Source organism: Microtus oregoni, unplaced genomic scaffold (genome assembly GCF_018167655.1).
Source record: "Microtus oregoni isolate MIOR12 unplaced genomic scaffold, Mior012 000007F_ref0000211, whole genome shotgun sequence".
NCBI lineage: Eukaryota > Metazoa > Chordata > Mammalia > Rodentia > Cricetidae > Microtus > Microtus oregoni.
In genome coordinates, this window is record NW_024543066.1 from 3,406,958 (window position 1) to 3,694,748 (window position 287,791).

A 287,791-nucleotide genomic window follows, 5' to 3' on the forward strand; every position below is an offset into this window, starting at 1 on the left:
GGATGCTGACCACAATCACTTGGAAAATGAAAACCTCTTTTTGAAATTTAGGAAAATGGGGGCTGAAGAGATGGTTCAGCAATTAAGAGCATTGGCTACTCTTCAAGAGGTCCTGAGTTCGATTCCCAGCAACCACATGGTGGCTCACAACCATCTATAGTGGGATCTGATGCCCACTTCTGGCCTAAAGTTGATAGAGCACTCATACATAAAATAAATAAAAGAAATTTAGAAAAATGGCGCTTCATTTGTTTTAATTAAAATAAAAATTACATCACTTCCCCCTTCCTTATCCTCCCTCCAACCCTTTCAATGTCCTCTCCTTCCTCCTCCTCCCATGCCTTTCCTTTTACTCCCTCTCAAATTTATGTACTCTTTTTCTTTGATTATTATTGTTACACACACACACACACACACACACCACATGTATCTCACATAAATATACGAATACCACCTTCTGGCTCCATTCAGTGTTGCTTATATGTACATACCTTCAGTGCTGACCACTTAGTACTGGATAACCAAGGTGCCACGTTTTATGCTAAAGCGATAAGAACATTATTTTTTGGGAAGAGAGGATTGTGGTGATGTGGGAAGAGTGAGTCTAGGATAGATATGGCATGTGTATGGAGAAGACAAAAGGAGATGCAGTAAAGATCCTGGAAGAAGGCCCCTTCTAAGACTAAGAAGACACTTTCCACATGCCCCTCCCCAAGCTATTTGCTGAATCTCTCTAATCTGCTGTAAGAAATCGGGTGTAGAATTGATTTCCCAATAATGGATTTTGACAGCTGGTTAAAAAGCTGTATTTGCAGTTGAAATGTAATTTTTCTGTGCTATTTGAAAATTCAATGGTCTCTTCTCTACAGGAAACAATGTGTTACAAGCAGATAAGTGGAGGAAAGGTGAATTATGGGGCATCAGTCTCATAATAGGCTTCCATAAAATTGAGACAGATACTTCAGTGGTTTGTGTAAGTGCCAGAAATGAGAGGTGTAATTATGCCCACAGAATTATCACCCTGTCAAATGCAAGTACCCCCAACAGCTGTTCATCCTGGGAGTTCATGAAGTCTCTGCTCCCTTCTCCAGTTCCCCTCAACTGTTGAGAACTGTGGGGTTCTCTCTCACACCCTTTATTTTGGAAGAACTCGCAAGTTCCAGACTCTGTCTCTGGTCTCTGATTCATCAAGCCTCCAACTTTCCCCAAACCTTCTTCTTCACGTATCAGCTTGAGAACAAGTTTCTCTGCTTTGACGTTGGGCAGCACTCTTGGCTGAACTCGATGGCACACATTTGAGTTTTGTTTGAGCTACTTTTCCCACTTCATTGTGGTAGGTTTTCCTTGTTTTTCCCTGTTACTGCCTCCATTCTCAGCTTATTCCAACCACCTCTGCACTGATACTCACGGTGGATTATTTATTTAAAGCCATTTCAACTGAGTGTCCCACTGTTCGGTGAATGATTAGCACCTAAGGATGCTGTTCCGCACAAACTGCATTACAGCGTTGTTTCCACGGTTCAGTGCACCAGGGGAGTACTTTGGGAGTCAATTATTTTGATCTATTCATTCTAGAAATAAGAGATAATATTCTGTGGGAGGAAGAAGAACCTGGAAAAGGTCTGACAAAGGCTTGGTGTGTAGTACGTGGTGACTTGAGCTCCTCTTCTGTTGTTAACCCATGGCAGGACCTCAGAAAGGCCATTCCCAAGAGTGCCTTTTTGGGGGTTTCAGAAGAGGGAGAAATTATGGAGTCTGTTTCCTTGCACGCTGAGCTACGTAGCTCATCCACTATGCACAACTTGAGCAAGATGTGGGGAAATGGCTGCCTGGATTTCATTATGCAGCCTTCATAGTTAATTCTTGTAAGCAATAAAACTTGTGGAAGCTGAGTAAAATACTGATTAGGTGATAGGATATTTTAAAGTGGCAGGACTATATGTGAAAACTTGCAGAGAAGACACTTTAACCTCAGTTTAACAATTCTGCAACATTGCAAGCTTAGGTTAATCTAGCCCGGAGCCGGCAAGGTCACAAGAGTTTAAGGATCTGTCTCCTCTGACCACTCTGTGGCAGTGTAATTGATGAACCAATGATGTAACCCCAGCTTTGCTTAGATTCAGAGCAGAGGTGGTGCCGTGCTGTGCTTACTGCATTGTTAAGGGAACGGGAGCATGAGTGACTTTCCAAATAAATGTGCAAAATATGATTCGGGCATGAAACTGATGCCAATCCATTTCAGCTGGTATTCCAAGCTGCCTGGAAGCTACTGATCAGTTCCACTTGCCTTGTGTTGTCAGCACAGAGAACAATTACTATTTGGTGTGTGCGAGCAATTACCTGTCTTTTCTGTGTTTGTATTTGTGTGGCAATCAAAAGATAGCTAGCAGGACTCAGTTCTCTCTGTTCACCGTGTGTTCTCTGGGACTGAACTCAAATCATCAGGGTTGGCAACACAAGTTTTTATCTACCCTGCCACTCTGCCAGACTTCTTTTGTAATTAACTTTTAAACATTTATTTAGAGTTCTAATGTGTACTTCAGAGCACACCACAGCAATATGTGTTGGTGGATGCATGTCTACCCGAGGGCTTGTGGAGGCCAGAGGCTGATGTCAGGTTGGAAACCACCATCTTTACAATCACTTGCCATCCTGTTTTTGGAGTCACTGATTCAGTTGGACTGGCAGATACTTCTAGGAATCTGCTTTGTCTCTGCCTCCCCAGTACTTGGATTGTAGGAGCACACTATTGCATCTGGCCTCTGCGTGACCATTGGGGTCCTTTTGTATGTGTGGCAAACACCACCAACTAAGCCATCTCTTCTGTCCCCGATTATAGACCTTCAAAGAAGTTTATTCTCATTGCTAATGATACTGAAAATTCAGATTTTTTTTTGGCTGACAGACATTCATGAAGCATAACAGCATAAAAGATTTTTATTTACACAGACAAATTTAGCTAGTGTAATTTGGGACAAATTCACTGAATTTAATCATCAATAGAATAATCCTCATCCAGTTGGTCTCTACTAAATGTTAAACCAATCACCATTTACTTCATCTTTACTAAACATTGCTCCTCTACTCTGTCCTGTTGGTAGAAGGATCCAGTTTCTCTTAAAGTTTAATTAAACATTTAATTAGTTAATGTGTGCATGTGTGTAAGAGGGCATGCACATGGCATGGTGTGCATGTGGCAATCAGAAGACAGCTAGCAGGACTCAGTTCTCTCTGTCCACTGTGTGTTCTCTGGGACTGAACTCAAATCATCAGGGTTGGCAACACAAGCTTTTATCTACCAAGCCACTCTGCCAGACTCCTTTTCTAATTAACTTTTAAACATTTATTTAGAGTCCTAACGTGTATTTCAGAGCACATCACAGCAACAGTCTGTGCACCTCCAAAGCTTAATTTCCTGTCACTGAACTACACAACTGTTTTGAGGTGGAGCATGAGGCACACGGATCAGGGCTGGACTTGTATTAATGCCCTTGTTTAAACAGTCACCTTGCTGTCAGCTCAGGGACTTTCCTCCCATGGAAATCTGTAATGTAAATTCCTCACTCCCTCATCTCGTGCAGACGCCTTTAGGAGGCGGCCGCTCCCCCTCTACAGGGATCATCCCATCATCCCTTTCTTCTTCTGTAAGCCTAATGACTCTTGCACACCTCCAGTCTGAATCCTCTAAATCACAACCCTACAAACGAGAAATCAACAGTGCTTAGCATGGCTTCAGACCCTGAACCCCTAAATGTTAGTACACGAGAAAGTGCACGTCTATAAAGATGGAAAGAATGATTTTTTTTTAAAAAAAAAAAAAGGTAAAATGGGCACTCCCCCACAAAATAATCTTCTTATCTTTGATCAATGAGAGGAAATAGCACATCTAAGGACCAGCAATGTTCAGAAGACCAGAGATGCTCCACATGGCAGGATAAAAGGTAAATGGGAGAATTAAGATTCAAGAGGATAGGCAGTGCAGTCACAAGGAGTCTTGAATAGTACACTAAGGGGTTCTGACTTTATCTTACAATTTCTGAAGAATTTATGGCCGAGATCTAACATGACAAACTTGTCCCACCCTGTGGTGACCAGCATGGGAACATTTTCCTGAAGAGGAATGGGTGAGGAATAATTTTCCTTCTTATGCCTCTAGCCTCCGTGCTCCGCCTTTCAGTGACTCTGTGCAGTGTGCCTTCACAAATGAAAAGGCAGGCTGTTTTCTTTATGTTCCAATTAAGCTCCATGCTATCAATCGCTAACTCCATCCAGAGACACAGACTGCTTTCTTTAAAGAAGAGCTGCAAAAGGCTCGGGCTAATGTGTTTTCCAGACTCACGGTTTTCGTATGCAGGTGGCATTGATGGTCCCTATGGTTACACCCTCTGTGAGCCTGAGCACTTCCTTCAAGCAAGCAGAGGTGCTGGAAACTGAATAGATGGGGCAGCAGGAAAATGCCTAGCAAGCAGTTTCCTTGGGAAAAGTCATGGGGTTAGGAATGATGGGTGAAAGAATGACTTGAGAAGCAGAGGCAAAGGCAGGAGAAGGATGCTAAGGGGAAATGGAGGAAAAGAAGGTTTTATCCCCAAAGGAACAGAACAATTCATACCTATCCAGATCCCAATGAGCCTAGAATTCCTAAACCATTATGTGAATAGAAGGCATTTGTGATTTATTTTAATGCTCGAGGGGGTTTTCCACTGAAGTCTAGATGTTAAATCAGTTTGATGATATAGACTTCCTCATCTTTCTAGCCTTAGGGATATGATTTTTCAGCTTTTAAAAATCATGTTATTTCTTATATCTTAAATTACTAGGTAAAGAGTCATGGAGAACAACCTCTGTGGAATATTCAACGGGTCTAAGCCATTATTTGTGGATTCCAGCGTTCCAATAAGAAGACTGGAACAGAACTGTACTGATGGGTCAACTACAAGCCATCCTTTTCCCGAGTGATATGTTTGGTCAGTGGACGGTGAAGATCCCAGGGGGTAAGCATTGAAAGAAGCAGAAACTTTCTTCCTATCCCCAAACGCTGATAAATTATTAACATTTCCACTGCTTATGTTCCAGTACAAACTAAACACAACATTAACGGGGCTGTCAGGCTGACTTGACAACCTCTGCTTAGGTTTCTCTAAGGGCCTGGATTGTGTGAGGGAAAGCAAAAATGGGACCTTTAAATTGATCTTGTTTATCTAAATTGTTCATTTGGTTGGAGGTAAGGTGTCCTCGGAGAGCATGGCACAGAGGACAGAAGCAGGAAGAAACAGAGCCCCAAGAAAAGCTGTCAGAGACAAGTCTGCAACCTGAAGACTTAAACCTTGCCAGTTTAAACTGGCTCTGTGTATGGTGATAACGAGACTGGAGGACGGACAGGTTGAATCAGGAGACAGCTGGATGGACATGCTGATCTGCAGTAAGGCCTCTGCGCTGTGCAATTCCTAAGTCTAGACTGGAAGTGAAATGTAAAGACCTACACATTACTAGACCATATTTTGGAATAGAAACCATTTTAGTGTTAAAAAAAAAAACCCTGAAATTTGAAATAATTGGAAGACTCAGTGAATAATAATGGATCACCACAAGTTTCTATTTTTACACATGTACCATACCTCTATAAGATATTGTTGAGTCTCTTTGGGGAAGAAAGTAAAGGAAATTTGGTATTAGATTGGCATCACTTCTATAAATATAAGATTATTGAAAAACAGATTTTTTTTAAAGGAATCATGAATAGACTAAAGTCGAGCTTGAAAAAACAACCAAGTAATTAAGCACGAATCCAGAATGCTAAGTGCCACATCCATCCTTCTTGGGAAGATTCCCCCGGGTCCCTGGTACCTGGCCTTCATCCATGGTCACAAGTTGTCTTCCATCTAACCCAGCCTCTTTTAACAAGCCTTGGTCCATTCACTAAGAAAGGTAAACACCTGTCTGCACATGCTTTGGCCTTCATAGTCTTGACTTAGCATTTCTGTTTCCTCAAGTGAGAAGATGTATTTTTAATCTTTTCATCAGTGAAATCAATGCAGAAATTAGTCATGTCTATTCTTAGCACATTGTTTCAAGTGTCAGTTTCTTCAAGCATCTCACCTATGCACACCCAGCTTAACTGAAAGAAATATATATATACGTATGTACGTGTGCATATATATGTGTGTGTGTGCATATATATATATATAAAAAAATATTATTAAGTGGAACATATTTGTATTTAAGCAGTGGGAGGAGGGTAAAATACTATTTTTTCACTGCTTAAGGAAATGCATTGGTTAGATTAATAAAAGATCAATTAAAATATTTGCTAAACATTTTTAATGTAATTCAGTATAGCAAGTGTGCATTGAAAGTAATGAACACACAATGGGTGAACAAAGCTAAAACAAGCCCCTTATTTCAAAGAGCATGCCCCAGGCAAAGAGAAAATTTGAGTGTGCCCAGTGACATCTGAGAAGTCCATATGGGACATTGCAGGATTGTGTAAGAAGACAATAAGGCTCTGGCCAAGTGCACATCGAATCACTTTTCTCTCTTCACTGTTAACATCTCTAAATCAGGCAGAAACGGTGCTCTGCCATGGCTCTCCCCTGCATCAGATGTTTTTACATAGCACAAAGGATCCTTAAGCTGTTCTCCTCTAAACACAATGGCTCCACGACATCAGCTTCTGTGAACGCATTGCTTGCTTTTTTTCCAACATGTTATTTTCCCAGTGGCTATTTATCATCTGCTCTGTGTTTGCCTAATGAACTAAAAGTGCAAGGCAAGGGAATAAACCTGAGCAAAACAACAGAAAGGCAACCGTGAACCATTGATGTAGCAGGAGAGAAGAGGGAGCAATAGAAAGGGTGTGGAGGCTCAGTTATCTCCGAATACCAGGAAATAGCATCTGTGTTTCTCAACAAGGTAAGAGCACCAAGCAGCAACAAGGTAAGAGCACCAAGCAGCTGGCACAGAAAGGGGAATAAGTCAGTCACATTTAAAAGAAAGAAAATAAGAAAACTGTGTGTGTGTGTATGTGTGTGTGTGTGTATGTGTGTGTGTGTGAGAGAGAGAGAGAGAGAGAGAGAGAGAGAGAGAAAGGCTATTCATATTTCATGTCCACATACTGTAGCTTCTCTTATTAAGACCACAAAATAATCAGAACACTCCAACACCTAGAACTCCTCGTGCTAATTCACTCAGACTTCCATAACAAATACCACAGGGTGGAGGCTTTCACAACAGGAATGTGTCTGTCACAGTCTGGGGGTGATGCAAAACATCAGCAGAAAACAATATAAAACCTGGGGCTAAAATGTTAATTCCTGGGTCTGCATCTTGTAGAATCAGAGTCAACTGCAGTGACATCTGGAGCTGTGAGTGCCTTAGGACACCTTCGTGGCTGTCAAAATGAATAGACTATCCTGGGAAACCATCACATTGCACACAAAAGGGAGAGATGTAGTGGGTGGAAGGGGCTAGGAAGTAAGTGGATACAGAGGTGATGTGGGGTAAGGGGGTGAGTGAAACTGTCCAGGAGATGTGTTAGCAGTTGGAGACTGATGTGGGATTTCATTGGTCAATAAAGAAACTGCCTTGGCCCATTTGATTGGGCAGAATTTAGATAGGTGGAGTAAACAGAACAGAATGCTGGGAGGAAGAGGAAGTGAGCTCAGATGCCATTCCACTTCTCTCCAGGGCAGACGCAATCAGCCAGCGCCAGGTCAGACATGCTGAATCTTTCCCGGTAAGACTGGTGATACACAGATTACTAAATATGGGTTAGGCAAGATTGTGAGAATTAGCCATTAAGAGGTTAGAACTAATGGGCCAAGCAGTGTTTAAAAGAATATAATTTGTGTGTTGTCATTTTGGGGCATAAGCTAGCCAGGCGGCCAGGAGCTGGGTGGCAGGAATGCAGCCCACAGCTCCTTCAACAGGAGAAAAAGAAACTTTCTGTACTCATTTTTAAGTTATAATACACTGATAACTTTCTGAACAATGCTTTAGATCATGGGTTCTCAGTCTATAGGTGGTGACCCCTTTGGGGGATGGTCAAGTGGCCCTTTCACAGGAATCACACATCAGATGTCCTGCATATCAGATATTTACATTATGATTATAACAGTAACAAAACTACAGTTATGAGGTAGCAATGAATATAGTTTCATGGTTGGGGTGAGCACAGCATGAGGAACTGGATTAAAGGGTCGCAGCATTAGGAAGGTTGAGAACCACTGCTCTAGAGAGTTTGGAATCATATTAAGAAGAAATATGATAATATGGTTGTGTCTGTTTCCTTGTTTCTGTTTGAAAGTGTGGGATGATTTAATGTAGAATATTTTACCTTTTCATGCCTCCATGTTCCTTATGTAGAATGTCACTGACAAGTATTACTTCACAAAGTACAGAACCTCAGTATAATTTTTTTCTATTTGGAAAGCCACTGTAGCAGAAACACATACATAGTTCATATATGTAGACAGTTGACTTCATATATGTTGACAGTTCCCTGGCCATCAGATTCCTTGGCTGTAAAATGAGTATGTTGATGTGAACTCTGACCTTAAGGTCTTTGAACATCAAGAGTCCATGAATGTTAGGTGATCAAATTTTTGTGTCAACAATGCAGACATGTTAATCTTAGATAAAACTTTAAACGTTGTTTTCTTATTCTAATTTCACCATTTTACTTTTGTGTAGGTTTTAGATTTTATAAAATAGTTTCCTCCATTTTAAAGCATTTTTCCTTATCATACCTTCTACAAATAATTTTAGTGTCCGTACTTCAAATAGAAAACTGAAGAGAGGTCAGAATGATTAACTTCAAATTACACCACTGGTGGTGGCAGGGACTCAGAGCTACCTTTCTCACGTAAGGTCCAGTGTTGCTCTATGCTCCCTATCTGATGGTATGTCTTATTCACATGTGCATATCATTTTCAATGGAAAACAGGAGGGTATTTCTCAGACAATCATTTCCATTCATAATCATATATTGAATACTTGTCATATAGCCATGTTGAACTTCAAAGTGATTAATTCAGAATTCCTGCATGATCCCTGCTTACAAAGGAAATATGAGCTGAAGATTTTTATATTTACTCATCTTACTCTTTCTGATGTCTACTGCTCCCATGTACTGTGACACAAAAGATAGTATTTTCTTTGACATTATTTAGAGTTCACCTCCCAAATATACTTTGACATGAAGATTACAAAAAGGCAAAAATAAAGGAGGAAGTAAAGTATGTAATATTTTATTTCCTCTGCATGGCTTGCTGGTACTAATACATGGGAAATAGTTACTTTACAGAGCCAATTATGGGATAATATGGTTGATTCAAGAATAATTTTTCCTTCATTTAAGTCAATGGAGCATCAAGTCTTGCTGGCGTTAGCAGTTATCAAAATAAGAGCTCTAATGATAGCAGACATAATAGAAGTTCTGATGAAGCAAAGCAATTTTACAAACCGGAATAATACCTATCACTAAAATAAATATCTGAGATAGCCAACTTATAGAAAGAAAAGGTTAACTCTGGCTTTGGGTTATGGAAGTTTCAGGCCACTATAGATTGCCTAAAAGGAGGGAAATTGGTAATGGCCTGAAACCTCCATAATCCTAAACCAGAATAAACTTGGTTCTCACTATAGTCTTCTCTCTAAGTTTATTAGATCAAGGATTTATTGTAGTGATGGGAAGGCATAACAACAAGGAATGACCATAACTTGAGACAGGGTTTGCAATGAGTCCATAACATTGTAAACTGACATACTTTCTCATTAATCGTTTGTGAAATGTATTGAGAATAGCAACTTTCTGTTCAGTATCCCTACATACCGAACTTCCTAACTGCCTTTATTTCCAAACCATTCGGGAAAGACCATTACATTCCTGCTTATATTAATTTGGCAGCTGAAGTCAGAGAAGTAGTTTTTTAGGGTCTTAGGATCAGAGACATTGATAAAATTTGACCTCAGGTTTTGACCCAAAGGATACCTTGTATGAAAATTGAATTACTTACTGCATTTGCAGGAAACAGATTACATGTTTTTTCATTGCAGAAACAAAACCAAGAGGCATTTGTGCTAAGTTCTTAGACTTGAGAAAAAAATCCATGACAGTGTTCTGATTAAATGGTAGGGGTTACTCTATCAATATTCGCTCTTGTGATCACTAGCTCATGGAAATGACGATAACAAAGCGAGTTGAGAAAAAAGAAAATTCAGGTGACTATTTTGCTTGTTTTGCGTTTTTACAACACTGTGCACCTGGCTCTACATCCTTAATTGTTTTTATGTAATATCAGATTACATAAGACAGATCTTACATAATTATTGACCAGATCATTATATAGCCCTGTGTTTCCCTTGGACAGAACTGTGTGCTGCTCCTATGACTATAAAATACTCTGCTACAGCTTGAAAGAAAAACTTAATGAGCAGACTAGACAGAAAGTTCAATACTTTTGAAACCATAACTAACACTGATGATTTGTGGAGTGTCCACAATTCCTTTGAAAACAAAAACAATCTGTCCAAAGGAGACATACATTTAATCTCAATAGCACAAACATCTAACTCTTATTCTACTGATTTTAACACAGACCTGAATGTGTATTACTTTCAGGGAATCGATGTTTTAAATTACTACTCTGTTTACTGTAACTATCAGGACACTGACTTCTTGTATAATTGTACCATTTACATTGCACTTTAATATATTATGTAAATATATATTCTGATTTTTGCCTTTCATTTTGTATACTTAGTTTCATAGTATATACTCGGAAAGCTTTGTAAGAGTGACGGCAGTGTTTAACTAAACTATTCACTAAATTCTGGAATAGTATCCTCTGGTGATAAAGAACGAGACCATCGATGTCAAAACCTAAGAAGCCTAGCCATACCTAATAATCCTAAATGCTGACAATGAACTGTGATCACAGTTTGGTCAGAAACCATCTCTGCAGAAAGATGACCAGGTTGATTTTTCATTTTGGAATACTATGGATCATTAATCAGACATGAAGAACAAACCAAGGGGAAAAGCTGAAAACCCTGCCCACCTCCTCTGCTTTTTTTCTTCAGCTATTGGAATTTAGGACTCTCTAGGTTAAAAATGAGCAATTCTCAGGCCAACCAGGATACTTTAGGCATTCTCCAATTTCCTTTGTTCCTTCTCCCCACCAGGAGAATGGAGGGAATATACCAAGCCAGGGGAACCATTCAGAGACATAAGGACAAAAGCTTTAGAGTCTGACTAAAACTTGAAGAGGAAGGTTTCTCACATGAAAAATTTGGTGGTCAAAGTAGGGGGAAACTCAGCAACATGTAAGAACATGTGTGAGGGGTGGAGCATTATTTCAGAAAGGAGGAATCCAGAAAATATTTCCAGTACTCAGAGGAAATGGACCTATAAACACAGGAAACCAAGATTCAAACGACAGCTCTTCAGAAACAGTAAGAAATCCCAGAGGGAACCCGAGAACTTGAAGATAAAGAGAGCCTAGGCAAAATCGATAAAGATATATGTAAGTAAATTATACCCTGAACTACAAAGTGTGCACTACCTTCAAGTACACACTGCAGAGTCACTAAAGTCATACAACGGAATTAAACAAGAAATCAGCAACAGTACTACATCTCACAGTTTATTGGAGATCAGAATTTACAGACAACCTTACTGTAGGATGGACTGAAAAGACAGTGTGCTACAATTTATGTCTAAATATTATTGTACAGAAAATATCCATCAAATAACATAAAATGAAAGAATTACTCTGAAATGCCCAAACATCAAGTTCTGGGCAACAAGAAAAGCTTACAAAGGAAAACTTAAGTGTGAGGATTCCCAAATAAAAAAGAGGCGGTGGAGAAACAAACTATTAAATACGTTAATTAACACGTAAGGTGAAAATGGTCCACACTTCCAGGAAAAGCGAGCAATTCTCATCTCATTCACAAGCTCCCGTAGATCTATACCAAGGAAGGGATCTTCACTGCTCTTTCTCCTGTTCCACCCAGCAAACCCGAACTCGTCCATTCAATCCTTCGCATCGTAACCTTCTGTTTGTTTGTATCCACCTTGGTGGTTGGCTCTTGGAGGCATTAATGAATTAGCAATCTGAAGCAGTAACTTGAGAAGATGATTGTGTAGGTTTTAGTCCCAGAGGAGGAGCACTGCTGAGTGGTTCAGTGTTGTTTTCTCAAGGGTGGAAAGAAATATGTAAGCACAAGATATACAAGTGTGTGTGTGTGTGTGTGTGTGTGTGTGTGTGTGTGTGTGTATGCACAAGAGACCCTTCCAGGATCAGGGTTTCTTCTATCTGGTGGTGCATAAAACTAGCATTTACTCTGCAAAGTCTTGGGGAAGTGAGGCCTAGGGACTAGAAGGACAGATTTTAATCAGCCCTTGCTGACAAGCTAAGTGACACTTTCCAAGATGGTGAAAACTCTTGTAGAAATCATTAAACTTGCGTAGAACATTCCTCCCTGCTCCCACCCCAAGAGACCTTGTTAGCCAATTCTTGACAAAAAGCTACAGAGCATTTGTCAAGTGTCTGATGTAATAATGGGGACACTGAAAGGAAAGAATTTATGCCCCCAAATGGAAGAAAAGCTGTTATCTTTATCTTGGAAAACTTACTTGATGCATTAAAATTCAAGAGTAGTTTAAAATGCTCCTTAACTTCTTATTGTAAAGTTATGTTTGGATAAAACCTGTTCATAAAACAGATTCAAGCAAAGTAACTTATCAATGTGTTTGTCAGAAGGCCTGTGGTTTGAATAATCTGACATCATCTGATTTTATGGTACTATATTGAATTTGAGCTTCTGTGTTCTAGAATAACTAATGCTCCTACTCAAATGTAAGTTATAAAGGGAGATACCATGTTTGCTTTGTTATAGTATTTTCAGCTCTGGGATGTACAGAGTAGCGCCTACACAAAATGAGCCTTCAGTAAATAATAGAAAAAAATAACAATCAAGTTGTATTCTTTCAGCCCCATCCAAATGCTTTAAAAAACTAGAATATATAATACCAATAAAGTTCATACACCATCATATTACTGTTATGGTCTTCCCCCTCCCTTACCTCTCACGGTCTTTACAAGGCGCTCTTATCCACCCCTTTCTCCTCTCCCTTCTTCCTTTGCTGTGTTCCTTTCTCTATTTTCCCCTTCAGATCATCACTTCCCATTGGCCCTCCCTTCTGAAAGGGTGGTGGAGGTACTGATAGCTCTGATGAAGCCACCACGGTGGAGTGTAGCGTGTCACTGGGTGAAACCAAAGCAGGCTTAGTCATCATGCTCCAAGTCTGTGAACTATAATTTTTATTCTTGGTAGTGCCTCTGCATTTTGCAATATTATTTAACATACTTATCTTTATCTCTAAAAGAGAAGGAAAATGTTTCAATAGAAGGAGGAGACTAATAATGCTAATGTCCCACTATTTCAGCATTTCAGCACAAGAAGGAAGTTTACAGTCTTGTCTCTTCTCAATTCTTTGCTGTTGTATGGACCTTAAATTTACCCATCTATGCCTCATTCTCACTCAGCAAGACCCAACCCTAAGCCCTTGAAAACGAACTCTAGCTAGGGTTTACAGTTTTTCTTCAATTTGCTTATAATATTTGGAATTATAAATCAACTCATATTGTCCAAGCATATAAACTGTGTTTATTGAGTTTTGTTTGGTTAGTTTTTCTATTTAAAACAACAACAACAACAACAAAATAAACAAGCTTAAGTATAAAGACGTCAGAGGCCAAAATGACATTTAGGTTGAGTCTTTGTGTACATTGTTATCTGTTGCTGAATTATGAAGTGCCCCCAAATTAGTGAATTAATGTGACAACCAGTGTATTTGCTGAGGAATTCATAGACTACAGCTGTGTGGCCTATTTTCTCCATGTGACATTAGTTGTGGTCTCTTCTGCGGCTATATTCAGATGACATGTCTGTTTATTTCTGAGTCACATTTGGCCGTGCTAGAGTTGGGTTCAAATGTCTAACTGGCTTTACTGTCAAGCCTGGCAGCTCAGCTGTGATGGCTGATCCGTTCTGGCTAGAAAGGCATCCTTCTGGTGTGGTATTGTAGGAGGTAGCTGGATCTCTTTACCAGATTCCAGTGTCTATCAGGAAATGGATATTCTCACTACACCTGATATCCTAATTCAGGTGGCATCATCTGTGCTCCATTATTTTCATCAAAGCTACTCAGAGGGACAAACAAGATTCAAGAAGTTCATGTAGAAAAATTCACTTCTTGGGCAGTTTTTTCTATGTCTGATTTACTTCAATCAGTGTGATCTTTTCCAGTAACATCCATTTACCTGCAAATTTCATGGTGTGAATTTTCTTTACAGTTGAATGGAATTCATTGTGTATCTGTATCATATTATCACTATCCAGCCATCAGTTCGAGCTGTTGTGCATAGAACGCATATGAGCAGATATCTGTAGTAGGATATGGAATCTTTAATGAATATGATCCATCTGGATGTTCTATTTGTAGTTTCTCAAAAAACTTTTGCACTGATTTCCATAATAGCTGCAAGAGTCTACCCTCCCAGCAACAGAGATAAGGGTTTCCCTTTCCCTGCTCTTAACAGCATTTGTTATTCGATGACTACCTCATAGTCATTCTGAAGGAATCTCAAAGTACTTTTAATTTGAATTTCCTTAGCAACTAAGGATGTTGAAGACTTGTAAGTGGTTACTAGCCACGTGCATCTTATTTTGAGAATTCTCTCTTCGTATCTACAGCCCATTTTTTCGGGTTGTTTGTTTCGCTTTTTGAGATCTTGGTGTATTCTGGCCATTAATCCCCTGTCAGTTGTATAGATGGCAAAGGTTTTCTCTCATTTCATAGACTGCCTCTTCAGTGGGTTGTTTCCTTTACTTTGTGGAAACTTTTCAATTTCAAGAGGTCCCATTTGTTAACTGTTGGGCTTCTTTCCTGAGTGACCAGAATCCTATTATGAAGTCATTACCTATGCTTGTAAGTTGTAACAACTTCCTACCTTCTCTTCTAGAAGTTTCATATTTTTGTTGAGGTTTTTGATACATTTATAGTTGATTTTAGTGAAGAGTGACTTTAAATGATTAAACTATTCTCCCAACTAGGTGTCATTCCATCAGCTATCTCTGATTGTCCTGGCTGGTTTTGTTAGTTTATCAACTCAAGATAAACTAGAGTCATTTGGGAAGAAAGACTCTCAATTGAGAAAATGCTTCTGTAAGGTAAGTCTGCAGGGCATTTTCTTGATTAATGGTTAATGTGGGAAGACCCAGCTTACTGTGCATAGTGTGCCAACCTTATGCAAGTGACCCGGAGTTGTATGAGAAAGCAGGGCGAGCAAACTATGAAGAGCAAGCCCGTGAAAAACATTTCTTCATTGCTTTGTTCCTGCCTTCAAGCTCCTGCCTCGAGACCTTATCCTGACTTTCCTCAGTGACACAATATGATCTGAGAGTGATAGGAAGAAATAAACTCTTTTGATTGTAGTGTTTTACTGCACCACAGAAATCCTCACTAAGCCACTGATATTGTTTTTTACTTGAACCTTTACTAGGCAATGAAAAGGTCCTGGTGTGTGATACCTAACACACCGTCAGAATGCACACACAAATATGCACATAGAGGACTGAATTTCAAGAAACATTTAGTTTTGCCTTACAAGAAACCTATCTGAGTACCTAAGAGAAACAAATTCTAGCAACACTAAACTGACAGATAACTCTGGCTTTTCAGTTTTTGTCTCACATTCTTAAAACATCTATAAAAGATGTTTTCCTCTTTTTACTCAGATTACTACTTGATGTGGGGTAAGGAAAAATAAGAGACTCAAGAAGGTGAAACAAATTAAGTAATTAAAATTTCTCTGCACTAAATGCCTGGAATAAGAAAAGGGACTCACTATCAACGGCACAATTCACTCCCCTCCACATTAACAACATATCATTTTGGTTGTATTTAGAGAGCAGACTCCAAACTGGATTTTTCTTATCTATGGCTTTCATTATCTAAGATAAGCTTGCACTTTAACACAAAAGTTGAGTTTGTGTCACAATGAAAACCTCTAAACATTGTGCTGTGGAAATGTCTCAGAAGGTAGATAGCCTGCTTTGTTAAGCCTGAAGATCTGGGTTTGAATTCCCAGCATCCACATAAAAGCCAGGTGTAGTGAAACCCAAGAACTGGAAGACAGATCTCAGGGACTTGCTGGCCTGTCAGTCTAGACAGTGTAGTATGCTCCAGGTTCAACAAGAGACCTTGTCTCAAAATTGAGATGGAGAAGCAACTGAGGAAGACACCCTGATGTCAATCTCTGCCCTACACACACATACACGCACACGTGCGTGCACACACACACATAGACACACACATTCATGTGTACTTTCACACATGTGGATTTATGTAGGCACTACACACACACACACACACACACACAGAGAGAGAGAGAGAGAGAGAGAGAGAGAGAGAGAGAGAGAGAGAGAGAGAATATCTTGTATTGTCATCATAAACCAGTAATGGTAATGAATTGGCATGGTATTTTCATATCTGAATTGTGTTAGGTATTAGTAACATAACTAGAGTAACAACCTGTAAGATTCACAAGTATCAGAGTTCAATGAGTAATCATAATTTTGACTGTAGGGGAACATATCAGCTAGAAAACTACATACATCTGATATGGGATTCCCCTCTATCTTCTGTGAATATGTTTTATTACCATTGGTTAAGAAAGAAGCTACTTTGGATTATGGCAGGGCAGAATATATCTAGGCAGGTAAACTAAACTGAATGCAGAGAGAAAGAAGGCAGAGTCAGGCAGATGCCATGAAGCTACTGAATGGGAAGGATGTCAGAACCTTAATGGTAAGTCACAGCCTCGTTGTGATACATAGATTAACAGAAATGGGTTAATTTAAAATGTTAAGAGCTAGCTAGGAATACACCTGAGCCATCGGCCAAACAACATTGTAATTAATAAAGTTTTTGTGTGATTATTTGAGTCTGGGTGGCCAGGAAATAAAAACACAGTCTCCATTTACATACACCCACTAGGCACTATTTAAAATCTCTGAAGAAGAAGGGAATATAAATAGATTAAAGTAGTAGCTAATGAGTTTCTTAACAGCCTATAACAAAAATAAATATAGTGATATTTTGGTTAGATATTGTAAAATGCCACTAAATTTTTCTTTGCTTTACATGGTTCTTATTTCAAAGCTCACATCAAAGCAATCTCACCCATAATTACTTCTGAATCATTAAATAATTGGGAAATGTTTAAAAATTAGGGCCATCTCCACTGGGATCCTAACTATTAAGTAAGTATTCACAATTCTTTATTCACATTTAAAGGTATCATTACTATATGTTTTAATAAGCCAAATATGCCCCAATGGCTTTTTATCCTAAAAAGGACATCCTAAAGACTTTGTCTACATATGGCCAGTGGGTACCTGCTCTCACAGGACATCATTAGCTGTCTTTCCTACTGATCCAAGTAGGTCACTGAACAATTCATTTGTATGTAGCACAATTAGATGAATTTTTCTTTTACATCATGTTGGTTTAGATTTCAACTATAATAGTTCATGTAATATTTACAATAGTTAGAATTTGAGGAATAGTATTTTGGAATGTTCTTGCCCCAATGTTTGAGATTTTTCAACATATTAAGTATAAGAATTGCTTTAGATATTCTTTTTCTCCATTTGTGTGTGAAGTGTGTATGTGTGTGCACATGCACATAAATATGTAGTTGCATGTGACATGTATTCAAGTGTGCAGAGGACAGAGAATACTGGGTGTCCTGTTATACCACGATCCATGTTATTCCCTTGATACATGGTCTCTCATGGAGTCTGGAACCTGCTGGGGTTTTTTGGGTGGACTCAAACTCCAACAATCTTCTGGTCTCAGCTAGCCCTTCTCCAGCGCCACTTACTGCTATACATTTGGCTGTGCCCAGCTTTTTTGTGGGTACTGGGGATCCAAACTTTTATCCCCAAATCCAAAAATCATATTATCACAGCAAGCATTTGACTAACCAAGCCATCTCCTCTGAGCCCTAAAAATGACTTTAATGAAGAAAAAACGAAATTTCTAAGAGGAGGATGGTAAAAGTTTAAGAAAGTCAAGAATAGCGGTCCAGTGATTAATTTGTCTCAGCTAAAGGAAACAGTATCTCTGGATATGTCATAAATAAAATGGTCCTATTTAATCATCTGTCTGAGACTCTGGGACCTTTTAGAGAGCAATATGGCTCTCCACAATAACACTAATTATAGGGAAGTCATGTTTTAAATGCATTTCTACTGTACTATAAATAGCATAGTGCTAAGGCCCAGGATTTGCGGGAGGTGAAAGCGATGGTCTGTCAGCTTTTCATTGGTGTGCTAGTAGGGGCCTAACAACTGGCCCCAGGACAGGGAATCTCTTATAGTATTAGCCAGCCAATTTTCCACTATGGCTATTTTAAGTTGCCAACCAAACATCACTGTACAGAGCTTGAAGAGATGAGCAGCTTCTCTCTATTATACAGTACCATCTCAGGACAGATAAAAATAGATGTACATCACATCAAGAATACAAAAACTAATCAATCGGAAGATGATGCAGTATAAGTATAATCTTAATGTACCTATCATTTAGTTATTGCTATGTAATTTTTAGTAGTGGTTGTATTTAGCAACCAGCTTGCAAAAATTCCTGAAAATTTGACATTTGGATTGTCAAAAGTCAACTTGCGCTAGCTGGAGTGCTCCTCTAAGATCACTGATGTTCAGATGGCTGCAGGCAATAAGGTCAAGGAACAAAAGTAATATATAAAGTAATCAATCATAGGCTGTACCAGGCTTTTTCTCTTAGGCCACCAATCAGCTCCCAAATCATGACTTATCTAGTTTTGAATGCTTGGTCTAGCTTAGCCATGTTTCTGGCTCCGTCTTTTAACTTATTAATCTGTTTCTCTTTATCTACCTTTGACCTCAGGGCTTTTTAGCTTTTCTTACTTCTGGATATCTTACTTTCACTGTTTCTCTATGTCTGGCTGACTGGCATCTGCCTGACTTTTTGCTCCTAGTGTGTCTCTCATTCTCTTCTCCATCTTCTCTTGTTTTTCTCTTCTGTTGGTCCTAGATGTCTCCTCCTATTTATTCTCTCTGACTGGCAGCCCCGCCTATCCTTTCTCCTGCTCAGCTATTGCCTTTTTATTAGACAAATCAGGTGCCTCGGGCAGGCAAAGTAAAACAGATTTTCGTAATTAAGCAAGCACAACATAAACAAAAGTAACACATCTTTGCCTAGTTAAAATAATATTCTACAACAATAGGCACTATACATCTTCCCTAAGATGTGAGAATTTTATTGCAGACCTCTGTGTTTGAGATGATGGCCTCCTAAACTCTCTTGGTCTGTGAAGGAATGCTGAGTCTCATACAGAATACACATATTCACAATTATCTATACTTAATTTCAACTCTTTCAACTTTATAGTGGGTTATGCTCCATGTTTTGGTTGCCTTTTATTTTTTTATTGATCCTAACTTTTTCCTGAGTTACTTTAAGATTTTTTTTTCATTATCACCTAAGCAGTCTTTTATCCTGACACATAAGCCAGGATTTTGAAAGATATTCCCCCAATTTCTTCACTTTATCCTTCAGTGTAACATCATCTTTCAAGAGAAGAGTAAAAATAGGAGTTGTTTCAACCCTCCATTTGTAGCATAAATACTACCATCTCATTGGGCAAAGTTTCTTGGATGGACCCAAGAAATCAGTGGGAAGTCATTACAATATGGACAGGCTATGCATGTATGACACATGAAGAACTGAACTGTTAGTGTAATTAATCTACTTCATTTATAATTATCATCAGGAAAAAGTAAGCAAGACATAGAATCATGGATTCAATGTGCTAAAAGCTCTGATTACCAAGGTCCAAGATTTTTTTTAGAGGGGGGCTAGTTGTTAAATCAGTCTGTATGAGTGTCTATCATACAAGAGCTTGTAAATACTGCAAAGTAGATTGTGAGGTGCCAGCTTACCAGCATGCCACTAAAATCATTACAAAATCCACATCCGATGCTTCTCCCATATAGAAGTCATTATATGATCAAGTTACTTTCCCGTAGCACGTTAGAGAAAATAACACCGGCATAATTATCAGTTTGCAGGTTTTCTTTTTCTTAGTTACCCATTACACATGCAAATAGCCTACATTAATTGTTCTAAAGATAGATGGCTCATCACTTCTTCAACAGGTACTATAAAACTGTAATTAAGTAAATATCATCAAGGAAATTACTTGAGTTTAAAGTTTCCAATTTACTATTTTAAGAGTATTTTAATTCTCACTAATTCTCTATTTTTCTATAAATTTACTTTTGATAACTCTAGGGTCAGCAACAGTTTATAGTAGCTTATGAATTTTTATCCATAGAGAGTTGAGGCTCTTAAGTTAGGTTGACCTTAGCAATATGGGATTTCTTTTTGCTACCAAAAAAACTTGAACATAGGTATATCCATGTATTAAAATAAAAATGGAAACTCATTCTATTTCAAATAAAAGTAAGCATGTTTTATAAACCCCAATACTTCTGCTAGTGGAGATGCAGGACACATGGGTCTTTTCAATCTTGGAACCATTCAATTCCATTTCACATCACAAGTGACCAAGTCACAATTCAAGAAAGCACATAGTATTGGAAAAGCTGAAAATGGATAGGTGTTGGTGTTTCTTTTTCTTTGGAAACAAGGCAACTGTGACATGATTCTCCTTTGTGGGTTTAAACATTTTTAATTCTTAAAATTAACTCATGGAATATTGTTTTCATATGGGGTTTGCAAGCATATTCCACCTTCTCCATGTCTTTGTCCCCCTTTCCACACTTGCACATCCATATTTATTGACACTCCTTTGATTACAGAAAGAAATTGAACTAGCCTACATGTTAATCAATAGGTGAATGGATAAAGAAAATGTGTTTTTTAAAAATAATTCTAACAGTTAGTTGTGAAACTATACCTCTATTTCTTTCATACTGAAGGAAAACTGAATATATGCACACATACACACTTTTACCTTCTTTCTCATATACATATATGCATATATATAAAGTATGTATCTCTCTGTGCATACGTGTGTGCATGTGTGTGACTGGCTGTGTGTTCGTGTGTATGTGCGTGTGCATGTGCATATATGTAGGCTGAAGCAAGAAATCACAAGTTCAAGGACTGCCTGAGCTACCTAGGGAATTTAAGGCCAGCGTGGGTATCTTAGTTCAATCCTGTCTCACAAAAAAACCCACAAAAGAGTTTAAAACAAAGCTGGGGATACAACTCAGTGGTAGAGTATATGCCTAGCACATAGAAAGCCCTAGATCCAATATCTACCCCTAGGAAAAAAAGAATTCACGTTCAGGTATTTTTAACATTAAAAAGGTCACCATATTGGAATTATTTAGCTACATTCTTATATTTAAAAGAACTGTACCATCACTCTAGTGAGCAAGATAAGGTGTGGGTGATGATTTGGTAGCATGTGCCTAGCAAAGTCTGGGAGAATAAATGACTCAGGCAAGGAAACATGAGTTACTTGGAAAATAATGTTATAATATCATAATGTATGAAAGAAGATAAATAAACTGTTCCATATTTTGTAAGCATAAAGCTTACACAGAAGTAATTGAAAACCTCATAGACAAATTCAGGCATGTCTCAATGAAAAACCCATTAAAGTTAAAAATAGAAAAGTTAATATAAGATGTTTCATTACAGGTGTATGTAGGTAAAAAAAATGCAGTAATTATATGACAGATATGCGTTCAAAATCAACCAGAATTGGAGCAATATTCAGAAACCCAGATTTTCAAATAACAGCATGTTTAGACCAACTTGAGTGATTTTATAGTTAGATAAAATAGCAGAGAATTAATCTGAGAAATAATATGAAGGTATTTTATTGTGCTCACAAGGTCTTTTCTTAAATAAAATGGTACATTGTCTAATACCTCATCTCATACTCTGTTTAAGAAGCCACTGCATATACAGCACGCATACTTTTTATGAAAGAATGCAGCTTTCCCGATTCTTCTCCTGGAGAAAAGGCAGTCTGGGTCACTCGGGGAATGACTTCCATATCCCTTTCCAGCAGTGGTTCTCAACCTTCCTAATGCTGTGATTCTCTAATACAGTCCCTCATGTTGTGGTGACCTCCTCAACCAAAAAAAAAAAATATTTCATTGCTACTTCATAACTGTAATTTTACTCCTGTTATGAAGCCTGACGTAAATATCTGATATGCAGGACATCTGATATGTGACCCCTGTGGGGGTCACAACCCACAGGTTGAGAACTGCCACTGCTTTCCAGAGTTCAGTGGTTGATTCAGCAGCAGTCATGCACAGTGTGCAGCCAAGAGAGCAGCATCACGGCACTTTAGCTTACTGTCCTTCCAGTGTTCGGGATGAGTATTTATTCAGATAGCTTTCCCACCTGAAATGGATCTGTCATTTTTGTTCCTGCGCAGAAATGGTTACTCCCTCTGCTGCAGCTCCTGCTACTTTTGTCTTACTCTAAGTTGTACTGTTCTTGTAAAAATATGGAACATCAATATTTACACATAACTTGGGAAAAACGTTAATGTTCTTCTATTTCTCTCATTCTCCTTATTTGCAATTCCCTAAATCAATACCCTCAAAGTATATGTTTACTAAGAATGACAAGTCAACTGTACCGTCTTAAAACAAATTAGTACTATGGAAATATTTTTTAAAAGAGTGTACCAAAGGCATGATGCCATATTCTATACATTTTCATTTGAATTATGGTATCCTTCTTTCTAAAAACCAGTATTTTCAGTATATAACAAACTAGGAGAAGTAGGTTGTTTGCATGAAGGTAATATCCCCTCTCACAGGTGTTCATGCTCACAATAAAGTCTTCTACTTGCCAGTCTCTTAGCACTTAGTGCTTTGCCGTAAGAACTAAAGACATTTGTTAAACTTTGTTTGCAAACAAGTAGAAAGTGCATTTGTTGATTTTAGTGTTTAAGCCAAGGCCATGAAGTGGCAGACTTTCTCCCCATTACCCGCCAACTATGAGAGAGGAGAAAAGAAAAGGAGGTAGAGCGGAGGAGAAGGTTTCTGTGGTTTGTGGGTTGAGGGATAGCAAATAGATATGTTCCAAGTTTCTAGAGTAGAACTGTAAGCTGTAAATTATCTTAAAACTTTGACATATAAAACTTTCTATAAATTTATCTTCTAGCTCCACTTAGAAGCCATCGTATTTATAAAAACACACAGGCCTGAAGAATGAGAAACAAAGCACCAAATAGAAACTTTGAAGCAAATTTAACACATCCATATTACCTATATTACCTACTTGTGAGGTGTCAGGGGGAAAAAAATCAATCCTTGGTTCTGGCTTGTACAGATATGGCTGCTCACCCACAGGTGTGACTATACCGTCAACTGCTGCACATGAAGGTTTGAAACAAAGCCATCATACACTGTGCTTTACAAAGCCCTAGATAGTTTCAAGACACGGGAAAACTATCACACAAGCATACAGAAGTGAAACGCTTGGTTTGTTCTGTTCACATGACACCAGACAAACCTGACTGACACACACTGGTGTAGATCTTTAATAACACTTGTTTGCTTTCACACGAGTGAAGGTGCCCTTAAGAGAGAGACAGGATAAACTGACTCCTGGGAGCTTACAGGAGACCAACGAGTATCTCTCTGTTTGACTTTGTTCTCTTTTCCTGCCTTATTATCAAACAAGAAATGAAAGATAAGAAAATTATCCATAGACAATTAAAAACCCATAGAAGGGGGAAATAATATGGAGCAGAAACCAGGACAACAGAATTAGTAATGGAGTGCTTGGCAAGCATGAACTATGTTCAGTCTGCTCTGGAGCTAACTTTGCAAGCAGTTGACTCGGCTGAACTCATATCAGTCAGCCTCCTCTTCCACAGTCTTAGGAAGAAGTACTAGTATTGAGAACTCAGTTTTGTGAGGCAGATAAATCACTATTTTACTGCACAACATTTTTGTAAAGGAAAATTAGCTCAATCATCATCTGAGAGACCAATGGGATAATCTTCTTTATCACAACTGTAGCATTAGCTAAATCACAAATGTCTGTGGGACCTGCTCTATGAATATGTGAAATGAGACTTCTTCTCTGCATTTCATGGGCTGTCAACACCTCCCATAGCATGGAGGATTAGCTCAGAATCTGTCCCACAAAATGTGCATAGCCCGTAATACTTTGTGGGTATATGACATTTGTCCTAAAAAGAATCTTGACATAGCCGTATTTAAAAATCTTAGCTATAGAATAATCAAGATACTGTATGAAATATAACTAGACTGTAGCATTTATGTAATCTTCATATGTTAGGCATAATTAGCTTTAATATCACCTGTGAGACCTGCTGGAATTACTTTTTCAGCTTAGAACACAAAATTTCCAGAAGACTGTTATGTGGAATGAGAAAGCTATTTTTATCAACTATGAATATGAACAGTCACACACTGACAAATACTGAAGATAATTTTTGAATATGGAAAAACTGGTAAGTTGATGTGGGAGTGTCATATATCAATCTGTTGATTTCATTGGTTAAGCAATAAAGAAACTGCTTGGCCCTGTGGGTGGAGTAAACAGAACAAAATGCTGGGAGGAAGAGGAAGTGAGGTCAGACTCCACAGCTCTCCTCTCGGGAGCAGACGCCTGAGAGAGACGCCATGCCCCGCTCCCGGGCAGACACATGCCATGAAGCAAGCTGCCAGGTTAGACATGCTGAACCTTTCCCGGTAAGACCGGTGCTCACCGATTATTAGAGATGGGTTGATCGGGATAACAGAATTAGCCAGTAAGGGCTAGGGCTAAAGGGCCAAGCAGTGTTTAAATGAATACAGTTTGTGTGTTGTTATTTCAGGCATAAGCTAGCCTTGCAGGCGGCCGGGGTGCTGAGAACGCAGCCCCGCTGCCCTTATTACTACAAATGGCGCCCACGTGGACAACTGCTTCCACATAAAGCCTGAGACAGCTTGGGAAGTAATTCTAGAACAAAATGAAAGCATTGTGCCTGGTTTCTTGGTAGCAGCAATTTCTCGGTTCTGCTCTGCTTGCTAGAGGCAAGCAAGCGCCTCATCTAATAGAGGCTTCCTGACTCAGCTTTAGCTGCAAAACCCTGCAGCTCATTAAGAGGTCCTGCCACGAAACACTTAAATGGTGTTGACGAAAAGCTGAACACATGCTTTTCGGTTTTCAGCCGTAGCAGGAAAAAAGCTGCGCTGTTTAAAAATGCCAGCTTTCTGGGCTGTCCTGCCAGGGCAAACTCTGACTCTTTTACGCAGGCGGTTCGTGCGGTTTGCAAGCACAGGCTGCTGAAGCTCGCTTTCTGGCAGGGACCTTGAAATGCCATAGAGTTGGTGCGGTAAACATGGCTACAGCCAGTACCTCAGCCATGAGGCTGGAAAGCTAAGGAATGGGCTACATCTAGCCGGCAAAGCCACGCCTTTAATCCTACTGATATTGCTTGGTAAATTAAAGACTCATGTGGTCAGAAAAACAGAGAGAGATACAGTAAAGAGAGCGTCAAAGACAAAGAAAATTTTTAAATGGTTTACAGTGTGTTAAAAATATATGCAGACTAAAAGTTGAAGTTCTTAAAGTAAAAAACATAAAAAAAGGAAGAGAGTTGTTGTGTGTGGTAGTACACACCTTTAATCCCAACACTTGGAAGGCAGAGGGAGATTGACCTCTGTGACTTCAAGGTGTGGTAGCACACACCTTTAATCCCAGTGCCTAGAAGGCAGAGATGAACAGATCTCTGTGAGTTCAAGGTGTAGTAGTGTACACCTTTAATCCCGAATGCCTGGGAGGCAGAGACAGGCAGATCTCTGAGAGTTCAAAGACAGCCTGGTCTACAGAGTTACTTCAGGTCAAAGATACAGAGAACCTGTCTCAAAAAGCCAAGAGTTAAAAGTAAAAATAAACAAAATAGATGTTAAAACAAAGCTGCACAGAGATGGAAAATACACAGAGAATTTTGATACTGAATGCTATTGTGCTCTCTTTAAATTATTTAAATGCTGAGGAAGAAGCAACAGATGCTAAAAGATATTTATTTATAAATGCTGCTGAACTAATCCAACATAGATATTTTGATGCCTTGACTTTGAAATTTGGATCTAAGGACATGATGCTTTGGAAAGGAGTTTCTTATTTTGTTTTCACAGAGGATCAGACCTTGTGGATTGCATTTATCCTGATATGGTATGATGGACCACGCCCTCCTGAAGGCATTGGTGTAAACACCTTCAGAAAATTGATTCGCTCAACTGCCAACTGAGATGAAGCTAACACACAGGTTATACCGTGAAAGACCTAATTAACGACGCCCCCATTCAGCAGGAAGCAGTTTGGAGAGAAAAAACTGCGCCCATGTTCCCAAATATGGTTTATAAACGTTCTTTTACATTTAAAGGGGGATATGATATAGGTATGAATAATTTGCATTAGTATAGATTTTGCTTTATTGATAGAGATTTAAGGTCAATTTTGTTATATGTATAAGTGTTTCTGATTTTGATTAAGGTATTGGGATTGTGTAGTTCATTTAAATATGTATTGTATAATTAAGAAATATAGGTTGTTAATGGATAATCATCGATAATAGTAAAGCTTGTAGTCATGTTAGTTAGATTTTCTAGATATATAGAGATATATTTTAGATAGACATTCTTCATGTCTTTCAAATATTACAGAATAGGACATTTAATGTTTTAATAACTGAGGACTTTTCATGACAATGAAACACTCTGCTCCTGGCAGCACCAATCTACTTCAAGAGGAAGATGGGCATCGAAGAGGCTCATTATGGAGTTTTGATAGCCATTTGGGCAAGAAACTGCTCTTGCCTGGACTATTGCATAAACTGGACACAGAGAACCTGCAGAGAAAGGACTACTGAACTTGCCTAAGGTGAGATGATCTTTCGGGGTTCCTGATTCATTTTGAAAGAGTCTGCGAGACATTCTGCAGGACACAACAGATAGTGACTGAACTGACTTTGAATTTTCCTGCTTTATGGAAATGTCTGCTGGATACCATGGGCCTGAAGGCTGAAGATGGATGCCCCAACGGTACAAAAGAACTTTGGGTGACTGTCCAGGCAGCGAGATGTCTTTGTCATTTCTAGAGTTTGAAGTTTCTTAGTTCTTGTTTACTTAGGTAATATATCTTTCTGGAGTCTTTGATGGAGTTAAGAATAGTTAGTTATAGTTATAGTTTTCCTTAGCTATGATAAAGATTATTGTAATTTTTACTTGATAACTGTTTTGTTATATGTAATTTTGATATGTTAAAGTTAAAGCCTTCTCTTTTTTTGTTTAAACAGAAAAAGGGGAAGTGATGTGGGAGTGTCATATATCAATCTGTTGATTTCATTGGTTAAGCAATAAAGAAACTGCTTGGCCCTGTGGGTGGAGTAAACAGAACAAAATGCTGGGAGGAAGAGGAAGTGAGGTCAGACTCCACAGCTCTCCTCTCGGGAGCAGACGCCTGAGAGAGACGCCATGCCCCGCTCCCGGGCAGACACACGCCATGAAGCAAGCTGCCAGGTTAGACATGCTGAACCTTTCCCGGTAAGACCGGTGCTCACCGATTATTAGAGATGGGTTGATCGGGATAACAGAATTAGCCAGTAAGGGCTAGGGCTAAAGGGCCAAGCAGTGTTTAAATGAATACAGTTTGTGTGTTGTTATTTCGGGCATAAGCTAGCCTTGCAGGCGGCCGGGGTGCTGAGAACGCAGCCCCGCTGCCCTTATTACTACAGTAAGTAGCTGAAAAGCATTTGTAATCAAACAATTCAGACGGCTGCAAGCTGCTCCACAGGCAGCAGACCACCTCCACTTTCCGTGTCCGGATCCAGACATTGTGTCTTTAGCACATGAAACTCTAGAGCACATTCAGAGAGCAACAAAAACACAATCGTGAGACAGCCTGCAGGATCTGCAAAGAATTCATCTAGAGAAAAGTAAGTCAGAAATGAGGTTTTGAGACATAGAGAGAAGGGGAGGAAGAGAGAAAGAGAGAAGAAGAGATGGATGGAGAGAAGGATGGGAGAGGGAAGAGAGGAAAGGGAGACCGACAGAGAGACAGAAAGAGATAGATATAAGAATATTTAAGTGTTGTTGTGCCTCCAAGATAAGCCATCAAATGTTGACTCAATATAACAAGATGATTAGCTTGTGTTTTCTTTAAAGTAGAACACACTACTTCAAGAGGCAACAGTTTTCCCATGTTAGACATACCCACATGCAACTTGTCTTAGTGTGAATATGGTTTATATTGAGGAAAGGTGGTAGCAAAATAAAAAGTTCACCAATCTTGAGAAAAATTTAACACTTTTATGAATGTTACACAATATACACAAACACAGATCGGAACAATAATGACTCGTTTATGTATTCCCCAAACACAGTGTCTTGTTAGCAAAAGGTAATAATCATCTATTTATATACCCTTCACTCTTTCCACTTTCTTAAAGTTCCTCCTATGAATAGCTACTGACATCTCACCTTGATAAATATATATTCACTTATCTGTATTATAAAAGTGATAATTTGCAGTAGGAAAAAAATCCTGATAGGAAAGTATCTTTGTTTCATCACATCAGTCAATAATCTCTCCCTTTCTCCCTCCCTCCCTCCCTCTTTCTTTTCCTCCTCCCCGTGTGTGTGTGTGTGTGTGTGTGTGTGTGTGTGTGTGTGCTGAGTTTACTTACCTAAAAAATTCTCACTTGTTAATTCTAGGCTTTTGAAGAAGGCCTAGTTCAGAAAGGTATGATAGTTTTGTATACAAGATATTACAGACAAAGTCTTCAGAGCAGACGTGACTGTTAAATTAGCCATTTTTATACGAATGGGTCTTTAAGAGAGAAGACATATATTACACTGTTCCAACAGTACAATAAAAGCAGGACCTGCTGCCAGGCCACCTCTGTGCTATATTTAAAGAGACACAAAACCAGTGGTTCTGGGGAGCAGTTTTGAACTATGTTAGAATATACCAAAGGACCTATTTGTCAGTAAAGAACAAAAGGATGTTGGGTGTAATTGCTTACACCTATAATCCCAGCATTTGGTGGGCAGCCTGTGCTACATAGGAAGTACAAGTCAAGACCCTATTCTGCCATTCCTTTATCTCCTAAAACAAAATGACTTCACTTTAAGCTTAAGGCAAAGTACATCCTATATAAATATATTGTGAAGGCAAGAAAAGTAATTTGAGGCAAATTTTGACTTATTACACTATATACTTACCCACCCCTCTGCTCATCATGGAGAGTTTATTTCCAACATTTCTCAAAATGTACTTAGTCAAGTCGATGCCCTTGAATAAGATGCTGTTCTGCAGCAGATGATGAGTAAGAAAAAGCAGGACCACTGAGGAGAAGAAGAAAACACGGAATAGTTTCATCCATAAAGAAGACTCTTCATTTCCCCACTCAATTTATCCCAAAATTCCTCCATCAACAAAAACTCCTTTAAATTTTGACTGGTGATGGCTCAAGAAAACCTGATCTATGGGCCAGTTTTGTTTAGCTTTACTTGTTTGTAAACTTAGAATAACAATACCTAAAGATTTTGCTTATACTTTTAATCTACTGTTATATCATTGGAAAATAGCTACTTGATTTTAAATACTGGGGAAACATACAACTATTGTTCCTTATGGCATTATATATATATATACATATATATATGTATATATATATAGTACTACATATGAGTATTACAAAATAAGCAAACTATTATAGAAAATACTGACAATTTTCATATTTTTGACAATTTTGGAAAGATAATACTGCAACATCACTATCATTATCTGTTGTTTTTTCCCAACCCTAATTATAATAATTCCTAACCTATAATACCTCAAATTTTTGCCTAAACTGTAATAATCTTTCTATCTCTCTAGTTTCCTTCCATTCTGCTCATCGAATAAAACAGACTAACCTTCAGCACTACTTTGCAATTTTATGACTGCCTGATGCTATCTCAGCATCATGATAGCATCATGACAGAAAATGGCAGCATTGTAATATACTGAAGAAGTACTGGTTAACTGTGCTCATGCACTGACCTTAGTGGTTGTTGAGATTAAACAGGGGACATAGAAAAGATGATGCTGATGACTATCAGGGAGAAATTCAGACAGTGAACCAATCAGAGGAGAAATAATTAATTAGTAACGATGACAAAAATGTTCATAAACATGTTATTAGACACCTGGAAACAGGGCAATACCTTGTTTAGATTTGAGGGCCAGAAAGAGGAATCTGAAAATAAAGGTGAGAGATTAAGCATAAAGAAGAGATTAAAATTCATGAGCATGCATGAATTCCTCAAGGAAACAGCTTTAAACAGGAAAGAACATAATGTCAAAGTTTGGACTTTAAAGAATAGCTACCCCCAAGAGGACAGAACAGGAGTTAGAGTTGAGAAGCGGTAAGCTCACAGGCAGGCAGAGATCTAGAAGAGGTCAGCACTACAGAGGTTCAGCAGAAATAAAATGCTGAACTATCAAAGAGGGTGCAGATGAAAGAAGGCCTTGATATTTTAGTGTTTTGAAACCCTTACCAAATTGAAATGTCTTTTGAAGAACAAGAATCAGAAAGCTATAGATTGGTGATAAGTTTTATGAGGACCAATGGTAAATGGGGTTGATAAAAAAAAAAAAAAACTTCTCCAGCGCTTCCCAGTTTATGATGAGTTTCTTATATACAGTGGAATAAATAATAACAATCTGGATAGTAACTTGTTCGAGCAAAGCTATTTTTTAATTAAGGATATTTGATGGTGGGCAGAGACATAAGTATGATGAGGGAATGAAAAGAGACTAAAGAAGCTGGAGATGGAGAATGTAAGGTGATGACAAACACTGGGCGGGTCACAAACGAGGGAAGAAGTAGCAAGTTTTACTAATCCTATTGAATCCACGAGAGCAATGAGCTAGAACTTCAACCTTTATTCCCTGCCCCAGGATATTACTTTCATTTTTGAAAATAAAAACTTTATAGATCTATTGAGCTATGACTGACAAATAAAAAGTAATATGTTTATCATGTTTAGATATGTAAGTATATAATATTTATAAAAATGATTAGCACAAACTTATTATCATGCCATTTGCTTCAGCTGTGTGTGTGTTTGTTTCATGGGAGCATATGTGATCTACTGTTGGGGCAAATTCCAACTATGGCACACATTTGTGTTATCTACAAACACTGTTTTATACATAGGTCCCAATACTCACTTAAATCACAAACAAGATTCTCTTTTCCTCTACCATCACAAATAACCAAAACTCTACTACTAACTTTAGCTTTTTGTTGTTCTTGTTGTTTAATTTCACATATAAGTGAGGACTTACAGTGTTCATTGTACTGGATCTGGATTACTTTATTTAGCATAGTGCCCTCAGCACCTATACATGTTCATACAAATGGTAGGATCTCCTTTCTAAAGGTTAATAATAATTTATTACATATTCACCAACCAACAGATGCTCAAGCTCTCCCCATATCTCAGCCTTGAATGATATTGTAAACTAACATGGGGATACAAATATATTTACAAGATACTCTTACTTTCAGATAATGACCAGTGGTGGAATTGTTGAGCCATAGGGTAACTCTTCTACTATTATCTTGAGACGCCTCTGTGTTGCTTTTCCCATAGTGCTTGTACCAATTTACATAATTTACATTCCCACAATGGGGTACAAGTTTTCCTTTATTCTATATGCTTGCTAATACATGTTTTCTTTCAACTTTTTAATAATTGTGTTAGCTGATATTGTGGGTTTTTACTTCTATGATTAGTGATGTTGAGCATCTTACATAATTTCTTATATCTGTAGGTATTTTTGTGTCAAATTTAAAAATCCACTTTTAATATCTTTGTCAAGTGTTTATTTCATGTTTTCTTCTTTTTATAGCTTTGGATATTATATTTAAGTCTTAATCTATTTTGAATTAATTTCTGTATGGTATAAGGGAAGGTCCAATTTTTCTTTTTATATAAGAGAAATTCAGGTTTTTTAAAATCCCATTTATTGAAACCTTTCTATAGTATGTATTCTTTGTAAATAATATAAATAATATAAAAAATGGAGTTCATGCACATTAGTATAAATTCTTAGTTTTCTATTTGGCTCCATTAGTCAACAGGTCTCTTTTTATCCTAGTAACTTAATGTTTTGATCAGAACAGCTTTTTAATATAGCTTAAAATCATAAAGTGTGGTATTTTCAATTTTGTAGCTTTTGTTCAAGATAGTTTTAGTTCTTTGAAACGTTTTATAGCTTCCTGACATTAAAGAGGATTTGTTGGGTTTCTGTGGAAAATGTCACACAGTTTTGTTTGAAATTTCATTGAATCTGTACACTATATTGGTTACTGTAGACATTTTGATGCTATTGTTCAGATATATATGTAAACTGATAACTTCCCTTTATCTGCCATTTAAAAGTTATTTATTCAATGTTTGACAGTTTTTACTTTACAGACCTTCCAAAACGTTGGCTAAGTTTATCTTCTAAGCATTTTATTTTCTTAATGACCTTATCTTCTATTATGTGTATATGTGCATGTGAGGGTATGTGCACAAATTCAGTGCATTTGTGACATCTGGCCTTTATTTTGTCAAGGTATATTCCTTGTATAATTAAAAATTTGAAGGCCTTTTAAACATGAAAGGATGCTGAATATTACTGAATGTTTTCTTATATCTATTGATGATCATACAACTTTTATTTTTCATTATGGTAATATAGTACATTAACTAATTTGCATATGTTGAACCATCATCTTGTCTTAAAAGCCTTGGCATGATAATCATAAATTTAATCCAAATGCAGATGTTCTTGGTGTTTTAAAATGATTACTGAGCTAGTTTAAGAATTTTGTACTACAAAAATTATTACATTTTAAAAAATGAGAATCTAAGTCTCCCAAAATAACAATATTCTAACTTTTTAGTCATGGTTCATACTATATTATTATTTGCATTATCTCATTTGATCTTCATAAGTCAAGACACTATTTGATTCAAGGCAAATTAATTTAGTATATTTTATTGCTTTTAACTTCCTATCAATCATGAATTTTGTTTTGTCCTGATGTTCATAATATAGACTATAGCAATGTCAAAAGAAGAAACTTGAAAAACACTGCCTTCGTTTATTATGTATTTTGTGATTATTTCTAGGGTTTTTGTCCTCTCTTGATTTTTACCTAGGCATAGAGAATTAGGATGTGCCTGGTGTAGATCCTAAAAGACAGATTTAGCCTACTCAAAGGTTCTGTTGTCTTCTTTCCTTCGACTTTGATTAAAAAAAAAAAATCTTAGGCAATTTGAAGTAATAAAAATAAGCACATTCAAAGTATTGCAATTGAATTTAATGATTTAGCATATTGTATGGAGTGTGGTACTTGGAGCACTCTAACAATATGTGCCTAAAACTATGCCACCAGGGAAATAAAAATGTTTGGGAAGAAGTGTAAGTTCTTCTGTACTTACAAGGTCAGCTTGTATGAACAGCTAACTATAACTGACAGAAAAGTTTATCTTATGTCTCATACAAGGTGTCTGACATAGAGCAAAGATGGATCACTGTAGACTATGATGTGTTCCTTTATATTTTTATTAAAATTTTAAACTTAGTATGATTATATATGGATTGATAAGAATTTTAACTTCCAAAGGTGACTTTCTATATTGATAAAAAAAAAATCTAAGATGATGTGACACCAGCAATGTTTGAAAGAAGAATTGGTTCTCTGTCTTTCGGCTAAGCTCAAATAAAGAAAGGTTCAGAGGAAGTGGAACTGTTAGGCTGTGGGTTTGAATACACATGACAAGAGGGAGAATTATTACTTGTAATATGGCTGCATAACACTCTCCTCCAAGATTACATTCCATGCTACAGAAAGGACCTTAAGCTGGAAGGTAAACAGCTAAAAGTAGCTTGAATAGTTTCAGTGCCTGAAACTTACCAGATTCACTAGGCCCTCTGTCCCTCCCTCCCTCCTCCCTCCCTCTCTCCCTCCCAGAGTAAGCAGTAAAAGCTGAGAGTCCCCTTCGGATCAAAGGCCCCTGAGCCACAAATCAGGCTCTCAGAGGAGGAAAGCTGCAAAGACGAATCTAAGAGCAGACCAGCTGCCTGGAAGAATCAGAGATTTGGACCAGTCACTTGGAAAGTATACCTTCTCACTTACTGAGCTGCCTACAGGCTGTGCAGTGTGCTCCAGGTTACCCAGCTTTGGTGAGCTGTCACTTATGCTGCGAGATGGCGGGGTCTTGGTGATATGGCTGCCTGAATCATTTCTGTTCCTCTAAGTAACCCCTCCCTCAGACTTTTGTAAGTAAACCTAATAAAACTCATTCATTCACCAAGTTGACTTCGGTGGTATCCGAACTTTGGTTTGTTGAGGATTCCCTGCCTAGGGTAAGCAGATGTGTGTGTTGTATCTCCTTAGAAAAAGTTCTGTCACATGACAAATACTAAAAGAGGAAAAATTAAGGCCCTTTTTGGAGGCATGTTTGTGTTCAAAATAAAGAAGAGTTTGGATTAGCGCATGAGGACTTCATCAGTATAAGTAGATAGCTTCCTGTCAAAAAGCTCCAATGTTGGGGAAGTACTGATTAGGATATGACTGAGGGACTTCTCAAATTTGATTCAATTCTTGATGTACACTAACTTATGAATTATAACATAGGTAACTTAGTTGTCTTTATAAGAGAACTGGAAGTAACAACTGTGAAAATAAACCAACAAGGATACTGATGGGGAGGATATTTACAGAAACTGTACACTTTGGACTTGGGCCCGAAAGGTAGGAGCTTTGACTGGGGCAGCAAACACCTCAAGTAGATAAGTGATATGTCCTACTTTAAATGATATCTGGGAATATCAGAAAGAAAGGTTATTGGAAGAGGATGCTGACTTCCACTTTTATATCTATAATGGCATTCCCTTCTATTCCTAGTTGCTCCTAGTAGTTTGTTTTAAGTTGGTGACTACAATTTAAGCCTGCAGTTTCTTAGTTCTGTCTGGTTGCTCTTTCTGACTGAAGAGTAGCCATATCTTTGGTACTTTGGTACATGTCTGGCCCGAAAAGTAAATGTCATGATTTAAAGGTGTCTTGTTCTTAATATGATGGTTCATGGCCATTCTATTGGATCTCAGTGACTTTTTAAATACCAAGACACTTTTTTGCAGTCACAGAAAGCAAAACTGCTGCCTTCCCTGTTATAATCTGAATCTGCTTCAATTTTTCGGTCTAGTTGGTGATGCTATTTTGGAGACTGTGGAGAACTTGCAAAGTGAGACCAGGGTGGAGAAGCAGGTCACTGGAGACAGGACCTTGGAGGTGTTTTATCCTTGACTGCTTCTCGCCACTCTCTATGCTTTCTCATCTGCCATTGCTGGAACATATCTTCTCCACCATGACAGACTGGCAATGCTGAAACCAAACCGAACTAAACCATCTCTCTTTTAAGCTATGTCAACAGCTTGGGGATAGGAACGAAAAGTAACTAGTACACTCTCTTTGCCCATGATGCCCTGTTCACAGTCAACTGAATGTGGTCCCTAATTGGGAGATATATATATTCCTGCCACCTACTATACTGTCCTGAATATACAAGGTGATAATTGTATGAATTAAAGTTTATGAATGCATGTTACATTTTTGATTGCAAGTAAATTATTTCTGTAGTTTACAGTTCCCTTTGTGATTTGTAAATATGAGAATTCTCTGAAAGACAAAGCCACTGTGCTTTGGCTGTCAATATCCAGTTCTACTGAGCCAGGCTTCTGAACATAAGAAATTCATCCGATAACTACTGTCTTGCCATTTCTCTTGGCAGGTAGTAATTTGCTCTCTCCTTAGGGACTCCCCTACTTTAATACTGGAATGTTTTTGTAAACTTCAAAACATTGATCCATCTTCATTAAGCCTTTAAGGTCATAATGAGGACATTTCATTTACGGATACCAAATTACCCCACACAGATTTTTATTATCAACTTGCAATTGTGCCAGGCTTCCTCGTGGGCTTATTTTATCTAAGGCGGCCCTTCCATTTTATGAGACTTCAGTTAATTAGCTACAGTTGTTTATGGCTAAATGGATGTAACCAGAAAAGGTAGCATATAGAGATCTCCGTGTAAATTGGTTTTATTGGTGAATATCAATGTTTGAAATTGGAAAAAATCAGGAAACGGGGAACTTATATAATTACCAATAATAAACAATATAAAGGGGAGAAGGACTTCTTCTGATCCTGTGATATCCAGAAAAACAAAAGTATTCCGAATCAGCAAATGGGAACAGAGGCCAAGAAGCTGTCGCCTATATCGACTTTATTTTTAAAACCTTTGCCCCGTCATGAGTGTGCTGCAATATTTCAGGTGCCACTGAAAGCAATGGGGCATGCAAGTATAGCATCCCTGGAGGACCACAGGTCCCTCTTCGTCGTTTTCTATTGTGACAAAGAGCAGGTGATGTGCTTCTGCCTGCATTTGCAGCCAGAACAATGCCCGGCCCAGGGAGAGCACTGAAGACTTGTTCCTTAGATGAGTGACAGAGAAGGTAGGCCGACAAGTGGCTGTCACCCGGAAGCTGCCTCCTCAGCAGCTAGCCAGAGGCTTCCCGCTGCCTCACCTGTCCTGCAGCACCGACCTGAGTGCACGCTCCCTGCCCCGTGCAGTCTTCAGGTGGCGGCTCATTTCTCACAGCAGGGCCTCGTGAGGAGCGCAGACCCGGGCTAGACAGGGAACAGGGACCCTGAGTGACCCAGGCCTCAGTTTCCCAATCTGTGGTCCACAACCAACCTGCAGGCGCGCTAGCCTCGTCGCAGCATGGGTGGGCAGTCCGGCTCTGCCTGGCATTGTGAAAGCTAGCCAAGCCGCCATCGCCAGGCGAGTGAGCGCCAGACCCGCCGAGCAGCTTCCCACGGCCCGCGCTCGCCGTGGCGCGCTCGCTCCGCTGCCCTTCGCTTCCAGAGCGTGGCGGCGCGGGCTGCGACGCCTGGGAAGCCGAGGGCGCGCGTGCGCGCGACAGGCGGGAACGGGGGCTCGGAAGGAGGCCGCCCGGCGCACGTGCATGTGCGCGCGTGCAAAGGACCCGGGGTATGGTCGGCGCGCCCGCAGGTGGGCGCGGACGCGCGCGCCACAGTAAGAGGCAGGTTTGAGCGCGCGCGCGTGTGCTCGGCTGGCTAGGTGCGGGATCTGTTCAGGGCGCGTGCGCGCGGCAGGCAGGGGGCGGGGTCTGCGCGCGGTAGGCGAAGGGGGCGGGGCCCGTGTGTGGGCAGGTAGGCGCGTGTCCACCCCCAGTTCCCCCCGCCCCGTGCGCGTGCGTGCGTGCGCGGCCCTCCCTCCAACCGAGAGCGCGCTCCTCCCGCGCTCGCGCCGACCGGCGTTCAATCTCCGAGCCGCGCACTCGGAGGAGCTCCTACTGCCGCCGTCGCTGTCGCCGCCCGCCGTCTCCGTCGCCTCGGGCCGCGACTCCCGACCGGAGGCTCTGCTCGCCTCTCAGCCTTCTCAGGCCTTTCCCGCCCTTCGCCCCGCCGGCCGCCGGCGCCTGGCTTCGACGCGGGGTCGCGAAGATGGAGGTGCCGCGCCTGGACCATGCCCTCAGCAGCCCCAGCAGCCCCTGTGAGGAGATCAAGAACCTCAGCCTGGAGGCCATCCAGCTGTGCGACCGCGATGGTGAGGCACGGTGACATCGGCGGGAGACAAAAGGACGCGGGCGGAGGGGGTCCGGTCCGGTCCGTGGGAAAGGGCGCCTCTCGGGTCCGCGGGAGAAGGCTGCCGGGGGAGAGGGCGCCTCTCGGGTTCGCGGGAGAAGGCTCCGAGGCTCGGGTCCGTGGGAGAGGGCTTCACTGGGAAGAGGGAACCTTTCGGATCCGCGGGAGAGGGCTCCGCTGTGGAGAGGGCGCCTCTCGGGTCCGCGGCCCGGTGCTGCCCATTTCTGCAGCAGGCAGGTCCTGGATCTCCCGGCACAACCGCCACCGCAAAGGCTAGATAGGTCTCCCTGACCAGAAACTTCTCCATTCCGGTGCAAACCTCCTACCCCTGCAAGTGTCTACCTGGGGTGAGCCTCGTAGTGTTTTAGTCGGCGGGCGGAAAAGCTGCGTTTCAGCACCAAGGACAGACACTAGGTTCCTGGCTCTGGGCAGAGAGCGATTCTGAGAATGTCAAAAAAAAAAAAAAAAAAAAAAAAAAAAAAAAAAAAAAAATCTGTGCAGGACTGGGTCCTCTACATCTGCTGGGATTCAGTGTGTGTGGAGCACGTACCATTGTGTGTTGATGTATCGGTACTCTATTGTTAAAGTTGGCAGCCTCCGGAAAAAATATGATTGATCACAGGTCCAGGTGTTAAAGTGCAGTGTGGGCCCAGAGCGGTGTGCTGGACTAGTTGGAAGATCAGTGTTGTTGCAGTGATTTGGAATAAAACTTCATTTGTAAAGAAGTCGTCTGATTGCTGATTGGCCAGATAATTGTAAAATTCTGCATATAACACAGTTGAAAATCAGTTGACATGGAAACACTTGACTATCATTGAAATTTTGTTTAACTGTATGTGAATAATGGCTATTAAGCGTTTTAAAGAAAAGTTATGAGAGATATTATTTGGTATACAGTAAGATCATAATATTTAACATCGTAACCCGTATAGGAAACAAAGATCTTGTTTTTTAAGGCATTTAAATGCTAATAACCGGTTTAGGCATTGATATTTTAAACATTTAGGTAGCGTGAGAGCTAAAGTCCTGTTTACTAATACATTTGTTATTGTTAATATGAATTTATTTTTAATAATTTTGAAACCAAAATTCAAACGCTTTGAACCCAACAAACCTTAGCTTCTAAGAGAGATGAATTGAGAGTAAATAAATATTATGGTAAAGGCTGCTTATATTTCCTTTATCGGTAGGTAACATTAGTAATGTTACCTTCCTAAACTGCAGCTATTTTTATTTTCTCAGATTGATTTTAGAGGTGAAAGTAGCTTTGATATTTATTTAGTTCGGTGATTTATACGTACTCATTCAAATAGTAAGTGGGACTACTATAACTCAGTATTTTTCCTCCAACTTCAGTAATATCGGTGTTTTAAATGGCATTCACTGTGTTCATTATAGCTTTTAGGGAAATATTTGTTTAATGAAGTTCAGAGTCACTAATGTACGCTGCTTTTACTATAGTCTGTTCTAGAATAGTAGCTCTTCGGGTCCATTTTTAGCATCTCGGTTGATATTATTAATCCTGCGAAGTCACCAAATTATGTAACATTTAATTGAGGGAGATGCTGGGATCAAGCAATAGCTATGACAATTATTATTTGTAGTCCTCTGATGGATTTATGCTGGACTAATCAGGTTTCATTTTGTAAAATAATGGAAACCAAGGAATACAAAGAACCATGCCATGGAAAATGTATAAAAAATGGAGAAATTCCATAGAGAGGTTGTCAAATGCTTGTCTCCCTCTCCCCTTTGTGACCCTGTTCCAGTATATGGCAATTTCTAATCAGTTAGTTGGCTTCATGAGAATAACTTATAGGGAATGACACTTTTTGTAGAAGAGTTGTGTAATGTGCTGTACTAAATCTGTTAACTAGACCCTCGTTAGCACAGTTTCCTATTGAAATACTATAGCTCCCTGCCCTTCGCTCACATCCCCCCCTTCAGATCTCACTGCTTCACTTCCATCAACATATGAAGTAGAAAGGCAAGGTTATGGCAGCATTTGTAGCTGACGGTATATTTTTACTTTAGGTCCATAGAGCTGTAGTTTTATTTTATGATCATGGGGTATATTGCTTTGTTTGTGGTTTACTTTTTAATCATTTCACTTTGCTCTTGTTAATTTGGTAAGAAATGGAATTAAACCCCTTGGAAATGCAATAGATATTTCTAGTAGGGTTGCTAATGTGCTTTCCTTTCTACCTGCAGATGTTTAGAATTGTATCATGTGTGAAGCACAAGCTATGGCTCCTGGTGTATAACTACCTGTCTCTCATTTCTTTGGCTCTCCTCTTTTATCCTTCGTCTGTTGCTGGTCTTCCTATAAACTGTAGTTTATGCTGAGTGATAGCATCTTCTCACATTATTTCCTTTTATTTCTTTATTTTGCAAAAAAGTTAGTAAACTTGGAAGAATATCAGAGTTCAAATAGTCATGCATTGGGTTTTTAATAAAGCCAAAGGGTTCCTGTAAATACACATGTGTATTACCTTGTGAGTAGTCTTTCCCAGGCATGTCTGCTTTGTTGCTAGTATGTGGTTCCTGCCCGAGTGCTAATCACTGATGTTCAGAATGAGGATTTTAGGCAGGATTCTATTAGGAAACTATTGGAATGAGCAGAGTAGCCCTGCAGGCTTCTGTTAATCCCCCAAGCAGGCAAGCACTTCTTCTCCTAGCTCTAGAGTGCTCTGGTGCGCTCATTATTGAATACAGCATGTTGCTTCACAATGATTTTTTTAATGGAAAGGAAGACATCCGGTTTTATCTGAAAATATTAGAAAGATGGGAATCCATTTTTACTTTGTTTCTTCCTATAACTGCATGAGGTGCTTACCCTCCTGTGACAAGAAAAAAAAATAGCTCACCGACCCTTATACAAAATTCTGTATCAGTTCTGAATCTCATTGTCTTTTTATTACACACATATGTACTACTCTATTGTTGTTATAGAGAAGTAGGAAAGACTGATTTTTTTTATAATAGTAACACATGCCCCCCAAGCTTTCTGTCTTTAACAGTCATTATCTCTCTGAATAGGTCGTTTTGTGGCTGTCTAGATTTGGTGTATGGGGTTTATTATGCTTCTTAACAAGTGAACACAACTTAAGGAAACTACAGTTTCTTTGTATTTGTAGTTCTGTGGAGAAAGGGAAGGGGGTTCTTCTTTATATATTCAAAATATAGATTCCTTTAAGAAATGTTATTTACTTAAGTTTTAGAAGGAGCTGAAACATTCTTCTATGCTTTGGATATGTGACTTAAACACATCATAGCATTAGGAGCTTAAAGTAATCCAAATGAATAATGGCACAGTCCACGTTAGATACCCTGGGTAACACCTCTGGAGCAAGAAAATGCCTGAAAAGAACACCTGTGACGTGCGCCTTTAATGTCTCAATCACATGAATGTGAGGTAATCATGGCTTAGTCCCACTGACGTGCAGTATGGAATAGCAGTAATACCTTTGCAGATCAGATGGCCAGATTAGCGTGTTGGCTCTTGACAGACCTGTAACCTTGGGCAAGTTACTTAACCTGTTTTAGCCCAAGGCACCCTCATGAAAAATAGGCATGGTAAAAATCATATATGATTTTTGAAATGTAGATTGAAGTATTATATAGCATTGGTCACAATTCTTATTGCAAAATGGAGAAAAATTCTTGGGAGTGGAATGTTAATCTTCTTCATAACTCTTAAATTGAATGTACTATTTTTTAACCTCTTTTTTGTAGCCAATATTTGTATCCCTGTTAGTAATTCAGTTGTGTGCTGTTTAGGAAAGCATTTCATGAGGAATTATTCTGAATAAGTTCTGAATCTTAAGAGGAAATTGAAGAGAATGACAGCGGCAGTATTCTGACCCACTGCTCAGCAACCATCCCAACTTGTCACTCATAGTCCTAGAAGCTGTTCTGAGCTTCTAGTTCACATCTGTGGCTACTTCCCTGTGCCTTGTGACCTGGACACACACTTTGAACAAGTGTCTGCCTCAGCTCCCTCTGCCCTTGCTTGACAATATTTTTCTTCATACCCTTTTCTAACAGCTGCTCTGCTCTGTGTCCTATGTCTCTGTATTCATTTCTTTGCTTCAGATACCACGGTGAGGGTGCTGTAAATTTTCATTAGTGAGCAAAGAACTACATGACTAAATAAAAGCTAAAGGAAGCAGACAAGAGCAAGAAAACCATCATCTATGTTAAACCAACTCTTACTCTTGCTGGGAGCTCTATTCAGTTTCTGTAGAAGACCAAGAAGTTTTAGAGGGAAAGTCTCATCAAAGACTATGTGAACAGACTCCCTCCAGTGGCGGAATGACTGTGTGGCCTCAGCAGTAACTGCACTTGACTGGTTGCCAAGGCAGACCTCTCAGAGAGTCACTCCGGGCAGAACACTGTAGATGACCATCAGGTCACTTGGTTTATCTTCACTAATATTTCTCACTCATTTGTCCCATTTGCTTTTTCTCTAACTTGAGTGAGTCTGCTCCCACTTACTCTTATCTTTATATTACCTTCAGTAATAACAGCAGTTGGTTGCCTTGCTAAAATAAGCATAATACTTTATTTTCTATATTCACTTCTCTGCCTTTAGTCAGAGTTTCAAATTTTACCTTTTGCCTTGTTGAATACATCTTTTTCTTGGGTTTATTTTCTATTTCTGTTCAATTTCTAAGACTCTCTTAATTCATTATTATTTGAATTATCTTCTTACTGTGATAATATATATGTACCTCATTTTGTAACTATTTGAAATATTTTATTACTTCAAGACTATAACTATTCTACTGTCTCACTGAGTAGAATATGTTCGTACTTACACAGCTGAGGAGAAAAGTCAGCATTTGTAAAGATTGTAGCAGAAGTATGTAGCAAAGCAGAAACATCGGGGTCAAATGCACAGAGAGTTGAGCATGCTCTACTTCCAGGTGTTGGAACACAGGGCGTTGGCAGGGTGGAGGGTGCACAACAGACCTCAGGACTGAATTCCAGACAGAGTGGAATGTGATCGGGAACAACTAGAATTCTTTGTCTGGAAAGTTGAACATCAGAATTATTGACAAGGAGGAAAGCATGAGGAAAAGCAAATATTTGGAGGCATCTTGATAACTTCAGTTTTTCACACTGAGGAATTTAGGTCTCATGTACATCCAGGAATGCCCTACATCCTTTTCAAGAAGAACTTCTCTACTTCATAGACATTGTATCACTAGAGTAGTACTATCTACTATCGAATACATACATATTCTCTTAGGGCCATCATTTTGTCCATCCATACTACTCAGAATAGTTCAGACTTTCTAATTGAATTGTCTTACTGAGAAGACTGTGGATTTTTTTGTTTTTGTTTTGTTTGTTTGTTTGTTTGTTTTGGTTTTTTTGAGACAGAGTTTCTCTCTAATTTTGGAGCCTGACCTGGAACTACCTCTTGTAGATCAGGCTGGCCTTGAACTCACAGAGATCTACCTGCCTCTGCGCCCCCAAGTGCTGGGATTAAAAGTGTATGCATCACTGCTTGGCTAAGAAGGATGTATTTTATACATATATATTTAAGAAGAAAAAACTGGTGTTGGGAAGTTTCTAGCAGAAAACTTATAGTCTAATGATAGAAGTTTTAAGGTGATACTTTATAAGAACAAGCTCTTTGCTGCTTAAGAGGGGATAGTGAAATAGAGGTACTTTTGCCCATCTACATAAAGATAGTGTTAGAATCTTTGGCGGCTTGTTACTATAAAGAAGAAAAGAGCATTTGTGCTAAATGGAACTTGAGGAAACCACTTGGAAACGCACAGGCTCTTCTCTGAAAAGGAGTTCTAGAATGGGGAGAACAATTACTCATGGAAACCACCTGTGTCATTAGGGAGACCAGAACTCATGTGGAAGAAAGAAGTCTGGATTTGACATCAGTTTCAGAGTGGTCCCTCAGGAGTTTAGTTGTATTTCACTCCTTGAAGGAAAAAGTGAACACAGTCCAGAGGAGGCCAAAATTGGATCCCAAAGATGAACTAAATCTTCAGTCTAAGTATGTTAAAAATGCTGATGGGACTCCAGTAGTTCAAACTTACTTCATAGCTATGGTGGAGCAAAGGGCATCTCAATTGGATTTGTAGCTAGTTTGCCATTTTAATGAACATTTGAACTATGGTTGTGGTTCATTTGTTGCTCTGGAGATTTGATGTATGTACTCTTGGCAATAGTGGTTGTGGCAACTTCTATGAATACATCTGTTCTTTGTTTTCTATAGCACACAGGATTTGCTACCTACAAGTAGAACAGAAGGTGCCTTACTAGTCATATGCCTTTAAAGATGAGACATACATGGTGGTGCACACCTTTAATCCAGGCACTCGGGAGGCAGAAGCTGGCGGATCTCTGTGAGTTCAAGGCCAGCCTGGTCTACAAGAGCTAGTTCCAGGACTGGCTCCTAAACTACAGAGAAACCTTGTCTCAAAAACCAAAACCAAAAACATGAGGCATGCACAATTTTACCTTTACTTTGATTTTAATGGAGTCTTATTTCATCCTCCAAGAGAAGAATGCCAATGAATTTCTCAGTCTTTAAAATCTTAAAAGCTAGTGACTAAGGCCAATAAGAACCAAGATAATCTTGTACATTTATTATGGAACCAGTTCATATGATTATGTCTATGATGTTAAACTAGGAGTTAGTTATCATGGTCCTTGAGCCAGATCCCCAAATCTGCCACCTATTGATATATGTAAAAACATACTGAAACACACATGTCCATTTTATCTAACTGTAGTAATTTATGTTTATAAATTTATTTTCATATTAATTTCATATTATCAGTGGCTACTGTGTTCCTAGAGCAGAGGTAACTGGCTGTGACAGACCACTTAGCACACAAACCCTTTAAAATAGTTACCTTTTGAGCCTTCACTAAAGTATACACTAATGCCTACTATAAAAGACATTGTGGCTAAAGCCTATACTATAAAGACTCAGAGCTAACCCTTCTGCCAGGATAAAGATGCAGAAAGCTTGTGAAAGAAAATTGTAGATTGACATGGCTTTTGCATATTATCAAAGTTTTGAGACTATGTACATCATACAGAGATCCATAGGAAGTCAGTGTAGAAAGTTAGTCCTTTGTGGGGTTGCTCCAAGATCGATGACCCTGTAGGTCCTTGTGTCTGAGTTTAGGAGGCGTTGTTTCTATGTGCAGGCATTTTCAGGTAAACTTACAATTCTATGAATATGTTTTTAAGGGTCAGAGGTGGTATAAACTCTGAAGTCATGTAGATTTATACTAATAAGTATTAACTAAGATTTATACATATCATATTCTGTTAAAAGAGTAGTTGAGGCAAGCATGGTGAGACATGTCTATCACTGTAAAGCTTGGGAGGTAGAGGCTAGAGGGTCAGGAATTCAAGGCCAGCCTGAAGTACAAGAGATCTGGTCGCTTTGAACATGCTTTAATTCTGAGTCATAATGACTTCAGCCGCTATTTTGCTGCCAAGTTCTGGAACTTGTCAGAGACCATGTAATTGTTTTGAAAAATATTTTCTTATAAAATGAAGGAAAGCTTGTCAATTTTCATTGCTACAGTCTAAATCCTGCCCCTCCAAAGACTGACTTTCTTTAGCTTTAGTAGCAATTTCTGAAATCTTATAGCAGATAGCTGCCAGTGTGGTCAGTAACAGCGGAAAAATTAGCTCTACTAATTAACAGATAGCTGACATTTTAAACTAAATTGGTCTCAGTATATCCATGTTAAACTTGGTTAATGGTTCTTGTTCTTTTTAATCTAGAAATGCATTTTAAATTTATGATCGCCCATACTTCATCTAGGTAATTAAAAGGATAGCTATACTTCAGACTTAACTTCATTCCTAGTAATTGTACACGACACAAATCTTATCCTAATCCCTTAGTGTGTCGAATTTGTTCTCTGAGAGTAAGGAACAAATAGAGACACATGAACCTAGATTAAAAAGAACTGAATGCTGCCCAAAATCTATTTGAAATTTCACTTGAGCTTATATTTTCCCATACCTGAATATAAGCTATAACAGATCGAGCCCAATCTTCGTAATTGCTGTGCAGTAAACCAAGTTTTCTCTTTGATGTCTACTCAAAATCAGGTCCTGCAGCCCAATTTGATATGTGCTATTTGTGACCCAGTAGCTCAAAATAACTCTAATGACAAAGAAAGCTAAATGATAATGTTTGCTGATCCCTTAATCATCTCTGTCCTAAAAAAAAGTTTAAATCTCTTGTCTGTGGGTCTGGTTCTCAAAATGTATGCCGTGGGCAACCTCTCAGAACACACCTCACTCCCTGAGTTTGTGATTGATTAGATCTGTGGTGGAGGCCACTAATTTGTTTTTTAAAACACATTTCCAGATGTGTTACTCTTAGTAATCTAGTATCTACACCCGAGAAGCAGTGCTCTGAGGAGCATGACCAAATGGTTTCTAAGGTAGGGGAGTGATATTCGTCAATGTTGCATTGCTCTGGGGGAGTACCATAACCACAGGGATTTGTAAAGAAAACTGGTTTATTTAACACCATAGTTTTGGTGATGGAAACCTTGCACAGCATAGTGCTGAATCTGGTAAGTGTTCCCCTGTTTTTATCACCTCATGGCACATGGCACCCAATATTGGGGCGAGGGGAGGAGAAAGAAAGAACATAGCAAGACACAAGACAGGAAACTAGGGAGAGACCAGGGAGGTCTTTATAACAACCCTCCTACATGGACTAACTAGGGCCCAAAATTACCTTAATATTCCCTGGGGCAGTGACCTCAGTGACCTAGTGACCTCTCACTAAGTCCCACCTCTTAAAAGGTCCCACCATCTCTTTTACATTTAATCTGTTTATTTATTGATGCATTTATTTATTTTTGTGACTGTGGGTATATGTAATGGTGCTTATGTGAAGGTCTGAGGACAACTTTGAGAATTAGTTCCCTCCTCTGTCATGTGGATCCAAAGGACTGAACTCTGGTCATCAGCCTTGGTGGCAAGTGAATTTACCTGCCTAGCAATTTAATTGGTTCCACCGTCACTTACTAATGCTGCAATGGGGACCACACTCCCAACACATGAACTTTTCTTAGGGGACAAACTATACCCAAACCTTTAGAGAAGAGTCAGTAATCACCCCCTGCTCCTGCCAATTAATCAACATTCAAGGCAAACATTTGCGAGCTTTGTGATTATACTGAAAGGGTGATATATGAAATGGGTTGATGATGGCTAAATGTGCTAGATTGGGGGTTAGATACCTTGACACAAGTGAATAAGATAGGAATGGTTTAGTGAAGGGGATCTAAAAGGATAAGCTTGGTAATAAGTCATCAACGTCATTTCTGGACAAGTTGGGCTTGAAATGCCTGTGATACATATATAAAAAGAAACATCTGGAGGAAAGGCTACTAGAAATATTTATCTGATTCTCATAGGAAGAGAGTTGGAGGACAATTAGGGAAATTTGGTAGTCTTTTCCAAACTGCTTAGTTGCTCTCTGCCTCCTTTCATAGCGTTGCTTTCTGTCTGTTAGTCAGTGTTGATAACTCATTGTGGGAGTGATAGGATCAGGAGCTGGTGCCTGCTTGGTTGGCTGGTTTGTCATCTACAAGCTTATGATATAGTTGTTTTCTAAAGGTACTGCTGCGGAGCTGTTAGCATGGAAACAATTTCCTTACTTTTAAATGGTAAGGTTTTCATGTTTGCTATGGAAGGTACTAGATACTTTTTTCTCTCTTAACAATATAGTTTGCTTTGAGGAAAATATTCATTCATAAAACAAATGAAATGTTGAACCTCAGGTTCTCAGAAAAATAATGGCAGTGGAGGCTAAAGAGAAACTAAAATGATTGCCTGATTTGAAGTTTGTATTTGAGCATATATTTCTAAGATATCCTTTTGACCTTGAACTCTCAATTTTAATGTTCAATGGGACATTTGTTTAGTGCCAGTGTCAACAAAATATTTTTCTACACTTCGATTTTGTACTTACAATTATTTTAAAATAAATTTTTCCATCTATTTAACAGACATCTTTTTATATAACATTTTGTGCATCATTAGTGGGGCCTTTGGACCTAGTATTATGTGTTGTCTTCTGGGTGCAACTTACCTTTTTCTAAGACTTCATACTTTAAAAGACCTCTCAAAGTTTTTTTTAAAATGAGTAACAAAAAAAAAGAAGGAAGTTCAATTGACCAGAAACCATTGATTTTGGAAATTAATATTTAAACTGCTTGCTTTGCTGAAAGCTTTACTCATAAAACTCTAATGATACAAATTACAGCAATAAAATTTGAAATAATGATAACTCATCAGGTACAGGGCAGCCACTTGTAGTCAAACATGTTTTGTGCTGTGTTGTAGTTGTGTGTTTCCCTCCACACACTCTTTGCAGTCTCCCAGACACTTCTCAGGGTTCCTCTGGGTCCACCGGCAAACGTTTCCTGTGAAATCTCCTTCATAGTCTAAGGGCTTTTTTCCAGACTGCTTTGTCTATGGTTTAACACTTTCCCATCTTAATTTTTTGACATGTGAAGACCACTTAAGATCCATTTTCATCTAACATTTTAATGGTGATCTTAAACATGTTTCTTGGTACACATTCACTAGGCTATTTACACAGATAATTTATGTCTTTACTTACCTTCATTATACTTTGAAATGCAGATTACTTTAAGGTCAGAAATCTGAAACATAAATTTATGAAAAACATCAATCATGGAACAGTTATTTTCCCTAAAAGTGTGTTCTCTCTCAGTGCTTCAGAGGAATTCCTCAGAAATGCAAAATAGCAATGACATGCAATGCCAGCAGGTTACTAATGCCTATTACTCGTTACTCATTCTCTAGTATTAAAAAAAGAAACTCCATGTGACTTGTCCCCTGACTCCTACTCCAGCCTTATTTCTTACTATTCTTCTTAACTGCTTCTATTTTTTTATTTCCTTTAATAGTCCAACATAATCTTTGAGAATATTAAGAAAAACAAACCTCTTACTTAAAAGATAGTTTTGAATCTAGCCAAGTTATACACACTTGTAATCTCAAGGCTCATGAAGTTTAGGTAAGAGGATTCTGAAGTCAAGATCATCCTGAGCTAACTAGCAAGTTTCAGCCAGCCCAAGCTACATAGTGAGATCCTGTAGATGAATAGATAGATGAGTTTTTTATGTTATAAAACCAATGGGACATGAGAGGAAATAGATTTTTTTTTCAAAAAAGAGAGAGAGAGCACTGAAAGTAAAGCATTAAAGACAGATCCAGCCTTCATGTAGGAAGGAATTGAGGTTCTAGAAATTAACCTGAATTTGTGATTGAAGTATAAATTTTATGGATGGTGCATCTCAGAACAGAATACTAGGTTTGGGAGTAATTTGAAGGAGAACAATTAAAAGCAATATTTCAAATTATTTCAGAATTGAAGTGTCTTCGAAGCCCAACAGGATATGTAGCAAGTGGCAGTCACACTGCCTTCCTTCCTTCCTTCCTTCCTTCCTTCCTTTCTTCCTTCTTGCTTTCTTTCTTTTTTTTTTTCAAGACAGGGTTTCTCTGTGGCTTTGGAGCCTGTCCTGGCACTAGCTCTTGTAGACCAGGATGGCCTTGAACTCCCTCTGTGTTGGGATTAAAGGAGTGCACCAGCACCCCATGCTGCATTTCTTTAATTGCTGAAGATCTATTGTTGTTTCTAAAGGGTAGCATTTATCAGGATACAGTCTTCAGCAGACTTCTGAGAAACATGAACTTTTGGTGTGGCAAAGTTGTCAAGCACGGAAGGAGTAGGTGCCAGAGGAAAAGATCTCATACCTAATTCTAAAACAATCTCACCTAATTATCACCTACCTGATTCTAAAACCATCTATGACCAAAACCCATGTAACCAAAGAGGTTACCAAAAGAAAAGCGTACGAGTTTATTGAGTCGCTCCTTTGTACAATATAGGGCTTTTAGAAATGAAGACGTAAGAAAATAGGGAAAACTGGGTGTATTTCATGCTTAGTGTGATGAAGAAATATAGCATTGTAGAGGGGATTGGGCAAGGGGGTAGAAGTTGAGCACTGAAGTTTGCTTGTTCTGAGTCTTCTCTGGGCCCTCAGAGATAATGATGTTCTTTCCTTATAGATATAGGGAGGATAGTTCAGGAATGAGTCTTATAACCTTAGGAAGAATGTCAGAATTTTCCACGAAGGTAAATTCTTCATGGGTTACATCAGATGTTCGCTCCAGTACAAGTATCCACAAAGTAGCACGTCCTGAGCCCCCGTCAGAAGAAAGTCCGAGAACTGAGAAGGAGCTGTGACTGCCATTTGACAAGGGGATATTTGTTGCAGTCTTAGAGGCTAAGTTTGACTGAGCTTAAGAGTTAGTAAGAATAAAAGAAAAAAATAAAAATGTCCTGAGAAATTTGGATATAAAGGGAAGCAACTAAATTATCTGGAAAAATATGTAGCAGTAAGGGCTTCAAATTTGCATGTATATTCATGTGCATGTTACATACACAATTGTAGAAGAATGAACCACAGTAGACACTGTGGTTCTACACTCGTCTCCAATCTACTGACGAGCAGCCAACAAATACGCATGTCTACTGAATGTGTAAGTCACAGTCTTCTATCAGGTAAAAGGGTTATATATATATATATATATATATATATATATATATATATAAAAAATTAGTCTAGGGGTGAGACTAACTTAAATTTTATATATTTACCATTACAGTTTAAAAGCGATGTGTGTTTATATTATGTTGGCAAGGTGTGGACTTGTGATAGTTAATCTTAACTGTCAACTTGTCTGCATTTAGAATCACTCAGGAGACAGACGTCTAGACCTGTGTATGAGGGTTAACTGAGGAGGGAAGCCTAGTGGTAAATGCGGGTGTCTCGTCCCTGTGTGGACGGGACTGAGTAGGAGGGAGGGAAGAGAATGTGGCGAGCACCAGCACTCAGCATTCTCTGCTTCCTGACTGTGGGTGGGCACAGTGTGACTGACACCTCATGCTCCTGCTGCTCTGTGATGGACTACATCTCCTTAGAGAGTGAGCCAAAAATAAACACATATCCCCCTCCTCTTGTCTCTTGTGAGGTATCTGGTCACAGTGACTAGAAAAGTAATGTACAGATTTCCTCTGGAAGAGCTACTTTTGCCTTTCCATAACCTTTAGTTGGCAGGTGATATCATACTGATGTGGGATTCCCTTATGTATGAATATGTTTTATTAGCATTGATTAATAAAGAATTGGCTTTAGGCCTATGTCAGGGCAGAATAAAACCAGGTGGGAAATCTGAACAGAGATGAGAGAAAGTAGGCTGAGTCAAAGAGATGCCATGTAGCTGCCGAAGGATACAGACTCTAGGACTTTACCTGGTAAGCCATAGCCTGTGGCAATGCACAGAATAATAGAAATGGGTTAAGATGTCAGAGTTAATTAATAAGAATTTTAAGTTAATAGGTCAAACAGTGTTTTAATTAATATAGTTTCTGTGTGATTATTTCAGGTCTGGGAAACAAATGAGCAGTCTCTGCCTACAGTATACTGTATTACCGTTTACAAAAACATATTATCTCCTGTATTTGTTTTGTAACTGAGACACCTTTTCACTATCACCTACGAAGGGAATTTGAAATTATGGGAGAATAAAATATCTATTCTTATTTAGGAAGATAGATGTCATTGACCTTATCAATTTCATGATAGTTCTCTGAGCAAACCTCATTTTTAAAAGAAAACACATCAGAATGCAGTATTGCCTCATTTACATGCCTGCATGGTGAACACTGGAAAAATATAAAATAACATTAATTTGTCAACAACAGTACTTAAATGTTTTAAGATGCAGGTTTAATTTTTTTCTAGGGCAGAAAGATGTACATCCTCATTTTCCCTGTAGTAGACAGTTGTGGTTTTTACATCAAAAAGCACCTTCCCTTGGACAGTTGTGGTTTTTGTATCAAGAAGCCCCTTCCCTTGGAGTGTCTCAGTTATTTCTGTACATTCTGATCTCTGTGATTAGTATGCTGCTGGTGTACATTGCATTTTAAAACATTTTATATACAGTTATCTCACAATGAACAAGTAAATATGGAGAACAGCTATCCAAAGTGTGGTACACAGTGATTTATAAATCATTCAATCAAAAAAATAATAAATGCACCCATAAGGATTCATAAACAGTACATAAGAAAGAATAAATGTAAGTTGAGTTTTCCTGGATAGATATAATAGCATTTCATTACACCTGTCTCATTCAAGACTTGGTTCTTTTTAAAGATGGTTATGATACAAACACTTAGTCTTTTATACCCAGGAACCCAAGTATGCTGCCAGTGTCAACTTTCACTAAGAAAAAACTTACATTGTGTTCAGTCATTGTTACTTTGCTGTTGACAAACCACAGAAGACAAAATCCTGACTTTAACCTACGTCTCGTTTGTGCAGGTACCAGTACTCTGAGTTATCTAAGCTCTCAGCTCAGGATTGTTGATTAACTAGCTGGTTGCTCTTAGAATTACATATTTGGCTTTTATGCCAGTTGTTTGGCATCAAAAAAGTTATGAAACATCTTTGTATGTACCCCATTTCTTCATTTATTTGAATGTAGATGATATTAATACTTGTCATAAACTTCCCTAAGAACTAAAAACAGGGTTGGAGAGATGGCTCAATGATTAAAAGCACTTGCTGCTCTTGTAGAGGACCCGAGTTCAGTTCCCAACACCCACAATGGGTAGCTCACAACTACATGTAACTCAATTCTAGGGGACCCAACACCCTCTTCTGGCCTTGGTGGATACCTGATCATGTGTGATACTCACACAGACACACATTTTTAAAAGTGTATGTTAAGGATTTAGACTATTCCCTTGCTAGTGTAAATGCTCTTAAGTTTTTCTAATACTGAAAGTCTCTGGTCTGATGTTATATTTAAATATTTATTGTGGTTAACTGAGAACCTACTTACACTTTAATTTACCTAGATAGTGGGAGAGCCTTAATTAAAATTATCAGCTGTTTTTTCATATCAGATTATCTCTTTTATTACAAATATCTGTTGAACTTTAGAAGAACTGTTCCTGTTTCATGTTACCATCTGTCAGAGGCTTTCCAGCTTTACACACTGAGTTGTTTTTAATACTTTCCAGTTATGACACAGACTGAAAAAAATTACTCGCCTTGAAACACATTTAGTACTATGATCTTTTATCATTTGTGGGTTTGATTTTACAAAGAAAGGGAAGAAGAAGCCAGTACATTTTATTTTTTCTTGCCCGTGAACCTATGTACATATATTTTCAGTTAATCTAACTTCAAGGTTAAAAGAGGTCTCCTATTCTTTCCCCTTTTTTTCCAACTTGGTATGTATGTGGGGAGGGGTGTGTGCATACATGCTTTCATTTGTTGGATGTTTATTATTCTTCAGTTCAACTTTAGGGACACTGATCCATATCTGCTTTAAAACTTCTTAGATAATTTAACTGAGATCTAACACCAGGTAGGGCTATTGGAAATGAGCTCATGAGTAGGAATGTGAAGGGTTAATCATACACCACTTTCTATGCCAGTGAAACTAGAAATTTGTGTTTCTGCTGTGGACTGGAAAACCCATGTGGCATGTGAGGATCAGCCCTGTGGGATAAACAGGTTTTCTTGGCTTTTCATACAATCTTAACGTTTTAAACTACGGAGCATACTATAGTAACTGCATTGAACCTCTTCTCACTTCTGATTCTTGGGCTTCTGTGTTTGATGATAGCCACACTCCCCTGCTTTGACCTCATAGGCTGCCGTCCAGAAAGCAGAGGTTTGGTTTTTTTTGTTTGTTTGTTTTGTTTTGTTTTGTTTTTATAAATAGCAGGTGTCAGAGTATTCCCTGCTTAACTGTCTAAGACTGTGACAGCTGGCTTCCCATGTCCTCCGCTGTAAACCCTAACCCTACAGGAATAGTGGCTATGACCCAGGGCTGTGTTTTTATAATTTATGATTTTAAGATTGAAAACTAGAGTGAAATATTATTTGGATCATAACTACTGTATACTTGCTTCTCAAAAAAATTACTTATTTGGATGTGAAACTATTATTAGAAATGCATATTACAGGCACTAAAAGCCTAGATAGAAAGGGAACTGTGTGATGAAGAACAGCGTAAATGTGAGGTGTGTAGAAAAGAAGAACAGTGTGACATGCTATATATAAGTGAAGCTTGAAACATCCTACTTGTGTATGTAGCGAGCAGCACAGCACACTCTGAGCTCAAAGGAAACCTTGAGGACAGCACTCGGAGATGTTCTGCAACAGGATTCTGTTGGCAAAAAATAAGGGGAAATGTCTATTTAAGAGAGAAGCGTGAAATTAAATTTAGAGATTATTCACACATAAATATAACATCAAAACTAAGAAATATAAGTCTCTTTTAGCACATGGATTTGCTAAAAAATTTCTTGGATATATTCAGACACAAACAAATTTCAAGAAAATGTGATTTCAAAAGAAATAAATCATTAAAGATTACTAGGGGTATTGACAGCCTCCGTATGTTAGCAAAGTTATATATTAATTAGACCAAGTTGGGGGAGTAGAGTTTTAATCCTTTCCTTTTACATGAATGTAAGTTGAACCAGCTAACATGGTGTAATACAATCCAGAAGTTATGTTTCTCATATGTGGGTTATTACCTCATTCTATCCTGGCTGGCCTATGAAGAAACAGAACTTAGAGAATCCGAAGATACTTACCCAAGGTCACACATCTCCATCTGTCTTCCTAGTAAGCATGCACTTAACCATTCTGTAATTAACAGTTGGGCACTTCTGCAAGTGTGATACAACTGTCAGCATAGAAAAGCAGCTTAGGCACTAGCATAATGGAAATTTGTAATCTGCGATGGCTGATTAGAAGTAGCAAAACAAGTACCCAATTGAAAATGAAATTGCAAAGTTTATATTGTCCTTTGCCTTGAATGTGAGGGCTGCCTGGATGCGCTTATCTCCTGCCCTGAACTCTTTTAGCCAGATTTGGCCATCTAATTTTAATTATGGTGTCAGTAATCCCAGGGCTAGGTTTAAACAGGAACATAAAGGCGAGACTCCCCCAGAATATTGCTTTTTGTTAGTCACATGGAACTATATTAAATTATGTATTTAACATAAAGCAATAAAAAAATACATTTTAATTGTTTTTGAAGGAAATGTAAATTTTGCTATTATACGTTATTTTGATATTTTCAAATATACAGAGAAGTTGTAACTGCTCTGTTCTAAATCATGTCTGGCAACTCCTCAGGTGGTGCAGATGGAACTATCTCCTGCTGGTCAGGATTTGAGTCCAACCTTTCCTATATTAGCATCCAGAAGTAAGGTGTATCTTCGGGGATGCTTTCTGATCCATAATTACAATAATGTTGTTGGATTCTCATTCCTACTTCTTTCCATACAGCTATGTCTAAGGTCCTACATTGGGAAAACCGAGGGTATATCTCCTCTATGAATTCTAAAAGTTCTTGTATCTGATGCTGCTGCACTCTCTCCTTTGTCTTTTAATATATCTTCAATCAACTGCATAGCCATTTGATTGTTTTTTCCTTGTTTTAGATTTTTATATTTACAAATTTTACTCCCGATATTACTGTCCTGTTTTGTTATCTAAGCACACATTACTCACGTATCCACTGATTTCTTTTCTTGCAGGTTTCTCACATCTGGTCACTCCCTCCTTGTTTTTTGGGGTTTACAGATCAGCCTCATGTTCTCCTCTGTCCTTTCTCTGGTTTTTCTCAGGGTTCAATGGTCAGCATTTACCGTCTCTCTCATGCTTCTTGTCCTTTCTCTGGCTTTTTGGGGGGTTTAGGTCAGCACCACATTCTCTTTTGTACTTCCTGTTCTTTTTTTGGCTTTTTTCAAGGTTCAGTGGTCAGTATCACATTCTCTTTTGTACTTGTTCTTTCTCTGGCTTTTCTCGGTGGTCAGTGGTCATCCCCAAGTTGGGCGCCATTATGTCAAAGCCCATAGGCCCCAATATAGAAACTATTTTTCCCCAACTCAACCGGTACAGAGGCATGAGAAATAACGAGACACAGTTCACACAGCCATCTCGGAAGGGCATCTCAGGCTTTATCCATCCTGAAGACTACCTGTTTTTATTATACCAAACACCTTTTATCCCCCAGGTAAACCAAGGTGAATACTCATTAATATTCTCTTTCTGGGGGAGGCAGGGCTAGCGAAACACCTACAACTTAAGTCACCAGCTTTGGAAACAACACCTCTCCCCAGGCAATCTACATTTTAACAATGGAGAAGGAGCCATACATCCTGGCCTTTGTTAGATGGCTATCTTGTTTGATAGAATTGTAGCTGTCTTGAAAATTAAGTATGGCCAGAGTGCCCGCCTATAAATATTTTGTATAAAATATGGGCCCGTATCCATTGTGTAAATGTACCACATTTTCCTTATCCATTCTTTGGTCGAAGGGCATTTAGATTGTTTCCAGGTTCTGGCTATGACAATGCTGCTATGAACATAGTTGAGCACATGTCCTTGTGGCATGGTTGAGCATCTGTTAGACATATACCCAAAAGTGGTATTACTAGGTCTTGAGGAAGGCTGTAGGAATGTAGATACTTATTAGTGAACAAACATGCATGGGTTTCTGGCTCTTCCAGCCATTCAGAGACCCTAGAAATAGTAATATTTTAACAGAGATAGCCACACCTACAACTTGGGTTTTACACTCTGCCTGCCATTCTCTACTAAACTAAACCATAGCTCTTAGAGAAGTGATTGATTTCTGTACTTCCACAGAAAAATAGAACATAGGCTAGAATACCTTGCTGATAGAAAAAAAGTGAGAATTCATGTCTGCTGCTCTAAAAAAGTTCCTGAACCTGGGTATCTGTATAATGGAAATGTATCACTCCCAATATTAGAGGGTAAAGTGTACAGTCAAGGTACTAGTAGGTTCCATACCTGTTAGGGCTTCTTTATGACTTAAGATGGTTCTTTGTTGCTGCACCCTTCCAAAGGTATTAGTGCTATAACCCCAGTTGGCAAAAAGTGCAAAGAATAACTATACTAAAAATGACAGGTCCTAAAACGTTTTAGTAAGAGTCACACCCACTCCTGGAAAGTGGTGTGGCTTCTTTGGAAAAATAGTCTTCTAGTTCCTCAGTAAATTAGAGCTAGCATCTGATCTTCTAACTCTTCCCATTCCTAGGAATATACACAAGAGAATTCAATGTGTGCACATACCAAACCTTGTATGCAAATATTCATAGCATCAGCATTTGTGATAGGTACAAAGTAGAAACAGCTGAAATGTCCATCAGCTGCTCAGCACAAAGAAAAGGTGGTCTAGTCATACAACAGAGCCCTGTTCAGCAATAAACATAAATAAATGAATAACATAGCAAAGATGAATCCGGAAAGCAATATATTGCTTGAAAAGAGGAGATCATGAAGAACCATGTGCATTGTTTAGAGGAAATGTGTATAATAGATCATCTGTAAAGATACATGGCAGAGTACTGGCTGCCTGGTGCTGAGGGCATAGGGCAGGGTATAAGTAAAGATGGGGTGGTAAGATGTGAGGGTTTTTTGTTTTTAACAGGGACAAAAAAAGGATCTATGCTTCATTGTAGGAATTGATGTACAAATATATAAGGCACTTTAAACTTACTGAGAAAGCCATATGTAAATATTCTTAGCATAATCTGCCAATGTTTTTACCCTGCATGTCAAAAAATGCTGTCATTAGGAACTGCTTGTGAAATATTTTTTAAAATAGCATTCATGTTTGGATATAAAAAAATGTATTAAATCATGTATTTGGTCTGCACTCGGTATTACTGATCAACACAGTAGCAAAAATATGTTAGAATCATCTAATATTTAAAATATTATGGCCAGAATTATTTTCTTTTGTGTATATAAATATTTCACTTCCATGCATGCCTGGTGCCCATGGAAGCTACAAGCAAGTCCCCTGGAATTGTAGTTCAGATGGTTGTGGAGTACAGATTTGCATGTTGGGCTCTCTGCAAGAGCAGTGTGCACTCTGAACCACCATGCATGCCATCACTCCAGCCCCCAGAATTACTCTTACAGTCATGTCTTCACTAAGGTAGGAGAGCTAATTACAGATGCACACATGGCAGAGCTGAGATGGACTGAGTGCTTAGTGCATGATGGTGGGTTTTGCTTGCTGTTCTGTCAGTTTTTATAGGCAAAATCTCTCTTTTTCTGTCATTTATTTCAAAATCTTATTTAAAAAGTGATTTATGAAGTACGGGAAGGGAGATTTTAGCTTAATTCTTAACTTCTAAGCAAGTAAGAAAGCTTCATAAAAGTAGTTAATGTTAGCTGGGCTGTGGTGGCGCACACCTTTAATCTCAGCACTCAGGAGGCAGAAGCAGGCTGATCTCTGAGAGTTCAAGGCCAGTCTGGTCTACAAAAGCTAGTTCCAGGATAGGCTCCAAAGCTACAGAGAAACCCTGTCTCAAAAACAAACAAACAAACAAACAAACAAAAAAAGAAGGAGTTAATGTATTGATTTTGTCTAAAATTGGGCCTGTGATAGTTTTAAATTTTATATTCTTGACATAATAAGAGCTTTATAATGTCCATAGGAAAAATATGATTTGATCAAAGATCTCCACATTTTAATTCAGGTGGTATGTCCCTTCAATTTTAATGAAAACAAAGCTTTTCATGAGATTTGTTACAGTTATTAATGTTTAGTTATTAAGTTATTCACAGATAGCAGAAACTTGAATGGCAAATATGTCTATATTTTCTCTTTTTGTCCTTCAGCCATTGTGTTGTACTGCTAGAAAGGAGCTAAGAGTTTCTCCAGGTGACAGTATAAAGATGATTCATGGTTTTAATGACATCAGTTAGCATGGCATTCAGCTTTTGTCTTTACCCTTGCTTATTATTTCAGCACTCAAAATTCAATTCATCAAGTATCATAGAGAAATGATTACAATAAATACCTTGGCAGAGTAAATGAGTAGGCTTCAGTATTATTCAGTATTTGTACACTGTTTTTCTATATGGTATTTCCAAAGTGAAGGAGGAGGAACAAGTTCTGCCGCTTTCCATTGCTACCTCTTAGACTTCTCTTAGACTTCTACACAAGCATTGCCATCATTTGACTGGGCCACTTCATTTTCAGCACTTCTGGGTCACCATCTGGGTTAGAATACCTGTGTTACTTAGGGTAAGCATTGACTTGTCATGCAGAAAGAATGGTCCTTTGAGGCTTTTCAGCAAGATCGTAACCAGGCAAAGTTGATGTTTTACAGGCAAGATGGATCATCAATGTGTTTCTATAAGTCAGAGATTAGGAAATGGAAATACAGCAATCATAGGAGTGAACTTGCCTGCTTTTTAACTGGTGATATGGCCTTATAAATACCTTTCATTATGATGTGAATTACTTCATGAGCAAAATGGAATCTTAGATTTAGTACTTTTGAATTCAGAAATACATATACCACTAAAGACATTGAATACTGGAAAAACTCATCAAAAGCTAATTTTCTATGCATTATTTTCTGGCAGGTAACAAATCACAAGACAGCGGCATAGCAGAAATGGAAGAACTCCCTGTCCCACATAACATCAAAATAAGTAACATCACATGTGACTCCTTCAAGATCTCATGGGAGATGGACTCGAAGTCAAAGGACCGCATTACACACTATTTCATTGACCTCAACAAGAAAGAGAACAAGAATTCTAATAAATTTAAACACAAGGTAAACCTAGTGAACATTTACAGTCATTGCATCTTGAAAACATTTTAAATATCAAGACATTTTGAAAGAAAGAATAATTTTAATGACTTAGATATTTGACATTAAGAAACAAAATTATGTGTGATTTAAAACTTTATCCCCATAATAAAATTTTGAAGAAAAATGAAATACCATGTGAAAGGGTAAATCGTGACTATATGCAAAGATAAAAATAGCAAACTTTAAGTCATTAAAAGAAATTGATCCTAGCCGGGCGGCGGTGGCGCACGCCTTTAATCCCAGCACTCGGGAGGCAGAGACAGGCGGATCTCTGTGAGTTCGAGACCAGCCTGGTCTACAAAGGGAGTTCCAGGACAGGCTCCAAAGCTACAGAGAAACCCTGTCTCGAAAAACCAAAAAAAAAAAAAAAAAAAAAAAAAAAAAAAAAAAAAAAATTGATCCTGTGCTATCAGGATAGTTCAATATACAATCCACTTATAAATCAGTTATATTAAATTCTACACAAATGAAGTCAAAACCGGCTTGGGGAGGGCAGTGGAGTTTGAAGGACAGCTACCCCACTCAGAATTCAGTTACTCCATGTAGACAAAAATGGCTAAATTGTTTACCAAACCGTAAAATTCTTTCACTGAAGCAGAAGGGAAAAAAGATGCCATCAGCTCTGAATAGTTTTCCAATGAAGCACCCATTCTTCCCTGAATCAAACTGATTGACTTATAAAATTGTGGGACTTTGTTTAAACACATTAGGCTTTAAAAAAATGCCCTAAAAAGTAGAATTTAGGGGGTGCTTTATTTTGTTTGAAAATTACTAACCTTCACATGTTGTAATATGTAACATTTACCTGCTGTTTCTGCCGTCACCCTTCAGCTCTTCCTCCAGATGTGGCTGTTAGGAGTAACCATTTCCTGGCTCGAGTGTTTCTCTTACGCTTCGTTGCTTTTACTGATGATGAAAACAGACATAAACATGGTCTTTGAAGAAGACAGTGCTACTCCGTCTTAACCTCAGAAAATTCAATGCATTTTATGTTTCTGGAAATGTCTTTCATGGTTACAGAAACTAAACATAATGAGGATTTACATAGTGCAGAATACTATTCATTGGTCATTATTATCAAATTCCAGTTTGGTTTTGGGTGTTCTTTTTGCTGTCATTTGCTTTTTGAAGAACGTTTGATATGCTTCACATTAAAAGATGACTACTTCAAGGCTTGACCTCTGCTTCACCCATGAATACCACAACTTTGAAAATGTAGTGAGTGTTCAAACAGCAGGTAATCAATTGGGGGTCAAAAAGACCTAAGCTTTCTCAGACACCATACTTTTATGAAAGTTACCTAGTACGAATGTGAAACAAATTCATCTGTTTTAATATTTACTTTAAAAGCATTCTCTCCTTTCCATACTAAACAGTTAGTAATGAACCCTCTAGTAAAATTATCAAGTCATAAGAATCAAGCGAATATATTTTTAACTTAGTAGACTTTAAATCAATTAATCTTAGTTCTTTTATGCTCTTTTTTAAAATCTGTATTGAAGAAGATAGCATGTACAGGAGAAAACAGTATGTTATAAATGATGATTAGAGTGCAGGTCCTTTTCTGTTTCTGGATTGTAGGATGTGGAGCCTGTTTCTTGTTCTTCCAGGGCCTTAATTTCTGCATATAAAGAATAAACATGTAAATATAATAATTGTTGCATGTTCTCAAACAGGAACCCTGCTCTTAGGAGTTTATTTATAGTTGATGAAGGTTATTTTATAGCCTTCCTGTCTCTTCCTTGCCTACTTTTTCCTCCCCTTTATTCTTTACTGCCTCATCTTCCTTTTTATCTTCCTAGGATGTTCCAACAAAATTGGTGGCAAAAGCGGTTCCCTTGCCAATGACTGTTCGTGGACACTGGTTTTTGAGCCCAAGGACTGAGTATACAGTAGCGGTGCAGACTGCCTCAAAACAAGTTGATGGTGATTATGTTGTGTCTGAATGGAGTGAAATTATAGAATTCTGTACAGCAGGTAAGGAGCTGTGGTTTATACTGATTAACGTTCTAGAAAAGCTAATCATCAACATACACTTTTTGTACCTACAAGGCGAGTAAGCATTGCATCGGAGGTGTGGTGCTGTTGGTAGCATTGCTTAATGGGTATCGTATTGGTTGGAGGGAGCTGAGTTCTCAGACAAGCAACTTAAGTGGTGGAATCAGACTGCCTTTTGCTGCATGTGTAGTTTTTTTCAAAGTGAAATAAAAACTGATGCAATTTCTGAATAAAGTTAATATTCATGGACCCTCATCCTGTAAAGAGGGTGTTCATATCTATTTATCCTTTACTGTGTCATTTTCAGAGATATTGAAGGAAAGAAACCAGAAACGGCACTTAGGTTAGAGATAGACCTAGGTAGATGCCCAGCAGAAATATTTGTTATTTTTACCTAAGTTCTGGAGGAGCTTGAAAAGGCTATTTATAAACTACTGCCCTGTTTGTGCATCTTTGATTCATTACAAACTTCCTAAGCAGTCATCTGTCTGAAAAACCTGATGTGGAGGGCCTGTTCTCTGCTGGAACCCCACACTCCATTTGAGTGGTCCGGTATTTTCATGGAAGCGCTGGCGTTCTTTCCTCCTGCTCCTCTGTCCACTCAGTCACACAGAGTGTGTTTGCTGAGTGCCCTAGAGCACTTTTGCCATCCTCTCCTTTTGTCGGTTAGGATGGGGCTTTACTGATTCCTCTTTACCTGGATGACATTTTTCCTATTAAACAAATTCAGAGAGGGCTAGGGAGATAGTTCTGATAGTAAACTGCTTGCCTTGCATGCGTGCGGACCTGACGAATCCCAGAACCCACTTTAAAAAGCCAGGCGTGGTGGCACATGCTTGTAATCCAGGCTCTGGAATGGCAAAGGCAGGCAGATCTCTGGGACTCTGAAGACAAGGAGCCTAGCTTCTTGGAAAGCATTAGACCAGTGAAAGACCCTGTCTCAAAAAATAAGGTGGATAGCACTTGACACTTGAGGTGACCTCTGGCCTCCACACTGTGCACATACATGTGCTCAGCTACAGAAAAAAAAGTTAGAAAGAGGCTGTTTAACATGAAAGAGCTTGTTGAAAAAAATCTAGAGAACAATTCACTCATCAGTTTCCAGGTCGCTTAGCAACTCCCGCATCTGTGGCAAACCTCAGATAAGACCCAACCCCTTCTTACATGGCCACACACTTGCATTCTTTCAGATGCAGCTCATGATTAGCTACTACTTATCCTGGTATCTGTCAACTCTAAGGGTGTGCTAAGTGGCCGAAAGTCTGCCTCATTTTGGTTCTATCTTCATGCCTCTTTGTTTGTTCTGTGACGAAGCTGCTAAGAATGTTAACACTCTTGACTGCCAAAGATTTCAGTATTTGAAAACAAGGTAAAGTTTCTCACAAGTACCATATTTGCTTATATTTCCCTATATCTCATTATAAGAGCCCCTGTTTTAATGTATCATAAAGAAAGTTGCCAATTAAATATGGCAATGTTTTCTTATTGCATTTATTGTTAGGCAGCATCAGAGATGTTGAAATGTAAAGAAATAGTGTAGGATAAGTTAAGTATAATTATGATAGTTTGATAATCAGAAGTGAAACAGCTAAAGATGCCAATATTGTATTAACAGCAAGCAGACCTCTCTGGAGATAACGTCCCTGTGTCTGCTCTATCACGTTGGAATTCCTATCCCACCCTGGAATCCACCTCACATTTAGTCCTTTTCCTGAATCCCTTTTTATTTGTTTTTATAGCACCAGGAAGGTTTGTGGGAGATCTTAATTTTTATCAATAGAGCAAGATCCATACCAATGCAAAGTATCCATCTCTATAGTATACCTGCATTAAAGGTTTAAGTCAGACATACAGACATGCTGTCTTTTGATGCTGTGCTGTTGTAGAATAGCCACAATCAAGAAGTCTAAATTGGAATGCTCTGAATCTGAACCTTTTTAAAAATGTATGTATGAGTGCCTGCACAAATGCCTGTGCGTTAGTGTGGGGTGGGGCAGAAAGGGGCATCAGGTCCCTGTAACCACACGGTGCTCACATGTAGGTGCTGGGAATTGAACCAGGTTCTCTGAAAGAGCAACAAGTGCTCTTAACTGCTGTACCATCTCTTCGGCCCCTGAAATCTGAAACATTTGAGCACTGATAAAAGTGTCCAGAATATTTTAAACTTTGAAGCAGTTTTGATTTTTGAAATAATAAAACCATTAAAGTATATGCAAATATTATAAACTCCCCAAACTCAAAATCTGAAGCACTTCTGGTAAGTATTGCTAGTAAGTAGAACCCCACCTGGAGCACAAGCATTTTTCTGTGTAAATATACACAAAAAATATCTTGGTATTTTTCCATTCGAGGGAGCTACATAATTTATCTACCAGAGGCTACTTTATACCAAAATAAAAAAGGGCTGAAATACTATAACTTCGTTAGCTTAAAGAAGGTCTTTGGTGGTTCCAATACACACACACACACACACACACACACACACACACACACACACACGCTCTGATGCATAAGCTGTCAGGTGAATGCATTTTCTTTTTTACTTCAAGCAATAAAAGGAAGTAAAAGCATGTTTTCATAGAGGAATCTCTATGGCTTTCTCATTTTTCCTACATCTCATAGCATTTGTGCAGAATTACGAGGAAAATGACAAGTCAGCTTTTAACTGTTCTACAGTATTTCTCTATAAATTACCCTTCCTTATTTTCATAGTTAAAAGATGAAGAATACTTTCTGTTCAGGTTTAGCAAGTGGTCCAGAACCATTTCCTCTAAGTTTTATCTATGCCCTTGAGTAGGGGTGCTGGTGTATAGGAGTGCTGGTGGGTAGGGGTGCTGGTGGTTAGAGGAGTGCTGGTGGGTAGAGGTGCTGATGGGTAGGGGTGCTGGTGGGTAGGGGTGCTGGTGGCTAGAGGTGCTGGTGGTTAAAGGTGCTGGTGGGTAGGGGTGCTGGTGGGTAGGGGTGCTGGTGGGTAGGGGTGCTGGTGGTTAGAGGTGCTGGTGGGTAGGGGTGCTGGTGGGTAGGGGTGCTGGTGGGTAGGGGTGCTGGTGGGTAGGGGTGCTGGTGGGTGTAGGTACTGGTGGGTAGGGGTGCTGGTGGGTAGGGGTGCTGGTGGTTAGAGGTGCTGGTGGGTAGGGGTGCTGGTGGGTAAGGGTGCTGGTGGTTAGAGGTGCTGGTGGGTAGGGGTACTGGTGGGTAGGGTGCTGTGGGTAGAAGTGCTGGTGGGTAGGGGTGCTGGTGGGTAGGGGTGCTGGTGGTTAGAAGTGCTGGTGGGTAGGAGTGCTGGTGGGTAGGAGTGCTGGTGGGTAGGGGTGCTGGTGGAAGATGTGCTGTTGAGTGCCACTTGCTTGGCTGTTGAACATGGTTGCTTCAGAATCTTTAATTTGAAAGATTAAAAATTACAAGAATATTCTAAGAAATAACCTTGAACCACAAAAAATATTTATATAGAAATAAAAATAAGCCACAGAAAGACAACAAATTTTTTCTTGATACCGTCCTATTTACCAAGTTTAACTCCCTAAAGATGTGTATTAATAATCCCTAATTTATAAAGCATGTAGCTGGCACTTTTGGTACTGTGGTCCTCAATAATCGACTTTTAAATGTTTCAGATTACTCAAAAGTTCATCTAACACAGCTGCTGGAGAAGGCTGATGTGATTGCGGGACGCATGCTTAAGTTCTCTGTGTTCTATCGGAACCAGCACAAAGAGTATTTTGACTATGTTAGGTAAGAATCACTATTTACTTGTTTGGGTATCTTGACTGCATGTATGTCTATATACCACATTCTCACAGAGGCCAGAGAGGGTGTAGGGTCGCCTGGAACTGTAGTTACAAGTGGTTGTCTGTCATCACATGAACTGGGAATTGAATCTGAATTCTCTAGAATTGCAGCAACCGTTCTAATCTGCTGAGCCATCTCTCCAGCCCCAAGAGAAAAAGGCTTTTAAAATGACATAGTACAGTGGTTCTGAACTTGTACACACAACCCAAAGTATCTGTTTTGTTTTGTTTAGGCTGGTTGTGGCGGCTCACCCTGATAGTACTAGCATTTGAGAGGATGAGGCAGGAAGGTCACTTTGAGTTCTAGCTCAGCTTAGGCAACAGCCAAGAGACCTGTATCAAAACAACAACATAATAAAAAAGAACTCTAATCACTTTAGAGTTATAAAGGATTTTTTACTTGAAAGCACTATTTATGAAAACAAGAACGTCTTGTTTCTTTTAATTTTTACATACTTTTCTAATTTCTTTGAAATCAAAATCATATTTTAAAATGAGCTCCAAGCTGTGGCGAATGCAGTAGCACTGAGAAAGAAATGTCTAGCATATGTGTTCTAGAAGAATTATTCCTTAGTCACTTTCTTCACTACTGAGGTCATGAAGCTGAGAGAATCAACCTGTGAGGAATGCTTCTGCCCTCCTGCTGTCCAGGAAGACCTGGGGTCAGGCAGTACAGCACTCTTAGAGCACCAGACAACTTGGTAGACCATGGCCTGAAGTGCTAGGCTAGCCCCGCCTTAGGGCCCACCCCAGGGACTCCTTCCACTAGCAAGGTTGGTTCTACCACATGCTCTAACTGCTCCACCAGCTGGAGACCAAATGTTCAACCACAAGAGCCTGAGGGCATGTTTTCTATTCCCCCCCCCACCTTTGAACGAAAGCCAAGTGCTTTGTTGTGCCAGGTATTTGTATGTATTTTGATGAAAGGCCAACATATCTGCCTTTTGTTTGAATATCTTATAAATTCAAATTTCATTCTGTTGTTCTCTTAACCAGCCTAAAGTCTATATAATTTCTGGTGGATGCCATTCACTTAATTTAAACTGAATGGCAAATTATTGTGCTTATCAGCTGCTAATGCAGAATGGCTTAATATATTCAGCAAGAGAAGTTTCTATATTTTTAGCATAAAATTTAAAAACCAAAAAATTTCCACTCTTGCTGCTGCCTCCAAAAGAAACATATCAACAGAAAACAGATCTTGGGTGTAGGTTCGGGTTCCTGGGATCCTGCCAGTGACTGCTGAGTGTGGCCACTGGAGGTCAGTATTTCTCTAGGATTTTTTGATTCTTCCATGGGAAGAGCCTTTCTATAACTGTTAACATTTGCTTAATTCGTTCTCAGAAATGTTTCCAAAAATACAAAAAGTTAGCGTCAGAGCACCTGGAAAATGATAAAGTAATTGTATACATTACATGATTTAATTCCAGCCCATAAGCATGAAAGATGTGTGTACCAACAACAGAATGTACTTTTGTTTTAATTCCAAAAATAACATCTAGTAAAACCCATGTAAATTATATCTTGAAGTATTACATACAAATACAGTTACTAGGACATGGGTAGACTTCAGCATTTTTTAAAGCCTTATTTAAAAAAGGAAGAAGAAGAAGAAGCCCTTTCTCAGCTGGAGATGGAGCTCTGACAGCGTGCTTGCCTGGCGTGTAGTGGTTGAGGTTCAAACCCCAAAACTACAAATGACAACAACAACAAAAAAATACTTCAGTCTCCTATGCAGTGAACTTTATTAAGGACATTTACTTCCATGGTTCTTGATTTTCCTTTTAATTAGTGAACTATCATCAAGATACATTTCCTTGATTAGGATCCCTTTAAGATGTTATCTTCAGAATGCTTGATTGGCTATGAATGAATCTTACAATTACCTGATAATCTTCACAGATCATCACAACTGAAAAAAATCATGGATAAATTCTGAACTAATTTTGGTCTCGTCTAAAATAAATAAATAAATAAATAACACTAAATGAGCATGTCCTTACCTTGAATGAAAATCTCTTGCTCCCTTGCCCTTGTTCCTGTTCACTAGTTACCTTGGGTGTCTCTCTACCTGGTTGGTTTTTCAAGACTCCCCTGTGCTTGGTAGACCAGTGTAGCAATTCCTGTACTTTTGCTGCCAAACCATTTGTCCTCTTAGTTGGTGTTCTGTCACTGAAAGTAAGACACATTTCAAAGCTTCAAGTTCTGCGTATGTTCCCTACTTTTATTATTCCATGGAAATGTACTCATAGTGGCACATAAGTACCTGGGGTTTATAGGAGAGTGAAGTGAGGTGTATCCATTTTGAAGAGCCTAAATAAAATAGATAAAGTCTTTCCTGTTCCTCCTCCCAAGGATAATTTAAAATCCTCAAATTTTTGTATAAAATACAAGACTATGAAATGAAAGTGGAACTTGGCTCAACTAAAAACCCTGAAAAGATACAGGGTTAGTTCTCTGTGTCTCCATTTACCTCATATGTGCTAGACTGTGTGCTAAAGAAACTGGCAACCTAGAAATGCCCATGGTGCAGATCACAAGCACAAAAGGCCTGGCCCTTTACCTAAAGGACCCGGAGAAAACTGCTGCATCCACTTCAGCCAAAGCCGCGGGTGTGTGGGAATCAGTCACAGGCTACCAGCAGAGGCCAGTGCAGTCTTTCCACCCTTGTAATTACTCTACCTGATCTCCTGCTAGAGTGGTTCCAAGAATGCTGAATTACTGAGTCAGAAGCCTGAACTTCCTGCCACCGACTATAGGGAGTGAGGCTTACAGTTCTGTGTTACTGAAGACAACTGGAGAGAATGATCTATCCCAGCCAGACTGTGTTCGCTGAGTCCAGTGGAAACTTGAATTCTCACCTTAATGTTACTGGATACCTAAAGGAGAATTTAGATATTCTTCCTTATCTAATAATAATAAAATGACCCTCTCTAGTATATAGTCAGAGGGGCCTACTGAAATATTAGATTTAAATCAGACCCAGAGTCTCACAGTAGCCCAGACCCAGACAATTAAATTCATCAATTATCAGTAAACACAGAACCTGGACAAATAAGGAATACTGAAGATCAACACAGCTCTAACTTATAGAACATACACATAGAAAACTTTTGATAGGCAATTGAAAACACACTGGGAACAAAAATGCACAAAGCAACATGAAGAACCAATGTTTTTAGAACTGATTTAAACACAGTATGTGGACAGAGTAACAGTAGGAATATAAAACAGCAGTGGGTGGACTGGAGCAGGACAAGAGGAAAAAATACCAATAAACCCAAAGAGCAAATAGATACTATGCAAACTGAAAATAAGGACTGTCAGATACCATGACTATGTGGAACACAGCATCGGGTGCTCGGAGATCCAGAGAGGACAGGAGGGTCGGGCTGAGACTCATGAAGCTGGAATAGTTCCAAAGGTCATAAACAACATATGCCTGTGAATTTTATCTGAGAAACCCCCAAATGGAATAAGTTCTGAAGAAATTTATTCCGAGGCGCATCGGAAACTCCTGAAAACTGAGTGAAGGAGACAACAATTGGAGTTGGAGAAAATACAGTCTTTGCTCCTGGACAGCCCACTGTTTTTCATGAGGCCTCCCTGTGACTTCGTGTTTCCTCGAACCTGCATTTTTAACAAGCTCCATTAGATAGTTGTCAGGTGGAGGATTCTGAGGCCTGCTGCTGTTCTAACTATGGTGGTAGGTAAAAAGCAAACAAACAAAAAACCTTCCTTACCAGAGTACTACCTTGGACTTTCTATTCTTTAGCATGCTGGTAGGCATCCAGCAAGAAAAAGAAGCACTGGGGAATTCTGGAGAGAACTCAATGAGACTTCCACTTATGAAAGTGTAAATGGAGTTGAGCTACTAATAAGACACGAAAGCAACCTGCAAATATCAAGATGCAGTTTTACTCTTCTTGAGAACGGAAGGTAGTCCCGTCACCCACCCAGCAGCAGTAGACAGAAGCCAGCCTTTCTGGAGCCACAGAGTTCAGACATGAGGAAGTCAGGAAGACACCCAAGGCTCGCCTCCTCTGTGCCTTAGATCTGCTGTGTGGTGCCTCACACTGGGAATTCAAAGAGAGGAAAGTGTCAAGGAACTGGATGATAGAGTCTCAGATAGAAGGCAAGGAGTGGGCAGTGGGTTTGGCGGCAAATGAGACTAGCTGGCGCTGGCAAACAAGCTGCAAGAGGTAACCTGTGTCTGGTCTGGGTTAAAATGGCCAAAACATAAGGTGCAAAACACTTCCGACCAGCCTAAGTAGAGAGTAAAAGTTCTTACTTTTAATTACTTCTAAATAACAAGAAATAAAACTCTACAGGCTCCCAAGGCAGAAATAGAGATTAACCGTGAAAGTCTGTCTTTTGTGCCTTCACTCTAATCTCAATTTGAAAACATGTTGGGCCTTCCTTCTAGGGCTTTTGCTATACAATTATATCTAAAAGGGTTAGGTTCTCTTTTCACATTAATAAATAATATTTCACATTAATAAGTAGTTTTACCAATTTACATTTAAAATATACACCTTAACAGGTTTTTTAACTGTCTGTCTTCTGTAGTGTGAATGTACTATCACTTGACCTGTGGGTCTTCTGTGACCAGCAGTCAATAACGAACATTCTGTTATGACAGTTGATAAACACTGTGTAATAAAAACCAGGGCAGTAGAAATTCCGTCTTCAGCCAGGTGTGGTATTGTGCCAGCACTTGGGTTGCTGAGTTGGGAAATTCTCAGCTTGAAGCTACCTGGGGCTTCAAGGAGAGACTTTGTCTCAAAAAAAAAAAAAAAAACTACTTCTTCAAAAAAAATAAATTCCACTTCGTTAACTTCTGAAATTTGTATGATGAGAACATTTGTTTAACCATATCTCTTAAATCTTACAGGTTTTCTTTGTTCTATTCTTTTGTTGGCTGCAAGGCCTCCTAGGTTCAGAAATTCTATCCTCATGTATCTTGGCAGCTTGCCATTGTATTAAGTATTTTGCACAATGTTTCTGATTGATTCTATTTCATGATTTTATTGGAAAATCTGTTATGCATTGAAATTTATTTCCTTGTTGTCTTGCATTTTTTATCTGGATTCTAATGAGTTTCCTTGGAATCCTCACTTTGATTTGTTTTTCAAGCATTTCATATATTATGGATTGTTTTCCTTTGGAGTTACTCTATTTCATTTTTCTCAGTCTGTGCATGTGGAAGAAAGTTAAAATTCTATGAAACATCAACAGTAAGAACAATTTTTCACTCTGACATCATTCAGATGGCATATTGAACTCATTAGGCTAGTTGCTTTTGAGTTTGATCACAGAAGTGAAGGGTAGTCTCTGATTTGCCTTGCAATGATGTCCCTGCTATCAGTGGTCTAGCCTTCTGTGGCTCATTAGGGAGTAACTCCACAGTCTAGCACTGAAGGTACTGGATCCTATGGAGAGGACAGTCACAAGGTACCCCAGAAGGACAGGAGACTCCAAGAGTTGACACCATAGCTGCTGTCTTCAAACCAGAGTAAGATGGAGACCTTCCTGTAGTCTGAGACCAGAGCACAATGGAGATCTTCCTGCGGTCTCTGAGGAGGATGGACAATCCTTGGTAGATAGCACACATTTAAACCAAGTTCTACTTAGCAGTGTTCATATATTCAATACTTAGTTTTCTTTTTAATGTCACTTATAAAACCCCTGAAGTTCAAATGGAGATAATTTCACCTGTAAGATTTCTAATTGCAGTTCAGTTTTTCAGTCAGTCCAGGGAATTTATTTCATTGTTAAGGACCTCCAAGGCTTGTAGATCATCTTTATCTTAGGTCCAAGGCTGTGGTAAGTACTGTCAAAAGATATATTACCCTCAGTCTGGTGAAAGTCAGGCCTTCCAAGTCTTTAACAGTAGGTAGAGATTTTTGTGCTATTCAAATCTGTAAATCAGTAAATTTCCCACTATTGTACTGAGCAGTGGCTATCTCCTTTCTCCCACAGAGAACACCATGGGAATGCCATGCAGCCTTCTGTCAAGGATAATAGTGGCAGCCACGGCTCACCCATCAGTGGGAAATTAGAAGGCATCTTCTTCAGCTGCAGCACTGAGTTCAACACAGGGAAGCCACCCCAGGATTCACCGTATGGAAGATACAGGTTTGAGATTGCAGCAGAAAAACTTTTCAACCCCAATACTAACTTATACTTTGGGGACTTCTACTGTATGTACACTGCTTATCATTATGTGATTCTTGTCATTGCCCCTGTGGGATCACCAGGAGATGAATTCTGTAAGCAGCGCCTTCCTCAACTCAATTCCAAGGATAATAAGTTTCTGACCTGTACGGAAGAAGATGGGGCGCTGGTGTACCACCACGCCCAGGATGTCATTTTAGAAGTCATTTACACTGACCCCGTGGCTCTTTCTCTGGGCACCGTGGCAGAAATCACTGGTCATCAGCTCATGAGTTTGTCTACTGCAAATGCAAAGAAAGACCCCAGCTGCAAAACCTGTAACATCAGTGTTGGACGTTAAAGCCACTTTCGTACCCTCCCCTGCAGTGTCTTCCCATAGGAGCATTGCCCTCTGTTGTTCATTTTCATCACCAGATGTCCCACTGAAGCATGCATATGCCGCTGTCACAAAAAGCAAACTATCATTCAGAGCCTTTCTGTGTCTCTTCTGGCCCACTCTGTCCACCACTTCCAAGGATGTCCCCAGGTTGTCCTGACACTTTGTTTGCCTAGATGCTGCAATGCTTTTATGTTTCCTTTATGCCAAACATAACAAGACAGTTATCTAGACCGCTTTAGCAAAGTACAAAATAATGGCTTCTAAATGGTGTTTAAATATGCATCCATTTAATCTACTGAATAAATATTGGGATAACTCCAAACCGCATGAAAGGTGTAATTGCAGCATGAGTTAAATCTTAAAGCCTAGATTGCCAGCACTTCCACCTTGTTGTTTGACAGTGTTATTTATGTTATTTATATTAGCTAACAGGAAAGTTACTGTGCTTCAACATAATAAATATAATAGAAAAATATTTTATTTGTATGTTGTATAAAATATTTACAATCATATAGAATATAGTTACATTTTAATAACAGTTGTATACAGCTCACGAAACCATTTCCCTTATCAAAGATGTAATTTGTAAACCTTAAATAGTTGTGTATCTGTCCTGTTACAAGTAGATGACTTCAATTAAACAAATTTATGAAGGCCGCTACTCTGATTCATCAAAGATTTAAAACATCAGGTGACTACAGAGAAAACAATATGCCTCTGATATAGTCCGCTTCTGGAATCAGTATCTTTTTCTGCCCAAGCAATATAAAAAATCTGAGTTTCTTCAACACCATGCTTAAAAATACAGAAAACAGAAATAGGAACAAAGTTGAAAGTGAGAAAATGTCTGTTACTTGATTTTACAAAAACCAAACCCAATAAATGTGTTTTAAATGAATGGAGAAAAAGCTAGATCACTAAAAAGTAAATAAAAGGTGTCTTGGTGATTTCCAAGCTTTTGACCCTGTGCAGAATGAATGCAACTCAAGAAAGTTGTTTCACTTTATAAAGTACAGACCTTGGAACATTAGGAAAGATGCATATTTCCAATGGAAAAATAGTTATATAATCTTAGTGTAGGAAACAAGAAAATTATCAATAATACTATGGTCACATTGAGTTATTATACTGCAGACACACCTATCCAAAATACCTATTTTAAATTTTTAATATTTTATTTTAATATAAACATTTGTCAGTTATAGACAAAGATAATTCACAAAGTACATGCCATCCAAATGAACTTTGGTAACCAGAAATGTAACTGTTCAAATAACAGATCAGATAATGCACTATTTTCATGTAGAAGTAAGAGATTAGTGACACAGTCGGGTGTACTTTAGGGTGTTTAGAACGTCTACAGACATACAGGACAAGGTAGTGGATGTTGTCTCGTTTAAATTACCTTCTTAACAGCTGTTTTTCTCCCTGGATGAAGAGCAGAAGTTTTCCTTGTCTCACAGTTAATTTAAACCCTGTTCTTTTCCATACATCAATGAGGTCAATCTTTGGGCACGAATAAACCTTCCCTAGCAGGTAATCTGCCTATGTGTTATTTTAGGTTTGACAAGATATTAGATTTTTTTGAGACAATTACATTTGACTGTGGATTTGAGTTTTGTGTGGAGTAGGGTGAATGCTTTTACCGATCCCAATATTACCTACTATTTCTCTATTTAAATCCCTTCTCGTGTATGATTACACTAGCTCTTCCTTTGTAAAAACAGCTAATACTATCTCTAAAGTGCTCAGTTTTCAGTACATCAAAACTACTTAGCAAGAACAATAGAGGAAAATAAACTTGACTTTATCTTGGGTGGAACTGGTCAGAGCCAAACCTCAAATAGTTTTGGCCACGTCCTGCTTGCTGATGAGGACCTCCAACAGTCTCAGTTTGGCTTTTATGTGCTTGTATTCATAGTACTCATCCGCCATTGGCATCCTGTCTTCCTTCTGTGGACTTCTGCAGAAAAGAAGATACAGTCTATTAGTAGATACATGAGCCGGGTCATTAAATGTCCTTTCATAACTGACAGGGGATTGTAATGTCCACATGGTGCATGCATGTGTGTGCATATGTGTGTGTGTGTGTGTGTGTGTGTGTGTGTGCGCGCGCCTTCTTTACATCCCTTTAGCCTCAATCTCTGCTCCATGTCTTTAAGTAACACTACCCTTTGCCAGTGTGTTGTAGCAAACGTGAGGTCCCATGCTCAGGCACAGAACAATGGTGCAGGTGAAAAGACACAGGCTAGAGCCCCCTCTGAGGAATCCCTTTTCTGCTCATCCTCTTTCTTGCCAGAGTTCCATGCCTGTGCAAAATGTTCGGCTCTTACAGTGAAAACTTTTTAGAAAAAAACATCCTGATAATACTGCAGATATTTGATTGCACAAATAGGCCATAAATTTATAGTGACAAAACCCTTCAGAGGCCGTCTTATAAACTTGAAATGTTTCCCAGCAGTTAACCCTGTTTCTGCTGCTGTGCATAGAGCTTCTGAGCTTCTCCTTGACAGACGGAATCCATAAGTCTACATAGTCAAAATTGGAGCCAGTGAGATGGCTCAGAGGGTAAAGGTGGCTGCTACCAAACCTGATGGCCTGAGTTCGATCCTTAGGACCCACAAGTTTTGATCCTTAGACAATCCCAATTGTCCTCTTGCCTCCATACATATGAACATATACACAGTTTCAGTTGCAATATCTTTTGCACACCAATTGAAAGACTGGGCTGTGTACCAGTGCATAACTTTGGTACATGCACAGTCTATGTGTTCTCGTGTTCTATTATTATGAATGTTTACAGTCTTTCTAAATGTAGAGAAAATCCATTCCCATGGTCATTTTAGCTTTATCGGTGGTTAAATCTTAGTAGTAACAGTCTGAGGGAAAAAAATATTAAAGTCTATTTCCTTGCCATTCAACTGGTTGAGTTCAGTTTTAATAAATGAGCATTTTCCTATTAAATGACATATCACCACAAGAGGGCGCATTACTTCACATGGAGCAAGCAAGCACAGACATATCTAACGTAGGCTTAGGAACTATACGTACAGTAAAACAAGCTGCTCCTTGAGTGCAGTTAAATCATGAATAAATTGCAATCATGTTCTTCTGCAAATTCCTTCTCAGATATATGCTGATGAATAGATTTTTATATACACACAATCAATGGCTATTACCAAGAACAGGCAGAACAGTTAAGCCACCATGATGCTAAAAGGCATGCCAAATACTACTACTGATAGATCCTACAGGCAGGACTGCCAGCACACCGGAACCTCTCATACTCTAAGGCAGACCCTGTATTCAAACAGGTAAAAATGTCATTCTTCAGGCAACTCATGGTAATGAGAAGACTGTATGTGTCTAAACCCTAAGCAACTTATTTTTCATGCACTGCCTGCTAAGATTTGAAATCCTGAAACCAACTCAAATACTTGACAGAATAAAAAAATTCCAACTGAATCATTTTAAAGATAACTTTAATACTTTAATGTAAGTCACATATGAACTCAAAGCACCTAGCCAGCCTGTTACTTTGTATACCTACAAGTTTCTCACCTAGTAAGCCCATTGCTAACGGAGAGCCCTGGAAAATAGAAAAGCTCTCTCAGACAGTGATGCAGGCAGGCTAAGCGTGGATGTCCCAAAGTGCTCTAGCACAGTACCACACCCTCACGGCAGCCTGTGGGCTGACAGGAAATGACAGCAAGGCACGATCGAAAGGCAGTTGGGAAATCATGCCCAAGCTGGTGTGGTTGGTAGGAAGAACCTTCCAGCTCAGCTCTGCCACTTGGAAGTTCTGTGACTCTGGGAGAGTGATATGCTCGTAAGAACACCGAACCTTTTGCCATTACACAGTATTGTAATATGTAATTTTATTTGTTCTGTTGTTGTTGGGCCATTTGCATTACAATCTTCTGGCAGTTGCGGCAGGTTGGGAACACCTGGCAGAGGGTGGGGTGTTTAAGACTAATGCCCCACGTCACAGTCATGGCTTCCTAACTTATCCAAGGAGACAGAGAATCTCACCTCGTTTGTGTAAACAGAGACTGAGGACAGCTAAGTACGTTGCCTCGTCTCCAAAAGACACTAACATTCCTTACCTGACTACAGATACAGTTTTGTTGGTTACACTGAAAATTACAGGGAATTAAAGAGGGTATAGTAACAGCTGGGTGGAGACAGAAAAACATAGGAAGACAGATGGTCCAACTAAATATTTCAGGGAGAGAAAAATAGCTATGAACTTTTGACTAAAGCCTGGAATAAAAGAGAGATGGGTGGTGACGGCGAGAGGGGACGTTGAAGGAAAGCATTCGTGTAATACTTGGAGAATAACTTGTGGAACTAAAAATCTTAGAACAAGGGCTAAAAATCAAGGACATTTTAAGCTTAGTTAATTTTGGTAGTTGGGATGAAGTTCAGACATTAAAGCATTTTCAGAGCTCGGCTGTCACTTTGCAAAGACTGATGCTAACACCTGGCAGCTATTAACATCGACATCCCAGAAAGCATCCCTCACAGTGTTACCATGGTGTACTGCATTGTCCAAACACACGGTCTTCAGCTAGGACCGACATCTTATCCCTCTCCTACAAAAGCAGAGTTCATTCTGAACTGTAGTCCTTTAGGAAATACTGGCATAAAAAACTCTGCCCACACTTACCTTCCTGTCTGTTTGAAAAACTGCTCTTCAAATTCTCGCAGAGCTTTCCGTAGCCTCTTCTTGTCAGCCCTGGTCTCCCGGAGATGGTCAAGAAGGACTGGCCTGTGACAGGTGAAACACAATTGCCGTTACTGAGCACCAGCCTGGCTGAGCGATTACGGCTGCATTAGATCAGCAAACTGGGCACAGAATGACTGGGGAGTGATCACGGAAGAACGTTCCGAGTAAGCGTGGCCCACACTATAAATGTGGCCCCAGTACAGACGCAGCACATAAGCCTAGTATTCCCTGACATGAACAGTGTCATGGGCACAGAAAAGGACAGCGTACTGCATCTGCTGTGAAAAATGGTGACAGTTACAGTGAGGTAAGAAGATGATAGGACAGAGAAGGCATCTAAGGAATACACACCAATGTTTGTAAAGATAGACAAGAGGGAAAATATTATGTCCTTAGAGTGAGGGGAGAAGGACAAAGCCCTTGGGAATGAAACTGAACCCAGGGAAGGACTGACATTCCACTGCAGTCTACTTTGTGGTAGAATCCATCCTTTCAGAGACTGAACACTGAAGTTTATATACAGGCATTCTCTATAAGTCAAGTCTATCAATTTCAAAAATGCCCCCACCCACCTAAATTTAGAAATGACTTCTTTACAACGACCACCCAAAGGTTGGAGAGAATGAGAGAAGAAAGAAAGATATATTCTCTTTTCCCAACAAGCTAAACTTGCGTATTGTCCTTGGTTTTACCTCATTTCCATTTGGGACACACATATAAGCATGTTAAAGAAGACCTCATAGTGTGGGATGTTACATGCAAACCAAAAAGGCCACAAGGTCAAAACATATGCCAACCACTGGATAACAGGAATAGTAAGGCAAGTCCAGACATCTCCTGACTGAGAAAAGAAAAGCCCCACTCACTGACTGGTGGTCAAGGCCATTCCCCATCTGCAACACTATGTCTTTTGAATGTAATAAGAAAAGAAAGGGAAGAAAAGAAGGGCTCTGGCCACTGTTGACCCACAAAGGATCTTACTCCTTTGGGTCCAATATTCAAAGACCAGATCTTTGGTTACAAGATCTAAGGGTTACAAGGGTTACTAGTGCCAAGACACCAGAAAAGTAGGATCGAAGTAATTGCACATCAATACTTATGGCATGTGTAGGGCTTTCCTGTGGCTCTTTACAGCTCTGCCTTCTGTAGTTTCCAGTTAAGGCACTTTCAGTTCTATTCTCTGCGGGAGAACACAGTTTAGTCCCTGAACAGATGTTGAATTGTTAATGTGCAGGCAAGGTACCCACGCCAGGGGTTTTGAGAGGCCACACCCAGGCTGCTCACTCACATAGTGGCCTCGTGTAAGTTGGACATGGAGAGAGCTGGTTGCTTCCCTTCTTTCTTTTCATCTGGTAGGAGGGTCCTCATAGGCTCTGTCTCAGAGTAGGTGAGGTGATCACCAACAGGAAGACGGGACACTGGATCTGGTAAAGAAGGTTGTTGGCTTCTCTGTGGACAGTCCTCATCGGAGTCCTCTTCCTCCTGCTTGTCACAAGCAGAGTCAAATAGTCACAGAGTGTTACACGTCTCTTGAGCATTTAAGAGGACTGCAAGACCCTACAAGCCAGTAGACAAGCCTACAGCCAGTAGACAAGCCTACAAGCCAGCAGCCCATAAGGCTGCTAAGAACTGGAATAGAAACGACCAAGAGCCCTTGCTCATTTTCGTTAACAACCTGTGGAGCAAAGATATATCCATGCTGAGCTACAGTGCTTCCCAAGTTTGTCTATATTTGCTGGTCCAAGGAATTCAGACAGGCATTCGGGATACGGCCCAGGTAGCACTGTGTAGTCAACTGGGTCCTCCCTTCCCCCAGACCTCCTGCACTCCAGCTTCACAGCAGAAATACAGGCTAAAGCAAGATGCACAACAGACACCTTATCCCAAAATTGTTCCCTCGGACCCAGAGCAGGCCACAGTCAATACAGAGGATGGTAAGGATGCTCAAGTTTAGAGAGGCCCCTTAGACGGCCAAAGAAGCTGTAAGTTGCTCCTTAACCTTTCTGGTAATTTGACAGCAAAAAAAAAAAAAAAGGTTTTCTTGAAATGTAAGAGTCATATTCTCACTCTAGGCTCAAGTCTCTTGCCAACCCTAAGGTGGCTCCCTTAACTAAGAATTGTGCTTCCGTGCTCCCCTATACCTAAAGTGGCTCCCAGGAGCCCAAGGCGATGTCCCCAGTTAGTTCCTTGGGCAGCTGAGGATAGGGAACCTGAAATGACCCTATCCTATAGCAATACTGACGAATATCTTGCATATCACCATAGAACCTTCATCTGGTGATGGATGGAGATAGAGACAGAGACCCACACTGGAGCACTGGACTGAGCTTCCAAGGTCCCAATGAGGAGCAGAAGGAGGGAGAACATGAGCAAGGAAGTCAGGACCACGAGGGGTACACCCACACACTGAGACAATGGGGCTGATCTATTGGGAGCTCACCAAGGCCAGCTGGACTGTGACCGAAAAACCATGGGATAAAACCGGACTCTCTGAACATGGCGAACAATGAGGGCTGATGAGAAGCCAAGGACAATGGCATGGGGTTTTGATCCTACTTCATGTTCTGGCTTTGTGGGAGCCTAGCCAGTTTGGATGTTCACCTTCCTAGACATGGACAGAGGGGGAAGGACCTTGGACTTTCCACAGGGCAAGGAACCCTGACTGCTCTTTGGACTGGAGAGGGAGGGGGAGAGGAGTGGGGGGAGGGGGAGAAGGGTGGGAGGAGGGGGAGGGAAATGGGAGGCTGGGAGGAGGCAGAAACTTTTTTTTCCTTTTCTCAATAAAAAAAAAAAAAGAGTCATATTCCCCTTTAAACTATTCTTCCTCCTCAAAGGGAACATTTTAGACAAAATTTATCATTCTCCTAACATCCTTTAAAATACAGAATTATAAACATACTTAAGTAGATTCAAATTCATATCCATTTACTTAAATTCATATTTGCTGCTTTTTATACTGATATCTTGAGTAGCTGTTTTGAAACCGATGGAGTGGAATGTGTGGTACTTCTGTCTGCCTATAAATTTATTTTTTAAAAATAGCCTCAGTTTCAGTACTTCTATTTATTGAGATAAATTTGCTTATATCTAGTATAGTGTGATCAGATGGAACCAAAAGAACGTCTTCGTAGTTCAAAGAGTACACTGCCAGTTTTATTAACCGCCACACACAGAACGGAGACATTCTGTCTTGTCTAGCTATGTTAAAAATTAATAGTGCCACCCTGAAACTCATTGTGTTTTTCTGCTCGCTCAACAGGAAAGCAAAAAAGTGAAATTATGTTCAGAGTAGCCCCACACATGCAAGTTTGGTATGCTCTAGTTCATAGCAGTTCCTGTGAGATCTTTGTTAAGCACAGTACTGGGTTAGGGAAGATGACAGAAGCTTGTGGGGTCATAGAATACACAGCTAGGGAGGCCACTTGGTAACATCTGTGCTGCTATGACCCAGTGCTAAACAGCATAGGTGCAAGGTGCCAATCAAGGTTTCCAAATCGTGCAGCCGTCTTTACTTACAATCGTTGGGATCAGGGACGGTGTTGACAAGATTTGCTTGATAATCCTGCATCGGTCATAAAGAGGTTTTATGAGGTTCTTGTCCTGCTTAGTTACCTGAAAAACAAAATTAATCTGTATTCTTTTATCGGTCAATATTCTCCCTGCACCCACCACGTGTTGGGGATCCATCCCAGAACCTGTACAAGCTAGATAAGCACTCTACCACCGAGCTATAGTCTATTCCCTAAGACAATATTCCAGCAGCTCTCCCCTGCCCCTCAAAAGTCATGTTTTGAAACCCCAGAGGATCCCAATACTTAAACAGCAATGAGTAAAAAGGAAGAAATATTTTAGGGGAGGGGGGCTAGAAAAAAATCCCATAAAGAATGGGGTGAGTATAGAAAATTGGGCCATAAGGCTTTGTGAACAAGTCTGCAAAACATGAGCAGTGGGTTAAAGGTGAAAACCAAGACCTATCACTTTTTTTTTCAAACATCTATGCTATGTGAACGTTTGTGGTTACATTCACAAATACCCGTTATGTCCAGGCCTCCATTATTACATACGAAGAATGGATACTGTCTTACTAGTTAGTTCTCACAAAAACTTTAGTGAATTGTGGCCGGGCAGTGGTGGCGCACGCCTTTAATCCCAGCACTTGGGAGGCAGAGGCGGGCGGATCTCTGTGAGTTCGAGACCAACCTGGTCTACAAGAGCTAGTTCCAGGACAGGCTCCAAAACCACAGAGAAACCCTGTCTCAAAAAACCAAAAAAAAAAAAAAAAAAAAAAAAAAAAAAAAAAAAAAAAAAAAACTTTAGTGAATTGAGATAAAACACTTTGAATCCTGAGTTTCCTACCCACACAACAAAGGGGTTAGAGTTTTAGAGTTCCTTCCATGCTGCTCCAAAGACAGACAGGTATTTTTAATTGGCTCACTGAAGTTCTAACCACAACAATGCCAAACCTCTTAGTGTACTAATGCCTTCTGTTCCCATCTGCTGAAGGACCCAGCCCTACACACCACGGAGCAGGTCACGGTTCACATAAAAACTCAATGTCTCTCTCTGCTGCTTATCCACATATCTATCCAAAGCGGCCAAACCCATCTTCTTCCTAGTCCCCCAAGCCCTGCTCCATATATACATATACTATATATGCATTAATCTGCTATATACCCATTACGTACAGCTGTCGCTCTAGTTTTAGCCAATGGTTGATACTCATCAGGGCAGGGGACAGGAGGGGAAAATTCACCACGGTCACCCATGGGTCTTTTATGGAAGTACACACGACAACAGGCTAAATAGCTCTGCCTTCCAGACCTTCCTGAGACTTGAGACAAAATAGCTCCCTGGTGACACTTTTGATGTTCCATACCCATGGCAGCTACAAGCCATATTGATCCATGCTGATCTTCCTTTTCTATGAACCTTTCTACTCTGCTATCTGGACCTTAACTTTTCTTTGTTATTCTCACCTGCCAAATGAAAACTTACTGAGGCCCAAGATACCACTACATATTTAGCATCTCACCATTATCTGCCACAACCCTATCCTGATTGTTAAATGAAAAGAACTCTACTTATTAGTTCTCTCTCTCTCTCTCTCTCTCTCTCTCTCTCTCTCTGCTTTGCATTTCAAGACAGGGTTTCTCTGTGTAACAACTTTGGCTGTCCTGGAACTCACTCTGTAGACCAGGCTGGCCTCAACCTCACAGAGATCCACCTTCCCCTGACTCCTGAGTGCTGGTATTAAAGGCATGCGCCACCACTGCCTATCTATATATTATCATGTTATATGAATTTATACACAAACCCCAGATTGTAACCTCAGGCTCATTGGTATTTTCAAGAGAAAGATAATTTGCTGCAAGGGCCTTTTAGTTTTGGTTCATAACCTTAAGGGCCTTTAATTTTCTAGCCAAATTCACTCTTTCAACATTTTCTTAACATCTTCAGACATACACGTGCACACACAGACACACACATCCTGCTAATATGTAATCCATGGATTTCACTACATTTTAAGAGGAAAAATATAAATATAAGTTCAGAAAGCATTAAAATAGTATTTCCCTTCAGTACCTCACTGGGATGTATATTCTACAGAAGCACTGGCAAAACAATGTACTTAAACACTGGTCTCTTTTGAAATTTGATTGTGTTTTTTCTACCTACTATATTCTCCAGACTCTAAGAGAATCCCAGAAGGGAAAAACAATCAGGACATCTGCTGCCAAATTCTATCTTCTAGATAAAAGGTGGAAGCTGCGCCCAGGAAGTCTCAACAATATGGCTGCCTAAACAAGACCTGGGCAGTGATGACATTTGTTGATAGGCCAGCATGGATGAGGGAAATCTCATATGGCTCCACCCCAAGATAGAGCTACAGGCGATTAACAAATATTGAGGGAGAATTAGTTTGCTCCCGGGACGGGCCCCCAAATTGGCCAAGTGGTTGGCCCTAAAAACATGCATATAAGCAACACTAAATGGACTTGGCATATTGTGTGTGTGTGTGTGTGTGTGTGTGTGTGCGTGTGTGTGTGTGTGTGTGTGTGCGCGCGCGCGCATGCACGGCGCAAGAAAAAGAGATTGTGAGTTTCAGAGGGAGCAGGAGAGAGGCAGGGACATCGTGGGAAAAACTGAGGTTGGGGGAGATGATGGTGTGACTATTTTAATTAAAAATAAAATGTTTTAAATACACAAATGCAAAGAAACCTTGGAAAATGAAAATCATCAAGAATGAGAACGCTGCTTTAGAAAATGATCCGCCCCAGATACTAGATGAAAACTGCAGTGTGCGTACAATCAACTCAAGTCCTCTTAATGCTAGTGCTGTTACTCCTGGATCATTACTGATTAGTCCCCAAAGAGAAACGAGCATGTGATGCCAGCCCACATGAGGGCCTCAGACACACATGGAGAAATATTGAAGGCCCTTGATTCCTAAAACTAAAAACATCATCGTTTCCTGTCCCTCCCTATCCAGAGAGAGAAATGTCAGTGTTTCACTTACCTCCTTGAGAGAAAGCTCATTTGTGGGGATGAAGAGGGGGGGAGGAATGATTGCATTTCAAGTTGCTGTGCTTTCCTGAGAAAGAGGCCACAGCAGCTGTTCCGTGGGGAAAGAAACAAGCAGATGGATAAATCTTCTCGAGTTTTCCTAAATAACCTCCTGACCAGGGTCAGAGAGAAAACATCTGGGCTGGCCACTTTGTGACAGTTTGAAATGCCAACTTCTCAGGATGCAATGCCACTCCTAAGGATGGGAGCCGCATAGGAAGTAAAGAATTTTTAGCATGACAGAGAGAGCTAGCTGCCAACACATCCGACCAAATTATGTTTGAGTTCACTTCCTTTTCCATTTAACTGAAGAGGGAGGGAAGGATAAACCTTTGGGATTTATCTGTGCATACTGACCTGGACAGCAATGCTCATCACCCTTGACAGCTCTCTCTAGCTATTTTATATGGGCAACAGTAACTATCAGCAAGCCATATTTTACTCAATGTGGTTCCTTTAGTACATAACTAAAATCAAAAGATAGCATTTTTTGGAGTATAGGTAGCCAGCAATATGCAGAAGTAGGAACAGAAAATAGGTTTGTTTCCAGTGATTAGCTCTTTAAAAAAATTCTATATAAAGGGGGAAAAATGTCTGAGTGACAATATCTGAACTAAGCAGGCTATTCTGTAGGGGTTCTCAGCTTCAGTATGAGCTCTGACTATAACACCAAGGCAAGAAATTCCCCAGAAGTCTGGGAGGAGGGGAGAATCACTCACCACGGAAATTTGAATAGTTCATGTGGTTTAGGTGTATGGCAAGACCAGAGGAAAGTTATCTACCCATTCAAGCTTTAAGAACCTGAACTTGGCAAGATGAGCTGACATGCCACGGGTTGTTGAGGAAGCAGGGAACTGGCTAGATGTCCTTTAGTTCCGCCGTGGTCTCTGAACTCATTGTTGGTATCGACCCTATACAACCGTATGCCTCCCTCTGGTTACACTTCTCTGGAGCAGTACCGGAATATGGTATCAAAGCCTGCACATCCCACTACAGACAGCCCCCATCTAAAAGGCCCCGGCTCTATTGTAGAGCTCTTAGGTCTGTTTGTAGTGGCTTCTGACACTCACTAAGCTACTCAATAGATATTTTGCTTAAAGTAAAAGAATTTTGCCATTTTATGCAAGGATGACTTCTAAACACTCAGGTAGGTCATGACCCATGTGGTAAACCTCCATCTCCAAAAATATTGACACTATGATTCATAACAAAATTAGTAGCAAAATTAGTGCTGGAGTAGCAATGAAAATAACGTGGTGGTTGGGTAGGCTGTCACAGCATGAGAACTATATTAAAGGGTTGAAGCAGGAGGAAGGTTGAGACATAACGTCTCTATCTTGATTCACCTGAACTCATAGAACAATCATTTAGATCTTTTGGAAATGTGTGACTGTCCATCAATCATTTACTACTATGGTTTGGATATAAAATGTCCCTCCAAAAAGGCTCCTGTGTTGTGTCTTGGTTCCCAGCCAGTGGCTCTGTTGAGAGGTGACTGGATCATGAGGGTAATGGCCTCATCAGTGGATTAATCCACTGATGAATTAATAGCCGAGTAGACTATTCGGAGGTAAGTATAGTCAGAGGATGTTGATGAATCAACCATTGGGATGCTGACACGGACCAAGATGTTTATATAGATATGAATAAGATAACTATAAAATACAACCAAGACTCTTGGAAATACTAATGGCTGGGAAACCTCAGTGTGTACATGTTCACAGAAGTTATCCACTGGCTATCATCAAAGTCTAGAATGTTGGGGGGCAGGGTGGACGTATGGGAAGCACAACATACCAGCCAATGACACAACCACCACTGACTTCCCTTTATGACTCAGAACACATTGGTTCTTTTTCACATGTAAGGGTGAAAGGATGAGGGAGGTGACTCTGGTCCTATGTGTGCTTGCAGAACACAAGTCCCAGAGTGAAACACTAACAAGGGACATATAGGCCTTCTGAGAGCTGGTTAATAGTCCCACCTTATTAAGACCAGGTCATGTATGGCAGAATAGGGAAAGTGATCATACTTCTCAACAAGACTTCCTTCCAGAGTCAAATGTCATCCATTTGTTCGTTGGGACATTCACTCAGTAGATGTACATGCAGTACCTATTATGGATAGACACCATGATGCTATGAACAATTGATAGTCCTTCTGTGCAAGAAATGTGATGGATTGAGGCAGGAAATAATCTAATTTAGAGGTGACAAGGTGACTGCCGCTCTTACACAGGAAGTAAAGCTCAACCACGTGAGCCTCAGCTTTGATAGGGAAGGGACTCAAGAAAGCTCCCTTGGCCTAAGTGAAATGGAAGCACAGATAAGCAACAAGAGGAGGGATTACCAGGGTAAGTTCTGCTTTTCTTTATAAAATGTAATCTTTCCGGCTAAGCCCCAGGCTTATGTAGCCTAATACCTAACTGACAACTCTATCCAGCTGTCTCCGATTTCAAAACTAAGATGCGTAAAGCTGAAATCTTTAGTTCCAAGATCTATCACTCCATAGAAACCACAGTTCTCTTCTTAGGACATGAAACCCTGACTTTATGCCTCGCCTTTCTTTATCACACTCCAACATATAAGGGCCTACACTGGCACTTTTCTTTACCAGTAATATAATCAAACCCTAGACTTGGGTTTATTTACATCCTTGGTGGAGCCCAGAATACCTCCTCCTGTCTTTACCACCTTCCACCAGCACACACCTCCTCCGGAAGTAGCACATCCTAGAATCACACCACTACATCCTAGGTCACAGCCAGCCATTAACCCTAGGAGCTCAACAGTCTTCTAAAGGTGTGACAATGGCGGGCAAGTCCTACTCTGACAGATGGCCAACACCACGCCCTCGCCACCACCACCCCTGTGCCGATGTGGTAAGGTACCTTCACATCATCCTGGAGAGGAGTCTGGTCTCTCTTCTCCATCACCGCAGCATCTGACGTCTCCTCTCCAGAGGAGCTTGGCTCAGGACCCACAGCTTCCAACTTGCCATTCTCTCTGGGCACTGGAGGCTGGTCACAGGGTGGGTTTCTCCGGGGGCCTTTGGGGGTACTCCCTTGTTCTTCCGACAGCTTCAGCTTTAGTTCTATGAGAAATGCCTTGAGTTACCACCAGCAGGAAGGACTCACTAGTCCAATTTAAAACAGAGCTTCTCAGGAATTTCTGCCCAAGGCAGGAGCAATGCTAATGATGACTTCCAGCCGGCGAAGTCAGCCTTAACCATAACCAGTATATCATAAGCACTCAATGGGCCACACAGACAGAGCCCTAGAGGCTGGGCTTCCCTGGGGAGGACGACCTTGAGACAAGAACTCGGGTTTGGATTGCAGCAGATGTCAGGAGGAAGGCACAGCCCCCTGATTTCCACTCTTGCCCACTGTAGCACCTGAAATTCTATGCGTAGTAGTTTGTGGGTACGCATGGTAAAAGCTGTGTATGTAGAAAGACTTCTGGAAATGCAGGTGCTTACGTCATGCATGACATACAAAGACCTGAGAAAGCAGAAGAGATGAGGGGCATTGGGAATTCCAGCCCCAACTTGACACACTTCACATTCTTGTCTAACGTTTTTTACCCAAAGATTTAATGTGTGTGTGTGTGTGTGTGTGTGTGTGTTCTGCTATGTGAGTGCAAAGGTCCACAGAGGCCAGAAGATGACCTCAGAAGTCCCGCGAGCTAGAACTGGGTGGCATCACAAGCAGTGTGTGGGTACTAAGAACTAAACTGGGGTCTCCTGGAAGAGGAGTAAGCACTCTTAAAACCCTGGACATCTTTCCAGATCCTAACGTTAGCTTCCAAAATCCAGAGCCCATCTCTTTAACAACATGGCTTTATGCAACCCCAGACAATTCAAAATGAAAATATAAAAATAATCTTGGACCTACCATGGAATTGCATTTCAGAACATTACATGGGAAGGGGAAGTCGAATAAGACCATTTATATTGATTTTTAATTATATAATATAGCTCATTTTCTTTATTTAAAATAGTTTTGTTCTCTGGCTTTGGGTTTGATTTACGTTGTTGTTTGACTCAGTGTCTAACTGTAGTCTATGCTTGCCTGCAAGTTACTATGTAGCCCCTGCCTCAACTTACCAGATACTGAAATAACAGGCATGAGCTTCCATGCCAAGTTCTAGCTTGGAGTTTAAACGCTGTGTGTTTTTATAAACACACTACATCATTACAGTTAAATACCATAATTTACTATTCTTTTCCAGTTCTTAATCATGAAATGTCCAGAAATTTGGACCAATGCCCATATATCTAAGAACTGACAGAACAAAAGGAAAAAGAAAATACCTTGTATGAGTGGACAGTGACTGTCCTCAGCATTCATAATACATCATCATCCCAAAAGGGACAAAGGAAGAAGAGGAACTGATGCAGAGCCAGGGAGGCAGGCGAGTCGTCTGCCTAGCTCAATACCTCCAAGTCATAGGACTTGCCCTCCGGGCTTGGCACAGTCACCTAGGCAGTGCAACTGTGATTGGATGACTTCTTAGGCAACTTCTGCTTCCCACAATCTAGTAACCAGGGAGGTTAGAGCCCCACAGGTTGGCTGGAGGCCCCAGGTCTCTCTTGTAGGAGGTTTATTAAGAGGGCCTGAATGCTGTTTGGATCCAGGGGCCGTCATCTCAGCTAGAACCCCAGATGAAGCAGGAAACCAAAGCTCAGGAAGGCCCGGGTGGAAGTGGCTTGCAATGGCCCCGGACATTATGCTGGGATGACCAGTGGCTGGCTGAGAGAAGAGACACTCACCTTTGAGCTGCTTCCGTCCTTTAGCCAAGTCATTCATCCACTTCAGGACCTCAGGATTTGAAGTTTTGTCTCCATGTGAGGGCTGCAGGAGGGGAAATCCAAAGAGAAAAGGAGTGGCAATGCAGGGGGAGTGATGGAGGGGCGATGGAGGGAGAGGGGGATTGAGGGGGAAAGGAGAGAAAGGAGAAACAGAAGAGGGAGAAAAAGGAAGCCAAAGTGTTAAGCAGCTGCGCCTCACAGATAATTCAGAGACACGCTGCGGTGGGAGGGGCACCGGGGCACGGTGCCAGTGCATGAAACTCTTCTCTCCTGTCACTCCTCCATGGGCATTATTCTGAAGCATGCCAAGGCACCCAGTATTTTCACACATCCTAACCATGCCAGTACATCCACTCCTATCACCTCCTAGGCCATCACAGCCCATAAGTCACTTCCAGGCCATACTCTCTGCCAGTGGAGATGAACAGTGGCAGTACAGAAATGAATGCTTTTTACTTGGCATGTGGCTCAGGACTGGACCCTCTTGGAAAACACTAACCAATCAGAAGGCTGAGAGCACACCAGTCATGTCCTCGAAGCTCAAGAAAGAAGACCCCATGGTCTCTGAAGCTTGATAATTGTCCTGAAAGCCAGTCTTACCAGGGAACAAACTTTCCTACTTCTAAGCGCTGTTTAGACTTCAAGAACCCACTCAACCAGCATTAAAGTGATGCAGGTGACCTTGGGCAGATTCTTCAGCTCCTCTGTGCTCTATGGTCTCAAATATTAAATATGTGAGGATTGCAGCATCTGCCTCACAGACTTCCTGCATGGGGATCAATAGCTACAAAGAACTGTGAACACCTGCGGGTGCACACTGGGCAACACAGAAGCTGCTAGCTCAGACCACAAGTCACCGTCACTAGCTTGGCCTCACTAGCAGCAGACAGTGGTGGCAGTATTATTTCTACCAGGCCTTCAGAGGAGTTCTGAATGTGTCTTCACTGACTCTGCCAATCAGATCATTCACTCCTGAATTTCTTGTCAGAGCACAAAGGTGGACTTTCCTCAAAAAGAGAAATCAGAGCCGGGCGGTGGTGGCGCACGCCTTTAATCCCAGCACTCGGGAGGCAGAGGGAGGCGGATCTCTGTGAGTTCGAGGCCAGCCTGGTCTACAAGAGCTAGTTCCAGGACAGGAACCAAAAGCTACGGAGAAACCCTGTCTCGAAAAAAATCAAAAAAAAAAAAAAGAGAGAGAGAAATCAGTAGCTAAAGGTGGCTCAACACCCTTACCCTCTATGCCACAGATCAGAGTGAGCATCTTTCAGTCAAAGTTACCATGACAACTTAAAAGCAGGCTGAAGATGGTTTACCCCCTCCCCACAGACCTGAGACTACACAAGGAACCTGGCTCTGATGCTTGGGTGCCCCCCGCACGGTGGTAACAGGCAAAGTGCCTGCCCTGTCAGCAGCCAGTCCTTGAAGACCCGCTTATCTCAAGTGAGATGAGCAAGTCTTCAGTGACAGGCACAGGATGACGGAAATTACGCTCAATATCAAAGGCTCAAACAGTGCTCGCGTGACAGCATTAGATATGCATGAATGCTGTGTTCACTGTGAGAGCGCGGAATAATTCAGTCACTGATGGGGTGACACAGAAACCCACATCTGAAAATCAAGGTGAAAAGGAAGATTGAAGGAAAATCACAAGGATGCTTTTCCTCTGAAGAGGACGGACGGGGTACTATAGCTTCCATGGTGGAGCCCTGAACTGTCAGAACCATGGATAGCGACACAGGCACCCCAAGCCCTCCCTCTGGAAAATAGACAAATAAATAGGGTTTAGGGTTTAGCGTTTAGCGTAGCCCCATCTAGGGTCTCCAGAAGGAAGCACTGTGTTAGAACCCTGATAATGTAGTCTAGTACTTTGGGCTTAGTTGTCTTGCTATATTGACAGCTTAAGTTTTACATTTGGTCTCTTGGACCCCTTAGAGGACTCTCTATTCTAAGAACATATCTATGCAGGTAAGCGATGCTTCACTGGGGCTACCCCATTCACAGCCAAAGGAATATAGAAAGTACACAAAACACACCAGGGTCTTAAGTCAGTGACCAACAGAACAGTAAGGTTTCCAACACCCTCAGGATGAAGGAGGAATTGGAGACTGAATTTTAGGGCAAAGTACTTGAAAGCCTGAAATCAGTTGCAAAACTGAATTTTCTTCTTAGTTTTCTGCCCTTAAGGGAGCTTCCTTAAGGTCAGCTTCAGCTTGTGTAGAAGATGGCTCTCAAATCACAGACGTTCCCACACACTCACAGTAGCTTGTCAGGCCTCTTTGCGACTGGATGGAAATGTCTAGTGGACCCCAAAGGTCAGACACTTAGGGATGATTAAGAGGAAGTAGCCAGATACATTATTGCCGAAACTATTGTAGTAGATTTGTACTAAGTCAAAAATAATTCACAAGACTCTTGAGAAGGACTCCTGACTGGCAATGAAAAGACCTTGGTTGTCCTAACTAGAATCTTGGCTATGTGACTCTTAGAGTTCAGTTCACCTCTCTGGGCTGTTTCTCCAGTCATTGGATAAGACAAAGTTCAACTTGCTTTGTCCAGTTTTAACACATTCTACTGAAAGTGGACATTTGGATGAACTAGCCCTTTCTAGCCAGGTCCTCATTTGGCAGAGATGGAAAGACTTGTGTATCTGTGGACATCACAGAAACCAAGAAGCCCAGCAAGAGCTGAGATTCAGACGTCGCCATAGGAGGATGTTAATACCACAGTCCAATTGATGGGAAGGAAAGCAGGCCTTCCACAGGGCAATTGGCTTGCCACACCTCTAACCACAGCCTGGACCCTGGCAAACAAGAGGAGCGAGGGGATACCCTGTTTCCTCATTTCCTAGGATACGCTAAGATGCCAACTTAAGAGGTCAACACTGATACAGCAATGAGAGCTACCTCAACTGATGCTCTAGCTTCTAAATCAGTGGTTCTCACCCTTCCTAATGCTGTGACCCTTTGATACGGTTCCTCATGTTGTGGTGACCCCCAGTCATAAAATTATTTTCATTGCTACTTCATAACTGTCATTTTGCTACTATTATGAACCATAATGTAAATATCTGTGTTTTCTGATGGTCTTAGGCGACCCCTGTGAAAGGATCATTTGACAACCTGCCTGAAAGTTGCTGCCCACAGGTTGAGAACCCTCCGCTCACACATGTGTTGGAGCACACATAAGCATATGTATATGATGGTGGGTGTGCACATGTGTGCATATCTGTACATGCATGTGTGGTGTAAGTGTGAAGTATGTGGTGTGATTGTGTGTGCGTGTGCCAGGGTAAGAGTGTGGTGTGAGTATATGAGGGGATGAGTTTGCATGTGATGTGTATGCAGGCATGTGCTGTGCTGGTGTGTGTGTGTGTGTGTGTGTGTGTGTGTGTGTGTGATATGTGAATGTGCCAGGGTAAGTGTGTAGTGTGGTGTGTGTGTGTGTATGACTGCCTCCTCTCTTGGTTTTAAAGCTTCTCCAGAGAGAGTGAAGGATATCAGAAGAAATTCTCTAACAAAACAGGCAACTGCTGATAACTGTAACAGTTGAGAAAATTAAGCCAGGTGCACAGCTCAGGTGGGGATGCAGTGCAGATTAAATGTGCACAAGCCCTTTCCCTTCCTTCCAAGACAGGGCCTGTCATGTAGCCTGCTTGGTATGGTTCACACACACCGAGAGACTGGTGACACCAAGGACCTTTCGCTCTCTCTATGACAAACAGTGTCACACAGGTTCTCCCTGTAGGGTCTGCAAATTTCAGTCACTGTCGCAGATGCAGAACAAGAAGTAGCATGTCCAGAGACAAAAGGCTGCTGAGGATTTGTGCGGGGGCTAAAATCCAAGCTTCCAGCTCACACGTGTGAACAGGCTCAGAAACAGAAGCCCCGTTTGTTTCTGAGTGTCCACGACGGTAGCAATGACAGGTCTGTCAAACTCCTGCAGATCAAAGACAGAACGAGCTCCTCCCAGAATATTGGGGCTATTAAAGATGGGCACTAAGAATCTGACAACACCACGCAAGCCTGCTAATCATAGACTTCCTGCTCCAAACCTCAAGGGATAACTCACAACTAGTTAGAAGTCTGGACCTGGGCTTACTCATCTACAGGATAAAGGCTGAGAAAACAGAGACATCCTTCACATGGACAGAGAGAAGCCATGACTGCCGAATGAAGAGAAGCATCTGTAACATCCATAGACAGTCTTGAAAGTCATTCCGATTGCATTTCTCCACTTCTTAAAACTCTACTCTCTGAGAAGCCACAGCCATGCAGGACAGGAAGGGAAAGGAAGAATATCACCCAATCACCACTGTCCCCCAGAACTTATCACAAACTCACAGGAACCTTCCAACTGTGTCTGTACCGAGAGCTTATTGGGCCTTTAAACATTTCAAGATGTCTGAGAGATTTTTCTCTACTCTATTTTACTCTAATAACCAGCGGCTCTGGGCTGCCTGCCAGAGACCCACTAGCTTTGTGCAAGTCTCTGTGGATCTGAATTTTCTCCACTCCATGGTCACCAAGAGAGAAAATAAATATAAGCAGCACTTGTCAAGTTGACCCTGATCTGCAGCTCGATGGTTTCATGTGTGAGAAAAGACAAAGCTGTGCTGGCAACTCTGCCAACCCAGCAGAAGGACCGGGGCCTGCTGGGAAAAGAGGAGTCTGCTTGTTCTCACGACTGACCTGAGCAGGTGTCACCTGAGAAGTGATCACTCATCCATCAGGGTAGGGCATTCTTTCATGGAAAAAAAAAAGGAAAAAAAAAAGAAGATGCACAAAAAAAATTGTGCCTGCCATCATTATGTTCTGAAATTAAGGAGTTTCTGCATGTTGGGTCCTTAAGTCCTTATCAACACACAGGTAAAGTTCAACACTCAGAAGCTTTCGAAATTTTTGATCCAGAAAAACCTAGTGTCGATAAGGATGCTCAGAAAGACTGGGGAAATGAATAATCAAAAGGTTTAAAAGTAAGAGTTGTAGTGCGTTGGATGTATGGAGCAGAGGTCAGTTTCCTACATGTGAGAAAGAGACAGACTAGCCATTAAGCTTAGCTAATGATGGGGTAGGGGGACGGGTGGCCAGTGGGTACAGAGCTGTCCCCCAGCAATGAGTAGAAGCCAAAACCAAGGGATGAAGACCCAAGAAAACACACACACTTGTCTGACACGATCTATGCTTTCGTTAAACCCTGCAGTACTTACCCGATACTTCTTCTCTTGCTCAAATTTTTCCTCAAACTTCCGAATCTTCCTCTTGAGGCTCTGGATCTGCTTCGTGAGCTGTGTAATGGTCTGGGGCTCCTTGCCATCCCCACCACTGCACCGAGAAGAGCTTCGTGGCCTGCATGGTTACAGACAGACAAAGAATATTTCCAGCAGGGGGCTTCGGTGAACGTTGCTGCCTAACCTTTGAAGCCAGGAGATGAGAGAATTCCCGAGAGCAGCTCCTTCTGTGACTCGTCTACCAGGAGCTCCCACTCATCCCTTGTGACCTCTGACCACAGCACTTCATTGTGGGCCAGTATCCTTGGGGACTTTTCATATACACAAATGTCAAAATATCAGCAGATGAAATACATTTCTCAAAGCATAGTTAAGGTTAACTTGGGACTCAGACAGCCCAGCTGAGGCTCCTCTTCAACAGCTTGTACAAGTCGCACCTAATGGCATTTTCAAACAAGATTTAAATGTGTGGTTAACTAACTATCCTGACTTAAGAAGAAACCTTTTCAAATGTGTCAAAAGGAACAACCCTCACTCCAGGAAATATTTTCAGGGTCTCACATGACACACAATTCCCATGCAACTATAATGGCTCATTCAGTCCCTCAGGGCCATCATACATGATCCATCCTATGGGGGCCCAGATGGGATAAACTTACGAATAGTAGACATTTTGGAGGAAAAATTAGGGACCTTGAAAGAGAGTAAACTTTAGCCAAGGGAGTCTCCCTTTTAATTACACAGCAAAAGTATTTATGCAAGCTAAAAATAGTTCCTAGAACTTACTCCAATCTCAAATGCAAAGGACCATTGCCAAGTGTGTGTGGACCCCACTTCTGGTGCACAGGGAGATGCTGTTAAAATGACCAATGTGGGTGTCACATCTGACATATAGGAAGAAACTGATGAATGACCAAAGTGAGCTGGGTCCAGGAACCACATCTTACTATAACTGATAAAAGACCGGTGTAAGGTGGGGGCAGATCTGACATATATCTATATCATATGACATATTGCTATATCTAGTTGCCCATTCAATCTGGGGAGGATACTTTTCTAGAACCTAACAAGGAGCTGAAGGGGGAACTTTCTAATCTACACTCCATCCACTGCTGGATGTGGAAAACACACTGGGCTACTTAAGAATGACACTCTAGAGCTGGGCGGTGGTGGTGCATGTCTTTAATCCCATCACCCGGGAGGCAGAGGCAGGCAGATCTCTATGAGTTCAAGGCCAGCCTGGTCTACAAGACCTAGTTCCAGGACAGGCACCAAAACTAGAGAAATCCTGTCTCAAAAAACAAACAAAAACAAAAGAAAGAAAGAAAGAAAGAAAGAAAGAAAGAAAGAAAGAAAACACTCTAGATGTTTGTATAGACACACACTTCTCAATCTACCCAAAACATCCACAGGTATCTCATAGCCTTTTCTTCCTGAAACCTATGTCAGTACAGAGATGGTATTCCCAACTGAAGAGGGAGAACCCTGCTTTATCACAGGGTCTCACGGCTGTATTCCATGGGCACATATGCCCTATTTTGGGGCCGAGTCTCACTGAGTCTTATGAATGTCTTTGGAAAACTACATGCAATGAAGACAGTTAAAGTGGGCTTTCTTACATCATAAACTGCTGGCTGCTGGGTGGAGACGGGGCTGACTCAGGGTCCAGGTTGAACCTCTGACTTTGGCTAAAGATGGAGCACCGCGGTGACAGCAGCGGGTTATCACCGTCGGTGATATGATAGAGTAGCCTGCTGGTGCCTGTCGACTGGAGGTCTTCTGGTGGACCATCGGCGTCACTCTGCGCATCTTTATGAGTTGCCATGGGGTCTGGGGAAACAAGACGAGAGATGGAGACAAAAGTGACAGAGAGCCTTAGGCTGTCACGTTCCTAAAGAAAGATCATAACATCAGTGATAACAGCGTGTATCTGCCATGGCTCCATTCTGGAGCTATAAAAATCTTTTAAAACACTGGGTTTTTTTTTCACAAGAGATGGATAGAAAATAGTACAAGGCCACCAACAAGGATGTGGGAAGACTATTTCAGAATGGGTTATTCAAGCGAGCACGGTGCAAAGATCTCATTTCCTATCATTCGCATGAGTCGGAGGGGACACTGAAAGGAGCTGAGTGAATAAGATAGAATTTGGCCAAAGATATATTGTGAGGAAAAGGAGGGCTAACAGAATTATGTGTCAGAACAGGAGTGGAGGGGAGGAAGTAGGAAGAGAGGAAGGAAAAAGAGAAAGAGGAATGAGGAGTCAGTCTCTAAAATGAGGACTTAACCAACATGCACGATGCACAGAATTTGCCCAACAGAAACCACAGAGTTCAGAACACAGTAGCAATGCCCCTGGGCCAGCGAGATGGATGAGTGGATAAACACCAAGCCTGAATAAGCTGTGTTCAATCACTGGGACCCACATGATTGAAGAAGAAAACCAACGCCAACAAGCTATTCTCTAATCTCACACATATGTGGACGGCATTATCTGCACACACACAGATATGCACATTAAAATAAAATCTAAAAACAAGGAGAAGAAGAGGAGGAGGACAAGAATGGGAAGGAGGAAGGGCGGGAAGGAGGGAGGGTAGGAAGGAGGGAGGGAGGGAAAAAGGGAGGGGGGAAGGAGGGAGGGAGGGAAGGAGGGAGGAAAGAAAGAAGGCAGGCAGGCTAAGAGAAAAAACAGAGGTTACTTTGTAACTCCAAAATGCAGAGTTAGGAATGACTTTGTTCTGCTTTTAAAATATTTATGTAACACTCTATTTCATAAACCAAAACTACAAACAAAAGCTGCTGCACTGCCTCCCCACAGCGGGCCAGCTCTAGGCCCTGATTCTCCGTGTGGACTTCTCCCCCTTCCCTAAGGTAGCTGTTCAGTTCCCCCACTTCCAGTCCAGATGTCAGTTTCCCCTGTGCTAACAGGGAGATGAGAGGTAGACGGGTCACTAAAACACTTGAGGCCAGCCTCAAGCTCAGAGAGCCACCTCCCTCTGCCTCCTAAGTGCTGGGATTAGAGGTGTGGGCCACCATACCCAGAGCAGGTTTTTTTTTTTTTTAATTTAATCATTTGAGGTGGGAATACATACCTTAATCCAGACCTATTAAGAGGGGAAGACACACTACTTTGGGTCATACCTTCTGCTGGCAGCCTATATAAAGGATCTGGCAGAAGGAAGCGTCCTCCCTTTGACTAATTGTTCTCATTTTCGCTTGCAAATCCATTCCTTCACTAGCTTTAGAGCCTACTTCTTCAGGATTCTGGAATATAGTAAAGACCAGCTGAGACATCCAGCCATATGCACTGAAGAACGAATGGATTCTTGGACATTCCATTGGTAGACAGCCATTGTTGGATTAGCTAGACCACACACTATAAAACCCATTTATATGTGTGTGTGTATGAGTGTGTGATTGTGTGTGATGTGAATGTATGTATATATGTATATGTGTGTATAATTATATATGTGGTATTTGTATTGTACACACACACATATATAAAGACCACAATCTAGAAAGATAATAATACTGGTGATGTGGTAGAGCCTTAGTTCTTGTCCAACATTACCATTTGAATTGAGTGAAGCACAATTAGTAAAACTCAAAGAGAGAGATTGGGGTTCAACCCGAAGATCTGAAAAGCAAAGCAGCCCGTCACTGGATTTTACCTCAGCCTAAGTCTGAAATGGTGATCCTGCCTCTAGGAATCTCAGAATGAGACTGTGTGTCCAGAGCTGTTAGGGCTGGGATTAAAGGCGTGCACCACTGTGATTAAAAACCAGGTTTCTACAGCAAACTAGTGTGGTTACTAGGAGTAAAGGTGTGTATACCAATACCTGGTCTGTAAGGGTGACAATTGGGGCTGTTTTATTCTCAGATCTTCAGGCAAGTTTTATTTATTAAAATATAACTGAAATGCCACTATAATTGAGAACAAGTTTAATTAAATCAGTTGGCAAGTTTATCTGCATGTATACTTGTGTAGATAGATTCACTGAGCTCTCTGCTCAAAACAGACCATGGCAGAGCTGCCATCTGGGAACAGAGCTGGCAGCCTCTTCCAACCCCACAGGGAGAAGTGTGTGGCCACCTTGAACTTGGTGGCTTTTCAAGGATCCTGAGGACAGAATGTTTGTTTCTTCCAAAGGAAGAGGGAGCTTGCCAGGGAAATGTCATGGTGGAGAGGAAGGTGCCAGGAGCCATGAGTCTGGTAAGTCTATACTGTGTGTGTGGGGGGGGGGGGGGGGGGATTCTGCCAGTTTTGTGGCTTCCTTCTGCTTCCTTGTATCAGTCATGCGGAGCTGTGGAAAGACATACAGACGAGATCTGCTCTACCAGCCAGCAATGCTGGAACCCCACTGACAAATGGTCAAAGGATGGACCTCATGCTAAGCGCTCATACAACCAGAAATTCTTCTTTGAAATTTCCAAAACCTCTAATACAAATGTACCTTAAACTTTAGAAAAAAAAAAACCCAAGTTAACGTAAAACATGAGGCACGGGGTTCCTAGAAGATGAAGGGGAAGACAACTTAGCCTGTCCGAACAACCCAGCAATGAAGTCCTGTGGGAACCCTAAGTGCTTATGAGAACGAGCCACAGACAGACAAGAGTCTTGCAAACCCCAGTTCCTTCGAAACATGGCATTGTTCTTGAAATGTGTTTCCATGCTCCTCCCACTGGTGGACAGAAGGGAGCTCACTTCAGATTCCTCATTATTGATTGTTGCTGTTATTCAACTGAATGTTTAAACCATCCTTCATGTGCCTCTGCGGGAAAACATGCTTTTGCCACGTGGGACTTATCTTGCTGATTGTACACAACTTGAAGTCATGAAAACTTTACTTATGTGGCCTTTCTTAACCCTCAGAGTATAAACTGTCTGAGGCCCTGAATAAAGTTGGTTACTGCCAAAGACTTAAGTTCACCTCATTGATGGTCTCCATCCCCGCTGGTCCCGCCTCTTCTAGAGGGGTGACAGTAGGTACAACAGAGCAGACATTGTTAGTGTGACTCCTAGGTCTTTCACCAGTTAACAGAAACAGACTACAAAGAAGTTTTTAACATATTGTGTGTGTGTGTGTGTGTGTGTGTGTTGCGCGCGCTCGCGCATGCGTGTGTGTGTGACTGAGTGTGAGTGTGTGTGTGGCCCCCATGTGTGTGGCATGCAAGAGTCAGAGTATAAATTTCCAAAGCTGGTTTTCTCTTTCCATAATGTGAGTCCTGGGGGTCAAGCTCATGTGGCCAGGCTTGGCGGCAAGCACTTTGACTCTTCGACCCAAAAAAGAAATTTTAAAATTTGGTTTCTTCACCTACTGAATGAGGAGGCTAATGATGCCTTCCTCACAAGGCTAAGAGAGGATGACATTAAGTCACATCCTAATAAACTTCTAGCATATCCATGCAACCTATGTTTTATATGGTATGTGTGTGTGGATACGATTACAACTTAGTTTTTAAATCTTCAATTTAATCGGGAGAATTATGTCAAAGAAGTCGTTCATCTGAATGGCTACCCATACCTATTAAACTAATCAACAGTAAAATAAATTCATCTTAAACTTCCCAGTGCTGGGCTAGGAATGTGCTTGAGGGCCAGGCACTGGACTAGCATAAGCCCTGGGCTCAGTGCTAACAATCTCCAGAACAAACCCAAAGTTTGTCCATGCATCCTTAGTGAGACATTAGGATAAGGCATATAAATCTGATATGTGATCTCCCTGAAAACTGTTATTTTAATAGTTATTATAAAATAAGGAAGGTAAATATTATTCTGAGACCCTCCTAGGAACATCTATGGGGTACATTGTGAGAGCTGTCAATCAACAGCTTATCAATCAACATCATCTCAACATCTTGGACCTCCTGTTAGCGCTTACTCTCAAGGAAGAACACTGAGTGTTTGTGGAGTGACTCACTATGTCCTAACACTTGTTCTGGGAGTTTTGCACGCAGGCAGTCGTGTGAGACTAGTTTTCAGTTCAGTAGGGAAGGTGTAGAGCTAGGCTGACCCATCTGGGGGGCAGTGCAGGAGGGGCGGGCTTCTACCCGTTCCTCAAGCAGAGGATGACACATTTCTGTCGCTGCAAGCTGAAGTGTCTCTGGCAGCCCACTCACTGCCCAGCAGGGAAGACAGAGCAGAGAAATAATTACCTCCAGGAGATGGAGACCAGGAGACTACTTCTGATCTGGCTGCAACCTCAAGCAGAAGCAGCTGTTACGTTACAGTGAGTCAGCCGGATTCAAAAATATATCTTCCTAATGTGGATTTTTAAAATCAACTCGAACGCTAAATAAATCTCCGCAAAAGCCTGAGAGGGCTCGCTCAGATCTGGCAGAACAGTCCATAAGCTGAGGGCTTGCAGACTCATTGATTTCACTCTTGGGTTTGCCACTGTGGTGGGCTCACAGGTAACATTCAGATACAGTCCAAGGGCCAAATACCAGTCTTGGCTGGTTTGGGGAGTGAAAGGAGCCTAAAGTGTGTCCACGATCTTGGTGATTTCCAAGCCTAAGAGTTCTGGCCCTGGTGGTCTCAGAACAGACCATATGGGGGAGGGGGCAGACCCAACGTTCACAGTTACCTTCATCTGTCAACTTGACAGCAACCTAAAGTCACTTGGGAAGGGAGAACTTTAACTGATGTATTTATTGGTCCAGGTGAAAATGGCCTACAGATACATCTGTGAGGCATTTTCATTGATAACTGATGGAGGAGGGCCCAGCCCACCAACCCCAGGCAGGCGTGGCTGAGTTGTATAAGAGAAGTAGCTGAACATGATGTTGGAAAATCAAGCCAGACAGCAGCATCTGGAGAGCAATGCTCTTGCACACCCCCTGCTTCAATTCTGGGCTCCTGCCCTGGCTTCCCCTATGACCGGCTGTAAAAGCCTAAGGTGAAATCAACCTTTCTCTCCCCAGGGTAGTTTCTGGTCAGCATTTTATCACAGCACCCGAAAGCAAACTAGGACACCAACCCAAAATATCTGGTGGATTTTGTTGGCTTTCACTGTAAGCATGCAGTACCGGAGCTTCTAAAGGGGCTAACGGGGCGGCGGGGAGGCAGGAGAGAGAACGGGGTAAACCTAGAGTCACCCCAATCTAACGGCTGCTGCAGAAGCAGGCGGACTTACTTGGTTAAGAGACCAATGAGGACAGAGGAAGGTATCTCCATGCCAAGGTGGCCAGGAGCAGCAGAGCAGATGAAAGGAATTCTGGGTTGGGCTAGAAGGTTAAAGAACTATCTGCCAATTTGGGTTATAGGACTCACGTTCTTTTCCCTTCTAAAGGGTGGCGGTAGAAACGACCTAAGACAGGGACATGGCCGACTATACATTCTGAAACGCTTCCTTTGGTGAGCAAAAGGTCAAGGTAACACTGCCTTCTTTGAACGCTAAGAAGATCATTATAAAATCCCAGGGGGGAAATTAGCAGAACTCATAGAGCCGGGTGACGTCATGGGCAGAGCGCAGGCTAGATTTTATTGCAGCAAATGTAGTTTCGACTTTAATAGTGGTGATTATCCAGCCATCTGCTCCATAGATGATTGCCGTTATAGACAGTCTCTGCTTCAGGAAACTAGTAAGATGTCAATCACTCAAGACTCTCGAGGAGACCTGCAAAAGGAACTGGGAACATTGCTCCCACACCCTGGAAATCTTCGAACTGATGAGACAGTCGGTATTTAAAGACAAAGGCAATCATCATGAGGTGGAACTCACGAAAATAAATTCTGAGTTGGGCGAGAATGCCCACCTGTTAAATAATGATAGCTAGGCTATAGAGAAAGCTTTGTGGGCAAAGGCATGTGTTGCTAAGTCTAAAAGCCTGAATCCAGTCCCCCAGGAACTACATTGAAAGAGAACTTATTCCTGAAAAGTTCCCCTCTGACCTCCACAAGTTCATAAAGACATGTATGCACACACACACACACACACACACACACACCCCAAATTAATTTAGCTTAAAAGTTAAAAATAATAGCTAACATTTCTTGAATATTCACCATGATTGATATATGGAGTGTTTCACATGTATTACTCTATGTAACTTTACAACAAAACTCAATAGCGCCTCTTCTGCTATTTTAAAGAAAAGGAAACTGAGGCACGGAAGATTAAAAAGGCTGTCCAAGGTCACCAAACGAGTTCATGAAGAGGTTACTCGGGGCTATTATTTCAGAACAAAGCTGAACAATAAGTAATACAACAAACACATCTGGCCTTTCGAGAAGGTTGTGGCCTAAATTTCATACCCAGGTTATTTAAAAACAAAACCAAATAAGTGGGTCATGTTTTGCGATGAATGCAAACTCTCTTGACATATGTAGCAAAGGGCAAAGTTGAATTAATATCTTTTTGACAGACATGTCAGTACCAATGCTTGCAAACAAATCCTAAATTAATCTTATTTTACATTTTTAAAACGGCGTCTAAAAATGTAGTCGTAAGTGTGAGTTTGTAGGTGCTGTTTTTTTTTTTTTTAAATATGTGTATGGCTGTCTTACTTAATGGATGCCACATATGTTTTTGGTGCCCAAGGAGGCCAGGAAAAGGCATGGAATCCCCTAAAACTGGAGTTGTGAGCCACCATATGGGTACTCGGAATTGAACCAGGATCCTGCGGGAGAGCAGTCCGTGCTCTTAACTGCTGAGCTATCTCTCCAGCCACAGCTAAGGAGCATTTTCAATGACTGAAACACCAAATAGCCTCAGGTCAAGGTCTCAAACCATGGGAGGCACCACAATGGCAGATGATTCGCAGTATGGGCCAGTGGGTGATGGAGCTGGAGGGAACTGACCCATCTGCTCTCAACATGTAATAAGCAGTGAGTTATTAGCTTGATGGGAAGCAGACTCTGAGTTCTCACAGAATACACAGCTATGACAGGACGCCTGGAGACAGTGACCTATACCGGCAAGAATGGCTTGGAAAACGATCCTAAAGGTATCATTTTGTTAAAATAAAAGTTTTATGTCCATAGTTTAAAAGGCATTAGTTTATTTTTTTTAACTGATACCATTGTAGCTTTTCATGCTGTTATGAGAATTGAGGACAGGGTCCCCTGTTCATTCCGTCCTGTCCCACACCCATGATGATAACATTTGGCAGAATTAAACTACCTGTGTTCATATTCATGCATAACATTATAACTTAATCCAGCAGGAATCAAACAGCACACTCAAGAAAGCCACAAGGAAGTGCCTGCGGGCAGCTCCGATCAGAGACGCTAAAATGATTGTGGGGACAAAGAACTAAAATAGACAAATCTGGGTCTTGACGCTTCCGCCCAAGAATAGATTTAAGCGGTCAGTTTCAAAACAAAGCAGTTATAGGAAGTGCACACAGGCTACCAACTTAATTTCAAGATCGAGAACATTTGAAATATAAGAGCTTAGCTGGCAAATGCTAGTGGAGAAGAGCTGTCCCAACCTGTCCTCTTTGTTCCCAATCCCCACCTGTGGCACCTGCAGCAAGATGCACTGCCTCTCCATAGTTATCTCCTCCTCTTTATGATGAAACCAGCCTCACTTGGTTATTGAGAGGATAAGATAGAAAAAATCCATTCACCCATTGGAAGCAAGCAAAGAGACCACGGGTAGTCCTTGTTGCTGCTATTCACTCAAATTCTCTATGGCACGCTTCTAAGCCTGAGCCTTGGCCATGGGGAGCTGGCAGTTCTCTGTCAGGGAGGGCATTATAGACTACTTAGCAGGAATCCCTGGCCTGAAGCCAGGAATACATCCACCCACCCCAGTTGTGACCGGCAAATCCATCTCCAGTGTTGCCAAAATGTGTCCAACACAGGCCATACGACATAGAGCCCAGCTGAAAGGTCAGCTGAAGACAAATGAATTAGTGCTACTTTTCACAGCAGTGGCCATCTTTTTAGCTTCAAGCAGCTGGTGGTACCATCTGAGAAGATCAAAGGCTCGGCTTCGAGAGGTGGTTCAGTGGTTAAGAGCACTTGCTGTTCTTACAGAGGACCCAAGTTCAGTTCCTAACACCAACATAGCAGCCTCACAAGCTGTGTAACTCCAGTTCCAGAAGACCCAAGACCCTCTTCTGTCCTCCATAGGCACTGCACACACGGTGCACATACATACATACATACAGGCAAAATACTCATAAAAATAAAAATATATTTTTATATACAATATATATTATATATAATATAACATATAAAAATGCCAGACAGTAGTGGCTCATGTCTTTAATCCCAGCACTCTGAGTTTGAGATCAGCCTGCTTTACAGAGCAAGTTCCAGAACAGAACTGTTACACAGAGAAACCTTGCCTCAAATAAACAAAATAACAATTACAATAATTAATCATAAAATATAAAAGGTTCAAGAAAGGTTTGCAAGTGTCTATAAACACGCAAAAGTCCATGCAGTTCTATGTAACCATATAAGTGATAGAGCATCTAAGAGGCATTTGGGGGACCATAAGCGCTCCTGAGGTTGGAATGATAAAGATCCTCTCTAACCCCACACTCATAGCCTATCTGAAGCTGGCGCTCAGACAGAGAAAAGAACAAGTCGTATGAATGATGAAGGCCACCTACTGGGACACCTGAGATGTTTTTCTGTTCTACAAATCCAACTATAAGCTGCACCTGCAACAAGAACATATTTCGTGACACCCTGCTGCGGTGCCGAGTTCAGGGCAGCTTGTTCAGCATCTAGCACCATCTCTACAGTTTAATTTTGCATTCTGAGGTGTGTAACCCTGTCATATAGCGATTCACTGAAAATTCCAAGCAATTTGCAACTCTGGTCAAGAACAGTGTCTCGAAGAAGAAATGGAAGACAGTGTTTGCTTTAACTTAGACAAAGACAAGACCAATAGATCACCCAGAGAAAACAGATAGTATACATCAGTGTCTTAACTCAAATGGAGAACTTATAAATCAAGATCTTAGAAAAAGGAAGTATATACCACTGAAAGAATATTTGTAGCCATGGATGTTCCGCTATCTCTGGGGACAGGGGTCACTAGAACTCCCAGTCTCTCAGGCATCCTTGGAGAGACAGAACAAGGGTTATGCTCAGCCACACGGCATGCCAAAGTGTCCTTAAGTTCTTACACAATACACAGATATAAAAAAGGACAGCTGAGAAAATGACTCACATGGGCAGGAATGGCTTGGAAAATAATCCCAAAGGCACCGTCATTTTGTTAAAAATAAATAGAGAAGTTTTGTGCCCATAGTTTTAAGGGCATTTTTTAAAACTGATACCCTTGTAGATTTCCTTGTGCACGCTTCAAAATGAAAAGCCATCATAAGGACCACCCTCAAGCCATTTTTCACCCCATGACACTAGAATAGGCACTCGCTTACACCAGAGTGAAAATATTTACTTAAGTGATGAGCACTGATCTGGCTACAGTGAATTTTGCATCTACCCTACCGATTTCTGTTTCAGTCGCTCTGAGCTGCTAGGACAAACTCCCAGAGACTAAGGGGCTGGTAAACAAGGGAAAATTCCTTTCCCACAGCTCTGCAGGTGGGAAGTCTGAGGTCAAGGCCCCAGCGATGTCAAGCCATTGAGAGAGCCTCTCCCAGGCTACAAATAGCTGGGTTCTCAACTGTACCCTAATGTAACAGAAAGCCAGCCAGCTAACGTTCCAGACTCTTCTGATGGGAAGTACCCCATTCATGAGGGCTGCATCCATAAGGCCCCTTTCTCCAAGACTTTTACACTGTAGATAATAAGGTTTCAACCAGGAAAATTAGAGTTAATCCATATCAGTTTCTCTCTTACACTACTTTTTTTTGCAAGTTACAGGGAGGATGCCCTATGCAAGATTATCTGGGACTGTGACTCCTCGGCATTTGAGAAACATTTTACCCCAAAACCAGGCAGTCCTCCATCAGCAAGAACAGTTCACAGTCCTTTCAATGTTCTCAAATTACCCCCATCACTTTGCTCTAGGGATCCGTGTGTGCTTAAGATTCGTCTATGCCCCTTCCTTGGCCATGCACCATCAAGAATACCTTTCTCGCCTTGATCTTGATGGATGACCCTGACTGTAGGTAAATCCTGAGACATAAGTTCGCTGTGGTCCATGGATAACACAAAGTGTAGTCGGAGGAGCCTTGAAATTCTCTAAAACATTAGCCACTTAACTAGTGGATCCGGTTACACAGAAGGTTTGTAAAAATAAGACGAATCTAGGACTTCCAAGACTGACTGAGGCAGTGGTTCTCAACCTTCCTAACACTGAGACCCTTTAGTACAGTTCCTCATGTTATATGTTTATAACCATAAAATTATTTTCGTTGCTGCTTCAATAACTGTGATTTTGCTACTGTTATGAATCACAATATAAATATCTGATATGCAGGATACTCTTAGATAACTTCTGTGAAAGAGACATTTGATTCCCCCACACACAAAAAAAGGTCACAATCCACAGGTTGAGAACCATTGGTCTAAGGTGAAGCCTGTAAACCTCCATGAGGAAAAATCTTGCTGGTGGTTATGGTGCTCGTGAGAAGACATTGTGCCTGAGGACACCAGGAAATCCCTTCTAGTGGCAAGTGCAGTTTGAAACTAGCTTCCCAGAACAGGGAGCCATTTCAAGCATCTGACTGGGTGAGTAGGAATTTTACAACCCACAACCCATCAATCAATTAAAGACCAGTTAGCAGGAATTTACAGCCCACAACCCATCAATCAAGTTAAAGACCGCTATTTGAACCACCAGACAAGGAGCTATCACTCTTCGCTCAGACCATCAAAATAGGTGCTGTGAAATTTAAATAATGTAAGTCATGTACTAATAAGGATAAAGTGATATCACTTTTTATAGTGACATCAATATACATTTGTGAATTTTACCATTAGTCGTCACTGGTGGCAAATTATATCCAGGAATTGCTATTAAAAAAAAAATCACTGGGTAGATTTTGTTCTTCTCATATTAATACCAAGCATGGGTTAGAGGGTAAGACTTTAAGAAAATTAAATTTAAGTGAATATAATCTTTTATGGACTTGCGGTTGGCCATTTATGATCTTATGCGGTCCTCTTTTCACCAGACACTTAAACACATGTGCATGTACACACGTGTGCTTATGCACAGGTTCACATACACACATACGTACAGTTCCAAAATATTCAAAAATAACCCCAGAAATTCATATAGACACTTCCTACCAATTAAGAACTGCTCATCAATCTATGGACTTGGAAGGGGGGAATCTCACAAAGAACTAGAGGCAACTCTAGGATATTGAGGGCAAGAAAAGTAGCCCTTCCCCGAGAGAGGAGCATCCTAATCGGTGTCTCCAGTACCAAAACGTCAGCCCTGAAATAATATACATGCAAGCAATACGAGGCAGCGGTTCTCAACCTTCCTAACACTGAGACCCTTTAGTACAGTTCTTCATGTTATATGTTTATAACCATAAAATTATTTTCATTGTTGCTTCAATAACTGTGATTTTGCTACTGTTATGAATCACAATATAAATATCTGATATGCAGGATGGTCTTAGGTAACTTCTGTGAAAGAGTGTGGGGGGAGGGGGTGGGGAGTTATAACAAAGATGAGGAGGCCAGGAATTTAAGGGGGTAGTGGGAGGAGCTAGAAGGAAAGAATGGAAACAAAAGTATGTAATTACATTTTAATTAGCAAAAACCAAACTAAACAGGAGCCTGTGAGTCACAAAATGTTAGGCTTCCAGTGAACGTGTGACTTGGAGGTATGTGGGACCAAACCATACTCTGCATACATGAAAGCGTTTGACAAATTCCGATCGTCTTGAGAATTCCTCAGCTAGATGAAGACCCTCTCGGGATCCGTGAGAACACCTAGCTCTCTATAGTTTTCAGAGTCCAGCTACCTGGCAGCGCTCTGAGTATTTCCAAATTTTCTGCATTTAAAAAAATAAACAAACAAAACAAAAACCCAGTATGGAAACCACAAGCCCTGTCACAGAGTCTGTTCCTGCCTCTAACCACTGAACACGGAAGGCATTGCCTGCGCCTCTCTGCCAGCAGCCCCTAAGTAGGTTCAGAATTTATTTACATTTCACAAGGGGGTTTTAAGGCTTGTTCAAAAATTCAGTCAACCCATAATGCAGAATAATCTTGATATCCAAAAATGAAAAATCATCATACAAACACCAAAAAAAAAATCATCTCTCTCCAATGCACAATAAATATTAAAGACTCTATGCTATATACTTGGACAGCTAAACCAAATATCAGACAACTCAAAGGTTAATTTAAATTTTGCTTGAGACTTCTGTACATGTTATGTATGCTATTTGTCTTGGGAAAGACAAAATACAGGGTTGAGGAAGAGGAGGTACACTGTAACAATCTGACTTAAGACATTGATTGAAGTTGCATGAACTGACTTCTGTATTTTGCCCAGCCTGGGGAAGGGGGAGGGGGAGGGTCTTGGTGCTGCCTCAGTAAGGTGATGGGACAGACTCAGTGGACTTCCCAGGAGATGCCTTCCCCTCTCTAAGGAGAGGATGGAGGGGTAGGGGTGGAGGGAAGAGAGGATAGAGGGGGAACTAGGATTAGTATGTAAAAAATAAATAAATAAAAATTTTTTTAAATGACACTGATTGGGCCCCTACCCCGTTCTACCTGTATTTGACCCAGACACAGTGACCAATACAGGAGGGGAGCTTACCTACCAGCCAAGAAGACCACCATTTGTCAATGACACGTGGCCACAGGGAAGTCTTTGGCCACTCGCCAGCTGTGTCCCACTAGGCCTCAGGTCCTCCAGCCAAAGAGTATAATTTCACGGTTCACTTCAGAAGGTTTTTATCACAAAATGCATAGAGAGTGTCCACATTACAGGAATACAAATAACAGGAATAGCTACCCTTAACGGCTCCTACAGCCGCTGTTATCAAAATAAATTCCAACACGGTAGATGACTCTCCATCCGGCTTGCTTTGACTACACGAGATGTTCTTAAAAGGAAGTGTGTTGAGGACTGCCGTTCGTGCTTCTGAATCAAACTGCCATTTTCAATCTCCTCCTCCAGCTCCTGGAGATTAGGGGCCTCTCCTGCAGCTAGCTCACCTAAGCCCTTTCCAGTCCAGCATCCAGGTTGCTGTCCGTGAGCCTCTAGCCTATTTGTCGAAAGGATAAGCTTCCCCGGTTCGTTTCTACTCAAGTAAATTGGTCTTTCTTTCCTCTCTAATTCTTCCTGAGAGAATTAATTTGCCTTTTCTGGTCTAGCCAATCAGCCATCCCCGCGTTTAAAACTAGAACTCCTGCCCTCCCCCCCACACACACACAAACACAATCAGACCCATTTTGAGACTTTTTGAAATAAAAACACAGAAGCAGCAAGAACAAGGATACGTGATCAGAATGAGCCGAGAGCTGAACACTCACCCCTGCATTTTCTATTTTATGATCATCCTACCGGAGGAGAGTGCAAAGTCCCCTGGCTCTCCGTACCTCAAAAGCACTCTAAGTTTTAACAGAGAACAGACCATCTACATCCAGTAATATACGAGAACACCACTGCTCCTCACAGGACAACCAGAAAAATGACAGAGAAGTTGTGATCCGTGCTTTCAGCTAACTCTCTGTTAAGTCTGCCTCACAGCTAGTCCTAAATCCTCATGCTCCCCCTCACCAGCCCCTTGGCTTGGGCTTTGATGCTGCATCATTTCCCTCAGGAGACCGGGTGGAGGCTAAGCTGTTTCCAGAGTACCGCTTGGGACATCCCCCCAGACTCTGCCTCTTACCTGCAGAATCCACGCTGTCGGCAGGCACACTCTGCGTGGCAGCTGGGGCTGGGTCCTTAACTCCGTGCACCTGGCCATCTTCTTCCTGGGTCGTCAGAAACGCAGAGCACAAACCAGATTCGAGGGCTTGGAGCTTCAGCAAGGAATTCTGCCAACAAAAGCAGAACATGAAGCCAGCTAAGTGGATGCCTGACACACAGCGCTGGGTCTGCGGCTCTCCAGCACCTTTGCTGGGTGCCTGGCAGGAACGGGGTCTCCGGCTGACCACAGCTGCTTCAGGTAAAGGAGTTGGTCCCTGAGTCAGAGCTGCGCATTTGTCCACGTGCAGGCTCAATTTCTGGCTCATTGAAATCCCAACGTATACGGTTTATCTGTGACACATGGGACCTGTGATGTCGTCAGCAAGAGACACTGCATCTGGAGAGCCAATCTCCGAAGGTGTCTGCTTCCCAAATGGAGAGAGGCTTTACGCTCAGCAATGGTTTCATTCACTGTACTGACATCAGGAGCCGGATATTAGGCCACTCCCAGGCTACCATTCATAAACACCAGCGTCCCTCCAAGACACAGACTGCGGCAGACCGCAGCACACAAAGAGTTACTGCTGCAGCGGCTGTCTGGCTTCAAGGAGGGGCTTCTGGGCTCCCTCAGGCAGCTGCATGCACCTTCTAAAGTTACTTCTCTTGCAGGGGATGCCCCGCCCGCCTCCTCTGGAGATCAGAGACCAGGGAGACAGCCCTGGTCCCTTTCGCCTAACTCAGCTACTGGAGGGAGAGCAATTGCTCCTTTCCCGCCTACCCCTTCATGTCGCAGCTGAAATCCTCCCAGGTTCTTAGGAAGAACAAGTCATGCAGACTGACGCACCTATGATGCAGCAGCCCAGAAAATTGATTCCCCTAGCAGGTGAAGATGAGTCATGCCTGCGTCCTGGCTGGGCACCGCGACCCCACAGTGGGACAGCTCAGCAAGTCCCAGGAGCAACTCCGCCCACCTGCCTCCAGCTGTGGCAGGGCAGCCAGGGGGAGCAGAGCAATGGGTCCTTCTACCCAAATCTTCCCACACACGCCGTACTCACACGAATCGCCCCCTCACAGATGCCACACAGGCTCACACTGGAGCACCCCACTCCACAGCTCCGCCCCTGCCTGTCCCATATACCTACTCACACACAACTTCCCACACCTTTGCTTCCAACACCACACTCACACATAGACCCTAAGCCCTGAATGCCCTAGCTCACACTGTATATGTCTTTTCGTCCCAACCTCAACCCCCACTTACATACCCAATTCTACACACACCCTACACTCTACCCATCACTCTCACATACTCACATACCCCCCTCCCGGCACTCTTCCTCCTGTCCCACACATACGCCTCCTTCTGACTGCCCCCGTACCCTCCTCTCCTTCATGCATGCCCAATACCCACGCATCAACCACCAGCCTTTCACACTGTGCCAGTGAGTCACACCCTTGCCTTATATACACTCTCATATGCACACCTAGCCCAGTTATCTCCTCCCACATCACTCTCTCCCGTTCTACTGGTACCAGCTCCCCCAGCCCCATGCCTTCATCCACTGGGCTGATGCTACAAGCAGTGTCTCTACATGATGATTGCTCTCCAGGGGAGGTCTGAAACTTCCTCAGGCATTTGGAAGTCGGGGGCACCTCTGCAGCTCAGGTCCCTCCTCTGCCACGCACAGATATGCTCATGAACTTATAGGAACACCACTGTCAGCCCTCAGAATAACCACAGCTGAGCCAAAGCAGCGTGGCCTAAGAATAGATGACTTCCATGGCCCTCTTCTCCCTCTGGGACAGGTCCGCAGCTGAGAGTTCAAGGTTGCTGAGAGGAGAAGCAGAAAGGAACAATGGCACCAGGTTTCCAGAAGAATCTAGTCATTGGTGTCCAGTCAGCTGGTGGACACCAAGGATGATTCCAAGGAAACCAGCGTGGGCTCTTCAAGAGCACGGAACTGCACTACAGAGTTAGACAATGCCATAGATGTGACCTGATGGGTCACTGCAGGACATAGCGGGCCCTGAAGAGCCTGAATACAAATACCATATAACACAACTCCATCATTGGGTATGTACCCAAAAGAATTGAAAGTGAAGGCTTGGACGGTCTGTACACACCCACATCTATGGCATTTCAAGAGCTTAGAGAAGTGTTACGGGCTGAATTTTGCTTTAAAGTTCCCCTATTGAAGCTCTGTTCTCAGTGTGACTAAACTTAAGGATAGGGCCTTTAAAGATGTAACAAAAGTTAAAGAGGCCTTAAGGATCAGAACCCAACCCAATAAGACTGATGTCCCCATAAAAGCCAGAGGCCATGGAGACAGTCATATATCGAAGGCTCTATGAGAGTCCCATTTGAATGCAACTTCTTACAAGTCAGAGAGCATGGCCTCTGGAAAAACTAACACTGCTGGCTCTTTAACCTTGGATTTCCTGGGGTTTTGCTATTTAAGCTACCCAGCCTGTAGTACTTTGCAATGGCACACTTCAGAACCTAACGTGAAGTGCAAGAACCCAAGTGTCCACAAACAGATACACGGATGCCCCAAATATGGCTGAACTTCCAAAAAACATTCCTCAAAATTCAAGGGGAAGATACCGACTGGCATAGGCTACCACACAGTGAGATTAGCTAGTTCCAGAAGAAAGAATACTGTGTGATTCTACTCGATAAGAGAGCAGAAAAGCCATAAAGACAGGAAGCAGAGCAGTGTTTCCCCAGGACTAGCTGGAGAAGGGAGGGAGCTGGATCATGGGTTTAGAATTTCAGTTCTGTATATATACATATATATACATATATACATATATGTATATACATATATGTATATATATATATGTATATATATGAAGGATGCTTAGCAATGAGAATGAACTTAGTGTTGCTGAATGGTACGCTTAAAAGTACTTGAGAGGACATGTTTTTCATACTGAATATATTCTACAATTACTTTTTTAAAAATTTTATGTCAAAGGAGGCAGACCTGTCCATGCCTTTCGATAGCAACCGGGTTTCATGTAGCCCAGGCTGGCCTAGAACTCTGTCACCTTGGATCATCTTCAATCTCTGATCTTCATGACCTTGCTTCCAGGGTTGTGGGACTATGGGTAGGTGTGTATCACTGTATCTGGCTTTACACCCAGTGCGGTGGAGGGACAGGACGCAGGACTTCCTGTAGACTAGACAAGCATTTGAACAAGACCCACATTCCCAGCCTTTTGTTATACGGCGCCAGCAGCCTGGCTCAAATGCCTATGTGCTCTTGTGTAATTTGCAAAGCAGCAGATGGCTTTCAGGGTCCCAGAGAACCATGGGGAATGTGCACCATGCTCTCTATCCTGCCTGACTGTGGGCAGATAGCCTGGCTATTCCAAACCTTATCTTTTCATCTTTAAAAAGAGGCAAAAATAACAGTGATGAGTTATGGCCCCTGCCGCGAGGGCTGCTCCCAGGCGAACTGAGGGAGGGTAAGAAAAGCACTTTGTAGAAGTGCCAGTAGGTGGCCGGTCACTCCATCACTGGTGAGGCTGGAATGTCCCCAAACACCAGCTGCTGGGAAGAGGTCTGGCCATGTGGACAGACTTCAGGCTGGGCCAGTCGTGACTCATCTCTACCTCCCAGGGTTTCACTTCTGCACCTGCCTACCAGGAACCCCACTTTAGATGACTTTGAAGTCCCCTTCTAACGAGGACAGAGAGAAAATCAAGCGTGTACATACACCAGGACAGAGGTGCAGATCCTGGTACAAGTAGGTACCTAGACTTGGGTCTGGAGCTGAACCAAGGACTCAAGTTACACGGACATCATAGGACATCAATACACAGGGGTACGTCAGACTCAGAAGCTTCTAGACCCTATCTAGGAGACAGACTATGTGTTATAAACCAGAAGCGGCAGGAGTGTCAAGAGTTATGGTATCCAATGTGGAGGCTCAACTATCCACATGCCGCATGAGAAAGGAGTCTCTTGAGGGGTTTACGGGCAGCAGGCTGCACACTACTTGGTGGCAAGAGACTAGGTAAAGCACTGGGGTGGATAGACAGGCTCTAGGCCCTGCCTCTGGCTTGAGGCTCCTCTCTCACCTACCCAAAGGAGGCGGGGTCAGTCAGCAGGCCATGTGCAAGTGGGAGGGCTTAGCCGTGACTTAGAAGTTTAAGGTTTGGCTCAAATGTCAGAGATCATTGTGAGTGCATGGCTGCAGGCACTGTGTAAAGCAAGCAGTCCAGACTGAGAAATCCTTGAAACAGGTACAGTAGAAAGTGGGTATAGACAGTCATAAAAGAATAATATTAACAAACAATTTTAAAATAATAGAATAAAATATAGAAAGGATAGCCGTGTAAGGATGGGAAATATTATAAGGCAAGGAGTTTGGACCTTATATGAGCTTTTTTTCATTTTAAATGTCTTAAATGCTAATGAACAGAGAATGACAGCCAGTGAGAGACACTCAATTGTGGAAGTGACTGCTGGATTAAACGAGCCTGCACACAGGCTGTATATAGCCAGGGTGTCTTGGCTTCAGAATGGGAGTTCAGAATGGGAAATATAGTGTGTTGGGGGAGAGGAAACAAAGAGTTGTGGTTTGCTTCACACAGGAGATCTACTTGCATGGCTGGGCTGTTCCTCTCTGAGACACTAAACAGAATCAAGCATAAAGGAATGAGGATGAAAAGGCCTAGAAAATGGAACGAGATGAACGAGGTGAACATCAGAAACACAGAGAGGCCTCTAAGCAGAAAAGAAGACAACTGCTGGAGACCAAAGACAAGAAATTAGAACTGGAGAATCTCAGCAGCCCACCTGTCCCCGCCACAGGCCATCCCATTCCCCATCACTTCAGCACACAGCCCTCCTCAGTAGAGTCCTCCTCAGATCGACACCCTCTGTGGAATGGGTCTATATGGAATACATCACCCAATGGTTTAGGATCCCAGGGCAACAGTGAAGATATCTAGCTGTGTTACATGTTTACCCAGGGAATGATGGGAGATATCTTGCCTATCCGAACAGGATGAAGCACCATAGAGCTATCCCAGGGATGCCTGGGATACTGCACAGGCAGGGTCTGTGAAGATGTGCTAGCCCCATGCTGCTTGACTGCTCAAGCAAGAGCTAGGTTCACGTGGAGGCTAACAGACTAACATCAGCTTCTTCCTCCTGGAGCCTCTAGCCCAGTGAGAAAACAGCCAACAAATAACAACAGACATTCCTTTCCTAAGTCCATACCAGAAAGACATGGAAAGCCCAAGGCAGACAACCCTGCCATTTCAGTAATCAATCACACCAGACTTAGTGACATTTCACACAAAGACATACTTTCCCTTTCCAAGAAAAATGAAGGAGTGGTCTAAAGATTACCTCGATCCAGCCCTAGATCCTAGACAATGGCTCTGGCTAGCCTGCTCATGTTTCCCAGGTTTACTTCCAAAGGCCTCATTGTAGGGCATCTAAAATCAGCAGGCAGACTGAGCAGCGGGTGATGATCCTCTTGGGAATGACAATTACCCCTGCCTCTCCACATGGCCTTGTGAGAAGCAAGCTAGAGAGAGGTCTGCACAACCTAAGTGAGGTTTTCCCAAGCTAACTCCTTTTCACACAATAGAGAATACGCATCTTGTTTTAGATAACACTCATTTTCCCTACTCTGCAATCACACAGGTCCCATTTCAGTTGGGCTAAGATGGCGACCACCCACATGGGGTGGGATGGATAATAAGAACTATTTTAAGGTGCCTTCATCCATGAGTGTGCAATTACAGAACGCGAAACATTCACATTTGGTTTCTAGGAAGGGATTTTATGGCACCTCCCGTCCCTTTGTGTTTCTAGGAAGTGTACGTAGATCTCACGCTGCTGTGAAACAGAGCAGGCAGAAACCTTGCTGAAAACCCAGAATACAGGTCAGTTCCCAGACATCGACTCACGGTTCTAGTTCCATCAGTCTGCACAATTGCGAGCATACACTCCCAACTCGACATACACAATCAGCAAGCACAAGAGACCCTCCCTTTGCATCTGTTCATTCACCTCCTCCCTGCTCCGACATTCCCAGGCCCCGGGATCCTATTAGACATCATCCTATGGGAACACACTGCAAAGGGGGCAACAAAGCAAGCCAGATGAGCACCGGCATTCCCCTCCCTTTTCTTCCTACCTGCCACGTTATCCCACCATGACAGACTCTCTTTTGAGTTGTCTGTATCTGGTAATTTGGCAATCACTACAGCGGTCTACTTGTTTGTGGACTCTTTGCGGCTGGCTCCCTAAGGGCTGCAACTATGGCTCAATTTGTCATGTTGACACTGTACGGCAGAGTCAACCAGAAAAAGAGATTGCCATTACCTATCCATCTGATTCATTTATTTATTTTTACCCTTAGCTGGCACTTAGGGGGTGCTTGCATACACACTCTGAGTATCTAATCTGAAGGCCTTCTAGTACTCTGGTTAATAAACTGCAAGATTATTTAAAAGCTCACTGAGGAATTTACAGAAAATATTCATTACCCCATATCTCACCCATCTTTATTCTGATTTAGGAGGTCTGGAACAAGATCACCTCAAGACAAGTGCCCAAGGCCTATGCCCTATCTTCCGGGACCCTGACTCACTCAAAATGGTATCTTGGTTCCCTGCTTAACACCACCAAGCCCAGACAGAAGTCCTTTCCCCTGCCATTGCCCCAGCAATCTGCCACTCCTACTGTCTTCCAGCCTTGGCCTCCCTCAGGACGCACACCCCCACACTAGGAGTATACAACACGAGGTGCGTAAAACCAAGAGGCCACCTCCCAGCGTGCTACTGGTAGTCTCTCGATGTCCTCATCAAACGAAATGGGGCTTCTTTCAATACTGATGGCTCTAAAGCAATGGTTCTCCACCTTCCTACTGCTGAGACCCTTTAACACAGTTCCTCATTTTGTGGTGACCCCCAACCAAAAAATAACTTTTGTTGGTACTTCATAACTGTAATTTCACTACTGTTATAGATCATGTTTTTCTGATGGTCTTAAGCGACTGCTGTGTAAGGGACCTTCAACACCCAAAGGGGTGTCGACCCACAGTTTGGGAACCACGACTCTCAGGAGAAGCCCACATTATCTCTCCCTGTAGACACTGGCTGTAGCTAGTCTCCCTGGGGACTGTATACTTATAACCCAGTATGTTTTGTGTCAGGCTACACCTCAGCTCATACAGTCCAACCTCTCTCTGTGCAGGATGCTCCAGCCCTCACTCCCCCCTCCCCCCCGAAAAGAATTTCAGCATCTAAGCAGCAGCTACTCACACCAAGAAGCCAGAACACTGACCAAGGTATCCACATCTTGACTGCATCCTGTCAGCACTTTTTTGAAAAACAGGAACAACACAACAAGAGCACACGGTGACACAACCGCACTCCCTTCCAGCCAGAGGACTTCAGTCTGGGAATGGGAAGCCCCCAAACCGTCTCATCTCAAGGTGAAAGCTTTGCTGTCCTTAGTGTACAAACAAGCAAAGCAGATGAGAGAAAATGCTGTTTGGCAATCTCATATTCTGAGTCAGAGGAGCTCTAGCTAAGGCTTTTTTTTCCCTAAATGGAACAGACTACATGTGTTACTTACAGAGTGCCCTTCCCTGGGACCTTGCTGAAAATCACGGGTGTTGTGAAGAACCCACTCCTTGCCCTTCAACATTGGCTGTTTCTCACCAGATGACAGTTACTCTATGTTGGTGCTCATGTGGTAGTGGGGTGTGAGTGTATGAGTGTGTGTGTGTGTGTGTGTGTGTGTAGGTGTGAGAGAGTGTGTGTGTGTGAGTGAGAGTGTAAGTGTGAGAGTGTGTGTGTGTGTGTAAGTGTGAGAGAGTGTGTGTGTGTGTGTGAGTGAGAGTGTGTGTGTGTGTGTAAGTGTGAGAGAGTGTGTGTGTGTAAGTGTGAGAGTGTGTGTGTGAGTGTGTGTGAGTGTGTGTGTGTGTGAGTGTATGAGTGTGTGTGTGTGTGAGTGAGAGTGTGTGTGTGTGTAAGTGTGAGAGAGAGTGTGTGTGTGTGTAAGTGTGAGAGTGTGTGTGTGAGTGTGTGTGAGTGTGTGTGTGTGTGTGTGAGTGTGTGTGGTCATTTCAGACATCAGTCTGAAAAATCTTGAAAACTAACCTCAGTGAGCTGGGACCATGGCTTGCTCAGTGGCTAAGGGCACACACTGCCCTGGAGGAGGATCCAGGTAGAGTCCCCAGTACCAGACCAACTTACAACCTCGGAAAACTCCAGGGGAGCTCCAAGGAGGCCCCTTCCGGCCTCCAGAGGTACTGCTCTCATATGGCAGACAGATTCAATGACACCACTCAAAATAAACATAATCCTTAAAAATGACTAAACTCAGTAGGAAGTGGACACTAGAGAAGCCCAATGATCCCTTCCTTGGTGCATTCTGTGTCGGTGAGCAAGCCATCCATCTATGCCAGTTCCCAGCCCTTTCTTATTTCTGAAGACACTGCCTTAACCCGCATTCTAGATGCTAGTGAATAATGGAAACCAGCAACTCCTCTGACGGAAGTCATATGAAATAAGTGAAGCTCTTGTGTCATTAAAGGTGAAAGATCACACTGGAAACCATTAGGTATTTCCTCAAACACTAATATTTTGTTAGAAAATACGAAAACTCATCTTCCTGTCCTGAAGCTTGAGCTTTGCGGCACTAAGAAAGGCAATGTCCTAACATAAAAGAGGGCAGGCGCAAGGACAGCCAAGTCCTAGGGCAGTGGTTCTCAACCTGTGGGTGGCGACTCCTCTAGAGGTCAAATGACCCTTACACAGGGGTCACCTAAAGCCATCAAAAAATGCAGTATTTACACACTAATTCATAGCAGTAGCAAAGCTACGTTATGAAGTAGCAACAAAAATAGTATTATGGCTGGGGAGGAAGGTCACCACAACGTGAGAACTGTATGAGAAGGTCACAGCATTAGGGAGATTGAGAGCCACTGCTCCAAGGTAGTGATTCATGTCCCCGTGAGCCTCCTGGGGATTGAGTGACAGAGCTCATTTGTTCATCCAGCCCCCACTCCACTCTCTTTAACAATGCCAGGGCTGGTTATACATTTACCTCTCGACCACTACTGTTGAAATAATTACTCATTAGGGGAAAATCCCCAACAGGCAAAGCTCCCAGAAAAAAAAAATGGTCTTGGGACCCACGGGCTTGTATATGTATTTATATTAATGAAAAAGCTAGTCATATACTTTTCCTTCGTAGAAAACCCACGGCCCACACTGTTTCCGCCTTTATCCTCTCCTCACAAAGCAGCAGAGACAGAAGCACAGGCTGACCCCTCGCAGCTATGGGACTGGACAGCCCTTCTCATCTTTCCCAAACAAGGGGTTGGGGGGACAGTAGCCCAAAGAGGAGCAAACACAAAATGGAACAACGAGGGAAAGGATGGAGATGTCACACCAGAGCAAAGAATGAGAGCGACGGAGGTCACCCCAGAGCCGAGTGGGAAAGTGTGACAGCTGATATGCAGGAAGCAAACACGGGTGAGTCGGCCGCTTCTCCAAGTCTATATCAGACGGGGGTGGGGAAAAAGTCGGTGGTCACCAGCTTCCTTTTCTTACAGTGCCATTTAGGATTCCCTTGAAGGTGAGGACTCTAGACCTCGTTCCCCTGAAAATAAGCAGCCAGGATGAAGAGTGGCCTCGGAAGGACTGGGCAGAATACCCGACCTAGAAGCAGCCCTGTTTCCTTGCTGTATGCCTCAGTCACCTGGGAATGAGAACCAGGGTTCACACCATGACAGCGCTGGCCACAGGAAGTCCCTGCTGACACTGACAACAAGAAGTGGCTAAAATTAAATGGATCACAGGACACTGAGGAAGAACCCTTGGTAGGGGAACAAGGTCACTTCAACTCAAACTCAAAACCAAACAGAAAAAAAAAATGAGCCGGTGGCATCCTGCAGTGGTCCAGCCAAGAGGAAAATTACCTGGGAACGCGTGTTTCCAGAGACTAGCATCCAATTATCTATCTTCTACAAACAGCATCCCAGTGTCAAACATGGGCCTCATCCAGCCAATCAGCTCCTTCCAAGCCCCCAAGGTCATACTGAATAGTTCAGAAAGGACAAATGCCCCCATCATGAATGAGACTCATCGTTAAGGCTTTCTAGAACTTCCTAGTTTTAGAAGACTACAATCCCACTATGTGGCAGGCATGACCCTAAAAACAACCCCTAGGGTCTCTGTACTCTGGTCATGTACACACTAATCTATGCACTGCTATAAAGGGATTCCCCCCCCCCCAAAAAAAGGTAACTGAGCTCTAACTCAGCTGGTCAAAGATACAGCCGTTATTTGTGTGTGCCTAGTCAAATCAAGTAAGAACTTTAAAAGCCATCTATCTTCCAGCTGGTGGCAAGATAGCCTCATCGGAGGAATTGGGACCATAGGCAGATGTCAGGTGCTACAGCTGACTTGAGGATGAAAAGGGCCACATGAGCCAAGTGTGGCAGACTCGGGAAGCCAAACACTAAGCCCAGCTGCCAAGCAGCAAAGGGGCAGAGACGACAGCCTTGTGACAGGAAGCTGAGTTAAAGCAGCTATGTGAAGGAACTTGCACATGGCCCTACTCCAGATGAGAACTCAGCCTGGCAATTTCTCTTTCATGAGAGCCTGAGCAGAGCAACTCCCCCTGCTTCATACAATGGGGGTTAATCCATGAGGATCTGAAGCCACTACGCTCTTGGTAAATCACCAATAATAGTAATAGAAAACTTAACTGGGCGTGGTGGCACTCGGGGAGGCAGAGGTAGGCAGATCTCTGAGTTTGAAGACAGCCTGGTCTATGAAGAAAGCTCTAGGACAGGCAGAGCTACATAGAGAAACCCTGACTAGAGAAAAAAAGTAGTCATAGAAAATTCATATGTACTGAGATGACTGGACATCAGAATAATACGTCAGTAGGGAGGTGCTGGCCAAAAGATAAAGCCAGGATAGAAAAAGAAGCCCAGAGATGGATTTCCATAATGGTTTCGAATCCCAGGATCTAGCCAAGCATGCAGCCCGTCCCAGTCCCAAATGCTCAGATATGTCATCATTAAAATACTGTTGTTATTAAAGCCTGAAATCATTGATCTTTTGTCACATGAAAACAATCTCTGATACTTCAAAATATTCATCAACAGAAACTGAACTAAGACCCAATGTGATAGGCTGGGTGTTCACTTACATTGAAAAACGCAGCTGAGTATTCTAACAGAGGGAACATTTCTCAGCCAGCACAGGAGTCTCGAAGCTTTTCACAGGCTATTTTCTCAGAAGTAAAGCAATTTGGAAGGAGAAAGACATTTCAATCCAACCGTAAAGACAGTCTTCCAAATTTGTGGATTTTTTTGCATCCATGAATTCAACCCACCACAGGTTAACAATATAATTTTTAAACTGTCTATATTTGCTGCACAGAACCTGTTATTACTTTCACAATGCAGGATAACAATTATTTACTCTGGCTGTATCTTGTATCAGGTAATAAGCAATCTAATGACAATATAAAGCACAAGAGGAGCCGTGCGGAGGTTGCTCATGAAGACCACACCATTTTACACAAGGGCTTGGTAATCCGTGAATTTTTAACTGGGCGGTGGGCAGCGGGTGGGCTCTGAAGCCAATCCCAGAAGGATATCAAGAGATAACTGTATCTTCTCCAGGTCTGCATGGCCTCGTGCCAAAATACCTCTAACATACATTGTAGGTGCTAATGCACATGCATGTCCTCTTCACAGTGTCACATACATAGACACATGCAAAGGCCAAAAATAGTACTCCAGTGTCCCACTGCTCTACTTTTAACAAAATCCAAGGTATCTTCATACTGGAGAAACAAGGCATATAATGCTGAGTTACGACCACCAACATAATTCAACAGAGACTCAGCAACAGCCCTACGTGATGGGAGGGGTAACACTGTGTGTTGATGTTTTTGTGAGGACTTAAAAACATCACCTTCACACAATTACATAGGCTTAGAGTTAAGCTTTCTATTGATATCAGATCTTTGAGTATTGGCTTCATGTTCATCTTTATCTTATCACATAGATGAATTCTGGAAATTACAATGGTATTCTGCTGTTGCTTGCATGTGTAATGTCCCATCCTTGTCCTGTCCAGGCTGATAGATCCCAAATGAAAACTAGCTCATATTCTGTGATGTGCAGTCTGGGGTTTGGACAAGAGCTGTGACATCTGCCACCCAGTGGGTCACCAGGGTTGACGCAGCTGCTCCAGGGGGCTAGTTGGTTGATCCCCTCTCTTCACCACCACTCTGTGTATTCCTCACCTGAAGCAGCATGCTAAACAAGGAAGTTAACCTAATACTACAGAGAGGGGCCATCTTCCGTCAATAGTACATGAGTATTCTCCTTCTAGAACCGGCTAACCATCTCTCAAAAGCCCAACATGGCATGGTTGCTTGGTGGAGTGGGGTTACCTTAGATTCCTTTATCAACCTGTTAGTTTCCTCATGGCAACTGAAATCAGAAGTGGAATTTATGAGGTACAGAGAGTGAAAAACCATCCTCATTCTAGCTTTGAAGTGCTTTTTGGATCAGGGATCAATTCGTATTATGGACATGACAGAACAGCCCAGACAGGAGATAAAAATGGATGAGAAACACACTGGTTTCTAGTCTGGGTATCTTAAAGGGTGGGACCAGACAGCTCAGGTGAAAGGCCAACACACAGTTGGACTGTGAGCACTGATTCACAGCCCCGGAGGCACATGAAGAGCATAGAATAGAGACTAGAATCCTAGCAAAAGACCCAAAGTGGAAAACAAGAGCCTCCAGACTGATGGAGAAAGTGAGATTGATCATCCCCCTCCTAGGAATACTTTTCTGTATGTACATCCTACATTCATTAAAACAATATTCCGTGTGTGTGTGCGTACCATAGGATCATCACTTAGAGAAATATAAAAGGGTTCTTTTGTTAAAGAATTGAGTGTTCTGTTAAGTTTAACACACATTTTAGATTTTTCACTCTCTGGGATGTTTCCAGCAGTGAGTGTGGCCACACCATCCCTCACACCAAGGTATTAGCCTTACTTCTGCTGCCCCCACTCCAAACTGCTCTACATTCTCTTTCCATGTCCCAAACTTTCATCACAGCACAACCTGTGTGGAAGAATATGAGCCTACACACACATCCATCGCAGCACAACCTGCCTGGGAGAATGTGAGCCCGCACACACAGCTGGCCCCATGGACCGAAACAAAACCATGCTGAGCACTCATGTCCTGTGTTCCTACATCAGGCCCAATGGAGCCACCTTAGCCTGCAGTTGGCACAGGTCTCCACTTGGGTGTCCCAGCCCATGTACCGTTCATGCCTTCTGCAGACGCGATACAGTGGAGGACAGCAGAAAAACCGATTTTCAAGCAGAGCTTTCAGCAACGGCTCAAGCCATTTCAACAGTCCTGTCACTTCCAGTCTCAAGAATCAGCTTCTCACCAGGCGGTGGTGGCGCACGGCTTTAATCCCAGCACTCGGGAGGCAGAGGCAGGAGGATCTCTGTGAGTTTGAGACCAGCCTGGTCTACAAGAGCTAGTTCCAGGACAGGCTCCAAAACCACAGAGAAACCCTGTCTCAAAAAAACAAAAAACAAAAAACAAAAAAAAAAAAAAACCCAAAAGAATCAGCTTCTCCCAGAGCCTGGGAAGCTCTTCCCACATCACCCTTCCAGGCATGAGCATCAGAACAATCTGTTGCAGCGTCACATACAGCACAAAGGAAGGAGAGCTGCGTGTGCTGATTCTGGTTCATGGATAGCCTGTTTCCTTAAAACTCCCAACTCTTTCCACTGTGAGTCATGCGCAGTCTGAAGGCTGTGCCTGCACACACACAAAATAATAGCCTTCTGCATTCCCGTTTGTGTTATATTTATGATATTTCTCATGGATTTAGCCATTTAAATTGGCTTAACCAGACACCTGGCTTACCTTTAGTCATGGATTTCTATCAAATTCTATAATAATAATGATGATGATGAATTATAACAATATTATATAATAGTATCTATTATTAATATACCATAGTTGATATGATACAATTATAATAGTATATTATAATCAATATAATTATAGAAACATTGTATATTGTTATTATTCAAGAAAGGAAAACAAAAACCACCTAAATATTTAAATGCCTTTTATGGGGTCAAAAAACTAAGAGGGGGAAGAGAGACATATCTTCAAAATGCTGAATTAACCATCTGCCTGAAGCTGTTCCTTTCTCTTCTGGGCATCTGAGTATCAGGTCTACTTAGTTTCTCTGCTATGATCCTCATCAGAGACACCACATACCACCCACAGCTCCAACTCCATGAGGACAAGAGAAACCATATGAGGATTTCAAACCAGGGTCTGAAGCCAAGGCATTCAAAGCAGAAGGTACTCTAATTGTATCATACTGATTTCTGATATTACAATTCAATTACATATTTCAAAGGAACTCTAGAACAAGCTAGCTACCTAACATCCAGTGTAATGAGATGCTATTTAGATTGAAAATATGGTTCCCATATCTCAAAGTGTATGAAGAAAACATCAGATTTTATTATGCTCAGGGAAATGAAATAGTAAAACCAACTATGTCTGAGGTTGCAAACACCAGTCAGTGGGAAGCAGAGAAAGGGGAATCCAGCTAAAATTCAATTAAGAAAAAAAAAAGCTGTACAAATTTTAATTATCACAGCCCTGGTTATATAACCCCAAAGCAAAACTGGAAAGTCTAGAAAGAAGAGACAGCTGGACTAGGGTAAGGTTCAAGGTGTGGTGAGCATTCTCAAAAATGCTATTTTAAGCTTGCTCGCCCCAACACCAGGAAGAACATTTAGTGAAGTAACATCTCATCACCATGATGAAGAAGGTCACTTAAGAGCAACAGGATTGAAAGTTTTCCCTGGAAAGATATTTTCTAATGCTCTGACAGGGAATAGGCAACGCTGAGACTGGCTAGCTCATGTTTACATCAGCCGTGATGATTCCACCTACCTCATGGAAGTCCTGCTGAGTTCCAAAAGCATCCTTTGGCCAAATGGCAGCCCTCTGGTCTACTCTACAAAATACAAAGGAAAAATTATGTCTATTTGAAGGAACCATTTCAACAACTCACATTCATAGTTGGCTGCTACAGATACGGCCATGTTTCTGTTGGAAATCCCAAGTGGCACTCTCCCTGCTGAAGACATCAGGCTCCTTCAGTGGTCCTGAACACAGAGTATCTGAGCCCTGCCAGCCTCCCTGATCCTGACGCTCTCCACTGTCTCTCCGACCCTACTTCTCAGTCACCCAGGCCATCCCTGTTTCCTGAGCATATGGTCCCTAGTCTATTTAAAACACTGCACCTCCAGCCATCCTGGGTCTGGGATGCTTTACCCAGATCCACACACAACTGACTCTTGTCATGCAATCATGAGTTTGGCTCACATTCCCTTCCCTGAACAGGCCTTCCTGCCCTCCTCTTCCTGGCATAGGCAGTGGCTAGCAAGAGACCTCTGTAACAAGTTGAAGAAATGAACCCAGACCCATAGTGGTCCTTTGTCCTCCGCATGTGCAACCTAGTGTCCGTTCTCTCTCTCTCTCTCCCTCTCTCTCTCTCTCTCTCTCTCTCTCTCTCTCTCTCTCTCTCTCCTCTCCCCCCCCCCACACACACACATAAACACCACATGTACACACACTCGCAAAGGCTTTTTCCTGTCTCTTGATTGTTACAACAAATGCCATAGTCATTGCTGGGCTAGATAATGAAGCTGGGTTCTGCCACTAAATATTTCCTAAGAGGAAAAAAAAAAATGACCTGAAGCAAGGCATACGCCTTTGATCCCCTTGTTTTTAGTTTAAAAACAAAACAAGAAACCGTATCCTGTTAGATGTTCAGGTCCAAATCCATGCTTGTCAAGTCCTATGCCCAATGGCATATACTATGCTGCATTCTACAAGATTTTCTACAAGAGTTCCTATGTCACTATATAAACAAACAAATTATAGTCCTTATTAGAAGGCCAACTGTCTTAATGAATACGGCATAAGATGTTTAGCCCATAAATTACTTGTTCTAAAAAAGACTATTTGAGGACACAGTCATTTATAGCTAGCATACCAAGTCAATCTGAATACCAAAAGACAAAACATTTTCTGGACGGCTACCAAGGTTAATAAGTTCAGCTTGTCGTAACCCACTCAGAAAGGTACAGTAAGCAACACTGGAGGCCTAATTTCTTCAGGTAATAGGTGAGATTTTTTTTTTTTTTTATTCTGGCCACAAGTTGGGCTAACAGTGCAAACAATTGACTCCTAATGTCAAATAAAGCAGTGGCAAATCACAAAGACTGGAGAGGGCACAGTGAGAATGCACGCCTCATCCACACAGGGCCAGCATCTTCCTCCTATAGTCACCAGAAGACTCGGGCTCCCAGTCACCAGGTCAAGCACGGGCAGCCCCAGTGAGCAGAGAGTAAGGAGGACCTCAGGTTCACCTGCCCCATATCCTTCAATCCCCTGAGCCACCAATATGGCAAGCTAACAAAATGACTCTTTGGGACAGGGATTAAGCCATCCCTTCATTTCAAAATGTTAAATGGGTTCTAAATTTTTGTCATCTACAGTGGTTCTCAAACTACACTTCCACAGTTGCTATAAGCCAAGGAAAGCAGGAGAATGGTGTTTTTTAAAGATTTATTTTAATCATGGGTACATGTGCCTGATTATGGGAATGTGCATGTGAACACAGGGTGCATAGGGGCCAGAAGACACTGTTGTCACCTCTGGGGCTGCAGCTACAGGCAGCTGTGAGTCATCTGACTTGGATAGTGGCTTATCTTTCATCTTAACAAAACTGGGATTATTATTAAAATATGCCATTAGTCACCATAATTATATAATGATTCTACTGTGGCGTTTTATGTGCTTCTAGACTGTTGTAATAAGATTGGCGGGCTGCTTCCCACCACCCGGCTAGCTTTACCCGAAATAATTACACGGAAACTGTATTCTTTTAAACACTGCTTGGCCCATTAGTTCCAGCCTCTTCTCGGCTAACTCTCGCACCTGGACTAACCCATTTCTAATAATCTGTGTAGCCCACGAGGTGGCTTACCAGGGAAGATCTTAACCTGCGTCTGTCTGGAGTGGGAGAACCATGGCGACTCTCTGATTCAGCTTCTTTCTCCCAGCATTCTGTTCTGTTTTCTCCGCCTACCTAAGGGTTGGCCTATCAAATGGGCCTAGGCAGTTTCTTTATTAATAAGAAATCACTCCCACATCACTAGACTCCCTGTGTTGTTCTAACACAGCTGGCATTAACAGTAAGCATCATTTACAATCAACCCTTCATATCCTATGAGGTAGCTAATACTATCCTCTCTAGGCTAGCCAGGTAGGAGACAAAAGACAAACGAGCCATAGAGGTTGGGCTTTAGCTCATTGGCAGAACCCTTGCATGGCAAGTGAAAGGCCCTGGGATTTGGATCCTGGATCTGATGAAGAAATAAAAACAGAAAGTCATGAGGAAAATGGAGAAGCATTATAAGGACACAGGAAGTTAACCAGGGCTCGTTCCATAGCGGCCAAAGACAAAGAAGTTTTAAGAAAGAAAAGTCTCAAGAGGAGTCCAAGATGTCACCAGCCTTCATGTGTCTGGCTGGACATGTCAGGTGGTTTAATCAAATGACTTCATTTAATCCCCAAGAGCCACCCAAGAGATTAGCACACACCCACTAGCCAATAGGAGGAAGGGTAATTAAATAGTCTTATTATTCATTCAACAAGTGTTTATTAAGCATCAATTATGTAGAATAATCGAGATCAAGTGCTGGGCAGTGCATAAAAAGTCCACTTTTAGAGACTCTGCATTTCCTTTTTAAAGATTTATTTCTATTTTTTATGTTTTGCCTGCATATGTATCTGTGTTATTACATGTGTGGCTGGTGCCCAGAGAGGCCAGAAAAGGGCAACGGATCCCCCTGGGGCTGGAGTTTCTGGTTGCTAGCTGTCATGTGGGTGTTAGGAATCAAACCAGGTCCTCTGGAAGAGCAGCCAGTATTCTCAACTGTCAAGCTATCTTTCCAGCCCTGGAACCTGTATTTTCATGAAAGGAGAGAGGACATAAAAACTGAATAAGCCAACAATAATCTATGACTCACCAGATGCCAAGATCTAAGGAGAAAAGCAAAACAAGACACAGAAACCAGGACTTGTAGAAGATTGGGCCAAGTGGCCACAGCCAGACAGTGCCAATCACCCAGAGACAAGGAGAATGACAGCCTGAGTTAAGAGCATTAAAGGTCACGGTGAAGAGGAGAAAGAAAAAGGAGTTTTGTTGGAAAAGCTCAGTAGTAGCTGAGGAAATAAGAATGCCACTGCATTCAATTCCCCCTCCCTCACACCCCTAAGACAATGATCCAGCCACGTACAATCCTGCCAATACGTGATACCTGCTCCATGCTGAAACTCTCCATTCCGTTACCGCTTCCCACCATCACAACTACAGGCAAATGGCTTCATGCCTCCATCAAGCCCATGCTTCCGGAAGGCAAAGACAAGCAATACAGAACACTCTCCCAACTCCGTCACAACTTTGATTCCTAGCCCAGACCTAGGCCACGGTCATGCAGCATGTACTCCTAAGAGCCCAACAGTGGTCCTCAATCCTGACGCCTCATCGTTACAGATACCATCACTGTGGTCGCAGCCCTACCAGTCGCCACACCATTCCACAATGAGCATCTTCACCACCATCAGCAGCATTGCCATTACAGATAGCATCTTCACTAAGAGCATCCCAAGCAATGCCGCCAACACTACCTCTAATATCACACAAGCGATACATCCCACCATCACCCAAACATCAATACCACCACAAGCGGTACCTATGACATCACGATGAGCAGTATCACCACTGTCTCCACTGTGTTATCACTATTGCCATGCTCCTGCCATCAGCACCTAAAAACACCTCTATCACCATGAAACAGCAAATAAAAATGCTAATACTCAAAACCACTCTTCAATAGAAAAATGCAAAAGTAATTATAGGCTGATATTAAAACAGTTTCTGCCCAGAATCTGCACTTGTGAGCGTGTGGACAGCCATTGAAGGGTAGCAATAAAAACTGGCATTCCCAATTTGCTGGATCCCTGAAACACGAGCTGAGTCAGGCTGCAGGGCTGGGCCCCTCTGGGGAGGTGTACAGGAATTCAAAACAGCAAAACCAATTAAGCATTAAAATATTTTTCTTGGCCCCAAGACAATGCCAAACCACAGGATGCAATCGTTTGTGGAAGAAGGGCCATGTTTTTAACTCCGGATTTTAGTCTCAAATCAACATTTTAACTTTAATTTAATTAGTAAATGGGAGAACCCTGTCTCAATCAACGAAAAGCTTCCATCGAGCCAGTGGCTGACAGAAGCTGAAGTCCCCTAAACTATATCTCGTTCAAGCCCAACAGTCAGTATGTGACTACTGCTTCAATTTCTTACTGCAAATGACCTGTTTATCTGTCCCCTCCTCTCCACACTCCCCACCTCTACTGCCATCTTAAGCAAAGCTACTATCATCTCTCACTGGAGTAACAGGGGTCTCCTTCTGGTCCCCCTACCCTTTCTTCCCCAGAGCATACCACACATAAGATCTGACCACCCACTGTTCTCTGTCCACTGCAAAGAGTACAATCCTAAGACAGTCTACTAAGGATTCACCGGTGGTTGTTTAATGAGTTAGACAACATGGCAGGAAGAGTAAAGGGCCATCCTCTAACAGTGTGAAGACTTCCCAGTTCTCCCACTCCCCCATTCTCACACTGTCTTATGACATCGGAAGGAGTGAACCTGGTGCATGCCTTCACCCTCCACTCATGCCAGGTCCCATCTGTGCTGTGGTTATGAGGGCATCCCTCCAGCTCCGCACACTCACTGAGCTCCTTCCAAGCTCATGCCTTCAGGATGTCCTTGTGCCTACCATGCTCCTTCCCAATCCTCTTGGTCTCTGAATGAACTCATTTATCTTTTAGATATCATGCATGCCTCTCCCAAATGTGTCTTCATTTTATACAACTTGTTGTGTAGACATAGGAAACTCCCCAATTCATGATTCCATATCTTCACAATCATTTAGTAGTCATTTACTTTTGATGGTAAGCTCTGTGGGGCAGGAATCATGAGTTTTGTTCAACATTTGTCCTTGCCGCCAATCCCAGCACAGGATACAGAACAGGACGTATGCGTATATTTGATAACCAAGTATTCATCTCAGAGTCCTGCACAGCTGTCAATTATGATCAATTGTCAAGTGTGCACAACCCAGGTTCCTTCCTCTCCCCGAGGCACACCAGCAAAACCTACAGGCTGCAGTGACTCTCACTTCCACAAGCAAGTACATTTCTTCCCTGAGAAGACTAAGGACCAGCTAGCACCTGACTAATCCATACTTCAAAGAACCTGGACAGAGAAGCTAAGCATCTAACTGTTCAGAATGTCTCATAGCGAATACGATCTTAGGGCTGAGCAGGGCTGACCTCAGATCTCATCTCAAGATTTATGGATGCCACTGACTTAAGTAAGCCTCTGTATTAGGAAGCAGCACTTGAGACGCAGGAATGTATACTGGTGCTATGACTGTCATTTCCGGGAACTCTTTTGAAAACAAAAGGTACATCCCAAGAGGGCAACCCCGAGCAAAACATTCTTCATATCATACAATAGCTCTATATGCAGACACAGACAAAATGCCAGGAAACGCCAGGGCTATTATATTAGCAACAATCACCACCCTTGGCACCAGCATTATAAAGAGCCTTTCTCTATGATGTTTAGAACATACCAAAGACATTCTCTCACTTATCTCTTCTTAACTCTATGTATTCTGTTTGGAGGCGTGTAAACATAAATGCAGGGGCCACAGAGAGTTGACATCAAGTCCTCTGGAATTGGAGTTACAGGCAGTTGTGAGCTGCCCAACATGGCAACTTAAACCTAAATTTGGTCTTTTGCAAGAGCAGCAAGCACTCTTAACTGCTGAGCCTTTTCTCCAGGCCTTCTTATCAGTTCTTTATAAACTTCTGATCTAAATAATGAAGAGCAAATAGCACATGTTTCAACTTTAAAGACCCCGAGTTTGAAATTATCACAGACTGACACCCACACATAGAAAATTAGAAGTCAAAAAATTTTCATCTTAACTGGCAACCCAAAAGTCCTTACTTATGATAAAAGATAAAGTAAATATAAATATTATAACTGTAATTCTTGCTTGATACCTGTTTTATTATATGAAATTTTTCTGTGTTAAAGTTAAAACCTTCCTTTTTATTTAAACAGAAAAAGGGAGATGATGTAGGAAGTCCTGTCTATGTGTTGCTTTTATTGGTTAATAAATAAAGAAACTGCTTTGGCCTATAGCAAGGCAGAACTTAATTAGGTGGGGAAAACTAAACCGAATGCTGGGAAAAAGGAGGCGGAGTCAGAGAGAAGCCATGTAGCCAGAGACAGACGCCAGAACTTTACCGGATAAGCCACAGCCTCATGGGTATACACAGAAAAATGAAGGTGGGTCAATTTAAGATATGAGTTAGCCAGAAATGCACTTAAGCTATTGGCCAAACAGTATTGCAGATAATATGGTTTCTGTGTGGTTATTTTGTGGCTGAGCAGCCGGGAACAAACAAGCATCCTCCTACAACATATGACAGCATCAGGTCCCCTGGAACTGAAATTACAGACAGTTGTGAGCCACCATGTGAGTGCTGGGAACTAAACCCAGGTCCTTTGGAAGAGCAGTCAGTGTTCTTAACTGCTGAGCAATCACTCCAGCCCCGATCATGAATTTCTGAATTCAAATGTTCTCATCTTACTAATTGTTCCATGTTCATAGGAGAGGAAGAAAGTGGGAAAGGCAGTGGATGGGGGGCTTGCTGAATGCAACATACTCTGAGAAGCCATTCGTGACCCAAGTGTGTAGCAGGGAGTCTCAACAGGTCAGCAAGATCAGCTATCTGTCATTTCTACTTCATTTGCCCTTCTCACAGACACCAGACAAAGCCCCTAGGAGCTCACCAATTAGGAAGAGCAAATGGTCCTGCGCAGCCCTCCTGCCCTGGGACACTCCATGCTGGGGGTGGCATCCTTTGTATTACTAGAAAGCTCTGTTCTCAACTGTCCTTTTCCCTTCAAGCAGAACTCATTAGGACTCTGCTCATTTCTATTTAAAATTTTTTAAATTAAAAAAAATTAGCTATACACACACACACACACACACACACACAGTCTCAAAACAAAAGATAAAAGGATCTATTCCCCCAAGGAAAAGTAGCTGCCAAGAAAACTTCCTCTCTCCATAAAGCAACAAAGCAGTGAGCTTCTCCTTTCATCTGAAGGATCACAAACACACAAACAGCACAAGCCATCAAAGGCCATTATTCTTGCGCGGGATCCTCTAAAAGCAGGGCTGGGCAAATGAATAAGCCAGTGAGCTGCCAGTGTAACCAGCAGCCTAATCAGCAGCTAAGCTGCCGAGACACAGCTCCTGTTTATACAGAGGAGGTCTTTTATGACACCAAAGGTTTAATTCTGTCATAAATTTTAATGCATTATTTTAAATACCAGTGAGCTAATCACTCTCCAAAGTAAATTTACTTAGCTAAGGAAGAACTCCCCCCTCCCCATTAGCAGTCTGTGACATTCATGAAATCTTCCTTTTCTCATCGCTGAGGGACTATGAGACGGGCGTGGGCTTCAGCAACAGAAATCAGTCAAACCGATGCATATTCATGAAGTTGCTCTCAAATGATTTATGGTTCTTGTCTTGGCCCTGGGTCCCATGGGAGTGAGAACCTGAGCAAGCCACAGCCTCTCTGGGTTCCAAACTAGAAAACCAGAGTTGTATTCAGTCATTGGTAGGTTTTCCGGTCCCAGGAGAAAGCAGTTCTCTGGTTGTACAGTCTCATTAAGTACCGGGCACCAACGGGCATCCGGAGTAGCCAAACATATGCAAAACACTCAGCAGCACCAAGAGCCCCCGTTAACATGTAAACTGTCAACTAGGCAAGGGGGCGTTAAGACACTACTGGTCTGTAGGTACTATATCAGCAGTAAACTGTCTGCAGCCAGAGCTCCCAGGATGAGCAGCTGCCAGGAAGAGAAGGACTGAGGCAGGCATTACAAATCAAATGCTAGGTAGCAGCTTTAGTAAATGGGAAGGGTCCAGCAAAAAGGAACTCTGCTCCTGGGTGCCTGCTCGCTGTCTCCTGGTGGAAGGTAAGCCCCAGGTAGCCACATTCTTGGCTGTTTGCAAGCAGAGCTGAAAAAACCTAGATTTTTGAATATGGACTCATTATCTTTTACAACACTATAGGAGCCAAACGTGTGACCGCACTACACATCCAAATAGGATCCCACACTATACTGCTGATGGATGTAGGATGGGGCTGGGGAGGGCAGAGGGCCAAGTGCAGTGAGGAGACCTGAGGTGGCTAGGAGAACGTTCCAGACAGCCATGGGAAACCTACAAAAAGAGGAGATTGAGAGAATGGCTTCAAAACTTTTCACAAGTTCCACCTGACACAGACTTTAGGAATTGTTTCTAAAATAATAAATAAATAAACAGAAAAATGGTAGGCAGAACAATTCCCCCAAGATGTTCTTGGCTTCTGTCTATTTCTGCATCCTCCGTGCTACCCTGCCCCTCCCTTCAGTGCACTCTCACAGGGCACAGTCCCCACCACACCTTGACCTATGAGACCAGGGTTGTCTTAGGGCACACGTTTGTGATTACGTGTAACACTGACATGGAAAACCAAGAAAGCTGACATGCATCCAAATTTTAGCAAAACTATTCCTAGGTCTCCCTGAAGCTCTTCCACAGCTCACCGAGAAAAAGGCTCCTAATTCTTGGAGCTGCAGGTACAATCACCATGTATAAAATATTGGGGTACAGATATAGCATCTACTCTTGATCCCCATCAGCTCCAGGACTCCACACATCTACAAGGACTGATTCATTTCCTGAGGAGTACCCTTCACACTCACCCCAAACATGAATGACCCCTAAGACACCCTAGTAACAGAAAGCTCTTCAGTCCCTTGCTACATTTATTATTTTAATTTTCCCCCACCTCCAAGAAAGTAGCCTTTTACACCTGTTGAGATTTCATCCTGACTTTTTCAGTCATTTCTGACCCTGGCCAGAGTCTGGCATATCCCTTTACTAGGTTGTATCTCCATCAAGACTCTGCTGGGGCTAGCTAGTATCATAGCACCAGAGAAGGAAATCAGATCACACTATATACCTTCGTAATAATAACAACAAAACAGGACTAGCACCAAAAAAATCAAGATATGTAGACTACAAGAATAAAGGGCGCAGAAATAAATGCACCCAGCTATGGCCACCTATTTTTCAAGAACACTGTCAAAGCACACATTGGGGAAAATATTGCCTCTTTAATACACGGTGCTGGAGGGGTTATCCACATGGCAGAAAATGAAACTAGAACCATCCCACTTGTTCAATACAAAAAAAAAATCAAAATCGAAGATCTTAATGTACGACTTGCAGCTCTGAAGCCATCCAGGAAAACCCTTCATGATATAAGCCCAGGTGAGAACTTTCTGAACAGCACTGATACCCTGGGAAACAATTACAAGGAAATTATGGGATTCTACGAAACCAAAAACCTTCCGTACACCAAAGTGAAAAGAGAACTGACATGATAAGAGAAAATCTTTACCAACAATATATATAATAGAGCATTAATATCTGGAGTAGATGAAGAGATAAAAATTAAATATAAAAAACGAAACATTTCATTACTAAATGGGGGAATAAGCTGACTAGGCAGTTCTCAAGAGAACACAAATGACCAGTAAACATATGGAAAAACAGTCAACACCCTTAGGCAGCAGGGAATGCAAATGAACACTACATTGAGATTCATCTCACTCCAGTCACAAAGACTCCAATCAAGAAAACAAAAGGTACAGGATGGAGAGTTGGCTGGCAGTTAGCAGAGTCTGCTTGCTCTTGCAGGGGACCCAAGTTTGGCTAACAACACCCATATGAGGCCTCTCACAAATGTCTTTAATTCCAGCTCTCTGCTTTCTGGATTTTTCTAGACCTTTGCATACATGCACATGTGCACTTGCCGACGAGGATGTGGAGAGAGAGAAACTCTCACACACTACCAGCCGTAATGTAAACCAGTGCAGCCTCTATGGAAATCAGAGTGGCGGTTTCTCACAAACCTAAAAATAAAACAAACACCTATACCACTCCCGGAAATACACCCAAAGGACTAGATAAAGTCAGCACACCACAGAGATACTTGCATATCCATGATTATTGCTGCACTATTTTCAATAGCTTAGGAAGAGAAGCAGCCTGGATGCTATCAGTTGACGAATGACAAAGAAAAATACAGAACATATTCAACTTTATCCAGACATAAAGAAAAGGAAAACAAATGAAATTGAGGATCATGTCAAGCAAAATAAGCCAGACTCAGACAAAATCATGTTTTCTTTCATACACAGAGTCTAGATTCAAATACATATATACACATATGGCATATATATGTACACACATACATACATATGGCAGAGCAGAGGGAACTATTAGTGAAAAGAAGGGATTTAAAGGGAGAACAAGAGAGGATATTAGATGCCCTATTGCTTTTTGGTACAGTGTTAAACACCATGACCTAATGTAACACAAGAAGAAAGGGCTCAGTTGGCTTATACATTTCTATCAAGAGAAGTCAAGGCAGGTACTTAAAGCAGAATCCTGGAGGCAGGAACTAAATTATCTTTCTTAAATAGCCTAGGTCTCCCTGCCTAAGGAAGCTACAGCCCACTGTGCTAACTGATGTGGGAGGGCCTAGGCCAATCAAGAGAATGTCCCCACAAACATGCCCCTAGACAATTCCAGTGGAAGCCATTTCTCAGTTGAGGTTCCCTTTCCCCAAGTGCTAACTATGACATGGCAGGAAGAAAGACAAACTATCCCATTATCTTTCCATATGGAATCAAGACTTAAACACATGTACAACATAAAACCAGAAGGGACTATTACAAGGAGGAAGGCACAATGGGTGCTGGCAGAAGTGGTACTGTAGAGAAGAAAATATGACCAAATTATTACGATGATACACAGGAATAATAATGCCATAATGAAAACCCATTTAGTCACATTTGTATACTAACTAAAAAAAAATGGTCATCTTTTAAAAAGATGGAGGAGGAGAGAAAAAGAAGAAGAAGAAGAGGAGGAGGAGGAGGAGGAGGAGATGCTCATGATAGTGATGACCACAACTCCATTAACATATGTCTGAGTCTAGCCATGTGCTGGGATTAACACAGACAAGAACTGTTATGAGAAAATATGGGTTGCCTGACTCAAAGATATGTTTAGCCACAGATCTCATTTCACCCGCTCATCACATTTCATGATCCCTGCAATATTCTGAGGTTTTTAGAAGTTCCACTAGAATGTCCCTGAGTGACACCACCATGGTTGTGATAAATCACTCCATAGTTGAAGGTTCCCAGCCTCGTCTGTCTAAGAAACCCAACAGGACTCATCTTAACTGGCATAACATCGCTCCCGAGTTGTGACTTACACAGCACCCAGTGATTGCTGACAGCAGTGCAGAGTGCAGAACACTCTGGAATGCCACCAGCTCAGAAAGCAAGATCCTGTGAAAAGGTGGAAGTGGAAGAATGCATGGCAAGGTGTTTGGGGTGGATGGAGAGTTGCTAAGTGGAAAGGACACAGAGTCTCCCTTAATAAGAAAAGCTTATGGGGAACGTGATACCTTTTTTTTTTTCTTGGAATCAAGAAACAGTCTGGGAACATGCCAACATCTTACACATATGTACATAAGTGTCTCTCATTCTTTTTAACCATAATCTCTGAGAGAACGAGTAAAGCATAGCTCGGCACCCCCCAACCATTTAATAACCACTGCTCTACATGGCTCCCCGTGGAACCATCCAGATCTCTACTTTCGCTTCTTAGCTAGTCATGTGTAAATGACCACCACAGAATCTCATTCATTCATCTTCCAGCCGCAGTAAAAATATCCCCATTCGTATCCCAGCCACACACAGGACATAAAACAGTTTTGAGTTTGTTGAACTGGAGAAGCTTAGCTGCTAATACCCCATCCCTGTCGGTCTCTGCTAAATGTCTGCACCCAAAGGACCACTCATGTTCCATATGCAAGCACGAACGATTTAGCTTTAGGATTGGTTCATTTTGTTTGTTTGATTCTATTTTGAAATATGCATGGGAACGGGTTGACCTCATTCTGGCTGAGAACAGCCTTTGCCGGGCTGTTGGGGTGGGAGGATGGGGGAGCTGGTCACCCAACAGCAGAGTTAAGCCAGATGAAATGAGGTCTGTGGCAATGAAGCCTCCAACAGGAGGGAGAGAGACCTTGTCAGTGAGGAACTAACACTGAGTCCAAACGTGATCCCCTAAGTTGGCAATGGCTGAAGAAGAATGCATCCCTACTAGGGGCAATGTGGAGCAGGAAGACTCGCTTTGGGTCACTGTTTAAGGGGTAAAGGTCATCGTGGTGGGCAAAACACAGTGACAGGAACTCAACTGCATCCACATGCATGCTGCATTCACCATTGGAAGTCACATAGAAGACAGATAGGGTACAGGCTCTAAGACCTGCCCTTAGTGTACAGTCCCACTTTCTTCAGCAAGGTCTCACACGCTAAGGGTACCAAGTGTTCAAACATTTAAACCCATGGGGGGCTTCCCACATTCCAACCACAACAGAGTTGAACAGCTGCCTGTGAGTCCCCTTGGAGAGTGGACCACCATCTCTGGAGCTCTCTCCCACCCTCTGGGTTCCATGCTCCTAAATTTAGTATGTTGGACAGTCTAAAGAACTGTCACACAGGCCGCGTTTGCAGAGCTTGTTCCACTTAGACCGCACTGCCTTCAAAAACAAAATTCTAAAGGTCACTCTCAGAAGCCCAGCATCACCTGTTCCCTGAGTAATGGCTACAGTGATCCTAGCACAGGGTCCTACAAGACAGCTGATACGAGAGAGCTGTTGGATTCTTTCTTCTGTTTATTTCTAGAAGAGACTTTCCATAGACAGCTGCCGGGCCAAGCTCCTGTCCGAGCACCGTGCCAACCTTCTGCAGGCGTTTTTCCACCCAGATCCTGGCTCTGGATTCAGGGCTGTCTCCAGGAGGTCTAGTGGGGCCGAAGCCAGCCCTGGGCTGCTTCTGGACTGAGGTCACTCAGCGACTCTCAACTCAGCATGGGGAATGCACTTGTCCTGCCGTGGTCACACGGGAGGCTGACATTCCAGCTCGGCTCTTTGGATTTGTGCAGGATCAGGGAAGTGACTTAAAGTCCCTCAGCCTTGGGTCCTCCACGTGATGGATTTTGTGAGTGAGTGGCAGCTTTCTGAGCTCATAAAGACCAAATGAGACCTCAGGTGAGAACAGCTGTCACGATGGGAATTCAAATACAACCATCACACGTCAGCAGCATCAGAGATGGCAAATGAGCTCTAAATTTCTCCCGGATGAAACAGAGGGATGAGCAAATTCCTCTCCACATGCAAAGAGTCTGCGAGACATTCTGCAGGACACAACAGATAGTGTCTGAACTGACTTTGAATTTTCCTGCTTTATGGAAATGTCTGCTGGATACTATGGGCCTGAAGGCTGAAGATGGATGCCCCAACCATACAAAAGAACTTTGGGTGACTGTCCAGGCAGCAAGATGTCTCTGTCATTTCTAGAGTTTTCTTATTTCTTGTTTACTTAGGTAGTATTGTATCCTTCTGGAGTCTTTGATGGAGTTGAAGAATGAATAGATAGTTATAGTTTTCCTTAGTTATGATAAAAGATAAGATAGATATAAATATTGTAACTGTAATTCTTGATTGATAACTGTTTTGCTATATGTAATTTTACTATGTTAAAGTTAAAGCCTTTCTTTTTTGTTTAAACAGAAAAAGGGGAAATGATGTGGGAGTGATTTCTTATTAATAAAGAAACTGCCTAGACCCATTTGATAGGCCAACCCTTAGGTAGGCGGAGTAAACAGAACGGAATGCTGGGAGAAAGAAGCTGAGTCAAGGAGTCGCCATGATTCTCCCACTCCAGACAGACGCAGGTTAAGATCTTTCCTGGTAAGCCAGCTCGTGGGCTACACAGATTAATAGAAATGGGTTAGATCAATATGTAAGAGCTAGCCAATAAGAAACTGAAACTAATGGGTCAGGCAGTGTTTAAAAGAATACAGTTTCCGTGTAATTATTTCGGGTAAAGCTAGCCGGGTGGCGGGACACAGCCCGCCGCTCCGTACTTCAACAGAGTGGCGCCCAACATGCTAATGAACTCCACGTAAAACCTGAGAGGGCTTAAAAAGGAGAGAGAGAGAATTTAAGACAGCTTTTTGCTGTTTGTGGGTTGTGTGCCGCAAAGAAATTGTCCTGACTCACCAGCAGGAAAAAACTGGCTGTTTTAAAATGCCGGCTTTCTGGGCTATGCCGCCATTGCGATCTCTGTCTGGCTCCTTTGGGAGACAGAGCTTTTAAATGGAACATTTGGAGTAAAGCTCTACGGCTTGCTGGATGGCAATGTGGATTGCTGTGTGCCTGGAACTGTGTGTGGCTCAGAGGCACCAAATGGCTCTGAGGCAGGAGCGGCTTGACTCAGCTCTGCCATGCTGAACTGTGATGGTCTCAGGCAGGAACTACCGTAATTACCATAAAAACAGCGCATTTAAGGTTTCAACTGGGCAGGACACAGGCGGTACCGTATTACCTGTACATGGTGCAACTTAAGTTTTTAAGAACTGCTTAACATTTTAATAAATGCTCCTGGATAGTAAAAAAAATGTTACAGATTCACAATAAAACAGATTCAGACATAAAAGACCACACTGTTGGATGATTGTACGTAGGCTTGAGAGAGAGAAGAAAAAGAATATAGAGGATAAAGTTAATGGTTTAAAAAAAAAAAAGTAAAGTCTTTAAAGAGACAGAGTACAGATAGTTAAGAGATTAAAAGAAATAAAGAAAAATAAGCCATGTAAAAATGGAAAATTCACAGAGAGTCTGGATTATGTACATTGTGCTTTCTTTAAAATTTTTGACTATAAAGGAGCTAAGTACAGAGAGACATTTCATTACATGGGCTGCCAAGCTAAACCAGAATGGATATAAAGGTATTACGATTTCAAAATTTGGGTCTAAGGATATGATACTTTGGAAAGGGTCTTCTTTTGTTTTCACAGAGGACCAGACCCTGTGGATTTCTTCTATCCCAATTTGGTATGATAGACCACGACCTCCCGAAAAGTTGCTGTGAACATCTTCACAAAATTACTTCACTCAACTGCCAACTGAGATGAACCTGACACACAGGTTACACCCTAAATGACCTGATTAACAGCGCCCCCATTCAGCAGGAAGCAGTTTGGAGAGAAAAAACTGCGCCCATGTTCCCAAAATATTGTTTGTAAATGTTCTTTTACATTTAAAGGGGGAAATGATATAGGTATGAGTAATTTGCATTGGTGTGGATTTTACAGTCAATTTTGTTATATGTATATGTATTTCTGATCTTGATTAAGGTATTGTGATTGTGTAGTTCATTTAAAAATATAATGTATAATTAAGAAATATAGGTTAATGGATAATCATCAGTAATAGTCAAGCTTGTAGTCATGTTAGTTAGATTTTCTAGATATATAGAGATACATTTCAGTTAGATAGACATTCTTCATATCTTTCAAAGACTGCAGAATATGGCATTTAATGTTTTAATAACTTAGGACTTTTCATGACAATGAGACATATCTGCTCCTGGTGGCACCAATCTACTTCGAGAGGAAGATGGGCATCGAAGAGGATCCTTATGGAGTTGGATAGCCATTTGGGCAAGAAACTGCTCTTGCCTGGACTGTTGTATAAAATGGACACAGAGAACCCGCAGAGAGAGGACTGCTGAACTTGCCTAAAGGTGAGACGGTCTTTTGGGGTTCATGACTCATGAAAGAGTCTGCGAGACATTCTGCAGGACACAGCAGATAGTGACTGAACTGTCTTTGAAATTTCCTGCTTCATGGAAATGTCTGCTGGATACTATGGGCCTGAAGGCTGAAGATGGATGCCCCAACCATACAAAAGAACTTTGGGTGACTGTCCAGGCAGCAAGATGTCTCTGTCATTTCTAGAGTTTTCTTATTTCTTGTTTACTTAGGTAGTATTGTATCCTTCTGGAGTCTTTGATGGAGTTGAAGAATGAATAGATAGTTATAGTTTTCCTTAGTTATGATAAAAGATAAGATAGATATAAATATTGTAACTGTAATTCTTGATTGATAACTGTTTTGCTATATGTAATTTTACTATGTTAAAGTTAAAGCCTTTCTTTTTTGTTTAAACAGAAAAAGGGGAAATGATGTGGGAGTGATTTCTTATTAATAAAGAAACTGCCTAGACCCATTTGATAGGCCAACCCTTAGGTAGGCGGAGTAAACAGAACGGAATGCTGGGAGAAAGAAGCTGAGTCAAGGAGTCGCCATGATTCTCCCACTCCAGACAGACGCAGGTTAAGATCTTTCCTGGTAAGCCAGCTCGTGGGCTACACAGATTAATAGAAATGGGTTAGATCAATATGTAAGAGCTAGCCAATAAGAAACTGAAACTAATGGGTCAGGCAGTGTTTAAAAGAATACAGTTTCCGTGTAATTATTTCGGGTAAAGCTAGCCGGGTGGCGGGACACAGCCCGCCGCTCCGTACTTCAACAGAGTCTTAGGACTTAGGATCTTCAAACAGAAGAGGAGGAAGGCCCTGTGCATTTCTCTTTAATGCAATGATTCTCCTTCAAGGCCCCTGTAAGTAGCTTCTCTGACTGTGAGAAATGGCAACAAAATCAGGACTCCTTGCCTCCCATGTGGGTGGCAAGCGTACAGGTTTGCACCTCGGGAAGCAAACCAGAGGTGCAGGGGAACTTCTAAACAAAGACTTACCTCGGTTGAAGTCGCACCGTATCCTGGCACCTGAATACGCTGTTTTGTGGACTCTCGTGAGCTGGCGTTCCCGCTCTGCTCTGGCACTCGGACTGGCTGGGCACCACATGCTCGGTGTCCTACAAGACAAAAGGGCAAATGAGCTTCCTGCAGCAGCACTTCCCTAGGACGCCCTCCGGACTGAGCTCAGCTCAGGGCAAGAGGCAACGACAGGCACCACACTCTCCTGACTTCCAGATGGGAAGGGAGACGACTCAATGGCCAAATTTAATAGATGTCTTTCTCCCAGGCTGTTGATTGTGCAAGATTATAAGAGAAGGGGGTGAGGAATATCAGTTATAAAAAAGCGAAGAAGAAGAAGAAGAAGAAGAAGAAGAAGAAGAAGAAGAAGAAGAAGAAGAAGAAGAAGTAGGGGAGGGGGAGGAGGAAAAAAAGATGAAGAATTTTATCATATTGAAAATAACACTGTAGAGGGCTAGAGAGATGGCTCAACAGTTAAGAACATGTACTATTCTTGCAGAGGACCTGAGCTTGTTTTCAGCACCCACACTGGCAGCTCAGAACCCTCTGTAATTCCAGGCCTTGAAGGAGTCAACACTTCTAGGTTCCATAGGTGACTGCACTCATGTGTGCACATTGGAACAAAGGCATAGACTATTAAAAAGTTAATAAGATGTGCCGTTTAAGGATTCCTGTATTTTTGTGTTGATGAGTGCTTTGCCTACATACTTATACGGCACCTCCTGCACACTGGGTGTTCATAGAGAGGCCAGAAGAGGAGTTGCATGCCCCAGGACTGGAGTTACAGATGCTCGTAAGCCACCATGTGGGTCCTCTGAAAAAGCAACAAGTGCTCTTAACTGCTTAGCCATCTCTCTAAACTCAATCAAACTGTTTTAATTACATTATAGAATACATCATAAAGGTGGCTATAAATTTAGTATAATGATACTTACAATATAGTCATTTTTATGAAGACAATGCATGAATGCTTACAGACATAAACAGATTGGGATGGGTTGAACTAAAAATCTTAATAGTAGTGATCTGTGAGATGTCATTTTTGCTTTGAGATCCATATGGATTTCCCCATTTTTCTATAGCAGATCTGATCCACTGACTGTTTATCACACAGAGGTGATAAAAGGGATGCTGGAGAAAGGGCTCCCTTTATCTCCTCAGATCAAAGACCTCAGAGTCCGAAAGAGCTGGAAGGGGTATATAAGGAGTGTTTGGAGGCTGATGACTAAATGGAGAAGAAGGTGACATCACAGCATGCCATGTTGTTCTGCTGAGAATTCAATGCTGAGAATTCAAACCTCAAGATGTTAGGGAATGGGGGGGGGGATGAAAATATGCTAGTACAAAGAATCTTGAGGATTGACAAGCACAGCAGACGCTGACGTAATAGCAACAGGTTGAACAGAAATGACAGGCAGCTCTTTCCCAGGCCCAAAAGTCAAAATATGCCCATAAACCCTGATTTCCAAAATTTTCTAATATCAGAAACTCAAATGTAACCTCTCTTAAAAAAGAAGACATATGCTGCCTTCTCCAAAGCATATGGCAAGCCTCAAACATCTTGTTTATTAATATATATATTAATGATATATAACATATAATATATAATAAAAACATTAATTATATAATTGAGTCCCTCTTCCCCTTGATTACCTTTGCAAAGAATGACCTGCAATGGGCCAACAGCCCCAGCAGAGCTACTGTGGCAATCCATCGTAGAGCAAAGACATGGGTCCCTACTGTGCTCTGGGTGCATTCTTGACCCATGGAAATCATGAGAGGTAATACTTGATTGATGTTCTTTTAACCCCAGGGCTTGTTACACAATATTAAAAGAGGACAACACCCCACCTTTCCTGTACCATGAAGTACAATCTTTACTTTAAAAGGCAACCTCCTTTTTATTAGATAAAAAGCTATTTGCTAAAGCAGCAACTATCCAGGGGTGGGGGTGGGGGGAATAATGGGATATAAAATGTGCCCATAGATTTCCGGGTCCATTCTAGAGAGCTGTGTGAATGCTGGCACTGAGAGCCGCGGAATGCACCCTAGAAAGAGTGACAGATGAATGACAGAAAGCAGAAGAAATTTTCTTGGTATGACATACCCAGAGAAAGCAACCCCACTCCCCAATTTCCTCTGAAAGAATCAAAACCTTGCCATGACAGATGAACCTCAAACCTTCTAAGTGAGTCTATTGTGTGTGTGTGTAAGATGAACCTCAAGCCTTCTAAGTGAGTCTATTATGTGTGTGTGTGTGTGTATGTATGTGTAGAGATGAACCTCAAACCTAAGTGAGTCTACTTTGTGTGTGCATGTGTGTGTGTGTGAGTGTGCATGTGTGAGGAGATGAACTTCAAACCTTCTAAGTGAGTCTACTCTGTGTGTGTGTGCACACATGTGTGTGGAAATGAACTTCAAACCCCCTCTAAGTGAGTCGACTTTGTGTGTGTGTGTATGTGTGCTTGCGTATGCTCACACACACATGCACACGCATGCACAGATGTGCATGCATGTGCAGTGGTCAGAGAGTGACACTGGGAGTTCCCCTCGGTTGCTCACTTTATTTTTGAGGCGGAGATGTCACTGACCCCAGTGAAATCATTTCAGCTAGGAGGCTAGACAGAGAAAGCCCTCGGCCTCACCCTCTCAGCTCCACCCCTCAGCACCTAAGCTGCAGGCTCACACCCTCATGACTAGCTTTTATCTGGGTGCAAACCTGTTTTCTGAACCTACTGACACCCACTGACTTCCTCAAGTAGGCAAGACTCTCTTTAGCACCGCCATTACCTCATTTAAAATCTGGCCATGGGCTTGAATCTCTCAGTTCTCTACTGTGAGAAAAATAAACAAATGAAAGATGACCTTTTATGCAAAAGGTGAATCCCAAAAGACTTTGAAAAATATGACTGATATTTATGTATTTTTAAGACTATTCCCATGACAGACAGCGGGCATTTCTGTTCATCCACTGATGCGGAAATATTCCAATAACATAAACACAGTTTATAACTTAATAGGCCTCAAATCATTGAAAGTATATAGTTTCTTATTAAGTTTAGGAAAGCTGTATGATTTCAAGTAGTTCGTATTAAGAGAGACAATAATGTCAATTCGATACTTGATTCAAAATACAACAATATCCCTTGGCTGAGCTACCGAGCTTATACCCTAAGCCCGCTCTCCTCAATGCAAACCCAGGGTTCTTCCCACCATTCCTCAGTGATCTTCTTGCCACAGAACTGAGAGGCCATCCCATGCCACCCGTGTGAGCATGGCTGCACTTAAGGACCCAGTGGTCGTCAAGGATGAGATTATTGTAATGTACCTGGTTTCCATAGCTGTTTTCCGTCTCTGCAGCCTGTGAGGGAAGGAAACAGGGACTTTGAAGGGGGGGGGGGTGAAAAAAAGCTAAGGTCTTCTCTTTAATGAGCTTGTGAGGCAAGAATCAGTTCCCTTGGGTCTGTCAACAAAAGCCTATCCCCAGTCTAGGGGCCTCTTCTCAGGAATCTTCACTTTCCCGTGTCTTGCCCTCAGAGGTGTTTGGAATGATGCCATTTCTCACCGTATTACAGACTGGATATGAAATATTCCTCATATGGGCTGGAGAGATGGCTCAGCGGTTAAGAGCACTGGCTGCTCTTCCTGAGGTCCTGAGTTCAATTCCCAGCACCCACATGGTGGCACAACACCATCTCTAACAGGACCTGATTCCCTCTTCTGGTATGCACGTGGACATGCAGAACAGTCATACATAAAATATAAATAAATAAAATTTAAAGAAAGAAATGATTTAAAAAAAAAAAAACCCAAACTAGAAATATCCCTCATAGACGCTTGTGCTGAACACTTGATGTCCAGCAGGTGGCGCTATTCTGGGAGGTGATGGACAATTCAAGAGGTTGAATTTAGGTGGCAGAGATTGGTAATGGGGAACCTTACAGGTGTATATTTCCTGGCCCCTTCCTATTGTATCTTCTGTGCTTGCTGTCTGCCAAGAAATGCAGCCCTGGCTCTATCTCTAGACCCCGCTGCTATGATAGTCCCACTGCCCTGATGGTCTACCCAAGCTCACAGGGCTGAGAGTTCATAGGAGGAGAATGTTAATAAAACCACGAATCAAAGTTTTCCTCCATTGAGGAGTTGTCACTGTCAAATACTAGGGGACTGTCTTATTTAGTGTTCTATTGCTGTGAGGACATACTGTGACCAAGGCCACTTATAAAAAGAAACATTTAACTGGGGGCTTGCATATGGCATCAGAGGCTTAGTCCACGATCACCAAGGCAGAGACTGTGGTGGCAGGCAGGCAGGCAGGCAGGCAGGCAGACACGGCACCGAAGCAGAGAATGATGGAAGGTGATGAGGTTTCTAGGCTTAGCTGCGCTAACTCTTGGGATTTGGGACCTGACCATCTCCTCGGCTGTATGGAAGCCTGAATTTCTAACTATGTTTATTGTTTAAATATTTCATCTGAATTTCAAATGCCTGCAGGGAGTTCGCCATCTAATACCGTCAACAGTGTGGCGAGAACAGGTGAGTGACCCAGAGCATCAACAATACTCAAGCACAGTATGGGCAATACGACTACGGGACCAAGGTTAGCTGAGACATTCTGCAGACATGTGGAGACAATAATAAGGCCAGTCCTGGGGGGAAGCAGTTAAGAGCACCGACTGTTCTTCCTGATGATCTGGGTTCAAGTCTCAGTACCCAATGGTATCTCACACTCCTCTACAGCTCCAAGTTTCAGGGATCTGATACCCTGCTCTGACCTCCACAGGCACCAGACACACAAGTGGTACAAAAACATACATGTGGGCAAAACACTCATATATGTGTGCATATATATTATATATATATAGCCTTTAATTTAAATCTTTTTTAAAATATGAGATCATGTGATTGGCAAGTAGCTATTTCGACACCATACAATGCTCACGCCACCTGCTACATCCCCTGAGTCCACCTAGTTCTCACGCCCTGCTGCATGGGCTCCACCCCAGAACTCTTTGATCTGTCCGTTCTCTAGCCAAGAATGGAGCACGTTACCAAATCCAGGAAGCCCCATGCTCTGATAGGGAGGATGGAAAAGCAAATATCGATCTTTTCTTCTATGCACAGTGTGTGTTGGGAGGAGGGAGGGCTGCTCTTTTTCCCTATGAGAAATTCCCTTAAGCATAAATCCAGAGTTCTTAAGTGTGGTGGCCAAAGTACAAGAGAAATAGTCTCTCTGGAGAGATTCCAAAGTCACCTCTTATGGTAAGGTTCGGGCTCTTCTGGTTAGAACTTAGCAGGGGAATGTTTGCAAGAAATCACTCTAGGGTGCCTTCCTGCTGCTGCGGATAAATGCTACGACCAAAAGCAACTGGGGAGAATGGGGGGTTGATGGAGAAAGGTCATTGGCTAATAAAGGAACTGCCTTGGCCCATTTTATTGGTTAGAAGATAGGTGGGAGGAGTAAACAGAACAGAACACTGGGAGGAAGAGGAAGTGAGCTCAGTCTCCACAGCTCTCCTCTCGGGAGCAGACGCCTCAGAGAGAGAGAGAGATGCCATGCTCCTGGCTCCTGGGCAGACACACACAATGAAGCTCCGACCCAGGATGGATGTGGGCTAGAATCTTCCTGGTAAGACCAGTGCTCACAGATTATTAGAGATGGGTTGATCGGGATGTGAGAATTAGCCTGTAAGTGCTAGAGCTAAAGGGCCAAGCAGTGTTTAAAAGAATACAGTGTCCGTGTAATTATTTCGGGGCATAAGCTAGCCGAGCAGGCAGCCGGGGTGCTGGGGATGCAGCCCCGCCGCCCCTATTACCACAGGGGGTTATTTGGTTTACTCTCCAGGTCACAACCCATCACCAAGGGGATCAGAGCAGAAACTCAAGCAGGAACGAAGGCTGGAGCCATGAAGACTGTTGCCTATTGCCCTTTTCCCTGTGGCCCCTGCTCAGCCTGCTCTGTGCCCCTGGACCACCTGCTCAGAGATGGCACCACCACAGTGAGCTGAGCCCTCCCATACCAAACAACAATCAAGAACACACACACACACACACACACACACACACACACACACACCCTTGAGCACTTTAAATGCCCACAAGCCATTCTGCGGGAGTTAATTCCCTAATTGAGTCTCCCTGAGATAAGGGCTGGCTTTGTCAGGTGGATATCCGAAGCTAAGCAGGAGAAATGGAGCCTACAGCTTCACCGTGCTGCCTCTACAGACTGCTCCAGCCAGCTTTGTGCATAGCTCTCCTCCATGGACCACACACACACAGTCCAGGTGTCACGGGTAACGAGGCCGCTTGGCATGCCATCTGCCATCTCCTCATGCACAGCGTATTCCCTCAACTTTGGAAACCCTCATTTCCCGTCATCTTCTCCACTTAAAACCTCCTACTGCACAACTTGGGTCGACTCTGTGAGCTCGCCCGCATGGCGCCATGTCCATGGCCCTCCATCACTCCATACAGAGCTCTGTCGTTGGAGAAAGAGATCCCAGCTCAATGGCTGAACAAAAAGCACCATTTACTGCTTGCTAAACCAAGCAAAAGCCACAACTTAAGGGACAAGCTTTCCCGGGCAAGGCAGACAGCTTCGTGATCTTACAGAAGGTTGAGAGCCCTTATAATAACCACGTGAGACCTTTTGATATCAGGTAGACTTTAGCTGCAGGGCCCAAGCTGGAGTACTGCTGACTGTGGACTCTGACTTGATGTGTTTGTTACTTCCTGGCTTTACAACCAGGTCCACGAGCATGTGCACTAACTAAGAGAAGGAGGAACCCTGCCCAAACCAAGGATTCCTTGTCACCCCAGCCACAGAACACCCAATGTTTTCCTGAGAGGAAAAGACGTCTTCATTTCCATTCCCACTGTAGTGACAATATACTAGGAGGTGACAGCCGTGGTACTTAGATCATATTCTGACACCTATTGATCTCTTGCCAGGTCCCATGCATTGCAGTAAGTGCTTTAAAAGATTATCTTCTTTAATCCCCAGGAGGACTTACAAGTGGGTGCTGTCATCCCTCGTTTTACAGATAGGTCCCCAGGGGTGTCACTGCAGGGATCCAAATGCAAACAATATCCCACCCCCGTGACAGGAAAGCCACTGCTATGGATATCACTGTCTCCTCCAGGGTGAATTAGAAGCCCGCTCCAGGGACAAGCACCGATCTTATCTCTTTGCATCATGGTAACGACAGGGTTTCCAGGCACCTTGTGAAGAGATTGCCTATGTTGTAGGAGCAGAGAGAGAGAGAGTACCTAGGGATGTTACAGTAGTTCAAACCCTAGCTTTAATGTCAATGGGCTTTGCAGTTTGCCATCCCACCATAGCCCAAGATGATAGTAAATCAATACCCAGAACAATATGTCATCGACATCTGTAATTTTAAGGAAGCCAGACCTTAAAGGTCCCTTGTTCCATCTGGTCACCAAGTACTTCATAGCTTATTCTTCATCCTCGATACAATTTCTTAAACTCCAGCGACCAACTAGCAACCTGTCAGCTTGCCCAGATGGCGGCATAAAACAAGCAGAGTCACCCACAGCACGCGAGAGACAGAGACTCATCTTGCTATGTCCTGTTCCTGTGCCACACTTAAACAGGACCGTCCTGCTCACTACCGGAGAGACGAGTACTCCCATAATGGCTCCGAACTCTCAACAAGAACACTTGCATGCTACAAAGGCTCTTTGAGAGCACTAAATTATCTCTCTCTTCCTGCCCACCTCTCTCTGCAACAAACACATAGAGGCTCACCTGCAATAGATCTCCCTATTAGACCTTGGAACTGGAGAGATGGCTCAGTAGTTAAGAGCACTGGCCACAAGTCCAGAAGACCTGGGTTCGATTCCTAGCACCCACATGGTAGCTTACAACTGCCTCTAAGTCCACTTTCAGGGTATCTGATACCTCTGTGGGCACCAGGCATGCATGAGGCTCACAGACATTCATGCTGGCAAAACATCCATCCCATTCATGAGAAAAATGAGTTAAATTCTTTTAAATTAAATCTAGCCTTCCGGAAATAGAAAGAGATCCCCTTTCTCTTCAGTTCAGTCAGCCCCTATCCCCTCAAGGTTCTAGACACAATGAACATCCTGTGGAGACCATTTGCTGTGGGTATGGATAGCTCTTTGTCATATTTAATGCATCCTCCAGATCAATAATCAGCCCAAGCCAGCTTTTAATACAACCACCAGGATAAAAAGACAACACCGTCTAGGGAACCTTTCAGCCTCTCATTCACTTGTTACGGCCTGGAGCCAATGACTTCCATTTCCTCTGCTGCAGAAAGGGACTCTGGAACCCAATGTACCTCCAGGGGTAGTCATGAGAATTAAATGAGTTATTGCTTCTGACACCCGGGACAAGGCTGCCCAAAGACTCACAGAGTAGAAGCCAGTGTCAAGACGGAGCAGGTGCAGAGATGCCCGCAGCACCAGAAGTCTGAGATGAGTCATAGAAACCTCCTAGAGCATGAGTCAGAGGCAGTCAATGTAAACCAACTCTGAAAGCAATTTGTCAGGGGAATGTCTTCAGAGGCTCTCATCCCATAAGCAGATACCATCGTAAACTCCGGTTGGGTCATTTTTAAACTTGAACCCAAATCCTGAATGTTCACGTTAGGAAAGTAAAATAATGCTTAAGAATTATGGTAGCGACGCGTTTTGAAAAATAAATAAATAAATAGAGAGTACAAAGATTTTCGTGACATTTAAGAATCAGAATTTTGTGCCTCCTGCCCAGAGATTAGAGCCTCTGACAGATCCATCTTGAGCCTCCGCGGCTTCTTCACGCGGACTGCCAACCCTGAGTCTACCTTGAGGCCACTAGCACTGGTCACTTTGCATCGCTGTGAGGTCACTTCCTTCCCTGGCAAACAACCTGAGCGGAAGGTGAGTTTATTTGGCACGGGGCAGGGATGACACAGTGGCGAGGACAGCTCGTGTCATGGCCGCCAGAAAGCGGGGAGACTGAATTCCCACACCAGCGGCTTTCTTCTTCCCTCCCTTTACTACACGCCAACCTCCAGTCTAGGGATGGCGCTGCCTACAGAATCCCTCAGGACAGCGGTGTGCTTTGCTCATCTCCTAGCACGTCTTGGTGTCACCAAAGGACCAGTACCAACCAACATAAGGCCCCAGTCTGCACACAGCGGACTGACTACCTGTTACTGGCTTGACGGAACAGCGCCCTCTGGAGTCGCCATGATTCTGACTCAGCACATGGCCCACAGGCTCCTCCCATGGCCAACCCTTGTTCCTGCAGACATGGCCCCCACCAGAAATGATTCCAAATTCCCCGCGCTGTTGGGGTTTTAGATTTGGGGATTTTGTTTGTCTGTTTAGCAAAATGGGTAAGAGCTTTAGCAATTTAACAGAGGGGTTTTTGTTTTTCTTTTTTTTTCTATTATTATTTTTGTTGTTTGTCTTTTGCTTGCTTTCTTTTTATTTTCTTCACAGGTAGAAAAGCTCAGAGTCGTCAAAGTCCCTGTATGTAATAGATAAGACTAAAATTACTAAATTAAAAGAAAGGTGAGTCCCATGCTTACCACAGTGCTATTCAAAATGGCCATGATATGGAATGAACCTATGTGCCGCCAACACATGGGTGGGAAAAACATAAATATAAATACACAATGAACAAAATCGTGTCCTTCGAAGCAGAAATGGAGCCAAAAGGTACTACGTTAAGTGAAATACACCACACAGAAAGATAACTGTCACATTTTCTCCCAAGCATGCAAACACAACAGAACAAGAGCTACCAGACCTGGAAGAGAGCGAAGGGGGAGTATAGGGGAAAGGACACTGGACAGGATTAGTGGACCGGGCGTGCATATAGAGATATGCCACAGTGAATCTTGTTAATTAAACACTGATGAGTAATTACAGCGTTTGGTCTCTAGGTGGCTGTCAGCATTTCTGAGTCAGCTGTCAGTTTCACTAGAGTGACAAAGACGCTGCTTACAGGAAAAGGAGGTGGGCTGGAACCAGGTCCTCCTACAGTCCACAAACTGTAGCGGCCAAGAATGGCCCTGGACGTCTAATTCTCCTGGGTCATACTTAAGGATGGCCAGCGTTTTCTGAATTAAAACACGCTCAACAGCCAAGCACAACCTTAGGCCAAGCTGGCAAACCGACCTCGCTCTAAACCTTGTTTCGAGTTTCCCTGTTGGGGTTTAATGTTAGTTGCAGCTAAACGTCCCACAAATCTGATACCTGCATGACCCTTTGCTACAGGAACTTACCCTGGCCCGTGACGTTACCAGCCAGCAATTCAAACACTGCAATTCAGCATTGTAAGGAACACATGGGCCGTTTCCCAAGCCCTGTCTCTACACAAAAATCCCTAAATGGTGACTACGGCTTATGAAGCAATAAAGACACCAGGGTCGTGGATGACAAGAAGATTTATTAGAAAACAAAGTCGGGGTTGCACTGGATGAGAAGGTTAAGTTCCACCATGATCACAAACATCAATCAGATAGCTGCACCGGAGGCAGCTACGGGACAACAATGCTTCAAAAAGTTCAGCAGTCCTCACACGCGAGCCTCAGTGAAATGCCACGGTTTTCTAAGCCACCAAGCACTGGCTGGCTGCTTGCTTATCTTCAATAGGATTAGTACAAAGCAGGGAACCATTTTTCTGGGGCAGAAACTGTGTCACTTTTTATCATTTTAACATAGAAGTTCCTCACGAAACTCATCCTTCTTACTGCGTCATGGTCATCGTAGCTACCACCTAGGCAAGGCGGATCCTATAAGAAGGGCGACCTAAAAGCTCTGGATAAAGAGTTTCAACCCCTCTGGATACCTCCTCACCCTGACAGTGCTGGCAGGTTTCCCCCTGGGTATTTATGTAATCCAAACCCTACCAAGAAAACAAACGCCGGAACAAGTCTTGATTTCAACGAACTGTTGAGTACCATTTCTAGACCACCTTTATCCTCAAAAGATAAACAAACTGTTTATAAAGATTCCATTTTATGCATATGTAAGTGCAGCGCCCCCAAGAGGCCAAAAGAAGGTGTCAGACACAGACACTGCTTTGAGTGACTTCCAGGCAGTTGTGAGCTGTACAATGTGGTGCTAGAATCTGAATCTGGGTCCTCTGCAAGAGCAGCAAAGACTTCTAACCAATCAGCCATCTCTCCAGCCCCTAATAAAAAAATTTTGTTTTCTGGTAGGTCTGGAGTGACAGAGGTACCATTACACATGTGTACCCTGGGAGAAAACAGCTTGGTCAAATACCATGTTCCTTACTCCTGATGGACTCCCAGAGTTAGCAAATAAAATATAAGATTCTCAGCTGAATTTAAATTTCAGATAAACCTTGAGTTTATGTTAAGTACTTTAAGTCCATAGCGGACAATATTTAGACTGCATTTATTCTAAAAATATTATTTATCTGCAATTCAAATTTAGTAAGTCATTCTATATTTCATCTGGCAACTATACCTTTCCCAGAAAGCTCAGAGCCCCAAACTGAGGCGTACAGTTGACACAGCCTCGCAGACATCTCTAACCATGTTTGACAACGTTTAGAATGGCAAGTCTTAGTTGTGCAAAACGTCAGCTCATTATTTTTCTGCTATCCGGGCTTTCTAAACAGGTTTTCTTCCGAGTCCCAGAACAGGCTTTGCCAGCCCTTACTAGAGCATCATCTCATCTTGGAGAAAGAAGAATCTGCTCTTGGCCATGCCACTGAGTACAGGAGGGTATGGACTGTCACGTGTATATAAGCAGGAGCCCACCTCTCACATTAGACAAATATACAAATGATCAGATCATCGTCCTATAGGTAATCTTTTTAGACCAAATTTTAAAATGCTTCTAAGCTGGGAGGTGGTGGTGCACGCCTTTAATCCCAGCACTCAGGAGGCAGAAGCAGGAAGATCTCTGTGAATTCAAGACTAGCTTGGTCTACAGAGCTAGTTCCAAGACAGCCAGGACTACACAAAGAAACCTTGCCTCAAAAATAAATAAATAAATAAATGCATACATACATACACATACATACAAATGCTTCCGAATTATGACACACCCCAGAGCTGTCCCTATTCCAAAAGTTGCCATGACCCAAAGTGACTCTCTTCTACAAGAGTAAAACCACTTTCTGCCCTTTAAGCAAAGCAGCAAAAGTAATGGACATGGGCTCTAACATGTCACACTGCAATGGAGAAGAACTGAAACTAGACCAACTTATCTTGTTCCTCGAAATAATAACAGGAGGGTTTCATTGATGGGATGCTGCAGAAAACCCGAGCTCCTGTTCAAACAATACAGCAGGACAACAAAGCTAGTCGGTGTTCTTTTCTTCTGATCTTTGGCATTAGCATCATTAATACTTCTGTATTTTGATAGAGCAGAAGTGGGGGAAGACCAAGTAACAAAGTCTCCTTTGCATTAGAGACTCCTTCGAATAAACAATGTGAAAGTCTGTGTGCTGCTGACCGTCACTCATTTCCTGTCCCCAGCTCCATAGTGTAGGGTGCCACTTCCTGGTCCAGTGCATTACAGGGTTGTAATTAGCAGGGTAGCACGTGACCAGCTCCGGACAATTAATTATGAGAGAATACAAATCCTGTGGAGCCCCGGAGCTTTGAGTTGTTGGCATAGGAGCCTCTAGATCCTTTTTCTCGGAGACTCCCCAACCAGAAGTTCTTGGTTCGAGGTATTCTTTCTAAATAGAGCATACTAACTAACTTCCATGAACAGGATCCCTTCCACAAATCAAGAAGAGCCACATAGAAGGTGTGAAAAGTTTGTCTTTGTGGGTCTAAATCACTAAGGTTCCAGGCTGTTGGTTGGGTTACTGGCCTAGTTCAATTCAGGATTCTTCATTTAGTGGGGCTTAATGTATACTCAGCCAAATGGAAATAAAGCATCCTATACACTGCTTGGACCTTACCCCTAAAAGTTGCTGAACATGTAACTCTATACCTTACCTGTGTTGTTTTTAACTTGTAGGGGTTGACCCCAGGGTTTCTGTGTGTTAGACAAGTGCTGAGGCGCTGAGCTATGTCCCTCACACCTTCTAACCCTCAAAAACCACTTAAGAGAAATTCGACCATCTGCATCTTGCAAAACTAGAAAAGGCACATCAAAAAGTGACTTCGATTTCCTGTCACATACGAAGTCCGTACTTAAGGAGGCACATGAACGTCTATCCATCTGCACCCCAATCAGCTACTTGTGTTACTGTGGGTGACAGAACACCTGACTGAAGCCACAATAAGGAAGAGTTGGTTTGGACTCGCAGTTTGAGGGTTCAGTCCATCATGATGGAGAAGTTGGGGTAACAGGTGCGTGAGGTGGCCAGTCATGTGATGCAACCAGCTAGGTGACAGGTGAGCAGAAAGAGATGAGGACTGCTCTCCAACCAACTTTCTCCTTCTTATCCAGTTAACCAATGGAAGCATTTAGGGTGGGTCTTCATACCTTAATCTAGATAATGCCTTATAGACATGCCCAATGGCGTCCTATCAAGCTGACAACCAATATAACCCGTTGGTGTACCTACAGGCCATTCACTTTACTCCATCAGCACACTGTTACTCAAATGTTCATCTCTGGGATTTACTGAAGGACTCTTGGGTGAAAGCATCAAATTTGGAAGCCAATGGAGGGATGCTGGTGCAATGGAGCAGCTGCACAGAGGAGACCCCCTTCTTTCAAGCACTGATCATTCTTCACTCTAGGTTGAATTTACATGGTTATTGCAATATAGAAACTGTAACTACATAAAGAAGATCCAAAAAAATTAGATTTTATTTACATGTACAAATATATATAATGGGGCAAAGGAGGAAACTTTAACAGTTGCTCTTTGTGGGAGCCATCTGCCTCTCTGTTAACTGTTCCAGGCAGTGTGTACATGGAGTCCTCACTATTCTCTATGGCTGCACTTGGCTATACCATCAATATTTTCCTGTTCTGCATGATTTGCTCATGGTATGTGTGTGTGTAAGAGAAGTAGGGGTTATGGATGGAGCCAGGGCCTCTCACACGCTCAGCTGCCAGCTCGTTAGCCCTGAGCTGTAACTCCAGTTACTCTTTTTCATCTTTTAAAGGAAATCCTGAAACTTGCATTGCAAGCATAAGTTGATGTGGCTCCTCACACTGTAACGTTTCTCAGATCCCCATTGATGGCGAACTTACAACCTTTAGCTCAGTTATTTCATTTTGAATGGCATTCCATGAGTATATTTTTTTTCTTTTCGATTTTTACATTTCTCAGAGTTAATGCATAAAGAATCAGTGAAGCTTATCTCTCCAGGTTCCTTTAGGTCATTCAGAATAATGTATTTGTCTACTCTGAAAACATGATGAAATTACTTTACAGACATCCTAGGTTCCTTTATAGAAACACCTTCCATCAGCTTCAAGACTTAAGGTACTTTTAATTTAAAAATAAGTTTATGAAGCTGACCACCTATCATAGGACGCCAGTAAACTAAACACCAACCTGCTGGCTTCACTTGTCAGAGTTCTGTGCCACTGAATCGCCACTCTATCTCCCTCCAATCAGAGGGAACGAAAACTGGGAAAAATAAACCAAAGGTCCACTTCTCTTTTCCGTAAGTAAGATCTCACAGGAAATCTATGCTGCAGCAGGAATTGAAGTAAAACATCTATACTGGCGCTGTGAAATAATATGTGAGAGATAATATAACAGAAACCACGAGTGAAGACCAACACCCAAAGCAAATGTGGGAACTATAGTGCGTCCATGCTCACTGACACACTCAGGAAGAAGAAAACAGGCCCATAGCTGGAAAGAGCATTTTTGTGATTTGTGATGGCAGGGGACAGTGGCAGAGAATGAAAACTATCTTTCTTCTAATTTAGAGTCGATTGCAATAAGAACTCTATCTTCCAAAAAGAGAAACACAGTAAATATTTAAAAGGTTATTTTGCCTGAAAGTATTTAAAGTTCTTTTTTTTTTTTCTACAGAAGGATGAGAACGAAAAACTCACAAGCAGATCTGGATCACATGCCAGCCTGTTAACAACCCCCCTGCAGCCAAATGGGAGAAACTCGAGGCTTCCGTATGCCAGACCAAACAGCTGGTCTCCCCAAGGAAGTGGGTTAGCAAGAGGCTGGCAGCCCACAACCCACTGCAGAAAAGCTCTCCTCAGAGCCTCCTACTTTTCGTATTCTGTTAAAATAGCCACCAGAGGGGAGGAAATACGGATGGGGTGCAGCCCGGAGCCAGATGGTGAGGGGTGAGGAAGACAAGACTCCCAGCTCCCAGCACTAAAACTGAATGGCCTCTGGACAGCTTAGAGCGCCAACACAGGAAGTGGCTTGTGCCACCCGGGTTTAGTCCTCCCACATCATGTTGTGGAGGATGGTTGTTCTGATCTCTACAATACTCAAAACAAGCACTTTTAATTTTTCACAAAACACTGGGAAGGATAATCCATGCATTGAGTCAGCGCCCCTCCTTGGGAAGAAATGTTTGCTCTCTGATTAGATACTCTAAACAGGAACATGCTGGTCCTGGGTTCCAGCCGGACCAGGGTTTAAGATGAGCAGAGAGGGGCACATCTTGCTTTGACTTTAACCGTATCAAGGAATTTTACTAACTGTTACCCTAAAACTTGGCTTTTCAGGCGACCACTCCTTCAGGGGACCTTGTCCAAGTCATGTTTTTCCCCACAGAACTTGTCTAGGAGAGAAAGGGATAAGCAAATGCAAAGGAAAACTGTGGCTCAAATAGACATTCTCATCTCAAACGCTTCAGCTTCTTAGAAGCCAGTTCTCCACTCTCTCCACGGTTCTTGGTCTTCTATTCTATCAGTTAATACACCCAATCCTTCCCCTCCTGAATCATTTAAATAGGATGCAAATCTGAAACTTTCATACACAAAGATGACCTCTAGATCCTCTTTCTCCGCTTCCTTCTCATGCCTGTGGCCAAGGTCAAGAGAGAAGGATGCTCAAAGTAACATATGAACATGACCCATCAAAGGGGACCTGCTACATCTGAAAATGGAGGTTATTGAGAGAAAGGCAAGAAAAGTGGGGATTAAGCCACACTGTCAACTATTGCGAGGGGCCTCACTTCCCCCAAGTCCAACACTCTGATTAGGATCCAACTGCAGAGCAACTTTAGGGCTGTGCATTCCAACTTCACGAACAGAAAACTCTGAACCCGCAGCAACCACAGGCCTGTGGGGAGGCACTTCAGCTTCCAGAACAACGCTTTTCAATTTAAAAAAGCTAACTTTTGTAGGTGTTCATGGATGATTTGGGGCAATGAAAATCCTATCAACAAGCAGTTAGAACTCAGTGGCTTTTCTGAGGCCAGAAGCATCAGGCAGGATTCGTGGTTGCGAAAGGATGCTCACTCAGATCCAGCCCCCTTCCAAAGAACCCATAGTCTTACACACAGAACTCTCCGCCACAGCATAAGGTAAAACTCGTGGCTGTCACATTTGCCTTGCAACCCAAACCCTTGTGAGATAGCTCTGTCTACATTTATCGAAGCCATGATGGGGCATTACACGGGACAGCCAAGGCCAAGTGTGATCAGCGATAATCACAGATACTGTGTAAACCTGTGTAGCCTTTTTCATTTGAATCTAAGTCAACTAAGCCACTGGTTTTCAGATGGGGGGTGGGGTTGTATTGTAGCTCATATTACATCAGAAGTCATGGTCCCTGAAGGACTAAGTGGCCTGTTCTATCTGATTCAATGAACTTCATTCTCAAATGTAACAACACAGACAAAATGCTAGTTGCATAATGGATTCTTTCCCAATTATATCCTAGCTAAAAGCAAGGCAGATGGCCTATGGAGCTTAATAAAAAATACAGACCTATTTCCGCCTAGTGTGTTGTTTCACTGATATCCTTAGTATTGTTTTCTAGAATCAGGTTGTAGACTAAGGTATTTTTCTGCCCTGTGTAAGAACTATGTCCATCCATTTTTATAAAAAAAAAAAAATCAGAAGCTGTGCTGCCCAGCTCCATGACAATAGCCTTCATTATCATCCTTCAAGGCACTCTTTCTGTTTTTGAGGACATAGTATCTTGTTCGCATTGCTGGCATAATGGGTCCGCAGACTTTGAGATTTCAAAATTATTGGGGGTCAGTTTGTCACAGCTCCTCCAGTTTCTGTCGTCTACAGACAGTTGATGGTCTCCCAGAGTTGGCTTAAGGTTGAACTTAGCCAGTTTGTGTCTTTGACCAAGGATGATCTCAAGCACGCCCGTGGTGAAGAACAAGATAGTTCAAGCACTTGACAGTTCGAAGACGACTGAGCAAGTGTGACAGACCCCTAATGACATCAGTGGACCACCGCAGGGTTTTTAAAACTTCAAGCAAAAAGCTGATGGCTCCATGGCATAGCCAACCCAAGACTACTAGAAGGAACAAGAAATAAAGACCCAGTGGGCTGATCAGGGAGATTTTGTCATAGTTATTCATTTAGCATTTTGATTTTCTATTTTCTGAAAAGATAGACTTCCTTTGTCAATTTTACCGACCTTTAACCCCTAACAATATAGCACACAGTGTTTATATGAACCAAGAAGAAACATTTAAAAATGATGCCTCAGACTCTGCCCCTCTGCCCCCAACCCATGCAATTCACGCCACATACATAATTTTTCACCACAATGGGCCTATCTGTATATGTTCAATAATAAACTGTCTTCCCTTAACCGGGATGTATGACTGGGAAAATCTATTATGCAATCATCACCCTGCCTGTAACGCTGTATCAGCGAATGAAGCTTGGTGAAAGAGAACAGGGCATTTAACTTCTCTTGGGAAGCCTACCTTCCAACCAGGACTGCAGTGCAGCCTTCTGAGGAGAGCCTCTGTAGGCTCATCCACTCCTGTAACCTTCCTTATAATCAGCAACAGGCCGGGAATTACATGGCCCATTGCCACCTCATTACAAGTGATGACAGTGACATTTCTTTGAGACCACACTAGAGAACAGCAAGAAGGAAGGCACTGAGGAGGAGTGGCTTGGCCACCCTGAAGTCTCACAGGTGACCTTAGAAGACGGCAGATCAGATGCCCCTCCTCCGCATTCCATCCCTTCCCCACCCCATCACCTAGGACTAGTCAGTTCAGAATCTGCATCCCCAGCTCAACCTTCTTCGCAGGGAGATGCTGCCATGGATTTAGAACCTCGAGCCTATCAGAAAGGAGGGCTATTTCATGTGCCTGCCTCTCTCCACAAGGAAAGTCTGAGTTTAGGGGAATAATCTCTCAGCTTCACAATGCAACGGGTATTTGCGCCTCACTGGAAAACAAAGGGCCTAACCAGAGGTCACAACACCGACAGTCTAAAACTGCAAAGGCACAAGGAATCAAGTCAAATAAGCTACCCAGCCAAGGCTGTTCTAACAGAAGATGACCCAATATCAGTTTGCAAACTGGACCCGACAGCAAGATGTAATTAACCCAGCACACCTTGAGCCTCCTGCTTTACTTTTCAGGTGACAAAGTGATAGCAAACCCAACTAACACGGAACGACCATGTTCCAAAGGTTTTGTTTACCATAATCACAAATGCAACTCTGGAGTCAGAAAGGGACTTCCTAGTAGGATTGTGAAAGGTCACACTTATTTAGTATCTTCTTTTTTTTTTGGTTTTTCGAGACAGGGTTTCTCTGTGGTTTTGGAGCCTGTCCTGGAACTAGCTCTTGTAGACCAGGCTGGTCTCGAACTCACAGAGATCCGCCTCCCTCTGCCTCCCGAGTGCTGGGATTAAAGGCGTGCGCCACCACCGCCAGGCATAATTTATCGGGGACTTTTTGATTAGAGAATTATTTTCTTTACTGTATTTCTAGAGAAAAAGAAAAAAAAGTTAAGCTTTTAAAATACCAACCGAGAGTGGTGGTGACCTGTCTGTCATCCAGCACTCGGGGGGCTGAGGTGGGAAGGTAGTGAGTGAGGCTAGCCTGAGCTACATAGGAAACATGTCTCCAAAAGAAAAAACACATTTATAGGCATATAAACTTATTAGCAAGTACTAGGAAAGATGCTTTATTCATTCATCATCCATCTTAATAGTTATTGACTTTAGAAAACTAAATACTACATCCAAATACAACACAACATAACGTGCATAGCTGAGCATCTAAAGCCACTCCGTTTTAGCTGAAGGAGAAAAGCTTGAGATCAAACTGAGGTTCCTAATTTTCGTGAAGGGACCCCAAGTCTGCACAAAGGCTACATCATCTTGCATGAACGCCAAGCCCTCTCCAAAGAACATAAGGCAACTTTCAATAAAAATATCATGTTTAATAACACCAGTTTGGGGCTGGGCGGTGGTGGCGCACGCCTTTAATCCCAGTAGGCGAGAATCAGAGGCAGGCGGATCTCTGTGAGGTCGAGACCAGCCTCGTCTACAGAGTGAGTTCCAGGACAGGATCCAAATCAAAGGCTACACGGAGAAACCCTGTCTTGAAAAATCATAAAAAAAATAAAAAACAAAAAAAGCAAGCAGTTTGGGGCTGGGCGGTGGTAGTGCACACCTTTAATCCCAGTACTCGGGAATCAGGCAGGCGGATCTCTGTGCATTCCAGACCAGCCAGAGCTAGTTCCAGTACAGCTAGGAATGTTACACAGAGAAATCTTGTCTCAAAAAACAAAACAACCCCAACAAAATGCTAGCTTGGAGCTGGGGCAGGGGTCGGGGGAAGCTCAGTTAGTAGGATGCTTGCTTAGCATACATGAAGTCCTGGGTTTGACCCCTAGGTCAAATGTCACCATATCTCAGGACACATACACTCTGGCTGATGGTACAGCAATGAGCCCACTCTGCTCATCGAACCCAGGAGGCCTTTCCACAACCAAAACCCGATAGTGGAGTCGTACCTGGCTTTCTCCGTGGTTCCGGCCACTCTCAGCTCTGAGGATAGACTTGGGTTTCCGGGACTTGAAGTTACCCATGCTGGGTCTCAGCACTCCATCCAGCAGCAGGGTCTGTTCCGCATGCTGGGCCTCGTGCAAGGGTGGAGCAAGCTCGTCTATTCGAGCCCCCACCTGTGGGTAGTTCTCTTTATTGTTTTCATCTCTGCAAGAAGAAAGACCCAATTTAGAACAGACCCAACGTAGGTAAACCTGTAATAAAAAGAGCTGATGAGATTCGCCATGCTGTAGTCAGAGGGAACCCAGGCAAGGGCAAATTTTATAAGCCTAAGAACTCAAGAAATGTGAATGCCATTTTTTGTTTCCTTCTATTTTTAATTTTTAAGTTAGGGTCTTCTGTATCTCAGACTGGCCTTGAACTCACTATTATTCAAAGGTGACCTTGAACTTTGTATCCTATCTTCCCTCCTGCACCCTCCACGGGCTAGGATTACAGATAGGTACTACCAGGCCTGATTTACACGGTACCAGGGATTGAACCCAGGGCCTCAGGCCAACTGAGTACAGCCCCATGCATCCTGTCACTCTCCCTTCCCGGGCATCTAAGTCTTCACTTGAAGATGCCCGGCTTTCACTGTGTATCCTTCTTCCCTCCCACAATAACAGCGTGAGACCTTCAGCCTAGGTACTTGAGATCCCAAATTTACAGGTTAAGATTGGAAAGTGCTATGGTTATAAGCAGCCCACCTAGCAGACAGACCAACTCAAACACTCGCAGAATCATAGGACAGATCTCAGTCTCCCGGACCCAGTTCTTGGTTCCAGGCATGATGCTTCCTATTCATTGGCAAAAAGAGTTTGCAACATGGCTCTGTTTGGAGAGGAGGCAAGCCATCCAGATGAGTTTTAAGTCTAGTGATGCATTTTCCCTAGCCGGGCCTTTGAGCAATGCCTTGAATGCAACATAGAACGAGATCCCAATGTGGGGGTTCCCCCAGGGATGAGTTACTGCTGAATGACACAGGCCTGCCATCCCAGAAACTTCAGAAGCTGAGGCGGGAAGGTCAAACCTGAAGTCCATCCTGGGAATTTAGTGAGCTCTGTCTCCTAACAAAAAGCAAAAGAAAGGAAGAGGGAGCTAGGGATATGGCTTAGTGGTACGGTTAATGCCTTGCCTAGTCAAAGTCCTAGGTTCAATTCCCAGTCTCACACTCACACACCCTACTCAGTTCTGGCAGGGATGGCCCAAGTTCCATATAATATGCCCAAAGGCTAATGTTCTCCCCTGAAACCATCTGCCCCGCTTAAATCTCTAGGCATTCTACTTTCCATAGAGCTAGCAAATAGGCAATCGTAGCCATAACGAAATGAGGGTATGAATTGGATTCTTTACCATAGACTCTAAGGTTTGCATGGTCAATATCACCAACCTTACTCTCTGGCAATTCACCAGAAGCAGCTATTTCCTGGGCGTTTTTGCCCCCTGCACCCAAGAAAGCACTGTGGTAAGGGTACAATAGGAAGCAACAGTTCCCAGCTGCTCAGACACATAAAACCAGAGAGGGAAGTCCAGGGAGGGAAGGTCCCCCACCAGACCCACCACGCAACACACCTTCCTGCAGGTGATGACTGAACTCACTAAGCTGTTGAGAAGGTGGGGGTGGGGATGAGGAGAAGCCACCAGGACTGGTGATTTGCCAGCCAAGTCGCAGGTGGCATATCCAACAAGAATAATAAGGGTAAGAAGCTGGGGCAGGGGACAGTGCTGGTGACCCAGTTGTTAATGATCACACCGTTTTACATGTCACTAATGGCTTTAGACATTAGAGGCAAGCCAGGGCTGGGAACTTAGCCCATTCCAGTGAATTCTACAGCCTGTAGCGAGGTGAAGTGGGGCGCTATGCATCTACTCAAGTGCCTGCCAGGGAAAGGAAGCCACAACATCCTTTCCAGGAGCATTTGTTCCTCATCAAGGTCGGAATCCAGACCCCTCCACAACGGGGTCCAAGACAGTCAATACATGTTTAGTGACTAGGGATGAGGGTGCATTGTCAAATGTAGCGGATACGTTTTCTGTTCAAGGGTCTGTTCAAGGGTCTGGAACTCACACCACAATACTCGGCTCAGAAGCACACTTTGAAGAAAAGATGTTTGGGTTCCCAAAAGAGACTCCAGACCCAGAGGGTCACTTGTTACAAATCAGAACGAAGGGCGGGTCATACCTGAGCCCAGAGCAGTCGTCCTCGTCTTCATGTAAAGAGACCGTGCCGTCCTCACACCTGAGATGACAGGGAGAACAGCACGTCAGACACAAAGGTCTACCACGACAGACGTGGCAGTAATCTAGAGTCGTGTCAAGATTAGCATGGAAAATTACGTAGCACGGTGATCCTCACCACTGTCTCCCCGAAGGACACAGAATCACAAACACCCAGCTCCAGTTTCTGATGTCTGTCAGGCCACGATACAACACCAACGTGCCCATCAAAGCACGTAAGCTGAAAACATCAAATTAGCTTTGACTTTTCACCTCCACAGCGCGACTTAGACGTCATCTAAACCAGTGCTTCTCAATCTTCCTACTACTACGACCCTTTAACACAGCTCCTTATGTCCTGGTGACCCCCAACCATCAAAATTAGTTGCTTGCTACTTTGTAACTAATTTTGCTACTGTTACGGATTGTAGTGTAAACATGTGATATGCAGATGGCCTTAGGTAACCCCTGTGAAAAGGTCGTTGAGAACCACTGGTCTAAGGAGGTGTGAGAGCTCACTAAAACCAAGATGCTCCCAGGAGGACGTCAGACACCAAGAGGACTGCTCTCAAGAGAGATCCCACAATCCTCTGCATCAGGCACTCTGTCCTGTGCCCCATGCCACAACAGCAACCACTGGCCTTGGACTTTATCTTTTTCACAAGACTTCCTAACTAACCTGATGAAAAAGACTTGGCTCTTCCACATTAAAAAGAAAAAAAAATCCCTGGTGTTCCCTACTCCCTGAGGGGACCTACAGTAAGAGTGTTGTTGTCCCTAAGTAAGAGGGAGTCTCTGTTCCACTTCCCAGCCATTCATCCTGCCTCGCCCAGCCCCACCCTGGAACATTTTCCCATCTTCCATTCCCATCCACCCCGCACTGACAAAAGCAGGAGGTACCAGTACTGAACAGGAACCTTCCCAGCAAGATCCACACACACCATTATAAAGATGTTCATTTTAATGCATAAATGTTTACTCTTCCTCCTTTGGTTCTGGTGTATTTTGTGCATCTGAGACCCTTTGAATTGGTTTCTTATTGCAGGCAACAGCTATAGCTGTAACTATACTCAGAGAAACGCTGACAGTTCTTTTTCTAGGGACACCACCATGACTCCCAAGTGCAGCATTGTGTATGACTCTGCTCCCCCGGCAGAATAACCGAGGAGTTTAAACAACAGAATCAATGGCTATTAATTAACATGGACTGCTTCCCAGGTGCTCAGTTCACCTTCTGTGATGGCTAAGTGTAATCGCCAACTTGACGGAAGTTTCTAGAGTAGGTTAATTGATGTGAAAAGACCCAGCCTAATTGTGGGCAGCACCATTCCAGGGGCTAGAGACCGAGACCGAGAGAGAAAGTGAACTGAGGATCAACATCCATCTCTTCCTGCTTCCAGACAAGATGCGATGGGATCCGCTTCCTCAAGCTCCCGTCTGGCGCCTTGCCCACTACGATGGACTCTGAGCCAAAATCAACCCTTTGTTAAGTGGTTTTCGGTCGAGGTGTCACGCCACAGCAGTGAGAAAAGTTGGACCAATGTGTCTTACATTTTCTAAGGTTAAGAACGGACCGCTGTGCTTTATTCTAATGTCCAGTTCACTGAGGTAAACAAGTGAGAGCAACGTCAAATTCCTATTGAAGTTATCATGTGCTGGCTCCCTTCTTCCCTACTTCTGTTCTTGATGCAGACACGTTTGATATATCTATACTCAATGTAACATTTTTTTCTAAAGGACACAAGGTTTTCAAAGGATCTGGATCCTGTTCTGAGATATTCAATGTAGTTGAGTAGGCAAAAATAAAACAAATAAGTACATATGCACAAATATAATACAGTGCTTATGCTACATTAAATAACATATTTAAATATTCATCACTGGAAACGCTGTATAATTAGTCCACAAATTAACTAAAGAAAGCTCCTGTTCTCTTCTCTTACAGCCTCTTTTTAAATTATGGCTTTTGTAGTGAATTATACAAAGGCCACCTACAGACTTGAGCCCTCTTTATCTAAGAGAATATTCCGTTCCCTGTGGCAATAAAATAAAGTTGGTCGAGTTAACAAAATGCTCATTTTAACGGAATAATCTAAGCTTCTTGGCTCTCTTCTGTTTTTGACTACCAATAGCTCTACTCATTTATCTCATGAGAAATAGCAACTCAGTTCCCAAGTTTTACATGCTGCCCCATCATCAGTATTCAAACATAGTTCACGGAGGCTTTGCAATGTGAATGACAATGTTTTCCGAGAGTGAAAGAGAGAAAGTCTCACAATGTAGAAACCTAGACTTTTCACCTCTAAGAATTCCAGCCCCCAGTCCCAGCTCCCGAGTTCAGTAATGCTGCCTGAGGACTTGGAAGTTTCTCCTCTGGAAATGATCGTTTCCCCCTCTAATCACGATGGCCCAAGGATGGAAATTTAGCACCAGAGCAGGTGACTTCTGGGCCATCAGGCTGGACCAAATTAGTAGAGCAGAAGTATCTCCTAAACAACCGCCAATTGCTGCTCAGTACACACAAGTTCAAGACCATAGGTCCAGCGTTGGAAATCTATGTCCTCACCGGCCTTGGAGTTCATCCCTGCTCCTTGAGCGAGGCAGAATTCTCCACTGCTTTACTAGGGACCATCAACCCCCACCCAATCAGCATCTCATTTTTGTCTTTGCCCAGGAGGGTCCTATAAAGGGACAATGCCGGCCTGGTTACGAAACTGGATTCTGCTACAGGAAACCACAACCATGGCTCCCCATTTCTGGAAGACCATTAACTCAGACTAAGTGACCAACTGACCCAGGCACGGTGTTCTCTAACAATACTGTTATACCACACGGAGAGTTTAAAGGCCAATCCTTTTTATGATCTCCCTCTTAGGTCCTCAAAACAAAAATATTATATTAATCAAGGTAACCTAGGCTCAGAAAAACAAACATTACATGTAGGTAGATCCTGACTTCTAAGTTTTATATATGTGTATTTATGCAGGAGAGAGTAGGGCTGAGGTTGGGAAACTAGAAAAAGTCCATAACGGGGAAAAGAACAGAACACGTGATGTGGACATGGAAAGGGGAGGGGCAGAGAAATGAGGGGAGGGATGGGGAACAACCCACTAAAGTTAATACTACAAGCAAACCTGTTACTTTAGATACTAACTGAAAAATGGACTCAAAAGAGAGAAATAGTCCATCAGGATGGTGTATTCAGAAATAGCTGTTTGTAAACATGGTATGTTGTGTATATATTTTAACAAGTGTGAATTCAATGAGACGACATTTCAAGTCTTGCAATAACATAGCAATGTCCTGATGGTCTTGCGATTGGGCCCTGTCACAGCGGATCTCTGCCACCAAGTGGCTAACCACTCACATTTTACGGCCAGTGTGCTTTAGACAAAATAGAAAATGTCAGCCCTGACAGGGTTCACGGCTGCTTTCTGGAAGTCGCTGAAGTCACACGTCTATGTGTGACTGAACTGTGAAAGAGAATGTTTTCCTTCTGGTTGGCCATGGTGAAAAGGAAAGAATGTTAATTAAAGACACTTCCAGCAAGTGACTTCTGGGTCGCTCTCCTCGGCAGGCCGTCAGAGTGCATCACCTGGGATGGCTCAGACATCTCCCCAACAACTCCAACTGTGGTCTCTCTTCTCCCTCTTTTACTTTGCTCAGTCTGCCAAGCACAAACAAAAGGAAAGAGCGCACAGTTCCCAGCCCACGTGACGTCTGCACCTTCTCAGGCCAGCCTGACAGCTAAGAAAGAACGCGGTCCCAGGAGGCCAAGCTATTGCCAGGATTCCAAGGCTTTACTCTAGGGAACCTTGCTTGTCCCTGCCCCACATCACCAAGTCCACAGACAAAAGTCACATGACATTGTCAGTCTCTTTTCCCTGAGGCGCAGGAGACTAAAGAGCCAGACTTCTTGGAATAGTGGAAGCTAAAGACATATCCATGAGAAGTTATCTTCTCTGGTTAAACAGGAAGAGAGGTCCCAACTTGATGGGCTGGCAGAGAGAAATGGTTTCTCTTCTCCCCCTGCAGCACCACAGCCCTGAAGGCAAAGTTGCAGAGATGCAACCCTCTCAGGGAATTTCCCACAAGTGTGGTCCCAGTACCTCCTGCATCAGTGCTCTCGGGAATACCTGACTGAGAAGAGCAGACTGCAGACTGGCCCTGCCTCTGCCCCACACAGCTCTGGGGGTAGAATGTCAACCTCTGGGGGCAGTTGCCTGTTGCGTTTTTTGTTTGTTTGTTTGTTTGTTTTGGTTTTTTGGTTTTCTGGGTTTTTTTTTTTTGTTTTTTTTGTTTTGTTTTGTTTTTTTGTTTTTTTGAGATGTCTCTTGTAATCCAGGCTGGCCTCAAACTTTGCTATGTAGCCAAAAAATGACCTTGAACTTCTGATCCTCCTGCCTCTACCACCAATTGCTGGAGATTACAGGAGTTCACCACCATCACCACCCAGTTTTATTTGGTGCTTGGAATCAAACCCAGGGCTTCTTGTATGCCCTATACTATAAACTTTATTTTTTTTTATCTATTTTTATTTTATATGCTTTGGTCCTTTGAATATAATTGGCCCCCATAAACTCACAGGGAGTGGCCCTACCAGGAGGTATAGCTTTGGAGTAGGTGTGGCCTTGTTGGAGGAAATGTGTCACTGTGGAGGTAGGCTTTGAGGTCTCATATATGCTCAAGCCACACCCAGTGTCTCAGTTCTCTTCCTGTTCCCTGTGGATCAAAACGTAGAGCTCTCAGCTCCTTCTCCAGCACCATGGCTGTCTGCACACCATCACGTCCCACCATGATGATAATGGACTAAACCTCTGAAACTGTAAGCCACCCCAATAAATGTTTTCCTTTGTAAGAGCTGCTGTGGTCGTGGTGTCTCTTCACAGTAACAGAAACCCAAACCAAGACACGTGCATTGGGGTTTTGCCTGAATGTACGTCTGCATGAGGCTGTCAGAATCTCTAGAACTGGACAGATAGTTGTGAGCTGCCATGTGGATGCTGGGAATTGAACCTGGGTCCTCTGGAAGAGCAGCCGGTGCTGTTAACCTCTGAGCCATCTCTCCTGCTCCTTGTGATGTAAACTTTTAAACAGCACTGCCTAGTCACTTGACTAGTATGCTTCTAAAATATTTTCATCTAATGGTTTCTAAAACTCAAGCCAACTCTGACGTGACTCCAATCCAAATACGCATCTTAGGTCCTCTCTTAGCCCCAAGTCTATATTTTTCAGCAGAGTCAACCCCCTTCCCAGATAGTGGTGATCAGTTCATTTTGTAAACCAATACCTAGAGGCTACTAGGCAGAACTTTTGCAAGGGAGACACCAAGCTACAGACTGTAACCCAGTAAGAGACTTTGAAAACAACCCTTCGTGAGAAGATGCTGTAGATGTAGCCAAACAGCTAAGGCCACCCGGATGTTGGCGGGGAGGGAGGTTGTATATAAAACTGAGTTAAATCCACCCAGACCTACACAGGCATCACAAGGCCTGAGAAAAACCAAGAAGAGGATAGTCTGCCCTTGAGTCCCAATTCTGCTCTCCTTTGACTCTCCCAAGACCTCCAGCTGGACAGGCCTGGGCATGGGCCACTGAGCATTGTCTTAGGTTCAGGTATGAGGACCTGAGTTTGAAACCACATCAAAGTCCATCAGAGGACTGGAGAGATAGCTCAGAGGTTAAGAGCACTGGCTGCTCTTCCAGAGGACCTGAGTTCAATTCCCAGCAACCACATGGTGGCTCACAACCATCTGTAATGAGATCTGGCGCCCTCTTCTGGCCTGCAGGCATACATGCCAGCAGCATATTGTGTGCAAAATAAATAAACCTTTAAAAAAAAAAAGTCCATCAGAGTGGTGGTGCATACAAAGCCCCAGGGCTGCAGTGAATGGAGACAGAAGGTCCCCAGAGCTCATTAGTCGTCAGTCCTATCCATCCATGAACTCCAAGTGCAGTGAGAGATGAATTCCAATGAGATAAAAGGAAGACACAGGACATTAACCTCTGGCCTCCACAGGCAACCTCATGTGTGCGTGCATGTGTGTATGCACACGTGCGCGCGCACACACACACACACACACACAAGTGCACACATACAAACTGGCCGAATAGCATTCTTTCAGATTGGACTATCTGATAAAAACAATTCATAGGAAACACTAGAAACACTAATGACTATGTGGACACACCTTCCAAGACACAGGGTTTTTCACTTACATTTTAATAGGGCCCACTATCATAGACCTCAAGCCAAAAGAAAGGCTCTCAGTGGTGTGGGGAGGAGGCAATGAGAAGGGTGGGGGCAGGAGGTTGAGGACATTTGCTCATCTCAGAAACATCAGAACATCCTCGGAGTACACCAACATCTCAAACAAACACTTCCAGGGCACCTGCTACATCTGTGCCTTGGGATAGCACCCTCCTTCCTGCTGGCTAAGGGACTGTGCCCACAGACCCAAGAATAGGTTCATATTATTGAGGGGAGAAGAAAAAACAATGTTGCATTTGACCACCACTGGTTTAAGACGCCCCTCCTCTCTGCCCTGTCAGACCTGTGACGCTTTTGGTACCCTGTCAGTGCCTTCGATTCTTGTATTAACCAGATGGCTTCCCAGTTCACCACTCACAGCCTTTTAAAAGGAACCGCTGTCACCTCGCTAAAAGTAACAACGTGATCTTATGCAACCAGAACTCCTTGGGGTGTATCCAAGGATGAGACACGACAGTCTCCCCAGCATTTAACCACAACACACACACACACACACACACCGCAACCCATATGAAATCTGGAACTAAATGTCTCCGTCTTGAAGCGCCTGGGCCTGTGACTGGGGCTGACTCTAGCCACATAAGGCACCTGAGAATCAAGCCCAGAAAGCACATAGTACCAGCAAGTCCAGCAGGGGCAAAGAGAGGTAGGTATCCGACTGCTTGAACCAGGAAACCGAGGCCTCATCTTTGGTCCACAGATATATCTCTCCTCTTCTCTCAGCCTTTTATAGAGAGGCAAAGTGGCAAAGCAATGTTGCTACCACTGCCCCAGAGGGCAGGCCATACTGCATCTTGGAAAGTTTACCTGGTCTTCCTTTTAAAGAACCCCCACTTAGGGGAACTCAAAGTGGGTCCCTATGACAATAGCAAACCAAACAGATGAGCAAAGGCAATTGGGAAAGAGGCCCCAGGGAGCACAGTGGAACCTTGGCCTTCCTCTCCAAGTCCCTGCAACAATGGTAGACTCCAAAACCCAGAGGATGCTCTATGCACTGTCCAGTTATCTCCCAAATAGCTCCCAAGTCAACTTGTGGCTTCTGTTTGAAACGTGCATGTTTTTAAGTAGCAGAATACACAACTTTGCACACGCCTTCTTGCAAAGCTTTTCCAGAGTGACTTTTAGCCAAAGATCCCCAAAGTAAACACGAACATCCTTATGATAAGACGGCTAGGTAGGATACATATAGTTTATACACCCAGCTATATGTAAATATCACGTATAGTGCCAGAAAAGATATACTACCACATTAATTTCTGATATATATATAAATAGATAAATAGATAGATTATAGTCTCAAGAAAATAATAAGGAAGAGATGACCAGAATAAAAATGAAGCACTATAAATATCAAAACAAACAAACAAACAAAAAACCTATGTGGGCTGGCCTTGAATAAAACACCACTCCCCACCCTCCAGTTCGTTGTTAGTTGCTCTAAGCATCAGGTAAGGCATTTCTCTAGTCATATTATTGAGGTCAGACGAGAAAAAAAAAATGACAAAAGGCATCTAGAAAAGTTTACCGCACCGTGTCTCAAAAATCTGTACACACGGAGGGACGATAAGTTTCCCCTGTTTAAACGTGATGGAATTAACCTCCAGTCCTCTCGCATCCATCTAGTTGGGGGTCAACGTACACCGCACCCATGCCATGAAAACTGACACGCATGTTGGCAAAACAAAACCAAGCTTCCTTTCTGACATGTCACATAGATTAAAAAAAAAAAAAAAAAGCTATGCTCCAAGATTGCATATTTTGGGACACAGAGTATCCCTCAGTAATCAGCTAGGTTTAATACCTACCTCCCCCCACACACACACACACACCGTACCCCCACATACAGCTGCTAAAATACTGGTGCAACCTGTGAGAGGTTTGTGGGCCCTGCCACCCTCGCAGTTCCAGGTTCCAGGAGACAATGCATCGCCTGGGAAGAGGGGCTGGGGACGGTGGGTACCTTCACCACAGTTGCTTCGGAAACAAGCATGCAAGTCGATTGTAATGGCAAGAATCACTTACTCAGTTACAGCGGCGCTGCCGAAGGAATTATCCTGAAGGCTGAAACAGAAACAAGAAAACATGAGCCAAGTCCGGCCGGGGAGCCGTCTCCCTAATTGCTCTCCCCGAGTTAGACCACGCACACAAACATGGCATTGCCAGGCAAGTCTCAGGGCTTGCCCGGCACGCTCGCTCTACCTTGGGCTGCTGTCTGCACATGCTCCTGACGACACCCCCAGCAGGGGCCCAGCGGCAGCGGCGAACCACAAAGCCCAGCAGCCCGCGAGGCTGCGGGGACGATGGGGCGGGGCGCGGCGGCGTGAAACCCGAGGTTGCAGCTGCAGGAACCTAGAGAGGCTCCACGCAACCCCGGTAGCCAGTTAGGAGCTGCAAGGAGTCCAAGCGGCTTGAGCTTGCTACCTCAGCCTGGGCGGGCAAAACAGATACCTCCCTCCACATCCCCGCACCGCGCCCCAGTGTATGCAATGCCCGCCTCCCATGGCTAGTTATCTCCCCAGCCCCCACCCCACCCGGAGAATGCAAACGCGCAAAGAAGAATCCATCGTCCAGAAAAAAACAAGGAGAGATCGAAAAGGAGAGAGGGAGATGGATGCTGAGTCTTGTCTTTTTTTTTTTTTTTTTTTCCACTGTGTGGTGGTTTTTATTGCGTAGAACAAAAGACGCTCCAAAGGGCTGGCTGCATCCCCACAGGTTTGAATGCGCTCTGGTTATTTCATTTCTCTGGAGAAAGCGCTCTGCTCAGGACCACACAGCCGTAAATGAGTCTACACAGGGCGAGTATCGAATGCTTTCCAGGCCTTAGCTGGTGCCTAGGACACCGTGCAAGAGGGGAAGGCGGAACTCTCGTACCCCAGACACCTTGACAAAGGATGGAGTGCAGAACTCACAAACGCAGTTCCCTTGGATGAAGACTGCTCCGTTGGGGGAAGGGAAGCCAGCCAGCCCCACCCCCAACCCGCCTTATTCTTGCTTGAAGGATGTTTGTCCTGCCCTCTACACGTCTCCTGCCATGTTGACCTTGACTTGAAATAAACAGACAACTGTGAAAGACAGGTCTCTGGATTTTGAAATAAGATTTCCCTGCCAGGAACAGATGAGCTGGTGGCCTAACTCTGTAACCAAACTGATGATTTACTTTATAACAACTGACCTCATTAAAAAGAAAACTCAACTAAATTTTAAAATGCCTCGGAAATTTGGAAAAAAGGGAGGAGGAGGAGGCTCGCCTTCCAGGGTCACACTGAGTCAAAGTTTAAAGGTCCACCCAAGGGCTAGTTAATGCCCCAGGAGGGCCGACTTGTGTGGACTTGGCTGTGCCATTGCATCTGGCCTAGCCATAGTCCCCTGGCCTGTTAACAGGGACATTCTTCTCTGTCCGTCCAGTTGCAAAGATAACCTCCTTGTCTGTCATTTCACCGCATGAAGGACATGAGTGAATTGTGCATCTAACCCAAAGAACCTTCTTTCTAAATGCCTGTAAAATGAATCAAGGAGCAGCTCCATTCATCTCTGATGAGCACTCACAGTTTTTTGGGTTTTTTTTTAAGTCCCATTTTTAACTTTTCCTGTTTGTACTTGGGGATAAAAATGAAAGTTTCAGAGAAAAACAACAACAAAAAAGTTACCATTAAGTTGGGTTTTTTTCTTTTCTGCAGTTTTACTCTCTGATCTCCAAATATTTTTAGACTGGCCAAATAAAAGCTTAAAGTGGCCTTCGATATTAATTCTGCAGGTTAAACAGATTCTGAAATATTGATTCCTTGCTTGTCAAACTATACTACACACACATTCTTAATCATACCGGCTCACGGAACTAGGTTCTAGATGACACACTTCACCGTGTTTACGGGAACATGGAGTCTAACCACGTAGTTATCTTCCTGTGCACAGATCTGAAGACTGTCCGTTTCCCAAAGGCTCTTTAGCTTAGAGGGGTCCATTCTGGGTGGTCCAGGCGTGTACACAACTCCAGGGATCCATCTAAGACAGGAAGGAACAATGCTTGTATCTGAGAAACAGAACTTATTGTCCAAATGGTATGCACCCACTGAAAATAAGATGAAATAATATAGATGTACGCCATTAAATCCAGATATTCAATAATGCCCAGAGGGAAGGGGAAAAATGAGTTCCCTGCAACCTGTGAGCAGAAAGGACCCAGAATAGCTTTTAAAAACTACTCATACAGAAGAACGGCAACCGGCTGGCACAGTGTATTATGGCTGAAACCCCAGAATAAAAGCCTGCCATTTAGCGGTGTGCAAGAAACCACTTCAGGTTTTACCACTCGTCCTATTCTTAAGTTGTTCTCATCTTAGATCCGATATTTGTTTTCGTAAGTGGTTTTCAAGTACCTTTTTAAATGAGATGCCCTATTCACCTTGGAATGCACGAGACTGGTGGAGAGCACAAAAGGCTGGTTGGGAGGCCCCAGGTTGATCTGAACAACAGGGCAAGTTCAAAGGGAGAAGAAAAAAAAAATAATAATTATCGCTGGGATCTCTAAGGAAACTTGAGGATTTCCCAGGGCAGAGACAGGGTCCAGACTTCCCTGTGGTTTTATGTAACATGGTCAAAACACATTTTTGAAAGGAGAGAGATAATAAATTCGTATGTTTTCAACTTTGAAACAGAATATAGATAGGCAAAATGATGTGGACCCATTGAGAATAAAAGGAGACAACAAATGTACTCAGTTGATTTGTTTCTCAAACTCATTAAAAGACCAGTGAAATAAATGCTTAGGTTCAGCACACCAGTTAATATTATACCTACCAGAGGGTTCTGAGAAAACACTACCTGGCTTTGTTTAGTGTACTAATGAATGATGAACAAATGATACACAGAGTTAACCCTGTGTCGGATGCAGTCCCAGTTAATCAGAAGCCTTCGGTAAAAACATGCATATGTGTATATAATGGATAAGATGCACAGCGTACAAGAGAATAAGGGGAAACAAAGAGGCTAGATTTGAGTATGGTTAACTCACCTGCACGTTAAAGTTCCAGTTCTCCATGTTTTCTAAAGGTGGACATACGAATTTCATACTTAGTCCCAATAGTTTCTTAATTACACTGTTTTCATTCCAATATACTGACCAGAGCAGTCATGCAGCACAGGAGAAAGGAATCTACAAGGTCAAGATAAAGACAAACCACTGACTGGTAGTTTAATCAAAAATAAAAAACAACAAAAAATATTACCTTATGACTCACTTTCCTTGTTCTTGGATACAGATATAATCTGTCTCAAGGGTTCTTTCAAAGACTAAATGGAATTCTTGGCACCAAGAAATTTAAAAGAACATTTCAACAGTCAATAAATGCCAGTTTTATCTTTGTTCTATTGTTATAATAAGCAACATGTAAACATGAAGTTTGGAAGAGAAACAAACTGGCTGTTGGGTGGGCAGCAGGTTTACAAATGATACTATCTTTCTGCTCTGGGGCTTCACTGCTGGCACAGCTTCTTAACTTGGAAAAATCATAGACTTTTATATTCGAACTGATGTGGGTTTGCTCTAGGTGGAAGGGGCTTCATGGAGAATGGTGGTGATTACGCTTTGTAACTGACTTTAAAATGCTCGCACATCCCTGGAGGACCAGACAATTCTGAGAAATCGCTTTCTGAGGGATGCTGGGGCAGAGAGCCAAAATCCTTACAATGTCAGGAAGTCAACAGAGGCCTGTTCTATTGGCCTGGACACAGTGACTTGGAGCTTCCTGTCAGTCCTCCAGGGAGTAGCCAGGCCTCTCTGTGTGTGACAAAGAGGACTCCTGCCTGCCCATGAAAGATAATTTTCCATTAAAAAGAATGAGATTCCTCTCCTTATATCTTTGTCCTCTAATGCTTTGCTTTCCCATCCTGATCCTTGACACCATTGCAAAAGGGGGCCTCATTCTCTGAGTGGTTGTTGTCTGAGCTATTGCGGATCAGCAGACACAGGTGGAGATCTATTTATGGTTTGGGTCACCTCCATTCAAGCACCTCTCTCTCTAAATTAATGTTTATGTATGCCCAGTCCATTTTTGACTCACAATCTCTCTCTGATACACCTAACTTAAAGTGTACATCCCGTGTAGAAGGATGGGGAGCTTAAATATCAAATCTTGCAGAGGATTCTGAATTCCGCGAAGCTGATGGAAGTGGCACGGGAAACATCTTAAATAACATTTATAACCAGTGTCAGATGAGGAGACATGGTATCAGGAACCAAAGAGCAAAGACGGCATCAAGTAGAAACAAGTTTAGGCAGATACCTGGAAAGATTTTATGAAATCATTAATTAATTGGGTAAGTGTTGTAGTTTTATAATTATAATGCACTGGGTGTCGAATGTGAGGCAAAGATCAATGAGAACTAGGAAAATACCTTCAAGGGTTCAGCAAGATGCTTTAGTGAGCTTAGTGAACTCCTGCACTGAACTTGAGGACCTTGGGTTTGATCCCAGAGGCCTTCAAGGAGGGAAGAGAGAATCAGCTCCTATAGGCTGTCTTCCAACCTCCATGCACACGCCATGCATGCATGTACCAGGTATCCATATACTCACATACATACTCACACACAAGTAAATATCTAGTCCTGAGGAAAATGATATGTAGTCCCTCTAATGGAAAGGCTATCATTTCTCTTGTGTCTAAGAACTGGCTTGCTCTTCCCATTATGTCTAGAATAAAAGCTAAGAATTATGTTATACTTTCATCAGACGATACTTATTCTGCCTGGAGGTGACTGAACTTCTATCTAACCACGTGGGCCTCCCTGCTATGATAACAGGAGAACCTTAGGCTACACTAGACCCTGCGTGAGTGCCATTCATGAGCTGGGGTGTTCAACTGTGATTTCTGGAGGTAGAACTTCTTCCCTGACACCCTCCCAAGCTTGGACTCACCTAGCGCTCTTCTCTACTTTACTTGTGTTGTTGACTCTGAATGCTTGTGTGTGGCTGCTTCTGCACAATAGGAACCGAGATTTGTGGGTCTTATTCACCGCTGTAACCCCACGGCTAACACTACCACTTGAGGGAATGGAATAGTCAAGCTGGAGGAAGGACAGAAATGAGAGCAAGGAAAGAGATATTTTGACTGCGGGGGCCATTATCAGACTAGCAAGAAACCTGACACTAAAGAAATTCCTAGGAATCCACAAGGATGACCCAAGCTAAGACCCTAAGCAATAGTGGAGAGGGTGCTTGAACTGGCCTTGCCCTGTAGTCAGATTAATAACTATCTTAAATGTCACCATAGAACCTTCATTCAGAAACTGATGGAAACAGAGGCAGAGACCCACATCAGAGCACTGGGTTGAGCTCCCAAAGTTTAGTTGAAGAGTGGGAAGAGTGAGAATATGAGCCAAGAAGTCAAGACCATGATGGGAACACCCACTGAAGCAGTTTACCTAAGCTAATGGGAGCTCACCAACTCCAGCCAGACAGGGAAGGAACCAGCACAGGACCAAACTAGACCCTTTGGATGAGTGTAACAGCTGTATGGCTGGGCAATGGCACCAGGATTTATTCCTACTGCTTGTACTGGCTTTTTGGGAAAGTATTTTCTTTGGAGAGATACTTTGCTCTGCCCAGATATAGTAGGGATCTGCCTTACCCTCTCTGAGGAGTGGATGGCGGGTGGTGGAAGGAATGGGAGGAGAGGAAAGAGTGGGAACTGTGATTGGTATGTAAAAAATTTTTAAAAAGATAGTTTGTTTTCTTTTTTTAGAAAACAAAACAAAATATGATCTACCAAGTTAGCTACCTAATAAGTATGTGTGGATTGCAATTAATGAGTTAGCTCCAGTTTTCTAGACAAGGCTTAATTTACCATTTTTTCTTTCATCTATTTAGCATGAAAATCTCTAGCTCTTACTTTAAATCCATTTTAAATAAGATTTTTTGTAGTAATATGAGCGGCAGGGCTGCTTCCCCAGCACCCTGGCTGCCTCGCTAGCTTATGCCCCAAAATAATTATATGGACACTGTATTCTTTTAAACACTGCTTGGCCCGTTATATCTAGCCTCTTCTCAGCTAACTCTTGCACCTGGACTAGCCCATTTCTAATAATGTGTGTAGCACCGAGGTGCACTTACCAGGAAGATTCTAGCCTACACCCATCCTAAGTCGGAGCTTCATCACATGTGCCTCAGAGAGCAGAGCTATTGCGTCTGCCCGGGAGAGGGGAGCATGGCGTCTCTGAGCTCACTTCCTCTTCCTCCCAGCATTCTGTTCTGTTTACTCCACCCACCTATGTTCTAACCAATAATATGGGCCAAGGCAGTTTCTTTATTAGCCAATGACCTTCCTCCATCATTTTCCCTTTTTCTGTTTAAACAGCAAAAAAAAAAGGAAGGCTTTAACATAGCAAAATTACATATAACAAAACAGTTATCAAGTAAAAATTACAATATTTATATCTATTTTATCTTTATGATAACTAAGGAAAACTATAACTATCTATTTTTCAACTCCAGAAAGATACAATGTTACCTAAGCAAACAAGAAATAAGCAACTTCCAAACTCTAGAAATAACAGAGACATTTTGCTGCCTGGACAGTCACCCAACGTTCCTCTGTACTGTTGGGGCATCCATCTTCGGCCTACAGGCCCATAGTTTCCAGCAGACATTTCCATGAAGCAGGAAATTTCAAAGGCAGTCATTATTTCTTGTCCTGAAGAATGTCTTGCAGACTCTTTCATGAATCAGGAACCCTGAAAGATCATCTCACCTTTAGGCAAGTTCAGTAGTCCTCTCTCTGCGGGTTCTCTGTGTCCAGTTTATGCAATAGTCCAGGCAAGAGCAGTTTTCTTGCCCAAATGGCTATCAAACTCCATAAGGATCCTCTTCGATGCCCATCTTCTTCTTGAAGTAGATTGGTGCTGACAGGAACAGAGTGTCTCATTGTCATGAAAAAACCCTAAGTTACTAAAACATTAAATAGCATATTCCATAGTCTTTGAAAGATATGAAGAATGCCGATCTAACTGAAATATATATCTATATATCTAGAAAATCTAACTAACATGACTACAAACTTGACTATTACTAATGATTATCCATTAACAACCTATATACATTACATTTATAAATGAACTACACAATCACAATACCTTAATCAAGATCAGAAACACATATACATATAACAAAATGGACCTTAAATTTAAATCACTAAAGCAAAATCCATATCAATGCAAATTATTCATATCTATATCACATCCCCCTTTAAATGTAAAAGAACACTTATAAGGCACAGTTTTTTCTCTCCAAACTGCTTCCTGCTGAATGGGGGCACTGTTATTTAGGTATTTCAGGGTATAACCTGTCTGCTAGGTTCATCTCAGTTGGCAGTTGAATGAAGTAATTTTTTGAAGGTGTTCACAGCAACCCTTCAGGAGGGCGTGGTCCATCATACCATATTGGAATAGAAGCAATCCACAGACTCTCACCCTCTGGGAAAACAAAATAAGAAACTCCTTTCCAAAGCATCATGTCCTTAGATCCAAATTTCAAAGTCAAGGCATTTTCAAAATATCTATGTTGGATTAGTTCAACAGCATTTATAAAAAAAATATCTTGTAGCAGCTGCTGCTCTTTCCTCAGCATTCAAATAATTCAAAGAGAGCATAATAGCATACAGTATCAAAATTCTCTGTGTATTTTCCATCTTTGTGCGCTTTATTTTAACCTCTATTTTGTTTATTTTTACTTTTATTTTTTGCTTTTTGAGACAGGTTTTCTGTATCTTTGACCTGGAACAACTCTGTAGACCAGGCTGTCCTTGAACTCTCAGAGATCTGACTGTCTCTGCCTCACAGGTATTGGGATTAAAGGTGTACGCTACTATACCTTGAACTCACAGAGATCTGTTTGTCTCTGCCTTCTAGGCACTGGGATTAAAGGCGTGTGCTACCACACCTTGAAGTCACAGAGGTCAATCTCCCTCTGCCTTCCAAGTGTTGGGATTAAAGGTATGTACTACCATACCCAACTACACTCTTTCTTCCTTTTTTTTTTACTTTTAAGAACTTTTAACTTTTAGCTTGCATATAATTTTAACACACTGTAAACCATTTAGAAATTTTCTTTGTCTTTGAATCTCTCTTTACTGTATATCTCTCTTTTTCTGACCACACGAGCCTTTAAATTACTGAGCAATATGGGTGGGATTAAAGCTGTGGCTTTGGCAGCTAGATCCAGCCCATTCCTTAGCTTTCCAGCCTCATGGCTGAGGTACTGGCTGTAGCCATGTTTATTGCCACAACTCTATGGCATTTCAAGGTCCCTGCCAGCAAGCTAGCTTCAGCAGCCTGTGCTTGCAAACCGCACAAACTGCCTGTGTGAAAGAGTCAGAGTTTGCCCTGGCAGGACACCCCAGAAAGCCGGCATTTTTAAACGGTGCAGCTTTTTTCCTGCTATGGCTGAAAACCGAAAAGCATGCATTCAGTTTTTCGTCAACACTGTTTAAGTGTTTCGTGGCAGGACCTCTTAATGAGGTGCAGGGTTTTGCAGCCAAAGCTGAGTCAGGAAACCTCTCTTAGATGAGAGTGCTTGCTTGCCTCTAGCAAGCAGAGTAGACCCGAGAAATTGTTGCTACCAAGAAAACATGCTTTACTCTTTCCCAAGCTTTCTCAGGCTTTCAGTGGATTCAGTTATCCACACGTCTGGGTGCCATTCTGTTGTAATAGGCGTGGTGGGGCTGCGTCCCCAGCACCCTGGCCGCCTCGCTAGCTTATGCCCCAAAATAACAATACACAAATTGTATTCATTTAAACACTGCTTGGCCCATTATATCTAGCCTCTTCTTGGCTAACTCTTGCACCTGGACTAGCCCATTTCTAATAATGTGTGTAGCACTGAGGTGCACTTACCGGGAAGATTCTAGCCTACACCCATCCTGGGTCAGAGCTTCACCACATGTGCCTCAGAGAGCAGAGCTATCGCATCTGCCCAGGAGAGGGGAGCATGGCGTCTCTGAGCTCACTTCCTCTTCCTCCCAGCATTCTGTTCTGTTTACCCCACCCACCTATGTTCTAACCAATAAAATGGGCCAAGGCAGTTTCTTTATTAGCCAATGACCTTCCTCCATCAATTTTTTTTCCTCAAGACAAGTTATTTTTAGGCAATGAGGTCATCATCCTCTACCAGACATTCCTCCCTCCTTTGCTCAGCAGGGACAACAGACTTCATGCTGTTGTGATAAATGCTGTGGGTAGCACTGACTATGCAAGCATGGTCCCCATCCAACCAGGAGAGGCAGACCTTGGTTCTTCAGCGATGTTTGCAATAGAGATAGGACTGGGGAGGAGGCCAGTGAAGACATCAACCTAGAACCTATGGAAGTAAAGACGCTTCAAAGCAAAACAGATGTCACGTTCAGTCCTTGAGCTTGAACCAGTTTTCAGAGAGACAATACATCCTTGCTATTGATGTGGTTCTCAGGAACCTTTGACCTTTGTAGTTACCCGGTCGAATTCTTTCTCTTAACATCCAAACTTCCAAGACAATCTGTGACTGGTGTTTAAAATCTTTGGAACCCAAAGATTCAGGCTCCATAATATTCCTTTTGTGGATCTTCCAGTCCTTCAGAAAACTTCACAAATGGAGTCTCCTGCCCCTGTTATGTTACTTCACCTGCAGAAGTATGACCGTGAAGGGTGACCTTCAGAACTAATCTGGTCCATCTTCTCACGTCCAGGCAAACACCACTGGTTCCTTCTTTAGATTCTCGTATGACATGCTTCAACTCTCCCTAACCTGCTGCAGCACTGATTACAACGTTGGTGTTGCCCCTTCCTGCACATGTGACTCTAGGTGTGGTCTATTCACAAGAGTAAAACAAAATTTCCAGCTACTTCACCTTGATGTTGAACTCTTGCCTGTGGCCCTTGATCTCTGGGAGTTTTCCAGTTCTGTCACACCTCCGGTTTCTCAACACAAGAGTTAAGTGATACTCCAGAGATATGGAACATAGAACCAGTTTCACATAGATATCATGACATCGTTAGACTTTGTACTTCATACTCTTAAATCCCACCTTTCACATCATGGTTGATACACATTTTGCCAAAGATTCTATTATCCACCCCTTCCAGTTTCATAGACTCAGCATCCTGTGGATGTAACCCTTTCGAAGCATTGCAGTGTCTTCTAAATACAGATGTGTTCAATTCATGTCGCCTGGCTCACATAGATTAGGGGAGGTCACTCAATCGTCACTTAACAAAATTTAGACTATTGGAAATTATTTTCATTACAGATTTAAGGTAGAAAGAAAAGAAATGAGGAAAAGATCTCTTACCTAACTTTTGAATGACAGACAGCAAAGTAGGAAGTCCAGGATTTTGGAGCAGCAAGAAGATAGGAATGCTGGGAGGCAGAAGGGACATTTTTTTTTTCTGCCCTTCATCACCATCTCCCCACAGAAAAGAGGCAGAGCTGAAGCCCTAGTTCACAGAGAGGGAAATGTAATACACAAGCCAGAAGAAGAACAATCTCTTGGTTAACATAAATTGTGACAACGAAGACACCTAGGCTCAGGCAAGTACCATCTCACTGCCCCTAGGAACGGAGATATGCATTTTCTCCCACGCCTTCAAAGAGTAGTTTCTAAGTTTTTTCTCCTCCCATGGTTGCATTAAACCACTCCCCTGTTTTGGTGTGTGTGTGTGTGTGTGTGTGTGTGTGTGTGGTTTGTTTGTGTTTGTCTTTCAAGACAGGGTTTCTCTGTGCAGTCCTGGCTGCCCTGGAACTCACTCTGTAGACCAGGCTGGCCTCAAACTCAGAGATCCTACTGCCTCTGCCTCTTGAGTGCTCGGATTTCTTTATGTGCACTCTCTGAGCATGGTCCAGGTGAGGCTTCTCATGTCTCAGCTGCAAATCTCCTTACTTGAGTGCCTCTGTCTGATTTCAACACCATTAGCATGGTATCTCTTTAAAATTCTCAAGCCATGGATATTACTCTCTGCTGTTTCAATGGCCTAAAGCAACCACTTCATTGTGTTCATTCTTGAGGGTAAGGAGTTCCAGGAGAGTTCCACTGGGCTGCTTGTAGCTGACCCAAGTGTTGGGTTCTGGGGTATATGTGACTGGAAGGCCACCTTTCAAAATGACGTCCTTACTCTCCCAGCATGTCACTTCATTATTCAGGTGTCTCCACATGGCTCACCAATTTTAGGACAACCTGTCTTCTTTCATAATTTCCAAAACACCAACGCAGAAGTAGAAGTGGATTTTTCTTTGGGCTGCCAACTCGCAGAAAAATGACACAGAGACTTATTATTAATTATGAAAGCTTGGCTTACAGCTTAGGCTCATCCCATTAGCTCTTATAACTTAAATTAAACCAGTTCTTTTAATCTATACATTGCTATGTAGCTCATGGCTTTTACCTGTCTTCCTGCATGTCCTGCTTCCTTTGTATCTGGCTGGCCACTCCTCCTGTCTTCTTCCCAGAGCTCTCTGTCCCCAGAAGTCCTGTCTAACCGTTTCCTGCCTAGTTAATGGTCATTCAACTCTTCATTCAACCAATCACAGTAACATATTTCACACACGTAAAGGAATATTCCACATCACAGAAATTGCCGGACAATTTAAACACTTGTCTTAGATTGACAGATAATCATGTCTGCTATACTCTATTGATCAATGTATATGCAAATCACTCAGATTCAAGGGCAGGAGGAAAAAACATTCTCCTCTTGATGGGAAAAAATAAAAGTCTGGTCATGGTCGCCTCTTGTGTTTTGAACATGAAATGTCCTCCAGAGGTTCCTGGGTCTGAACACTGAGTCTCCACCTGGTGCTTTTTGGGACATGATGAGAGGTTTAGGAGGTGGAGCTTTGGTGGAGGAAGTGGGTCACTGGAGTGGGCCTTTAATGGTAAAGACTGGCCCACTTCCTGTTTACTCTCTGCTCCTTAAATGCAGATGCAACAGGACCAACCAGCCTTCTTCTCCCACTACCATATGTTCCTTGCCTACTGCCATGCCTCGTCTGGATAGGAGCCATAATCCTCTGGAACTATAAACCAAAGTAAACATGTAAGGATTTTTTGCCAGGGTATTTTATCATAGCAATGAGAAAATTCCTAATATGCCATCTTTATTCTGCAACCAACATCCTCAGTAATTCGTCTAGGAGTAATTATTTTATGTTGCTGTTGTTTCACCTTTGGGGATATGAATCTGTCTTGCTGGGTCACCAGTGGACACATGGGAGAACGTTTGAAAAGACAGAAGGAGAAAGATGGCAAAGAATATGTTTGCCAGTAGTCTGCCTTGTTAATGTAGCTACTTCAAGCAACAGTCATTGACAGTTTTGTTTCAACAGCCCGTCCTGCCAGGGTCTATTACGACTTGTAAGTCATTTGTCAAATATTGACTATTGTGAATAATTCAATCTCTAAATAATAAATTAGAGCAGGTCCAAGTTTTTCTCTGCAGGAGTCTTTCTCTGGTATGCATGTGCACCTAACTCGATCCATTAATAGAGACAAAGGGGTGGATTTGTTCAATTTTCCACTGGAAATTGTTTATTACCAAAGCACCCTGATAGAAAACTTCCACACTCCAACCATCATTTATCATCTAAAGATTTGAGGGGGAAAAAAAAGATTAAAAACATGTAGCTTAAAGCCTGTTGCTGACCAAGCAACAGTAGCTACCTGAAGAACAGCTGGGCAAAATCCAATTATGAAAAAAAAATCCTGTAGTTCTTTGCTGTTTGTTAGCATGAGGAAAACATGGTCTGGTCTTGCCTTCTGCCTTCTGCCTTTTCTCTTCTTCCCCCAGCCTTTCCCCCTTGGGAGTCTGCAAATTGCCATAACAAGACTTAGAAAAATAGACCAGCTACCAACTATCCTGGGAAAATAACTCACTGTTGTGCTTTGGTAAAGCTGGGGTAGGAACTGTGTTCACCAACACTGAAGACATCAAATACACAGCTAGCTCTAGAAGCCTAATGCTGTACACCACAACTACTTCTAATTAATAAGTATGGTTTAACATAACATAAAATGTGCCTGTATTACTCTTGAGATGAGGACTCGCTGCATCTTTGTGGACCTTCTGACTCAATCTGCTCATCACTTATGGGTAGTGGACATATTTCCATATATCCCAGCATTCCCTGGGGCCCTAGAGTGAGAGCTGAGTTCCTATAATCCTCATGAGTCCCTCAATAGCAGGTTTATTTAACTCACATCACTGCTGGCATATTGTCAACAGGGTTGTCTTAGTATAGAAAACAACAAACCTCTTACTCTCCTCAAGAAAGCATTGTAAGGGCAGGGAGGCAGCACAGTGGACAGAGGAGCTTACCACCATGCTTGACAACCTGAGTTCAATTCACAGGTTCTGAAATGGTAGAAGGAGAAAACTACCTTTCACAGGCAGTCCTCTGATCTCCACATATACACCGTGGGACAGACACATGTGTGCACACACACACAGAGATGAAAAGAAGGAAGGGAGGGATGGAGGGAGGGAGGGAGGGAGGGAGAGAGAGAGAGAGAGAGAGAAAGAAAGAAAGACTCTTAAAAATCAATGTGTACAAAAAGTGGTTTCAACTTCTACCTCCTATAGAAATGTTGTTCATGGACTAGGGCGATGGCTCAGCTGTTATGAGCACTGGCTGCTTGTGGTGAATCTTTCTCTGTCCTGCCAGCCAGTTCCCAAATAACCACACAGAGACTTACTATTCATTATGAAATCTTGGCCAATAGCTTAGACTTGTTTCTAACTAGTTCCTATAACTTAAACTAACCCACTTCTGTTAATTTACATCCTGCCATATGGCTCGTGACTTGTCACCTCATCTTGTACATGTCCTGCTTCCTCCACATCTCCCCTTGATTCTGCCTTCTTCTTCCAGTGTTCTCGCTGCCCCCAAACTCCTGCCTAGCTACTGGCCATTTAGCTTTTTATTAAACCAGCCTCAGTGACATATCTTCACATGGTGTAAACGAATTTTCTACAGCAGCTGCTCTTGCGGAGGACCCAGGTTCGGTTCCAGAATCCACTTGATAGCTTACACCTGTTGGGAACTCCAGTTCCAAGGGACCAGAAACCCTCTTCTGGCCTCCACAGGAATCAGGCACAGGGCACACATACATACATGTAGACAAACACAAATACACGTAAAATAAAATAAAATAATTTTTTTTAAAAGCATTATTCATCAAATGTCTGTAAGTCTGAAAGCGTAAAAGTCTGGGGAACAGAAAAGAAAGAAAAGAGAGGACAGAACACAGGGACTTGGAAGACCCAGAGGCTTCATTTCGTCATTTGTACTTCATCTATAATTGACAAGTGATGCTCTGAGCCCTCTGCCCACCACAGGCCTCTGCTTTGCATTCTCAGTCTCTAGTTTGCAGCACTAATTTGAAGGCTTTGAAACCACTAAGAGGGAAAGCCTAAGTGAAGAGGGGCCCAAAGAAGTTTAGTTCCCACCTCTGGGTCCCAGGTCACTGCCTTGTGAACAGGTGCCCCCTGATTACCTGGCTGGTGAAAGCAGCTCACGTGGGATATGCCCTTGAAAGCTCTACCCACCACGGGTGTGGGTCTCTATCTCGCTTCTTTCTCTCTAGGCGGCGTGTTGATGCCTCTCCAACCACCATGTCTTGCTTTCCAAGACGGCGAAATCTCTTTGAAACAGTGAGCCAACATGAGCTCTTTCTCCTCGAAGATTCTTCTGTGAAGGATTTTGGTGCCTCAGCAAGGAAGTAACTAACACTGTAGTTAACCTTTCTGGAATCCAGTGTCCTAAGATGCGGTCAACTAGACTTCATGCGTTTTCAAGGATTTGGTCAGCTTGAAACCTACGATTGGTAGGTAAATGTAAAATTAAATTTGCATATCTCATTTTTTTTTGAAAGGGAGAAGAGCCAGAGGAGGGAGAGAACTGGGAGGAGAGAGGAGAGGAATGGTGGTAAAGGAGAGAGAGAAGGAGCCGTGAGGGAGAGAGGAAAGGGGGGAAAGAAAAGGGGTAAACAAAAAAATAGGAAAAAGGAGAAAATCATAAATGTGTGAGACTTTGAAGTTAAAACTCAGATAAATTACAATAACAGAATAAATGACTGAATAAAATCAGCGAACAATCAGCTAGTGTTAGAACAAGTGATCGATGCTGTTGAAACATCACTAAATATTATCTTGTTCTTGAGATGCAAGTCCAGGCTTTTCTTCTAGGAAACCTCACCTAACAAGGAAATCATTTTTCTCTATTTTGAATAGAATGGGGATGCTCCTTATTGTTTTCTTCCATGTTCTGTGGAACATAGAAATGTAGCTTGGCTTTCTGCAATACAGTGAGCAAACTGTGTTTGGTGGGCTAGCCTGGCTACCTAGGATTCCACTGCTCTAGAGTTCTATGAGAGACAACAAGAGGCAAAAATGATATTTTACCTCTATTGTAAAAAGAAAGAGGGAGGTTGCTGAAGCTTGGAAGCTTCTGAGGTCTAGGAAAAGCCTCAGAAGGAGAAAGCATCCAAAGCCTGGAGGATGGAGGGGCGGGTAAAGTATGTGTGGGTGTTTGCAGGCAAGAAAAACACCTGTATTTGGAGTCAAGACCTGGGATTCCCCTTGGGTTATTTATTTCTTAACCACCCCTTCCCTAACATTATGAGAAATGGTCCCATAGAGAAAGATTCCCTTCACAGGCTCCAACGTACAGAGTGAATATAGTCCTTGATACCATGTGCTTGTGAGATGATGATGTAGATGGTACCCAAGAGGTGGCCAGGTATGGCTTGTTGGGCTGCACATGGTCAACAACTGAAAAGGGAGCTTTATGCTCATGCTATGGAATTTAATGGGAACCAGAGGAAGCTGTTACAAGGTCAGCCTCTTGTCTCCTTATCATGTTGTCTGTGGCTCTCATCCCCTACTCAGCAGCTTTCTTCTTTGGCCTCCAGTCCAGTGAAGTCTTAACTCAAAGGATTTTAGCCTTTTTTTTTTCCTTAAAAGACAGTGTCAGTGTGGCAGTCTGAATGAGATGCCCCCCATAGTTCAGGCATTTGAATATTTGGTCCCCAGGTGGTGGCAATTTGGGGAGGATTAGGGGGTGTGTGCCCTGGCTAGAGGAAATACGTCACCAGAGGCAGGCTTGGAAGTTTTAAAAGACTTGTGCCATTTCAAGTTGGCTCTGTCTGCTTCCTGTCTGAAGTCCATGCTCTGAGCTCTCTGCTGTCCCTGCTGCCATGTCTGCCACTTATTGCCATGATTCTCTGCAACAATGGGTTCTTATCCCTCTGGAGCCATAAGCCCCAAATAAACCACTCACTGTATAAATTGCATTGGCCATGCTGTTTTATCACAGCAACAGACAAATGACCCATACACACATACAGCCCAGCTTGTCCTTGAACCCACGTGTATCTAAGGATGACCTTTAAGTCTCTTCTGCTTCCACCTCCAAAGTACTTGGAGTCTAAGCGTTCAATATGACATCCCTGCTGTCCATTTTTTTTTAACTTTTCAATGTTCAGAGACTGTAATGACAGACTTCCATATACATCAAAATAACCAACTGATAAAAGAACCCTGAGATGGTCCCCTTTTTTAAGGAAGGAACACTGTATTAGCAGAGTTTTGATGCCCTGTGGATGTATAGATGCCATGCTTGGGTTATAGATGAGCTTTGAGATCTAGTTCAAGGGGTCTCTTGCTGGGAGGAGGCATGATCAGAATGACATGACTTCACGATGACGATACAATAACGGATGATTTGTCAACACAATAAGATGAGGGCTTTGAGGTCAAGAGTTCAAACTGTCTTAGAGTCAGCTCTGGATTGGAGTTGAGTTACTTGATAGGCATTTAATGTTTTTGTGGAAAGATCCTGGGGGAGAACATTTGTTGGCAACCCTTGTATTCCCACACAAGAGTGCCCTGGTATGATGGAATCAGACGGATGAAGGCAGTTGGAACAGTGAAGTCATGTGATCATGGCAGCTGAAGAATGAAGTCAAGTCAACACACAGATTAGTTCTGCAAGTTGTCATGGTTGGTGTTCTCAGTGCCTTCCAGACCCCCACTTTTGTTGTTCTTTGCTATGGTATCTACGACGATTGCTTATTTTCTCAAGATAGATAGCCAGTGGAATCAAACTCATACATGCCACAGTAATTATGTAAAATCTGTAATAACCAGAACCTTCATACACTTGCTTCCCCAGTTCTATTCTTAGCTTCATCAGGGAAGCCAAAGAAATCGCTCTAAGTTAAAATTCGCTGTTATACTCTGGCATAAAAAACACTGAAGACTGTTCATAGTTTCAGAAAGCTCCAAACAAAAACCATCTCCTTATTAGGCAAACAGCCAGTCTGAGCCACTCTACCAGGAGCAGAAAGAACTGGCAAACATCAGTTCAATGTAAGCTTTGTGGAGAGCCAGCCAGAGGCACTCAGTTCCATTTTAGTTAATTAGACCATTCTTCTGGAGGAAAAAAAAATGACCCTAAAGAAAACAAACTTTTGACTACATAGCTTTTGATATCAGCTCCTTCAAGGTTCTGGTATTTAAAAAAGCCACAAATATTAGCTGTACATGTTTATTTTATTTTTATTATTTTAGTGCGTGTGTGTGTGTGTGTGTGCGTGTGCGTGTGTGTGTGTGTGTGCCTAAGCGCCAGTATGTGCAAATGAATGCTGATGCCTAAGCTGGAGATGCTGGATCCCCTAGAGCTGGAGTTACAAATAGCTGTGAGCTACCTGCCGTGATGATGAGAGCCGGACTTCAGGCCTCTGCAAGAGCAGGGCCCGCTTCTAACTGCTGAGTCCCAGCATTGGGTTTCCTGGCGTTACTGCGTCCAAACCTATTGTCCACAATCTTATAAGCTTTTGGGATGGCAGGCAAGCACTCACATGGAGAATGCACACACATTGGGAATCTGCCAACGTTTCAACTGCAGCATCTGCCAGGGAGGAAGGGGGAAGCAGAGGATGGCAAGTCATGTGGGGCTTTGCCACAGACTTTGAAGTGATGGGGTTTTTTTCTTTTGTAATTTCAGAGGACTTAAGTTTATTTCCTAATACCCATGAAAAGTGGCTCAAAACCTCCTGTAACTCCAGCTCTAAAAGAATTCACATCTCTGACTTCCTTTGTCACCCGAAACCATTCAAATATTCACACCCCCCAACAAACCCACCCCCAAATACAATTAAAATAAATCTTTCATAAATGGATGTATGTATGTGCATGGTGTATGTGTATGATGCATACACACATGTTGCATGCAGGGGTGTATGACTCTGAACATGTGGAAGCCAAAAGCGTACATGGAATGTCCTGCTCTAGAACTCTCTAGAGTTCTAGAACTCTCTACTTTATTCCCTTAATGCAGGGCCTTTCACTGAACCTAGCGCTACTCCGGTAGCCAGCACACCTTAGACAGCAAACCTGTCTCTGCTCCCTCTTCAGCGTTCTAGTTACAAGAATACAAAGAACTATGTCCCACTTTTTACATGACTTTTAGGGATTTGAATTTGGGTCCTCATTCTTTTGTAGTAAGTGCTCTTACCTACTAAGCTATGTCCTCAGCCCCACGATCAATGATTTGAGCAGTATCCTGGAATGCTTAGATGCAAACTTCAGAAATATACATTGACAACCAACAAAGATAAATCTGTGCGGGACCTCAGGTTTTATTACAATTGATTATGTGTTTGTCTGTTTATGGTTCTTGAGACAGGGTCTCATGTAGCCTAGCCTGTCCTCAAACTCCCTACATAGCCCAGGCAGCCCTTGAACTCCTGATCCTTCTACCTCCTCCTCCCAAGCGGTGGGATTACGGATATTAAGCCACGCCCAGCAAAGGTCTGGAGTTGGAATAAACTATTAGCAAGCTCACAGTGATACTGGCTTGTGAGACCTGATCTTCCAGCTGTGTGTGTGACTCACACTCCTGTGGCTACCACTGCCTGTCTCTGGGGAAGCTTCGTGGCTTGACTCGCATTGTAAAAGTGAAAAGCAACTATGTCTAAATAGTTTGTTTTTGCACAGATGCTGCGCCAGAGTGCCGAGAGGACAGCTTGAGTCAGAGAAGAGACAGATTAACTCATCCCTTCCTCCTCTCAGAGTAGAGAAGAGACAGATTAACTCATCCCTTCCTCCTCTCAGAGTAGAGAAGAGACAGATTAACTCATCCCTTCCTCCTCTCAGAGTAGAGAAGAGACAGATTAACTCATCCCTTCCTCCTCTCAGAGTAGAGAAGAGACAGATTAACTCATCCCTTCCTCCTCTCAGAGTAGAGAAGAGACAGATTAACTCATCCCTTCCTCCTCTCAGAGTAGAGAAGAGACAGATTAACTCATCCCTTCCTCCTCTCAGAGTAGAGAAGAGACAGATTAACTCATCCCTTCCTCCTCTCAGAGTAGAGTGAAGAAGACTCTTCTATAGTGGAGGATTTCCCAGGAGCGCTGAGGATCCACTTTGCCTGTCTTTGTTCCAAGGGTGCTAGAGGCATTCACAAATCAGATGGTACTGGCAGCTGAGGAGTATCTTACCCAATGCCATGGGTCACGCCATTCTAGAACACTTTTAGGCTGAACTGCAGCATGCTATCCCGGTTTAGCATCTGCAAAGTATAGTTACACACACACACACACACACACAAAGGAGAGGAACACCTAAAAGAGGTAACAAATGTATTATATTCATGTACATATTTAAAACTGGTTCAAAAGATAGTGAGAATTGAAGAGCATGGGCCATAGGATTCTGTGATGCATTATTTTGTAATATTTCCTGTGATCATATTTTACTGATTTTAGCTCTGCCACTTTGTTTGAAGATGATACAAAAATTGTGACCTTGGTAGGATAAAAAAAATTATGATCATTTTAAAATCAAAATATTACTTGAATTCATTAACCATCTAATTCCAGAGGAATGAGGCTTTTCCAACATAAAATTAATAATTAAAAAATATCCCCAAACTATGACAACTCACAAAGGATAGCATTGCTGACAATAGACCACCAATTATTTTAAATTCTTGATTAGAGCAACACAAAGTATTCCTTTGGCTAAAATAAAAGCAAGCAGCTTCCATGTAACAAATAAAACGCATGTCAACAATTATCTAAGTCTTTGTGTTACACTTACACAAGCACCACTGTCCCTTTCAAAATACAACCATGCATATGCAAAAGTAAATGGTCACCTTTGACATTTTACCAGATCTAGTTAGACTTAAACTATACCTTAAAAGACATCCTTGGACAGGAGAGGTAGCTTAGTGGGTAAAGTGCTTGCCAAACAAAGCAAGAGCAAACATGTATTTGAAAACCTTAAGGAAACTGGGCAGGTTGGTATGCCCTTTTTCCTTCAACACTAAGGAAGGAGAAACAAAAGAATCCCTGGAGCTCATTAGTCAACAACCAGCCTTGCCTAATTGGAAAGTTCCAAATTTAGTGAGAGAGACTGTGTAAAAAAAAAAAAAAAAAAAAAAAAAAGTGGATTTCCCTGAGGAATGACATTTGAGGTTGACATCTGACCTCCACACGCACACTGCACACACATACATATATACATGCACATGGAGCGGCACATACGTGCATGCACCAGCGCGCAAACACACACACACACACACACACACACACACACGACTTTGTATTTGCCACCAGTAAAAGGACAGAACAGACTTCACATTTGGTTACTCACTTTATATTCTTTAAACACTTGTGCTCTTGCCCCAAACCTCCCAGACGTTAGGGCCAGGCCTGCTCCAGAAATATCTTTATTCGCTGACAACAATTACTCACTGATCCCAGGGATGTGATAAGGAAAGTGGAGAGAATAAATAGTTAAAAGTGATTCACCCACAGAAAAAGCACCCAAAAGTGTCTTTAATTAAAAAAAAAAAGAAAGAAAAAACAAAAAACCCACAGAGGCCAAGCCAACAATAACAAGCTACAGAAGTTGATGGGAGCCCAGTGGGGAGTTCTAGGGAGCAGAGTAACTGCCTCCCTCTGGGTATAACTCATAATGTACATGAAGGGGGCACCTGCGTTTCAGGGTCAGACCCCTGCTGTCCAATGGGGATGTGGATGAAGTATTGCCAGATTTGATGCTTTATTAAAAAAATAAAAATAAAAATGAAACCAAAAACGAACTAGAGGGTTGTAAATATAGCACATGATAAGATGTTTGCCTCAATTAATCGAAGTCTTAGATTCCATTCCCAACATGCCCCAAATGTTCAAGGTTACTCTAGATCACATAGCAAGTTTGACATCAGTCTTGTATACATGAAAAAATTTAAAATCTTTGGTTTTGAAAAAAATTAAAAACTTTGGTTTTGAAAAATATTCAACTATGTGGAACTAATAGTATGTGCCTGAACAGATTGCATTATGCTGATGTTCTAACATGTGGCCTTCGTGAGATCCATGTCCTCTGAAATCCAAGATGCTAAAGTTGTGTGTGTGTGTGTGTGTGTGTGTGTGTAGAGCTTTACTTTTCTGATATAAGCATTTTATTTATGTATGTGATATTAAAAATATCAACCACTACTTAAACATTTCAATATAAAATACAGACCTTGGGTAATCATTCTTCTGAAATGACAACACTACCTTGAATTACACACTCTGAACAGCAGGTCACACTTTAAGGAAAAATCCTATGCAATCAGAAATTATGGGTATGCTGCCTCCCAAGCCTTACCTAGCCAGTCATTTTTCAGTTTTCATCACCCTCTACAATAAATCAAGAGCCTCTTTCATGTCCCTGACCTTAGTTCTTAAATGAGTTTCTTGCATTCAGCTTTAGTTGTAGGTAGAATGTCACCTCTCATCGCTTCGTAACACATTTTCAGTAGGTGAGTTCTCAGCATTACATAAGTAGTCAATTTTAGCCCTGGGAAGTCTTTGGACATCAAATATTTCATATTTTACAAACATGGATCCCAAGTCTCAAAGATACCGATGAACTTGCCTAGGATGGAAAGCTAACAACCAGCTGGGGCCTTGCTGGATTTGGAGGCTGCTCTCCTTTGCCACAGCACCTTCACGTCTCATGCTGAGATTTCTGGTAAGACTGGTAGGCTTTTGTGATTGTTAGTTTTATATGTCAACCCAACTGGCCCATGGATGATTTTTATCAGGGTATACCTGGATGGTGCTATCTTAGGGTTTCTATTGAAGAGACCCATGACCACAGCAATTCTCATAAGTGAAAAACATTTAGTTGGGGTGACTTACATTTTTCAGAGGATTAGCCTATTATCATCATGGTGAAACATCTTATCAGAAGGCAACAGGAAGTAGACTGAGACACTGTACGTGGTTGGAGCATATAGAGATCTCAAAGCCCACCCACATAGTGACACACTTCTTTCAACAAGGCCATACCTACTCCAACGAAGCTATGCCTACTAATAATGCCACTCCCTATGAGCTTATGGGACCAATTACATTCAAACTACCACAATTACTGGTGTTTAAATTGGGAGGTTGACATTAGATTAGATTAACCTCAAACTCAATTAGTAGATGGGGAAGCAGTTATACCCCCCATCATTTGGGAGCCCTCTTTCAGTCAGACTGAATGCAACACAAAAATGGATCCTCCAGCAAGTAAGAGTCTTTTAATAGATCTAAGACATCTCTTCCTGTCTGGTAACCCTTGACCTGGGGTAACCAGGTCACAAGTCTGCTTTCCATGAACTGCTGGCCCACTCTGCAAATTTTATACTTACCAGCCTATGTAACTAAAGGACTCAATGCTTTGTAATATGTGTGGAAATGTGTGGGTGTGTCTGTGTCTGTATGTGTTTGTGTCATGTACACACACATGTAAGAATTTTTCTGGTGAGCCATGACAATTACAATATTCTTTCCAACAATGTCTCTGAATCAACCTCTTCTTTTCTGCTCAATAATCATTTGCAAGCCTATTAGGGTCTCCTTTCCTAAATTTCTCATATCACAGTTGTACACTTTAGATCAGACTGAACGATGCTGCAGGATTGCTGGCCACCTTTCTGGACCATCCCATCACTTGTCAGACTTCACAGGAGTCTCATTAAGTGTGAGTTAAACTGTCAGGCATCTCTTGTCACCATTGATGACCAGTCAGGCAATGACTGGGTCTCAGAAACTGAAAGACAGACTGGTTCCCTATGATGCCAGGGGCCCGGAAATACAGTACAGAAGTGTGTGTGTGTGTGTGTGTGTGTGTGTGTGTGTGTGTGTGTGTCTCAGAAACTGAAAGACAGACTGGTTCCCTATGATGCCAGGGGCCCGGAAATACAGTACAGAAGTGTGTGTGTGTGTGTGTGTGTGTGTGTGTCTCAGAAACTGAAAGACAGACTGGTTCCCTATGATGCCAGGGGCCCAGAAATACAGTACAGAAGTGTATGTGAATGTGTGTGTGTGTGTGTGTGTGTGTGTGTTGGGATGGGGCAAGCATAGATTACTGAACAGTGAAGATAAACCAATGGGAAACTAGGCTAGGAAGGAGCCAGACACAGATACCTGCCTTCCCTGCTGTTTCTGAGCACTCTTTCCAGGGAAGTGCCCTTCTCCTTTGGTGGGGATGTCTGTGACTTCTGATTGACTGGTCATTCCCCTGTCCTTCCTGGGGACATGTTTGGCAGCACCGAACCACATCAGGTTGCTTCCCATCTTTGACTTGCTTCTTCCTCCTCGTCTTACCCACCACAGGTTAATACTTAATAAAGTTGCAGAGTTTGGTTTTCCCCTTAGGCTCTGCACCCTAGAGAGAGTAGAGCTGGAACATATGCCTTCTGAATTAGGGTTGATGACTGGTGGGAGGCTAGTGTGACTTGGTGGTTAAAGAACTGTCAAACTTGCCCAATGACTGACTATTTAAGAAATCAAAATGAGAACTGGAGAGAGAACTCGGCAGTTAAAAATGCTTGCTGCTCTTGGAAAGGACCCAAGTTCTATTCCCAACACACACATCAGGCTGCTCACAGTGCCTGCTACACTAGCTTCGAGGGATCTGACACTCTCTTCTGGCCTCTGTGGTTATCCACACTTATACGTGTGCACATGCACATGCGCGCGCGCACACACACACACACACACACACACACACACACACACACCACATACTTTAAAAGAAACCTTTAAAAATACAGTTCGATAGTAGTTAAATAATATCTCACAAAAATATTTAGGGGATAGAGAAGGGCAATTATTAAACTTTTGGCTCTCTGGTGATTATAATCTTTTCACTTAAAAACAAATTGAAGACTTTCAGCCTGGGCCTATGAATTAGCACAGAGAATATACTGCCTGCTGCCTGGTTGGTGTTTAAAAGCTGTTCAGTGTTTTGAATAATATTCCCAGCATTAATCATGATTATGTAATACCAAACACCAAAACATTATGAGTGTATGACCTTGAACTGCCTGAGATCCCTCTAACCAAACCAATCTGTCATCTGTCTCCTCTTAAAGGGACAAGTTTACGGTTATAGACAAATCCTAGCTAATCGAAGCTTTCCAGTCAGTGACTGCAGGTTTTTACTCCTGAGAATCTATCTGTGGAAGCACCGGTCCCCAGCATGAAGGGTATTAGAAGCCGAGTCTTTATAGGTTATTAGGTCCAGCTGAGATCCTGGAATGAAACTCACAGATGGAATACAAGCTATCAGGAAGCTAACTCACTCTATTCCCCTGTGAGGATGTAGGAAGAAACTGGCCATCCACAAGCCAGGAAGATGGCCCTCACCAGGAATGGAATCCACCAGCACCTTGGTCATCCTATCCCCAGTCACTGTAACTGTGTTAAATATGTTTGATTTTTTTTTCCTTAGGGCAGACTTTTCCTTATGGCATCTATGATTGAACACATTGGCACTGGTAAACTGCCCAAATTCAAGCTGGACATGTTTTTCTCTTGAAATGAGTCTGCAAACGCTTGATCAGAGGAGAATACAAAAAACGCAGATCACCAATGAAGGGTTCCCAGGAAAACCAAAGTGTAGTCATTGCCTTTGAAATTCTCTCTAAATAAACTACTAAAGAAATAAACATCCTGTGATCCTCAAAATTGCTAATGTGCACTTTCCAAATACCTTAGGACTGGGTCCCATGGAAACGGGGCTTAATCACTTCATCCAAAGCCACAGTTCAGGCATATTCTGGTCAGCCAGAGGAACAAAAATACCATCTGCAGTGCCTTAATTATATTTGCCCCAGAGTTAATTTAAATTTGTTTAGTGTATTATGCAGAGGGGGGACATTACCTAAAGACTCCAGCTTTTCACAAAGCCGGGGCTCACAGAAGTCAAAGCAGACATTTAGTCCTTTACACCCCAACAACGAAGAATTCTATAACTAGAAATTAGCCAGACGCAATCATTTCTGATGCTTCAGACAGCTGGAACGGGCTGACGTCATCTCAGTGTGTCAGGCTAGAATGCCCCATTTCCAGCAGAATAGGGAGACTCGATGCAGAGAGAATGTTTTCTCTCACAGAGTATTTTTTTGGCACCTAGGATGACTTTTTGTTTTTTCTCTCCCTCTACCTTCACATCTATCCCAGCTAAACTATGTTTATTATCATCCAGCTGCTGGGGGAAATGCCTAGACAGTCTTTCATACTGACATCACACTGGATATCATTAGGAAAAGCTCTTTTTGAACTAAATCCTGCAACCAACCCACATAAAAAAAGATCTACCCTGTTAATTTTTTTTCACTTCTGATACGTGGCTGAGAAACCTTAAGATTATCAACCATGGCAAAACAGTGACATCAGCCCTCACGGTTCACGGCAGGCCAGAGGCTGTCTCCTCACGTCAACTCAGTGGAACCACCCATCCCCCCTGAGCACCGCACCTAAAATCCTCCTTCTAGAAGAAGCGATAGATGCTATTTTAGCCACTGTTTTAGACGCATGTGTGTGCATGCGCGCGCACACACACACACTGCTCTGTCTTTGTGCTATGACACATTAGCTACTTTTCTGTTACTAAGATAAAAATACCACGCTCAAGGCAACTTACAGAAGGGTTTTATTTGGGCTTATGGTTCCAAATGGAAAAGAATCCGAGATGATGGAGACAGTGTGGCATCCGGTGGCAGACTTGGTGGCTAGACCCGGAAGCTGGGAGCCGAGGGCTCAGATCTCCAACCACAAACAGGAAGCAGGGAGAGTGTGCACTGGGGATGGTCCAAGACTTTGAAACCCCCGAAGCCTTCCCCCATCGCATACTTTCCTCTAGCCAAGCTACACCTCAAAAGTTTCTCCAAACTAGTTTCTCCAGTCAGTGCTATCTGTTGTTAAAATGCCAGAGTCTGTGGGGGACAGTCTCAATTAAACCACAGATGGGATGTGACCGTGTTGACACAGAGATCATAAAGTGCTGAAAAAAGTCTTGCTCAACTGTGTTTGCTAAAGGGCTTCCCAAATCTGGCACTTCCATATTTAAAAATTACTAGAACCAGAGTCTATGAAAATAGGGGGAAATATCTACTCAGAGTTCAGAATTATTTGCTAGAGGTAGGTGCACTCCTCATTCTCTGGTACATTGTCGTCTAGTTACTAACAAGCTATCCACTGCCAAAATTTAAGCGAACCCAAGAAAGACATAGCGTCACTTCCAGAACACACATATTTCAGGAGTGGAATTATTCTAACTGAAATCATTTCAACAGTTGAAGCTAAGAGAAAATACACGGGCTTTGAGGACTGCATAGCTGCGATGGCCTGGCCTAAGTTTCCAAAGACTTCTTCACCTCGGGACCAAACATGTTAGTTATCAGGTTCCCCGGACTCCATCTCCCCCTTCCATAACTTAGCATCTCACACTGCTGCCAAACCTGCAGCTTTCCTGATTCCCCCCGAAACAGCTTTGGCTCAGAAGCTGATTTGGCTTCAGAGCGTTGACTTCTTTGGGCTCACAAGGAAGAGAGGCAGGATGCAAAGTTGGTACCTCCACCTCAGTTTGTGTCTACGCTTGGCAGAAGCCACAGTGGGAAGTTGTTGTCCTTGACCTTGAGTCACCTTGAATTCTAGGAACCAGTTTGTGTCTGCACCTTGACAGAATCACAGTGGGAAGCTGTTGTCCTTGATTTTGAGTCACCTTGGATTCTAGGAAGAGCAGTTTCACAGGACAGGACCCCCTTCATAAAAGGACAATTGCACACATCACCTATGACTAATGGATTAACAACTTAGCTGTATATGCATGTATATGCATATACACATCAAAGGGGCACATCAGTGCCTTTCTCTGTTGATCTCTGTGTTAAATTTTAAGATGGGTCTTTTCACTGGCCTTCAAACTCACCCTTTTCGGCTAGACTGGCTGACTAGAAACGCGGAGGAACCTCCTATCTCCACCAACCTCCCCCCGCCTCCCATCCTGCTCTGGAGCTACATGCCATACATACCCTGTTGGATTTCATGTGGTGTGGAAGGTCTGAACTCAGGTCCGAGCAATGAGCCCTTTACACACTGAGCCCTCTACCAAGATCAATGGGTAAAATCAACTCTACATCTCTACATTAACAGTACATGACTAGAAAACACACCATCAAGCCAATCCCCTTAGCAACGGCGTCAAAATAAATAAAACCCATGAAAATAAGTTTAACAGAAGAACTAGAATTTTTTTCAGCTGACAATGATAAAATATTGAATGAGGTAAAGATTGTGTGTGTGTTCCTCAATCACTTGCCAACTTATTTTTGAGACGACATATCTAGATTGAACTTGGAGCTTACCCATTAAACTAGGCTGGCTGGCCAGTAAGCTCTAAGAGCTGTCTATTTCCAACAAGTCCCCGCCACAGTGTTGGGGTTACAAACGCAAACTTTTACATGGGTACTTGGGATCTGAACTCAGGTCTTCAGGCTTGCATGACGACTTGTTCGTGACCCACAGAGCCATCTCTCCAACCCTGGAATTCAAGATTTAACTAAGTGGAAAGATAGTCCATGTTTTGTTTAGATAATTTATTACTGTCAAGCTGGCAATTCCACTCCTACAGGTTCATTAAAATCATGTCAAAATTCTTGATGGGGGTATTATTATTATTGGCATGAATTTGATTAGCCATCATTCATACAGAAATGCAGAGAACTTAGAATAGCCAAAATCATCTTAATGAAAAGAGTGAGTTTGGTTCAAAATTTAATACAAAGAGGCATTAATTGAGATTACATACAGATCAATATATGGATCATTGAAGTAGAATTGGGAACTTACATATAAATGATCGTACTTATAACTACTTGATATTACAAAGATACAAATGCCACTCAACAGAAAGGAGTAGCTTCAGGGTCATGGGCCTCCTGTAATGAAATCTCTGTAATAAGATGCAAGAGTCTGTTTTCATAGCTTATTTTTGTGTGTATGTGGGTGTGTCAGTAATTTTAGAAGATACCGTTTTAAAATACGCAGTCCATTTGTATTATTATAACAAAATACTCACGGCTGAACAATTAATAACTCATCATGATATTTTGGTCACGGTTCTGGAGAATGGTAAATCCAAAATCAAGGTGTTCATTAAATCTGTTGTCTCTTGAAGACTGTCTGTCTTCAAGATGGCACTTTGAATGCCAGGTACTCATTTGGCAAAACAGCAACAATGGCCTAAACCAGTGGTACTCAAACTGTGGGCTGTGAACCCTTTGGGGGGGGTACCCACATATCAGGCATTTACATTGCAATTTACAACAGCAGCAAAATGACAGTTATGAAGTATCAGGGAAATAATGTTATGGTCGGGGGTCAGCACAACATGAGGAACTGTATGAAAGGATTGCAGCTTTAGGAAGGTTGAGAACCACTGGCCTTGATCTCCTATTCTATGAAGGTGAGTATCTGCTGACACGCCCCAAAACCCTGTCTCTTAATGTCACCACAGTGGGGAGAGTATTTCACAGTGAATTTTGGAGAGGATACCACCATGTGAATCGTAACATTCATTTCATTCAGCTTCTAATAAATTATTCTAGATGACATCATAGGCGTACCAGAGAAGGGACTATTTTCACTGGGAAGACCAGGAATGGAGAATGGGATTAGCTTTGCATCTTTGCCTCTGGGAACTGGGAGAATATAAACTGAGGACATAGAACAGGGAAACGGGAGGCTTGAGGAAAGCTTCTTGATTAGGCTGGAGGATACTGTTCCCTCTGGGCTGCTTTGAAACACTGCAAACACAAGCTACACCAGAAGGTCTGAAGACTGGGCTCATGCACTTGGCTCTGGCTCCCTTAGTCTCTCAAGTCTATCATATTTCCACTGTGGAATGAAGAGCATGTTCTCATGAAATCTATTTTGCTAAGAGCAAACTCTCTTAGAGAATATAAACAATTATATAAAGGCACTTAGACAACCCTGGACAAAAGAGAAGTCCAATAAACCTCGATTTTATTAGCCCTGTTCTCTTATGGGTTGGCTCACACTACCTAGAGGTTTTGTTTTATTTGAACCACATCATTTTACAAAAATGTTATTCATTATTATATTAATTATTATTATTATTAACATGAATTTTTGACATTGCAGATCTCTAATTCTTTTCGTTAAAAGAAAGAGGGGAGATGTTCAGAGACTCAGAAGTCTGTTTGCTTTTTCAGATGGCAGTAATTGGCTGGGGGCTAAGCAGTGCCTTACTGAGAAGGTGAGACCAAGGACATGCCAATTCTCAGTTTCTATTTCTTGTATGCCAACTTGAGACTTCTTCACTGAATCCTGTTTGACTTTAGATTGCCTCAGAAATGATATATATTTCAACCATGAAGTCTACTCCTCATGTCTTCATGTCCATGTCACCAGCATCCCCGATAATGCTCACCTTAAAACTAAACATGGGTGCAAACACTCATGCGAAGTCTGAACTCATTGATTCAGATCATGATGGTCATTGATGTTTCCTGACAGGCTTGCTAGTGAGACTCGAAATAGGAATGGTGTCCGCTCTCCAAGAGGATCCTGGAGATCCAGTTGTAGTCTCAGTTGTTAGACAATGACATCTTGAATAAAGAATTCAGGTTACTCAGCATCCAATGATTCTCTACTCCTCGTTATAGGGAAAGAAATGACCTAAAGGTTTCTTCCCCGAATGTATACAAGTCCTATCTAATAGTGGTTTAGTTGGACTTTCAAACAGGCTTAGCAATGTTTGGATTTTCTGGGTTTTGTTTTTAAAGTTGGTGGCAAGATGCACTGGGATTAGAACAAGAGCTGTTGACTCAACCCACGTACGCAAGCATGCCAGCTTTGCCACACACTACTGCCCATATGCTCTCGGGTTTGCTATCCAACCTTCACGATTTCAATTTCATTTCTGCCTGTCCAAAACACAAATATAACTGACCTCATAGCATTCCTGTGGATAATAAATGAGTCATATTTATAAAGTGTTTGTAACAGTATAGCACTTCATAAGTACGCTATAAGGCTAGACTTTGCCATTTTAGGTGCCTTGGAATAACTAGCCATTAATTTTATTATAATCATCATTTCATAGAAACCTCTCTTCTTGTTTAAAGACGCAGATTTATAGACATAATCCCCTGATTCTGAATGTAAATAGCTTATTCAATTCAAATAGGTTTCTTTTAACTGAGATAGCTCGGTTTTTTTCATCTGAGGCAAAACAGGCAAGGAATCAGCTGACCTTTTTTCTCAAAACATTATTGTAAAAATAAACCTAGTTCATATTTGAGGAATTTATGACCTACTGATTTTAATAACAAGTGATATGTCAATATCAGTTCTATGAACATCATTTAATGGACTTCATGAAAAAAAAGTCTCTATTGCCCAATGTTATTTTTTTAAACGTTTTAAATCTTTATTTTATGTGTAAATGTGTGTGTGTGCACGTGCGCGTGCGCGCGCGCGCACATGCGCGTGTGTACCCGCCAAAGGCTAGAAGAGAGTGCTGGATCCCTGGAAGGTAGATTTACAGATAGTTGTATGCTGTCCAATGTCGGCTACCGGACCCGGGTCAACTAGAAGAGCAGCGCACACTCTGAGCCATCTCCCCAGCCCTCTGCCCGATGCTGTTTTGTTTTCATTTTGATTTACATTAGTTAATGAACTACAGTGGTGTTGCCCTTACAAAGTATGACGCGATGCTCTAGGCAGGTGACGTGAAGTTGCTAATTAGCACATTCAGCCGTTTCCTTTTGTACCCTTTGAGGCTTAGTCTCTCACATGCCTCACACATGTGAAGGCCACCAGACAACTTTGTGAAGTTGGCTCTCCTCTTTTCAACTTTGCATGAACTCTGAAGATCAAACTCAGGTCACTAACTTTGAATGGCAAGCACCTTTGCCCATTGAGCTATCTTGACAGCCCTTCAACCTTGTTTTTGAGGCAAGGTCTCTCATTGTTCTGGAGGTTGTCATGTTGATGGAACTTGATGACCAGTGAGCCTTGGGAGTTGTTTTAATCAGTCAATTAGCACAATGATTATAAACATGTGTCATAAAATGCACACACACATACACACAGGTTTGATAGATTGAACCCAGGTCTGACTGTCAAGACCAACCTAGGCTACATAGGGAGTTCAAGACCAACCTAAGCTACATAGGGAGTTCAGGACCTACCTAGGCTACATAGGGAGTTCAAGATCAACCTGGGCTACATAGGGAATTCAATACCTACTGAACTGAAGAGTATGACCCTGTCTCAAACACAAAGCAAAACCAACAGACAGGGTATAAGCACATGAGATATGTAATAGCAGAAGTGGGTTTAGAACCCAGATGTGTTTGGGACTTCTTTTCTCCCATATTGTACACATCTTCCTAGCCCTTATATCAAAGATTATCCATGTCATATCCGAGCAGTACCCCGGATATTCAATAACCTCTCTTTAACTGTGTCTTCTGAGAAATGGTACTAGGAGTCTGTTTCAGAAGGTAACATTAAGTCACATTCTCTATGGCTTCCTATTTTATAGTCATCATCATTTCTCCCTCAGACTTTGTCTTCTGAAACAGGTAAATCTGCCCTCGCCATGTGAGTGGGCCTAGAAGCGTTGAAAAGCCAACTGGTGAGGGGTTTTGTGGGAAACTCAAAGGCTCCCTTAGGTCCTGACCCACGAGGACTGAAAGGCCAGCCCCTAACAAGGGCCAGCAGCTCAGCCTGGAGCAGCTGCTTACAGCTGCCTGTTCCTGTACATTTTCAGCTCAACTTTATCCCCTTCTTCCTGCTCTTAATCCTGTGTGAACACAGGGTTTTGTCTAAAATTTTATCTCATGGATTTTTTCTTTATCCTATGAACTGAACTGAGATGAGGCTGTGTGTTTGTATATGGGTGGTCAGAAAATATCCCAGCTTGCCTCTCTCACACACCCCTGCAGTGTGGCACCTTCCAGAGTGAGTCACCCCACAGGCCATGCCTCCTGGCTTTGCAAAGTCCCAGCTTTGGGATCAATCAGCATCATCTTGGTATCGAGTTTACTTCCCTCTTTCTGCTAATTCTTAGCCTGTCTGTTTTCCACTGAAATAAAACCACATTTGATCCTTTTGTGCTGATGTCCCACACTCCATTTCATCCTCCAGCCTGTGCTGGGGGAGCTGAGAGTGAGATGAACCCGGGCTTAAAGCCTGCTTGTGGCCTGTCACTGTCCAAAACCTGCTTAAAACCTGCCCGTCCTGTTGCAATGGACACTTTAATCCCCTTCTCTCCCATCAGTGGTTTGAGCTTAAAATAAGCCCATTTCATTGTACCACAGCAAACAAAGGGCTTTATCCAAGGACCTATTTGAAAATAAACCGTTTCTAATTTAAGAGGGGGAAAAATACAGACCCAAGACTTTCCTTTAAACCAAGCTTAAATGTCTTTATACATTTTTATTGCTGGGGGAGGGGGGACTACAGGTTTAAAAATGGCACGTGAGCAGGTGCGGGCGTGAGAGCAGCAGGTGCGGGCGCAAGAGGAGCAGGTGCCCACACGTGTGAAGCAGGTGCTGGGTGGGCAAGGCTGATGTGCCAATGGTACTCGGCTTCTTGTCTGTGGAGGCTCTTCCATTTTACCAATCAAACTTACCCCCTGTAAACTTTGATTCTCTGATTCTGCCCCAGCCAACAACAAGTGAACAACCACAGACTCTCACGGCGCACACAAAACGTCATGGGATGGTGTCTGGCCAATGAACTGAGCTTCATCCATGGGATGGCAGAGCTCCATATGACCAAATTCAGAATGGGGCCACTCCAGGGTTTTTCAAACTACAACCAAAAGCATAACCTAATGAAGTAGTAAGGGCAGCGGGGCTGCGTCCCCAGCACCCCGGCTGCCTGCTCGGTGGCTAGCTTATGCCCCGAAATAATTACATGGACACTGTATTCCTCCAAACACTGCCTGGCCCATTCTCTTCTAGGCTAATTCTCACATATTAATTTAGCCCACCTCTAATCATCTGTATGTAGCACCCCAAGGTGCGCTTACCGGGGAGATTCCAGCCTAGTCCATCCTGGGTCGGAGCTTCATCCCGGGAGCGGGACATGGTGTCTCTCTCAGGCGTCTGCTCCCGAGAGAGCTGTGTAGTCTCTGAGCTCACTTCCTCTTCCTCCCAGCGTTCTGTTCTGTTTACTCCTCCCACCTATCCTCTAACCAATAAAATGGGCCAGGGCAGTGCCTTTATTAGCCAATGACTTATTTTGTTTTCACAGAGGATGAGCCGCTGTTCATTTCTTCTATTCCAATTTGGTATGATGGACCACGCCCTCCTGAAGGGTTGCAGTGAACGCCTTCAGAAAATTGCTTTGCTCAACTGCCAACTGAGATGAAACTAGCACACAGGTTATACCATGAAAGACCTAATTAACGACGCCCCCATTCAGCAGGAAGCAGTTTGGAGAGAAATAACTGCGCCCAAATTCCCAAAAAATGTTTATAAATGTTCTTTTACATTTAAAGGGGGATATGATATAGATATGAATAATTTGCATTAGTATAGATTTTGCTTTATTGATAGCGATTTAAGGTCAATTTTGTTAAATGTATATGTATTTCTGATATTGATTAAGGTATTGTGATTGTGTAGTTCATTTAAAAATGTAATGTATATAGGTAGTTAATAGATAATCATAATAGTCAAGTTTGTAGTCATGTTAGTTAGATTTTCTAGATATATAGAGATATATTTTAGATAGACATTCTTCATGTCTTTCAAAGATTACAGAATAGGACATTTAATGTTTTAATAACTGAGGACTTTTCATGACAATGAGACACTCTGCTCCTGGCAGCACCAATCTATTTCAAGAGGAAGATGGGCATCGAAGAGGCTCGTTATGGAGTTTTGATAGCCATTTGGGCAAGAAACTGCTCTTGCCTGGACTATTGCATAAACTGGACACAGAGAACCCGCAGAGAGAGGACTACTGAACTTGCCTAAGGTGAGATGATCTTTCGGGGTTCCTGATTCATTTTGAAAGAGTCTGCGAGACATTCTGCAGGACACAACAGATAGTGTCTGAACTGACTTTGAATTTTCCTGCTTTATGGAAATGTCTGCTGGATACCATGGGCCTGAAGGCTGAAGATGGATGCCCCAACGGTACAAAAGAACTTTGGATGACTGTCCAGGCAGCGAGATGTCTCTGTCATTTCTAGAGTTTTAAAAGTTGCTTTTTTCTTGTTTGCTTAGGTAGTATTGTATCTTTCTGGAGTCTTTGATGGAGTTAAGAATAGTTAGTTATAGTTATAGTTTTCCTTAGTTATGATAAAGATTATTGTAACTTTTACTTGATAACTGTTTTGTTATATGTAATTTTGCTATGTTAAAGCCTTTTTTTTTTTGTTTAAACCGAAAAAGGGGAAATGATGGAGGAAGGTCATTGGCTAATAAAGGCACTGCCCTGGCCCATTTTATTGGTTAGAGGATAGGTGGGAGGAGTAAACAGAACAGAACGCTGGGAGGAAGAGGAAGTGAGCTCAGAGTCTCGACCGCTCTCCTCCTGGGAGCAGACGCCTGAGAGAGACGCCATGCTCCCGGCTCCTGGGCAGACACATGCCATGAAGCAAGCCACCAGGTTAGACATGCTGAACCTTTCCCGGTAAGACCGGTGCTCACCGATTATTAGAGATGGGTTGATCGGGATATCAGAATTAGCCAGTAAGGGCTAGGGCAGAAGGGCCAAGCAGTGATTAAATGAATACAGTTTGTGTGTTGTTATTTCGGGGCATAAGCTAGCTGAGCGGGCGGCTGGGGTGCTGGGGGAGCGGCCCTGCCGCCCTTATTACTTCAACCTAAAAGGTTCATTCACGTGTTACGAGAAGTCTTTAAAGCATAACGTTGAGTAGACCTTCAACAATAGCCCTCTGAATCATCTGACTCATGCCCTAAGAACACAGAGTTTTAGAAAAAATTTAATGTCCCTGCATGGAACCTCGATTGAGAATTTATATTAAGATATCACGAGGTGAGAGAATCAGACTTTTTAAAAATGTTCAAAAGTATTAAAAATTGATGTGGGATCCTAGCCATTTTACCTATATGAAGAGTAGTAGTGGATGAAAAAGATGGAGAATTGGTGAGAATGTTTGGAAACTTTGTAGAATAAGCTGTACTAAAAAAGACACACATGTGTCGGGCGGTGAGGGCACAAGCCTTTAATCCCAGCGCTCGGGAGGCAGAGGCAGGTGGATCTCTGTGAGTTTGAGGCCAGCCTGGTCTACAAGAACTAGTTCCAGGACAGGCTCCAAAGCTACAGAGAAACCCTGTCATGAAAATCATAAATAAAATAAATAAATAAATAAATAAATAAAAATCTAGATGCGTGAGGGAAGATGAGCTGGTAAATGACTCACCATAAATCAGTTTTGCTTTATTAAAACATCTATTCTGTGATGAGAGGTAGAGGCTCACCATGGAGACTAGACTGGCTGCCAAGGTGTGTTCCTCTTGGAAGGGCAGGTGTGGCAGCCACAATTTGAATATTTGAAAGAAAAAAAAACCTTTATTCTTCAAGAACAAAATACATATTATTCATTTACTTTCCTTATTATATAAAATATATGCTTCTTTGGTGATTTCGTCTGGGCTTTGGCGCCAGGACTCTGGTCAAAGGACAAACAAAGACTGTTTCCGCTCATCATGTGGAGAGGCTCGGAGGCCTCGCTGAAGCAAGTGTGGTGTTTTTACCCGTCCCCCCCCCCCCCCCAGCCTGGGATTTTCTGCAGCTTTCTCTTAGGTGCTGAGGTGAGAATCTTAAAATAAGTCCTTTGTTTCGGACACATCTACATATTCATTATGACTTTAAGAATCAGGGCTGGTTGTTGTAATCCTTTTTTCTTAAAAAATAATATAAAAGTGTGTGGTATATGCATGCGTGAGAACATAGGGCAGGGGTGGGGCTGCCGTGCTCTTGGGTGCAGAGGACAGAGGATGAGGTCAGGTATGTAGCTCTGTCACTTTGTCTCATCCTCCTGAGACAAAGCCTTTTATTAAACCAGAAGCTTGCTGTTTTTCAGCTAGGCTGGCTGACCAGCAAACCCCAGCAATGCCCCTGTCTCCACCCATTTACCCACGTGGACTCCCTACACCAACCGAGACTATAGGGGGCGTGGCCACACTCCTCACTCTCTCAAACACGTGCCTGAGGCCTAGGCTGAGGGCCTTGTGCTGCTGTGGCAGGACCTCTTACCCACCGAGTCACGGTTCCTCCCAGGAGTGGGTCCCGTTTTCTAGTTTTCTTTTAATCCAAAGCTTCCTGATTTAGAGCTACTTTTGGATGAGACAGAGACACGGTTTCCCTTCTAAACAATATAGAAAGATATGGTTGATATGCAAATGTTGTTATGATTTTTGTATGCTGAACCATGAATTTCTTTGATGGGTACCCAAACCAGCACGATCATTACTGACCAAAGGAAAGGATTCGGGCTAAACATTTCACTATCAAAGATGCAGCGGATGAAGAGTCCTAGCAGTTAACTGTCGTCTAGCCCACACTTCTTTATGATAAGAGTTAGCCCATCCGCTACATGGGATTGCATTTTGCACCTGGTCCGTGTAAGAGGTGTATGTATACCAGCATGCACTTTAAATGCGCCCACGCTTTGCCGCTGATGTTCTCGTTCTACACACGCTCTCTGTTCTGGAACTGCTGCGATCTGCACTTTGAAACGGAGGCCTCAGCAACTTCTTCATGTGTGCACTAAATAAGACAGCAGACACCTGCTGGGGAACAGCGGGCAGAGGCAAAGTCCCCCCCCATCAGCTCTAAGGAGGGGCATACACTCTCGGTCTCCTCTTTGTCTCTGTGAGTTGTTAAAATACACACCTGCACCTTCAAGTAGAAACTTAGGTGCAATCCATGTCCTTTAAAAAAAATTTTTTTTTTGAAACAGGATTTCATTATGTAGCCCAGGCTGCTCTTGAACTCACAACATAGTTCAAGCTGGCCTTGAACTCATGACTTTCCTGATGCTATCTCCAGAGAGCTAGGACTACAGATGTGTCTCACCCTGCCCATTCTACCAGGTACTGACGGTGACTACTCAGGCCATCTAGGGCTGCCAATGACTACTCAGGCCATCTAGGGCTGCCAGGGACTACTCAGGCCATCTATGACTACCAGGGACTGCTCAGGCTATCTATGGCTGCTTCTCTTGTGCGTTACTCTCCTCGTCAGCATAGCAGCCCAACTCCATTAGAAAATTACTGTCCTGCCTCGGTCCAATCAAATGCCAAGTCTTCCCAGCCCCCCAGTTCTTATGTTGGAATCTAATTGCTATGTGAGTCTGTATTTGTAGATGGGGCCTGTGAGGGAGAAATTAAGGTTAAGTGATTCCGGAGAAGAGACAGGAGTAAGCTGTTCCATTTCTCCTCCCAAGCACAGACCTGAAGGCCATGTGAGGACATAGCAGTCGCCGGCTGCGAACAACACCAGGAGCCTGTGGTGGAAGCGGAAGGGGTGTGTCTACCGTCAGTACTTTGAGAAAATGAACTGCTGTGGTTTGAGCCACTCGGCCTGTGGCATTGCACTATGTCAGGGTGAGCCAACAAGTACTGACCCCTGAGGATAGCCAGAGCTTCTAGTGGGCACTGCCTTGTACAAAAGCCATGCCTTCCTTCTCGAAAGTGTGGCCATGGCTCACCCTGAGACAACCACAGTAATCGGAGGGTTTCAGGTCGAGACCCAGCTTGTGGTAGCCATTCTGGGTCCTGTGAGGATTCTTTTTGCAGCGTGAAGGCAGCTGTTCGGGTACTGTGTCCTCGCAGGGCTATGCTCAGCAGCATCTATCCTTAGAAAGACATTGATGCCGTCAGAAGTCATTTAACCCAAGTCCCCTCCACCTGCAGCCCCCATCCCCAGAAACGCTAGGGACTGGGATTTCAGGATTGAATTTGAGATAAGGACTCAACATTTTACCTATAACAAAGAAGAAAGCTAGAGAGCCACCAGAGGTCGAGACATAAGGTATGCAAAAGAACCTTAAGAGGGCAAATAAATCAAAGACACAGGGCAGGAGAAAGTGGGGGAGTCTGTAGGCAGAGCCGTGGTTCTGATTGTTTTGAGACCTAACTGCGCCTTTTCCTCCTATCAATTTCATGCTGGATTCACTCTTTTTATTTCAGGCTATGTAGCTAGAGCTGGGTCTGTGTCACTCACAATGTCTAGTGCTGTTTAATGTAGGAAGCATGACTTCCAAGCTTGATGTAGCTCAAGGCTCAGAAATAATTGGTGGAACATGCAGATTGCCTGCTGCATGCGCAGCCCACTGTTCCCCTGATAAAACTGCTTGCACAGAATCATTTTAGCATCCCAAATTACTGTTTAGGATTTAAAGCAGCCTTTACTGACCCAGGCCTCTTAAGAATCTGGGTGGGAAGTCACAAGCATAGTGTCTTCTAGGAAAGATAAATATGAGTGGATTCCTAGTTGGAGGCACTATAACTAGTTTTTAAGATTTTTACTTATATGCATTTAAGTGTGTGCATGTGCACGTGCGTGCACATGCACACACATGAGTACAATGCCCACAAAGACTAGAAGAGGGTGTTGGATTCCTCCTGAGCTGGAATTACAGATAGCTGTGGGTTGTCTGGTATGGATACTCATAATAAGAATGTTAAAAAAAAAAAAGAAAGAAATGCCAGACCACTTCTAGTTTTTTAACTAGACACATTATTATTTTTAAATTATTATGTACATTATAAAATAAATCAATATTTAAACTAATTAGGAATACACATTCCACATAAGACATGCGGAAATATAAAAATGGTAAGTAGAGCAAGTAAACCTCTCTAAAAGAGGTCTGCTGGGTCTGCCTTTTAGAAAGAACTGAAAACTTATGCAATGGGTCTGTTTCCTGCTATACAGTTTCCAGTATATAGAAGTGCTCAGTGGTGAGCTCGTGCATTCTGGACCAACAGCTAGGGAGCCTGCATGAAACCTACCTAGGCCCTCTGCATGTGTGTGACAGTTATGTCTCTTTGTGAGGCTCTCAGCAATGAGATAAGGACCTGTTCCTGGTGCTTAGCTGGCTTTTTGGAACCTGTCCCCCATGCTTGATTACCTAGCCCAGCCTTAACGCAGGGAGAGCTTGTTCCTACTTCAATTTGATGTGCCCTGCTTTGTTCAAGCCCATGGGAGGCCTGCCCCTTTCTTAAAGGAAACAGAGGAGGAGTGGATGGGGAGGAGGGTAGATGGGAATTGGGGAAGGGGATGGGTGGACAGGAGGGAAAGGAAACTGTGGTCAGTGTGTAAAACTAATGAAAAAAATGTTAATTAAAATTAAAAAAAAAAAAACAGAAGTCTTCAGTGGTAGAGTGCCTAGCAGTTTGAAGGCTGAAGTCTCATCCCAGCATGGGGGTAGGGGAGAGAATGAGGAAGAAATGGAAAGAAAAGGTGGAAATAGGTGTGGGAGGGTTGCATAGCTCCTTTTCTACAGAGGAATCTAAGCTTGCAGGCTAATCTAACCGGCTAAAACTGCCGCTGCAGCCCAATGAATCAAATCCAAAGAAAGAAATGAAAGAAACCACCAGTACACAGCGTCAGCAACAAAAGAAAATAGAGGACCGTGTTCTCACTTCGCTTTGTGGGGATTAAACTGGACTAGATGACAGAATGCCTCCACCTCAGTAAATTCCAAGCATGGCAGAAAGATCAAGTGAATTTACTTTTTTAATGGAAACGCTTCTCATTCCAAACTTCTGGGCACCTGGGCTTCTTGTGTTTCACATAAGGTCACTGTAAAGACAGATGCCAGCTAAAGAATGCAGCTCAGGGAAGCAAGACTTCAAGGCTAGAACTTGAAGACTATTTGTGCGTCATCATTTAAGTGTCTTTGAATTATGCTCACTTAGACCAATTTGGTAATCTGCAAGCAACTGTTGTTTGTGGGTAATACTCTATATGTGGGGGCGGGGAGGGGTTAATCACTTTGGATGACCCTCTACCCATGTGCATACAGTTAGCACTGAGAGAGAGAGAGAGAGAGAGAGAGAGAGAGAGAGAGAGAGAGAGAGAGAACGTGAAGTTAGCAGTTGAACAAGGTCAAGGTCGGGGGGTTCTGTGTTCTAGGGAGAATTGGGGGAAGAGGTGGTAAGTATGATCAAAAGATATTATATACATGTGTGAAACACTCAAAGGAGAAATTTAAAAGTCGAGCTAACTATCTTTAAATCACTGTCTCAAAGAGGAGCTAATGCGACATAGTCACTTTGTTTATGGTTGACTTCAGAACCACACACTGGGACGTTATCTGAAATATTGAGCATATGTTTTTGTCCCTGGACTAGTTCATGAGGAAACGCAATGCTTATAGCTTCCTTTACTAGGGATGCACGATTCATCCAAGAGGTCCTCTGACTCCCCATCACATAGCTTCTATATCGGTGTCTAAGCAGAGAGAGAACAGGTGAATGCTAGCACATAGCTAGGATGCCCGGCTAGCGTTATTCATGTGTCTCTGTAGATATTTATGTCCACATTCACTTCTATCCAAAGATATTCATAGATTAAAAAAACAGATTAATAACAGATTCATGGGTTGCTAGACACACAGACAGGAGTAAACAGCCCCTAGCACTTAGCCATTAACATAAGAAAACATTCCCAATGAGGACAATGAAGATTTGACATCAACGTGTCTGGTAAGTGGCGATTTGACATCCTGTCATATTTGATCTTTAGACATAGTCTTTGCTACTTAGATCACAGCCATCAATCACAGTTCAAACCCCTCCCCCCGGATATATTCTATTTGATGTAATCTGTAAAAGTGAATCTTTACTTTTCATTTGCCATATTAATCGATTCTCTAACTCATGGGTCTCATCAATTCACTATAGTTTAAAAAGTCCCTTGGGAGAACACATGATGTAACAACCGTATAAAATCTAATGATAGGCCATTTAGTATGCAAACCAAATTCATTCTGCCATCAATCCTATTGACTGAATAGACAGTAACCATGAGGAAGACTCAAACACCCAACGGGGGAAAGATAGCTGGAAAATGGCTGAGAGGTTGCTCCTTCGGCTTTAAATGTTTACTAATAGAATCTTTTCTCTCCAAAAAGCAATGGTAAGATTTTTGCAGTCACCTATTCCCGAGGAACGTGAGCAAATGAACAAGCCTTTTACTTTTGTGCCAATTCATACATTTCAAGTCGTTTTTTTCTTTAAAAAAAAAAAAAAAACAGAAGAAAATTGTAAGACATAAGAGAACTCTAGGAAATTCAAATTTTGGCATCTGTAAATACCATTTTTCTAGAACACAGTCAAGGGTGTTGGTCTAAATATTGTTGAGGGGGCTCCTTCCTACAGTGACTTAGCTGGGTAATTGTAAATGACACTCCAGCCCATAAGTTCTGAAATATTTACTATCTGACTATGTGAATTATGTACACTAGTGATTGTCTCCAAGTCAACAATCATGCCTCAGTGTCACATTAAAGAAAGAGAAAAATCCCTTCCTTCCTCTTGGAATTGTTTAACAAAGAGTGAGTCCAGATTTGAATTATCCACTTCATACTCCCTGTGTCTTCCATCCTCTGTCTGTCTACTGTGTGAGCCTGAAACTGTGCCTGCCTGGAGGTTGTTCCTAGGCAGCCTCATGGCAGTTCACAATCATCTCTAACTCGAGCTGCAGGGGGATCTGACACCCTCTTCTGGCCTCAGCAGGTACCGCAAACACAGCGCACATACACACAGGCAGGCAAAACATCCATATACGTGAAGCAAAAATAAGTAAATGTTTGGAAAACACTAACAAAAGACGATCATAGACAAAGAAAGGAGTGTGTTAGGTCTTCCTTCTTCAGCGCTTATATCCAGAAAAAAAAAGCAAATTTAAAACAACAACAACAAAAATAAAGAGAGAACAAAATGCAGTTCCAAGCTAGCACTCTCTACTGCTCTGATACCTTTTCAAACAGCATCCACCAAGGTCCTAAGTGCAGAGACCATCAGACTTCCATAAATTAACTCACTGACACTATGTGTCTCACAGCTAAGTGCCATTCCAGTATTCAAAGCCATTTTATTCCGTCTTTTGTTAATTTTTAAATTTATTTTATATACATTGGTGTTTTGCCTGCATATATTCCTGGGCAAGAGTGTTGAGTTCCCTGGAACTGGAGTTACAGACAGCTATGAGGTGTCTATGTGGGTGCTGGGAATTGAACCCAGGTCCTCTGTTAAAGCAGTCAGTGCTCTTAAGCACTGAGCCATCTCTCCAGCCCTTATCCCATCTTTGTACAAATAAAATCTGCCATTTATCAAGGTTCTATGGAGAAAGATTTAGAAAATTGACTAGCTTCGTCCACAGAAGGGAGAACGGAAGTCAAGAACATTTTAAAACTTATGGTGTCTCCCAAAGGCAGAACCAATGCATCCTATCAGGATCCTAAAATGTGATTGGAACGGGGCAAGGCAGGAAGTGCCCAGCCTTCAAGAGACAGGGTAAATACGGACTAAGGAGTTGAAGAAGAGCTGCTAAGAATCAGTCTCCACTTGTCTCCTTATTTTGCTGCCTCAGGATCCTGGCATACTCCTTGGGTGAAGCAGAATCTCAGTCTAGCCTATAAACTAGGGGCAGAGTCAGTCTGCCAGGCATTTTCATTTGTATGGGGCAAGCACTAAGAGGATTTTAATACAAATTTCCAGGGATAAGGAAAGTGCGCAGTTAGCAGGATGACTCACTGGGTGAGTCAGCTGTTAAAAGCCATTGTCACTCCAATCGCTTCCTGGCATTCTAGCAGTGATTGGGCCTGGCTCAGCTCGATTTTAAAAGCATTTTGGCTCAGTCTGCCAGCTCCTGCCAAGTTCACCCTTTCCTCTGGGAGACGGGACTTGACATCTGCACATGCATAGAACGTGACAATCTCAGGAGCTGTATTGAAAAGAAATTAAAAATTGTGACCCGTGAGGATTTGTATTCAGTTTCGAAGTGAGAGACGCCTTACCACCTTCCCTGTGAATTCAGCCCTGCTTGTAAACATGGAAACCATCGGGGATTCGAGAGACGAACAGCTGAACCATGAGCTCACTTCTGCCTTGTATGGCAAACATGAGTTAGGTGCTAGGCAGATACCAACATTCATCAATGTGTTCTCAATTTCCAGACTCCAGAATGGCAACTCCTTCTAACTTCCTTGGGGATAAAATATTCGCCTTTCTTAATTCATCCAAGTCTCTCATTTGGATTCCAGCTCTGGTATCCCTTAAAAAAAATGTAATTCTTTCAAATCTAAGAAATGCTTTTTCATATCTATGAGGCCATTCCTGGAAGCCCCAGAGTGTAAATAAATAAACAAACACTACTAGGCTTTCTAGCCATTTACTCTGTCTTACCCTTGCTTCGGATGATGGAGGGGTTTGATTTTCTGAGCAAAGGAAATGGAATCTGAAACCCGGTTATATGTTGACAGCAAGAATCTTTTTTCCTTTCCCCTTGCTTTACTCCCTGTTTAGACAATTTCCTCTCAAACTGAGTGTGCTGCATCCCAGGCAGGTTAGAGAAAACGGTTCCTCTGCAGACTGAATGAACGCTGATGACATGAGCAGGGGACAAGCAAGGAAGCCTGAAACGTGATTAAGATGGAAGCAGACAGAGATTGCTAAGAAGGGACAGAGAGGCCTCCAGCATCCCTTCTGTCTTCATAAGCAAAATTGTACGAAAGTAGCATCAACTGTGGGTTTGGGGGGAGTGTTTTGCAATAAACATTTACTGCCTTTGCCTGTCCATCTCTCCTTCCGGTAATCTCCAACATGGCTCTCCTCCCCCGCTTTTGGGCCACAGACATTCATAGTGCTGACATTACCTCCTTGGCCTGCGCACATCAATGTGGTTGACACTCTGTGCCTTGCCATTAACAAAATTGAGTCCCATAGCCTCAGTAAGTCATTGACTTTGGGGATACAACCTACATCCCAAGTCATTACATAAGAGCCTCAGCACTTCTTTAGGTGAACTTGGAAAGATCTAATGGAATCTTCCCCGTCTTCTCTCAGATGTTTACGCAGCTTGTTGAGAAGTCAGGTGCAGGCAATGTCCCTACTTTCATAGACAGCCTATCGAAGAATGAGATCAACATGGAAGAAAATAAGACCCAATTGACAGTCACCCATACTTACTCAACATACTTGTATTCTTTGAGTTCCTGAACCAAACCGGGCTAGTTTGAATGAAAATGGCCCCCATAGACTCATAAGGAGTCTCATATTGGAGACTCATATGGAGGTGTGGCCATCCTTGTTGGGGTAGGTGTGACCTTGTTGGAGGAAGTGTGTCACTGGGGGTGGGCTTTAAGATTTCAGATGTTCAAGCCAGGCCTACTATGTCTCTCTTTCCCTGCTGCCTGACCATCTGGAGATAGAACTTCCAGCTCCTTCTCCAGCACAGAGTCTACCTGTTTGCCACCATGCTTCCTGCCATGATGATAATGGACTAAACTCTGAACTATAAGTCAACCCCAATTAAATGTTTCCCTTTATAAGAGTTGACATGGTCATGGTGTCTCTTCACAGTTAACCAAGACACGAACTGAGTCTGTTTTCTCGTGAAAATCCCAGTTACATAAGTCTTAATTATTTGTCATCTGATCTGAGCTGAGTTTTCACTGACTTTTTTTTTTTTAATTACTTGTGACTGTCCTGAGTGACACAGTTACCTATTTTTCTATTTTTACCCTGGCTGGATAGGCAGCTGAGAAAGGTGGTCAATAAACGAAAAGGACAAGGAGAGATGTTTCATGTCCCAGGAGCCCTTTGAGCAATCTCCTCCTTGGGAAGCCTGAGCAGATGCAATTGCTCAGCCATCTGTTTCCCTTTCTCTCGGTGCTACTGGGGAATTAGCATCCGAAGAGAATGTTCTCTACACATTTCATTCCCCAGCCCGTCTTCTCGGGAGCCTCAGTTGGAATGAATTTTGATGCTCTAAAATGCCCACTCCATTTGTGTTATGACAGGCTCGTCTTTGAAACGCTCTTCGGGTTCTGAACAGTACGTGGGCTAAGCCTGAATCATAAGATGAGTAATGGCAGCCTCTTACACTAAGCCCCCAAGTCTTCTTTTTGAAACCTTTCACCTGCAGTCATTCCTCACAGAAATAACTTTCTGTCGTGTTTCTTACATGCATGAGCACAATAAAGAGACTCTACGGCTGGGTGGCTGAGGCGATGCAGACTTTTATGCTGACAGTTTTTATTTCTAGTGTATATGAATGTTTTGCCTGCATGTATTTCTATGCGCTGTATGCCTTGTGCTCACAAGACCAGAAAAGGGTGTCAGAGCCCCTAGAACTTGGTCGTTGCAAGACACCATGTGGGTTCTTGGAACTGATCCCAGGTCTTACTCTAGAAGAACAACCAGTGCTCTTAACGACTGAACCATCTCTCCAGCCCTCCAGAGTCATTCTTAAGCACGCTACGTGGCTCCCCGTTGTTAGGGTTTCTTTTTGGTTTTAGGGGGGTTTTTTGTTTTGTTTTAGAGGGAAAAGGGCTGAAAGTAGCTAAAACAAGTGACTAGGTTTGAATAAAAGCCTTCCTTTCCCTGTAATCGTATTCTTTCCCAAGAGATCTGAGTCAGGAAAGCAAATGAGCTTACATCGTTATCCTCATTTCAACATGGTCGCACCAAGGCTGCATTCATTACTTACATTAAAAAGATTGCCTTTGAGCTGCTGAGATAGCTCAGTGGGTAAAGAATCTGCTGCACATGTGTGTGAAGGCCTGAGTTCAAATCCCCGCGACACATTTAAAGCTGGGCGTGACAGTACATGCCTGTAACCCCATTGCTCCCGTGGAGAAGTGGGAGGCAGAGACAGAACTCCCCATAGGTTTGTAAACCAGACATCTCAACACAGAGAGGAGAACAAGAGACCCAGTCTCAGCCAAGGTGAAAGACAAGAGCTGACACTTGAGGTTGTCCTTTGACCTCCACATATGGGCTATGGCACATAGATGCCTGTACACACACACACACACATACACACACACACACATAGAGTTTTTTTTTTTAAAAATAATTTCTCATAACAACCAAAACCTTGAGCATGACCTCTCGACTATTCTGATAGTCATTTATTGTCTTGAATAAGAAAGGGCCAACCCACAATAAGAACCCTAGACCTCTTTCTTCTTTGAATGCCATGTGATATTGAATTGTATCTCTCATAGTAAGCACAGGTCTGCTATTTAAGTATTCCTTCCCAATGATCTGGGTGGATAAGAAATGTTGCCAGGGCTGGAGAGATGGCTCAGACATTAAGAGCACAGGCTACTCTTCCAGAGGTCCTGAGTTCAACTCACAGCAACTACAGGGCAACTCACAACCATCTATAATGAGATCTGGTGCCCTCTTCTGGCCTGTAGGCATACATGCAGGTGGAACCCTGTATACATGGCAATTTTTTTTTTTAAAAAAAGAAAGTTACCACTGAAGCACAGAGTCTGAATAATACCAATCACATAATTTTAAAACTGAAATAAACTCAAGTAGTACAATGACTTTATTCAGAATCCCTATTCAGAAAAACGACTCATTTCTCTACAACACATTATATTGAATGGTAGCAATAACATTATGGAGAGGATCTTTTTTTTTTGTATTTTTTTTATTTTATTTTTGGTTTATTTTTTTAATTTATTTATTTATTAAGGATTTCTGCCTCCTCCCTGCCACTGCCTCCCATTTCCCTCCGCCTCCCCCATCAAATCCCCCTCCCTCATCTGCTGGAAGAGCAATCAGGGTTCCCTGACCTGTGGGAAGCCCAAGGACCGCCCACCTCTATCCAGGTCTAGTAAGGTGAGCATCCAAACTGCCTAGGCTCCCCCAAAGCCAGTACGTGCAGTAGGATCAAAAACCCACTGCGATTGTTCTTGAGTTCTCAGTATTCCTTATTGTTTGCTATGTTCAGCTAGCAAGGAACTCAGGACCGCGAGGGGTACACCCACACACTGAGACAATGGGGATGTTCTATCGGGAACTCACCAAGGCCAGCTGGCCTGGGTCTGAAAAAGCCTGGGATAAATCCGGACTAGCTGAACATAGTGAACAATACGGAGAGGATCTTTGTTTGAGGAGGCTGAGGGTCCTGTGCAAAAGGAAGCTATGCGGTTGGAGTCACATGGAGTGATTGGTTGCTCTTTGTATGATCCTGACTTTGTTGTGGGTATGTCCAGGTCCCATTCCCAGAAGGGACAATGGGAATGGCACAGGATTTGAAACAAGAATTAGATTCTCACCCTGGCTTGGACTTTGCATGGTATTGTTGGGGGAGGGGGGAGCAGTAAGTAAGACATTTGCCCCATTTAACTCCTCCCCTCATATAGGAAGTAGGAAATAGAAATGACCATGATGTTTGCATATGGGACCTGAGGACTCTCTAGAGGAGCTCAGGAACTACACGGTAACCTCTAAAACTAACATGGTGGTTAGGCATTGAGAGAGCCAGGAATTCGAGCTGTGAAACATTCTGGAAACATCAGGGTTGAGAATCCCTGTGCTTTGGAGCCCACCTGAATTGACACTCTTTCTTTTCCGTGATTATTCTACCTCCGTGTAGATAATGTCCACATTTGCTTCAAAATGGGCTCCTGTATTATTAAACTTTACATCACGGCAATGAAACGTCCAAAGCAATTAATTATAAAGAGAGAAAGCTTCTCTTTCTTTCTTTCTTTCTTTCTTTCTTCCTTCCTTTCTGTTTTCAGTTTTGAAGGTTCAAAGTCCAAACAGCCTAGGGTGGCCTGGCAAGAGCTAGCCTTTGAATGCATCTCCTCATGGCACCGATGCCATCCAATGCATGGATGACAGTGGTGGCAGCAAGCGTCAGGACCAAGCAAGAGACAGAATTTCTGAGAGCAGAGGGAGAGAAAGTGAGGAGAGTCCAGTCCTCACTATCTCCTTCAGTACACACCATAGTCATCTAAGGAACGTACCAGAAGGCTCTGTCCCCACAGTTTCCATCCCCTTCTGTCCTAGTCAGGTTCAGTTCCCAACTTAACAGGCCAGAGTTAATCGAGGGAGTCTTGGGTGGGGGACTTCCTCCGTCTGACTGGCCTGTGTGCAAGCCTGTAGAGCATTATCTTAGTGATTGATGAGGGAGGGTCCAGCCTATTGTGGGTGATGCCATCCCTGGGCTACTGAACCTGGGTGGTGTAAGAAAGCGGACCAAGCAAGCCATGAGGAGCAAGTTAGTATACAGCATTTCTCCCCTGCATGGGCTCCTGCTTCCAGCTCCTGTCCTGACTTCCTCAGTGATAGACTGTTACCTGGAACTACATGGTGAAATAAACTCCCTCAAGTTGGGTTTGGCCAAACATAGCAACAGAAAACCAAGCTAGGACACATTCCAATAGTGTCACCCTGCAAGCTTAGCCTCCAGTCTTGACCCCTGGAAGACATATAAACTGTCACCTTAATTAATCCCAGCAATTACCAGGGGAAAAAAATCCATAATTTGTATAAGTTACTCTTTATGCCCAAGACTAGGGAATTAATTCATTGCTCACCTAAATGATAATTACAATGTTCAAGAGACTGGGTACCTACAATGCAGAGTGAGGTGGTATTTTATACATTTATGTTACAATAGGCATTCCACGTTCCAGGTTATAGATGAGGAAATGAAGTACAAAGAAGTTTAGTGAGTATTCATGAATCATAAAGATAATTATGAGGAATTAGGAAGCCCAGTGGATTCCAAAAGTAAATTGCGCGGGGAGGGGTAGGGCTGGAGGTTGGCATTGGGGAGGGGGTTGAGTTAAATTGAATAAGGAAAATCAATGATGAAGCTGGAAATGCTGCGTCATCCAAAAGAGTCCGTCAGGAAAACAACAGCAACCAAGAGGAAGCGTGAGGCAACAGTCGCTAACACAACAATTAACTCCCCATCAAGCTAGGATTTTCCATCTATTAAACAGCAAAACAGAACAAGAGAAAATACTTCTGGAACACGGATAATGCCAAGGTAAGGTGATCCGTCCTGCACTACTCATAGCCACAGACATTGCTAAAAGCCTTTTTGGAGAGATATTGGAAAGACGGTCCAATAACCATTAGCTGCATCCTTTGACCCACGTGCTTTTACTCACAGGAAATAACCCTAGGAGAGCATCCAGGATGACATTCAGCAGGATTTTCCAAAGTTATCGTTATGTTAAGACAGAGTGGACACCTCAAAAAGGGGCACACGTCAATATCTGCTCCAGCAGGAGTCTGTGGCTCTGCTGATTTATTTGATTGACACACTAGTAACACTAAATAATCATTTAGATTGCTTGAATTCTTGTGATTCCAAAGCAGCAGTAGCACACCTTCCCTGAGACATTTGAAAAGACTTCTTTAGCCCTTTAAGGTGACTTAGCTGTCAGGCTGTTCTAGTGCATTCGTCTGTGTCCCACGCTGTCATGGGGCTCTGCAAATGGCCCATAGCAGTTTGCATGGTGGAACTGAAGCGTCCCAGAAGTCAGCGCTCCAACTGCAGCGGTAGAGGATGCAAACAACGTGATCAGTCCTAGCCACCAGAACCTCCATCAGAATTCTCTTAGACACATACACGGACCTTTTGCTGAGTTTGGCCCAAGCCTCCACATGAAGGCCAAAGGGGCGGGGAGCAAACCCTTCAATTCACAGAGGCCACAGCCACCAGGAGCTGAAAGAGTAAGAAGAAGCCTGGAAAGGTTGCCGTGCTCCAGCTAGGCCCAGCAGAGAGGCAGAGGCAGAGGCAGGAGGATCTCTGAGTTCAAGGCCAGTCTTGTCTACATCGTGATTCCAGAGCTATGTGGTGAGATTCTGTCTCCAAAACAATTTCTTTCTTAGTTAGGCAAGGTACCAAACCATCTTCTTTGAAAGGTGGCAGCTGTGTGGGAGAGGCTCAGTGGTTAAGAGGACATGCCGCTCCTGCAGAAGACCCAAGTTCAATTCCCAGCACCCACATCAGGCCACTCACATCCGCCTGTGACCCCAGCTTCAGGGATCTGATACCTCTAGACAGCATTCATGTGCATAAACCCACACATAGGCACATAGACAACACATGTATAAATATAAAATAGGTCTTTGGGGCTGGAGAGGTGGCTCAGTGGTTAAGAACAGTGGTCATTCTTGCAGAGGACCAGGGTTCAAATCCCAGCACCCACACAATGACTGACAATAATCTGTGACTCCAGTTCCAATGGATCCAATGGCTTCTGCTGACCTCCACAGGTACCAGGCACGCATGGGGTGCATGGTCACGCATGCAGGCAAAAAAGTCACACACATAAAATTAAAGAAAATAATTAGAAAATGTTAGATACATTTTTTTTTTGCCCGACCTGGAACTCGCTCTGTAGACCAAGCTGACCTCGATCTCACAGAGATCCGCCTGCCTCTGCCTATTGAGTGCAGAGATTAAAGGGAAGCACCACCACTGCCCAGCTAAAACGTCTTAAAAATAGAAAAGAACCTTTAATCCCAGCACTCGGGAGGCAGAGGCAGGCGGATCTCTGTGAGTTCGAGACCAGCCTGGTCTACAGAGCTAGTTCCAGGACAGGTTCCCAAGCCACAGAAAAACCCTGTCTCGAAAAAAAAAAAAATGGAAAAGAAGCAACTGTTTCTCCCTGGGAAAAGCACATATTGGAAGTAGGGAGAATCCTAGAAAACCAGAGGAAGCGGGGACACACCCACTGACATGCCTGTGTTTTTCTTTGCTACCACGTTGATCGTTCAGAAGCCGTCATTCTACAGGTCAACCCTGCCCAAACCTTCTTATTCTGAAAGCCGCTAAGCTGGAAGGGACTGGCAGGCAGTTCACGCGCTAGAGTGCTGTGATGGTTTGAATGAGAATGGCCTCTGTCGGCCCTGTTTGAACTCTTGGTCCCCAGTAGGAGGCTGCAGTTTGCGGAAGTGCAACATTGGGGGCGGGGCTTTGCGGGCTTAGCGCCTCCACCCACGTCCCAGTCCTTGCTTGCCTTGCTGCTTCCTGTGTGTGGATGCAATGATATCAACCAGCTCCTGCCCCGGCTGCCCTGCCATTCCTTCCTAGCCGTGACGTACTCTTGCCCTCTGGATCTGTGAACCAAAATACATTCTTTATTTCTTGCATTCTTTTTAAGGGATAAAGACAAGTATTGTGCTATTTTATCGCAGCAACCAAAAAGTAAATAATACAGATGGGAAGCTCTTTAAAAAGTTATAATGAAAAGTGGAGTTGGTACTTAATGTTAACTGTGCTGATAATCCTGGTATATCTTGAAGGTACCTTCGTCTAATTGTACCAATTTCATAAAGAATTTAGACAGTTTAGGATGATTGGATGACAACATTAAACCATCTCTCCCTACTGATGAATTTATCTGCCCACCCTGTTTGCAGTGTCGTTGATGCTATACTAAGAACTAAAACCATTAAAGGTTTTCAGCTAACTTTGTGCCACCTTACAGGATGGACCTTTCTTAAAGGCTTTTTTTACTTTGCTTCCTGCCCCATTTGTGGCCACCAAAAATGACCTCACTGTCCCTTAAGATAGAAGCAAGAAAGCAGACATTGGCCATTGCCAAATAATGTGACATTAACAAGCACTAAATAGCCACTACAACAGCCACTTCCTGTCCCTCCCCTCCCCACCCCAGCTGCAGGACTCTAAGGCCGAATCTTCCGTGGGAGCAGACTATACATTTTAACCTCTGTGGGGCCACTCAAAGAATGGAAGGCACCTGGAGGAGGTGCGTTTGATGCTGAGAAACTCTACAAAGTTCCTAAGAAAAGGCCTTCTGCCAGCCTCTTCCCTTTCGGAAAAGAAAACCTAATTCTTTATTTGGGGCTTCAGTTTCCTTTATTTCAAAACAATTGACCTGACTCTTAGCAGTCTTGGGGGCTCCCACCTGGGTTTTGGTTTAGGGTCTCAGAAAAAGTTTCTGTGTGTGAATTTGAGCCCCATACCCCTTCATGATTCCTGTTAAATGAGAAATTAACAGCTTTTATTCAGTGATATTTGACTTTCTATTTTTCCAAGGCACAAATAAAATCAATATTACATGTGTTCCCTCTCAGCTGCTAAAGAGTCAGCAATTATTTCTTGCTACTGTTACAGGCTTCTGAACTGGGTTTATTTCATTGTTTTATCTTTATAGGTTTTTTGGGTGTGTGTGTGTGTGTGTGTGTGTGTGTGTGTGTGTGTGTGTGGTGTTTAAAAGATAGAGAAAGAACACAAAGTTAGGTGTGTAGAGGGTGGCAAGGATCTTGGAGGAGTTGGAAGAGGCACAAGACTATGATCAAAATATATGGGGAAAATGTTAAAACAATAAAAGAGAGGAGGAGTGTGGCACACAACTTTAATTTCAGCATTGAGGAGGCAGAAGTAGACAGATCTCTGTGAATTTGAAGTCAGACTGTTCTACATAGCAAGTTCCAGGAGAGCCAGGCCTACATACAGAGACTCACTTTCCAAAATAACAATAAAATAAGCCAATTAAATAGTCGTCATCAGAGGTAAAAACCTGGGCTGGGAAATAGCTCTATGTTTAAGTTCTTTTGTTGCTCTTTTCGTGGGTCCAGCTGTCTTAGTTACTTTTCTATTGCTGTGAAGAGACACAGGGATCAAGACAACTCTTATAACTTGGGGTGTGCTTACAGTTTTAGATAGTCTATGATCATCGTGGCAGGAAGGCATGGCACTGGAGCAGTAGCTGAGAGCTTTATATCCTAATCCACAGGCAACAGGCAGAGAGCAGACACTGGACCTGTCATGGACTTTTGAGACCTCAAAGCCCAACATCAGGGACACACTCTAACAAGGTCGCTCATGCTTTCCCAAACGAGACAAGAAGGGAGAGGAGACCTGTGTCACCCACAGATGTATCATGTCCTCGTGTGGAAGATTTATCAGAATTATGCGGTCATTGATCCCCAGAGCTCTTAGTCTTTTTTTTTTTTTTTTTTTTTTTTTTTGCCAAGAAAAGCAAGTTCATACAGGAAAGACACTATTTCCTGTAATGATCATTAAGCCTATTTTAATTCCTCTGGGACATAACCAGTACAGAATTAATTTTTTGTGAATAGAAATCCAGGCTTTATCTTAAATTAAATTTTTCCTTCAAAGGATTTCCTTAATAAGTTGCTAAAGAAAAACAGTGAAAGAGGCAACAGTGTTATATATAGCAATGTGAAGTAGTAGCATTTGGGTTTACAGATATGGGCATTTGATTTTCTAATGACTTAAAGCTAGAATTTCAAAACACTAGTGCAGAAAGGGTTCTGCCCCAATTGTGAGACAATCTCCTAGCAACAACTATGACTTGCCTACAGAAACTGGTTACTTGTAAACTTTAATATAGCATTTCATTTTCATGGCTTAACGGTTTTGTTCAATACAAGAGTCACAAACAGGTTATAAAAAATATTTGGATATTAAATCATGCCCTTTGGTGTTCTGCATAGGCTCCAACTCTTAAGGACAAATTGTTAAATATCTTCGCTGATTTTGCCCATTTCTGTGAATCCCCTGGCCTGAGAAGGTAACCTGGAAAGGACTCCAAATAACTTCATCTAAAGCCATACTGTTGGACCATTTGAATAAAAGGATGGAGACAGATCTGAACCACTTGAATAGAAGGATGGGGATAGAGTACAAGGGACTGCCTTTGGGATACCACAGTTTGAGTGAGGTACAGGGTTTACTTTATGGTTTTGCTGTGTTTTGTGTAAGAAAGGAAGTATAAGTTTCTCTTCTGGAGACTTCCTTTTGTCAATGGTGTTAAGATTTGGATATGAAGTGTCATGCCCCCCCCAAGGCTGTAGTTTGGGCAACCTAACTGGGGTGCTGTTGAGAAATAATAGGATCATAATGGCACTTGCTTCATCAATGGGTTCCCTACTGATAAGTTTATACCAAATGGAATATTAAGAGGTAGTCCTAAGGTAGCAAGAAACCTGGCTCTAGAAAACTTCCCAGGAATCCACAAGGATGACCCCACCTAAGACCCTAAGCAGTAGAGGAGAGGGTGCCTGAACTGGTCTTGCCCTGTAGTCAGACTGATGATTGCCTTAAATATCACCATAGAACCTTCGTCCCACAACAGATGGAAACAGAGGCAGAGACCCACATCGGAGCCCTGGACTGAGCTCCCAAAGTCCAGTTGAAGAGTGGGAGGAGTGAGAGTGTGAGCAAGGAAGCCAAGACTATGAGGGGGTCAATCCACTGAGACAGTTTGCCTCAGCTGATGGGAGCTCACCAACTCCAACTGGACTGGGAGTAAAGGAGCATGGGATCAAACTAGTCCCTCTGAATGTGGTTGACAGTTGGGGCAGACTGAGGGGCCACTGACAGTGGCACTGGGATTTGTCTCTACTGCATTTACTGGCTTTTTGGGATCCTATTCTCTTTGGATGTATACTTTGCTCAACCTAGATGTAGTAGGGATTGGAGGGGGTGGGGTGGGAGGGTTTGTGGAGGGAGTGGGAGGAGGGGAAGGAGTGGGAATTTGGATTGGTATTTTTAAAAGTAATAAAAAGAAAAAAGAAAAAAAAAAGAGGTGGCCCCTGTCTGGAGGAGGGAAGTCACAGGGGATATGCCTTTGAAGTGTGGGTCCTGTCCCTGGCATCTCATCTCCCCTCTTCTTCTCCTTCCTCCCTCTCCTTCCCATACCCAGACTGCCAAGAGGTGATGTCTTTTCTCTTTTCTCCATCACATTCTTATTTTCTCTGACAATCTCTCTAGAAGGATGTTTCAACCTTGCCTTGAGCCCAAATGCAATGAGTCAGTTGACCATGGGCTGGCATTGTGAATTAATTAAATATTGCCTCTTAAGTTGGTTTTTTTTTTTCAGTTATTTTGATATAGTGATGAAGACTAACATAGATTTATGAAGTATTAGAAACTGAGCATTCATTTCTTCAACCCAGTTACCAATGTAGCCCAAGAGTAGATTATGGAAGAAAATATAACAAGATTATCATAATAGTTTCTAAACAATAATAACTAACTTTTATTTGGCTTTTATAATATTTATATTACTTGTCTTTTATAATATGCAAGGAACCTTTGTATTATGAGCTCATGAAACACAAATAATAGTGCAACAAATTCTATCATCTCAATTTTGACCATAACAAAACCAGAAAATATATTAAAGTTGGGCACATTTGTCAGAACCAGGGTCCACCACTGTCTTTCTGCCCCAGAATCTGGGCATGTAATCACTCTGTCACAATCACATGAGTACCAAGAGGAGACAGACAAAGCTACATGTCCAGGACACATCTGCTATCCTTTCTGAGTTAAAGTCATGCTCTCATAAAGATGTTATTTGTTCTCAAAGAGTCACATTGCTGTTGTTCACTATGGGCTCATCCTCTCTCCCACTGGTTGCTTCTAGTCCTGAACCAGGGTCTGCCTCCCGTCCGTCATGTGATGTTTGTCTTTGTTTCTACAGCTGCCAGCTGTATCTTTGCCTATTCAATCTTTTTGAGTCACTCTGTTTCTGAAAACAGTCACATGGCTGCTTGTTCCATTGAGTAGGATCTGTCGATGAAAGGGCGTGTGGATTCCCAGGAAGCTAAGGGGTTAGAGTAGAGCAACAGCAAAGATACCCCCAGGAAAGCACCAGAGAGGAACAGGACTTCTAATGTCATGTCCCTGAGTCCTTTCTCAATTGTACAGAAGAGATTTAGTCTTCAGGTCCTGACCATCAGGCTATATGTGGTCACTTAGATTCAGGACTGTGTCTTTAAATGTGTATTCTTTATACTCTTGTTTGCATCTGCTGTGGAACAATACTTGTGTATACTGTGAAGATGTGTTGCTATCATTGTTAATAAAAATCTGATTGGCCAATAACTAGGCAGGATTTTCAGAGTAGAGAGAATGCTGGGGAAAAGAAGGAGGAGGAGTCTCGGGAGATGTGAGGAGATGGAAAGGAAGCAGGAAATGGTACCAAGGCATGTGGTGGAACATAGATAAGAAATATGGGTTAATTTAAGTTGTAAGAGTTAGCTAGTAACAAGCCTAAGCTATTGGCTAAGCATTTATAATTAATATAAGTCTCTGTGGGGTTATTTGGGAACTGACTGGTGGGACAGAAAAATCTGCCCACACACATAACCCAAACCTGCCCATTGACCAGACTCAATGACAAAAATCAAGAAAATCTCAGCCAGACACAGACAATCTATACATACACCTTCTAAACACAATGCTGGCAAGCCGAGACATACTGTTCCAATCCGTCTTGCACACCAGCTTCAGAACACAGCATGCTACATTTGGATTGAACCAGCAGTCAGTCCCATTCCCCTGGTTTTTCAGGGATGAGCACAACTGAGAAAAACAGTTTTGATTTCCTGTTTTAGTCACGCAGCTGATGATGGTCCACAAACGTTAAATAGAAAGTTCTAGAAATAAACCACAAGTTTTAAATTGCATGCCATCTGGATAGCATAATGAGATCTTGTGCCATCCTGCTGTGTTCTCCAGGGGACATAAATCATCCCCATTCCTGAGTATCCACACTGTATACACCAACCACCCCTTCTTCACTTACTAGCATCCCCAGTTATCTGGCTAACCATTGTTGTATTGCAATGTTTATGTGCAGTTAATCCTTATTTTACTTATTAATAGTTCCAAAGTACAAGATGAATACCATGTGAGCAACCCCTACTCTACTCTCTGTTCCTACAAACGTGCCCTAAATGTGTCAGACAAATGGAACAATACGTTATATGGCTGTTGCTAAAATTCCTCCCCAGGGAAGACATATGTTTTATGCCTCCTCCTAAGGTCACAACAAGAAACTAAGTCTCCAGTTCCACCAAAGTTCATTCTTGGGGAACCAATATGCTGACTGGACTTCCTGATAGTTCATGGGTAAGGGGTTTCTTACTGGAATGTGAGTGCTTCCTTCCAAAAGGCCTTACAGGAAAGTCTTTACTCAGTATGAATGATGGCTTTCCGGTGGCTCTATAGATGGATCTGCCTTCCCCCTAGTCTTCCACAGCCTATAGACGCCAGTCTCTGTCTAAGGCCACAAGGTTATGGGCCATTAGGCCGGAGTTGCATACAGCCAATGGTAGGGAATGGCTGGAACTTACACAGGGGTTCCCACAACCACTACACAGACACACATGAACACACGCGGGGACACACACACACTAAGGGGATGTAAACAGTCATCAAAGCCCAACTGGGATGACCTTTTGCAAGCAGACACACCTGAACTCCCGAAGATGGTGGTGGTCTGGCTCAAAGGATAATGCTGTAAAACAGAGCTCCTGCATTGACTGGCCTTGTCATTACTTAGCATGATCTTTCCACAGTTCTTCAAAACCCTCTATAAAGGGTATTTAAAAATATTTTAAATATTTTGCATTTCTTAAGTAAGGAGGGGGGCAGTACATGCATATCATGTACCATGGTGCAAACGTGCAGGCCAAAGGACAACTTTCCATATACTATGTGGCTCCTGGGACTAAGACAGAAGTTGTCAGTCTTGGTGCCAAAGGCTTTTACGCACTGAGCCACCCCACTGCTCTTGTAAAGAGTATTTTTCATTTCCATTTAATAGCTAAAGAGGCAACAAGAAATACAAAAAAAAGAAAGAAAAAAAGAAAGAAATGCAAAGATCTATCTAGGTTCATGGAGACCCGGCTCCTGGTGCAGAACTGCTCATACCAGCCTCAGTGACCTTCTGGAACACGGAGAGTGGTTATAAAATCCATTGACTCAAATTAGGAACAAGATTTTATGTTTAGTTTGGTTGCTAAGTCACTGATGTAGTTATAACTGGCTGACCTTGGGCCAGGTTTCTAGATTCAGCTTGTTCCCTTCAAAATGATTACTGTCTGCTTTTGAACCACTATTTCTGACTCATATTCCTATCATGGATTCATTTGAGAATCTAATGGGAAATCTGAACATTTGATCTTCAAGAAAAATAAGGACACAAGCATGGACACACACATGTGTGTTCATGCACACAGACAAACACACAGATACGAACACACACAGATACACACATGCACACACACAAATACACATGTGTGCATATAGAAACACAGACACAGGTGGGCACACATAAACACATAGACACACACACACACGGGCGGCACACATATACACATATGTGGACATACATAGACACACATTCGAGCAGTGCATAGGGTTTACTGTTGGGGCACACACAGACGTGAGCCTATTCCACCTTGACTGGAGGTCAGAGTTTGAGCTTACATTTGCTCTCTTAATGTTGTTAGTAGTACGTGTGGCTGCAAAAGAGAGACTGACCTAGGGTGTGGTCAATTAGTATTTTGAGTGTTGAAGCAGGTCGGCTCCACCTGGACAAGTCTATGCTGTGTGTCATGTGTGTCATGCTAATAAAGTCTGTTGCCTCCCCTCTCCTTTTGGACTGAAGTCTACAAGCGTGTGGAAGCGCAAACAAGGCAGGTTCAGTATTCCCTGAACAATCCCTTCCAATACTGTCCTGTCTTATTTCTCCTCTATCTGTGTTCCTTTTGCCTAATTATTCTAATCCTCACGCTCCTACCCTGGAATGCACAAGTTTTGTCAAGGCTGGCTTTTACAAACTTCTTAAGCTTCATTCAGATAACCAAGGTTAAGGACCCACAACCCCACGGTCTCAGCTCCTTAAACGTCAAAATTCCAACATGCCTACGATGCAAAATGCAAGACTGTCTTTTTAATGACATTTAGAGAAACCATTTTCCCCTGCTTCAGCAGCAAAACCAGAGGCATGCAATTCAGAATTAAACCAGCAAGTGGATTTGCTTAAAAAAAAAAAAAATCACTGAAGAGCAACCCGCATCCAAACCCACGTGACAAGTCCCCCTCAGAATCAAATCTTGGTTCTTTAATTTGGAGCACCCCACTTCTACTACACACGGGATAGTGTTGTTATTATTAGCAGGAAAAAAATGCATCATGAACTGGGTTTTAAGCAAATCCTGGTTTGAGGTTTACAGGAAGTATACACTTCTGTAGGAAAGCAAAAGCTACATAGATAAGGATTAATAAGGTTTACAAATCCTTTGGGGACCCACACTAGGAAGCACATGGGTGGGAAGTAAGTAAGACACATACTGTCTGCAAAACCAATTTCTGTTCCTCAGAGAGAACTGTCCCATGTCCACGCAGCAACATGCTACTTGGGGAAGGACAGCGGGGGACGTCAGAACACCCTCAGCCGGAAGGAACAGGGTCAACGACCAGCAGCCATGACGGAAACTTATGGCTAAGGGAGTTCAGTGGACAGCCGGATCCTAAAGACTTTTAGCTGATTCTGGGAAGATGGGCCTCGTGCGCAGGAGGCCGCCATATCATTCAATATCAGGAAAGGTATAGAAACAGCGCACATGCTCAACAGACCCAGGACATCTGCAGTGTGGGGTTTTCATAAGAATATCTAGATGATCCATATTAATATGGAAAGCCAGTGACACAGAGAACAAAAGGGGCAGTTTCAAAACTGTTTTAGCCTGATTCCATCACTGTAGGAAAAGAAATTATATGTCTATATTCTGGATTGTCTGTATTGGAGGCAGGGGGAGTCTACTTAGCAAAAAAGTCAATGGTGGTTATTTCTCTGCCGTAAGGTTTTAAGAATTTATTTTAATTTTTAACTATGAGCACTGTGTGTGAGAGAGAGAAAGAGAGAGAGACGGAGAGACAGAGAGAGACCAGGTGTTCTTGAAGCCCAGAGGTATCAGATTTCCTGGAGTTAGGAATGGCTGTGAGCACCTGCCCGAAGGGCTGGGATCTGCTCTCTGATCTTCTAGAAGTACAGTACACACTCTTAACTGCTAAGTCCTCTAAGATACATTTTTCTTAAAAAATTCTTTGGGTCGAATTTTTTTCCAATGAATGTATTCTTCCCATAGTCAGAATGAAAGTAATAAAGTTTTTTGTTACCTGGTGAAAAAAAAATATTATTTATGAAAATTCACATTGCTCTTGTTTTTGTTGTGTTCTAAAAGTTCAACTTGTTTCATTTTAGTAAGTTTATTTGCATCTGTCTTGATGTGTTGCAGTTGGAATTCGCATGCGCTCACCTAGTGACCTTGACCATCTCTGAAACACTGAAATAAAGGGAAATGAATCATCATGGTGGATTATGATGCTTCTTTAGACTCGCAGAGGAATGGGGGAAGAGATATCCCTGCTTGGTAAATAGTACTGGCATGTCTACATGGTCTCCACCACTAAGAGAGTATTACTTATTTGCATGAGGTGGCCGAAAGATAATTCGTTACATAAGATAACAGTCTCTGCTTTGGAAAGGTCTAACTTCTAGATCTCACATGGGACTGGTGCAGAATGCACTCTTAATTGAGACTCTGGTCTTATATAGCATCAGTGATCTCTTAAAGCAGTAGTGAATTCTTCAATTCTTCAATTGTCCTTCTACCCGACACAGGCACACACACACACACACGCACACACACATGCACACTCATCTACCCTTCTATAATGTGCCCTGGAGTAGCTTAAATCCCGGGATGATCTGTACACATATTCTCATATACTTTACCGGTAAACACTTACTATTTAGTAGATAATATTGAATGTTAAGGCTAATGTGTACTTATTTGGAAAAAATGCCCACGCAAGATAGCTCAGCAGGTAAAGGTACTTGTCACAAAGCCTGATGACCTGAGTTCAAAATTGAGAGAATCGATTCCTACAAACCATCTCTACCTGCACACCATGGTATATACGTATACACACATGCACACATACACACATAACCCCAGTGCTGGAGCGTGGAGACAGGGGGACTGTGGAGGCTCACATGCAGGCAGCCTAGTCAAAATGGCAAATTCCAGGCTCAGAAAGCGACCCTATCCCAAAATAGAGTGGAGAAGTGACTAAGAAAAACACAGGATGCTGGCCTCTGGCATGCACACACAACGTCATTTGATGCAAGGCCAGTCAGTGTTCGGTCTGCAACCTAGAACTGAGTGAGGCATCTGTCAAGAAATGTTAAGCAACCATGCTGCCTAGGTGCATCTAGCTTTTTTTTTTTTTTTTTTTTTTTTTTTTTTTTTTTTTTTTTTTTTTTTTTTTTTTTTTGGAGATGGTTGAAAAAAGTCAGTAGACTCTTTATTGCTTCTGGGGTGTAGGGCTCAGGAGCTCTTGGTGGGACGGGTCCGTTTCCTCTTCACCACCACAGGCTTTTGGCTTCGTAGGATGGCACTGGCCCTGCGGATGGCCGCCATGCGCAGATCGGGGCGGTACTTGTTCTTTCGGATCATGTGTCTGATGCTGCTCAGGGTGGCCCGTGCATTCTTGTTGATGGTGGTCCTTACGTAAGAAGTAGCTGGTTTGCGCTGACCGGATCTGCGTTTCATGACCACCACGACCCCTTTGCCGTCGGCCGCGGGCTCTACTCCCACTGTCTTGCGGTGGATCAGCCCGTTGTAGCGGAAGGAGTTACGGGCTTTCAGATTATTGGGTTCGGTGCTGTACGTCTGCTTATTCCTCTTGATCAGGAAACTGGAGCAGTTCCGAACGACCATCCATTGCAGATGCGCAGACATGGCGGCGCCTTTTCTTCTATGGCGGACGGAGACGGAAAGAGCTAGGTGCATCTAGCTTTAAGAGTGAGTTCTCTCACAGGCCGATCTACTGGATCCAAGTGACATGCCGTCCCATTTCGGTATGGGCTCAAATGGAGAGATGTAAGGAGAGGTTTCTCTCCGACCCCCCAGTCCCCAAATAACCACTCTGAGGCTTAGTGTTAATTATAAATGTTTGCCCGGTAGCTCAGGCTTATTGTTAGCTAGCTCTTACATTTAAATTAACCCATTTTTATTCCTCTGTGTATCACCACGTGGCCCGTGGCTTACCAGTGGTGCTCTAGCATGTTGTTTCTTGGGCAGCTGGATGGTGTCTCTCAGACTCCATCTCAGACTCAGTCTCTGCTCTTCTACTGTATCTCTGCTTGGATTTCCCACCTGGCTCTATTCTGCCTAGCTATCAGCCAAACCTGCTTCTTTATTAACTAATGGTAATAAAATATATTCACAGCATACAGAGGGGCATCCCATATCAGAAAGGATGAGCTGGGGGGGAAGGGGGACTCAGAATTCATGCTAGATTTCTAGGAAAACCTGACATTTTGAGTTAACTGTCATCAACCTGCCAAAAAATGATTTGTGGTTAAGAAAAATTCATCCCAGAATATACAAACCAACATCCTGAACAACAGCTGCTAACTACTGAATGGCACTATAGGAGTGTTGGTCTTATTCATAGTTATTATGATGAACAGACATTAACCTACTGTGTTACATATAATACAACATGTTAATATAATACCTGTGCTCAAGGCCAGAGAATGGGAGGCAAAAGGAAGTCACTGGCTCAGATACTAAACAATAATGGAATTTTCTTCTTAATCAGATTTTCCGATTACCTAAGGTTTTAGCAGGAGCAACTTTTGCAAAAGTCAACTTTTTGAAACGTCTGAGTCGTTCTGAAGCGTGCACCACAGAGAATGAATTAACTCTGCTTCACAGGTTTGCAGTCATCAGTCCATACATTAACACGTGTGTGCACATGTGTGAGTGTGTGTAGGTGATGGGTGTGAGTGTGTGTTGTGTGTGTGCACATGTATGTGTGTGCATGAAGTAACATATTTTCCAACTCTTTCCTGAGAGGATCCCAATTCTGTTTAGGATTGGAGAAGGCTACTTACTAAATAAATCTGCCCGCCTGGCAGGTGCCTGCGTTTCTTCTTTGCTATGATTAGTGGGTTCAGGTTGTTGATTTTTTTGTTGTTCCAGACATCTTTTCTAAGCTCTAGATGTTTATTCTTATTCTTTATCTTTGTCTGGTGTTTATGGGAGGTATTTGTGTGCCCTGAATAAGAAACACCATCTGGGGTTCATTTCTTCAGTTCTGTTCAGGAAGAACATTTCTGGCATTTAAATCTCAAACTGCTGAGCCGCTCTCTGACTGCTTCAGATACAATCTAACAGGAATCAGGTCCGTGTTCCCCCACTGGGTGTTTCCCAGCCTGAGACGTCATGGTTGCCCCATAACCTGCTAATGACATCAGGCTGGCATGCTTGTCTCCCTGATAGGCCTGCAGACACGCTTTGAAACAAATTACCCTGGCTCTGTCTTCTACCCACAACTCCAGTGCTCGCTTGTAGATTTCCAGCCAGTACAGTGGGGGCCACTTCCTCAAGGTCCAAATAAGCTGCTATTTTCCATTAGTCTAACGTCTCAAGACTGGAGAAGGACCAGGCATGGTGCTCGTTGGTTTTCTGTATATTTTACACAAATGTGGAAGGTTTTTTTTTTTGTTTTTTTTTTTTTTAGTTTTTTAGTTTTTTCGAGACAGGGTTTCTCTGTGGTTTTGGAGCCTGTCCCGGAACTAGCTCTTGTAGACCAGGCTGGTCTCGAACTCACAAAGATCCGCCTGCCTCTGCCTCCCAAGTGCTGGGATTAAAGGCGTGCGCCACCACCGCCCGGCTGGAAGGTTTTTAAAATGCATTTCTGTCTCCAAAGTACCAGGGGAAGCTACACGTATGATCTAATTGCGAGCAAGGTCCCATCGTCCCAGTTCACCACCCCTGAGCCTCAGGAGACAAACACGTGAGCTACGCTAAGGAAAGCGAGGCAGGGGGATCTGAGGTGTTAGACGCACCTTTGCTGCATTGCAAGACCCTGTCTCAAACTCAGGAGTGGCGTACGGAACGGACATTATGTAAAAATTAGGCAAATTCAATTATGCTCTGGCTTGTAGTTAATAAGAGCATCGATACCGGTTCATCAATTCTAAGGCAGCGGTTCTCAACCAGGGGTGGCATATCAGACAGCTTGCATATCAGGTATTTACATTATGATTCATAACAGTAGCAAAAGTACAGTAATGATGCAGGAACAAAATAATTTGATGGTGGCGGGGAGGGCTCACCACAACACAAGGAACTGTATTAACAGGTCACAGCCTTAGAGGTTGAGAACCAATGGTCTAAAGCGAGCTGTCTATGAGATAAATCAGGAGATGCTATCACAACCCTTCTGTGAATTGAAAGCTGGTTTAAATCCTTTTTATTTGTAAAACAAAATGTTAACACATTGGGAACTGGAAAATTAACACGCTTGGATTATTTCATTTGTCCCCCCCCCCCCCGCCCCCAGATATTCCTGAGTTTGCAGTCAAAAGGGGAGAAAGTGCACCAATGGGAAGGAAAGCAGCGCTATTTCCTGAAACCAACACAGTAACAAAATGGGATGAAAAATACAGCTTTAAGCTCCCAAAATATTTAGATTTAGCCACCATGTATTAAACTAGCTTGAAAGGTTTTAGTTATGGCCCCCAAACTGTTATTTATCCCAAGTTCACTTGGAGATCATATGAACCACCTGTCGGTTTAGCCCAGTGCCTCATCTTAGCTGTGAGATTAACTAAAATTCAGTATATGAATTCAAGGCAAGCAACAAACAGAAAATACAACAGTTGCACCATATCCCAAACTGGAGGACAGAGCTGAGCACAAAAGAGGAAGAGAAAGGGGACATCAGAAGGGTCTTCTTGACTGAGGTGGCATGTCACCTGAGATCACAGGCTTCCTGGAAACTCCAAGCCTTCGCAGGTTGTAAAGGGACTCTCTTTGCGGCCATGTTCTCTAGCACAGGAGGTATCGTGGGCGAGGCCCTGACTGGATTCCGTGAGGGAACATAGAAGTGTGTTGTCGTGCATAGACGAGCCATCATCTTAAGGGACTGCAGACCCCACCACCCTGTCTGTTTCCAGCTGTCACTTGGCACCCCGGTGGGACCAGCTGAAGCCTTCTTAGCCCCTCCTCTGTAGTAGGTACGATGCGTTAGCACCCAGGAGGCAGACCTGGAATCTCAGCTCCAAGACTGAGGCAGAGGATCACTGTGTGAGTTGTATAGTGAGTTCAAGACCAGCCTAAGCAACTTAGGGAGGCCTTGGCTCAAAACAAAAACAAACACATACAAGAGGTCTATGGCAGAGCGCCTGCCCAGTGATAGCAAGGTATGGTCTTCAGACTCCAGGAGGAAGTTCAACCAAACACATGAAAACCAGAAAGCACCTCTACACAGGCTCTCAAAAGTTGGGACATAGCATGTACTGTTTTGTTCCGCAAACAAACTTGGATGCGGTTGTCAAGAAGGTACTGGCCTATGCTGGAACAAACTACAAAGGTCTTGGGGGTCAATGGAGTAGGTGCTTCTTACCAGGGTGCCTGGGCTGGTGCTGGAAAGACAGTTATTCAGGAACCAGCCTCCTGTGGCCCTGTGGCGCCACCTTGCTTTAGGACCTTAAAGTCATTCACTTCTGGGATCCAGTTGGAAGATGGAAAGCGAATCTACCTTCTTCAGAATATCACCTTTAAATAGTTTACATAGCACCAGCAAAGCCCACAGGGCTGGGCAAACTGGGCAACACGCTCCTTAGCTGGGCAGCACCTGCCAGCCACTGGTCTACTGCTCAGAACCAGAAGGTATATCTCCAGTGGGCGTTAGCCATCTCGGCCACCCTGGGAAGATACAGAGACCTAAAGGAACTCCGACTCCTTCTCAGAGCTGCGAGAATCCAAAGCACAAAGCAGAAAGAATTAACTTCTAATTTCACACCTGCTGAGTGGAAGCTACAGAAGCTAAAAAATAATCTGGAGAAAAAGCATAAAAGCGTTGCACGAAAATCTTTCAAAGTGCTGCCTGGGATCGAAGGCCAGGGCCAGCACTTGCCCTTCTGCCATGGAGCACAAATAAATACAGAAGCAGAACTACTCTGTACAGAAATGTAGATTAAGTATCATCTAGGGAGAGACAACGTGACACCCCCTCACCCCTGGCCCCATTGTGACAAAGTTTCGGTTCCATCCATCCTCCCAGTACCAACAAAGCAGTCATCAACCACGTTTTAAAGCTTTGAGATGATCTGGTCTTTCTTTCCTTTATTTTTGTTTTCTTGCCATCCTTAGGAGGCTGGAGGGTACCACAGTCTGGGAGTTGGAAGGCGCTGTTTCCGCTGATCATCACCTTCTGCAGGCACCCCAGGGGCTCCAGCAAAGATCCCAGAGAGGATTTTTTGGAGAGTGATTGTTCCGCTTCTGCTCTGATCATGCTGTTTCTCTGAGACAGCCGCATCATCCTCATTGGGCAATGGGGAGCAATCAGTTGTTGCCAAATGTAATCCCAGCATGAAGAAATTCTGTTTACTATGATGCTTTCTTGGGTCTGCTATGGACTTGGATGCTCCGGTTCACCTCTCCCACACTCTTCCTTGCTCCAGCAGCCTCTTAGGTGGAGAAGAGGTTGTCACACCCATTTCCCTCTTATCTGTCCTTGGCCAAGGGGAACAGGAGACATACTAGGCTCAGGAGAGCTTGGTTTCCATGCACCCATTTTTCCTCAACCCTTGCTTTCTTATGTGTGACTCTACTCACTCTCCACTTTTAGGTGAATGAACTCACGATCTACAACCCACCCCATGCCAAAGTTAGTAGTATCTGGCCACAGAGATGGACCAAGACCTGGTGTGTCCTCGAGGACTCTTGTCATGTGGTCACAGCTTGGATAATGACAAAAGGTTGACTCTGGTTTGCTCAGAGATTTAGTAGAGTTATATGGAGAAGTCGTTTTCCCACTTGAAACAAAAGGCAGTGTCCGTCCCTATGAGGACTGGCAGCCATCTTGTGCCCAAGAAGCAAACTGACTTGAAGATCCCTAGTCATGGGGGTGAGTACTTGGAAAGAGCATGGTGGGGACTCTGAGAAAGCTGGTCAGTTGACTCACCCCACGAGAGGAGACAGAAAAGCACCCAGTCGTCAGGGATAAGTCAGTGCCTGCTGAATGTTCCCGTACCATAGACATTTAGATAGTAAGAACCAATATATGATAATATGTACTTAAATAGCTTCCATACATATACGCACTAACTAATGTATTCCATTGCAAGGTCACACTTTTGTTATCAGGAGAACATTACATTGGCATTTTGATTCCACAGTTACCAGATCAATGGAGCATTATTGGACATAACCCAAGGACATCAAACCTGTTATTTTTGAAACTATAAAAGTACTGCTAATTACTAATTATTTTTCAAGCAGGCTTATTATATATACTAAGCATTATGAAGCCTTCCTTACATCTTTCTGAACAAAAGTCTCTCATTAGCATTCCTAATTTTGCTAACTTCCCCCCACCAGCCCCCACTCTCTTTACTCTGCTGCCACCAGAACCCCTCTTTCCGTGACTGGTTCTGTCTCTTGTGAGGGAACACGGACCGGAGGCGACAGAAGCCAACATGGCTTTCCCAGCCCACCCACACCTAACCACACTACATTAACAGAGATTCATGGTTGCCCCCAAGTGCTCATGCATGCCCGGCTGCACTGCTCCAAATCCTTTCTTCAAGTTCAGTGGACATCTACTGATCTGACCTCCACCTATGGGCTCTGGTCAAAATGCCTAGCGGATTTTAAGGTGCATGAAACTATTTTCGGGTCTGTTTAGAATGCTTTCTTTCAGGATCTTCACAAGGTGAAGGAAATGGATGGTGACCCCTATACCCAATCATCCTGGGCGAATTCCAGCTTTGTCTTTGACTTTCTTCCGTCGAGTTTCCACACACTGACTCCATTTTCTGGTATGGGCTGACCAGGCCTTAGTGCAGTGGTTCTCAACCTGTGAGTCACAACTCCTTTGGAGCCGAATGACACTTTCACAGGGGTCATCTAAGACTGTCAGGGAACACAGACATTTACATCATGGTTCATAACAGTAGCAAAATTATAGTTATAAAGTAGCACAAAAAAGAAGTTTCTGGTAGAGGGGTCATGGGTCACCCCAACCTGTGTAACTGTATGAAAGGGTTGCAGCATTAGAAAGGTCGAGAGCCACTGCCTTAATGAAAACAGGAACCACCTCCAGGCCTCTTTAGATGATCCAGGCTTTACCTGTCACCAAAGCCCTAGGTTACTATTTCCAGCATTTCGTGAACTCCGACCAAGTACTGTGCAGGTGTACGCTGCTAGCTGTTTGCTCCTCATGCTCCACCCATATACCTTACCTCCCTTTCTACAACATGCTACAGTACCGAGAGTTCGAGGGCTTGTTCCCCTGCTCCGCTCCCATCCCGAGACACTCACATAGCAAACCTCTGACCAACGTAAGACCGTGGCTCACAGCTAAACTTCCTTTATGAGTTAATAAGTAGCAGGTACCTGGTAAGGAGCAGCGGCCAGCGGGGAAGACTCACTTTGGTGCTCTTTGAAGGGACAGCGTATCCTGGAACGGAAGTTGTGGACCTGACGAGCTCGTGGCTGCAGCGGCAGGAGAGCAAGGCTGCTGGCTTACATCGCACCGGTCTAGGAAGGCAGACAGAGAAGACAGAGCTAGGACAGGGCTATCAGTGTCCCACCCCCACCTCAAGTCCTACTTCTTCCAGCTAAATCTCACCTCTCCAAAGTTCCGCCATCTTTGCACCACCAGCTAGAAACCAAGTGTTCAAATACGTGAGTCTGTGGAGGCCATTTAGGTCCAAATCCTGACACTCTTGAGGTGGGGCCAGCCTGCGTCTTCTTGGCTGATTTGGTGACATTGATTAAGCCACCTGGCGCTGATAATCACTGGTGAGGCTAGTGGAGCGTCTTCCTGGGGACTCTGCTTCCTTTCCAGGCTCGCTCCGCCCTCCCGTCACACCCACCGCCCTGATAAATGGACTTCCAGTAGGAGTACGCGCAAAACATTCACAGTACGAACACGGCTTCGCCATGCGCTTTCTTACCAGTCCAGTTGCAATGCTCTCTCCCACTGAAAGGTTGCCCCCATGAAACTCTGAAACTGGCGTGTTGCAAGAACAATAAGGAAACAGTAACTGGCACGCGCAGTGTTTATTAGAGAGTGGGTTAGTGTACACGCCCTCTAAATATTAGCTCATTGCATCTCCCCAGCACATCCAGATGACTTTCAGAATCACTCATTTACGCTGTAGAAATGAAGGTACAGAAGAGCTCAGGCCAAGGACACCAGCAGGCGATTGGTCTACACTACAGTTCCTCCCTTACGTGCGTCTCCCCTCACTAGGTTTGTCGCACTGAGCATAAGGCGGCTGCTCGCTTATTTCTCTAGGATTTTGTCTTGTCGTGTAAGTCAGCCAAGAAGGTTAAGATACTGCTACTCATCTATCTCAGTCTCTCTTGAATATCCGTCTAGTGTCTGCTCTCGTTGAAATTTGGCTGGCTTTCCATTAATGCAGTTTGTTGCATCATTAATACAATGATGCATCAAGGGAGCTGGCCCCGGGGATGGGATCCAGGGTAAATCACCAGGGATTTATGTCCAACTTCATCATCCTTGATCCATCCGCATCAGCTTTCACATCATAACAGTCTCTGTTTATTCCCCTAATCTATGAGAGCAAAGAGGAAGCCATTAGTCACCTTAGTGACGGCCAGACATGCTGTATAAATCTGAGTCTTGTGCGCTGGCAAGCTTATCAGAAAAGAGATTTGGGTTTATGGTGCACACTCCCTTCTTGGTGAATTGATATCAACACAAATTATATGCTTGGTAAATATACCAGAATCTTACTTTGGGACTTGTGCAAGCTCACCTAACAGAAATGTCATTTTCCTTCTTAAAAAAAATTAATCTGTTACACACACACACACACACACACACACACACACACTTGCTTGTGCGCATGAGCAGAGGCCAGAGGAAAATCTTGGATGGTACCCCTCAGACACCACCTGCATCTATTAACTTTTGCGACAGTCTCTCATTGGTATGGAACTCATGAATTAGGCTTGGTTGGCTTGAGAGCCCCAAGGATCCACCCATCTCCACTTTACCCAGCTTCCCCCCGCTCTGTGAATTCCGAGGATTGAGCTCAGGTCCTTCCTGATTGCAAGGCAAGTGTTTCATCCGCTGAGCTGTCGCCTCTGCCCCTGTCTGTTTGTTCCTTGCCAATCTTGCCATTTGCCTTCCAGTCCTCGGGAGGCACAGGGGATGCTTCCCCGGGCTCCGCTCTCCCTGGGCTCCTCAGGGTCATCTCTTCAGATCAGGAGACCTGCGTTTGTTTGGAGTGAGAAGCTGCTCCGCAGAACACATCTGCCTAGACCTTGAGTTCTCACTTACCACACTGGCCCTGATGTTGGCTTATTCTTTGGATGAGAGTCAAGTAACCTCTGGGGTGTTGCTTCATTTTCAGACCGGCCGTGCCACCCTGGCAACAGCTAGGTGTGCTCATTTTGTTTTGAGTCTCTCCGTGCTTTTACAGGTCGTTGAAAATTTTAACCATCAGTAAAAGCCTCCTTGGCTGCACCCACTCACAGGGCAGAGCCTAACACATGTACCTTATCATTTCCTTTTGTTTTGGTTTCATTTTTTTAAATACTTTATTTCACCGGGCGGTGGTGACACACACCTTCAGTCCCAGCATTTGGGAGGCAGAGGCTGGTGGATCTCTGTGAGTTCAAGCCCAGCCTGATCTACAAAGTCTTTATTTCTTTTCTTTTGAAATTTACTGATAACTCCATTAAAATTCATTTCTCAGAGCTGGAGAGATGGCCCAGCAGTTAAGAGCGCTTGCTCTTCTTCCAGAAGACAGGGATCTAATCTCCAGTACTGTGTGGCAGTCATAATCACCTATAACTCCAGTCCCAGGGGACCTGATGCCCTGTTCTGGCCTCTGTGGGTACTGAATGCATATTATGCACAGACATCATGCTGCCCAAACACCCATACGTGTTAAAAAAAAAAAAAAAACTTGATGCATTTTTTGTGGTTAATATCCAAGTCCAGATTGTGAAGTACCCTGAGCTTTTAAACCATGATGAGGCAGGCACAGATTAGGAAGTACCCCAAAGGTAAAAGGATGTTAGGGTTCTTTTCTAGGGTGGCAGCAGGAAGCATGGGTCAGACACATTGACACCTGATTCAGGCCCTTTCCTCTAGATCCCAGCCTTCTGCCAAATGCTCTTGACTGAGTATGTTCTACCCAGCGGGCGGAATGACTGTGTGTGGATGTGGGCCTTCCTGCCGTGGCCACTGGTGCCTTCAGTTTTCTGAGAATGTGCAAGCGATGTGTGGTTCATTCTCATTTATAGGGGCCTGATAAAACACAGAAGCCAGAGAATTGAGCCTTGGGCTCCTCCCATCCAGAAAGGCTAAGGTGTTAGCTTTCTCTGTCTTCTGTCCTTTGCCAGTATTCAATTCTTTGTTCATGCCAGGGAACAAGTTCACAAATCTGCTAGATGACTACCAACATCCCAGTATTCTTCCAGGTTATTGTACACTTAGAACGTAGACTGTACTAAACAGGACACACTGTTTCCACTGTACTAAATATGCAGACGAATACAAGAAAAAGAAATAGGTTGTGGAACCTAGTAGCACATGGGGCTATGGAAAGTTCAGGAAAGCTCCTGGATGGAATACTTCCCAGAAATAGAGCAAGGATCCTTTCTTAAGTACTAACCTACACACACACACACAAGCACGCATGTACACACATATGCAAGTGCGTGTGCACAAGCACGCATACACATGCGCACACACAGAGGCTTGCACGCTCATGCACAGCACATGGAGCTGAGCGTTGACTGTAGGGAACATCCATCATATAACTGCACACACAGCTACTTTCTCTGCTCGTCCTCATATCCAGAGAAGTCAGGAAGAAGCTAGTGTTGATCTGAGGGAACTTGCAAGCCAAGAGCCCTGAAGGTCCGAGCTGAGTGCTCCTCATTATTAGGCCCTCTCCTCTTTAACCATCCGGGGACAGAGAAGAGGCAGGCCCAATTCACAGTCCTCGTTTGCCAGACAAGCTCATCTCACATTTAATCAGCCCATAGAGGGCAAGGCGGGGAGGAAAGAACATCTGTGGGAGCTAACATGCTTTCTGCCTTTTTAGCTTCAAGATAAATGTTCTGTTTTGAAATAAATACTCACAGGAAGTGGCAAAAACAGTAAGAGTCCTGTGTACCCTCTACTCAGCTTCCTCCTCACAGAGGCTGGGGGTCGGGAGAGGGGAGCTGTAACCCATGTGGAGGGGAAAGTCAATGCTAAGGTTCTACTTCTCATTGTACACAGCTGTCTCAAAGATGAGCATTGTCTTAGCATTCTACCTCTCTACTGGCGTACAATTTATTACATTAACATAATTAATTGAGGGCATTAGACTAAGGTGGCCCCGGCATCCATGATCCTGCCTCAGCAAACCAATTTCAACCCAGTGTGAAGAGTCTTGACCAGCAGGAGACCCTTTACCTCTGACTTCACCGAAACACTTATGACTGCTCCCTTTAACCATCGATTGTTTTCTTTGCCTTTGCACTAAGGAAAGGAGGAGAGGAGACCCAGTGACAAGTTTGGCTGCCTGAGAACTTTTCAGGGACCTTCAGGAATGCAGGTTCTGTGTCTCGTCACCCAGGCTTACATGGGCTTCTAGTGATTCAGCAATGCGGTTCCCTTGAGTCATCTCTGCTTGTGTAAGCAATGCTCGAACCATCCTCTTGTGGGTAATCCCCCAAACTCATCAGTTCACGAAGTTGGATCTGGGTGGATCATTGCTTTGATCTGTCTTGAGTTGCAGCTGGGTAAACAGGCATTTATTCAGATCTTCCCAGGGAAGATTCACATACCGCTTTTCTATGGTGAGTAATGCGCAGCTCCCAAGTGCTGCTGAGAGTGCTTTGAACTGACTCAGCGAGCCCCCGGGTGGGATTTAACTACTATTATTATGGTAACATCAAGTTATTTGTAACTAAACAACTAATATTCAGATACATTTGTATTCATTACTACATAACAAATTAGTACCGGTTTCAAAGCTTAATACCCATTTATGATCTCACAGTTCTACAGGTCGGAAGTCTGGGCATGATAGGGTTGGCTTCTTTGGTGATAGAGCATTGGTAAGAGGCAAGGGCCAAAAGATGACAGAGTGGATAAAGGCATCTGCCAGAAGCCCATTGACCTGAGTTTGATCCCTAGAATCCACATGGTAGGAGGGAAGAGTTTTCTAATAGTTGTCCTCCAATCTCCAAAGACATTAAGGCAACCATACCTCACCTTCACATGAATAGATCAATAAATACAACGTTAAATTTAAAAATAACATTAAGCTATAATTTACACACCATAAGACTGGCCATTTTAAAGTATACAGTTCAGCCGGGCAGTGGTGGCGCACGCCTTTAATCCCAGCTCTCAGGAGGCAGAGGCAGGCGGATCTCTGGGAGTTCGAGGCCAGCCTGGTCGACAAGAGCTAGTGCCAGGACAGGCTCCAAAGCTACAGAGAAACCCTGTCTCGAAAAACCAAAAAAAAAAAAAAAAAAAAGTATACAGTTCAACAGTTTTTAATATACAGGATTCACAAAGTTGGGCGAGTATCACTTTTTTAATCTAATACATGAAAAGAAAAATGGAAACCTTCCTTACTTCTGTACTTCCCCTCACCATAGGCCACTATAGTCTCTGGCCATTGAGCTTTATGGATATTTTATGCAAATCAGAGTCTATCGTATAGCCTTTGTACCTGGTTTCTTTAACCTAGCATAATATTTCCAAGGCTCCTCTAAATTGCAGCATGAACCCGATACTTTGCTCTTTTTTGTAGGTTAACAATATTCCATGTATGGGCATACCACGTTTGTTTACCCATTCATCTCTTGATATTAATGAGGACTATTTCCACCTTGCCTTTTTATTTTTCTGCTTAAAATAAAATTGCAAGTCCACATTTCTTTGAGCAGCTCACATCTGTTCACATCTGTGGCACTTAAATGGAAAGCTCATTCTCCTTTCTATACAAACGGAGGCTCAAGGGAATGTGGAGTTGTAAAATGCCCATCACTTTAAGTGTAACAAGAACTAGAATCTCCAGCTTCTTCAAGTGAGGTGAAAACACCTTCCCATGGTGCCACCTTGTGTGAGCAGAGGAAACACTAAGAAGTTCACATGTTGGAACTTGGTCCCACTGCTGGGAGGCAGGACCTCTCAGAGGTCACCAGGTCACCAGGGTCCTCCACTCATAATTGATAAATATTAGTATCTCAGGGATGAGTTTATTTTCACAAAAGTATCTTATAAAATAGCTTATACAAGCAAGCTGGTCAGGTATGATGACTCAGGTCAGTAATCCTGGTACTCTGGAGGCAGAGGCAAGAGGATTATTGTTAGTTCAAGGACAGCCTGGGCTACACAGCAAGACCCTGTCTCATATAAATAAACAGATATACAGATGATTGATAGATGATAGATAGGTAAATGACAGACAGACAGATGATAAGCAAGTTAGCAAGTTGGGCCATTGCTATAGTTTGAATAAGTGTCCCCCAAGGGGCCAAATGCAAAGGGTTTGGTCCCAAGTGGGACCTAGTAGCAGTCTTTGAGGGCATGTCTTGAGGGCACTGTGGGACTCTGGCCTCTTCTTCTTTGCAGCCTGGTTTGTGATATGAGTGGGTTTCCCCCCCAGCATGCTTTCCTGCTGTGGTATGGGGTCTCATTCTAGGTCAGAGTGAGAAGCTGAGCCATCACCTGCTTGGGCTTTGATGTTAGGATTCCCAGCCTCTAGACCAATGAGAAATAAATATATTTTCTCTTAAACCATCTAGTCTCTGATAACAGGCTACGGCAGCACAAGGTGGAAGATACCATCCTCATTAAGCTTTGAACCTGCGGCCTCATTTGAGAGTGGAAGTAACTGGAAAGATATCCCCACGTGTCCAGGACTGCGGGCCTCTGGCCTGCTCTTCCTCCTGCTCAGTAATACCTGGGTTGTCAGCTTGACGGTTCACTGGAAGACAACTCACTTCACTTCATCTCTGTAAGAAAGGGGATGACAAACTAGCCCTGGGCATCAATCCATGCTGTTCTATCCAGAAAAGGAGCACAGACCCGACTAAGGGCTCCCTGAACTGAGAAAAGCATCTGTATTAGTTACTTCTCCACTGATGTGGCTAAGCATAAGCAAGGCACCTTAGAGAAGGGCGGGGTTTACATAGGTTCACAGTTCCGGAGGGATGAGAACCCATCCTGGCAACTGCAGCAGAAAGCTGAGAACTGACATCTTGAACTGCGGTCACCAAGCAGAGGGAAATGGCAGAGACATTTTAATCTCTAAGGCCACGCCTAGTGACATCTTTCCTCCAGCATGGCTGTGCCTCCTTAACCGTCCCAAACAGGGCCAGCAACTGCCACCCTCGTGTTCAAATGCCTGAAAACATGGGAGACACTCTCCATCAAACCGCCAGGCTGTCTTTATTTCTTTTTCAGTGCTGCGCCTTTTAAGTTTGTTTTGACTATGATGTCATCCATTATTGATTGTTTTCAAAACACTCGCACACTTTAGTTGCCTTTCTCTCTCTCTTTTTTTTTTTTTGAACTCAAAATCAGAAAGTTGAAGTCAATTTTAAACCGCATTTCTTTGGTCAACCAAGAAGCCAGCTGGCAGGACCTTAACCTTGAGAGAGAGCATCAATCAAACCTGACCTTGCAGACAATACAATTATAATGTAGCAACAAATTATTAATAACATCCTCTTCATGCAGCCGAAGAGGACGTGAACGTGAACAAAACTGAGGAACAAATCCCGCAGAAGTCTGTCTGCACTGAAGTGGGATCCGCTGGAAATTCTTAAGCTGGCCCTAAAATCAGAGCCATTGAGATGGCTCAGTGGGGAAAGGCGCTTGCTTGCCACCTAGTTACAACCTGAGTTCCATTCCCAGGACCTACATGGAGGAAGGAGGACCTGCTCACTGCCCATTTGTGGACCTCCCTTTTGGGGGAACAACCCTTTCACAGGAGTTTCCCAAAACCATCAGAAATATCAGATATTTATGTCATTATTGATAATGGGAGCAAAACTATGGCTTTGAAGTAGCAGCAAAAATAATTTTATGTCTAGGGGGTCACCACAACATGAGGAACCGTATTGAAGGGTCACAGCGTTAGGAAGGTTGTGAACCACTGCCTTAGAGCTAAGAGCCGAAGAGCTAGCTGTCCTGATTAAAGTCAGTTGTCTCCCACATCCCTTCTTACATTTACTGCAATGAGCTCCCTGCAACCCACTAAGAGAGAACCAAATGGAACAGAGCCCTCCTTGTCCCTAGCCTGGTATTCTTGTTCAACCCTCTGGCCTCTGAAGTGACGGCTCCTCACAGCTGGCACTTCCGGTCTGTCTCCAGCCGAGCCTTTCCTTCCGACATTAGATCCTTATATAAGATTGCCTGCTCGATTTCCTGCTCGCTGAGTTGTATTACAACAAGACCCAGCCCCACCCCCAAGACACCAGAGGTTTGCGTCAAAGATGCAAGGTTAAAATCTCCACAGCTCTACCCTTAGTGACTGTGCTGGCTACCTTTATGCCAACTTGACAAGCTAAAGTCATCTGAAAGGAGGGAACCTCAGTTAAGAAAATGCCTCCATAAGATTGGGTTGTAAGTAGGCCTGTAAGGCATTTTCTTTTTTTTATTAGTGTTTGATGGCAGAGGGCCCAGTTCATAGTGGATAGTGCCATCCCTGGGTTCGTGGCCCTGGGTTCTATAAGAAAACAGGTTAAGCAAGCAAACCAATGACAAGTCAGTGATTAGCACCCATCCATGGCCTCTGCATCAGCTCCTTCCTCCAGGTTCCTGCCCTGCTTGAGTTCCTGTCCTGACTTCCTTCAGCGATGAACAGCAATGTGGAAGTGTACGCCAAATAAACCTCTTCCTCGCCGAGCTATTCTGGTCACAGTGTTCTGATACAGCAAAAGAAACTCTGACTGAGTCAGTGACCCACTCTCTCCAGCCAGGGCCCGTCTCCTCAGAGTTCCACAGGCTCACAAACAGCCCCGCCAACTGAGGAGCCAGCTTTCAAAACATGAGTCTTGGAGGGATTTCCACTGAAGCCCTAACTCTGCTCCCCCGCCCCCCGGACGCCACCTTCTTGCTGTTCTGTGGGTCGTGGATTTACCCAGCCTCAAGCCCTTTGCGGTGATTCCTTTCTCAGATCTGTGCCTGGCTTATTCCTGTCCTCCCAGGAATTTTAACTTCAAGCCTCCCCTCACCACCTCATTTAACATTTCAGCAGCGTCTCATGCTGTCTTCACAGAGATGACACATTGTAAAATTAGCACGTGTTAACCTCACCTTCTTCATATTCATTGCGTTTCAAATCCCTATACAATTTACCTATGACTCTTACTGCCACAGTCCGTTATGATATTGATCTTGCAAAGGCAGGGTGTTTTGCATAGCCTTGGCGCATCCCAAAACAAAGGCTTATGTACCCTAAATACATCCAGCTAGGCCCCAGTTAGAACGGTGTCGAGAGTACGGCGGATGACTCAACGTTTATCAAATGGGCACGGTGAACAAATGGTTGGCCTTGCCTGGTTCCTAACTTGGCTTTGTCAATTTCTCTTGTTAATACCATAAACCTTCCCAGTCAATCACTTAGGGGATATTACAATTACGTGTCTGTGGTTGACTCAAAATTCCTTTGTTATCTATTAAGAGTTTATTATTCACTTTTATTTCTTAAGAGGGAAATAATAATAAAGAGGTACAACTGGAAATTGAGATCCATTTTGTTTGAGCAAATATTTCCTACTTCTTTAAAGCCTGATGACAGGATGACAGTATCATTAGCATTTTAAACACTTGTGTGGAGTCTTTTGTTGTTGTTTGGATTTGAGAGGAGGGTGGTGTGGCAGAGATGGAGGCGACTATTTTAAATCGACGCTAATCTCAGAAACTTTAAAAAAAAACTCCAAAATTGTTCTAGAAAGAATGCGATCTTGATTATAACTATCTTTAACATCACAAGAGAAATGTACAAAATAAGCTTAGGAACCAGAGAAAAAGGACGAAAGTATTTCCAGATAACACTGAGTCATGTTTTATTTTGAATGAGGCTCTCTTGTGGAGCCGAGATGTTTTTTGAAGTTCTGCAATTTCTTTGGAAGGAAGCCAATTTCTTTAGTTATCAGCTGCTTTTTAATCTTTTCAAAGTCAATTGAAACAAACTCGCCCTGCTATTTTCACTTACCATAAGTGATAAAGTCTCCATAAAAGTCAAAAACCAGCAGAGCCTTAATAAGCATCCAACCAAAAAGTTACAGGTGAAATTCGCCCAAGAAAAAATAAAATTTAATAATAGCCACATTGGTTCTGCATAGAATAGACAAAATGTGTCTTTTTAAAAAAAAAGTATAGAAGTTGACTGACAAGGATAAAATAGTTTAGCCATTTTTTTTTTCTCAAAGCATCTAACATGCCTAGTGTGTGCTTGATCTAATCCTGGACACTGGGGACAGAGCAATGAAGAAGCTCCTTCAGTGGACTCCTGTGCCAGCCTGGAGCTTCCTGCTCCCTTTTCTCTGGACGTGGGATCCATCTGGACTTAGGAACCAAACAACCACTTAGCCACAGCACGTTAAATGCCCAATGTACGACACTTTAACCACTGCCCACCCCGGAGGAAGACAATGATCAAGACAGATTTTAAAAATATTGGAAAACATGGAGAAAATAGAACCTTTGACCACCGCCGCTGAGAATGTCTCCTGGTAGGTCTGATTTGGAAAACAGTTGGCCAATTTCTCCAAAGGTTAAATGTGGAGTTTCCACGTATTTGCATCCTATCCCAGCTTCCCTGAGGAGGAGATGTGTGCACGCATCCCCTGTCCTTAGACAGAACGCCAACTGACCACAGTAAAGCTTTCACCCAACCACCCAAGTCGCCGTGTGTAGTAATATGGGGCGGCAGGGCTGTGTCCCCCACACCCGGCCGCCCACATGGCTAGCTTATGCTCCGAAATAACAACACACAAACTGTATTCTTTTAATCACTGCTTGGCCCATTCTCTTCTAGGCTAATTCTCACATATTAATTTAGCCCATTCCTAATCATCTGTGTGTAGCACCCCAAGGTGCGCTTACCGGGGAGATTCTAGCCTAGTCCATCCTGGGTCCGAGCTTCATCATGTGTGTCTGCCAGGGAGCAGGGCATGGCGTCTCTGCTGAGGCGTCTGCTCCGGAGAGCAGAGCTGTCGAGACTCTGACCTCACTTCCTCTTCCTCCCAGCATTTTGTTCTGTTTACTCCACCCACAGGGCCAAGCAGTTTCTTTATTGGCCAATGACCTTCCTCCATCATTTCCCCTTTTTCGGTTTAAACAAAAAAAAAAAGGCTTTAACATAGCAAAATTACATATAACAAAACAGTTATCAAGTAAAAGTTACAATAATCTTTATCATAACTAAGGAAAACTATAACTAACTATTCTTAACTCCATCAAAGACTCCAGAAAGATACAATACTACCTAAGCAAACAAGAAAAAAGCAACTTTTAAAACTCTAGAAATGACAGAGACATCTCGCTGCCTGGACAGTCACCCAAAGTTCCTCTGTACCGTTGGGGCATCCATCTTCAGCCTTCAGGCCCATGGTATCCAGCAGACATTTCCATAAAGCAGGAAAATTCAAAGTCAGTTCAGTCACTATCTGTTGTGTCCTGCAGAATGTCTTGCAGACTCTTTCATGAATCAGGAACCCTGAAAGATCATCTCGCCTTAGGCAAGTTCAGTAGTCCTCTCTCTGCGGGTTCTCTGTGTCCAGTTTATGCAATAGTCCAGGCAAGAGCAGTTTTTTGCCCAAATGGCTATCAAACTCCATAAGGATCCTCTTCGATGCCCATCTTCCTCTTGAAGTAGATTGGTGCTGCCAGGAGCAGAGTGTCTCATTGTCATGAAAAGTCCTCAGTTATTAAAACATTAAATGTCCTATTCAGTAATCTTTGAAAGACATGAAGAATGTCTATCTAAAATATATCTCTATATATCTAGAAAATCTAACTAACATAACTACAAGCTTTACTATTATCGATGATTATCCATTAACAACCTATATTTCTTAATTATACAGTACATATTTAAATGAACTACACAATCACAATACCTTAATCAAAATCAGAAACACTTATACATATAACAAAATTGACCTTAAATCTCTATCAATAAAGCAAAATCTATACTAATGCAAATTATTCATATTTATATCATATCCCCCTTAAAATGTAAAAGAACGTTTATAAACCATATTTGGGAATATGGGCGCAGTTTTTTCTCTCCAAACTGCTTCCTGCTGAATGGGGGCGTCGTTAATTAGTCTTACATGGTATAACCTGTGTGCTAGTTTCATCTCAGTTGGCAGTTGAGCGAAGCAATTTTCTTAAGATGTTCACTGCAACCCTTCAGGAGGGCGTGGTCCATCATACCAAATCGGAATAGAAGAAATGAACAGCGTCTCATCCTCTGTGAAAACAAAATAAGAAACTCCTTTCCAAAGTATCATATCCTTAGATCCAAATTCAAAATATCTATGTTGGATTAGTTCAGCAGCATTTATAAGTAAATATCTTTTAGCATCTGTTGCTCCTTCCTCAGCATTTAAATAATTTAAAGAGAGCATAATAGCATACAGTATCAAAATTCTCTGTGTATTTTCCATCTTTGTGCAGCTTTGTTTTAACCTCTATTTCGTTTATTTTTACTTTTAACTCTTTGCTTTTTGAGACAGGTTCTCTGTATCTTTGACCTGAAGTAACTCTGTAGACCAGGCTGTCTTTGAACTCTCAGCGATCCGCCTGTCTCTGCCTCCCAGGTATTCGGGATTAAAGGTGTAAGCTACTACACCTTGAACTCACAGAGATCTGTTTGCCTCTGCCTTCTAGGCACTGGGATTAAAGGTGTGTGCTACCACACACAACAACTCTCTTCCTTTTTTTGTTTTTTACTTTAAGAATTTCAAATTTTAGTCTGCATATATTTTTAACACACTTCAAACCATTTAGAATTTTTCTCTGTCTTTGAATCTCTCTTTACTGTATATCTCTCTTTTTCTGACCACATGAGTCTTTAATTTACCAAGCAATATCAGTAGGATTAAAGGCATGGCTTTGCCAGCTAGATGTAGCCCATTCCTTAGCTTTCCAGCCTCATGGCTGAGGTACTGGCTGTAGCCAGCAAGCGAGCTTCAGCAGCCTGTGCTTGCAAACCGCACAAACCGCCTGCGTAAAAGAGTCAGAGGACAGCCCAGAAAGCCGGCATTTTTAAATGGCGCAGCTTTTTTCCTGCTACGGCTGAAAACCGAAAAGCATGCGTTCAGCTTTTCGTCAACACCGTTTAAGTGTTTCGTGGCAGGACCTCTTAATGAGCTGCAGGCTTTGCAGCTAAAGCTGAGTCAGGAAGCCTCTCTTAGATGAGGCGCTTGCTTGCCTCTGGCAAGCAGAGTAGACCCGAGAACACAGCGAGTCTAGTTGCCATCAAACAAATCATAGCACTTTACTCCAAATGCTCTATTCAAAAGCTCTGTCTCCTGTAGGAGCCAGACAGAGATCGCAATGGAGGCACAGCCCCAGGAAGTTGCGCTTTAAAATGACACAGTGTTTTTTTCTGCTACTGTTGCCGAATTAGGAAATCTCTCTACAGCACGCCACCAACAAACAGCAAAAATCTGTGTTAAACTCTCTCTCCCTTATTTTTAAGCCTTCTGAGGTTTTTTAAGTGGGTTTAGTCCATCACGTGGGGCGCCATATGAAGTAATAAGGGCAGCGGCGGGGCTGCTTCCCCAAAACCCCAGCCGCCTGCCCGGCTAGCTTATGCCCCGAAAATAATTACACGGACACTGTATTCTTTTAATCACTGCTTGGCCCATTCTCTTCTAGGCTAATTCTCACATATTAATTTAGCCCATTCCTAATCATCTGTGTGTAGCACCCCAAGGTGCGCTTACCGGGGAGATTCTAGCCTAGTCCATCCTGGGTCCGAGCTTCATCATGTGTGTCTGCCAGGGAGCAGGGCATGGCGTCTCTGCTGAGGCGTCTGCTCCGGAGAGCAGAGCTGTCGAGACTCTGACCTCACTTCCTCTTCCTCCCAGCATTTTGTTCTGTTTACTCCACCCACAGGGCCAAGCAGTTTCTTTATTGGCCAATGACCTTCCTCCATCAGCCGTGAACCAGCGATCTTGTTTATTAGTCCTTCTTATATGGAAAACCATTCATTGTACACATACATTGATTAAGAATCACTCAATGGGGGTCAAAGACACGACAAGAAAACTCACAGAATCAATGAAACTGGGTTCATAGGGGCTCACAGAGACCAAACCGACCATTAGGGAGCCTGCATGGGACTGACCTAGGTCCTCTACATGTATGTTATAATTGTGTACCTTGGTCTTCTTGTGGGACTCCTAACAGTAGGAGCAGGGGCTACCTTTAACTCTCTTGACTGCTTTTGGGACCCTACTCCTCATGCTGGCCTACCTTATCCATCTTAATACAAAGGGAGGTGCCTTGTCTTACTGTAACTTGATATGCCATGTTTGGTTGATATCTGTGGGAGGTCTGCCCTTTTCTGAATAGACACAGAGAAGGAGTGGATGTGGGTGAAGAAGAGATTGAGGAGGGACTAAGAGAAGAGGAGGGAGGGGAAACTGTGGCTGGACTATAAATAATAATAATAGTAAATAATTTTATAAAAAACTAATCACTTGATATATAAAGCAAAAGCCTCTGTCTGATTTGGAGGTTGGGCCTTTGGGGCCACCATGAAATGATCTGTGTGAAGCCTGCCAAGTATTTGAAGACCTGAAGCACCTCCCAACGCAACATAATTGTGTTAGCAAGAGAACAACTCATCACCGGCCTTTAACCTTTTCAAAAACATTGGGAGTTGGCATCCTGTGGCAATGACTTATCTTCTCTGTTAAATGTCAATGGCCTCAGGAGAAGACGCCAACTCTTTCTTCATTGGCAATATGGGAACCGACATTAGCCACTTGGACACATCAACAGGCTGGAGGAAATTGTGCTTCCCTGACAACAGTTAGCATCAGTGAGTCCCATGGAAGCAGGTCTGGGTTTCTGTCCAGCTGGGAGACTCCCTTTGTTGATCAACAAGAAAAGTATTAGCTTTCAACTTGTCCGAATATGAGCCTGAACAATAAACAGCGAAACTCAACAAGTATGTTATACCATAATACTTAGGTACAGTCTCTCTTACACAAATGCAAAGGAGAGAGGGGCTGCCTGGCTTGCAACATTCTGCTCCTGCCTTAGTGAGATTTCTTTTGCTTGTTTATTTCCAGACAGGGTTTCTTTGTGTAACAGTCCTAGCTGTCCTAGAACTAGTTCTTGTAGACCAGGCTGGTCTCAAACTCACAGAGATACACCTGCTTCTGCCTCCCAAGTGCTGGGGTTAAAGGAATTAAAGGTGTGTGCCACCACCACCCAGCTTTAGCTAGATTTCTATGCCTAATGTCAGACTAATCCCAAAGGAAGATGACTAGTTGTGTCCTGACCACATACTGTCTATCCCTCCCAGGTGACATGGTAGGAATGAGCTTATGGCTGGTGGCCTCAGAGAAACTCATTTGTTCAATGCATGGCTCTGGGACACACCTTACTAAGGAACACCCAGTCAGGTCCCCTCAAATCACCACACTTTGGAAGGCTTACTTCTTGGATTTGTTGATTTGATATCAAAACCATAACTGTGTGAATGAGTTACTTCCCTTGTTGCTAATTACCTAGAAAGCACTTTAAGAGAAAAAGGGTTTCCTCTGGCTCATGGTCTGAGGAATCTCTCCATCATAGAGGGAAGGCAAGATGGCAGGGGCATGAAGCAGCTGGTCACACTGAGTTCACAGTCCGGAAGTAGAAGGTAAACATGAAGTGAGGCCTTGCTTGGAAACCCAAAGGCCTATTTCCAATGGCCCACTTCCTCCCTCGGGTCTCCAAGTCTTAAAAGACTCCACAACCTTCCCAAACAGGCACCACCTGCTGGATATGGGGCGTTCCCACTCACAAGCCTGTGAGGGCCCCTTCCACATTCAAACCACAGCCCCACACTTTGTTCTGAGAGAGACTTCCTCTAAGCTCCTCACCTAGGCGTTAATTTAGGTTTCTCAGGTTATGCAAGAAAATCACAAAAGTCATTTTTCCATCCCCACAACCACTGGAGACATGGGGAAGAGGCTTCAAACAGCTCTCTAGGCTTCGGGTTTCAGCCGTCCCTCCTCTCTGCTCGTCCCGCACTTGTAGGGTTATTTCATTGTTTTCATTCTTAGTTCTAGGAATGAAATATCCATGCTGCATTTCTGAGTAAATAAGGGTGGTGGGGCCGGAAAAGAGACTTGGGAAAAGGAACCCACAGAGGCTGGGAATGCCACTGATGATCCCCTGCTGTGTGCTATCAGACAAGGATCACGCCCTCTCTGGTCCCTAAAGTGAAGGGTTTAACCAGGTACTTCCTAAGGTCTTTTTCTTTACCTCAGTTAGCCTCTGCGACCTGATCAAATCTGCATCTGTTCCGTACATAAATGACTGTCATGTAAGAAGCTGACTGTGGTTCCTCATCTGAGATTTAAAAAAAAGAAAATCAGACTGCATAGAAAACACCATCTATCTTTTTGCCTTTGAGAGTCGCTTACTAAAACACAAAAAGAAAGAATTTAAATCAAAGAGCCGAGAGATGCCAGGCCAAGAAATTACTTTGGCCGAATCGTGAAATTCTTTTATCACTTTTCAAAAACTTCCCTCTGCACTTGTGCCCTGGCAGATCTGATGGAATCAATATGTCCTTCGTGGGCAGGCTGTTCTCTGGCTTCATCTGTCTTTTGCTCTGGAAAAACCCATTAAGTCGCAAAGCTTTACTGCAGAGAACTGATGGGATTTTTCTTTTTTCTTTTTTTGGCTGTCTCAGAAGCAAAGTCAAGGTGAATCTTTACCTTTGTTCTCCTAGTCTGTGAGGCTGGGACACCGCAGGTGTTGTCATCACTGTTCAACTCCAGCAGATAGAGACTGTAATTGAGGTTGGATTTTTTGTTTGTCTTTGTTTTTTAGTTTTCCCAGACAGGGTTTCTCTGTATAGCTCTGGCTGTCCTAGAACTTGCTCTGTTAGACCAGGCTGGCCTTGAACTCAGAGATTTGCCCTGTATCTCAAGTGCTGGGATTAAAGGTGTGTGCCTCCACCACCCGGTCTGGGAAGGAGTCTTTAAGTTATCTTGTTTAGACATCCTTCATTCTGGGAATGGCATGGGGGTCATACCCTACGAGCAGGGTGGAGACTGTTGGCTGGTAGCAGTCTGGAGGACCATATGAACAACATCCCAAGGTGTGTAGTACTCATAAGAAAGAGTACAATGATGTCATAACGCCACGATGAACCAGTGGTATACGCCCTGCATATAGCAAGCTGTAGAAACATGAAGACCAAAAATAGACAAGTCCCTCCCCCAACCAAAATCAAAAGCCCCCCACTCTCTAGCAGACAGTTTCTGACTGCTTGGAGTTTGCCCTGGTAGCTGGGGATGCCTTTGAGCAGCAACGAGAGCCTAGATGCTAATGCCTGGTCTCTGAGAGAACATAGGGTATCGTGAGATTTAATACCTCAAGATATTGAGCTGACCTCTTGACCTCAGCAGATATGACTCCATCTGAATAACCTGGGGTAGAGGGGTCAGGTAACTTTTCCTGGGTGCCACAAAGGACCCCATTCTCTCCCAGAGATGCTGTTCTCTTCCTCTTCCTCTTGTTACAGGTAAGAGATAAACATTCAGACATTCAGTTTATAGAGACTTGAATGTATTTATTCTAGTCAATTGGAACCACATCCAAGTATTTGGGGACGTAGGTGTAGCCCCACGTGTCCAGAACATGGGGTTTTTAAGGGCAGAGACCTCATCAAGGAGTCTTGCTCAGCAGCTGTGGGGTGGAGGCGGGGGCTTCGCAGAGTAAGCAGTGTGAAGCAAACGATTTTAATGGAAGCTAAAATAAGTGTTGCCAGCTGAAGGGGGGTTCCGTACAAACAGGCAGCTAAAATGACTGTTGGCTGGAGGAGGTTTTGCACAAACAAGCAGTTTTAACAAAGGCTAGGATTGGTCAGTTAGGATATTCTGATCTTTGGTTCCTAGAAGAGAGTAAGGTAGTTTGTCATAGGATTCTCCATCGAGAAGATCAGAATCCTAGGTCACCTGGAAACAGCCTCAGTAAAAAGACAAGATAGAGAAACCTCTGCACTGTCTTGCCCCGCCACACTCTTTCTCTGAGCTTTTGCCCATTCTGTCTCTGCCCACATCACTGTTTCTTGGTTAAAACTGTATAATTCACCTAGGTGGTAGTAACACAAACTTTTAATCCCAGCACTCAGGAGGCAGAGGAGGTGGCTCTCTGTGAGTTTGAGGCCAACCTGGTCTACAGAGTGAGTTCCAGGACAGCTTCCAAAACTACACAGAGAAATCCTGTCTCATGGAAACAAAAACAAACAAACAAAATCCGTATCATTCTGGTCTGATAAAAACATTGCCCAGCTGGGCTTTAGTGGCGCACACCTTTAGTCCCAGCACTCTGGATGATGGAAGAAGGTCATTGGTTAATTAATAAAGAAACTGCTTGGAGCCGGGCGGCGGTGGCGCACACCTTTAATCCCAGCACTCGGGAGGCAGAGGCAGGCGGATCTCTGTGAGTTCGAGGCCAGCCTAGTCTACAAGAGCTAGTTCCAGGACAGGCACCAAAACCACAGAGAAACCCTGTCTCGAAAAAACCAAAAAAAAAAAAGAAAAAAAAGAAACTGCTTGGCCTGATAGGTTAGAACATAGGTGGGTGGAGTAAACAGAAGAAAATGCTGGGAGGAAGAGGAAGAGAGCTCAGACGCCATGCTGCCGCTTTCCAGGCAGACGCGATGAAGCAAGCCGCCAGGTCAGACATGCTGAATCTTTCCCGGTAAGACTGGTGCTACACAGATCACTAAATGTGGGTTAGGCAAGATAAGTCACCACCTCATGGTGCTACACACATTAATAGAAATGGGCCAAGCAGTGTTTATGTGAATACAGTTTGTGTGTTGTTATTTTGGGGCATAAACTAGTCAGGCAGCCAGGAACCGGGTGGCAGGAATGCAGCCTGCAGCTCCTTCAACCTCAGGAGGTAGAGGCAAGTGGATCTCTGTGAGTTTGAGGCCAACCTAGTCCAGTCCAGGACAGGCTCCAAAGCTATACAGAGAAACCTTATCTCGAAAAACAAAACAAGACACAGAAAGACAATTATCACATGTACTCACTCATAGGTGGTTTTTAAACATAAAGCAAAGAAAACCAGCCTAAAAACCACAATCCCAGAGAATTTAGACAATGAGGACACTATGAGAGACTGACATAGATCTAATCTACATAGGAAGTAGGAAGTATAAAAAGACAAGATCTCCTGAGTAACTTGGGAGCATGGGGACCTTAGGGGAGGGTTGAAGGGAGGAGGGGAGAGGCAGGGAGGGAAGCAGAGAAAAATGTAGAGCTCAATAAAAATCAATAAAAACAAACAAACAAACAAACAAATAAAACCACCCTCTCCCCCATGTCTCGGCCTCTACATTTCCCCCTACAACAAAACCAAGACAACAAGAGATTCAGTCTTGTCTCCTGGCAGTGTGCTGGTTACATTCTGTCTTTTTTCCCAGTGGGGAAACGAACTCATTCAGCCCAAAGCCCACAGATATGGGTGCTCCTGAGCGGCAGTTTCAGTTGCCGAGGACAAGCACTGTCTGACCGTATTAATGGAAAATTCCAGAAATAAGCAATTCATCCCTTTTAAATGGTGTATTGTTGATTACCTTGAGGGCATTCCACACCATCCTACTCCATCCCACCGTGAGCCGCCACCCCCACACCACAAATATCCTTCTGTCCAGGTCACTGCTTGTTGTATGTAGCACCAAGATCAAAATCACTCGGTCACCCTCTGGATAAGTGGTTCTCAATCTTCCTAAGGCTGTGACCCTTTACTTCAGTCCCTCATGTTGTGGTGACCCCCAAACACAAAATTATTTTCATTGCTACTTCATAACCATAGCAAAACTACAGTTATGAATTATAATATAAATACCTGTGTTTTCTGATTGTCTTAGGCAACATCTATGAGAAGGTTGTTTGAGGTCGCAACCCACATGTTGAGAACCACTGCTATAAACAATAAATTCAAGTGCTACAGCCCCGATTGGCTTGTTCCTGAGAAATCCTTCAACTGTAACATTACATAATCCTGCTCACAATGCCCACAACTGGTAGTGATTCCTTCCTAAATGAAGAATTTCCTCCTGGAAAGAGGCTCCCCCAAGGTTCAGAAACGAAGTACAGTGCACAAGTCTCAGGAAACTCCTGAAACAGAAGATTTATTAGGCAGGCCCTCCCCTCGGTCAGCTGACCTGCAGTCCTGTTCAGGAGTGATGTGGTTTTTACAAGGGAGGGCTTTGTAATGATGTTGCTGACATTGAGTCACCTATGTTCCTGCAAGCAAATTCAGCTAGCAGCCTCGCTGAGCTAGATTTGGGAACAATCATTCCACATTTCAATGGTCTGAGGCTGGTGCCCAACAATCCCAAGCCAAGTTTTCATAATTAATAAGAAGTCTCCATGACATTATTTGGGAGCTGGCTGGTGGGACAGAGAAAGACTTGTAACACTACATAATGAGACCCTGTCTCCAAAACCCACACACAAAACAACAAAGTAGGGTCTTTTGAGCTGGAACATCCTCCCAATAGGCAGAGACTGCTGAAATACACCAACCCATTATAGACCTCTCATTTCTCAGTGTTGGGGCTAAGAAGGGGAAAACACCAGGTATTTTTGTTTGCAGGATAGTTGTGCTAGTAATAGCAAGTATAGTCTGGCTTCCTTTGTGCTTTCTCTCTTTACATACCTTGGTTCTCGGGTCCTTGCAGTACTTGAGAACATCAAAACCAGAGCCACAGAGAGATGTTAGAGCTTCAATCTTCCCACCTCCAGCACCCCGGTAGGACATGGAAGCCTTCCTACTGTCTTCTGATGGTCCACCACCACTGTTGAAGATTGGCACTTAAGATACAATCTTCACCCCGTGGTGCCCTTTCTCAAAGATGCTGATGTGTTAAGATTTTATTAAAGTTTATTGAAGAGCTGCTTTTCACATTAGCTGTCCTCTACGTAATTCTAAAATTTCCTAGGTTTTACCCAACGATGCCCCACACGTGAACAAAATGCAGCTAGAAGCCATTTACTTTTCCTGTCTCGGTGCAGCTCTAAAGCAGTTCTCTTCACTCATGTGAGGTTGTCTGACTAGCAGAATCAGCTCTTCTCACACAGCACAGGAAATAGCAGCGAGCCAGCTGCACAGAACAAAGCCCCCAGCAGCTTACACGGAGAGTTCTTTGCACTCAAGTATAACCCGTGCACATGCCTCCACTTCCCTAGCTTTTCTCCACTATATTCTAGTTTAAGTTCCCAAAGACTTGGACAAAAGCTGCAAATTCTTTTTTTTTTTTTAAGTTGCAAATTCTTGGTCATAACTGACGTTTCTTAGTTCTGTAAGCCAGTTATTAGTTACATTAGAGAAACACAAGCTCAGAGGTTCTATTTGAAGCACGGGTCACAGATCTGACTTTCGCCAATGTTTTCCTTCAGTTGGTCATTATCCGAGTGGCTTTAGTGAGTTAAGACCCTTGAATCTGTACTACATCACGGGAAGCGCTGTCACATCTCTTCCCGATTTTAAGCTACCACTGTGGTAGCTTGGGAGGAGATGTAGCTTTATTAGTGACTTTTCCATGGCTGTGATAAAACACCATGACCAAGACAACTTATAGGAGAAAGGTTTCATTTGAGCTTATGGTTCCAGAGAGATGAGTCCATTATGGTAGAGAAGTAGCAGGCATGGTGGAGAGAGCTGGATCCTTAGAGCTCACATCTTGAACCTCAAGCACAAAGCAGGGAGAGGGAACTCAAGGGGGCATGAATCATTGAGCTCTCAAAGTCCACCTCCAGGGACGTACTTCCTCCAACAAGGACACACCTCCTAAACCTGCAAAACAGCACCATCATTTGGGGCCCAAATATTCCAATGCCCAAGGCTATGGGGGTAACTTTCTCATCCAAACCATTACAGTGGCAGAGTATCCCATCTTATAGTATAGGTTTATCCATGCATCACTGTGAGGTGTCCCTTGGGTCATAGAAAACTTGCAAGTGGAAACACCCTCAAAAAAATAATTATTTTTCCTTTCACAGATTCAACCAACTACAGATCCTCTTAAGTTGATTTCATTTTGCTAGGGCATACCTTTCAAATTACTCCCCCAATGAATTCATGTATTTCACTGCAGCTGAGGCAACCTCAGGGTTAATGACTGAGAAGCTGCAAGCCAAACTAGCCAAAAGAGAGGAGATATGAATTACTAAAATTAGAAAGAGCAGAGGTTACCAGATCTCTGGTTTCTTTACATGAACACCCATAGCTATACACTTTCCTCTAAGCACTGCCTTAGCTATATCCCAAAAGCCCTTGTCAGCTGTGCCTCCATTTTCATTTGGTTCTAGGAACTTTCCATTTCCTCCATTCTTCCGTGACCTCCTGGTCATTCGGGACTGTGTTGTTTGGTCTCCATGCATTTGTGCAGTGTCTGTAGCTTTTCTTGCTATTGACTTCTTGTGTTTACTGAAGTGTGGTCTGATGCATTGGCTGTGTTAACCAGATGAAACGAGATGGGGGAGTGAGGAAGTGTGACGTGGGGAGGACCAGAGACAACAGGTCAAACAGGGGAAAGCAGCAAGAGAATCCCAAAGCGTGAAAAGGCTCCAAAATAAAACTAGATAAATGCAAGAAGACTAACCAATAAAAACAAGAATGCCGGAAAAAGGGAAAGCCAGGGCTGGAGAGATGGCTCTGGGGTTAAAAGTGCATACAGCTCTTGCAAAGGATTGGGTTGGTCTTCCCTTCTCAGGTAAACCCTCTCTGGAAACTCCCTCCCAGGCATGCCCAGATGTTTGTCTCATAGGTGATTTGAGCCCTGACAAGCTGACAGTCAAGATGAAACATCAAATCATACCTACATGTTACAAACATGTAAGGTAGAAAGACAGACAGACACAAACATATACAGACAGACTGAGCCTCCCTTCCAAGTTTCCCTTGGAAAAGACACATGTTTTAGATTTGCGTCTTTGGACCTGGCCGCACTCCCAATGAGAAAGACACACGTCAACAATAAGGCTCTAATCATCATTTACACGCACGCTTAATTGCCTGGAAGAGAGCATTAGGCACACGGGAGCCGGGTACACACATCACTTTAAGCTATTAATCTAACTCGCTTTGCCTCACACACATCCCTGCCAGGCAAAGGTTAATAAAGAGTTTATGAAATTCCAAATGCAATTAAGTCTCGGAGGAATCTCAGCTAGAGGCCATGCCGTTTCTATGGCAACCCAAAGGCTCTGGAATAGAGTGGGGAGTGGGGGTTGATGTGAAGGCTAGGTGAGCACATAAATACATCTCCTGTCTTCCTCCTCTTCTGAGTGACGAGAAGCAATGCTGGCTGCATTTGAAAACTGTTGTGCAAAGGAATAAATCAGATTGTTTTTTCTAGAATTGAATACATTTTCCCAAGGGTTCCACGGTGATTCTCTGCATAGCCAATATTCTGGTGTGTTGGATGAGAGCCGTGAGTCCTCTCAGGGGAGACTGAAGGAATAGAATGGGTGTTGAGGCTGATGAGTAGAAGCAGTGAATAGCCTTCTCAACTCCAGCTAATGAGGAGAAGCAGTGAATAGCCTTCTCAACTCCAGCTGATGAGCAGAAGCAGTGAATAGCCTTCTCAACTCCAGCTGATGAGGAGAAGCAGTGAACAGCCTTCTCAACTCCAGCTGATGAGCAGAAGCAGTGAGTAGCCTTCTCAATTCCAGCTGATGAGGAGAAGCAGTGAATAGCCTTCTCAACTCCAGCTAATGAGGAGAAGCAGTGAATAGCCTTCTCAACTCCAGCTGATGAGGTTTCGCTCGTAATCTCAGAAGCCGCCATCAAGACAATGAGAGACAGTGCGGCCATAATCAGAACTGGTTTTCCTGTCACTAATTGCACAGCGTTAGGGAATTAATCTAGTGAATTAATCATTTCATCTATCTAGCTCTTGCCAAAACTTCAGCTACATCACCAAAACCGAAACCAAAACTGGAGAAAGGGATTTGAGGCCATGGCTCACTCTATACTGCGTGTGCCTTTTTCTTTGCTTAATCTGAGAATTCAGAAATAGTCTTAGCTGTTTTCCCTATTAGATTTCCTAATCGTCAGATGACTGCAGATTTTCTGACTCGAATTTTAAAGCCAGATCCATCCTGTGCTGTTTTGGCCCACTCTGCCGAGTTCTTAACTCATTTCGCATTTGCCAAGCAGCTTCAGGTCTGCCGTGAGTCCCAGCTTAGGTGGGGTCTGTCCCATGCACTGTGAGCTGTCAGCCCAGTGGCTCTGCGGTCAATAATAGCAGCATGCACCTGCATGCACCCTATTGGTCTGTGTACTGAAAGCCTGGAAGAGAGGAGTCAACGACATTTACATGGGAGTCCCAGCATATCGATTATAATAGAGAACCAGAGACTGAGAGATGGCTCTGTGGTTAAGGCACTTCCTGTTTTAGAAGACCTAAGTTTGGTCCCCATCTCCCACCTCCAGTGCCTTACAACTAACTGCCTGCAAGTCCAGCTCCAGGGCATCAGGCACCCTCTGCTGGTTTCTACAGGTACCTTACACACGTGGGTCAACCTAAGAACATGTGTTCTTTCTCCCAAGCACCACACAGACCACCACCAAGAACAACTAAACAAAAGCCTCAAAGCCAACATTTTAGAAACAAGGCTTGCTGACCTGTGCTAATGTCATTTGCATAACCCCAGCGATGCTCAGAGAGATGCTTATTGCATCTTACAGAGGGGTTCTACAAAGCCATATCTCCCAGCCTTCCACCCTCCAGGGTGATCTGCAGGGACAAGGTTAGGACTGACCCCTGTTTACACCTAGATAAAGGTCGGTGGATGGAATCCAGCCGTTTATTTCCAGTGGTAAAAGCTACCTCTGTCACATCGTATTTTTAAATAAGATCATAAACTTTCCCCTGGCCTGATTTAAGTCTCTGGTTCAGCCCCCGTTCATCCACGAATTGCTCTTGGCTTTCTGGTCTTCCCCCTTGCCATGCACACAGAAGGGTGAGTCTCTTCCATGAAGCTCCCGTACCCCCGACTTTTCTGTCACTCAGACAGCATCATACAGGGTGGCACTCTCATTTTGCTCTGTGATCACAGGTTTCTGCAGTCATTGGGTCCCTAAAAAACCCTTAACAATTCCAGGATACCTTCCAGATGGCTCTGTGTGAGTCACACTGTTAACTAATTCGTAATTTACATCGTTCCTTGCACTCCCTACCCGCAATTAATATATTTTTTGAGACAGAGTTTTATTATGTAGTCTTGACTGTCCTGGGACTCCATTATGTAAGTCAGGCTGGCCTGAAACTCAAGCCTCTGCCTCCCAAGAGCTGAGATTAAAGATGCATGACACCACAACCCCCAAAAGATTTTGAAGTGTAAATCCTGCAACTCTGAGTTATCTCATCATGATGATAACAATGATGAATTGCCTGCAGTGTTTCCAGGGCGAGTCTCCTGATGGCCAGAGTCGTGGAGGAAATGGCCACGCTTCCAGGGTGAGACCCCTGATGGCCAGAGTCGTGGAGGAAATGGCCACGCTTCCAGGGTGAGACCCCTGATGGCCTTTCATGAGCCCTTGGCATTATGCAATCACATATTGGAAGTCCTGTGAAAAACATGAGTCATCTTTGCAAAGTTGTGCATCAAAGGTCTCAGTGTTAAGCACGCTGTGTTTTATAAGTACACTGGCCGGCAGGCCACCTGAGTCTAGACCTGAAGTTGGTATTTGATGGATGGCAAAGTCCCAGTGTCCTATCTATGTCCATGATGAGCACCATGACCATAAGGGACTTAGCTCATAAGGGAGAAAAGGGTTTATTTCATCCTACAGTTTATATTCTATCTTGAAGTAAGGACTCAGGGCAGAATGGAGGCGGGAATGGAAGCAGAGACCATGAAGGAACCTCTGCTTACTGCCTTGCTCCTGAAGCTGACACGCAGTTACTTCTCTTATGCCTCCCAGGATCACCTACCAAGAAGCTGGGGTTCTCACATCAATCATCAATGGACAAAATGGCTGACAGGGCCCACGGGTGCGGGTCCGTTCTATCTTGACCAAAGGTCGGAGAGTTGGAACTTCTGTTCTCTCAAGGTTATTGTCAACAGGTGTGGCTAATATCCAGACCTTGTATTTCAGGAATAGAGAAGTAGATATGTTTCTACCTCAAACAAAAATCTAAGGACACAACCAGGTTCCTATTCCCTTAGGAAGGTAACAATGGGTTCCACACAGGGAGTGGTTTGCCCACTGAATGTTTTGGTCCAGGGCCAAGGTCCAGTGTTACTTGTCTTGTTTTGGCAAGAGAAAGTTTAACTAAGAATGTAGCCCATAATCCTTCAACTGGTTTGTTTGTTCCTTGTACCATGAAAATGCTATCTTAAATAGCATTTAATAGATATGCTATATCTATTATAGATATAAGGTTTTTATCTTAAATACCTGATCTTTTGGGGCCAGGTTATTTAAGTAAGTGGAAATTATACATGGATGATTGTTGGGGAATATTATTTTAAGGTGTGTTACTTTTGTCGATGCTGTATTTGATTAACTGTGAAGCTGTGATTCTTTGTCTGTCTAAAAACACCTAATGGTCCTAATGATGAGTTGAGCAGACAATCAAGAGTCAGGAGCAAGGATAGGCGGGGCTGGCAGGAAAAGAGTATAAATAGAAGGAGAAACTAGAACAACGAGCAAGAGAACAAGAAGAGGAGGACATCAGAGGCCAGCCACCCAGCTACACAGCAAGCCATGGAGAAAGAAGTAAAGAAAGGTATAAAGAAATAGAAGAGAATAAAAGCCCAGAGGCAAAAGGTAGTTGGGATAATTTAAGATAAGAAAAGCTGCCAAAAACGCAGCCCTCGGAGATTTGTGTGGATCTGTGTCTTGCTTCAAAAGTGTTTGGACAGAACAAACTGGAGGCCTCTGTTTGTTAGCTTCCAGCCACTCTTCATTCTCTCCAGTTGCAGCCTCTGGGACCATCTTCTCCCCGCCTATAGCTCCTAGGACAGCCAGCACCATCTCTTTGAGGTTAGCTCCAGACTGCATCTCAGCCACGACCCCCCAGGTTAGTCAGAATTATTCCACCCAAGTGGAGGCTGCCATGAACCACCTGGTCAACCTGCACCTGCGGGCCTCCTACTCCTATCTCTCTCTGGACTACTATTTTGGTCAGGATGACATGGCTCCGGAGGGTGTAGGCCACTTCTGTGAATTGGCTGAGGAGAAGCCTGAAGGCGCCAAGCATCATCTCCTCAAGCTGCACCTGTATCATTATACTGGCAGTCAACTATCTGCATTCAACTCGCCAAGTAGAAACCTTTGAAGGACCATCGCTCAATGTGGGCCTCACCTAACCTTCAACTTCCTTTAGGGACAATCATGTAGCCTTCAGAGAACAGTCAATGCCCTGATGATTTTGCACTTAAGAAGAATTGTGTTTTTGTTTAAGTATCAGCCTGGACTTGAGCACAAGATAGGGAGTTGTCACACACGCGTGTGCATGTGCACACACACACACACACACACACACAGCACATATGCAAATTCAGGCAGTATGCTCAAACAAGTGATTTAAAAAACAGCAACAACAACTTAAGACGATTGTGCTCAAGCTCCACAAATACAATGAAACTTACTAATGTGGTCATGGAAGTAAATGCAATAACAAATAGCCATTGTCAGTAAGTGTTATATTCCATGACCTTTGGCCTTCGTAGCATTAACGGAGAAGGAACCCTGAAGTAATAAGGGTGGCGGGGCTGCGTTCCCAGCACCCCCGGCCGCCTGCCCGGCTAGCTCAGTCGGTAGAGCATGAGACTCTTAATCTCAGGGTCGTGGGTTCGAGCCCCACGTTGGGCGCCATATGATGTAATAAGGGCGGCAGGGCTGCGTCCCCCACACCCGGCCGCCCACATGGCTAGCTTATGCCCAAAATAATTGCACAGACACTGTATTCTTTTAATCACTGCTTGGCCCTTTAGCCCTAGCCCTTACTGGCTAATTCTCACATCCCGATCAACCCATCTCTAATAATCTGTGAGAACCGGTCTTACCGGGAAGATTCTAGCCTAGTCCATCCTGGGTTGGAGCTTCATGCCGGGAGCGGGGCATGGCATCTCTCTCTGAGGCGTCTGCTCCCGAGAGAGCTGTGGAGACTCTGAGCTCACTTCCTCTTCCTCCCAGCATTTTGTTCTGTTTACTCCTCCCACCTATCCTCTAACCAATAAAATGGGCCAGGGCAGTTCCTTTATTAGCCAATGACCTTCCTCCATCAGAACCCTGAACAGTGGTGTGTCTTGTTCAGATTCACGCTGACCACCAGAAGAGATGGAACTAGAATACACCTCCTTCGATTTGCTGGCTCATTTCAGCCTGCACTCCGTCTGGACTCATTCTGGATTGTAGACTCCGGCAGTTCAAGTGCTTGTTTGACACCACTGGCTCTCAAGCTGGCTCAACTCAAAGTCAAAAGTCTAAGAAGAGCTCACGTCTGAGGACCCGGCTCTCGTCACTTTGCTCGCTAAGGCCCCGAGTGGGAAGATTTTCTTCGGTTTCCCCAGAACACTTTGCTGTGCAGCTAAGGATAATAACCCCTGTTTTTATCTTCTCCTACATAAAATAATTAGCTATAACTTAAAGTCTCCATATCTTTTGCTGCTCATGATGATGAGGAATCATTTGGGGGGCAGGAAGGGGGAAAGTGACACGGTTCATCTCCTTTATAGGGATGCTCAGTCCCAAATGCTTGCACGCTAAACTGCACCTGCTGGTCACGTCCCTGAGACATTTATGAGGAAGAAAAAGTCCAGAAGGTGTTCAAGGGAGTGATAATGGATTGGCCACCAAGAGAGTTCTCAGATAGCCACTGGGGAGAGGAGCCATCAGATTCACTCAAGCTCCTGACTGTGATCCCAATACAGGTATTCCCACCCAGTCCCGAATTCACATTTTTTACAGTATAAAAATAAAAACGAAGCCGGCCAGCAGTAATCGGGAACACAACACTGACCCCAAGTGGCAGGAAATGTAATTTTATCTTCTGTGTTCCCCAAAGAGGTGAGAGTCCAGCTGGCTATGGGAACAAAGCCCTTCCGTTCCCTTTGTTATCTCTGATGAGCCTGATACAGCTAGGGCTGGCTGATGGCGGGTGCCTGCTCTCACCTCAGCATCCCACAGGGCCACCAAAGTATGTCTCATGATCAACGCACCTGAGTGAAATTCGTTGCTTTTAGCTTAAACAGAAGTTATCGACACCCTAAATGCTTTTGCCAAAATATTCTAAAGAGAGTTTTTGACTCAAAATCTTGAAACTCTTTTCTGGGTTTAGATGCTGAAAACTCAGGTGGAATCGTGTCCCTAAGATAAAACGCTCGTCCCGGAAGCTCAAGCCGGCGCCATGAGGTACCTCCCATCCCTTCTTGGCCGTCTGAATGTGCTCACTTACTGTTGTGGCTGATGTGCTTACAGTATTGTGCTGCAGGAAGCCATGCAAGATGCAGTATAACCTCTGAGTCCGAGCAGCAGTGGGGGGAAACACAGATGTGGGGGTGCTGCACGAAACCCAGAGTCCCTATCTGTGAGGTCACTCTACGTCTTGTACCACGACACTGAACGCGTCAGTCACAACAGTAGGTGAACACATTTAGGTGGCCAAGAAGGGATGGGGAGCAGCAGTGGGGGAGACGCAGATGTGGGGGTGTGGGTGCTGCGGGGGTCACAGAGTCCCTATCTTCTAAGATCAAGGCTTTGAAGTAGAGGATGACGGGTAGGGAAACCGAGTCTGTTACCAAGCCAGTGGTACAGAGTGGGCATGAGGAGCACAGAGAGTATCAGCAAGGGCAGATGTCAGGGCCTTTGAAAAGTCCGCCCCCCTCCTCCCCAGTTCTCCAATCATCTTGAAACCCCAATTCTGGTCTGCCCTCTTCAGATAATCTTGCCTATTATCAACATCCCTACTTAAAATATTCTCATCTCTTTCTATTTAGGTTCATTTTATAATCACTAGAAAGCATTTGTTTGCACCAGATCTCTCGCCAACCATCCCTGGTTTCCTAGGAAATAAATGACGGGCTACGGAGACTTGCTTGCATCCATGGAAAAGCAGCCTTTGCTACCGATTCCTCATTGCTCCTTGTACTTAACTCCATTTAAATTAACTAGGACTTGATTTTCAAATTAACGTTCTCAAGGGGAAATGCATTACATCACAGCTTTTCATTTGGAAAGCCACGATATGCTCATTACCGCCTCAATGTTCGTCTGGTTATTAAAGTGATCACTCATGTGGTAAGGCAGCAGCCGGAATCCAGGCCAGTGACAAGCGCGGAAGGCCTTCCTTCTTCACACTCTTAGCCACAGCTGTGGCCTCATCTACCCCGTAACAGCCAGAGTTGGAGTAACTGCAGGAAACAGTCACTCAGATTCATCCACATGATCATAACATTGTTAGGCCTGTCAGGACTCACACTCTGACCCCAGCATCACTAGCAATGGCATGGTGTGGCCCACCTTTGACTTTAGGATTGAAGGGTGTATCTTCAATTCAAAATGAATGCCTCTCTTATTTTGGGGTACAGATTGGCTCGGGGAAGTCTTTGGGATGTATTTCAGGAGTATTTGAGATGGGAACTTCTGTAGAGACTTTCGGGTCAGAATGGTGTTCCCATAATTCAAATATTGGGAACTTAATCTCTCCGCAGTACTGTTGGCAGATGGGCCCTTCGGAAATGCTTGCATTATCAATGGATTCATTCCATTATAAAATGACCTGGTGATGAAGTCGGCTGACTCCTTGCCTTTCACCTTCCACCGTGTGAGAAAACCTGAACGATCCCTAAAGCTAGGACAGCGAGCCCAGCCAAACGCGCGAGCTTCAGGTTCAGGGAGAGACCCTGTCTCAAAAGAATACAGGTTGAGAGTGATGGAGGAAGACACCTAGTGTGCCCCTGGCCTCCACATGCGTGCACACACACTTACATGTGTGTGAGCACAAACACGTGCACACTATACACATAAAAACACAATTTTAAAAAAGCCACCTGTTCCATACATAGAGACAGAACTACATGCTTCCAGAGTGCTATGAGCCGTGGAGCTTGTGGGCTGTAGGGGAGGATGTAGGGGGGGGCAGACGGACAGGCAGTAGACCTCCCCTCCTTGTGTCACCTGATCTTATTAACCTGAAGGCCATTATCTTCACCCAGTCCTGCTGTGACCAGTTGAAACTACAGCCACAGGACTGGCAGCTTCATTGAGACACCAAGAAGGAAAAAGAGACCAAGAACTTACCCCACAGTCGACCTTTGTAAAGAACTTCCCAGCGTCCTGACGCAAGTGAAGTCACATGACCAAAGCATGACTCACGTGACCAATGAGTGCCCACCCCCAGGAGCCAGAGACAAGCTCAGGGCAAGGACTAAGGGCATTGATTGCAAGGGCTCCAGACTGGCGGATGCCCAGGAAGGATGAGGTGGCATCTAGCTAGTTCTGTTTCTAAAAGAATACTCTGAGTTGAGCGAGGCGTGGGCAATAAATTTTTAATATCAGCCGAAGTGCCGGAATGTTCTCATAAAACTTGAAGATGCTTTTCCTGGGCCCACAGAGAACACGCTGTGTGCATTTGGACTATCAGTTCTCCTTAGGGAACACAGGGAGGGACATCTTTCTGGCTGGGCTCATCTACACTGGCCTTTCTGAGCTGCTTCAAGGAGTTACTGTCTCACACCCTTTTGTGCTCCGTACCCGGTTTGGTCCCCAGTAGCTGAAGCCTCTACAAGTCCACATATTACCTGATCACACCGCTGGTAACTAAAATGTGACAGCAGCCCCTGGTACCCACCCGTGAGGTACGATTTAAAGGGTCACAAGGCCATAGTTGCTCTGTCTTAAGAGTTTGCCTCCTTGGAAAACTGACAATCCGACTTCTGTCAGGACCACCCACGGAGGTGAAGGAGGCAATCCTGGCTTGGTGGGTGGAACACAAGGCCTGCGTTGAAAACCGACATCAAGACTTACTGAGTTCCTTACTGTTCTTCCCCTGAGAAAATGCAGAAGCTCTCTAGTTCCGTGTTGGCTGGTTTCTCATTATGTAGACTGTCTGAGCCATCTTCATTCAATTTATTGCTATATTAGTCCCAAACCTGGCGAGGGAAATACATTAACTTTTAATAACACGCCTTGGGTGAGTGTAGAAATCCATCGCTGCCAGCTCCTTCTCAGCATTTATCCTGAAAAAAACGGGGAAAGATGGGGGGCAGGCATTAAATCCTGTGTCTTCTGCAGCTGAGGGAAAGGAGAAGCGCAAAACCCATGAGAGAACTTAAAAACTGTATGTTTGTTGATCCTGTGGGACCATGGAGCAGGCAGCAGCATGGTGTTAGCAAGCTTCTGATGCCGGGTACATAGTTACTCAAAATCTCAGAAAACCAGGAAAGGAAGAGAGCCACTTCGGATTTCTTTGGGGGTTATTCATCTGAATCATAACTCTGCTTTCCAAGGTGGGGAGCAATTTTGGTTTTATTGCTATAATAAACTTGAAATTAATTCAAAGTCTAGTTATAACAAGAAACTTGAGAACCCACCGATCATCATCAACAAAGGTTGATGATGTACCTAGGACATCAGATGCTGGCAAGGCAGGCAGGGCCATTTTCAGACATCATGGCACTGCTATGGGTCTCCTAAATGGGTAACAGTGGCTATTGCTGGGCTTCTGAGAAAATGACCGACACCAGACATCTAGGGAACCCAGAAGTAAATGGAGATGTGACTTGTTCATAACAGTTCCTGATAGAATGCTGCTTTCCCGTGATTCTCCAGAAATATCGCCGTGAGGTCAGAGGGGAGGGTCTGCCCGCACAGCTGTGTGCTGCCCTGCATATGTGTCCCGTGTGTGCCGGGGGTGCCTATATACCTGCAAATTGAGTGTGTCTTATGTGCCTATTACTCTTCGAATTCTAAACCTCCTGGTTTCTCTCCTTATAGCCTTCCTCCATTCCTAGCCCCGGAGCTTGGACCTCACCAATGCTACCTCATGAGCACTGACCACTGCCCACAGCAGGCTTTGTTGGCACGGCTTGCAATGCCCCCATAGCCTGCCCACTTCTCCCTAGCACAGCTGTCTCTAGCCAGCTTTCTTGCAACCACCTGACTGGCTGCCTATGCCCACCCTTGGCTCCTCCAAGAAACCAGGGGAACCCTTTAACTGTTCACAAGACAGGGAACTCTCCTGTTCAAAGCCCTTTCTGTTGAATCAAGTCCCTACAAGTAGAAGAAACCCTAAGTCCTTATCAGAGACCACCTCATCATATTCTCCCCCTGGTTCATAGCTTTAACTGTTCATTTGACATAGTCTACAGCTCTGAAAGGAGAGACTGCGGAACTGAAGAATTGTCTAGATCAGATTGGCCTGTAGGCATGGCAGTGAGGTGGAGTTTGGGTTGTTAATTGAAGTAGGACACCTCACCCACTGTGTGGGATGCCATCCATAGGCAGGTGACCCTAAAAGCTATTTGAATACTAGTTGGCCTACAAGTCAGTTAGCTATTATTATTTTAGGGTTCCTGTTTTACTTGGGGCTTTGTGGAGTGAGTTCCTTAGTCAAGGGTAATGTCATGTGGCCAGAGGCAATGTCTTGTGATGATAGCAAGCAGTCATTTTTACATTCCAAACACAATTGGTTACAACAAAGTACACATTGATGGAATAGTCCTCAGGCAAATAGTTCAGCAGTAATGTTCATAAATTATAACCTCTGAAAGAGGCAGAGATGGCTCCGTGGTTAGGAGTACTGGCTGTTCTTCCAGAAGAACCTACATTGATTCTCAGTATCACCATGGCAGCGCATAACCATCTCTAATTCTATTCCCTGGGATCTGGTGCCCTCTTCTGGCCTCTGCACAGACATACATGCAGAAGTACTCAAACATATAAAAATCATTTAAATTTAAAAATTTTAAGTGGGGGCTGGAAAGTTGGCTTAGTGACTAAGAGCACTCGTTGTTCTTATAGAGGACGTGGGTTCAAGTCCCAGCACCCACCTGGCAGTTCACCACTTCCTCAGGCACCAAGCATGCAGATGGTACACAGACATATACGCAGGTAAAACACTCAAACACGCAAAAGAAAATAAATCTTAAAAAGAAAGAGAGCTGAGCGGTAGGGGCACATGCTTTTAATCCCAGCATTCGGGAGGCAGAAGCAGGCAGATCTCTGAGTTTGAGCAAGTTCCAAGATAGTAAGGGCTACTCAGAGAAACCCTGTCTTGAAAAAAAAAAAATTCTAACAACTGAAAAATGAGCTTTGTTAGGAAACTGTTATAAAAACTGAAAAAATTAGCCTTGAATTCATATATTATATATGCAAAATATATATGAGCCCAATTGACAAATTTGCCTTTTGTTGTCATAGTTTCACAAATAAATCTACAAAAATTAACATCCTGTGAATTAACTCAAAATTAACTGTTTCAGTCCAATCAGAAGGAACCCGTAGGGACTTCCTGCCGGGGACTCTCTTCAGACCTTTTCACACGTGGCATTTTGTCAGTCCTGATGCCCATCTAAAGAGGACCGTGCTCAACCTCAAAGACATCAGTTGCGTTTGTGAAGACTACCCAAGTGTCTGAACGCAGAAGAGAAAGTCTTTAGATTCTAAAGCCCATATTTAAAGTGACAGCGTCATAATCATTTTGTAATTTCAATTCACCAATCATCATTCAAAATGAATGGGCCATTGGCTGGCCTTGAAGATGTTTTAAAATAAAGATGGCGCGGGGCTCTTCGGCAAAATGGAAAGAATAAAGTACCATTTGGGGGTGGCTTATTAATAAATAACTGTAACCCACAAGCCAGAAAAGAACCACAATGAAATGACATTTAAAAAATGGAAAGTTTGTAGGTAGACAGAAAGATAACATTTTATTATTGGGTCCCTGTTTGTTCTAGGTCAGAATAACCACTGTGTCGCGTCTTCTGGAGACACAGGAGCAATGCTAAGGGACCGCCAGAACAGATGCTCTCTTTCCACTGCTGTTTTGCTTCTGCCTGCCCTGGCTCAAAGCCTTGTTGCTACGCTACTGGAAAAGGTGAAACGGGAGATTGCGAAGAGAGAATTGAAATCACAACTAGATAAAGAGATTGTGAACAGGAGCCTGACTGCTTTTAAATGAGTTTCAAGATGGACAAAGAACAAGTCGAGGGGATGCAGAGAGAGCTGCTGCAGGCAGTCTTTGAGGGGAAGCAGAACATAATACAGTCCCCGTCCTCACAGGGTAAAAGAAGGACCGCGTCGCCTAAGATGCTTGCGGTTTAAAAAGAACAAAGAGAAAAACTAAGGAAAGCTAATGCCATCTAGAGATGGTCCTGATGGTGCGGCTGCCTGCAAGGCCACAGGATAGGAGCCAGTTTATCACCTCGTGACTTTTAAAAAAGCGATGAAGGAGAAAGTCTTTAACTTGGGTTTGAGAAAGATGCCGCCTCTGAGGTCTGATGGAAAGCATATCCTATGAGCTCAGGCTAACCGGAAGGGAGAAGGGTCTAGCCTATGCTCAGATAGGAATAAAGGAGGGGAGGATCCCAGTCTCACCCCAGGCACAGAGGTAGAGACTGGAGTGGGAGGCGGCTGAGGCAGGGGCAGCTTCTCTAGGAGAGGGTCGGTGGCCTGCGGTACAGATGTTTCCCAAGTCATGAGCAGCATGGTACATCCCCAGACACAGCAGCGAAGACTATGGATCCGTCCCTAGTGTAGAAGGAAGTCACAGTTCCCTAACACAGCCAGGTCAGCAGTTCTCAACCCATGGGTCATGACCATCAGAACACACGCGTTTCAGGCGGTTTTAGGAACCCTCAGCCATAAATTTATTTTCGTTGCTACTGCATAACTGTATTTTTGCTACTGAGCCATGTCTCAGTTCCTAAGACCATCGGAAATATGTGTTTTCAGGTCGAGAACCGCTGATTTCGTGTGTATTGAGGGTACAACTCTGTCTGGTACACCTTTCATCTTACAAACAAAAAAGCTGGCCTTTAGAAAGTTAACCGATCTGGTCCACAAATACAGCTGGTTAATGCCAGTCAGGATCTGACCTCTGCCCCCATGTGGCCCCGCAATGGTACTACTTCCCCACACTTGAAGAGAAGTTGACCCTGCTTCATCTTGTCTCCACCTCTGATCAATCCTTGCATCAATTTGTTGTAAGATAGGTCTTAAATTAATGTCTTGGTTAAAAATAGAGTGGAGCTGAACGTGGGCGGTGCACACCTTTAATCCCAGCACTTGGGAAGGAGAGGCAGGTGGATCTCTGTGAGTTCCAGGAACAACCTAGCCTACATAGTGAGTTACATACAGGCCAGCCAGAGCAACATAATGAGTTGCTGTCTACAGAAAAAGGCGCAGGGGCATTGTGTGCGTTGTGTGTGTTTGAGCAAGCTGTCTCCCTCTCCCCCTCCCTCCTCTCCCCAGTGTGAGCGTATAACTAAGAGCAGACCTCCCCATAACCCGGTCACAGTGCCTTTCCTAAGTTCCAATTTCCTGCCTCTAGATCTATAAGATCTGTAAGAAATAGCTTCTTGGGCTAGTGAGATGGCTCAGAGGTTAAGAGCTCTGCCTGCTCTTCCAGAGGTCCTGAGTTCAATTTCCAGCAACCACATGGTGGCTCCCAACCATCTGTAATGAGGTCTGGTGCCCTCTTCTGGTCTGCTGGCACCAGAACACTGTATACATAATAAATAAATAAATCTTAAAAAAAAAAAAAAAGAAAGAAAGAAAGAAATAGCTTCTTTTGTCGAAGCCGCCTACTCTCCTGCAGCTTTTTCCATTTGCATAAATACAATGAGCACACACACTCTCTTCTTACTTTTCTTTTTCCTCCGTCAATGGTCTTCCCATCATTATTTCAACCAACTTCCAGACAACAGCCCAGATTCCCCATGTGACCTCAAAACATCCTTGAGCTGGTATGTTTTAAGCAGCATCTTGCCACAGAAAAATGATGCTATCTTTTTTATCGATTTTTTCTCTTCCTTTTTAAATCTAGCTCAGCCCCCAGGGTGTGTGAAGTCGACAGCCTTAGCAACCCTGGAGAATGTTACCCTATGCTGGAATTGTCTTTGCTGCTCTGCGGTACACCATGTTTAAACATTCTGCTGCAGCAGATGTTCAGTCTATCCAGATGTGTGGATCATGCAACTCCAGCACTCAGAAGGCTGAGGCAGGAGGATTGAGAGTTCAAGGCCAACCTGGGAGGCTACATAGGAAAATTCTATCTCAAAAGAAATGAAAAGTTGGGGCTGGAGAGATGGCTCAGAGGTTAAGAGCATAGCCTGCTCTTCCAAAGGTCCTGAGTTCAATTTCCCAGCAACCACATCATGACTCACAACCATCAGTAATGGGGTCTGGTGCCCTCTTCTGGTCTGCTGGCATACACACAGACAGAATATTGTATACATAATAAATAAATAAATATTTTAAAAAATGAAAGGTGTAAGTTCAGTTCTTCATGGGTTCAAGTTGTACCACATCCAGAGATGTGCAGCATTTTATTCGTCATGGGTGACATGTCCACACGCTCTCATTCCTTGTGGGAGTCTGAGATTTAGCAGCAAAAAATTTTTAACCACAAATTGGCCCATGCAGGACTGAATCAACACTGTTGTTATGGTTCCCAAAGCCGTGTGTTTTCCTATCTCTTTCTTAAACGTCTCCATCCCCCTTTGAGCCTCATAACTGACCCCAGGCACTTGGTTCCCTCAGAGGTCAGACAGGGTTTCCGATCTCCTGGAGCTGGAGTTACAGATAGTCGTGAACTGTCACATTGACATTGGGAACCAAACCTGGGTCCTCTAGAAGAGCAGCAAGTGCCCTTAACTGCTGAGCCATCCACACTGCCCCATCTCCACCTGGTCCAGCTCCCTTCCTGAATAGGCCTTACTTCTGTGACGTACCGGCCGATGCTGCCTCCCAACCTGCTCCTACATCAAGATTTGAGCTTGCACTGAGGACCCGAGTTAGACATCTCAGCCACCAACTCCTCTCCTGAGTTAAGACTAACAGAAGCCCCTGGATTCTGTCTGGAAGCCCAAGTGAAAGAAAATACCAAGGCTGGGTAAATCCCCAGGTCTTCATTGTGGCATTCACGCAGCAATACTTGGCGCCCATAGACCTCTATCCCTCAGACATAGACGTGTAGACATATAGATGCATAAAGCTAGGGATGGCCTACAGACTTCCCGCCTCCTGAGGTGCCCCATGCTGACATACCCTTGTGGGAAAATGACTGCATTCCCTCACTCGCTTCCATTACCACACATCTCCCACAGAACCCACACAATGTGGACTTTTACACTAAGGTTAGGGTGTCACGTAAAAGCTTAAATTGCTTTCCTAGCAAAATTGCCCTTTTAAGGCCTTCGATGCCTTAAAAGTAAAGAGAGACGCACTCAAGAACTCTTAAGGGCTGGGGCCACCAGGTGGGAAGGACTTTTTATTTCTTTAGTCCTTTGGCAAGGCCATTGCCCTCCCTCCCAAAGCCATGGCGGCCAGGGGGACCTGATGCACAGGCAGCACAGCCGTAAGCCTTGGCAAGAACTTGAAGCAAGGGGCAGAACCGACTTCACCGGGTCATTCCCCCCCCCCCCCCCCCAAGGCACTACAAAGCCAGGGTCTGGGACCGTTTTTTATTTCCAATCTGAAATTGCAGGTGACTGACGACTGGGGGGAGGGAACTGTAGCAAACAGAATATTATTAAGAAGGAAGAGGGAGGGAGCATACGTTGTTCTGCCCTGCTGATTAAAACCGCTCCTCTTTTCCCTTGTTGGAACATGCCTGAAGAACCTGCTGGCTCATGTGCCTTTCTGTGTGTTCATGTGTGCGCACACACGTGGAAAGCAGAGAGCCACTTCGGGCGCCATTACTCAGGCTCCACCTTGTTCTCAGAGACAGGGTCTCTCTCTCCCTGACCTGGAACTCACCAAGTAGGCTACCCTGGGTGGAATCCGCTTGTCTAAAACAACCACGATGGGGTTACAAGAACGTCACCAATCCCGGGTGGTGGGTTCTGGGGTTCAAACTCAGGTTCCCCACCAATCAAGGAAAGTGCTTTATTGACTGATCCATCTCCCCAGCCTTTATGAATCTACCTTGGTATCTGGGATTTCCACTCATTAGTCAAGCAAACTTGCAATCAGCCTTCCCCACCAGCCCCCTCCGGACTTTATTATCTTTATTTATTTGTTTGGTATTTTCGTTTGTTTTTAACTTGGCCACCTGAGGTCATGGCCAGGGCTAACTAGGAGCAAGAGGCTGCATTTTACAGAAACTACCTTTAGGCTCAGTCTTCTGGATGGTGTAGACAGGATTCAACCTACGCAACGGAGAGGGGCAGCCTCGATCTGTGCTTCTTCGCACTGCAGTCACCATGGCGTCCGAATTCTCAGCAGGCCGCTCAACCCGCCCGGAGACGTAGCTTATTCAGTAACAAACCTCATTTCCCTTCAGACTGAAGGCGATAACGAAAGCCCTTCGAGGCTGCTCAGTTTAAGATGGAGGAGGCCATTTCCGGACTTTTCTCCTGCAACACAGGGCGGCGCTAAAGTACAGGAAAATAGCTCTTCAGCGTGCAGGCCTCACCTCCCTGGAGAAGACAAGGAAAAAAAACCGCCTCATCTCAGATGGCTCAGATTTAAAGGAGGAGAGGGGACTGGGTAAGGCCTCAGTCCACCACAGATCTCCAGTTATCCTCAGGAACTCAATGGAGCCTGCATTCAGGAGCTCGGGGTGCAAGTATTAAGGAGGACAAGGTTCGGTTTCCATGGTCAAGGCAGGACTGTGTAACAGGCCCAGGTAACTAACAGAATTGCACCCAGAGCTGACAGCCAATGTAACTTAGTCACAAACTGCACCTGTTAAGGGCTGGGAGTCTTAACAGGTGAGTGGGGCAGAGTGGGGCGGGACAGGAGCACCCACAAGCCGATCCTACAGGAAATTTCCAGAAAAGATGGTGGCTGCTGCTCCCCAAATCGAGAAGGCTGAAGAAAAAAGAAATGAAGAAACACAGCAGTTTTCCTCACAGGCCTGTGGGGAGGGGTCATGTGACCTGGGGTCGATTGAGATAGGCTCATTCTCTCATTAATCACGATGTATACTGATTACATGTTTAACATGCTGGGTCTCTTGCACAAAATGAAATAAATAGTAAAATTAATTTTACTTGTTTCTTTTCTTTTTTGGCTTCTTAAAAAAGTGTTTTGTTACCCTCTTTGGGTATTGCTATTCGGTATCACTTGAGAAATACTGAAGTGTTTCTGGTCCAGTGGGGGAAAATATAGTCCTTAGTGTAATGGTCTGTCCTGTCCTTTTAAGAGACAAGCCCCGCCCACTCCCTCCCCTGTCTGCAGAGGCAAGCTGATCTTCCTACTTCCAGTCTGAGCCCTTTCCTTTTCTATCTCTCAAACACTGACTACCGCTTCTCCTAAGGTCCTGAGACAAACTGAGGTACAGTCTCACCCAAGTTCCCCTGGGAAAAATAATGAGCTTACTGGACTCACAGAAGATCTTAGTTAGGGTTTCTATTGCTGTGAAGAGTCACCACGGCCACAGCAACTCTTACAAAGGGAAACATTTAATTGGGGGTGGCTTACAGTTTCAGAGGGAAGCATGGTGGCATGCAGGCAGACATGATGCTGGAGAAGGAGCAGACTTCTATATCCAGATCAGCAGGCAGTAGGAAGAATGCCACACTGGGCCTGGCCTGAGCATCCGAGACCTCAGCCCTCTGCCACCCGCCCCCCCACCCACTCCACCCTACCCAAGGCACACACATATCCTCCAGCAAGCCACACCTACTCCAACAATGCCACACCTAATAGTACCAACTCCCTGTGAGCCTATGGGGGCCATTTTCTTCTAAATCACCACACAAAGCAGTGGGTAAGGGGTTATAGGCATGAACATAGGTGACCTTAAAATAGCCATGCTACCATGTACCCAGCAAAGGCTGCATAGATGAACCCCTCCTCCCATCTTTTCCCACCTATGTCCTCCCCTCTGTCTCCCAAGACCTGTGCAATTAGGGCAGAGTTGGATGCAGCTGGTTGAGATGTGAAGGTCCCATGACCTCCTCCCATCCCCTCTTTCTATGGAGGGTGGGGGAAATAGAGAGTCAGCAAGCCCAACTGAGTTCCTGAAGATGGTGGTCTTTGGCTTAGAGGATTCTCCTGTACAACAATGTATGTCTTTCTATATTCTTCCAATGTATTTAAATAGGAACACATCTGTCTATATTTTTACAGTTTATGCCAATAGGAATGCATCTCTCTATATTTCTATATTCTTCCAATTTATGTAAATAGGAATACATCTTTCTATATTTCTATATTCTTCCAATTTATGTAAATCGGAACGTGTCTGCCTATATTTCTATATTCTTCCAATTTATGTAAATAGGAATACATCTTTCTATATTTCTATAGTCTTCCAATTTATGTAAATAGGAACGTGTCTGTCTATATTTCTATATTCTTCCAAATTATGTAAATAGGAATACATCTTTCTATATTTCTATATTCTTCCTGTTTATGTCAGTAGGAAACACTGTCACTTCATTTGTCCCACCCTATTCCAGTCCATTATATGCTTTATTTTTCCTCCTAGAAGTCGCCCCTACATATCTCATTACCCAGAATGCCATTTATGTGGCAGACCCCGGAAAGGGACCAGAAACAGAGATTTGGTGACCTTCTATTTTTCAATATTGGCCAGGAGTCCCTGTGGGAGTTGGATACTTCCCCAGCTAATATCCAGTGCGCAGCCTCTTTGTCCAGGTGCCAACACCTTCGGGCTCTTGGCTCCAGCATCACAGACCAGCCGTTAGATTTCTAGGAAGCAGGGAGAGACAAGAAGTGTGTGGAGATAGATTTCTGGGAGACAGACTGCAAGACAAGTGGGAAAGTTGGTTGCTCAGTAGAAGCTGACCTGAGGAGCAATTCAGTGAGTTCCCCTGCTGTCACTTCGGGGTCATTTAATGGCTCCAATGCTCTGAGCCTGAAAGTGCTAGCCCTGAGATAACCTAAGACAATTCCCAGTGGGAGGGCACTGTAGTTACATTTAATTCTAAGAGACTAGATGGGATCTTGTACCATCTGGTAAGAGTTGCAGTTAACTCATAGGCAAATTCAAGGGATAGCCTGTGGAAAACAGACCATCTGAAGAGATACAAAGGAAGAGAGAGCACTCAGACCACAGCAAATGACGGCCCCACACTGGGACAGGGTGAAGCTGCCCCGGGCTGTTGACTACCAAGGTGAAAGCCATCCTCTTTTCCCTCAAGTTCCGGAGCTAAGGGCTGCGCCAGCCTCAGATCTGACCAGCGTGCTCCACAGGAGACCGGAGACCAGAGGCAGTTCCTTAGCCACAGGAATCTTTAGTTTCCTTCTGTGCTTCCTCCTGAGAAAAGGGATGATAGCATCTTTTGCTTAGCCCCTGTCATGGTTGCTATGGGGACCAGATGAAGAAAATGGATAAAGAAGTACTTCCCAAACCAGACAATGCTGCAGAATCAAAGGGGCTATTATTCTACACTCTCACGTATGCAGCGGCCACCAAACAGGTCCATCCTTAATGCCTTACCTCATGTGACTCCACGCAGGAGAGGATAAGAAGGTCAATGATCCCCACCTAGTCAATCTTAACTTTGATTGTTGTGTAACCATCTGTCTACACTCTCCCAGTTCAACCCCGGCAGTGGGTACCCTGAATGACCAATGTCAGGAGTTCACTTTTGGTAGAAGACAAACAAGTAAATTGGACCCATATTTAAATCTTAAGATTTGGGGCTGGAGAGGTGGCTCAGGGGTTAAGAGTGTTGGCTGCTCTTCCAGAGGACCCAGGTTCAAGTCCCAGCACCCACATGGCAGCTCACAACTGTCTTGTAACTCGAGTTTTAGGGGATTCAACACCCTTACACAGACATTCATGCAGGCAAAACACCAATGTACATAAAATAAAAATAAATAATTATTTAAAAATAAATCTCAAGATTTATCAGCGGGGAAAGCATTTACCGTAGGAAACAACTATATGGTGGAGCCTGGCTGCCCAAAGCCAATCTTAGAGCAGGTCTCTTGCCATAATGGAGAATATCAGTTCCAACTAGTCTAAGCAACCAGTTTGCCACAGGGGTCCCTGTCTCTGCCTCCCAAGTGCTGGGGTTACAAAGCCCCCGGGCAGTTTTTTGGGGGGTGCTGGTGAGCTGAAGTACGGCTCTCATGCTTCCAGACACACTTTATTCGTGACCATCTCCCTCACCCCAAACTCTAATGCCCAGTTAAACTTAAATCAGATTTAAATATCTTTTTAGGTATTTGCATGCGCATACATGTGTGTGAAGTAGGCACATGCTCACACAAAAGCTCGTTTTTTAAATTTTTGTTTGAAATAAGGTCCTTAGCCATAAAAAAAAGCAACACTGGAAATCAGTAGATAAATAAAATTTAAAACATGCTTATAAGCATTCAAAATCTATTTGGAAAAAAATCTATGACAAAAATGATTGAAATATAAAAAATGTATAAAGCTCTAACAAGGTCAAAGATCATAAACGAAATAAAAGGATAAATGAAAAAGTGGGGGAAATCACTTTGGACTTAACTCATGTAACAAAGTGTCTCTAAAAATAGAAACCCAGGGGCCGGAGAGACAGTGCAGTGATTAAGAGCACTGTATGTTCTCGCAGAGGACCCAGGTTCAATCCTGGTTAAACTCACCTTTAACTCACAACCGACTTTAATTCTAGACCCAGAGGATCTGACACTCTCTTCTGGCTTCTGCAGGCATGCACACAGTGCACAGATATACAAGATAGGAAGACAAGATACCCATAAAAGTTAAATGAATGAATGAATGAATGAATAAAAAAGGGGTCAAAAAGTAAAAGCCTTTACCATGAAAGCCTGGCCAACCTGAGTTCACTTCCCAGAGCCCACAGTGGAAGAGAACTAATTCCTAAACGTGTTTCTTGGCATGTTCATATTTGCACACGTGCACACACACATGCATGTACGCACACAAACACATACACATCATGCATATACAAAATAATAAGTAAATAAAATAAGAATCAGCTCAATTACCCCTAACTACGTACGAGAAAAAAGATGTTCAGCACTCAACTATAACAGAAGAAATGTCCTACCAGAAACTACGACGCACAAACAAACCTGAGTGGCAGGCAATGGGTGCCCTTGTCACTCAGACGGGCTATTTTCAAGGATGCAGAACGAATGTGAGCAGGTCATGCAAGGATACGTGGGCCACAAAGAAGTGTTTGGTAATCGCGCTGCCAGGAATACGGGTAATATTATTCTTTCAAAGGTTACACACACCGTGGAGCAAGCAGAGGCATGCGTCACTCTCACAGACGACCAGATTTCTGGAGAAGACCACACACTGTCTTGCTTCCTTCGCCCTCTGAGCTTTGCCTGGCTCACAATTATAGTCTGAGCCTGCATGTGTCCTAAGTGGATGAATTGGAGTGAACCACCCAGACCTGCCGGGAGGGAGGCAGGCCCCAAATGTCCTTGGAGACCTCTTGGTAGTCAGCTCATAGCCTTGCGAATGCCTTTGGAGCTTAATCGGGACAAGATATCATTTGCGAAATACCTAGGTCCTCCTGAACAAACGCAGGCCCAGATTCACCCTACCACGGTGTTCTGAGAACACTGTTTCCATGCTACAGCCCTGAGCTGGATTGTGTCTGTCTTCAGGGAGGCTTTCTGGTGAGAAGTGAACCATGAAACTGTTTGCACACAAGAAGAAAAGTGCCTTTCTCTTTATGACCTGTGGACAGCATCCTAGCAAAGTTTCAGATCTTCCGGATTTTTCTGAGCTCTGCCCTGAAAATAACCTGTTTTATTATAATCCAAAACATTCCCATGAGGAGCCTACCTATCCCCCTTGACTATGGAGCGCTAAGGGTCCTTACAGCCAGATGGTACTGTGCTATCTTTTAGTCAGATTGCTTAGTAAAGCTTTCAGAATACCAGTTAGAGGGCTGGAGAGATGATGGCTCAGTGATTAAGAGCACTGCCTACTCGTCTAAAGGTCCTGAATTCAGTTCCCAGCAACCACGTGGTGGCTTACAACCATCAGTAATGAGATCTGGTGCCTTCTTCTGGCCCACAGGCATGCATGTAGACAGAATACTGTATACACAATAAATAAATCTTTAAAAAAAAACCAAAATGCCACTTAGAAAAAAACAGAAAAAAGAAAGAACAATAAAGTTAAAGTGTTTTTAGAGATGTATCATTTTCCTCCTATTTATGTATTTATTAAAATTTTTATGTGTATGTGTGTAGGTGAGTCTATGAGCAGCACCATGTGGATGCAGATGACGGCAGAGACCAGACAAGGGTAATAGATCCCTTGGCACTGGAGTTATAGGCAATTGGACTGGGAACCAAATCCAAGTCCTCTGCAAGAACAGCAAGTGCTCCTAAGCGCTAAGCCATCTCTCCGCCCCCTTCTTTCTTCTTAAAAGGAGAACATGTAAGATAAATGAGTCTGACCACCAAGCTATGTGGTAGGAAGCAAACAGACAGCTGAGAAATCTCTGAGGAGCCAAATCCCAAAAGTCCTGGCCTAGAGTTGCGTTCAACAGTAAATCACAAGGGCATCCTGGAAAGGAGCGGGATGGGGACTCAGAGCTGAAGGCAATTAGCGCTCAGTAAACACATCAGCTCGGTTTGCTCGCTGTCCGGTTTCAGGCCCACCTTCTGAGCAGCTGGCATGAAGGCTTTTGAAGAAAAATAAATAAGTCCACGCTCCCGTAGCAATTCAATTTACACAGTGGATCCTATTTGGTTTGTGGAGGAACAGCCTGTGTTTGGTTTGTGTCAGAGCTTCTGAATGGCAAAGCCAGGAAAATGTGCTGAGTCAGGGTTCCCTTCCCCCGGAGGATTTTGACAAGAGCCTGCTTGGGGGGGAGGGCAAGAGCTGAGGCATTCCTACAAGTAGAGGACAACAGAAGGTTCCTTAATCCTTTTCTAAGAGAAACTCTGCAGGGCAAACATTACCCACCTGTGCCCAGGGACACACGCTGCCTCGCTGCCTCCCACGGGACAAGCCATGCTCTTGAGAACAGAGGCAGAATAAAAATAATCCAGTCACCTCCGTGTGTCATCTTACCTAATTTTCAGGATAGCTAGATGGTGCTGTTTATAAAAGAGGAAAGCAGCATCTTGAGAAGCCAACAAGATGCTCATAGTCACCCAGACACAGGGGCTGAGCTAGACGGAGCCTGGGACATCTGGTCATGGATGATGAGGACGTAGATGTAGCATCCCAAATGTTTCCACGTGGTCCACACAGCTCCAATCACTGCCATTGGCTGTGGGTTACTCCCTCCTCAAAGATGGGTGTCAGAGCTGGCATCCATCAGACCCAGCTGACCATGTAACCAAGGGACCAAGACAGTGATTAAGGAGGAGAAAATGCACTGCCTGTGTTAACTGGGGGCAATGCTCCATCTAAGTAAAAGTAAGTAAAAGGGAGGCACTCTCCAAATTGCTCTTTTCTTCATTTTTGGAGCCTCCAGTGTAAGGATAATCCTGTGTTGATTGGGAGTAGCTGAGACTTTCTGAGGCCATAGACCTTCTCCATCAATGCTTCTCTCTCTCTCTCTCTCACACACACACAGAGAGAGAGAGAGAGAGAGAGAGAGAGAGAGAGAGAGAGAGAGAGGCAGAGGGAGAGGGAGAGGCAGAGGCAGAGGCAGAGGGAGAGGGAGAGGAAGGGGGAGAGGGTCATGACCTACCAGGGGTGACTCTTAGGGATTGTTCCTCATGGGGACTTTAAACACTGACTTTATCCCCTCGTGATATCACGACTCCCTGGGGAGAATTAGACCAGCACCTGGCTCTTCAGAGAAAGGACAGGTGGGGGCTGACTGCTAAACACTGGTAGGCAGGGCATCACAGACAAGTCCCCCTGGTCCACACCCTTCTCACACTCAGTCCACAGCATTTCCAATGTCCGGAAATATCTCTATTCACAGGAGACTCGCTTCGGATCAGAATAAATATATGATGTTCATTTTAAATGCTCGTTCTTGGAACATCGGGTTTGGCAGAAATTCCATGGCTGCACACCGTTTCCCACCCACTTTAGGCATCAAAGGGACAGCTTTAGTTTCCACAAAGAGATCCAGGCTCGTTTTGCTCTTGAAAATTACTTTCCTTGTGCTTCTGCATTAGAGCGATTGTATCAGGATAGTTCCATTTTGTATTATAACAGGAGAGCCAGTTACCACATCCCAGGGTTGTTGCAAGAGAGAAACAGCATAAGCCAGGAACACATTGGCGAACCGAGGAAGCAGGACACAGTGGTACCTACACGCCCAGCATCTCAGCTAGTGGAGAGGCCCCGGCAAGACTGCATTGGAGCCTCGGAGCCCAGACCAGCCTGAGCAGTGGGAGACCCTCACTCAAGAAGAAAGTCCTGTATAATTGGTGAGGTCATAAGTCTCCTTTCCTCGGTGCCAAGAAGGATCTTGCAGGGCTGACACATGAGCTCCTCCAACTCAGGAGTCAAAGTAGTTCAGTACACTGGGTTTGAGTCACTCTGGCCCAGTCTAGAGGGAAACTAGATCCATAATTAAATCTATATACGTGCGTTCCCATGGCGGGTCACTGCATCGCAGAAGGAAGACAAAGCGCTGAGAAAAAACAAGCCAAAATATTTCACCATATCTTGAAATTCATTCCCTAGACCGTGACTAGTGCATACACAGGCGATATTGATA

At 43.1% G+C, this 287,791-nt stretch overlaps 3 protein-coding genes and 1 long non-coding RNA gene across 9 annotated transcripts; 2 read left to right on the top strand and 2 right to left on the bottom strand.

Moving 5' to 3' along the window:
- The first annotated feature begins 4,495 nt into the window (after window positions 1-4,495).
- LOC121450445 lies at window positions 4,496-5,612 on the top strand. Of its 2 annotated transcripts, none has more exons than XR_005974599.1 (3): window positions 4,496-4,576; window positions 4,818-4,991; window positions 5,227-5,612. It is a non-coding gene; the product is annotated as an uncharacterized LOC121450445 (long non-coding RNA). The 2 variants fall into 2 exon arrangements; XR_005974598.1 differs by having other exon boundaries at window positions 4,547-4,650.
- A 31,942-nt stretch (window positions 5,613-37,554) lies between these two features.
- Window positions 37,555-73,528, top strand: Phyhipl (phytanoyl-CoA 2-hydroxylase interacting protein like). Its single transcript, XM_041655674.1, has 5 exons — window positions 37,555-37,812; window positions 59,411-59,607; window positions 61,449-61,623; window positions 65,259-65,376; window positions 71,415-73,528. The coding sequence occupies exons 1-5, from the start codon at window positions 37,710-37,712 to the stop codon at window positions 71,947-71,949; spliced, it is 1,128 nt and encodes a 375-aa protein (XP_041511608.1). The 5' UTR covers window positions 37,555-37,709; the 3' UTR covers window positions 71,950-73,528.
- A 124-nt stretch (window positions 73,529-73,652) lies between these two features.
- Fam13c (family with sequence similarity 13 member C) lies at window positions 73,653-171,990 on the bottom strand. 5 transcript variants are annotated; one of them, XM_041655673.1, is made up of 16 exons: window positions 171,715-171,990; window positions 171,538-171,576; window positions 163,211-163,267; window positions 160,995-161,193; window positions 144,461-144,493; window positions 141,112-141,230; window positions 124,099-124,162; window positions 109,059-109,206; window positions 94,937-95,147; window positions 93,297-93,435; window positions 88,052-88,133; window positions 86,172-86,374; window positions 80,234-80,329; window positions 78,006-78,202; window positions 76,658-76,759; window positions 73,653-73,951 (listed from the first exon to the last, which is right to left on the bottom strand). In XM_041655673.1, exons 4-16 carry the CDS (start codon window positions 161,067-161,069, stop codon window positions 73,828-73,830), a joined length of 1,593 nt encoding a protein of 530 aa, XP_041511607.1. In that variant the 5' UTR covers window positions 161,070-161,193; window positions 163,211-163,267; window positions 171,538-171,576; window positions 171,715-171,990; the 3' UTR covers window positions 73,653-73,827. The 5 variants fall into 5 exon arrangements, with proteins under 5 accessions (XP_041511607.1, XP_041511604.1, XP_041511603.1 ...); XM_041655670.1 differs by lacking the exon at window positions 171,715-171,990 and having other exon boundaries at window positions 78,006-78,199; window positions 171,538-171,683; XM_041655669.1 differs by lacking the exon at window positions 171,715-171,990 and having other exon boundaries at window positions 171,538-171,683.
- Window positions 171,991-233,021: 61,031 nt separating this feature from the next.
- On the bottom strand, window positions 233,022-233,521 carry LOC121450928 (60S ribosomal protein L28). The gene has a single exon (XM_041656318.1). The coding sequence runs from the start codon at window positions 233,483-233,485 to the stop codon at window positions 233,072-233,074; it is 414 nt and encodes a 137-aa protein (XP_041512252.1). The 5' UTR covers window positions 233,486-233,521; the 3' UTR covers window positions 233,022-233,071.
- Window positions 233,522-287,791: the final 54,270 nt, after the last annotated feature.

Coding starts and splice junctions, on each gene's coding strand:
- Phyhipl (XM_041655674.1), top strand. CDS start 37,710: ATGGAGGTGCCGCGCCTGGACCATGCCCTCAGCAGCCCCAGCAGCCCC. Junction 59,608..61,448: donor CTAATAAATTTAAACACAAG/GTAAACCTAGTG, acceptor TTATCTTCCTAG/GATGTTCCAACAAAATTGGT. Junction 61,624..65,258: donor TATAGAATTCTGTACAGCAG/GTAAGGAGCTGT, acceptor TAAATGTTTCAG/ATTACTCAAAAGTTCATCTA.
- Fam13c (XM_041655669.1), bottom strand. CDS start 171,599: ATGTTTTCTTGTTTCTGTTTCAGCCTTCAGGATAATTCCTTCGGCAGC. Junction 124,163..141,111: donor ACGGTGCGACTTCAACCGAG/GTAAGTCTTTGT, acceptor TGTATTTTGTAG/AGTAGACCAGAGGGCTGCCA. Junction 86,375..88,051: donor AGGACGGAAGCAGCTCAAAG/GTGAGTGTCTCT, acceptor CATTTCTCATAG/AACTAAAGCTGAAGCTGTCG.
- LOC121450928 (XM_041656318.1), bottom strand. CDS start 233,485: ATGTCTGCGCATCTGCAATGGATGGTCGTTCGGAACTGCTCCAGTTTC.